At 38.5% G+C, this 240104-nt stretch overlaps 6 protein-coding genes and 2 pseudogenes across 13 annotated transcripts; 5 read left to right on the top strand and 3 right to left on the bottom strand.

Moving 5' to 3' along the window:
• Positions 1–9677: 9677 nt before the first annotated feature.
• On the top strand, positions 9678–9925 carry LOC147915989 (cytochrome b-c1 complex subunit 8 pseudogene; annotated as a pseudogene).
• An 11859-nt stretch (positions 9926–21784) lies between these two features.
• QPCT (glutaminyl-peptide cyclotransferase) lies at positions 21785–70040 on the bottom strand. 4 transcript variants are annotated; one of them, XM_087436884.1, is made up of 10 exons: positions 69931–70040; positions 69641–69681; positions 69464–69556; positions 51000–51035; positions 41135–41281; positions 33700–33978; positions 28046–28222; positions 26013–26112; positions 23669–23785; positions 21785–22420 (listed from the first exon to the last, which is right to left on the bottom strand). In XM_087436884.1, the coding sequence occupies exons 5-10, from the start codon at positions 41207–41209 to the stop codon at positions 22275–22277; spliced, it is 894 nt and encodes a 297-aa protein (XP_087293010.1). In that variant the 5' UTR covers positions 41210–41281; positions 51000–51035; positions 69464–69556; positions 69641–69681; positions 69931–70040; the 3' UTR covers positions 21785–22274. The 4 variants fall into 4 exon arrangements, with proteins under 4 accessions (XP_087293010.1, XP_087293011.1, XP_087293009.1 ...); XM_087436885.1 differs by having other exon boundaries at positions 69793–70022; XM_087436883.1 differs by having other exon boundaries at positions 69641–70022.
• Positions 70041–70160: 120 nt separating this feature from the next.
• PRKD3 (protein kinase D3) lies at positions 70161–160178 on the top strand. 3 transcript variants are annotated; one of them, XM_087436887.1, is made up of 20 exons: positions 70161–70300; positions 77779–78733; positions 110525–110663; positions 112746–112877; positions 113952–114109; positions 120031–120223; positions 124085–124162; positions 128507–128690; positions 130653–130776; positions 133014–133091; positions 134383–134659; positions 138639–138691; positions 143016–143088; positions 144183–144289; positions 150575–150736; positions 150974–151072; positions 153925–154192; positions 156498–156583; positions 157450–157643; positions 158392–160178. In XM_087436887.1, exons 2-19 carry the CDS (start codon positions 78446–78448, stop codon positions 157621–157623), a joined length of 2673 nt encoding a protein of 890 aa, XP_087293013.1. In that variant the 5' UTR covers positions 70161–70300; positions 77779–78445; the 3' UTR covers positions 157624–157643; positions 158392–160178. The 3 variants fall into 3 exon arrangements, with proteins under 3 accessions (XP_087293013.1, XP_087293012.1, XP_087293014.1); XM_087436886.1 differs by having other exon boundaries at positions 157450–160178; XM_087436888.1 differs by lacking the exon at positions 77779–78733 and having other exon boundaries at positions 70191–70300; positions 157450–160178.
• On the top strand, positions 124442–128477 carry LOC106800551 (coiled-coil domain-containing protein 50 pseudogene; annotated as a pseudogene).
• A 1751-nt stretch (positions 160179–161929) lies between the features above and the next one.
• NDUFAF7 (NADH:ubiquinone oxidoreductase complex assembly factor 7) lies at positions 161930–176807 on the bottom strand. Its single transcript, XM_004418137.3, has 10 exons — positions 176734–176807; positions 176291–176454; positions 172375–172455; positions 171301–171411; positions 168485–168698; positions 167332–167390; positions 166509–166619; positions 163991–164134; positions 162747–162920; positions 161930–162212 (listed from the first exon to the last, which is right to left on the bottom strand). The coding sequence occupies exons 1-10, from the start codon at positions 176786–176788 to the stop codon at positions 161997–161999; spliced, it is 1329 nt and encodes a 442-aa protein (XP_004418194.2). The 5' UTR covers positions 176789–176807; the 3' UTR covers positions 161930–161996.
• Positions 176808–176905: 98 nt separating this feature from the next.
• Positions 176906–202547, top strand: CEBPZ (CCAAT enhancer binding protein zeta). Its single transcript, XM_004418140.3, has 16 exons — positions 176906–177084; positions 179142–180643; positions 186524–186755; positions 187333–187516; positions 188943–189031; positions 191041–191094; positions 192159–192261; positions 192358–192426; positions 193821–193887; positions 194915–195015; positions 196041–196098; positions 196419–196612; positions 197349–197435; positions 201430–201491; positions 201573–201654; positions 202253–202547. Exons 1-16 carry the CDS (start codon positions 176929–176931, stop codon positions 202390–202392), a joined length of 3180 nt encoding a protein of 1059 aa, XP_004418197.2. The 5' UTR covers positions 176906–176928; the 3' UTR covers positions 202393–202547.
• CEBPZOS (CEBPZ opposite strand) lies at positions 200947–208384 on the bottom strand. 3 transcript variants are annotated; one of them, XM_087436890.1, is made up of 5 exons: positions 208349–208384; positions 204499–204614; positions 203136–203180; positions 202432–202516; positions 200947–201171 (listed from the first exon to the last, which is right to left on the bottom strand). In XM_087436890.1, exons 2-4 carry the CDS (start codon positions 204611–204613, stop codon positions 202434–202436), a joined length of 243 nt encoding a protein of 80 aa, XP_087293016.1. In that variant the 5' UTR covers position 204614; positions 208349–208384; the 3' UTR covers positions 200947–201171; positions 202432–202433. The 3 variants fall into 3 exon arrangements, with proteins under 3 accessions (XP_087293016.1, XP_087293017.1, XP_087293018.1); XM_087436891.1 differs by lacking the exon at positions 208349–208384 and adding an exon at positions 208280–208309; XM_087436892.1 differs by lacking the exon at positions 208349–208384 and adding an exon at positions 206230–206401.
• Positions 208385–215401: 7017 nt separating this feature from the next.
• Positions 215402–234113, top strand: SULT6B1 (sulfotransferase family 6B member 1). Its single transcript, XM_014781104.2, has 7 exons — positions 215402–215600; positions 216579–216691; positions 220687–220776; positions 224536–224662; positions 228628–228722; positions 231955–232111; positions 233983–234113. The coding sequence occupies exons 1-7, from the start codon at positions 215402–215404 to the stop codon at positions 234111–234113; spliced, it is 912 nt and encodes a 303-aa protein (XP_014636590.2).
• Positions 234114–240104: the final 5991 nt, after the last annotated feature.

Raw genomic sequence — 240104 nt, forward strand, 5'->3', positions numbered from 1 at the left:
AGTGCTTGCGCTCCGCTGCAGCGGCCTGGGGTTCACTGGTTCAGATCCTGGGTGCGCACCGACACACCACTTGTCAGGCCATGCTGTGGCAGTCGTTTCATATAAAGCGAAGGAAGACAGGCACGGATGGTAGCCCAGGGCCAGTCTTCCTCAGCAAAAAGAGGAGGATTGGCAGATGTTAGCTCAGGGCCGATCTTCCTCACAAAAAAAAAAAAAAAAAGGTGAAATAAGCCAGTAAAGAAAGCCAAAGATTGTATTATTTCACTTGGATGTGGAATCTAAAAAAGCCACACTAATAAAAGCAGACAGTAAGTGTGGTTGCCAGGAGCTGGGAGGTGGGGAAAATGAGGCAATGTTGGTCAAAGGGTACAAATTTCCAGTTCTGAAATGAATACGTTCTAAGGATCTAATGTACAGCACGGTGTGACTATAGCTAGCAGTAGTGTACTATATACATGAACGTGTTGTTATGAGAGTAGATTCTAAATGTTTACCATAACAACAACAACAAAATGGTAATTATGTGAGGTGAAGGATGTAGCTAACCTTTTTTTTATTAAGATATAATTGACATTTAACATTGTATTAGTTTTAGGTGTACAATGTAATGATTTGATATATGTGCATATGTATTGCCAAATGATTCCACAATAAGTTTAGTTAATATCCATCACCACACATAGTTACAAAATTTTTTTTCTTCTAATGAGAACTTTTAAGATCTACTCTCATAGCAACTTTCAAATATACAATTCAGTTGGCCTTTGGTGTCTTCTGGTTCCACATCCGTGGTTGTTTGAATCCATGGATACGGAACCCAAGGATATGGAGGGCTGACTAAAGGACTTGAGCATTCTCAGGTTTTGGTATCCTGGGGGGATCCTGGAACCAATCCCCCACAGATATCGAGGGACAACTGTACAGTATCATTAAATATAGTCACCATGCTGTACATTACATCCCCAGGACTTATTTATCTTATAACTGAAGGTTTGTACCTTTTGACCACCCTCACCCTTTTCACCCACCCCTCACCATCTGCCTCTGGCAAATACCAAGCTGTTCTCTATAAGTTATTTTTTTTAGATTCCACATATAAGTGAAATCTACAGTATTTGTCTTTCTCTGTCTGACTTATATCACTTAGGATAATGCCCTCGAGGTCCATCCGTGTTGTCACAAATGGCAGGATTTTCTTTTTTTTTATGGCTGAATAATATTCCATTGTTCATATACGTGTGTGTGTGTGTGTGTGTGTATATTATATATATATATATATCTCCCCATTTTCTTAATCCATTCATCCATTGATGGATATTTAGGTTGTTTCCATATCTTGGTTGTTGTAAATAGTGCTGCAATGAACATTTTCAAGATAGTGATTTCATTTCCCTCAGATAAACGCCCCTAAGTGGAATTGCTGAAACACACAGTAGTTCTATTTTTAATTTTTTGAGGAACCTCCATACAGTTTTTCATAGTGGCTGCACCAATTTACATTCCCACCGACAGTGCACAAGTGTTTCCTTTCTCCATATCCTCACCAACATTTGTTACTTCTTGTCTTTTTGATTATAGCCATTCTAACAAGTATGAGGTGATATCTCATTGTGGTTTTGATTGCATTTCTCTGATGATTAGTGATGTTGAGCACCTTTTCATGTACCTGTTGGCCCTTTTTGTATCTTCTTTAGAAAAATGTCTATTCAGATCTTCTGCCCATTTTTTAATTGGATTGATTGGGTTTTCGCTATTGAGTTGTATGACTTCTTTATATATTTTGGATATTAACCCCTTATCAGATACATGATTTGCAAATATTTTCTCCCATTCCATAGGTTGCCTTTTCATTTTTTGATGGTTTCCTTTGCTGTACAGAAGCTTTTTAGTTTGATGTAGTTCCACTTGTTGGTTTTTGCTTTTATTGCTTTGCTTTTGGTGTCAAATCAAAAAAATCATTGCCAAGACTCATGTCAAGGAGCTTACTCCCTATTTTTTTTCTGGGAATTTTAATGTGCTAACTGACCTTATTTAGGTAAATATTTTGCAATATACACATGTATCAAATCATCACATTGTACACCTTAAACTTACACAATGTTACATATCAATTATATCTCAATAAAGCCGGAAATAAAAAAGATTAAAAATCAGATTAGTCATGTTAAACGATTTTCCTGTGTAAATTACAATTTCAAAATTATAAAATTGGCAAACTGTATTACTGTCATGCCTGCAAAATATCTTAATGAATGCTATGCCAAAAAAAGTTGGTTGCACAAAAGAAATAAATGAATAAGTGAAAAGACAACACAGAGAATGAGGGAAAATATTTCCAAATCATATATCAGGTAAGGAACTTGTACTCAGAATATCCAAGGAACTCTTGCAACTCAATAATAAAAAGACACATAAACCAATTAAAAAGTAGGCAAAAGAGCTGTATAGCCACTTTTCCAAAGATATATATAGACGTGGCCAAAAAGCACATGAAGATGCCCATCGTCATCAGTCATTAGTAAAATGCCATTCAAAACCACAATGAGATACTGTTGCTCACCTATTAGGATGGCTATAATCAAAAAGACAGATAATATGGGCCAGCTCCGTGGCGCAAGCGGTTAAGTGCGTGCGCTCCGCTGCGGCGGCCTGGGGTTCCCCAGTTTGGATCCCCGGGCACGCACCGACTCACCGTTTGGCAAGCCATGCTGTGGCGGCGTCCCATATAAAGTGGAGGAAGATGGGCATGGATGTTAACTCAGGGCAGATCTTCCTCACACACAAAAAAAAAAGACAGATAATAACAAGTGTTGGTAGAATGTGGAAAAATAGGAATCCTCATATATTTCTGATGGGAATGTAAAATGGCGCAGCTGCTTCTGAAAACAGTTAGCAATTCCTCAAAAAGTTAAATATAGTTACCACATTATCCAGCAATTCTACTGTTAGGTATATACCCAAGAGAACTGAAAACATATGTCCACAAAAAATCTTGTACCCAAACGTTCATAACAGCATTATTCATAATAGTCAATAAGTAGTAACAATTCAAATGTCCATCAACTGATGAATGGATAAACAAAAAATGGAGTATCCATATAATGGAATATTTTCTAGTCACAAAAACGAATGAAGTACTGATACATGCTATGACATGAATGAACATTGAAAACATTATAATAAGAGAAAGAAGTTAGTCATTAAAAGCTACATATTGTATTATTCCATTTATATGAAATGTCCAGAATAGGCAAGTCTATAGAATAGAAAAATCAATTTGTGGTTGTCAACGGCTGGGGGAGCAGGGAATGGGGAATGACTGTTAATGTGTATGGGGTTCCCTTTTTGTGCTGATGAAAATGTTCTAAAATTAGATAGTGGTGATGGTTGCACAACTCTGTGAATATATTAAAAACCACTGAATTCTACACTTTATTTATTTATTTATTTATTTTTGTGAGGAAGACCAGCCCTGAGCTAACATCCAATGTCAATCCTCCTCTTTTTTGCTGAGGAAGACTGGCCCTGGGCTAACATCTGTGCCCATCTTCCTCTACTTTATATGGGACGCCACCACAGCATGGCTTAACAAGCAGTGTGTCGGTGCGTGCCCCGGATCTGAACCTGGGCCACTGCAGCGGAGTGCGCGCACTTAACTGCTTGTGCCACCAGGCCGGCCCCAAATTGTACACTTTAAAATGATGAATTTACAATACGTGAATTATATCTCAATAAAACTGTTATTTAAGAAGTTAAAGGAGAATCTAATCAAAGTTGTCAGTTGATAAAAAATTCAAAATATTTTTAATAATAGTTCACATGAAAGCCTATACATTGGGAAAAGTTCAAGAAATTGAGTGACATTGATATAACTATACTTCATCCATTCCCTTCTACTTATTTATATAAACAAAATTTCTCAGCATTTAAAATTTTTAAACATTTGCTCCTTCAAGACATTTTACTAATAATGCTGCAAACTGGGGAGAAAAATATTTGCAAATCATATACCTGGTAAAGGATTTGTATCTAGGATATAAAAAGAACTCTTACAACTCAATAATAAGTCAAATAGCCCAATTTTTAAATGGGCAAAAGATTTGAATGAACATTTTATTAAAGAAAATATTAAATGGCTAAAAAGCACATAGAAAGATAACATCATTAGTCATTAGAGAAATGCAAATTAAAACCACAATGCAGTACCTCCACACACCCACTATAATAGCTATAATCAAAAAGAAAAAGACAATAGCAAATATTGGTGAGGTTTGGAGAAAACATTAGAGCCACAAATGGACAAACAAAATGTAGCATATCCATGCAATGGAATATTATCTGGCAATAAAAAGGAAAGAACTACTGCTACATGCTACAGCATGGATGAACCTATAAACATTATACTAAGTAAAGAAGCCAGACATTAAAGACTACATATATGGTGTGATCCCATTTACAAGAAATGTCCAGAAATGGAAAATCTATGGAGACAGAAAGCAGATCAGTGCTTGCTTGGGGCTGGGAATAAATAATGAGTAATTGCAAAAAGAAAAGAGCGAAGCCTTTTGGATGAAGGAAGTGTTCTAAAACTGGATTAGGGTGATAGTTACACAATTTGATAAATTTACTAAAAATCATCAAAGTGTACACTTACAATGGGTCAACTTTATGGTATGTATGTACATATACCTCAATAAAGCTATTTTAAAATAGCTGGAAAAAAGACAATAATTGATATTTAAAATGGCTTTTTTTTTCTCCCTGTTATTTAATCAAACGGGTTTTTTTCCTGTCATTTCCTAATCACCTATTATGAGACAAGTGCTGGATATCTCACTTTTACTGTTATAATTTATTTAATATTTACTTCAACACTATGAAGTAAGTGTAATTATACCCATTTTTCAGAGGAAGAAACTGAGCTTCGAGCTTAGGTAACCTGGCCAGGATCAGACAGATGGTAAGTAGCAGGGCTAGAATTCAAATCCAGGTCTGTCCAACTTGAAAGCACAGGCCCGGTCCGTAAGACACACTGCTGCTCTGCAAAGGCATGAAAATAGTTTCAGAGAATCTTTCTTTAGCAGAAGAAAGGAGAGTGGTTGCCCAGGCAACAAAGCTCTCTATTAAAAATATGTTATATGCTCTCTGCCAAGCCAACTCCAGAGTATTTCAAGACCTTTGCTGCTGACATAAAATGGGGACTGGACAAGTGACCCAAGACTCAGACCCCAAGGTCAAGCCAGCCTCTCTAGTCATGACCTCTAGTTGGTTCAGTTAGTCATAGAACAGATGAAATGGGCGTCTTCTTTAAGTGCGCATACAAATCTCCCAAAAAGGTGGTTTAAATGCAAATTCCAGGGCCCTGTGCCTGATATTCCGGTCTAAGAGGCCTGGAGCAGGGCCTCAGAATCTATATTTTTAACAAGCATAGGAAAATTGTTAAAATCACAGGCTTTGGAGATAAATGTACCTGGGTTTGAACGCTACCTTAGGCCACTAACTCATTGTGGCACCGTGGCCAAGTTAGCATCTCTGAGCCTCAGTTTCCCTATCTAGAAAAGGGTGTTGAAAATAATACTTACCTTTTAAAATTGTTGTGAATTTTGAATTACTCCACGCTTTGAGGAAGCACTCAGTAAGCAGTAGCTTTTTTTCACACTATTGTGTGTCTTTTTCCTAGAGAGTCTGAAAGGATGGAGTTTTGCCAGCAACCCAGATTGAACGCTTTTTCTCAGAATCAGGTCAACAGCAAACATGCTGCTGGGTTAGACAAAATCAACCCAACAGAGAAAGCAAGATAACCAGGTCTGCAGCCCGCAGGCACTGTTCATTTGTGTCCCTTGTGGGAGACTCTAATATTTGGAGCTGAACTCCACTGACCCACAAATTCACTCTATTCCTGGCCTTCAAAAACAATCCTGAGGAAAACAGGTAAGAGGAGAAACCATGAGACAAAGATGACACCTACTGGCAGCGCGAGGTCCCTGCAAAAGGCATTTCTGCCGCTCAGCCACTTCCGACAGGGATAAATCCTGCTGTTCATCCCGATGCCCTCTTACACAGCAAACGTCGTCGCCAAGGAAATAGTCAGAGACGTGGGTAAAGGGTTACATGCAAATGTTATAAAAGTGAAATATTGGAAAGACTTAGCGTCCAACAATGGGAAAGGAGTTCAATAAATTTTGGTACAGGCGTATAACAGACTATCAATCATCCATTTAAAACTGTTTTCAAATCATTTTAATAACATGAGGAAATGCTCACATAAAGATTTTCAGTGCGAAACAAAGGTTATAAAAACAAATATGTATAGGATAGTGATTAAGTAAAATTAGTGTATGCATATGCTCATAGAAAGAAATCTGGAATGAAACGTAGAAAATGTTAATAGTGGTCATTTCTGAGATGTGTTTTCTTCTATATATATTTCTGTATTTTTCAATATTTCTGTAATAAGCATGTATTACCTTAGTGAATAGAAAGCAAAGGAATAAATCTTTTTCCAGCTTCATTGAGATAAAATTGACATATAACATTGTGTAAGTTGGAGGTACAACTTGATGATTTTATACTTATATATATATTCCAAAATAATTATAACAAGGTTAGTTAACACTTCCATCACCTCACATAATTACCATTTGTGTGTGTGTGATGAGAACATCTAAGATGTACTTTCTTAAAAAAGTATTTTTTAAAAAAAGAAAAAGAATCTCAATGCCTATTTAAGAGAGAACAGAGCCCCAGAACAGATATTGATGGAATAGTGGTGAAGATCAGAGGTGAATAGTTGAGACTCGGATCTCAGGAACTACGATCAGAGAGGCTGATGAGAAAGTCTGATCCCCATGATGACGTTGGCAGCATCTGATACTGCAACGTCGTGGGCCAGTGGAACAAGGGGACAAAAGAATGAGGTTATTTCACTGTCTAAGAACTAGAAGGTGTTTTGTCCTCCCTGGCCTAATCATCAGACTCTTACAACTGGCTCTCCTTTTGTATTATCTCTAGAGAATTTTCTTACATAAATGACTGCAGTTAAAGTTCTGCCCTGCTGGGTAGGTGAGTACAGCTATGTCTCCTCAGTGCACGTCTTACTGTGCACGTCTTCCTTCCCCCACCATATCTGGCAAGGCCCTGGCTCTATCACACACCATCCTGTGATATCACCTGACTTCTCTGAGCTTCACTCTTCTCATTGGCAAAATAAAGATGACAATAGCCACCTGACTGCCCTCCTACAGTTGTGAGATTCACAGGAGATGTGTTTTGAAAGCAATCTCATGCAGATCACATGCAAGGTCATAGTAGCCCAACATCCTTCATTGAGTGATTATGTGCCAGACGTTTCACAAGATGTTTCTTACATATTATTTCATTTAATCATCAAAAAAGCCTGCAAGTGGGCCGGCCCCATGGCTTAGTGGTTAAGCGCGCGCGCTCTGCTACTGGTGACCTGGGTTCAGATCCCGGGCACGCACCGAGGCACCGCTTCTCCAGCCATGCTGAGGCTGCACCCCACATACAACAACTAGAAGGATGTGCAACTATGACAAACAACTATCTACTGGGGCTTTGGGGGGAGAAAAAAAAAGGAGGAGGATTGGCAATAGATGTTAGCTCAGAGCCAGTCTTCCTCAGCAAAAAGAGGAGGATTAGCACCGATGTTAGCTCAGGGCTGATCTTCCTCACAAAAAAAAAAGCCTGTGAGTGAGTATATCCTCCATTTTACCCATGAGAAAACTGAGTTAATAACTTGCTAAAAATCAAACATCTTTTACATTACAGAGCCAGGATTTGAACTCAGTTCTATCTCCAAAGTCCAGATTCTTAAGCACTGTGCTGCGCTACTGCATAGAGTCTTAGCATTCAAAGGAACTCAACAGATCATTAGGTTGAATTCCTGTAGTTTGCAGATGAGGACACCAAGGCCCAGAGAAGGAACATGACTTGCCCATACAACCAACAAGAAACACCACAAACTTCACTTCACAAGACACTGAGATCCTCTGCACAATCTGCCAGCCAGTGTGGTTCCTGGTCACTCAAGCCCACAGAGTGGGCTGGGGTTTCTGTTCTCATTTAGCTCTACTTCTCTATTGCTGGTAACCAGCAACTTTTGGATCCACTCTGTTATTCAATGGCCAAATTACATATTCTGCACAGAGTGAAACTTTGAACTTCTGGGGAAAGTGAACTTCCAACAATCAAGTCTTCACCACAGCCAAGGCCAGTGGGAAGGAACGTGGGGGTGGAGGGCAGAAAGGCCACCAGTAGGAGGGCTCCAAGGTCATCAGCTAAGGTGAGTCCTAGATTAGGATGCCCCCCAAAATTTACCATCTTAACTAGAACTCTTGACAGTGAAAGGGGATGCTACTAATAATCACAGTCACCATATCCGTGGGAATGGATAGCCTGTTGGATAGCCATTGTCAGAAGCACCAAGCTGAAGGAGAAGCTAGTTAGCAAGAGGTAGAGGTTGCAGAACCTAAGTCACAGGGTCTGAGACTAGAGGCAGAAAGATGAAGCTGGGTTTGGGCATACCTCTGGATTGTGGTCCTGTAACAGTCAAATGATTTGCTCTTCATCAGTACCTAGGGGTCACTTCCCTGGTGCTGTGCTTTGGCCCATAGGCAGCGATGGAAGGGGCTGTAGTATATGGAAAGATCACAAACAATTTAAAAGTCAGCTTAGACAGTAAGTATGTCTGAGCATAGAATTCACTGCAAAAAAATTTCCCATTTATCTCACTCCAGCTCCAATTCTATGAATACAGCATTTTCCCCTGAAATTTTCACTTTCCCTTCCATTTTGTATGTCCGCATGAAAAAGGAAAAACATAATCGAGTATCCACTTCCATATGGTAATCAAGAACCATATTAGGTTCTTTTGCATCATGAAGTACAATGTAGCCTCCCAAAAACCAAGGTGAAGAGAAAGAGACTAATCTAGAAGTCATGCCTCTACATGGGGTCTAACCAGTAAGATGACTGATTTTTCTTTAATCAGATTGGCTTATTACCAATGACCATGCAACAGACGGCAGAGGGCTGCTGAACTGACCATTCTGGCTCACAGTGTTGGCTCCAATTACAACCTCAAATCTCTCTGGTCCTCAATCATGCATGGCCACAACTTCAACTCTTGTGCTCTGTGGCTTCTCCTGCCCGCCTTTCATTTGGCTGCTTTGTAAGACTGTCCTTGATCCCATTGCTATTCGTTAGTTCATTCAACAATCTCACCATATGCCGGTCACTGTTTAAATGAACAAAATAAAGATCCCTGACTAGGTGGAGCTTACATTTTTGTGTGTGTGTGTGTGAGGAGATCAGCCCTGTGCTAACATCTGCCAATCCTCCTCTTTTTTTGCTGAGGAAGATGGGCCCTGAGCTAACATCTGTGCCCATCCTCCTCCACTTTATATGGGACACTGCCACAGCATGGCCTGCCAAGCAGTGCGAGGATGCGCGCCTGGGATCTGAACCCGAGAACCTGGGGCCGCCTCAGCAGAGCGCGCGCACTTAACCGCTTGCGCCACCGGTTGGCCCTGGAGCTTACATTTTAAAAGAAGAAAGTAGACAATTAAAAGCAAATATGTTCTGCGGAAAGTGTCCGACGGAGGCTGGTGGATCCCTCCGCTGTGGAGGGCTGTAGAGGGCGAGGCGCCCCCGTGACCATGGGCTGCAAGTTCTGGAATCTGATACGGATGCGCGCGTGATCCCCTACAGCTTGCCGCCTTTGGAGCAGCGCGCCTTCCCTCACTACCTCCGCGAGGGCGTCCACAACATGCTGTCCTGCACGGGGGTGTGCATCCTTCGCGTTGCGCCGCCATTTGTAGCGTCTTAGTTTGTCTACACTTGGGGGACCTAGGAGTTTGAGAAATCCAAGAGGAAGAATCCAGCTGCCTACGAAAATGACAAATGACAACTCATCTGGATAATGGTTCCCTGTCTCTGAAAGACCTTTCTCTGGGACAGGAGTCTATATTGTAGTGTCTTGAAGACACAATAAACTTCTTATGGGCAAAAAGAAAAGAAAAAGCAAATATATTAAATAAATAAATTGCACAGTATATTAGAGGGTGATAAAAGAAAAAGCAGAACAGAGTAAGATTCAAATTTTAAATGAGGGGGTCGAGGAAGACTTCATTGAAAAGTTGCATTTTAGCAAGGATTGGAGGAGATAAAGAAATTAGCCTTGAAAGTGTCTTGGGGGGAAAGTACTCCAGGCAGAAGGAACAGCCTGTGTAAAAGTCCTGAGGTACGATCTAGTCTGACATGTTCCAGAAGCAGCAAGGAGGCCAGTGTTGCTGGAGGGAGTGAGCGAATGGGGAGACTGGTCAGAGATGCGGTCAGGGTAGTGTTAGAGGACAGACCACAGGGGTCCAGCAGGCCACCGTAAGGACACTGGCATTTACTCGGAGTGAAATAAATATTGTAGGGTTTTGAGCAGAAGAGTGACACAATCTGATGTGCTTTCTTAAAGGATCCCTCTTGCTGCTGCATTAAGAATAGATTGAAGGGGCTAGGGTAGAAGCAGGAAGACTTGAGAAGAGGATAAGAGGCTCTTACAGTAATCGAGGCAAGGGATAATGATGACTTGGACCAGTGTGGTAGCAATGGAGGTGGTAAAAGCTGATTGGATTCTGGATGTATTGTGAAAATAGTCTTGACCTGGCTGTTTCCTGACCAGTTGGATGTGGGATATGAAAGAAGGTGAGAAGTAAAGAGTGATTCCATTGTTTTTGGCTGAGCTACAGAGAAGAATGAAGCTACCATCAACTGAGATGAAGACCACAGGTGGAGCAGGTATGTGGGGACAAGATTAGGAGTTCAGCGGGGGCATGTTGAGTGTGACCTCCAAGTGGAGCTGTTCTGTAGGCAGTTGGATACATGAGACTGGAAGACAGTTGAGAGCTCTGGAGTCATCAATATATATAGGTGGTATTTAAAGACTTGAAGGTGGATGAGGTCGACAAGGGACTAAGTGAAATAGAGAACAGAAGAGGACCAAGAACTGAGCCTTGGAGCCCTTCAACATTAACCAGTCTGGAGATGAAGAAGAATCAGCAAAAAGAGCCTGGGAAAGAGCCATCAGAGAGTTGGAGGAGAACCAGGAAAGTGTAGTAAGACAGATTCGAATTTCAATAGGCACACAGCCCAGGAATATTCTATTCTCCAATAACGTTTTTGTTTGGTTCCCTGAAGCAATGCAAATAAATTGCACACCTCTGAGTGCTTTTTCCTTTGCACTTCATGCCCAACCATTTCAAACCCTCTCCCCATGATTACATTGTAGGTCTGGAGGCAGCCAGACCAGTAGCCCTGATATCAGGAAAATGGCTCAGACAGGCAGGCTGTCTGCTGCTTTGATGCACTCCATGTCCAGAGGGAGAACTGCCAATCCAAACAGATCCCACAGATTGTGCCCTACCCAACACTATCACAGCACAAAATGAGATAAAGCTCAAGCCAGCTATCTGGGGCAAGCTGACAGATTGTCATGCAGCTTGTGGGAGCTCAGCAGCATGTAGATGATGATGTACCGAACCTGGGAAAGAAAACAGACAGACTCGGGGGCCCAGAGCACCCTACAACTTGAGACTTCTACCCTATTGGCCCTGCAAGGGTCCTGCCTTATGTCCTTGTGGGCAACATGCTGAAGTTGCCCTAAGGCAGAAACAACATCTAGGAATTAATTTCTGCGGTTTTGAGAACACAGAAATCTCTTCAAAGCTTCAACTCTACAATCTGATTTGTACATTGATTCATGTATTAAATTCAACTGTTATCAGAGTTTAATCTCTTATTTAAAAAATATTTTTAATAAGCACTGCTATCCATCACCCTCAGCTCAAAGTGGAAATATAGAGTTTGGTAGAGAGGGACAAGAAGAAGAGAGAGGGCATGGAACCGTGAGGATGGAGAATCACACCCCACCCACTCCAGGGAGGAAAACGGTCCAGAACAAGGAAGTAGGAAATGGAACCTCACCACCTGGAGTTTCTCCTGTTGACAGATGTAGGAGGGAGTCACAAGGGTGAGTCAGAAACTCTTCAGTTGATGCTTTAGAGCTGGCTATGCAAATTTTCTTGGGTCTTATTTGCTACCTCAGAGGAAACAGCCTAAACCCAAAAGCCTTGCTGGCACACAGAAGACTAAACGAGATCGAGTGTGACTATTCTGAGGGTCTGAGGGCAAGTTTCTCACTTGAAGCCTGAAGGAGCCTCACCCCTCCCTCCCTTCTCCTCCTCCTTCTATCAACTTCTTCTGGCCTTTTGCTCCCCACCAGTCTATATCTCACCCAAAAACTTTACCCAATGATGAAAAATACTCAACACTGTGATTCTTCATTCTACTTTATTTATATCCCATATTTCTCATCTCTCTTCCCTGGGCTTTCTTAAAATGTCCTTCTTTTGAAGGAGAGAGGTAAGAAAAGGCAAGAGGCGGACCTAGGGAGTTCTCTGGACCCAACGAACCTTGTTGCTGTTCTGTTTCTAAGTCAGTCGCATCTCTGAGAGCAGCAGTCTCAGAACCTGCAGGAAAGTGATGGCCACATCCCAGCCTTGAGCCCAGAGCCTCTGTTTGACTGGCCCAGGGAAATGAGGCCAGGCACAGACAGCTCACAACCGAGCATCAGTCTCCTGGCTCGTGAGCCTTGATCTCTTGCTGCGTCTGCCCCCCTAGGTGATTCAGGAATATGCTCAGCCTGTTGGGGAAAAGCCAGGAGGTCAGTGTAACTGGGGTGAAGTGAGTGAGGAAGAGAGTGGTAGTGAGATCAGAAAGGTAAAGAGACCAGATCATGTGGGGTCTGGATAGCCATGGTGAAGGCACCGGATTCTATTTCAAGTGAAATGAGAAGAGATTGGAGAGAGTTTTTAGCTAAGCAGTAACATGACCTGATTGTAATTTAAAAGGATACGTCTGGCTCCTGTTTAGAGAGGAGACTAAGGAAGTAAGGATGGAGCAGGGAGGCCAAGGGAGAGAGAGATGATGATGGCTTGACCCAGAGTGGGAGCAGTGCTCAAAGGTGGACAGATTCAGGATATAGTACAAAGGAGATCCAACAGGATTTGCTAATGTCTTGAACTAAGAGAGAGGAGTCAGCAACTGGGTCAAAAAATTTCCTTTAACTAAGATGAGCAGATTTGGGGGAATGCATGGAACCATGAGTTCGGTTTCACATATCCTCATTTAAGGTGCCTTTGGGACATCCCAATGGAAATATCTGAAGTTCAAGGAGAGATTGAGGCTGGAAATACAAATTTGAAAGTCTGCATATAATTTTAGAGCTATGGGGCTGGATAAGATCATCTGGGGAGTGAGTATAGCTGGAGAAGAGGTCCAAGAACTAAGCTCCAGAATATTCTGATTTTCAGGTGTCAGGAAGGTGAGGAGGATGCAGCAAAGGAGACAGGAGAGACTGGTGAGGTAGGAGAACCGAGAGAAAGTGGTGACCTAGAAGCCAACGAGTGAATGCAATATTGTGATTTATAAAAAAAATATATTTGGTCATTCAGATGACCAAAATATATTTCTTACATATATTTGGTCTTCGTCAGCAATTCCTGGCTCACAGGTCCCAAAACCCTTGGAATTTCCTGAGCAATGAGAGCGATGAGAGCATCTTTTGTCATAATGTTTGGTCTCTTGTCCTTAGTTCTTGAAATAGCTTCAGAGCCATAAAGGTGAAATGGGTGTCTTGTTATTCATAACAAACCCCTTTCCACCACAACTGGATTTATGTTAATGAGGTGACTTTGGGAAGCTCTAGGTAACCAAAGGATTGGGATGGTTGCCAGGGGACCCAACCACGTGATTAGACAGCTGGAATTTTCAGTCCTACACCCAGACCTCTGGGGAGGGGAGAAGTGCTGGAGGTTGAATCAATTACCAATGGCCAATAATTTAATTTATCGTGCATATGTAATAAAGCCTCCATAAAAAACCAAAAGGACCGGGTTCTGAGACCTTCCGGGTTGGTGAACACGTGGAGGTGCAGGGACAGTGGTGCACCCGGAAAGGGCATGGAAGTTCTGAGCCCCTTCCCACATATCTTGCCCTATGCATCTCTTCCATCTGGCAGTTCCTAAGTTATATCCTTTTATAATATACCAGTAATCTAGTAAATAAAATGTTTCTCTGAGTTCCGTGAACTGCTTTAGCAAATTAATCAAGCCCAAGGAGGAGGTCGTGGAAACCTCTGATTTATAGCCAGTTGGTCAGAAGTACAGGTAACAATCTGGACTTGCGATTGGCATCCCGAGTTGGAAAAGGTCGTTGGAACCCCCCATCTATAGCCAATGGGTCGGAAACCCTGGTGATAACCTGGGCTTGCAACTGGTTCCTGAAGTGGGGAAAAGGGGGACAGTCTTGTGAGATTGAACAATTTCTCCTGTGAGATCTGATGCTATCTCCGAACAGATAGTGTCAGAATTGAGTTGAATTGTAGGACACCCAGCTGGTGTCCAGAGCATTGCTTGGATGTTTGGGAAACCCTCCACCACATTGGAATTGGGTCCAGAACCCAAAACAGTGAGTGATCAACCGAGTCATAGTCTCTGAGAACTGAGTAAAAGGAGACTGAGAATTAAATCAGAGTTCCAAGCTATGTTCTTCAGAGCCCTAGGTTTCCTGGAGCCCCTGTGGGGGTGGACAAGGGCAGATAAAGGAGTGGGTGGTTTGAATAAGGCTTAGCCAGCAATGTTCCAGTCCTCTCTCCCTGCTTCAACCAGGTCTGCTCCTCTTTTAGCTTTGGGGTTCCATGTGAGATTTCCTCTGAAGAAAGTGTTCTACTACTTAAAACACAAAACTTTGAAAACTATTGGAGCACATTCTACCACTGGGAAAGGGATAAGAATGCGAAGAGGGACTCTCTCTGCAGCACCACCCCCAGGCAAAAAATCTAAAGCCGAGGGCGAAAATCACAGAGTAGATGATTTCTAAGTCCTTTTTCAGCTCTAAAACACTTGGATTCTACTCTCTTGGCCTCAGCCCCTGAACAACAATCTCAGTTCGGACTCCACCCATGCTCTGGTCTGATAATGACCTTGATGGAGACATATGACCTGGCTGGCCTTAATACATGGGCTTGATAACATTTATGGGCCTTTGAGGAGTGGTATAAGAAACATCTATTTGATCAAAGTGCTGCCTTGGACTCTTTGATTTTGAGGAGAACTGCTGAACTGAAACATTCAGTGAATAAACAAACCCTTCCTTCTCCTGCCACCTTGTCTGCATCAGCTTCAGTCTCTGTGGTCTCAGGCAGTGTCTGGACAAGGTCTCATCCCTGACTCCCAGCCTCCTGTAGCAGAGCAATTTACCTTTCCTGGTCAATTTCTAAGTATCTTCAACTTTTTTTGGTTTCTCATATACTGTAATCTCTCCATCTTCTGTCAAAATGAAATGTTAATGAGTGTATGTATTTGAAGATGCCCTTCCCTTGGATATAATTTTCCAAGCTCTATCAACTTGCAATAGAGGTCCAGGGAAACACAATGATCCTGAAGAAAACCTGAGCTCGGGGAAGCAATGTTGTTTTCCTTTAACAAACCCTCATTTCCAACACCAGGATCCAACCGCAGGGAATTGAAGCATGAGCAGCTAGATTTAGGAATCTCCTAATCCAGATTTGTAAAGCCTGAGGCATGGTCTACTCTTATAACTCCTGTGCTCCTCTTCCAAGATATGGACCCTAGATTTTAAGAACTTTGATGGAAGATCAAGTACTTCTTCATTCTAAGAGAACATTATAATGCCATATATATGTAAGATAAGAATGAAGGCAGTGTGGTACCATGCTTTAGGACTGTGCATAAGTCACATAACTCACTTGTTGGCTGTAGTGGACATTTGTTGCTCTGGCCGGTATAGCATCCTTTCCCTAGACCTTCCTTTGGGGAACGACCTCTGCCTCACTTTCATCCCTGTGGTTTGGTGGGGCTAACCCTGCCCCCAGCTATAGGGGTGGGCATGAGCCACAGGACAAAGTCAATCAGTGCATTCCATTCCCCAGCCCAGAGACTGCGTTGGGAATGGACCCAGAACTCCACTTGGGCCAATAGCAATCAGGCCTAGGACTTTGTGGAACTGTTGGACTGGAGATGGATACTCTCCTTTCACTAAAATCAGAGCTATGGGGATATGAGCCTGGAGCTCCTAGCATCCATCCTGCTCCCAGGATGAAAAGCTTACCTAAGTCTGAGGCCTACTCAGAGGACGGTAGAGCAGAGGGATAAGGAAAGATGGGGCTCTGGATTCAGCTGTGCCTGAAACCAGAAACAGGAAATAAATTTCCTTTTTTGCTTAGGTAAGTTTGAATTGGGTTTTCTGTCTCTCGTAACCAAAGAATCTCAAATGATCCATTCTCTCTAGATTGATATCTGAACTTTTAGAATGAGGATGAGGAAAACTAGCCAGTGTTTCTCAGTGGAGTCACTAATGGCATTTGGTAGGACAATTCTTTATGGTGCAAACTGTTCTGAACATTTGTTTTGGCCCCTGCCCACAACATGCCAGAAGCATCCCTCTGTTATTATGACAACCAGAAATCCACCACCTGTCCCACTAGATCCACACAAACACACTTCCAAATGACCCCTGTGGCATGTACTACCCCTAGTTGAGAACAAACAAACTAGAAAATCTCTAAAGGCCCTCCTAACCAAGCTGAAATTAGCCATGTCATGTACCAGAAATCAAGTTCCCTAGAGTCTAGTCTTAGCATCAACAAACAATAATTTAGTCTCCATGTTCACTTATTTTTTTTTTTTTTTTGTGAGGGAGATCAGCCCTGAGCTAACATCCATGCTAATCCTCCTCTTTTTGCTGAGGAAGACCAGCTCTGAGCTAACATCTATTGCCATTCCTCCTCCTTTTTTTTCTTCCCCAAAGCCCCAGTAGATAGTTGTATGTCGTAGTTGCACATCCTTCTAGTTGCTGTATGTGGGACGCGGGCTCAGCATGGCCAGACAAGCGGTGCGTCGGTGCGTGCCCAGGATCTGAACCCGGGCCACCAGTAGCAGAGCGCGCTCACTTAACCACTAAGCCACCGGGCCGGCCCAATGTTCACTTATTTTTAAAATTAGGACACTAGGATGCAGCTATATGGATAAACCTATCAAAGGATTATTGCCGTAAATTACTCATATGAAATAACTCTAGCATAACCTAAAATGGATCCTTAACATTTCCAAGGGAAATACCCTAAAAACTTCTGAATACCATTATGGCTTATAATTTGTCCCATAAAAAGACAATTTTTTTAAAAACCCTTAGGGGGCCAGCCTGGTGGCATAGCGGTTAAGTGCGCGCACTCTGCTGCGGTGGCCTGGGGTTCCCAGGTTCAGATTCTGGGCGCACACCGACTTGCCGCTCGTCAAGCCATGCTGTGGCGGCGTCCCATATAAAGTAGAGGAAGAAGGGGACCGATGTTAGCCCAGGGCCAATCTTCCTTGGCAAAAAGAGGAGGATTGGCATTGGATGTTAGCTCAGGGCTGATCTTCCTAACAAAAAAAAAAAAAACCCTCAAATTTTAAAGTGACCTTTTCATGCCTTTAATTCATCTATCAATCAATAAAGGTTAAAAATCATTTATAAAGCTACTCTGTGTTGCAATCATTTTTCTAGACCTCTTTAATTACATCTCCAGCAAGAGCAATTGGCTTAGGAGGTGGGGAGCAGGGGGCATTCGTTTTTTACAAACAAATGGGTTTTATGCCTTTCCAAGAGTTATTGCAAGGATGACTGGAGAACAGCAGTGAAATTGATGGCTGGCAGTCAGCTAGGCTCTTTCACTTCTCCACACGAATCTCTTAGCTCAAATAATTTGCTACATGTCATTCTTTGTTAGCCGAAACCACAAACGTTAAATCTTTGAATGCCAAGGACCTCTTGTACCCCATAGTGCAGTGTAAATGTAAGAGAATGAAGTTTTTAGTGCAGTTTATAATTTATCGGTTTTAAAATCTATTTTTTGTGTTTCTTTGTAATCTTTGTGAGTTTTTTTTTTTTTTTTTTTTTTGCTTTAAATCATGCTTTTTTCTCTTCTTGGCAATTTTGTGCTCTTAATATTAATTCTCAAATAAGTGGGCTAAACTCTCCACTGGCAAATTTGGATATGCCAGGAGAGTGGGCTACGTTCCATGTGTTGCCTTTGAAATACGAGCACAATAAAATGACTTCACATTGCGTGAGCACGCCAACCGGATTCAGGCTGAGGGCTACAGCCATGACACAGACAGGCCTTTCATCTCAGCTCTCTTCACAACTGCCATAAATTATTGCTGCTGGATGTAGTGCCAGGATCCTGAAGCCAATTTTCATGTTGAGGAGGATTTGAGGGGTATCCTATACCACCCTACCGGCTCACTCAGCTAATGCCTTCTCTCTACCTCAGCCCTTCTGCCAAACATGGCAGTGACTTTACACAACGGTATCTGCCCCTTTCAACCAAGCAGTAGTTTAGCTATTTGAAGGCTGAGAGAGCTGTATCGTAGAAGTCAGAGAAGCGAGATAGAAGGAAGAAGTAAGGGGAGGCAGTTAAACCACTTCAAAACTACTTTTAGAATTTCAGACTGTGTAGAAAGTGGCCCTAAAACTCAGAGTGAAACCTCAATCTTTCATACATTCATCTTTGAAGCCAAACGTTGGTAGGAAGGCTGGCTAGGAAAACACAGCCCCATACATTCATGAAGAGCAAATTTCTCCAAATTTCCTATGTTAGCTTCATTTTAAATTAGCTGTGGCTGCTGTAAATAGTCTTTCTCATCTTCTCTTAATGTCCTTTACCCCCACACCTTCAGTCCTCAGATTTAGGGCTTGCAAAGAAACTGAGATTTCCTTTTCAACAGAATATACCATGCCCAAGCCCCACGTGGGGCTGTCTGTACATTAGAGATATGGAAGCATCGTGTCTTATGCATCCCTCCTTTAAAAGAAGTAATCACCTCCAGCTGGGCCAAGTTGATTGAGCAAATGTTCAGTTTTCACATGATTTTGCTGCAGTACCATAATGAATGTACCTCTTTGATAGAAGAAAGAAGATCCATGAAGTAAACAGTTTAAAGATTTGGAGTTGGAGTTGGAAACATGGGCTGCTTTGTTCTTATGACAACTGCTTCACCATCTAAAACATTTCTCCATTTTGAAGGATCTGTCTTTTCTCTTCCAGCCACAACCCTCAAGCTACAATAACAGACTCATGATTTTTTTAGATGCCAAGGTTATGAATACTCTTTTATGAATATTTTCCTTTGAACTCATTTTTCTTGAAGAAGAAAAATAGCCCTATGTATTGCAGAGTTGACAGTAATAGAGAAAACATACAAATTGTTCTCTTAGGGGCAGTAAAATGCTCCAAAATGCACAATTCCAAATACAACATAATGTTTATGGAGCACTGCCTTTGCAGCTATAATTTTTAAAAAGCAATATTTCCGACTGTCATGTATTATATAGAACATACTTCAGAGATTAATATCAAAATTATTACCTTAAAATGTCTCCCTTTATGGCATCATGATTGCTTTTCCCATATTACTGCACACTCTTAGTGAAGAGAATTTTAGGATGTGCCATTTGGAAGGAAGGAAACTTTCATTGGATTAAGCTGCTTATGTTTATATTTTTCTTTTTATCTCATTTTAACATATCCTCCAACTTCCTCCTCTAAAAATAATTCAACTAATGCCAAATCAACAGATTATAGTAGATCTATTAATATCATTCTGCCTCAAAAAAAATTTATTATTTAGGCTTATAATTATACACGTAGTACTGTCAACTAATGTTTAGGTTCCTTATTAAAATTTCTTTCCATTCTGTTTTAATATCATCAGTTAAATCATTTCTTTTCTGATGTTAAAAAAAAAAAAAACTATTTTCCCCGAACCACTTTCAAATGTTTTATCTCATGCAAAAGTTAATCCAGAAAACTCAACCTCCTTTAATCCTGCTTTGTAGCTTAGATTCTTTAGCCCTGGAATCTCTCGTGTTGATTTCTGTCATACCCACACTGATGTAAAAACAGCCTTTGCTATGGTAGAGAAATAAGTCTGCATGCAAATGATGTGCCTCTGAAACCTAACATTGTCAGATGAATCATGGCAATAGTGATTTAAGAATGCTCTCTCAGATTGAGTGAAGGACCTATAAAAGTTTCAAGATACAATTGTTGCTTTGCATTTGGCATTAAGAATATTCTACAAAGTTCTTTTCTTGCAAAAAAGCAGTACTCTACAGTGGTTCAAAGAATAAGCTTTAGAGCCACACTCCTTGAGTTCATATCCATCATTGCCACTTACTCGCTGTGTGATCTTGAAGAAGACACTTAACCACTCTGAGCATTATAAAATGGGGTTAGTAATACCACCAACCCATTAGGATTATTGTGAGGATTAAATGGATAAAAACATAAAAAGCACTTATGACACTGTCTGACACAAAGTTAGTACTCAATAATTGTTAGCTCTTAATATTATTTAACTCACAAAGGCACAACATCCCTGCAGATTTGTAAAATAAAAAGAAACCCCAGAAAAATCTAATTCTGTAAAATTTACCAACTTGAAATTACAATGTATGTCTGTATGTATCTATATGTACATACACATTATATGTAATTCTGGCATTCTTTTATATAATCACATATAGTCAATACAGACAAAATTATATTTATCTTTTTTTACCTGGAAAATATGTTTTAGTAAGTAAATTCCTTCCCCAATGACTTCCTTCATCATTGAACTTAAAGCCGTCATTCCTCACTCAGCTTGTGTGTCTCATACCCTACCTGGCCCCAGCACATTAATTCAGTGAGTATTTATTAAATTTCTGCTCACAAAAGGGAGCACATGAAGAACAGTGGCCCCAACTGACTTCATCTATATGGCAGGATCGATTTCCTCATTGTTTAATTGATCAAGTTTGTATTTCTAGATAATTGTTCCTATAGCTAAAGAAAAATCCATGGATTCCTATATGTTTCCAGCCCAAACAATTTTGCTTCCACGAATCTCTTGAAAGAAATAGGCTACAAGTAATTAACCAAACTTGAATGCCATAGAATTTACCTACACAAAAATTATAACTACTGTGCTACCACTGTGTTACCTTAATACTAACTCTATAGGACACAGAAAGTTTCTTCCTCTCTTCATTTCAACCCAAGATCACAACAGCTAATAAATGTCTGGTAATAATATAATTTAACAGAAAAAAAAGGCCAAAAAATTGTAGATACAGTTTGATTATAACTACACAAAAAAATCTGCATTGAAAATATGTAAGGCGGGGCTGGCCCTGTGGTATATTAGTTAAGTCTGGCGAGCTCCACTTCGGCCGCTTGGGGTCACGGGCTCAGATCCTGGGTGTGGACCCACACCACTCATCAGCCGTGCTGAGGCGGCGACCCACATACAAAATAGAGGAAGACTGGCACAGATGTTAGCTCAGGGCTAATCATCCTCAAGTGAAAAACAAAAAGAGGAAGGTTGGCAACAGATGTTAGCTCAGGGTGAATCTTCCTCACCAAATAAATAATAAAGACTAAAAATAAATTTAAAAAAAAAGAAAATATGTGAGGAAACACTGAAGAGTGAATGGGAATTCTGTAATCTAATGGGATTATAGCTTTCTTCTTTTCTCCATTTTCTGATTTTTTTTTGTTACTGACTATATTATTTTTATAATAAAAATGTGAAATTTGTAAAACTATAAAAATTGAACTATACTTTAAATTATACAATTTTCCATTTACATAAAAAAGAAATTCACAACATGGCATGTAATTCTGATTTAATTTCCAGGACATAATCCCTACAAAGATTTCTCAAAGAAGTTTGAGAGTCTTCAAACTCCATCTCTATTTTGTATTATATGCAATAGATTCCCAAGTATAAAAAAAATCATAAAACTTAGGCTACACATTGCACATTGTCATCACATTTAAGTACTATTTAGAAGACCATGATACTGGATATATGAATCTGATTTAGATTCATAGTTTCTTATCCAAAGAAGTTTTTAAAAGATATTTATTTTCTGTTTTCTGACATTTCTCTTTTTTTATCTCTAGATGAAAATAATGAGCAATTTAGGACATGACATAAACCTAGGATTTATTGATCACATATTCAAAGATGCCTAGGGAATGAATCTATAGGATAGAAGTTTCCTCATGGCATTTGTCTGGAGTCAGATTATTTGAAATTGTGCTTTGACTTTTGAATGCAATGCTAGATGCAATTACCATAAACTAAATCAGAATATTACAAATGAAGATATTCTAACACAAAGACTTGTATGATTTTGTTTAGATTGTCAATGGTTGTTTCATCCAAATTTTCTTCATTGTCATCCATGGTGTGCCAGACTTCAGGGAAAGGAGATGCTATCAGATGCAAAACTGGAACACCTAACAAGAAAGAACCGATTGTAATTAAGTGCACATTTCCAGCGAGTAAACGAGAAAGTGTCTTTCTTCAAGCAGAAGTCCGGGAGCTCGGTACCATACAAAGACAGCTGATAATTCATCATCTTCTGTGCACCTCCTTGTATCTTACCCTTGTACTCCAAAGTCATTCGTTCATTAACAAATGTTAATTAACTCGGCAAATAATTATAAAGCACCTACTACGTACCAGTCCCTATTCTAGGAGTTGAGTTTTCATCAATGAAAAGGCAAAGCCCTGCTCAGATGGAGCTTACATTCCAGTAGAGAAAGAAGCAAGTAAACAAACATAAAAAATAATTTTGGAAAGTGATAAGGCTTATAAAGAATAATAAAACAAGGTAAGGGAATAGAGAATAAGAGGCAGACAGCAGGGCCAAGAAAAGGGTATTTAAAGTCAGGGAAGCCCTCTTTGAGAAGCTAACATTTAAACAGAGACATGCAACAAAGGAGAAAGCAAGCTGTGCAAAGATGTGGAGATGAGCATTCCAGGCAGCACCAGTAGCAAGTGCAAAGGTCCTGAGGTAGGAGTGCGCTTGGCCTGCTTGAGGAACAGCAAGGAACGAATTTGGCTGGATCAGAGCAATAACTGGAGAAAGAGGTAGGAGGTGATGTTGGAGAGGGAGAACAGAGTAAGAAAATAGAGGCCCTTGTAGGTCACAGTAAAGACTTTGGGTCTTATTCTACATGATGGCAAGCCACCAGAGCTTTAAAGCAGGGAAGTAACATAATTCGATTTACATTTAGAGGATAACTCTCACTCCTATGTAAAGAATAGGGAAGCAAAAGCGAAAGCTGGAGACCAACTGAGAGGCTACTGCAAGAGTTCTTGTGTTGATTTAGATTTCCACCAGGGACATCAAGGATATTGCTTCCTTATTAATCAGAAAACACCAGAGTTACACAAAGTGTAAGAATACAACCAAACTCTATGAAAGGGAAGGTAGGGACAGTGGAATATGAGCTTTCATAAATATTCTAGGTGTAGGAAAAAATATAAAGGTGTCCTCGAGGATTGAAATGATTTTCATGAAAAAACAGAAGCCATGAAATGATTGGTGAATGATTTAATTAATCAATTAATTAAATTTAATGGTTCCCCACACTTCTGGATTGTTACAAATGCGCATAAAATATAATAAATACAACAGGTAAAAAATGCACATGTGCATGCATGCATACATACACTATATATATACACACACACATTACCTCTTCTTAAAAATGGAATATGGTCGTCCTGGATCACATTTCCATAACCATTATTCTGGAAATACCGCCTCTCCCAAGAGTGATCCTTGAGCAAACCTAATTCATGGAGTTCATGTTCTGCAGATGACAATTAGACAGCAGATGAATATCTATTTTTATCTGATCAATACTCAGAACACATAAGGAGTTTGAAAGCTTAGCACATGTGGCCATAGTTTTTAAAACATTATGCAGCAGCGGGCACAGCCACATCCATGACAATAAACATCCGGGCTGAACCTGGGAGTGTACGTTTTGGAGTAGTTCTGAGGAGAGAAGAGTCACACATGGCTCTAGCTTTACAGGTGAGAACCTCCTTAGAGGTAGAAACTCAGTAGAACAATGAAGAGATAGAATGGGAAAAAAAAAAATCGAGGAAAAAACACAGGTGTAGATACTTTTAGATCCCAGATCCTGGAAGAAGAATGTCTTAGGAGATGTGGGGCTTGAAAGGGAAATACTCAAACAGAAGAGGGATGAAGTATACAGAGTGGCCACTCTACGGGAAAAGATACCTATTACGACCTGCGTTAGTGGTTCTCCAAGTGTGGTCTCTGACCAGCACATCAGCATCACCTGGGAACTTGTTAGAAGTGCAAATTATCTGGCCCCACCTCAGACTTACTGAATCACAAACCCTGGGGGTGCAGCCCAGCAACTTGTGGTATAACAAGCCCTCCAAGTAATTCTGATGCACGCTACAGTTTGAGAACCACTGGCCTACATTCCATCACTCTTGTCATCTTGTAACAGAACCCATGTGGTTACACATAACATGAGTCCTATGTTACAAGATGATAAGAGATCACAAGAAGAGTATAAGAGAACTCAGTGAAACTTCCTAGGATAGCTGTGGGTTTTTTTAATTGCTCAATTTGAAGGGTAAAACTAGACCAAGTGGTAAGCATGCATATGTAATATGATTTGAGGAACATTGAGAAAACCCTTACCACCACCAAAACAATATTCCCATCTGTTTATTGATATTTATAATTCCTTTACCTTAGGATAGAACTTTTCCTTATACAATTAGATATATGGTTTGTAGTGTGGTTTGAAGTGTAAATACCACTAGGAGGGACAGCACAATGGGTTAAAATTGCATTAAGGTGCAAGTTATAAGTTCATTCTGGTAGAGAAAATAAGAAAAGTGCACAAAATCCTTGAAAGAAGGCCAAACCCAATTTCTTGAGGCTACTATCAAAGTAAGGAAAATATACTGCAAGGGAAGAGGCCCAAAAAGTTTATATTAACACTAATGCCATTATAGCAATTCTTCCAAAGCAGGAATTGAAATTTGCTAAAAATAAGCATCTGAGGTTCGGGTAAAAGTCTCTCCTGTATATTCTAGATCTGGATATTGACAAATTCTGAACTCATGGCAAAAGCATGAGTTGAGATGGTGGTGCTTTTCCCACTGCTTAGAAGTAATACAATTCTATCCTGCTCCAAGAAGTTTATGTGGCTAGTAAGGAATTCCTAGCCTGAAGTTCTTGCCTCAAAAGCAGGCCTCTTGGCCTGGATTCTATAACAAAAGTCTATCTCTCCCTGATGCCAATTGGTTTTTTTGTGTGTGTGTGTGTGGTGTGGTATGTTTTAGGGGGTGAAGGAGTGGAGATATGAAGGGAAGAAGTTATTCTCCTTTTCTTTCTCCAAGCCCCAATCCTCTCTTGAGCTGTAGATATCTTTATTTCTTTGCCTGGCCTGGCCTAACCTGGTCTGGCCTAGTCTACTCATTTATCTGATACTAAACCTTCTCTTAAATGACTCTTGAAGGATCTTGGCTTTCTCTTGCATCCCAATCTCTTAATCCTTTGGAAAATAGGCAGAGATTGTGCTAGATTTAAAGGAAAATCATGTCTGGATAAGGCAGAAAATAGAAGATGACAAAGACAGAGATGAAAAAGAAAGAAAAATTAAAGAATATCTTTTGGTATCATTATAAGAACATAATGTTCATCATTAGCCAACATGCTTGGCTGAGTAAAATTTTCCCCAGAAATGCATTCCGTATGCTTCAAACAGGACTCTGGAAAAATATTTTCAAACCATTTCTAAGGATATGAAAATATGAAATGTAGTATTTTATGTTTCCAGTTCAAAATGCAGTTTCATGCAGCAAAATAAAGTGGACCTACTAAAAGAGATAAATAGGAATAATAAACTGATCAATAAAGCAAGAAAAAAGACAGTAAAGTATATTATATATTCAAATCATAACTTAAATCAAATTTTGAATTTTAAAATGTAGTATTTGTCAGCAGGAAGAAACCAGGTTTGACTCTTTAATGACAGTGGTGCTTACCAATTGCTTGAAGTCTATCAAACCATCTGGCAGAGTTTGGAAAAAAATTGGGAAATCTTGGGTTTGGAGCTCCAATTAAATCCAGCAAGACCAATAAATCCTAAGGGAGAAAAAATATTATTTAATCACTGTCACCAAAACATGTTTTATATTCCCCAATGGAAAAAAACAATCAGCCCAAACTAACTGTATTTTAATAATTGAGACTAATATGGGGAGCTGTATAAATGAACAGGTTTAATAACATTGTAAGCTAATTATGTGGGGAACCTTTTAAATCTTGCTTATGCAATGTGGACAAATGGCAAAGTGTAGATTCTTCATGTCTGTAACCCCAGAAGGATATCCACATTTGGATAAATATTTCATAGATTAAAAAAATACATTTACTTTATTTTCAGGTGGGAGTCCAAGCCTGTCTGATCTTCTATTCCATTCTACTTAGCCATTTTATCCTTAGTCTGTAATGATACAAGTGCCTATAGGAGAGCACTTGGACAATAACTATTTATTCCTCAAAGCAGCATATAAGAAAAATTCCTTGACTAGGAGCTATATGACCTTATGTCTCTGGATCTCCATTTCCTTTTCTATCAAACGCGAAGCTCAAACTTGCTAATCTCTAAAGGTCCACTCTGGTTATAAGCCTCTATAATTAAACCAGTGTTTCTTAACTTGTTTGAGCCATAAAACGTCAGTAAGCTTGAGGACTCCCTGAAGACTACCCCCCAGATTAAGAACTCCTGATTTATACAAGTGAGATAACGTGTGGGTAAATATCTAGCATAGATCCTGACAATAATAAATATTTGCAGGGTCTATGATTCTAAAGACATAGTATCCATTAACTCATGAATGATAATTAAATATATTCATTGGGAAAAAATAGGCTTGTTTGAAATAGGAGTATTGGATAAGCTACTAAGAATTTGTTTCTGGAAAAAAAATGGTCTTAATCATCACCATGGATTCATATATTTGAACTGATAAATCAATAACTTTGTTCCTCCTACTGATCAACCAGGTCTCTCCCCCTCCTCTGAACCCTTTTAGCCACTTGGGCACAAGGGACCGAATGAGGTGCCAACCACATTCCCCTGACCCCATAAGACTTGCCAATGGACAATGGGATGAAGAGAATGCCAATATGAGATATGTTAGAGTCGTAGAGGACATTTAATGTGGGCATTTGGACTTACAGGGCAAAGGTCAGTGATAGGGCAAAGGACAGGGTTGAGTGGAGGGGGTTAGGAATACATTTTCAGTTCACAGAGAGGGTGGGGGTCAGACTGGGGATGAAGGCACAGGGAAGAAATGAAGTCTCAAAGGTAGAATGAGGGTCTAAGCTGAGGTTAGTGAGCATTCAAGTACTGAGTCAAGGTCAAATAAGGGAAGAGAGTCAGAATAGGGAGAGAATTCAAGGGTGGGGTGAGGAACTAGGGATGGACTGTGGGCCCAGGAATGAGGATGAAAATGGGGCCATGTGTTGCACCCACTACTTGGTAATAAGAGCAGGGTTTTAAGGCAGCATCAAAATGTCTCCACCCCTATGCCAAAAATACCACATCAAAACTGACACAATAAAAATGTCATATACACCCTTGGAGTCACTATAATGCTTTGAAGTCACTGAGGAAATTCTTCACTCTCATCCCCATACTGTGTCCCACTCTTACTCCATTTCCCAAGACCCCAGCCTCCTCAGGCTTTCTAGAGGCCTCAAAAAAGGGATTTGCTCTCTGTACAGCCCCAGGGGAATGTGCTCCCACTGGACTGAACTGAATCTGATGTTTCCTTAATCTGATTTTTTACATCATTTTAATTAAGCTCCATCAAACGTAACTTCTAACCCAGAATCATTCTTTTTAGCTCTGGGATTCCTCAAAAGCCCAGTGACTGCCAAGGAATGCTCTATTATAAACATTCTGCTCCAAGGATGCCGTGGCATTTTTAGGTCTTTAATTGGCTTTAGCTTTGGCTTCCTTTGAGGCAGAGCCTGCTGCTGTAGCCCCATGGAAATTACCAGGACTAACCATGCCGTGCAATTGGTTGGTGTCTCTTGCTCCAGGTGGGTGCCGGGTTGATGCCATCTTCAGAGCTAAGTGCCGAGACCCATACAGAGAATCTTGAGGAGACCAGTGAAGAAAAGCCTCTTCCCCATCAAAGAAAATGAGCTGGAGTGAGAGATCTGGCCTGGAGTTTGAAATGTTCTGGTAAGAAGAACAGTAAAAAGATAGCAAAAATGCTGTGAGGATTAAAAAACAGCATGCTCCCATCCAAGTACTAACCAGGCCCGACCCTGCTTAGCTTCCGAGATCAGACGAGATCGGGCGCGTTCAGGGTGGTATGGCCGTTTGCAGCCTTATTCCAGCAAATACTAAATTGACCAAAAAGTTCTGTTTTTGATACCATTAAAATTTTATTCTCTAAAAATAAAAAAATAAATAAATAAATAAATAAATAAATAAAAAATAAAAATAAAAAACAGCATGCTTTCCTACTAATGGGCAAAAAAGATAAATATGCCATGAAGAAAAGGAAAATACCAAAGTAGATGAAAATACACCAAAACTTATTGCATACCACTTCCTCTCCAAAAATCATCACACCTCCCACAGTCTTCAACCATATAAATCTCACCTTCTCCCACTCCCTCTGCAAAATAGAAGTCTTATATTTTTTCTTACTCCTTAGAGAACTTTGAAACTGTGGAACTGCTATGGTGGACATGGTGACACACCACCCAGTTCCCTTTCAGAAGGATATGTTGCCCCTGCTGCCAGGAGAGCTGTCAGCAGAAGGCCTTCAACTGTTAGTTCCTTTAGGAATTGCCTCAGCTGTAGGGGTGTCCTTCATCCAATGACTGACCTAAGCAGGTCCTGAGGGCTCTCTACAGGGCCATTCTACCTCCAGAGCTCCCCAGGGGTTGGCTGAGGCTGTTGAACCTGCATGGTAGCTCGACTTCTCCCTCTGCTTAATCCCATTTCTCTCCCCTCCCTGCCACAGGTGTTGAGCCAAGGCTCCTCCCTAATAAATGACCTAAATGCTCAACTCCATGTCAGAGTGTGTGTCCCAGGGAACCCAACCAGGAAGAACTGCAAATCTTTCTTGCTTCTCACCTTATTTAAGTCTGCAATTTTTTTATTGAGTCTAAGTTCAAAGATCTGCCCTAGGAATGCAACAGGGTCACAAAGAATGATAATTATAGCCTCTCCCTTGAAGGAGCCTACACCTTAGCTGGGTTAAGAGAAAGACAAAACAAATACATGAGCATGGCAAAATGCGCCAAGGGTCACAAATGTAACATAAAACCCCTCTGGGAATTGGATAGAGTGAGAGGTTGAATCCTTGGGATGTCAAGGAAGACTTTATGAAAGTGACAGTATTTGAATGGAACTTAGAAGCGTGAGTAGGATTTTGATTGATTTTATACTTTCCACTGTCTGACAACTCTCGCCTTTCAGATTAGTCTTTCTGGTACTCTAACCCCCACAATCCTTCAATCCCACTAGAATCCCTAATCTATTGAATCATTCACCTTTTCAGTCCTTCATCTTCATGATGTCTTCACTTCACTCCACATTCAGCTTAAATTCCAGGATCAATCATTCTAAATGCTCCCTTGCATACATGCTCAATCCCCTTGCCTCTCCATGCCTTGGTCAAACTCACATGGCAAAAACATAAAACGTTCAGTCCAACTCTCTGCCTACTTGTCCTATACTCATGCAGCTGAACCTGGCTCAGAAAAATATACAACCATTTGCTCTTTCCACCACAGTAAGTACGGGGGGAATGTGCTCGCACTGGACCAGACTGAATCTGATGTTTCTCTAATCTGTTACGGATATAACTTCTCCTCTGTCTCTCCAAGGATATTAAAAATAGTGTCCTTTAAGTTATCTTCTGCTCCTGTACTCTATTATTTCCTCCGGGTTCATTTTTCAATTTGTATTGCTTGTTTTGCTTGCTGGCTTTCATGCTGGAGCCTGTCCTCAAATGTCTGGTCGTCCTTTGTGTTCATTCATATTAAAGAATAAGGTACTAAAACACTGATTAGAGACACAGATTGGTTGGCTTCGCTGCAGGGCAATCTGGTGCCCAGTCGGTGTTTTCACTGAGGATACCCAAATGTCACTGTCTGTGGGTCTTTTCTCTGAGGTGATTCACATTCTCCAGAGAAAGATCTTCCAGTTTCCTGGCTGCTGGGTATAAGCTGGCTGCTTGCTTTCTCATGCTGGAAGTGGGAAAAGGCTGGGGAATCTCACTGTTCAATGTGTAGGCTTCCACCTAACCTTGATTTCCATGAGGCAGTTTATTACTTCCTTCTTCTACATCCAGTGTCCCCACATCCAGAACCTCCCTGGTTTAATTTCTCCAGAAAAATATTCTGTCATCTCCTGCAAGGGTACAGGTGGGGTACTCATCTATGTGCCAGATGTAAGGTGGGAATCTTTATACCTAAGTGCTCCTTATACAGATTTAGAAACACTCTCCTCCCTAGCCCCCTGCCTCATTTCTGTCTTCCTCACTCTCCCCTGCAGTTTCTGAGCCATTCCAAGATTTTGTCAGGGAACCACTGGCTTCTTCCTTTTCCTTCTCTCTCCAGGGAATGTGATTTCTCTCTACTCTGATGTGTCATTTGCCACTTCTCCATTCACACTCTGTCTTCATATTGTGGTTCCCATTAATAGATGTTGCCTAGTTTCTTCAAAGATGGAGTTTTCATGATTGTTTTAGGGTGATTTCATAAGAAGAAGAAAAATGTCTTTATCATCTAAAAACAAAGTTATTTTTGTATGCTAACCATTTCAATTGTCTTAATATTGCTCCTTAATTAGACCACAGGAAAAGGAAAGTTTACTATACTTTGAGTCTCTTACAACTCCTGACAGCATTAAGCACAGGAGGTGTTTGTCTGTATAATACATATGCACTCAGGGTTTAATAAGAACTAAGTAATTAAACAGATTTTTCCCACTGGCAAAAGGTGTAAGGTGCATATTTCAGTAGAGACATTCTAAGTTTCCAGTTGTTTAAAGGGCCTTGACTGGTCCCAAAGTTCTAGCTCTAAATCAAACAGCATAATCATGGAACACCAAGGCAGAATGAGACTGCTTGGGACCACAGACTTTCTGCTCATGCCCAGGGCAGAAGCAAAAGGAGGTAGTTTCCACATTCTGCAGGCTTAAAGGTTCAGGTGCCTCACTGAAACTTCAGCTGAGGGACTCCAGTGGTCAGTGCAATGATTTACTTTTATGCTGTTCTCTTGGCATCAGTTCGTTTAGACAGGCGTAGACTGTTGTGGACAACGATCCTGAGACCTGTGAGGCAACATGCTCTTTTGACTTCTTTTCAGGATTGGCAGGAAAATAACTGTGGTCCTCAATTTCTGATAACTTAGCCTAGTACCGTGGAGCTAGGATCTGTGTGGCCTGATTTGTGAAGGTCTTCCAATCCTTCTTCGTGGTAATATGATACATGCCCAGTTACCAGCGTTAACATAGTCAATGAATTATCTACAGTCTTTCCCCAACCAAGGCTGTTATCAGTTAATGCCACAATAATACGGTGTGAAAAACCACCCCAAACTCAATGGCTTAAAACAACAGTCATGTGGCTTCCCGGGTCTGTAGGTCAGCTGGGAGACAGCTGACCTAAGCTAGATTTGGCTGGAGGATCTCTGCTTCACCCTGCAGTTATCAAGGTTGGCTCTGCTCCACATGTCTCTTATCCTCCTCCTGAGACTGGCAGGCCAGCCAAGGCACGCCCTTCTCATGGTGACGGCAAAGGCACAAGAGAGCACGCCCAATTGCATAAGCACATTTCCAGCCTCTGCCTGTGTCACGTCTACTAGCATCCCATTAGCCAAGACAAGGCAAATAACCAGGTCCAGAGTCAAAGAATGAGAAAGTACAACCTGCTACAGTGGGAGGTCACAGCAAAGTTACAATGCAAAAGATGTGAATGTATGAGTATAATCTTACTACTGGACGTGGGAGGGCCGTAAAGAATTGGAACAATAATCCACCCTACTATCCAGTCCTCTCCCAGGTCACATTCCACCACCAACTACCCAATCCATGACAGCTGAAGAACTTGAAATAGCTCCTTAATACAAACTTAGTTAAAGTCCAACTGGAAGAATAAATCCAGTACTCTCAAAGTTTGCATTCAAAACCAATTTTTTTTTTTTTTTGGTTTTTTGTTTGTTTGTTTTGGTGAGGAAGATTAGTGCTGAGCTAACATCTGTTGCCAATCTTCTTCTTTTTTGCTTGAGGAAGATGGTCCCTGGGTTAATACCTGTGCCCATCTTCCTCTACTTTGTATATGGGATGCGGCCACAGCATGGCCTGATGAGCAGCGTCTAAGTCCGCGCCCGGGATCCGAACCCGTGAACCCCGGGCCGCTGAAGTGGAAGGTGGGAACTTAACAACTAAGCCACCAGGCCAGCCCCGAAAACCAGGTTTTTTTATATGGACAAATACCCAGAAGTGGGACTGCTGGATTGTATGGTAATTCTATTTTATATTTTTTGAGGAACCTCCATACTGTTTTCTATAGTGGCTGCACCAATTCACATTCCCTCCAATAGTGTACGAGTGTTCATTTCATTTCAGGTCCTTATACTAGAATGCAAATATGAAAAATTAAACTTTTATATCAGCTTCTGAACTCCATCACCCAATTGCTGGGGAAGAGTGCTAGTTAAAAGCGAGGCAGAGTATGGGACAAAGACATTACAGAAGGTTCAGAAAACAAAACAAAATGAAAAAACAGCGAAAAGGATACCAAGAGGTTATAAACAATCCTTGCTTTCTTCAAGTTTAGCATATCCAGGAAAAATAGAACCAAATATCTCTATTACTTCCATTACAAGATAAACATTTTACCTCTTTACCCCCATTGTATCAAAGGCGGGCCCCTTCATAAAGCTCTGAGGGAAAAAAAGACATGTGTTGCCTGTGAACAAAGTTTTTCGTTTTTGCTTTGTTTTGTTTACTTGGTTATGAGTGATATCTGAACAAAATGTCTTCATCTCGCTTAGCTCTTTTTTCCAATACACCTTTAAGAACACAGAGACTGAAATAACATCTGAGAGTCCCAGAAGTGTTTTGAGTTGAAACGTAACAAAAGCCCTGTTATGCTACATAAAATTGAGCTGAGATTCACAGATAATAACAATAATGCATTTCTGCTTCATGCTTTTCATCCTGCTGCGTCTGAATTACCCACTCTCTACTTTGGAACCACTTTGCAGCAACTCCTTCCCCTCAACTCAAGAGCCACCATCTCTCAGATTAGAAAGCTGTGATGTTTCATGGCTATACAAACAAGAAGAAATAAACATAGTTCTCATACACATGCCTGTACCAATCTTCCACCTTCTTCATTTTTTGCAAAGAAATGTTGCATTTAATTTAATGTGTATTCAAAACTAAGAATTCAATTAATGAATTCATTGTCATGTATCTTAGGTTTATTGCTCATGGTTGACATTTCAAATAATGTAATCTTCCAATTAATATTCATTCAACCTCATATCATTTTGCAACAAATTAGTACAAAATGTGCTGAAAGACTACCTTTCTAAATGGCCTTCTCACTCCCCCAAAGATTCTAGAATTCACTCTGAGTTACTGCTAATGTATTTTATCCCAAGAATCTATGAGAAGGAAACAGATACCTTCAAGGAAAGGAGTTGCTTGTCTAAGGCACGGGCAAGTTCCAACATCATGGCGCATGGCACGGCTGAATCAGTGGCTCCCACAAACACCCTGTTGTTCCAATGGGGAAAATACTTGGAGTCATAGTGACAGGCGAGGACCAGGTGTCGTTTAGCAGTGGGATTGAGGGTGCTGATAATATTTGAGAAAGACCGGTATCCATAGGGTGTCTGACTCAAGAAGGTGTCCACTTCCAACACCCAGTCAGCTTGAAGTCTCTGAATTCTCTGCATGATGTGCTGATCAAAATAAAAATCAAAATTTCAGATCTAGACAGTTTTCATTTGTCAACTATGTTTTGAAAATTTTATGTGATGCCTTTCAAGTTAAAAATGCAATACATGCTTACTGTATTAATAGCAAGGATGTTTAAAGGAAAAACTAATCCTCTCCCTCTCCCCTAATCTTCCCCCTGCCAATCAATCCCAACCAATTGTGATTATTACCAATGTTAATAGTCTGATGTATATCTCTCCACACCCTTCTTCTTGTTTATACAAACATATACTAGCATACAAACACATATATTTGGCAGAGGGATACATGTTTTTATAGAAATAGAATCCTACTTTACAGATTACTCTGCCCCCTTGCTCTTCTCACTTAAGAATATATCATGGACATTTCTACATGTCAGGAGATAGAGATCCAGTTCAGTACTTATTCAAGTTCACTTTCAATATTTCTAGGAGGCTAAGAAGGCATGTTTGAGAAATCAGATATACCAAGGCCCTCAGGTCTCAACTTCCACTCTAAGCTCTTTGAGGGCAAGTGCTGCAAATGGTAGCTCTTTTTGTCTCAAGTGCATAACATGTGCCCCAAGTCCAGCAAATATTTCATAATATAGTGAACACTAACAAAAGATACTGAGGCTCACTTGCTAAGGATAAGGTAGAGAGAGTCCCACCACAAGGGGATGGTTGGGGGGTATGTGAGGTCCTGTCCACTCTAAGAATCAATAAGCAACTCTGAACCACAATGACATATCAAGCAGTTTTCCTTCTGCACCCAAAGCAGGTCTAGACCCACTGCAAATGTTGGTAACAAAATAAAAAAGAATCGATTTTTCCATCTCTCCCGGTCACCTTGGGCCTTATGAGTAATATGGTGATTGATAGGTGAAAGCAGCAGATGGAAAAGAAACAGAAGGAAAAGGGACTGAAAGTGTCTTTAAGAATCTAGAATTTGTGGTGTGAGAACTTAGGAGTGAGTTCATTGCTGTTCCATTTACCCTTTCCTATCTTTATTTTCCCTTTGCCTCATTTTCTCACTAGGTTCCATTTATTTTTATTGTGAAATATTATATACATTTTTATAAGTTGCCTTGAAGAATCTTTTTTTTTTTTAATCAAACAACAAACTAACCATCAACATAACCGGCAATTTGTTCCACAATTAACATCCAGTGGGGATGGACCTTGAGGTGATAAACAAAAGTAACTTATAATAACTGGAAAAGAATGGAAGATTTTTCCCGCCAAGGAAATGCAAGATTTTCTAGCCCAGCCAAGTCTTGTGTGGCCTGCTCTAACTAATGTGACATGACACGTAGGCAGGGGCCTTGGAAACACTGTGGCAGGAAGCTTCCAGGAAGAGGAGAACTAAACCAGAGGGAGGACAGTGATTCTACAGTCAATGCTGCAAAAGCCAAATAAACCCATGATTCCCCAGCTATTCACTCCTTGCTTTCTGCAGTGAGGTGGACCTTGGCCTAAATAGCATGTATACTCAGTATCTTCCCTTTCCTATTACAAGTTTACCAGTTGTCTTTTCATATAATAAAAAGAAATGTTTATAACCTTTTTGAAATCATCATTCTTATTTCACTTATTTTGTTAACCTCCACAATTCTTAGGACTGGGCATGGCTCACAGTAGGCTATCATTAAATATGTGCTGATTGTAACTAATAAGTTATTCTCAGTGAGAATATATAAAATTACACGATATAGAACATTAGTAGTTTGAACAGAGAGAAATCACAGTTCATCTAAGATAAGCTTTTCACAGAATATGAAAATAAGTTATCCCCAGACTTTGGGGAATGGAAATTTTTCCATAAAAGGGGTCATCTAAAAAAAAAATCATACAGTCCAGAACATCTGGTATCCAGATGATGAACAGCTCCATAAACTGTCTTCAGCACTAATAGCAGCCCGTGTGCTTACAAAGTGAATTGGCATTTTAAAAATATATCTGTTAGCTTTACTGAGCTGAAACCTCACACACAAACTCATTTTTCAACTACTAACCAGGTCTTGGCCATAATTTCTGATATCTATGTTGACACTAAAATCCACAAAAGCATCAACAAATGCCCCAAAAAGAGTTCTCCCTGAAGTACCCTTTTTTATTTAGTATAAATGTTTTTTATTTATCTTAGCTACTCATTTCTTTATAAACATTCAAACTGGCTGCATAATCTAATTAGGTCGCCAATGTCCCTTGTTGATGTGCTCTTGGCTTTCAGGCTTAATCTGTAAGTTCCCACCACAATTCTCTAGGGTAGATTCCAAAAACTACTGCTCTTCTCCCTAGAATGCCCTACGCAGGGAGTGCTTGGCTGTGGGAGGGAGTCTAAAGCAGCTGTGCTTCCCTGATCCAGGTAGCAAAAGCCTGGGCCCACCAGGGATGCTAAAATGCAGTTTAGAATACAGACTCTCTTTTGGATTATAATACATCTTTTTTGTGTATGTGTGTTAGGAAGATTCACTCTGAGCTAACATCTATTGCCAATCTTCCTCTTTTTTTTGCTTGAGGAAGATTGTCCCTGAGCTAATATCTGTGCCAATCTTCCTCTATTTTGTGTGTGGGTCACCACCACAGCATGGCTGATGAGTGAAGTAGGTCTGTGCCCGGGGTTTTGAACCCACGCCCCCAGGCCATTGAAGCAGAGCACACTGGACTTAACCACTACACGATGGGGCCAGCCTCTATTTTTTAAAGTGGGAAAGGAAGAAAAAAAGAGGGAGAGAGATGGATAGATGGAGACAGAGAGAGATGAAGACAGAGATAGGTCGAGATTGAGTAGAGAAAAAAAGAAAAAGGTACAGAGATAGAGGTGGAGACAAGGAGAGAAACAGACAGAGAGACAGAGAGTGAGAGAGGGAGAGAGAAAAATAAAGGTAAATATGACATTCCATTTAGCTGCAGGGGAAGGCCCAGGGGATTTTAGGTTAACGTTAGTGAATGATCCTGGGTGTAATTTAATTAAACTTAAATTCTCATTTCCAGGCTCTGAGAATCAATGACATTAGTAGACCAGATTTGTTTGGAAGAGGCAGATTCCACAGTAGCTGCACCAAGTCTGCAAACACAACATTGTCAGGATCCCACCACTAGAGACTTCAGGTACCTCTTCCTTCTTGGATGTGCCACGTATTAGCCTCTTGGGCTCCCAGCTGAGGGCTCTCCATCAGGGCCTTCCACTCGGGGATACACACACCCTTCACTGAAGTAGCCCAGCTTCAGCTTCTCAGATGCTCTGTGCATCGATAGGGGATTTTAACCCTCAAGTTTCTAGGCTGCTTCTGTTAGACAAAGTTTCTGGCTTGCTCCTTAGTGAGACTTTATCATCCTAATTTTTTAATTTATTTTTTATTCCTATCTCAGATAAAAATCACTGAAATATCCCAAAATTCCATGCCTTCAAATTATTTATTTGACAAATAAATTATCTCCTCAAATAAATATATTCTAAAAATCCAATAGGCATCTTTAGGTTCATTGATCAGAGATAATAAAAATGCAGACCAAGAGATATTGTTCCCATATTATTCTCTGAAAGAGAATCCATAGCAATGCATATCTTTATTGATAACTGCAAAACTTAATTCAATAACCAATTTTAATAATTTTATTTATTTATTTTTCCCCCAAAGCCCCAGCAGATAGTTGTATGTCATAGTTGCACATCCCTCTAGTTGCTGTATGTGGGATGCAGCCCCAGCATGGCCGGAGAAGTGGCGCGTCGGTGCGCACCCGGGATCCGAACCCGGGCCGCCAGCAGCGGAGTGCACGCACTTAACCACTAAGCCACGGGGCCGGCCCTCAATAACCAATTTTATATCAAGTCCACATTTTTTTAGATTTGAGAGTCTTCAGACTCTAGTTACAATCCCAATACTCTATAAATTATAAAAAATCTGATGTAGTGCTCAAAAAGGCCTCAGGAAAAAAATTTTCCACCATTCTTTTTTAAACTTAATTCTGAGTGAAAGGTACTAATCTTACTCAAATTAAGGCCATGAGTCTAGCTTCCTCATAATAACTCAAGTGTCATCTACCTCATCTTCAAGAGTGGAAATCCTTTATCTTCCACAGCTTAGGGTACAGCTCTCTCAAAAATTCACGGTGCTTTTCTTCTCAAAAAATTATAGGGGCTGGATGAGTGGCGTAACGGTTAAGTTCGCGCTTTCTGCTTTGGCAGCCCAGGATTCGCAGGTTCGAATCCTGGGTGCAGACCTACACATGCTCATCAAGCCATGCTGTGGCGGTGACCCACATACAAAATAGAGGAAGATGTTAGCTCAGGGACAAGCTTCCTCAAGCAAAGAAAAAACAAAAGAGGAAAATTGGCAACAGATGTTAGTTCAGGGCCAATCTTCCTCACACAAAAAAAAAATTATAAAATTGAATCTCTTAAGTGAGATTTCTAACACAACCATCCTGTTAGGATTACTGCCATGTCAGTCAGACCATGCACAGGCAGTCCAGCAGTAGTTCTCAACACATTCCAAAATACCGTCAATAAATTTCTCATTTGCCCCCACTCCCATATGACATGGAAAATGTTATTATGGGTTCAGTAACACTTTTCAATGAATATGTATTTTTTAATCACACAGCATCTATGTATATTATTTATGCTATACATTCCTTTTTGTTGTTTTTTTTTTAACAGTTTTATTTATTTGTGTATTTATTTTTGTGAGGAAGTTCAGCCCTGAGCTAACATCCATGCTAATCCTCCTCTTTTTGCTGAGGAAGACCGGCTCTGAGCTAACATCTATTGCCAATCCTCCTCCTTTTTTTTCTTCCCCAAAGCCCCAGTAGATAGTTGTATGTCATAGTTGCACATCCTTCTAGTTGCTGTATGTGGGGTGCGGCCTCAGCATGGCCGGAGAAGCGGTGCGTCGGTGCGCGCCCGGGATCCGAACCCCGGGCCGCCAGTAGCGGAGCTCGTGCACTTAACCGCTAAGCCACGGGGCCGGTATGCTATACATTCTATTGAAGCTAAATAAAGATCCAATAGCAATACTGTGTTTATGGACTTCTAGAGCCCACAGGGAAGGAACCTCAGGTCTGAAGCATGCATATGTGTTTATGGGTATATATGGCTTTCTGATCAAATGGTATGGGGAAATGAAAAGTGTTCAGCTGAGTGTATTAGAGACCTAGATTTTTTCTAATGAGGAACTGAGGATTTTGGAAAGCCCCAGTAGGTACTCTGCTCTTCTTTTAAGAAAATGCTCAGGAGATGAGGCCCACGGAATATTGTTGAAATGAATGGTATGTCTCTCACTCTCCAACTCGGGCATGAGAAGATCCAGAGCTGGAGACATCTGTGAGCATACACTACAGAGCTGGTTCCTCCCAGCCACCGCTTTCCAGTGACAGGATGGAAAGGTCAAGCTGATTTGGGTCCAGATTCTGGCTTCATCACTACTGTGTGTATAACCTTGAACAAGTTAATTCATATACCTAAATCTCAGGTCTTTTTTAATCTGTAGCACTGAGATAACAATAGTACCGACATGGTAGCATTGCTGTGAGGTCTGAATGAGATGATCCATGCAAAGAACTCCATAAAATGCCTGACCTAAAAACACTGCTCAATGAAAGTCAGCCATCATCATTATTATTCCTTGCTCTGCCTAAAGGTTAGTAAGAACTAAAGTGCTCTTTGGATCTCCACCATTTAATTCCTTACGAGAAGCAGGAGCTGTTTGGATGGAAGACAAGAGGCTAATGGGGTGACAGACAACGGCTGCCCCTCTGTTAGACTTGAGGGGCAGAAGCCATATACTTGACAGAAAGGAAGACCCCAACAGCTGTGCCGCTGGGCCTTGCAGGCTTCACCCTGTCACAGCAGTGGAGTGCCAAGGTCTTTGCCTGAGGAGTTAGGCAGATGGAGTACTCTCAGAGTTAGATATGAGGGGCCAGTCTCTCCCCACTCCTTCTCACGTTGCCCCGTGAAATGGGGCTAGTTTTTAAAAAAACAGTCATTCAGAGGTGAAGTTTCATATTGCATAAGACGGACACTAAGGAGGCAAAGAGACATTCAAGACATAGCCCAGCTTATGGCTTAATCTTCCCTCGATGGCAGTATCTTTCAAACTGCAGTGGTAAAATCAGTGGGTCTTCAAATCAGTGTAGTGGGTCAAGATCAGCATTTAAAAAAAAAAAAAAACCTAGTAGAATAGAATTTACAATATCAGAGTAAATTGCAGGTAATAAGAGTGAGAATTTTTTTCAGGAAATTTTTGTGTCAGTTAAATCTATCTTTTTCTACATATCACTCAATCTTTTATTTTTTTACATTTATGTAAATTTAACATAAAATACACACACTCAAACTTATTCATAACCGAATAAGAAAGAAATATAGCAATCAAATCCATGTTTTTGCAGCTCGTCAGCCTTTTATAGCTGGTATTTATAACTACATTTTTTCATTATCCATTTCATAGTTCCTTTGTTCTCAGCAAACTTCTCAGCTGGTTGTGGTTCTTTACCTGGTTGAATGATCCTAATCTTCATTCCTGAAGGGTCAGGGCCCTCAGTAGTCATGCCTGGATTGGTTTCTTGTGGTTTTCCATTGATTTTATTATTTTTTTTAATCCTTATGTTTGTGTGTATAAAGTGTAAAATGCATATATTTTTTACCATGGATCAGAGTCAGAAGTTTGAAAAGCACTGCAATGGACAAAGTAGCTTATTACTGACCTTGACTCTCTCTCCAGGGAGAATACAATTTCCCAAAGGGAATGAAGGCCTGATAGGAAAGTAACTCACTCTTGGCCCAGAACTGCCAAGCAAGGACTGTCGAAGGCTGTTAATGCTGCGTGTTTATAGAGTCCAAGAAAACTTGGTCGGCTGCCTGGGGGTGTGTTATAGAAATGATCAAGAGTTGAGTACTTAGTACTCTGTCTGCTGTAGTACCCCAGACAGAGATTTCACACATATATTGAGTTAGATTAACATATATCACTTAATTCAGAGCAGACGTTTATTCTCAGTTGTTTGCTTTTCTTGGTTGCTTATTTTGGTGAATAACAAGATGAGATGACAGATCTGAATGTTAGACAACTCAGAACTTTGGGCAGAATACTATCTCTCATGTGAAAGCAAAGGACTACTCAACAACCCTTAGGTTTGTGTGCTGTGTTCTCACCTGGCGAGCAGCATAGCTTCCGGGGGATCCGGGATATCGCTCTATCAGCAACGGTCGTAAGTCATTTTGCCACATTTCAGAAATACTGGTGCCTTCTGCGACTTTCCGAAGAGAGGATGAATTCAAAATGGCTGGTTGGTGATAATTCTGAGGATTAAATAACATTATTTACCTGGCTATTGTTTCATAATATGTTTAAGACTTACCCTGAGACATTTGCAATTGAAAAATATTTGCTTTGAACCTCAAAATAAAGGGATAGCTCTTATGTCATACAAGGTACATTAAACAACTCAACTTTAAAATTGGTCCCTTAGATCTAGAAAGTTAAACTAATTGTTTTGGCAGCTTATTTTAAAAACAAAATTAACATAAATCTTTGAACCCGAAAATTAATATTTAACACATTTCCTGTGTAACTTTTTTTGTGTGTGTGTGAGGAAGATCGGCCCTGAGCTAACATCTGCCAATCCCCCTTTTTTTTTGCTGAGGAAGACTGGCCGTGGGCTAACATCCGTGCCCATCTTCCTCCACTTTATCTGAGTTGCCACCACAGCCTGGCTTGCCAAGCAGTGCGTCAGTGCGCGCCAGGGTTCGAAACCCATGAACCCCGGGCAGCTGCAGCAGAGTGCAAATACTTAACCACTTGCGCCAGCAGGCCAGCCCCTCCTGTGTAACTTTTAATGATTTTTGGTACAATTGCTTTGTAAAACTAAGGTTCAAAAATACCAATTTTGGATATCTTGTTCTTAAGAAAACCCAACACTTAAAAAACTACAGGCAACAAGACGACATACTTTGTTGGCATAATTGCTTTATAAAAGGCAGTGTGGTGTTACAGAATAAGCACTGTCTTGGGGTCAGAGAAGCTGGATTCAAAGCTGCTGACTGCCATTTATAGGTTGTGTGACCTTGGGCAATTCCCTTAACTTCTCATTTCCCTCAAAAAAACGAATAAAGGAATTTGAGCTAGATCCGCACTGTCCAATATGGTAGCCACTAGCCACATCTGACTCTTAAGCTCTTAAAATGTAGCTAGTGGAATTGAGATGTGCTTTAAGTGTAATACACACACTAGATTAATAATTTTTATAGTGATTACATGTTGAAATGATAATTTTTGATGTTACAGAAAATATATTAAAATTAATTTCACTTATTGCTTTTTACTTTTTTAATGTAGCTATAAGAAAATTTAAAATTACATATGTGCTTCTCATTATGTATTTCTATTGAACAGCTCTAACCTAGATGTTTGTTGCAATTCCTTTCACCCACAGCTTGATGATTCTATAACCCACTAAATAGTACACTTTGTATCTTCATTTAAAATTATTTTAGTATTCTATTCATGCTCAAACTCTTAAGTACACTTATATATTATTAAGTAAACCTTAACTTAAACAGCTAAGTAAATATAACATTCAACATTTTGTATATTACTTTACACATGCTGTATTTTCTTATGATACTAGTAATGATGAACTATTCATTGATGACAGGTTTATCAAGCACTCAGTGACGGAATGCGTTACTCCTCCCCACAAGGAAGAGAGTGGTTGATCAGATGATTTCTTCCCTAAGGGGAGTGATGAAGGTAACTTAAGGATATTAAGTTTTTTGGAATGCAAAACAGAAATTGGAGGAACCTTGTCTATTTTACAGTTCTTTCCAGGACCAGTGTCTGTTGAATACATCTAATTAGTCACATAAGTACTTTCACGCCATAAGAAACACTCCATGTGGCTGGTGAGAAACTTTGGAATTAGAGAATGCTTATTGCCTAACTACTTATACTTATCTACACTTTGATATGTCTCAGCGTTACTCTCTGGTGTTATCATGCAAAGAGCATGGGCTGTGGGTTCAGACAGACCCTCTCTTTTTTTTTTTTTTTTAAAGATTTTATTTATTCATTTTTTTCCCCCCAAAGCCCCAGTAGATAGTTGTATGTCGTAGGTTCACATCCTTCTAGTTGCTGTACGCGGGACTCGGCCTCGGGTTGGACGGAGATGTGGTGCCTCGGGGCGCGCCCGGGATCCGAACCCGGGCTGCCAGCATCAGAGCGCGTGCCTCGGGGCGCGCCCGGGATCCGAACCCGGGCTGCCAGCATCAGAGCGCGTGCACTTAACCGCTAAGCCACGGAGCCGGCCCTCAGACAGACCCTCTCAATTCAGCCCCACACCACTTACTAGCTGTCACTCTGACAAGATTACTTAACCTCATTGAGGCTCCATTTCCTCATCTCTAAAATGGAGGTAATAACACCTAGTGCCCAGGGTAACTATAATGAAGTGAGCTAATACGTGTAAACTCCCATAGTAAATATTCACTAAGTTGTAGTTCTATTACGTTCTATCAAACACGAAAGAGACATAGAATTGAGAGCTGGAAAGGCCACTTAGACATGACCTAGTCCACCCTCTTTGATTTATGTCGGTTCATAGAAACCAGCTGATTTTCCCAAGTTTGTAGGAGAGTGACGGGTAAGTCCATGAAAAGATCCCGGTTCCGTGGATTCCCAATCCCGCACTAGTTCTGCTCTGCCTCTCTGCTTCATCTATGCACTTCCAGTTTACTCCCGAATGTTGATGCCGTGCCTGAACATCTTAAGGTTTGTGTTTGTTTTCTTGTAATACATTTTTAAATATATTTCCTTAATAAATTTGTCACTGCAGCCTTTAAATTCCTTGGTACCTCCAGGATCTCAGTCCTCACATTAACTCTCAAAGAGCACTTTGAGAGGAAAGCTGAGGCTAAAAGACAAAACAATAGAAATATAAGAAGGGAAAAGAAGAAAATGGAGGCAAGAAGTCAGAAGACTTACATGGTTAATTATTGCTTAACTCCGCCGACAAGAGCTTGTCTGGTCTCTCCTGCCTCACAAGCCCATGCAGGGCCACTTGTCCCAGCTCACCATGCTTCAGTCACCCTGGCATCCTTCCAGGCCCTAAAGCAATGTGAGGCTCTGCCTTGTTGGGCATTTGCATCTGCAATGCCTTCTAGCTTGAAGGCTTTTCTCTTCCTCTTCACCTAGCTAACTCCTACTCATTTCATGTTGTAACTTGGAGGCCACTTCCTGTGTATTTACTTGCTTAGTGTCTGATTTCATATAGGATGTCAGCTCCATGAGGACAGGAACTCTCTTATTTTCCACTCTCTCCCCAGGGCCACACAGTGCCCAGGTCATACTGAACACTCAATAAATATTGGGTGAATTAATCAAATAACGAATCAACAGATGAACTATCTTTCTAAAACTATCTTTACATAATAATAAAGTAAAATGGGCATTTTTGTCATCATAAATATCAAATCAGTTAAATGCACTAGCAATTATAAAGACAGGAGAGACAGAGGACTACGTGCTGCAAAGGGCCAGGAAGTGCTGTGGTTCAACGGTGGTGGTCTTTGCTCTTTTTGAATTTCTGATAGTCGATGCTTATGATGATTTAGTTGCATTGGCCCAGGGCAGTCACTGTGATAATCAAGAACTGTTGTGTCAGGAAGGTTGTTTGACCAGTGACTCTTTTTCTATTTACTGTCCATCACTCCATCCCAGAGCCTAGCTGGTCGCTGTGGATGAGGTCCTTCACTTCATGCCCACAGTGAAAGGAAATCAAGCTCATGTTTAAATGTGCAATTTATGGAGGCTTGAAAGAGTTCTTAAGAGATTTAAGAAAAAACAGGAACAAAATAAATAACCCTCCAGTGTCTCTAGCTGTAACAGACACTGTGGATGAAACATAGTTGACAAACAGCACCAAAAAATGCTTAATGCATGGATAAAGGGTAAATTCAGCTGACAGGCCGACTAATGCTCTTGAATACAGAGACTGACATGTGTTGCTACTCAATCTCCTGGGCTCAACCATTTAATTAACATACTTCAGTAAAGAGCCCTCTCTCTCCCAGCTTCCCTGGGAGTAAAGATGCCCCTGTGAAATCACGGAGAGAAAAGCCTCCCAGTCACTAAAGGACAGAGAGGGAGAAACAACCGCACTCAGTTAATTACTTAAGCCTTTCTATTCATTAGGTTGACTTTTCCAACCTAATGGCATCTGTTCAATTTTTATGGAGACTTACTCTCAGAGATCAATGAACATAAAAATCTATGTGGAGATGAGAGGAAGGAGCAGGAGGAGAAACCTAGAAAGACAGCGTGGTTGGGCATGAGGAAAGTAAATGAGGCAAAAACTGTGTTGGGCCCAATGTTAAGTGCAAACCCTAATTATTCTAGATTTATTTCAGTTAAAATGCACGTAGACAAGTTTCTATTGGTACAGGCATTCTCAGAGGAATGAGTCTCTATTACAGCCCCTGCCTTGTCTTTTCATCCAGACAGAAAGGACAATAAGTCTGCTTTGGGTGACAAGAATCTTTCAGCTAAAAACGTGTGAACCAGATATCCTGAAGCATCTCATCTAGGCTAATCACGTGGTGCCAGGCCAAAGAGGGGTTTAATTACATAATTTGTAGAGCTGGCTCAGCTTGTGGAGGGATTTGAGGTCCCAAACCATTGACTTAAAGGGGGATCATTACAGAAGTGCAGCCAGTTCAATTCCAGTTTCCATCCCATATAAGCATCTCCCAGACAGCACTCAGATTAACACCTGTGTCTATCTCCAAATTCAACCCAGCCAGCATTTACTGAACTCCTTCTGTGTATCAGATGCCACTGACACTACGAATGCAGTTGTGGAAGAGTTGGGAACTGAATAAGATAAAGTTCTGTCCTCTTTCAATGCAAGCAGCCCTCTATCTAAAAGCAAAGCAGTGCAGGCTTTGAACACAACAATGTAGGGTCAAGTCCCAGCTCCCTCACTTACTGGCTGTGCCTAGGAAAAGTTTCCTTATCTGTAAAATGGATGTCACAGTACTTACCTGCCAGATGGTAAAAACTCAGAAATGGCACATTTTGTCCTTCTTCCCCTACCAACACCCAGCCTACCACTCACCTCTCTGTCCCTGCCTTGGAGTCTCCATCGCTGCTTCCATAAGAATCGTGGTGGGTGGAGGGGTGGATGGCTAAGGACTTTTAGAACTGTGGAAGAGGGAAACCCTAGGGACTTTTAGAATACATGTGGCTCCAGGGGCAGAATGTGAAATGCTGAAGAGAGCAGTAACCATTTGCCGGAACTGACCCTGGAAGAGGACTCCTAGGTGAGGCCAACTCTCCTGTATGTGGTTCCTCTATGTGACTTGAATTTTTCTACTTCACCTTTGTTATAATAAAGGAAAATTCTACCATTAAAATACATTGAGTCTCAGCTTTATGATAGAGAAAGTTTGGAAACAACTTAAATATCAACAATAAAGGGACAGTAAAATTACGGAATGATGATGATTTTGCAATCATTAAATGATGCTTTCAATGAATTTTATTGGCTCAAGGAAATACTCATACTATTAATCAACATAGCAAGATATAAAACTGTATATACAGCACAATCTCTAGTATGAAATAAACATTCATGTGTTTATTTTAAAAATAAATAATTAACCATTATGGAGCATTTACTATATGCCAGCCACTGTGCCAAGGGCTTTACAGGGATAGCTCATTCAATTCTCATAAAAACCTGTGAGATTGGTATAATTATTATTCATCTCTATAAATATAAATACACACATACACATATATACGTTTATATATAAAGAGAGAGAGAACGAAAACATCAAATTTATTTAGAAATAAAAACACCAAAATGGTTAATAGCAATTATATCTGAATGTGGAATTATGGGTGAATGACAGTTTTCTTTTTAGTATACTTTTCTCTATTTTTCTAGGTTTCTAAAATGAGCACATGTTAACTTCATAATTGAGAGACTTCAATAGAAGCCATACTTTTTAATGTATTGGAGCTAATAGCTTCCTTTTTAAAAACATATGAAGCCCTCTTAAAAGCCCTCAGTCATTCACACCTAAGGGAGGACTGATTTAACGAGACTCCTTTTAACAGCTGATTGGCAATGCTGTACCAAAGGAACGAGTTTGTACTAAAGGAACAGGATTAGGAGTCAAGGAGGCAGGGGGCAGGATTCAGAGAAGTAATTTTGGAATATGGATCAACCCCCAGAATAATGACCTTTAAGCTCTACGAGGGAGATCAGAGAAAGGGGAAATAGGGAATGAGAGAAGGGAAGGTTCCAAAAATGACCTACCTATTTTGGAATTCCATTTAAGATCCACCTGGACCCAGAAAGGGGAAGTAAGCTCTTCCTCTGGCCCTTCAACCCTCCCCCACAGCCCCACACTCCTTCACTACCTGGACACTGTTCCCTGCACCACCAGCCAGGACTCATCTGCCGTGAAGAAGAGAGTGGAGGAGGAAAGGAAAGATGAGGGCTTTTCAGTTTGCTGATGTAATCGTGGTCAAGTTTCCTCATCTATAAATTGGGGAAAAACGTACCCTCCTCATAGGGGCACTGTGAGGTTCCTGTGAGATGGTTATATATGATACCTGGTACCCAGATGCCAATGCTCCTTAATATACACCTGTGGGCCCACCTGCCAATCTAACAACTTATACTATTGCTTCTGTGGAAAAGTTGTTTGCAAGTTTCAAATGACCAAATCACAATCTTCTGAACACAATCATAAACTAACATAAAAAACAGTTGAACTGTTTTTACATATTAAATGCCACTAGAAGAGACACATATTTATTTCAAAGCAAAGAAAATGGATTTCAAAATCAATGCTTTCCAGGGCCGGCCCGGTGGTGTAGCAGTTAAGTTCATGTGCTCTGCTTCGGGAGCCCGGGGTTGGCCGGGTCGGATCCTGGGCTCGGACCTACACACCGCTTATCAAGACTTGCTGAGGTGGTGTCCCACATAGAGCAACTAGACGGATGTATGACTATGACATACAACTAGCTACTGGGGCTTTGGGGAGAAAAAAGGAAAAAAAAGAGGAAGATTGGCAACAGATGTTAGCTCAGGGCCAATCTTTCTCAAAAAAAAAAAAAAATCAATGCTTTCTTTACCACACCTCACCTTTTGGCAGACCAGTGTACCAACGGCACACCTCATATGATTAAAATGTTAAATGCCATATAGAATATGAAGGCATTTATTTTAGTGTGGACTAATTCATTTCCCAGGCTGCAAAGTGTACTGGCCACCTGGAAGACTTTACGAAGTCCTATGGAACAAGGGAGGAGAGGATCAGAGGTCAGAAATTGTCATGGCTGATTTTGTCATTTGCTTACACCATTTGAAAGCATCCAGTTTCCCAAGAGAATAGTGACTAGAAGCTTCTTAAAATAAATATAAAAGAGATGTGTACTTTAAAAGACATTCTCAAAAGTTAAATTCTCATTGGTTTAAAACATTTTTAGAATCCAGCACCTTCTCCCACCCACAAATACATCCTGCCTACAAATGATCCTTCGGAGCAGCTCATTCAAACAGTTCTCATCTCACTCATTCCCATCCGTTTAGATGTACCATTTGGCATGGTTCCCATTCTGCTTCTTAATGCTCGGTTCCCAATTTCTGACCAGAAAGGTATCCACCTCGAAGTGAAGGAGAGGATTTAAGTATGTATGTAACTCAGTGTTGACCAATGGATGTTATTCCTACTGAACCCCCATAGGAAGCTGTTTTTCTTATAATGAAGTTATTATTGAGTTGACCTCCTTCATCCCCACCAGGTTGCCTGTGGCTGGTGATCTCCATGTTTAAGTGGGGGCATGCTGTGGCCCCCGGAATGGTGAAGCTAATTAAGCATAACCCAGAGAACTGAAGTGGGCTATTCATAAACACATAGGTGTGGCTGGGTGAGAGCCAGGTTGGGAGCCAACACAAGGCCTGTAGATTCACTAGAGTGCCCTGTGTTTCAAACGTGTGAGTAAATACAGGCATAATGTAAGCATTTAAAAGATCTGTTCAACAACACTGTCAGAATTTATAACCCCTTACTTTGCTGCTTTTCTTAGTATCTTTAAAAGCATACCATTTTACTCCAATACCATTAATATTTGCATAAGTCCCTAGCAATTTCATGATTTCAAAATTGTTACACAAGAAAGGGAAATAATCGTGAACCTATTTCCTTCATACACAGGAAACTTGCAAATCACTTTTATCCTAAGTTCCTTATACGAAATTTTCGCGTACAACTAGATACATTGCTCTGACAATTGCGTTTTACTCTCTTTTAAGAAAAAAAATTATTTTAAAGATTTATTTATTTATTTTCACCCCAAAGCCCCAGTAGATAGTTGTATGTCATAGTTGCACAGCTTTCTAGTTGCCGTATGTGGGACGCGGCCTCAGCGTAGCCAGAGAAGCGGTGCGTCGGTGTGCGCCCGGGATCCGAACCCGGGCCACCAGCATCAGAGAGCACGCACTTAACCAGTAAGCCACAGGGCCGGCCCAAAAAAATTATTTTAAAATAAAGCGGGTCTCCAGTTAAGCTCCCTCGTTCAGAGCTGCTCCGCTTAAAAATCTAAAATAGACATACAATAACATGTCCATCCAGAGACTGCACGGAAACTTCAACGTGCCGAGGGCGTCCTTGGATGCAGCTGTGGGGGAGCCACGGGCACACCCCCGGCGCGCCCCGCACCCTGGCGGCCGCGGAGCGCGGAGACCGCTGGCCTCGCGGGTCCCGAGTGGGCGGAGGCGCGGCGATGAGCCCTCGCCTCCCTGCTGGGCGGCCGCCAGCAAGACACACTTCCTGTGCCTATCAGTACCCACATCAGACCACAGCGGAGGGGAGGCCGGTGACATCACTCAGCTCCCGTGGCGTCTCCAAAGCAGCCCCGAGGCCAGCGAGGCATCCTGGCAAGGACGCAGAGCCGCATTCCTCCGGGCACCCGATTCGGGCACGGCTGCCTGGACCAGGGATCGCGGCTCTGCCCCGCCTCCCACCCTGCCTAGGTGCGGCTCACCCGGCCCGGGGTCCCCGCACCCGGCAAGAGCTGCCCAGGTACAATCACGCAGCAGCAGCCCCTCACCTTCTCCTGGGTCCATGCTGCGGCGCCCCGACTGATCCCCAGGGCTGCCGGGGACAGGGCGGCCAGCAGCAGCAGCAGGTGGAGGGTGCCCACGACGCACCGGTCCCCGCCGCCTGCCATCTCTCCGAAGCTGTCTAGGAGCCGGTTCCTCGGGCTGCCGGCGGTCACGAGCCCGGGAACGCGCGTCCTTAGCCTTCCCCCTTCTCCACCCTTGGGTCGACTGCGCCCGCCTCCCCATCGCCTCCCTGTCGCCTCCCCGCTGCGCTACGCAGGCTGAAGCCGCAGCTCTCCTCCCCTGGGCTGTCCTGGGAGGCACAGCTTCCGAATCCAAGGGAACAGAGACGGCCACTTCCTTGTCTTGGAGAGGAAGAAAGGAAGGAAGGAAGAGACATGGAAGAGGCATTTTTATGATCTCCAAAGCCATAACTGGGGATAGAGAGGCGTGGGAGGGTTCATCAGACCCTGTGGGGTTATGAAGTGTTTTCCCACAGTTCTATACGAAAGGATGGACAGGGAATCGACATTTACTGAACACTTCTGCACCAGCCATTGTCCTAGGTGCTTTTTTGATATTCCTTCATTGAATCTTCATAACCGCATGAAGTAGATATTAATCCCATTTTACAGATGAGGAAACTAAGACTCCCCCTGCGCAAAGCCTGAACTGGAACTCTCAAAGTATTTCCTTTATAACAGCCCATCATACCTTTTCTCTTTTTTCTCACAAATAATTACCTTGCCTTATAGGAGACAGACTATCATATTCCCAAATTGAGAAGTATAGTTGAAGTAATCATCTGAAATCAATGAGATCTAAAATGTTCACAGTGGCTCCTTAGGCAGTCATCTTCTCCAACACATACCCCTCAAAGGAAAAGCTAAACACATTGTACTTACTTTGTAACATCAAAGATCACTGTTATAGAGATAATCCTAGAAAAAAAAAAAAAGAATATCTCAATTTTGTCTGTTAGTTTCTAGTCTAAATTGTCAGGACAATTACTTTGCCGTCCTCTTTTTCTTCCACAGTGAGGATCAGGGCGTGGCAGAGAGCAAAGGTCTGAAGGTAATGGAGACAGCCAGAAGGTTCACCCACTCTATCTTCTTAGGCTTGGCTATAAGAGTGAGTTTAAAAAGAGAGGGCTGGTCTGGGAATACACTGTTCTGCCCTCCTCTGGAGCTACCGGGGAAGACAGGATGGAAATGTCTACTTTCCTGATGTTCAAAACTGCTAATCATATTCATGTCTGAGAGTTTTGAATGACAATTTATATCTTCAGGCTTAACCAAAATTAAATAGCTTCTTTATTATATTCAGACCACTTCAGAACCTTCTATTGGTACAATATTCAGAACAAAACCACTATCACACCTTTCAACATATTTCCTCTCTTGCTGCTTAGGCCAACATTGAAATAGTGGGTTTCCTGAGTGGCTGGGTAAGAAATAACCTAATTGTTTTTCTTACCTTATTACCTTTTTATTTTTCCACAGTATGATTCCTATAAGAAAGGGAAGGTGGAAATAGCAAACCTATATGAAACAAAATGTTAAAGATAATATCATGCTAAACATAAGCAATTCAAAATAAGAAATAGGGAAACACTTGAGTTAAAATGTTAACATATAATTTGATGGTGATTTTCTATTCCCTAGAGTTCTCCAATTCTGGTTACATTTAATTCAATAAGATGCTGTTGCAGTTTGGGATCTATAGGAAGCAGAACCTGAGACAGAGTTTAGCATGCAGGATGTGTATTGGGGAGTGCCCTTGGGACAAACCCCTGAGAGAGGGAGATGGAGGAACAGGGCGAGGCAGAGGGAAAAGTTAGCAGGGAAATCCCCCTACCCCAACAGCCTCACCCAATCCCACCGGGAGCCCTGGAGCTGAAATCGCCTGTCAGTTGTCCCATAGTGAGCCACAATGGCTGGGCCCCACCTCAATGGGGTGACTTCCTGCAAGCAGCTCTCTGCAGCCAAAGGAGCTAACAGCCAGAGCTGTCTGCCAACGGCACGCCAACAGCTGGAGCGCAAGACCTTCCCTGAAGGATCTGATCAGTGCATCTCTGTATCCACAACAAATGCATCCATATGATGTATCTCATACAAACCTAGAACATTTTACATAGTAATTGAAGCTGATTTTAGTAAATCGTTTTTTACACGTTTTGGCTTTTCTGACAACTTTCCATAAATCTACAAATCCAACACTACTTTCTATTTATGTATCCCTACCTTCTTTATTTGTATCTTTTCTTGTGGCTTATACACTAAATATCCTTCTTCCTCTTTCCTTCACTCATTCTTCTTTTCTCCCCTCCTTCCTTCTGGAAACTTTCAGAAATCCCTTATAACTGCTATTTTTTTCCTTACTGCAACTTTTCCTTTCTTCAGACTCTTCCTATGGAAGATAACCCATGACTAAACCCATAATTAAGCAATTCCAGGGGCTGTTTTCATCATGGAAAAAAAATTAGTTGTGTATGCATTGATAGTACTAGTTATAAGTGGAGTGGTTTTCATCTTTACTATAGTATAGATACTATACTGTGATTTGAAGCACATCAAGGACCCAAGTGCTAAAAAAGATCTTCCCCATGCAGTTGCCATGGCAGGATCTTCATATACCTAGTCCCATCTTTAAAGTGACACCACTGGACTAAAGCAGTAATGACCAGAAAGTTCTATTAAAACAGCAGTTCTCAAAATGTGATCCATAGACCCCTGGGGATTCCCCAAGACCTTTTGGATGCCCACAAGGTCAAATCAATTTTTATAATAATACAAAAGCAAGACTTGGTTTTTTTTACTCTATTAACTTTGCACTGATGTTGAAAAAGCAGTAGTGGGTAAAACCGCTGGCACCTTAGCACTTACTGAGACAGGATGCAAAACTGTACTATTGAAAAAAACAAAGCTGTACTTGTAGTCATTGAATTCTTCATTGCGTGCACAGTAAAAAGAAAAAGACAGAAACATAAAAGAAAAGAAAAAGAGTCAGTCTCACTTAAGAATACCATTGACAAAGCAACAAAAATTGTGGTTATTAAATCTCAACCCTTGAGTATATGTCTTTTTTTAACAGATTTATTGAGATATAATTAGAATATTTTAAACTGAACATATTTAAAGTATACATTCTGATGAGTTTTAACATACAGTTACACCCATAAAACCATTACCACAATCAAGAGAATGAACATATCCATCTTTTACTCATGGGTTATTTAAATTGTATTAGTTTCCAAATAGTTGAGGATTTCCCTGATATTTTTTTGTTATTGATTTCAAATTTAATTCCATCATGGTCAGGGAACAGAGCTGGTATGGATGAATCCTTTAAAAATTTTTGCAAATTGTTTTATAACCAGGAATATGATCCATCTTGGTGAATATTCCTTCTGCTCTGAAAAGAACGTGTATTCTGCTGTTGTTAGGTAGAGCGTTCTATAAATGTCAATTAGGTCAAGGTAGTTGATAATGTTCCTGCAATCTTCCATATAATAACTGATTTTCTGGCTACTTGTTCTATTGATTACTAAGAGAGTGGTGTTGAAATCTCTGTGTGGATTTTCCTACTTCTTTCAGTCCTATTAATTTTAATATCATGTATTTCTAAGCTTTCTTATTTTTTTTTTTTTTGTGAGGAAGATCAGCCCTGAGCTAACATCCATGCCAATCCTCCTCTTTTTTTTTTCACAGAGGAAGACTGGCCCTGGGCTAACATCCATGCCCATCTTCCTCCACTTTTATATGGGACACTGCCACAGCATGGCCTGACAAGTGGTGCGTCGGTGTGCACCCGGAATCTGAACCCGGGGCCACCAACAGCGGAGCACACGCACTTAACTGCTACACCACAGGGCAGGCCCCTAAGCTTTCTTATTAAGTGCATAAATGTTTAGGATTGCCATGTCCTTTTCACAAATTGACCCCTTTATCATTATGAAATGACCTTCTTTATACTTAGTAATATTCTTTGCTCTGAAATCTACTTTTTTCCTAATACTAATATAGCCACTCCAACTTTCTTTTGATTAGTGTTAGCATGGTATAGCTTTTTCCATCCTTTTTACTTTTAAACTATTTTCTTATTTATATATGAAGTGGGTTTCTTGTAGGCAACATATAGTTAGGTCTTGCCTTTTTATCCAAGTGGACAATCTCTGGCTTTTAAATGGGGTGTTTAGATTATTTATATTTAATGTGATTATTGATATGGTCAAATCTAAATGTACCACTCTGCTATTTGTTTTTTATTTGTTCCATCTGTTCTTTGTTCATTTTTACCACTTTTTCTGATTTATCTTGGATTAATTAATTATTATTATTTCATTTATCTTCTTTGCTAGCTTGTCAACTATAGCTGTTTTGTTTTTAGTGGTTGTTTCAGGATTTATAGTATACATCTTTAATGTATCACTGTCTACCATCAAGAATTATTATATTACTTAATGTACAGTACAAGAACCTCACAATACTATACTTCTTTGCCCCTCGTAGTCTTTGTGTTATTGTTGTCAGATATTTTAATTCTAAATATGTTATTAACCCCACAACATATTGTTATTATCTTTGCATTAAGCAATTATCTTTCAAAGAGATTGTTAAAATAAGATTTTTTAAAGTCCTTTTCATTTACCCATATATTTACCATTTCTGATACTCTTTCTTCCTTTGTGTAGATACATATGTCCATCTGGTATCATTTTCCTTCTGCCTAAAGGATGTCTTTTAACATTTCTTGTAGTACAGGTATGGTGGCAATTTCTGTATGCTGAAAAAAATTTATTTTGCCTTCATTTTTGAAAGATATTTTCTCTGAGTATAGAATTCTGTTGATAGATTTTTTTCTTTCAGTACTTTAAAGATGTTTCTCCAATGTTTTCTTGCTTGCTTCGTTTCTGATGAATTTGGCTATCATCCTAATCTTTGTTCCTCTGCATGTAACGTGTCTCAGTTTGTCTTAAGGTTTTTCTCTTTATCATGGTTTTTAAGCAATTTGATTATGATATGCCTTGGTGGAATTTTCCTTATGTTCTTGTGCTGGGAGTTCATAGAGTTTCTTGGATCAGTGGGTTTTAAGTTTTCATCTATTTGGAAAACTTTTAGCCACCATTTCTTCAAGTATTTTTATCCCCCCTCCTCCTTTGGGGACTCCAATTACACACATATTAAGTTGTGAAGTTTTCCCACAGTTCACCAGTGCTCTCTTTATTTTTCTGGTTTTCTTTCTTTGTCTATTTCATTTGCATATTTTCTATTTCTATGTCTTTGAGTTCACTAATCTTGTCTTTTGCAGTGCCTAATCTGTTGTTAATTCCATACAGTGTACTTTTCATCCAAGACATTGCTTTTTTCCTTCTCTAGATGTTTGATTTAGATTTTCTTTAAACTATCCTTGTCTCTCTTTAACATGCTCAACCTTTCCTCTACCTTCTTGAACATATAGAATATAGTTATGACAACTGTTTTAATATCCTTATCTGCTAATTTATCATCTGTGTCATTTCTGTGTCTGTTTCTAATGGTTGATTTTTCTCTTCACTGCGGGTTCTTTGCATGCCTGATAATTTTTTTATTAAATATGAAATGTTGTGAATTTTAGTTTTTTGGGTGCTGGGCATGTTTGCATTCCTTTAAATATCTTTGTTCTGAGACACAGTTGAGTTGAAAACAGTTTGAGCCTTTGGAGGTTTGCTTTTAAGTTTTGTTAGGCTGGAGCACAGCAGCCTGTAATCCAGGTATAATTTGACCTTCTACTGAATCAATTCTCTCTGGGTATTCTACTTTTTGCCCCTTGTATTTTGAGGTTTTTCCACTCTTACTGGTGGAAACATAAAATATTCCTGATCCTATGTGTGCTCTGGAGCTTGTTACGTCTGCTCCTTTTTGATAGTTCTCTCCTCCACCTTGGATAGTTTCCTCACATGTACGTGCTGACCATACTCAGTTGAAGACTCCTGGACAAACCTTTACTGATCTCTGATGTGCTCTCTCCATGAAGCTCCCTTTCTTTCCTCCCATACTCTGTCCTGTAAATTCTAGCCACCTGACCTTCCCATGTTCTCAACTCTGTTTTTTCATCTCACAGAGACCACCTGGCTCTGTTTGGATTCCTCCTACCTGCAATACATCCTGGAAACTCTCTCAAGCTGAGAAAGTGTCTGGCTCATCTCGTTTGTTTCCCTTTCATCACTCTCCTGTAATGCCTGTTTTCCAATATTTGAACATCATTGTTTGATATATTTTTTCCAAAATGGGATGATAAATCTAGTCCCTGTTACTCCATCCTGACTGGAAGCAGAAGTGGAGAGTATGAATCTTTTTATATTCTGCATGACAATATGGGAGATACAAATAAAGTACTTCTGCTGCATACTGAAGGACAATTATGTCTCAGGGAAAAGCTCTTGTACAATTGTTTGAGATGCATGGTGAACTATCTGCTTTTTTCATAAAATTCTACTTTTACTTGAAAGAATAATTGACTAATAACCTATGTTTATGCAGACCTGGATATTTAGCAGACATTTGTTTGAAAATGAATAAAGTGTATCTATGCCTTCAAGGAAAATAATGACAGTATTTATTGCCAATGATAAAACTGGATCTTTCAAGTGAAAACTGGAATTTTAGAAAACTTGTTTCTGCTACCATAAGCTTGACAGTTTTGTGATATGTAACAACTTTTCTGACAAAGTCAGTTATTTTAACAGATGTGATTTTTTTTATAATACATAATGAAATGGTCAATATTTGGAATATCTGCATAACTCAGTGAACCAATATTTTCCAAATGCTCAATGCCCAATCACAGAGAAAAGATTCATTCAAAATATGAGAGACTAGGGGCCAGCCCAGTGGCGCAAGCAGGTAAGTGGGCACTCTCTGCTGCAGCGGCCCGTGGTTCACCGGTTCGGATCCCAGGCGCACACCGATGCACTGCTTGGCAAGCCATGCTGTGGCAGTGTCCCATATAAAGTGGAGGAAGATGGGCATGGATGTTAGCCCAGGGCCAGTCTTCCTCAGCAAAAAAAGAGGAGGATTGGCAGATATTAGCACAGGGCTGATCTCCTCACAAAAAAATAAATAAATAAATAAAAATTAAAAAATGTTTTTAAAAAATATGAGAGATTTGGATTTTAATGTAATGGAGTAAAAAATTTTATTTATGTGGTTTCAGATTCCACATTGCAACTAACTTTTATGACATTACCATTTGTCACATTTTGATTTAGTAAGATTATCCATAATTATCTGAAGAAGCTATTAACATACTCCTTCTTTTTCCTACTACATGTCAGTGTGAGGCTGAATTTTCTTCATATACTTCAACTGAAATAACATATCACAGCAGATTGAAAGCATAAGCAAATCCAGTTGTTTTCTAATAAGTCAGACACTAAAAAGATTTTTTTTTAAATGTTCACAAATGCTAATCTCCTCAAGAAATTCTTTTTGTTTTGGAAAATATAGCAATTTTTTTTCATAAAAAAGTGTTACTTAACATGTAATGGATTTTTTATTTTTAAATAAATCCATAATTAAATATTTACAAAATGTCTCTTTTAATTTTCAATACAATAAATATTAATAGACATAATCCACATAAACAAAAGCTATTTGTGGTCATCAGTAATTGTTACTAACGTAAAGGAATCCTGAGACCAAAACATTTGAGAATGGCTGTGTTAAAGCTATTTTACCTGGGAGAGAGAATACATTATGCCAATGGTTTTAACTTTAACTACATGTTGGAATCATCTAGAAAGCTTTTTTTTTTTTTTTTTAAAATAATGATGCCTGGGTACCACCCCCAGAGGTTCTGATGTGATTAGTCTGGTGTGTGGCCTGAACATCAGTTTTCTTTAAAACTCCCCAGGTGATTCTAGCAGGGCTGAGAACCACTGCATTAATCACACACCCTGAAAAATACATTAGCAAAAACCATACAATCAGATTAACGATAACAGTAGTAATCATGTTGTTATTTTGTAAGGCCCTGAGGGTAATGGTAAAAAAAGATCAGTAAAGTAGGCCAGGCCTAGACAAACCACGAAGTAGGCAGCTTGGATTCAAAACCCCTGTCTTTCCCCTCACTTTTTGCCTCTGCACAAGCCTCACACCGAATCACCTTGCCCTTTGTTCCTTTAATAGCCACAGAAAATATAAAGAGGCCCACATCATATCCCTGCCCAAATCTGTCCACCACTACTTTCAATAACAGAATGAAAAAATAAAATGTTTGCTTCTGCAGTAGAGTCAGACTTTTGCTGTTCCTAGAAATCTCGCAATCCAGATTTCCTGTAAATCTTCCCAACTCCTGTCACCAGATCAGAGGTCAAGTCAAGGTGGCAATAAAAATTAGGAAAAAATCTTCTTTCCTCTGGTTTTCTAGCCCTCTCCCTTCCCAGCCCTTTAGAATAACAGTTCACTCTCCTCTCAGAGGAGCGGAGGGGAGGAGAACATTCCCCATAAACCCCAATTCCTTTCACCAACCCTAATCTTGCCTCCAAACAAAATTCCTCTCACTCCTTTACTAATTTTCTCCTGCTTTTTTTATCAGTTTTTTTCTGCAGGCTCTGAAAACCAAAAGCCTTTAATAGCCAAAGAAATGAATCTTTAGTAAGGAATTTTAATCCTCTCAAGGAGATGAGGGTAGAGACAAATCAAGAGATGAAGAACCAAAGAGAAACTTCCTCTCTTTACAGCTCACAGAATGGACAATACCAAAACGGACTGTAATGCGAAGTTTCAATCAACTGAGTGTTATGGAGAGTATATACATATACAGTGGATGTATATATATTTATAGATATATACATTTTGATTTTTACTCAAAAAAATGCTATGTTAAATTTTTTTTGCATCTTATAGGATCAAATAAGGCAACAAAGCACCAATTTCTGGAATATATTAATGATAATATGTGAAAGATGAAAAGCTGTTAGCTCAAGAACTAGTTTCCATTCAAAGTTACTAGCTAAATTTTTATGGTGTAAATTAAAAATATGATCAAGGGGCCAGCCTCGGTGGCTTAGTGGTTAAGTTCCACGTGATCCGCTTTGGTGACTCAGGTTTGATTCCCAGGTGCAGACCTACACCACTCATCTGTTAGTGGCCATGCTGTGGTGGCAGCTCGTATACAAAAAGAGGAAGATTGGTAACAGATGTTAGCTCAGGGCAAATCTTCCTCAGCCAAAAAAAAATAAAATAAAATGTGCTCAAGGATGCTAAGTATGTCAATAATATGTTTGGTTGGTTTTTTTGGTGAGGAAGATTTGCCCTGAGCTAACATCCGTTGGCAATCTTTCTCTTTCTATTTTGCTTGAGGAAGATTAGCCCTGAGCTAACATCTGTGCCAATCCTCCTCTATTTTGTATGTGGGTCGCTGCCACAGCGTGGCTGATGAGTGCAGCAGGTCTGCACCTGGGATCCGAACCCGAGAACCCAGGCCACAGAAGCAGAGCACACGGAACTTTAACCACTCAGCCACGGGGCCGGCCCCTAAAAATACATTTTTTCAGACTCTAATTCTATAAATTAATATGATGAGAGCTATTATTATCCTCATTGTTAATGATAAGAAAATTGAAGCATAGAGAGGTTAAGTAACCTGCCTAGGGAGATGCAAAGCCACGTCAACTGCAGGCAGCGTACTTTTACTCCAACATACAAGTTTTTCCAGTTTCAAAGGAGAAAATTTAAGTAGCTAGTTAAATCTAATTTTTAATATTCTGAGGTAAGCTTTTACTGAATGTAAAACCAAAAACTTTTGAAATTACTTTATTTGCAATTTTTAAGCAGAATATTCATTTTGTATTGCTTTCTCTCCTTTAATCAGATGTTTAATACCATATCTATTAGAAGGGGAAAAGGTAACTTTTTTCCAAAAAATTTAAATGCTAAAATGTAAATTACTATAATCTAAAGTCAAGACTGAGGTGCTTGGTTGTCTTTTGTTTGGGGGTCATTTACGGATTTTCCAAGGTAGTATATTCTATTTATCTATGTTTTAATGATAGGAACTTGTGAAGTTTTTTCTACTGATCAGGCTACACAGATTGTAATCAGACTTAACTGTAAAAGCACTCTTTCTCTCAATTCTGTAATCTTGAAGCAGCATTGTGATTGTTAATTAGGCCCTTTGTGACTTTTCATGTAAGAAAAATCGTTCCAAGAGCAGTTTTCAAATCATACCAAAAAAAAAAAAATGCTTGTTTTTAAGATTCAGGTTAGGCCCAGCAGTCTCAAATGAAAGAGGAAGAAAGGCTCTAAAATCTCTTTCCACAGGATTCAAAAATAGAACGTTAAGAAAGCGAACAAAAATGACACAAACTCACAAAAAATAGCAACAGTTGTTAAAAAAAACAAGTTAACTATGCCACGTATAGCTATTAATAATAATAATGGAAAGTTGCAACATAATACCATAACCTGAATTCTGGCTTAAACCACATATGTTTCTACATATATCTTTATTTTTGCTTAAATTTAGGTTTAAATTTAGGATGACTTTATGCTGTTTGTTTTATTTATACATCTGAAAACACTAGCAAAGTATTTCAAGGGTTTAAGTAATTCTAAGACAGTTCAGATTGTGGTCATAAAAATTCCTTTCAACCCTATGGTTTATCTATACTCCATTGTTCAGACCATCATAAATTAGATGAACTAATCCACCTTCAATTTTAATATCTGAAAAAGCATTTCAACAGAGCTCATCATTAGCACCAGGCCAAGAGCATACCCAAATTTCCCTTTGAAAGAAGCTTAAATTAGTTAGCATACAATTTTAGTAAGACTAATCCCCTTCTGTCACTGGCCAAACCTTTATCTTCTGTGGCTCTCACTCAGTAAGTCACATACCTATTATGGGGAACACTAAAATTTGAATTTAGAGATTTGTAAGAAAGCAAAAGAGATTGAATAATTGCCTTTCCTAATATATTTGTTTAATCCTCCAAGAACATCCTTCTAATAGCCTAGGGTTAGATCCGTATTACAAATTAGGAAGAAGCAAAGTTGTAATTTTAGAAAGCGTGTTGGTAGGAAATTTCATAAGCAAAAGGAAGTGACCATAGAAGAACTGTGCATCCACATCCCACTCGAAGGCAAAACGGTCCCCTTCTTTCGATTCTACTCTTAGATTAGAGAAAATGAACACCAATCAGAAAACAAGCTAATGGTTCAGACAGGAACTACATGACATTCAGGACCGTGCCATATATAGGATATGGTAAAAATTATTATTCAAGATTTTTACACTGAAAATACGAGGGAAACATGGTATAGTAGCTGGTTAATAACCTGATTAAACACATCTCTGAGTGCAAGTATTTCATATGTTTATCTTTATTAAATTATGCAGGTTGTTGCATAATGCTATTATTTTATAGTACACACACACGCTTTTAGCATATGCTTTACATTTGTAAAAAACCTTGATAATACAATCCTTACAAGAGCAGGGACCTGGTAGCATACTAAGTTCTCAATAAAATATTAAATGTCTGAAACCAAATACCTTATGATTATTCAAAGTAGTACCTACCAGAAACATGAAGAAATATTTGACTCATCATAGTATGTAATAGTACAGCCTAACCAGTAATGACAGGCAGACCATGATCCTCCCTTGACCCTGCTATCTTCTTTAATTATTGCTCTCTTTCCCTTTGCCTCCATTTTTTGATATAATTAACATCATTAGTTTCCAAATGCCAGTTCCATATTAATGCCTGTGCATGACTATGCTTATTCAGTTCATTGCAAAATTTTTCTTAACGAAAAATATGTTTTGTTAATAAGGTAATTGTATTTAATCAAAAGGCTGATCTTTACTCTTATATTCTTCCTTTATATTTGATGTTACATATTTCTTTGAATTAACATAATAGTTGATATAGGTTACTGAGTTTATTTTTTATTGTCTTGCTCCGTTGTTTTGTTGTTTAATTGTGGTAAAATACATCTAACTTAAAATTTACCATCTTAACCATTTTTAAGAGTACAGTTCAGTGGCATTAAGTATATTCACATTCTTGTGCAACCATCACTACCATCTATCTCCAGAACTCTTTCATCTGGCAAAACTGAAACTCTACACCTATTAAACAATAACTCCCCATTCCCTCCTCCCTCTATCCCTTGGCAACCACCATTCTACTTCCTGTCTCTATATTGACTACTCTAGGTACCTCATGTAAGTGAAATCACACAGTATTTGTCTTTTTGTGACCGGCTTATTTCACTTAGCATGATGTCCTCAAGGTTCATCCATATTGTAGCATGTGCTAGAATTTCCTTCCTTTTTAAGATTGAATAATACTCCATTGTACGCATACACCACATTTTGTTTATCCATTCATCCATTGATGGACATTTGGGTGGGTTATGCTACTATGAACATGGGTGTACAAATATCTCTTCGAGACTCTGCTTTCAATTCTTTTGGATATATATCCAGAAGAGGAATTGCTGGATCATACAGTAATTCTATTTTTAATTTTTTGAGGAATTGCTATATTGTTTTCCATAGCAGCTGCACCATTTTACATTCCCATCAACAGTGCGTAAGTTTTCAAATTTCTCCACATCCTCGTCAACGCTTATTTCCTGTTTTTTGACAGCAGCCCTCCTGATGGGTGTGAGGTAGTATCTCACTGTAGTCTTGATTTGCATTTCCCTAATGATTAGTGATTTTGAGGTCTTGCTTTATTTTAATGTCCTTAGTTGGTAAAACAAGAAGTTGGCGGGGGCCGGCCCCATGGCGTAACAGTTAAGTGTGCACACTCTGCTGCTGGCGGCCCGGGTTCGGATCCCGGGTGCACAGCGAGGCACCGCTTGTCAGGCCATGCTGTGGCAGCGTCCCACATAAAGTAGAGGAAGATGGGCACGGATGTTAGCCCACGGCCAGTCTTCCTCAGCAAAAAGAGGAGGACTGGCATGGATGTTAGCTGAGGGCTGAACTTCCTCACCAAAAAAAAGAAGTTGGCAACTTGGTTAGCCTCCAATTTTTTATAAATGTATTGGTCCTTGAAATGTGAAAGTCTGAGAACCACCAGGGTACTCTCCATGTCCTCTTCTCACCTTCCATTTACCTTCTCAATTCATTGCAGTTTGGCTTCGGCCTTCAATCTTCTCCTGACACCTCTCTCACCGGAGTCAACAAATTATTAACTTATTATTGCCAAATAGAATGGACCTTCTTCAGTCCTTACATGATTAGTGAAAAGCACAGAGGCTCTGGAGTCAAACGTAGAATGCTGCCTCCTTCAGCACAGCAGGACCTCAATAAATTTAATTCATGCCCCTGGTCTCCCCGCAGGGTAATTTCATCCCTTCTCATTGTTTCATTCTCCACCCTATGCAACAACTCCCAAATCTCAGTGGAGCACTAAGACGGTGCAAGGCATTCTGCACTGGATATAGGGATGAATTAGATGTGGCCCCTGCTCTCAAGGAGCTTACAGTTTAGTGAGATAGATAGTTGTGTGATAAAGTGTCACAGGTACTGTGGAAAGAGCATGTCTGGAGCACAAAGAAGGGAATGATTATTCCCATCTGGCCCTGAAGTGGACAGGAAAGGCCTCATAGAGGAGAGCTTGGCTGAACGGGTCTTGAAATTGCTTACCAGGTGGAAAAGGGGGAGATGGGTATAGTATGAGCAAAAGCTCAGTGGGGAGAGGCCGGCCAGGCGGTGTAGTGGTTAAGTTCGCATGCTCCACTTTGGCGTCCTGGGGTTCGCAGGTTCAGATCCTGGGTGCGGACCTACACACCACTTATCAAGCCATGCTTTGGCAGGTGTCCCACGTATGAAGTAGAGGGAGTTGGGCACCGATGTTAGCCCAGGGCCAATCTTCCTTAGCAAAAAGAGGAGGATTGGCAACGGATGTTAGCTCAGGACTAATCTTCCTCATCAAAAAAAAAAAAAAGCACAGTGGGAAACTGCCAGCAGTCCACCACTGCTTGAGGTGTTAGATATGTTAAATATGTTAGATAGCAGGGGGTAGCAGTAACAGAAAGCAAGAGGGGGCACAGTATACATTATGCTAAAAAGCTTGCACAATGAAAGCATTGGTTAGCTATTGAAGGATTTAGGTTCAGAGAATCATAGGACCAATTCTGCATATTAGAACTATCATTGTAGTGGCAGAGTGGAAAGTGAATTAAAGAAGAGAAGATTCAAGGTAGGGAAATCTCTTAGACTGTCATTTCAGTAGATTAGCTGAGAGCTAATGAAGGCCTGAACTAAGACAGTAGTAGTGGAAAAGACAAAAGCACATACAACACAGGAAGCATGATGGTATGAAATTGGTAAGACTTGCTCACCAATTGGATTTGGAGAACAAGGGAAAAGGAGTTTAGGCTGACCAAGAAGTTTCCCTTGGATTACTAAATAGATGGAGGTACTATGTACAAAATTGGAAATATAGGAAGAGGAACAGGTTTCAGGGAAAAGATGAGTTCAGTTAGGGACACTTTGAATTTGTGATCTTTCTGTGGGACATTCAGGTGGTTAGAGAAAGAGAGCAAGGCTAGTAATACAGATTTATAAGATGGAAGGTGAAGCCATGTGTAGCAGATGCAGCAGGTGCCCTGCCAGTAACCCCTCCACTCACCATTCCTGTGCCTGCCCACCTGAGGGCTTCCAACTGCAAGCACCTGTGACTCTGATGGGAGCCCACTGGGTGGGCCAGCCACCTCTGGGGGTAACGGGGAGTGACTGCTAACTGGTATGGGGTTTCTTTTGAGAGTGATGAAAATATTATGAAATTAGATAGTGGTGATGTTGTGTAACTTTGTGAATATACTAAAACCTAGTAACTTGTACACTTTAAAAAGGTGAATTTTATAGCTTGTGAATTATATGGCTCAGCCTAACTGAACTGTTTGGTCCACAAATGTGCCCCATGTTTTAACACCTATGTGTCTTTTTTCACTGTTGCTTCCTCTTAGAATTTTCTTTTTTCTCCCATTCCTCTGCCCCATATTTCCAAATCCTACTCTTTCTTCAAAGCCCAGCTAAAAGCCTCTTTTCCTATGCATTTAGCCTTCCCCAGGTCAAGGGTAAGTCTTGTATTTCTCTTACATTTTCCAACCATTTATTTTGCCTCCTACTTATTTTTTTTTAAATAATTTTATTTATTTATTTTTTTCCCCCAAAGCCCCAGTAGATAGTTGTATGTCATAGTTGCACATCCTTCTAGTTGCTGTATGTGGGGTGCGGCCTCAGCATGGCCGGAGAAGCGGTGTGTCGGTGCACGCCTGGGATCCGAACCCAGGCCGCGAGCAGCGGAGTGCGCGCACTTAACTGCTAAGCCACGGGGCCGGCCCTCCTCCTACTTATTTTTTTAATCTCTTCTCTGTACCATAGGTTTCCACATATCTTAGCTAATAAACTTTAGGTTCCTGAGAACACGAGTTGTTTCACCTATAGATTCTATCAAATACCTTGCACATAGTAGCCTCTCAAAAATGTTTTTTGAATCACTCCATCAAGGACTCAAGGGGAATGGAGGAAAAAGACAAAGCAGCTAAATTACCATCAATTAGCCTTCGGCTAAACACTCCATCATCATTTAAGGAACTACGAGACAGTTTAAAGTCTAGGGTTATATAGTCAGAATTCTTTCTGGAGATACCTGAGATTTTGAAATTTGAGGTGTATGATCTGAGTACAAATTGTAGTAAAATGTTCAGGTCATTACAGTCTGATTAACTATATTAAAAATAAAACCAACAAACATAAAACCATTTAGTGATTTTATCCTGCACTGGAAGACTTGACACTATTAGTATAGAAAACATCACAGTGACGACTTCTGGTCAGTTGAGGACCTGTGCGGCAGGATCTTCCTTTGCTGAAGTAAAAAGGAATTCATTCAATGGCCATAGGGATTCTGGTTCCTTTTAAACTCTTTGTTATTACTTTAAACGTCCCCCCATAGAATCAAGCTTAGTAACTTTCTTTCTCTGTGCTGCCGGGATAGGAGGACACGGGGAGACCTGAAAAGCTCTACCTCTTTAACCTAAATAATAATAGCCAACATTTATTGAGCAGTCACCGTGTGCATGCCAGGTATTTAAAAAAATGTTTTGCATGTTTTATCTTATTTAGTTCTTATACAACTCATGGGGTAAGGACTACTATCATCCAAGCTAACTGATGATGAGACTGAAGCACACAGAGGTTAACTTACCCACGGTCACACAGCTTGTTAAATGGTAGAATCATGATGCAAATCCAAGCAGACCACCTTTAATGCCTATCACATGTGTAGTGCATTAGGTCCATCTTTTTCTCATTTACTACTCACAACAACCCTATGGATAAGTAATTATCTCCTCTCATTTTACAGGTAAGGAAACCAACTCTTAGTGAGACTAAGCATGCAGCTCGGAGCCAGCCCTGTGGCTTAGCGGTTAAGTGCACGTGCTCTGCTACTGGCCCCCGGGGTTCAGATCGGGGCGCACACTGACGCACTGCTTGTCCGGCCATGCTGAGGCGGCATCCCACATGCAGCAACTAGAGAGATGTGCAACTACGACATACAACTATCTGTTGGGGCTTTGGGGGGAAAAAAGGAAAAAAAAAAAAGAAAAAGCACGCAGCTACTCAATTGCAGAGCCTAGGTTGAACTCTGTCTTCAAAGAACCATCCCAACCCCTTCCTTCCAGTCGGCTCCTGAGGGCTGGTGCAGTTTGCAGTTTCCAGGCTGTGATTGAGGGAGCCCACTTCCCTAACAGCTCTGGTCAGTGCTGGTGTGATAATTAATTTTAATACTGGTTCCCTATCCAGGTCTGTAGCACCTTTGTTCTCTTCTCAGTTGGCTTTTTATATACATTATTAACCAGTTTACAGTATTTCAAAAGAGAAGTTTTTAATGAACTCTCAATTAAAATGAAGTCCAGAAGCACATTTATGTATTAGCTCCTCTTTCCTGGACAAACATATTTTGTAACCAGAAAGACAAACAAGAATGATTGGGAGCGACCAAGGTAATTGGTTTTTTATTGCAAATTACCTCAGTATTAACTTTCAAGGACACCATATGAAATCCTAGGCAGAGCATATGCAGTAACCTCTCCCTTTACTTACTAGATTTTTCTAATCCTCCTTTCAGTTGAACCATCCTTACCACACCTCTCTTTGATTATACACTATGTTATAAATATATCTGCATACATATTTTTGTATATATAAATACATCTGCAAATATGTTTATATTTATATCTGCATACATATTTATAACATAGTATATAACCAAATAGTAAATTATATAAAGCTAAATATAAACACAAATAAGAAAAGAAAAGTGTTATGTGGAATAAACAGAGAAAGCTATATAAAAATAGGTGAATGGGCTTGACCCAGAACTGGTGTTCAGTAAATGATAGATACTATTAATAGCCTTTATATCCAAGCAGAAGACCATGGTCTTCTACAAGTTCAGTAGGGGGATGTTCAGTAGGCAGATAGGGAGCCCAAGGGCAATTGATATACACTCAATCCACAATAAAATGTGATAAGTGACATGAGAATTATCTATCAAGAGCTATCAGAGCACAGAACAATTACTGACAGCCTGCAAATCAGAGAAGACAGTCCAAGGATGTGACAGTTCAAGCTAGTCTAGAAGGAGACCAACTAAAGTCTCTGGGAGTAATCCAGATGTGAGATATGGAGGGTCTGGACTAGGGTAGTGGCAATGGAAACTGAGGAAGGACATTTTGAAGAAGACATCAAGTTCATCTCTGCTGATTGAAAACAATAGATCCCAAAGCATTTTTTCCTATAACTATTTTACTAACTCTATGTTGACACCCAAACGCTTTCAAGGTCATAGACCTATGGTCAAGGACCTATGTTTCGAGATCATGGAAAAAGGCACAAAAACAAAATAATTTTCCAGTAATCATATTCTATAAACTAAACTCAGCTGAAGTTTTAAAATAATGACTGTTTCCTCTAATGGGGCCTTAGCAAATCACGGTTTTCTGCATCTAGGATTCTGAATTAAGTAACTGCTATCTTAAGTCACCAGTGTTGACTCGCTTAGCTTGTATTAGGTAACACATGTGAATGGTTATGTTGCAATGGTTATGCTGTGAATGGTTATGGTCATTAAGTATAAGGCGGGGGGAGGGGGAGGGCAGTAAACGTGGGACAAGATTTGCAGCTACAGCCACAGAAAAGGAAGATTGTAAGCTCCCAGTTTTCAAAAAACACCAAGAAGAAAAATCTTTTCCATCTTGTTCATTCTGATTATATTTTCTCTCAAGGATAAAAATCTCACATGGTAATACATTTACTTATTAAACCTAATCTTTATCCCTGCAATGCTCTTGGATTAGGAATGGAACGTCTTGAGGAAATTGTAGCTCATGTCAAGCAAAAAATTATAGGTACAAAGATAGTCTTATGCTTAAATGGATTGTTGAACGATTCATGTAAAGTGGAGGAGACATTTTTATTTTTAAAAAGAAGCAGACAGTGGAAATGAAATGAATATATATATATATATTCTCATGCTCACACAAATCCTTAAACCTCTATATAATAGCAGCTTGATTTATTTCGAAAAGTTACTTCTAGGAAGAGTAACTTCTGTCTCTTTAAGGACCACAGAGAAAATGGAAGTCACTAGTGAGTTGGGACTGGCTGTAAACTGCTCCAATGAGGTCCTGGGAATCTTGCTGAGAGAGGATATTTGGGGCTGGACTAAAATGTCTGTTGCGAAGTGGAAGGAAGAAAAAGGCAAAGTTAAGTAAGAGTGTTCTTTATAAAGAACGTAAACTTGAGTGAATTTACTTTCAATTTTAAAGTAAAAGAACAGCAGAGTAAGACTAAGTATAAAATATAGTTAGATTGAATTAGATACTACTGCATGTGAGAAAGTTAGTAGCTTCCAATTCCCAAGAATGTTTCAGAAATGTCTTTTTTAAAAAATAGCTTTGGAGTAGATCAAGGTTATACACAATTTTTGTTGCCCCATCCTTAATATAAATTATTTTAAAATTTACATTTCTTAACTTTAAATCCAGGCACATCCATTAAGATTGATGACTCGGTATAAAAAGTAGGCACCCACTTAACTTTCTTTTCTTTCTGTTCTCTCAAAAACTGCCCTCGATGCGTGCATGGGGGTGGATGGATTGTTGACTGTATCTCATCCTCTTGTTTCAATGTATTTTACTTAAGTACTTTTGGAATGAAATTTTGACATAAGGAGAACTAGGTTGTTTCTGGGACACTGGCTCAGGCTTTTCTCTCGCATAAAACATATATAATTTAACACAGTGTATTTTCCCTCTAGATCCTCATCTCGACTGCCACCCCCGCCCCCTCTCACCTGGCATTGTCACCTCTGTTTCCGTGCATATGGAAGACTAGGTTCGGTGATTCCTGGCTGCACTTCACTTTGATGATAGGGACACACTGGAGTCTAAAGACGGACAAGTAGGAAACACGTTGAAAGTTGCCACTTCAGTTTCCTCTGCTTTAGGTAAACGTCTCTGGATGTACCTACCTAGGCGCGGAATGCCCGGGGCTGCTGTGCCAGGTGGCCACCTGGAGGGCAGGCACAAGGGAGGGAAATACGGGGAGCAGTGAGAAGATATCTCAGAGTGGAAACTGCTCTCTGCTGTAGACCGCTTACAAGTCCCGCGTTCATCTTATCACCTCTTGCCCTCTTGCCACCATCGCCTCCATCAGGGCGGAGGACAAAAGAGAAAAAGGCAGTTCAGTAGCATTCAAGGGGTCACGTACAGTGTGTAACTGGAATAAACACACGGTCGCGCCCCGCTCCCCCGCACTCACGGAGACGCCGGGGCCTCGGAGGGTGCAGAGCGAGCTCGAAGGCACCCGGACCTCCTGTTGCCCCCGCGCGGTGTCAAGACAGCCAGCAACATCCCGGCGCCGCTACCACTGGGTCGGGCCCGCGCGGAGACTACAGCTCCCGGCAGGCCCCGCGCCGGCCGCGCCCCCGCCCCTCGCGCGCCCCCGCCCCGCACGCCCCGGCCCCCCGCCCTCAGGCCTCAGGACGGGACGGGGAGGAGGAGGAGGAGGGAGGAAGGGGAGCCAGCGGCGGGCGGGATTCTGCGAGGCGCGTGAAGCCTGGCTGGCGCCTCGTCCGCGATCCAGACGCTGGCGGGCGCGGAGTTTCTCACGACCGGCCGAGCCCGCCTCTGTAAGTAGTCGCCTCAGGGACCCCGAAAAAGTTAGCGCCGTCGCGGCCGCCGCTTTGTTCTCCCGGCCCGTCGGGTGAGGCGGCGGCGGCCCTTCCCCCACCCGCCCGCCTGCACGCGGCGGCGGGACTCGGACCCGCGCCGGGCTGGGCGGTGGCCGCCGGGGCTGGGCGGGAAGTTGGCGGAGCGCGCGGCGGGCGGAGCGGGCGGTGGGCGCCGCGGCGAGCGGGGGCGCCGGCGCGGCCGCCAGATGGGGCCAAGTTCCGGCGTGGGCGCCGAGGCCAACCGGCAATCGCGCTCCGCGGGCGACCACCGCGCCCGGCTCCTGGGTCCCGGTCTGTTACCGGGTCCCCAACTAGCCCCCGACGCCAGACCCGCGGCCCTCACAACTGCCGAATTTCCGATGAGCCTTTTTCTTTTCTTTTCATCACTTTACGTTGTACCCATCTTAAAGGGATGAGTAAATGGCGCTTAGAGAATGTGAGCCCCCACCCCAGTTTCCTGGCTCTGTTTAGTTTTGCAAGTTGCAGCATTGCTCCGAGTTGTTCTCACCCCCACCCCCGGGAGCTTTTTCTTAAGATGAAACACTGGGGAGTGCGACTGTTTCTTTGAGCAATAAAAATAACCACATACTACCCCATTGCCTGTTGGATATTTTATTTTTTGAAGTCATCGCAATCAGAAGCATGGGCCTTGCACTCTGCAGGCACGAATATAAATCAAGCGACAGGCGTGTGTGAGACCTGCAGACTTTTCCATACACAGATTGATGGCTTGGAAGTAACTGTCTTTTCAACCACACCCATCCCCACAGGAAATAAGACTATCGGTGTCATCTTTGATTAGGAAGGATAAGTTACACCCTGAACTACTACTTTGTACGACAGAGCCTTAAATGAGTTGTAGCTGCAAAGGAAACAAAAGCTTTTAAAATGCCTTAATTTGTGCCCTAGAAAATATTACCGTGTTACACTTAACACTGCTTCTACTTTGTACTTAATGCTGTAGTTCTTTCTTACATTTTTAGCGACTGTGATTTTGCTTAGATCAAGCTTACAGAATGAGGGCCGGGAATACCTATGGATTTGCTGCTGAAGACGTCCATCAAGGTCCCCCACCGAGGTCTAGGCCAGTTTTACTTTTTAAAGGAACCCTTTCCTTGGTCCTGTTATGATCTGGATTGAAAGCAAGCCTGGAAATTCAGCCAAAAAGAAGTTACAAGTTTTAATAAAAGTATTTAAAACGTGTCACCGAAGCTTCCATGTTAGGTTTTGCTTCAGTAGGTAATATAGGTGTGGTGGGCCTGATCAGATGGGCTCTGGGTATTTGACAAGACCCTTGAGGGTCTATAATTTGGTATATAGCATTTAACTTTCTAGGATGACTCAGATTCAAGAATGTTGACTGGTTCATATCTTGTAACTAATTTTTTAAGCATTCCAGATAGTAGTGAGTCTTTTAAACATACAAATTTTGTAAGCTTTTAGTTTCCTCACATAACCTCTTTAAAATAGAAATTTCTCTCTTAGTGGATTGTCTTTGATTAAAACACTGCCACACGCAGAAACAGGGCTTAATAAGTCAAGTTTTTAGATATTACATTTTAAAAATTATATAAGAATTGAAAAATTCTCATAGAGGAAAAAATGAATAAATGGTCATTTAAATGCACTTTTCTTAGGGACATTTTGTTCTCATTTTTAAAAAGACGTTCTAAAGTTGGTGAAAATATTACCATATTGGAGTTAATTGCTTATTTTTGAAAGAAACTACTTTTACAGAACTTGATACATGAGGAAATTATTTGCTAGTACAAGTTTTAATTTTATTTAATAATAATCTTGCTTATGATGCACAGTCTTCTGTGCTGATAGTACATTGAGAGTCTCTGCGATTACGTAATTCAAATTGAACTTGTATGTGTGCCTCTTTGGAGCAGTTGTCTCGATTGAAGAAACTTGAGATAATATACTTAGGAGATGTTTTAATTTTAATTTCAGTGTAGAAAAAACGTTTCCTCACTTGTGTGGTTAGTTTATAGTGGCAGTATGTGAGAAATTGCTCCTTGGCTGTGAGCCAATCAGATTTCTTAGCTATGACTGGTGCAAAGAGAGGTGATAAAGATACATTCAGCCCAACATAGATTCATACAGCATTGCCAGACTGCCAGTCTGTAATCTTATTACTGGATAAACTTTTCAGTCCCTGAGCAGAGACCAGACGTGGTGTGCTCTCTCTATACTCTCTCTGACAGTGGAAAGACTGAGATTCAAATACCCCTGGTCCAGATGAGCAGAATTCTAGCAGCAACAATTTAGTTGAATGCTGAGCTCTTAGGAGGAAAAGTATTATATTAATCTAAGGTAATAGTTATATTTCTGAAAATATATGAATAGATGTAGGGATTGCTACAAACTATGATTTTTTAAAACCAACAACAAAATTATTTGACTCTTTTATACAATATATAGTATAAAAGCAACATCAGGATGATTATCCAAAGTCAAGCCTGTATCAAGGCAAAGCATGGATATTGACTTCAGGACACTGGTCAGTATTGCATTGAAAACAGCCACGTGCTTTTTTACATACGAAAGGAATATATGTACATATCAACAGGAGAAAAAAAGACCCTCCATTTATTAGCATTCCTAGCACACAAAACTAAATTGAACCAGGAAAACCCGTTACTGGTAGGGAGTCATGGTTAAATATTGTGCTATTCTGAATAGGAAAAGCATTTTACCTCTTCACTGTAGCCTTTACTGAGTACAGAAAGGACACTGGCTACACTAAATAATGAGCTTCCTTTTGAAGTATTTAGTAACTGAATTTGTTTTGCCTTCCTGAAATCCTCTTCACTTCTCTCTGCTTCCCTGACATCCTATTTATTCTTTAGGTCTTAGCTTACATGTTACTTCCTTAAGGGCACCTCGCCTGAGCCCCCTGTTGAAATTAGATCCTCTTAGTGTATCCTGTCATATCACTTTTCATAATTTGTAATTACCTTGCTGTTTATGTGAATATTTGTTTAATGTGTGGTACCCACATCACACTGGAAGCTCCAGAAAGAACAGTAGCCATGTCTCTTTGGTCACTGCTGTATAACCCCAGTGTCTCTCATAATAGTCTGGCAAATAATAGGTACTCAGTAAATATTTGTTGAATGAAAATTTTGCTATTAGAGCTTCTTCTAATTAGAGGCTTTGCTAAGATATGAGATAATTTATGTATAGGAGGCAGATGAGGGAGGGGGGGAGAAAGGTAGATCAACTTGTGATCTTACCATGAAGTAACTCTCAGTTAAGTACCAGTTAAGTACCCTAACCTCCAGGGCCTTTATTTTACCTTGTCTGTAATAATTGGGCAGGTTAGGCTCAAGATTCCCTTAATAGGATATCCTGTCTTTTGATTCCATTCCACAGTGGTGACAGATTATATAAGCTCATTTGAATGGGATATGTGACAGATAACTCCCCCAAAGAAGATTTGAGATGTTCCCCATAAACGTTAGAATTGCTTGCCTACTCATAGCTGTTAGAAACAAACATATCTAATTAATATACAATTTAGAAATTAGTAAGATGTACTATTTTCTCAGTTTTCTAATTGAAGCATAAAGACAATAAATCAGTTATTAGATTTTTTTGATATTTAGTCTTAATATTTTGCACCCTACTTCTTGTTGTATCTTACAAAACAAATCAGGGTACCATAAATCAAAACAAGGAGAGGGAAAAACAGATGGGATGAGTGGGCAGAAGCTAATATGACAGCTCACTTAGTTTTTTCTATTTGTATTCATGCTGCAACTTTTAAAAATATTGTTTATACAAAAGTATAACATTTATATAGTTTATTAGTGTTTACCAATGGTTCTGATAAATTAGTTAATTGTATTATTAGTTACTGTCATTTGGCTAATATTAACAGATATAATAAAATGAAAATTTAGTGTGAAGACATCCATCAAAAATACATTATTCTTAATGAATACACCAGTATCTTGTATTTTGAAGTATTTAACCTGCGAACAATATTATTCATAGATAGTTCATTACTTTTTAATGACAGTTGTTCAGCTTTTTGAAACTACTCAAGTCAGGTATGTCAAGGAGCTCATTGCCTCATGAGAAAACCTGTTCCCTTGTTAGCTTATGGAGGTGGAATGAAATAGTAGAAAGAACATGGGCTTTGGAGTCAGGGAAACTGGTTTGCATCCCAAATCGCTTATTGACTGTGTAGTCTGGGCAAGCAACAACTTCTCTGAAACTCTGGTTCCTTTTTTGTAAAATAGAGTTAAATCTCCTAGAGTTATTGCAGAGATTTAATGAAATATCATATCTCAATTGCAGTGTTTTGCCTAACATAGGAGCTTAATTTTCCTTTATCTAATTACTATGAAAATTGCTAAAACTTACTGAGCACTTGCTGTAAGGCAGGTACTGTTGTAGCTACTTTACATGCTGTAGCTCAGCCCCCACAACAACCTGTGGGGTAAGGAAGTACTGCTGTTGTCTTCGTTTTACTTCTGCCCTCTGCAGTGATACTGCATGAAACCAGTTATTCTCTTAATGCCTTTTCAAATATTTGAAGACCATTATTCTGTTTGGTTTTGTTAAGCATATATTTGGCACATGACATTGTTTCCACCTTTATCTGGTTGCCTGCTCTTGTTATTTTTTTAAATCAATATAGCTCTTAAAAATGTTGAGCGTAGAAATGAATATAATAGTAATGTTGGCTCACTAGCAACAAGTGAGTATACAGATTGATGCTGATGTGTTCTTCATGTCCTGGGGGTTTTGGTTTGCATTAATTCTTTTAGTCACCCATTAATTAGCAGCTTTTTTTTTAAACTCTTGGGTTGATAACTCCTCTTATGAACAGCTTCTATGTCAGCATTTCTCCATTTATATATCGCACATTTAACTTTTTGAAACTAAATGCAAAACTTTACACTGGTTACGTCTCACTTGTAGTTTATTTCTCCAAGGTTGTACAATCTGAGTATTTTGTAAACATGTCTTCTATGTCTTTATTATCTTATAAATAATCAAACACAACGTAGAGCCAAGGACAGAGTTCTGAGGCACTCCCCTAAAGGCTTCTCTCATCTAAGTCGACATAGAGCAGCAAACTTACTCAGTGTCGCTAATATCCACCTCACACTCAAGCAGCATATGTACAAAAATAGCATAGAAAACTGTCTTGAATACTGTTTTGGCCAGAATCCACTAATTTTTTCTGGCCTTAGTAATTGTGTGAGCTTGAATGAGTACTTGAATCTCTAAGCCTCTGTTTTCTAAGCCATAAAATGGGCTGTTTCAGGATTAAATGAGGTAATACATATAAAGTGCTTAGAACAGTGTCTGGCAGATAGATAGACCTATTAGTATTTCCTCTGTGTAAAAAAGTCTAATAATCATTCCTGTCCAAGATGTAAATACAGTTAATTTGGTATTATTTGTTCTGTTTGAATTCATGCTGACGTCTCGTGATTGTTGTATTCTTTTCTAGGTTCAAAAACCATTTGCTTTCATAATCTGTTCTCAGATTTGACTAAGGATTAATATTAACTATATACGTCTACAGTTCCTGAAATCTGCTTCACCACTCTAGCCCACAAGACTTGAAGCAACTCTGACCCATCTCCAGGCCATGATTACTTCTCTCTTTCTGAGCTCTTTCTCCAAGATTATAGGAGTCAGCTGTGTGATTGCACTTGCTGATTGTTGAGCAGTATGGAATGGGTGGCATCTGGACCCCAAGACTAGCACTCTCTATATAAAGTTGTTTTAGCCTCTCTTCTTCACCAGGCTCAGGTTTCAGTTCTCAATACTCTTCTACAACTTTAGTTTGAAAGCTGAGAGAAGATAAGCAAAACACAAGTTGAGCAATTCTGCCTTCTCTGTGTGCTCTCTCAACCTTAGCAGCATCCTCTCTGAGCAGTGATTCTCTCAGTTCCTTGTTCTCTTTGAGAAATAGTATGTTATTGTGGAGGCAGCTCTTGGTAAGAAAGTATGAAACTTGGGTCCTAATTCCCTCTCCACCTCTTAATAGCCATGTGATGCTGGACGAGTGGCTTTATCTGTTTGTGCTTCAGTTTTCTCATCGGCAAAAATGATAATGTCAACTTCCAAAGAGATCTCATGAGATAAAATATGTGAAACATTTATATGTTGTTAAGTGCTATACAATTTTTAGGTGGGATAATAATCATTTATTTGAACGTAGCTATAAAAGCTTTTGTTATCTTTAAATAGTTTTTTCTAAGCCTTAGTTTTTCCTGAGCTTCCTCATTCCTGATACTATATTTGTATGTTTTTGCTTTTGTGTTATGTTCATCCTAATTTATTCAGCCCTATTAACTACTCTCCAGAGAGGCATTCTGCAACCACTCTGGATGCGTCACTCTTTTTCATCATTGGAATTGTTTTTGGGTGTATAGATGGAATTTAGAAGGATCCATCTGCTGTGAGCCATGTCACTTAGCCATGGGGGTCATACCTTTTTTTTTCACTTTTTGAACTCTCCTTTTGTAAAACTGTGGTACATATGTAACTGTGCCCAGTGTTCTCTTTTTTATTTTTAGAAATTCTTTATGATGAGGTCACTTTCTCCTATGTTCCTGTCATAAGTATGTCTTTTACACTTCTTTGTTAGCCACATAGCTGGATATAGTATATCCCTCCTGCTTCCTTAGTTTTCTGAAAGAAATCTGTCAACAAAGCAAGTCAGGAATCATATTTTGGCAGAAATAGACTTTTAATATAAAAAAGAACACCCTTGGGGCTAGACCGGTGGTGCAGCGGTTAAGTTTGCGTGTTCCGCTTCTGCAGCCCAGGGTTTTGCCGGTTTGGCTCCTGGGTGGGGACATACTCACCGCTCATCAAGCCATGCTGAGGCGGCGCCCCATTTAGAAGAGCAATAACTCTACCACTATGATACACAGCTATGTGCTGGGGCTTTGAGGAGAAAAAAGAAAAATGAAGATTGGCAACAGATGTTAGTTCAGGGCCAATCTTCCTCAAAAAAAAAAAAATGAATACTCTTATCTGTGTTAGGACAGTATTATACATGTTTTATGCGGCTGAGTGGTACATATTTCTATGACAATGTCAGTTTTACTTTTCTTTTTTGTCCCTTCTACTTTTCTGTTTTTGTCGTAACTCACTTGTGTATTTGTGGAATAAAAGTGTTTGATCTTCAGTTTTCAGGTATTAGTGAGGAGTGCCAGGTTTTGTTTTTGTTTTTGTTTTTTCTTTGAGCAAGAAGCTCTCCCTGAAATTATACATATAGTGAAAAATGGCTCTGGCAACTAGACCAGAAAAAATGGCTACCCATTAGGAGTTATTGGTGAATTAAAGACATACAACCAAAGATTATCATTTTAAAAAATTATAGGGATTCTTGCATTTTTAAAATAATATGTCAAATGAGTATAAAATATTAAAAGTTTTTAAAAAATTTCTTCCAGGCTGACTACAATTCAGAAAGCATCAACTTTTCTCGATGGACCCATTCATCAAATGAAATATGCCTGTTCTATATTCAAAGCTTTGTACTTCATCATGGAAAAATTTACCCCCCCTCAAAATGAAAATGAGAACATTTGAGAAGGTGATTTAAGGTGTAGACATTTGAGAAAGTGTCCCATCAAATCAGTGAACCAAAGGATAAGTACTGAGTAGATAAATCCTAAACAGGTATTTTCTTTTAAACCAGGAGGATTTCATTTTGACAGAAAAACAACTTTTATTCAGTATGTATTTTCTGAAATTAAAAGAGAGAGACAAGAATAGACTTAAAATAGAGGAAGATGTTTAGTAAATAAGCAATGTCGTCTCTTTTCTGGTGAGGATAATTCAGTGACGTTAAATCCTTTCCAAATCACTAGTTGTGGTCCTAAAGACAAGACTCTTTTTTGATGGGACTGATAATTAAGGGAAGTAGGACCTTTTGTGAATTCAGCTCACAGTTGTAGAACTTAAAATCATCGGCATGAGTGGCTTAAAAGAGGAAATAAGGAAGCTTTCAACTAAATCCAAAAGTACAGTCATTTTTTTACTGCTGTGATTTTAAAAGCCTCTTCATAACCATTGAAATAGAATTGACAACTATTTTCAAAGATTAAAGAAAGGCAGATGTCTGCAAACAGTTCCCCTCCATCAGCCCAGAAGTCTGTATTACCCGTAACTCTTCCTGCTGTGCTTCCAACTCCTTCTCCGTGTTCAAGTCCTAAGACAGGACTCTCTGCCCGACTCTCTAATGGAAGCTTCAGTGCACCGTCACTCACCAACTCCAGAGGCTCAGTGCATACAATTTCATTTCTACTGCAAATTGGTCTTACACGGGAGAGTGTTACCATTGAAGCCCAGGAACTATCTTTATCTGCTGTCAAGGATCTTGTGTGCTCCATTGTTTATCAAAAGGTACTGTGCATGCTATTTATGTCAATAGTTTTTCTAATTAATATTGTTTCTAATGCTTCTCCGTAAATTATACATGCAACAATGAGTTAACACATATGGATCAATCATTTATATCCTAATTCTGAGCATTTTTGGAAGAGCCCTAACGGACTATGAGCCTAAAGTCTGAAATTTCAGAGTCTAACAACTAGAGCCTATATCCCAACTTTAAAATATTACTTATTCAATTTGTCTTTTTAAGAGCAGGAAAATCAGTATCAAGTCAAGATGACTTAAGAAATCTCATTTGTTTGCAGAGAAAACAGTCAGGAGGTAGAGGGCACAAGGCATCAAGGTGGCTTACTAAAAGAATGGGACACACGGGGCCAGCCCGGTGCCATAGTGGTTAAGTTCACGTGCTTCACTTCGGCGGTCTGGGGTTTGCAGGTTCAGATCCCAGGTGCGGACCTACACACTGCTTATCAAGCCATGCTGTGGCAGGCGTCCCACATATAAAATAGAGGAAGAAAGGCACAGGTTTTAGCTTAGGGCCAATCTTCCTCAGGAAAAAGAGGAGGATTGGCAACAGATGTTAGCTCAGGGCTAATCTTCCTCACCAAAAAAAAAGAAAAATAATATTGATTTGATGGACTAGCTAGTATGTTCTCTATTTTATCATAAAACTGTATGGGTAGTGTGAATTGGTTAATTTTATTTTTAATGGACCAAGCATAAGTTTCAAATTTGTTTCAAACAATTAGTATACTTTCTGTTTTAAAAATCATATCAGTGAGATTAATATATTTGGATTCAGGCTCCTTATCTTATTTTTTTGTTTCAATTCCTCACGCTTTGTATAGTTGGTCATTATCTTCTGATGTAGAAGTCATTAACAGTCAAAAAAATGTTATGTGGTTTGTGAAAATGACCTGTGCTTCCTGTGTTTTAACAGTGACTTTTCTATTTAAATGTAGCCTAAATTAAGATTAACTTTCCTTTTGTAGATCTATAGAACCATCTACTCTAAGTATCTTAGCTTTACATTCTCTTTCCTTAAATGTTATAGAAGTTTTTTACAAATATTTTTGCAACCAGATTGTACTTTTTAATTTAAAGATAAGAGTTTAACTTAAATACAATTTGTAACTTTAATGTTTCTTTTTTATTTGAGCCTATAGAAACTCATAACCAGGGCCGGCCCCGTGGCCTAGCGGCTAAGTGTGTGCGCTCTGCTACTGGCGGCCCGGATTCGGATCCCGGGCGCGCACCGATGCACCGCTTCTCCGGCCATGCTGAGGCCGCGTCCCACATACAGCAACTAGAAGGCTGTGCAACTATGACATACAGCTATCTGCTGGGGCTTTGGGGGAAAAAAAAAGGAGGAGGATTGGCAATAGATGTTAGCTCAGAGCCAGTCCTCCTCAGCGAAAAGAGGAGGATTAGCATGGATGTTAGCTCAGGGCTGATCTTTCTCATAAAAAAAAAAAAAAATTAAAAAAAAAAAAAGAAACTCATAACCAGTGTTTTGGTGGAGTCTGTATTATTCAGCTTTCAATCTTTGGAAATTTCACTTAGTTCCTATATTTATACAGAGGCATACTGATTTTCTACAGGATTATTTTAGAATTAATGTTACTTCATTTAATATAGATGTGAGAAGTGAGTTAGATGGGTTAAACTCTTGGGAACTAGATTAAAGAATATAATCCATGAAAAATTGGATTGATGCCAAGGAAATAAACAGGATAGCTCAAAAAAAGATAATCTAGGGTAAACTTTATACAAATGTAAAATAAACTATTGATTATGGATATTGTCAGCGTAAAATGCATATTAGTGAACTGAATTTTAGTCAATATTATAGTGATATGGGGATGTATTGGGCAAAAATTTATGGCATATATATGACAAACATATTACACATTCCTTTTAACATGTGCTAGAATCTTAACTGTTAAATGTAGTAAAGAAGATTATTGAGCTTGGAACTAGGTCACCTCTGTTATTTATTTACAGTGTAACTTGGGGCAAGTGATTTCACTTTTCTGGATCTCAGTTTCCAGATCTGTCAAATGATTGAGTTGAGATGATTTCCAGTGTATAATTCCAGCTGTGAAATTCTGAATCCTGTAATCTAAATTTGGGTCTTCACTGCTAGAGACAGATAAAGGAGAAAGGAGTTTCAAGGGATGACTGCTCCAAGTCCTACCGGGAAAGGAATGTTAGGGGAACCAGCTCAGATTCTGGTGTTTTATAGAGAGGTTTCATGGATCCCTAACTCATCTTGAAAATGGAAGAACCACGTCAGAAGTTCTTTTCTTTTCACCTTCTCTCTTGGACACTTGCTCCCTAGCCATCCACTTTCATTACCTATATGTGTATAGCTCCAGGTTAACTCCCAGGACTCTCATGGGTGCACTTGCTTTTCTTATTTCTATTTTTAGTCAATAAATACATTTATCTAAACCTTCTAAAGATAGGGCACTGGTTAAATTTTAGGTAATAGAAAGATTAACCAGATGTTGTCCCGTCCCTCAAAAAGCTTATAGTCTATGAGGGAAACATGTTCACTAGTATAAAACATGAAAAGTAGAAAGTGAAGTTAGAAAGTGCTCTTCTCAGGTTGATAAAGGATGTGGAAGGCTTCATACAGAAAGTAAGATATAATCTGATACTTAAAGAATGAGCAAGATTTCAGTAATTTGGGAGGTGAATAATACATTCCAGGCAAAAGAATCAGGAAGGGCAAAGATATAGAAGGGGGAAAGGGGAAGATTATAATTGGTAACATGTATTGAGTGCTTACTCTATGTCAGGAGCTTTATACATGCTTTCTACTTAATCCTTACAACAATTTGTGGTGTGTCTCAAACTTTAATGTACATGCCAGTCATTTTGTGATTCTACTGAAATACAGATTTTGAATCAGTAGGTCGGAGGGCAGGGTGTGTTTATTATTGCTCTCAGGTGATATTGATGCTCCTTCTCCAAGGACCACACTGAGTTGAAAGAGTGTAGATGATGTAATCCCTGTCAGATAAATAAAGGAGGAAACTGAATTTCAGAGACATTTAAATTACATGCTAAAAGTCAGAATTCAAACACAGGTTGGTTTTTGTTTTTTTTTTTGTTTTTTTTTTTCCGGTGAGGAAGATTAGCCTTGAGCTAACATCTTTTGCCAATCCTGGTTTTTTTGCTGAGGAAGACTGGCCCTGGGCTAACATCTGTGCCCCTCTTCCTCTACTTTATATGGGACGCTGCCACAGCATGGCTTGACAAGCGGTGCGTCGATGCGTGCCTGGGATCCGAACCTGGGAACCCTGGGCCACCGCAGCGGAGCACGAGCACTTAACCGCTGCGCCACCGGGCTGGCCCCCACAGGTTTGTTTTAACTCAGAAACCTGTATACTCCTTTCACAGCACCATGCTGTCTTCCTCATGCCAATGAAAAGTTTCATGCTTGATTCTTCTAAGACTGGAGATTTAGCTAAGGTCTATACTCAGCAAAGCAACATGATCAGATCTGTGTTTTGGAAAATTTAAACATGGCCACTAAGTGTGAGATAAAGTAGGGAGATCAGGTAGGAAGCCAGTGTGATGAAGACCTAACTAAGGCAGTTGGAAAATATATCTGAGGCAGAAATATTTGAAGGGTCTTGGGAAACTGTAGTTGGCAAAACTTGGTATCCTTTTGAATATAGGGGAAGAGCAAAGGGTGAAAGACAGGCAGGTTGGATGGGTGATGATGCTGGCAACCAAGATAGAAAATCCAGGAGGAAAAGTAAGGTTTTCCTGGGGGAGATAATGGGACTGATTTTTATCAGATTTTATCTAATAAGATAGTGTTCCTGTGTTCTAGAATTTTTTTTTTTCATGAGGAAGATTGGCCCTGAGCTAACTTATGTGCCAGTTTTCCTCTATTTCGTGTGTCGGTTGCCGCCACAGCATGGGTGACGAGTGGTATAGGTCTGTACCCAGGAGCCAAACCTGCGAACCTGGGTCACCAAAGCTTAGCATGTGGAGCCCGAACCATTCGCCCATGGGGCTGGCCCCTGGTAGTTCTATTTTTAATTTTTTAAGAAACCATACTGTTTTCCATGGTGGCTGTACCAGTGTACGTTCCTCCCAGCAGTGCACAAGGGTTCCCTTGTCTCTATATTCTTGCCAACACTTGTTTTCTCTTGTCTTTTTGATTATAGCCTTCTAACAGGTATGAGGTGATATCTCATTGTGGTTTCAATTTGCGTATCCCTGACAGTTAGTGATTTTGAGCACCTTTTCATGTACCTGTTGGTCATTTGTATATTGCCTTTGGAAAAATGTGTATTCAGTTCCTCTGCACATTTTTTAATCTGGTTGTTTGGGGGGTTTTTTGTTGTTATTGAGTTGTATGAATTCTTTGTATATTTTGGGTATTAGCCATTTATCAGATACATGGTTTGCAACTATTTTCTCCCATTCTCTAGGTTGACTTTCACTTTGTTGATGGTTTCCTTTGCTGTACAGAAGCTTTTAGTTTGTTTTAGTCCTACTTATGACTTTTTGCTTTTGTTGTCTTTGCTTTTGGTGTCAAATCCAAAAAATCATCACAAAGACCGATGTCACGGAGCTTATCTCCTATGTTTTCTTCTAGGAGTTTTACGGTTTTGGGTCTTACATCCAAGTCTAATCCATTTTGAGTTGATTTTTGTGTATGGTGTAAAGTAGGGGTCTGGTTTCATCCTTTTGCATGTGGCTGTCCGGTTTTCCCAGTTTCCCATTTATTGAAGAAACTATCCTTTCTCCATGGTATATTCTTGGCTCCTTAGTTATAAATTAATTGACTGTGTATGCATGGGTTTATTTCTGGGCTCTCTATTCTGTTTCATTGATCTGTATGTTCATTTTTCTGCCACTACCATACTGTTTTGATTACTATCAAACATTATCAATATTAATATCAATATCAAATATTACTAGCTTTGTAATAGTCTTTGAAATCAGGAAGTGAGATGCCTCCAGCTTTGTTCTTCTTTCTCAAGATTTCTTTGGCTCTTCAGCATCTTTTGTGGTTCCATACGAATTTAAGGATTGTTTTTTCTATTTCTGTGAAAAATGCCATTGGAATTTTTATAGGGATTGCATTGAATCTGTAGATGGCTTTGAGTAGTATGGACATTTTAACAATATTGATTCTTCTAATCCATGAACACAGGATATCTTTCCATTTATTGAGTCTTCTTCAGTTTCTTTCATCAATGACTTAAAGTTTTCAGTGTACAGATCTTTTACCTCCTTGGTTAAATTTATTCCTAAGCAGGGCTGGCCCAGTGGCATAGCAGTTAAGTTCACGCGTTCCGCTTCGGTGGCCCGGGATTCACTGGTTAGGATCCTGGACGCAGACCTATGCACCACTCATCAAGCCGTGCTAAGGCAGCGTCCCACATAGAGCAACTAGAAGGATGTACAACTATGACATAGAACTAGCTACTGGGACTTTGGGGAGAAGAAAGGAAAAAAGGAGGAAGATTGGCAACAGATGTTAGCTCGGGGCCAATCTTCCTCAAAAAAAAAAATTTATTCCTAAGCATCTTATTACAATAATGCTATTGTAAATGGGGTTGTTTTTTTCTTTTCTTTCTTTTTTTTTTTTTTTTTTTGGTGAGGAAGATTGTCCCTCAGCTAACATCTGTTGCCAGTCTTCCTCTTTTTGCTTGAGGAAGATTGTCCCTGAGCTAACGTCCATGCCAGTCTTCCTCTATTTTGCATGTGGGACGCCACCGCAGCATGGCTTGGTGAGCAGTGTACAGGACCGTGTCTGGGATCCGAACCTGCGAACCCTGGGCCGCCAAAGTGAAGCACGTGAACTTAACTGCTATGCCACCGGGCCAGCCCCGGGATCGTTTTCTTAATTTCTCTTTCCGATATCTCATTGTTAGTGTATAGAAACACAACTGATTTTTGTTTGTTAATTTTGCATCCTGAAACTTTAATGAATTGTTGATTAGTTATAACAGTTTTTTGGTAGAGTCTTTAGGGTTTTATGTATATAATATCATGTCATCTGCAAATAGAGACACTGTTACTTCTTCCTTTCTGATTTAGATGTTTTTAATTTCTTTTTCTTAATTGTTCTGGATAGGACTTCAAGTACTATGTTGAATATAACTAGAGAGAGTGGGCATCCTTGTCTTGTTCCTGATCTTAGAGGAAAAGCTCTCAGCTTTTCACTGTGGAGTATGATGTTAGCTGTGGGCTTGTCATACATGGTCATTATTATGTTGAGGTATATATGCTCCCTCTATACCCACTTTGTTGAGAATTTTTATCATGCATGGTTGTTGAATTTTGTCAAATGCTTTTTCTGCATCTATTGAGATCATATGATTTTTATCCTTCATTTTGTTGATGTGGTGTACCATATTGATTGATTTGTGGAAGTTGAACCATCCTTGCATCTCTGGAATAAATCCCACTTGATCATGGTGTATGATCATTTCAATGTATTGTTGAATTCAGATTGCTAATATTTGGTTGAGAATTTTTGCATCTGTGTTCATCAGGGATATTGGCCTGTAATTTTCTTTTCTTGTATGTCCTTGTCTGGTTTTGATATCAGGGTAACACTGGCCTTGTAAAATGAGTTTGGGAGTGTTTCCTCCTCTTCTATTTTTTGGAAAATTTTGAGACAGATTGGTATTAATTCTTTCATAAATATTTGGTAGAATTTACCAGTGAAGGCATTTGGTCCTGGACTTTTTGTTTGTTGAGAGGTTTTTGATTACTGATTCAGTCTCATTACTAGTAGTTGGTCTGTTCAGATTTTCTGTTTCTTCATGATTCAGTTTTGGTAGGTTGTTTGTTTCTAGGAATTTATCCATTTCTTTTGGGTGTCCAATTTGTTGACATACAGTCATTCATTAGTAGTCTCTTAAGATTGTTAGTATTTCTCTGTTATCAGTATGTCTCCTCTTTCATTTGTATTTTTATTTATTTGAGTCCTCTCTCTTTTTCTTTTGGTAAGTCTAGCTAAAATTTTGTCTATTTTGTTTATCTTTTTAAAAAACCCAGATCTTAGTTTTATTGATCTTTTTTATTGTCTTTTTAGTGTCTTATTTCATTTATTTCCACTCTGATCTTTGTTATTTCCTTCCTTGTACTAACTGTGGACATAGTTTGTTCTTCTTTTTGTAGTTCCTTGAGGTGTAAAGTTATGTTGTTTGAGATCTTTCTTGTTTCTTAATGTAGGCATTTATTGCTATGAACTTGCCTCTTAGAACTGCTTTTTTCAGCATCCCATAAGCTTTGGTATATTATGTTTCCATTTTTATTTGTCTCAAGATATTTTTTGATTTCTCTTTTGACTAGTTAGTTGTTCAGTAGCATATTGTTTAGTCTCCACATATTTGTGAATTTTCTAGTTTTTGTCTTGTACTTGATTTCTAGTTTCATACCATTGTGGTCAGAAAAGATGTGTGACATGATTTCAGTCTTCTTAAATTTATTAAGACTTGTTTTATGGCCTAATGTATGATCTATCCTGGAGAATGTTCCATGTGCACTTGGGAAGAATGTGTTCTGCTGCTTTTGGATGGAATGTTCTGTAAATGTCTGTTAAGTCTCTGGTCTAATCTGTGGTTTAAGCCCAATGTTTCCATATTGATTTTCTTTTTGGATGATCTATCCTTTGTTGAAAAAGGGTTTTGAAGTCCCCTGCTATTATTGTATTGCTGTCCATTTTTTCCTTCGGGTCTGTTAATATTTGCTTTATATATTTAGGTGCCCCTATGTTGGGTGCATAAATACTTACAAATGTTATACCCTCTTGTTGCCTCTTTTATCATTATATAATGACTTTTGTCTCTTGGCTTAAAGTCTATTTTATTTAAGCTAGCTTATACACTTTTCGTTATTCTATACTTTTTTTTTGGTATAGAAGATTTGTCCTAAGCTAACATCCGTTGCCGGTCTTCCTCTGTTTTGTATGTGGGATGCCTCCACGGCATGGCTGATGAACGAAGTAGGTCAGTTCCCGGGATCTGAACCCAGGCTGCTGAAGTGGAGTGCATGGAACCCCAACCACTTGGCCACAGGGCCGGCCCCTCAGTATTCTATACTATTTTAATTCTCTTAGCAGTGTCATCAGGAGAGCCAATGTTTCTAATTTTGATGAAGTACAATCATTTTTTTTCTTTTATGGATAGTGCTTTTGTTTCATATCTAAAAAGTATTTGCCTAAATGAAGATAACACAAAATTTGTTCCATGTTTTCTTTCTGGAAGTTTCATAATTTTAGCTCTTACCTTTATGTCTGTGATCCATGTTTTAGTTTCCTGGAGCTACCATAACAAAGCACCACAGCTGCATGGCTTAAACAACAGAAATTTATTTTCTGACAGTTGTTAAGGCTAAAAGTCTGTAATTGAGGTATCCAGCAGGGTTGGTTTCTTCTGAGGGCTGTGAGCAAGAATCTGTTCCATGCTTCTCTCCCAGCTTCTGGTGTCCTCAGGCATTCCTTGGCTTGTAGATGGTATTCTCTCTCTGTGTCTTCACATTGTCTTCCCTTTATAAGTGTCTGTGTCTGTGTACAAATTTCCCTTTTTTATAAAGACACAGTCATATTGGGTTAGGACCACCTTAATGACGTCATCCTAACTTGATCATCCATAAAGACCCTATTTCCAAAGGTCACATTCACAAATACTGAGAGTTAGGACTTGGACATTTTGGGGGTGGCACAACTCAACTCATAACGATGCATTTTAAAACATTTGTATATGATGTGGGGTGAAGGTCAGGGTTCATTTCTTTACGTGTGGACATCAGATTTTTCTCTCGTTGAATTAGTTTAGTACCTTTGTTGTAAATCACTTGACCATGTATATTTTAGTCTGTTTCTGAACACTGTTCTGCTTTATTAATTTATATGTGTATCCTTAAACTAATTCCACGTTATCTTGAATTCTTTATATAAAGACATGAAGTCAGGTGCATAAGTACTCCAGCTTTGTTCTTTTTTGCAAAATTGTTTTGACCAATCTGCGTCCTTTGCATTTCCATATAAATATTAAAATCAGCTTGCCAGTTTCTCCAAAAAGCCTACTGAAATTTTGTACGTAATTTGTTATCTGTGTTCCATGTTTTTGATGCAATTATAAAGGGTCTTTAAAATGTTCAGTTTCTGATTTTTTATGTTAGTATATAGAAATACTATTGATTTTTGTACATTGATAGTGTCTTGTGACCTTGCTGAACTTACTTATTCTAGTAACTTTTAAAGATTCTTTAGGATTTTCTACATAGATGATCTTCTCTTTTGTAAATGTAGTTTTTATGTCTTGCCTTCCACTATTTCCTTTCTTTTTTTTTTTTTTGTACTGGAGGCCAGTCGTATATTGAATGGAAGTGATGAGGGTGACATCCATGCCTTGTTCCCAATCTTAAAAAGAAAAGCATTGGGTCTTTCACCATTAAGGATAATATAGATTTTTTTAGATGTCCTTCATCAGGTCGAGTAAGTTCTTGTCTGTTCCTAGTTGGCTGAGACTTTTTGTCTTGTTTTTTGTTTTGTTTTGGGTTTTTTTGGTGAGGAAGGTCAGCCCTGAGCTAACATCCGTGCCAGTCCTCCTCTTTTTGCTGCGGAAGACTGGCCCTGAGCTACTATCCGTCCCCATCTTCCTCCACTTTATACGGGACACTGCCACAGCATAGCCTGACAAGCGGTGCGTTGGTGCGCGCCCAGGATCCGAACCCAGGCCGCCAGCAGCGGAGTGCACGCACTTAACTGCTATACCACGGGGCTGGCCCCGAGACTTTTTGTTTTGAATGGTTGTAAATTTTGTTAAATACTTTTTCCGCATCAATGTATTTTTCTCTTTTACTCTGTTAATATGATGAATTCTGTTGATGTGCTTTCGAATATTTAACCAACATTGCATTTCCTGGAACAGACTCTCCTGGTCATCCATCATATATTATCCTTTTTATACTTTGCTTGATTGAGTTTACCAGTATTTTCATAAGATTTGTCTAAGTTCATGAGGAATATTGACCTGTAGTTTTCTTTTCTTCTATTGTCTTTATGGGGTTTTGAAAGTAAAGGTGGCCTCACAAAATGAGTTTGGAAGTATTTCCCTACTATTCTGTTTTCTGAATAAATTTGTGTAAAATGATGTTACTTCTTTCTGAAATGTTTGATAGAATTCATCAATGAAGCCATCTGAGCCTAGAATTTTCTTTATGATAAGGTTTTTAACTCAGTTTATATTTCTTTAGTGGACATAGAGCTATTCAGGTTGTGAATTTCTTTGTGAGTGAACTTTGGTAATTTGTGTCTTTAAAGGAATATTTTCAGATCATCTAAGTTGGCAAATCCATTGACAAAAGTTGAACATTATGTTCTCTAATTTTCCTTTAAAATCTGTAAGATGGTATCACTTTTCATTCCTGATATTGAAAATTTCTGCCTCTCTTCCCCTTTCCTCCCTTCTTGATCTTTCTGGCTAGAGGCTTATCAATTTTATTTTCAATGAACCAGCTCTTGGTTTTATTGATTTTCTGTACTGTTGTCTGTTTTCTATTTGTTTTTGTGTGTGTGTGTATGAGGAAGATTAGCCCTGAGCTAACATCTGTTGCCAATCCTCCTCTTTTTGCTGAGGAAGATTGGCCCTGGGCTAACATCTGTGCCCATCTTCCTCTACTTTATATGTGGGAAGCCTGCCACAGCATGGCTTGATAAGGGGTGCGTAGGTCCGCACCCGGGATCCGAACCTGCGAACCCCGGAGCGCGCAAACTTAACCACTACGCCACCAGGCTGGCCCCTGTTTTTGTTTTTTTAATTTACATTTTCTACCTCCTTTGGGTTTAACTTGCTTTATTTTTTCAGTTTCTTGAGGTGGAAGCTTAAGTCATTGATTTGAGTCTTTTGATATGTGTCTAGTGTTGTAACTTTGGTTCCAAGCGCTGCTTTAGCTGCATACCATGAATTTTGATGTGTTGTGTTTTCACTTTCATTCTGTTCAAATTATTTCCTGCTTTCTCTTCTGATTTCTTCTTTGATCCATGGATTGTTTAATTTGGAAGCATTGGAAGTTTTTCAGCTATTTTCTATTATTGATTTCTACTTTTAATTCAATTTTGGCCCAAGAATATACTTTGTATAATTTTAATCTGTATAATTTATTGAGATTTGTTTTGTAGTACTGATCTTCCTCTACTTACAATGGGATTATGTCCTGATAAACCCATCGTAAATTGAAAATATCATAAGTCAAAAATGCATTTAATACGCCTAAGCTACCAGACATCATAGCTTAGCCTAGCCTGCCTTAAACCTGCTCAGAACACTTACATTAGCCTACAGTTGGGCAGAATCATCTAATACAAAGCATATTTTATAATAAACTGTTGAATATCTCATGTGATTTATTGAATACTGAAAGTGAAAAACAAGAATGGTTGTATGGGTACAGAATGGTTGTAAGCGTATTGGTTGTTTACCCTCGTGATCAGGTGGCTGACTGGGAGCTGTGGCTCACTGCCGCTGCCAGGCATCACCAAGAGTATCATACCACATTGCTAGCCTGGGAAGAGATAAAAATTCAAAGTAGAGTTTCTATTACCAAATGCGTATTGCTTTCGCAACATCATAAAGTCGAAAAATCGTTAGGTTGAACCGTCATAGGTTGGGTACTGTCTGTATAGGATTCTGTCCTATACTGCATTCTGAATGTTACGTACACAATTAGAAAAATGTGTATTCTGTCCTTGTTGAGTGACCTCAGTGTCAGTTGGGTCGAGTTGGTTGATAGTATTCAAATTTTGTATATCGTTATGGCTTTCTTTTTACTTGTTCTATAATATATTGAGAAAGGAGTATTGAAATTTCCAACTATTACTTTAGATTTGTCTATTTCTCCTTTGAGTTTTAATCAATTTTTGCTTCACGTTTTTTGAAGCTCTGTTATTTCCAAGCACATTTAGGATTTTTTTACAGCCTTTAGTATATTGGCCCCTTTTTCAATACATGCGTTACATCGTTTTATTATGTTTTGCTTTATTGTGCCTCACAGATATTGCATTTTTTACATGATTCTCCACCATCAAAAAGATTATGTCTTGCTGAAGGCTCAGGTGATGGTTAGCATTTTTAAGCCGTAAAGTATTTTTTTGGTTCTTTTTGTTTGTTTTTGTTTTTTTGGTGAGGAAGATTAGCCCTTAGCTAACATCTGTTGCCAATCCTCCTCTTTTTGCTGAGGAAGATTGGCCCTGGGCTAACATCTGTGTGCATCTTCCTCTACTTTATATTTGGAACACCTGCCGCAGCATGGCTTGATAAGTGATGCGTAGGTCCGTGCCCAGATCCGAACCTGCGAACTGAGGGCCACCGAAGTGGAGCGCACGAACTTAACAACTACGCCACTGGGCCGGCCCCAATAAAGTATTTTTTAATTACGGTATGTACATTGTTTTTTAGGCATAATGCTATTGCACAGTTAATGGACTACAGTATAGTGTAAACATAACTTTTATATGCACTGGGAAACCACAGAATTTGTGTGACTCACTTTATTGCGATATTCACTTTATTGCGGTGGTTTGGAACCAAACCTGCAATATCCTCAAGGTATGCCTGTATAGCTTTTCTTCTTTATGTCTGGTAATATACCTTGTTCTGAAGTTAGCTTTGTTTGATATTAATATAATCATTCCCGCTTTTTTGTTTTTTTAATTAGTGTTTGCATTGTGGTATCTTTTTACATGTTTTTGCTTATAACCTCTCTATGTATTCATATGTAAATGGGATTTATGTAGACTGTATATAGTTGGGTCATGCTTTTTAAATTGAATCTGTCAACTTCTGCTTTTTAAGTGTTTAGACCATTTATATTTAATACAATTTTTAATGTAGATGCATTGAAATACATTGTTTTGCTGTCTTTTTTGTTCCTTCTGGTCTTGGGTCATTTTCTCCCTTCTTTTCTGCCTTCTTTTGAATTGAATATGTTGTAGAATTCTATTTTATCGTCACTCTCGGCTTATTGTACTCTTTAAAAATTTCTTTCAGCAATTGCTTTAGTGCAGGGGTCAGCAAACTACATCTGTAGGCCAAATCTGACCTACCACCTCTTTTTGTAAATAGAGTTTTATTGGAATACAGCATGCTCATTCATTTACATCTTGCCTGTGGCAGCTTTTATGCTACAACAGCAGAGTTAAGTAGGTGTGACAGAGACCGTATGGCCCACCAAGCCTAAAATATTACTGTCGCCTTTTACAGAAAATATTTGCCACCCCTTGCTTTACTTTATGTAATATGTATCTTTAACTTATAGACTATCTTCAAACAATATCATCCCACTTTATGTATAATGTAATGTATACCTCAGAATAGTATATTTCTATTTTCTTCCTGTTGTCATTTGTGCTATTGTTGTCATATATTTTATTTCTACATATAGTCAGTTCTCATTATTTGTGATAGTTATGTTCTATAAAGTCACCTTGAGCCCTGAATTAGTGAATACTTACCCATTACTCCTAGGGGAAATACAGAGTTAGGTCCCTGTGAGCCTTTGGTCATAACTCTTTCATCAACCAATAAATATGTAACCTTTTTATATGTGTTTCTGTTTTAAGACATTTTATTTAATGTATATTGTTGATTCATTAACATTGATCTCTCATGGCCAGCATGACTATAACTCATGACTAAATGAAGCTTACACATATATTTTCTCCATAAGGCACATCATAGCCTTCTTGCACTTAGGAGCACTAGACAGCACCTCAGCACTATGCTTGGTGGCTGTTTAAAACAGAGAAATCACCATTAAAAAGCTCCAGAATGCAGAACACATGGCACTAAAAAGACTGAAAAAGACATCCATTTTACACTATGAGAGCTGAAACAAGAAGGCAGAGCATCACCCTGTTCGACTTCAGCTGGAAACATGCACAGGGTGACTCAAATTTTTCACCTTTTTTGCATATCTGAGAATGACTGCAAAAGCACAGATCTGATCTGAGGGTTATGAATAAATTTCAGCAAGTAGAAAACTTGTAAACGAGGATCAACTGTTGTTAGAGATCCCACAATGCATTGTTATTGTTCTTTTAACGGTAAATTATGTTTTAAAGAAATTAAAAGCAAGAAAAATGATCTTTTATATTTATCCAGATATTTAACATTTTCAGTACTCTTCATTACTTTGTATGAGATCCAAATTGTATGCAATATGTCCTTTTCTCTGACTTCATTTATGATTTTTTTTCTCTCTTTGGTTTTCAGCAATATGAATATGATGTGCCTTCTTGTGGTTTTTTTCTGTTTTTGTTGCTGGAGTTTGTTGAGCGTGGTCTTGAGGTTATAGTTTCCTCAACTTTGGAGACTTGCTGTATTCATTGAAGCTTCTTTTAGTCTTTTCACGTGTGCCATTTTTACCACCCTTACAAAATTCTGCTAAATACGTTCGTTTGCTTTCCTCCTCATCTTCTTGCTATCTAATCCAGACTTTGACTTGAAATACATAGTGCAATGAGAAAGCTGTATTTCAGTTGCCTCCGGGTTGTGCCATGACCACATCTGAGCTAATGCATCATTTTAAAACCTTTTTCAATCCCAGCCTACTGTTGGAAGTAGGTTGAAGGAGTGTGAACCAAGCTCCTTGTCAGATTTTTCCATGATTTAGTAATTTTTGTAAGGTAGTAAATTGGTTATAATCAAATCAAGAAGCTAATACACATACTTTGACAAATGCAGACTTTACTTCAATGTTTGTGTCTTTTTTTTTCCCTTGAAAATCTTATCCAATCTACTTTTAAACAACCCACAAGAACGTTTTCTGATTACCCTATCAGTGAGCATTTCCTGATGACCAGCTTTTTTTTTATGAGCAAAATTCTCAAAGTTTATTTTGTCATATTTTAACAAAAATGGCTGCATTTTCAAAAATCTTTTACCACAAGGCCACATATTGTAAAGGATCAAGATTCTTAAATGCTTACAAACTCCATATATATGGTTGCAAGGTTACGTGACTTAGTTTCTAACAGTGGTTTTCAACTCTGCATCTAGAATAACCTGGGGACCTTAACAGACCCTTTCCCAGATCAATAAAATCAGGTTCTTTGGGAGTGGAAAGTCTGTTCAAGAGCTCTATCTGTGGTTCCAATGAGGAGATAGAGTTGAGAACTTCTAGTCTAATGGAAATCGACAATCTTAAGGACCAGATAAGTAGTAATCTGAAGATATTTTATTTCCAAATATTTAAATTGTATCTTTTGTTGTATGAGCTTGTCATCATTGTTTTCCACACACTGAAAATATAATAATGTATTTTTTAAGAATCTTGTAATTCAAAAATTCAGTGAAGTCTACATCTGATCATAGGTTAATATGAAAGTTGAAAATTTTAGATAGAAAAATAAATGCTAGCAATTTCATTTCTTCTACTTGGCAGTTGGAAGAGAGCTAAATAGTGTGATACAATTACCCTGTACCTAGGTGCTGTTATCTATTATGGCTTCATGCAGTCGAACAGATATTTTGGTGCACTTACTCTGCTCAACCACAGTGCTAGATACTGTGGAGTCTACCAGGATGAAAGACAAATTCCCTACCTCTGATGATTTATGCTCTAGAAAAAGAGAAGATGAGTGAATATCAAATTACTGTAATATTAATAGATCATGATAAGTTCTGAAATAAAGGTACAAAATGGTAAATGACTCACAGGAAGAACTGGCTTGTTGGGGAGTTATGAAAGCCTGTTTTAAATCCTACTTTTTACATCACCAACAGTAGTCCTTCACCTGGGGAAATAAACTGCAGCTGCTAGTACAGTGCCCTGCTACTACTTAGATAGCTTGTAGCGTGGATAAAGCAAGGTGCCTTTGACATCTTCAGTAACCGTGAGACAGCAGAAACCTGTCTATTTATGCAGAGAGAGTCTTTTTTTGTTTTTTCTTGGTTAAACGAATAAAGTTTTATGGTTCTGCTTCCTAATAGTGCTCTAAATTTTATGTGGGCTAGACCCAGTTATTCAAGAAATTCATGATGGCTTCTGTTCTCCTCACTCCCATGCAGTTAACTAGACAAACATTTTTGGTTGCTAGCAGTGAGCGGGTGACAGAAATATGTGATTGCTTATGTAAGGTATTATTGCAAGATTACTTATAAAAAATGCTCTTGATTCCCAAAGGCATATACCTGGTCCTTTTCTAAGCTCCAAGCATGCCATATTCTGTCTCATTACTAAGGCTTTGTCCCTGCTGTTCCTTTCCTTCGAACACCCGTCCCCTGCCACATCCTCTGCTTAGACCTCCAGGAAGTCTTTTCCTGACCTCTCCAGTCTGGGCTTGGTGCTGATGTCCTGTACAACCCATATTTTAACTTTCATCATATCGATTGTAATTGTCCCTTTACTTGAATGTATCTACCATAAAACTGTAAGCTCTATGAGGTCAGACATCGTGTCTACAGTAGGTGCTCAACAAATAATTCTTAGTTGAATAAATAAAGGAAAGAATTCATATGAAGCAGTATAGTATGGTAGTTAAAAACATGAACTTTGTGCTTAGCCAGATTTGGGTTCATCTCTACCACTTACTAGTTGAATAACCATGGTTTCTTATCTGAAAAATAAGGTTTAAAATACTACTTATCTCATGTTTTGTGTGTGTATATTCAGTGGTAGGTTTATGAAATGCTTATTAGTCTAGCACCTAACACATAGTAATCACAGAATAAATGTTAGCTTATCAATAATATTACTTATTACTGATCTTAGTGGTTTCTAAACTAAAAAACAAAAAACCAAAGCTTTAACCACTGTACTTTAGGGTCCCTTCTCTCTTGAGAGCTTACTGGAAATTAGCGTTGATCTAGAAATGACTGAAAGGTACTAACAGTCAAGTTTATGTTAACTTTTGGTTTTATGCTTTATGGAGGATATACATATGTCATAATCTGTTTTCTCCTGTGTAGAAGCCAGCTGATTCCTTCCTTCATCCCTGTGGGTAAATTAGTCACAATTTTCTATTAGCTCTGCTAATGCTCCTTTTACTGGTGCAGAAAATTGGAGGTTAATGGTATATCAATTCTGTGGTTTATTTAATCTTCTGTTCTTGGGCCGCGTGTGTCTATTTCATGTGTAGTATTTAGCTCCTGAAAACCTGTGATTTCTGTCTTAGAATATTAAAGTATATTATATTCCTCAGGGCATAAGGTAGTCATATGTTTCTTTAGATTAGTGGTGATTACAGTTGTGACTTCAGAACCATATGATTTTGAGTTAAACTGATTTAACTAGTTAGTTAATTACTGTTGTTGAGCAGTAAGAGAATAAACATGCTTTTCCGTATTTCTATACCCTAAGGCTGTTATATCTAATATAATGGAATTGAGATATTCCTGCATTGTATGCACATTCCTGAGGACTAAACTGCCAGGAAAAGCCTATAGCGCAACTATAAAGGTTTAAAGACAGTTGATTAAAACTCCATGAGATCTTTTGATATTGCAAGAGGGACATGAAAGCTAACCAAGTGGACACAAATATCTCCGTTAGGAAAAAAGTGATTAAAAATATTTATTGATAATTATCCTAAGAAATGGATGAATCCAAATAAAATTTAAAATTTTTGTGAAATATTTTTTAAAAGACTGAAATAAGTGTATTATGTTCCTGAAAAAGGAAGACTAATAGTATATAATTTTTTATTTCACAAATGAAATTATTTTTTCCATTCAGGATTTTATTGGGATTCTTTTTACCCTGACAATGTTTTTCTAAAGTTTCTCTGGAAGGAAAAGTAGTCTAAAGCATTAAGTTGAAAATCTGAAGAATAAGAGAGAAAGAGGAAAGAAAAAAGCTACAATAATTGAAACTATATACTTAAACAGTAATAGACAGATCCATGATACATTTTAGGTAAATGCCAAAGGAGGCATGAGAAATAAAAGGGAGTCATTTTTCAGAAATGGAGTTTAGAAAACTAGTTAAGCAGTTGAAGGGTTATTAACATAGACCTTCACTTAATACCCAACACCAAGATAAATTTCAGAGGCATTAAAGGTTAAATGTGAGAGTTCAAATCAAAGGAAAATTAGTATGAAATGGAATTGAATATTGATCAAACTTAACAGAGAGTGGGAGAACTCACTTTCAGATCAATAAAAGGAAACACAAGGGGAACCAATGGTCTACAGATTTTAATGTTCAAAATTGTAATATTTGCTTATGTAAAAATAAAAATAAGAATGGTGAACTATTCCAGCAAGTATTATAGAAAGTTAATATGTTTGTTCTATAAAGAGCTCATATATTGGTAAGAAACACACTAATCCCTAAATATTTGGTTAAATGATACAAAAATATATTTCATACAAATATTAAATATTAGTAAATAGGCATGTAGGAAAATGTTCAAAATAGTAGTAATGAATACAGTTTAGTTATTGTGTTTGATTAGGGGAAAAATGAAATTGGTATTTTCGGTATAGGTGAGGGTATGGTAAAACCTCACAGAAATAGAGAACAATCAATGATTCAAGGCTTATACTAAGTTAAAAACTGGATCAAATTCTAACAAACACAGATAATATAAAACATATACACCAAGTTTTTTTTTTCCCAAGAAAATATCTCTAAAACCAACAGGTCATTTATAGTTGAGCTTTGCTTAAAACTTGGATGTGACCAGAAGTGGTCACTCTTTGAATTCAGTCCAATTTCATAACACATCCCGAGGGTGGAGTGGGTGGAGTTTCTTTTGTTGTTGTTGTTGTTGTTAGCATAAGCCAAAAAATTTAACTTCCTTTTTTTTGAAAATTTGAAATGCTTCCAACATTTATGTTGCATTGAGATTGGTGCTGTCTCATTCATCTTTCCCCAGAAATGCCTTACACTCAGTAGACATTTGTTAAAGGACACATTCTACCTGCTTTTACTGCCAAAAACATGGTACTGCAGATAATCTTTGGTGTAATTACTTCCATTGATGAAATGATTTATAGTTGTTAGAGCTGCAAAGAGAAAGAAGTGAACAGATAAGCAGTAGTATTCTTTTCCATCCTGTTTCATATATCAGTGCCTTAGTTGTGCCCAACCTGCGCCCACTAGTTTAGATTGTCAGATATTGAGTTTGTAGAGCTCTTTATTCCTAGGGTTGTGCAGAAGGCCAGGTTCTTATAAAATACTCTGAAATTCTCCAAGTTAGTCACTCTCTAAGGAGACTAGTGAACTTTTTCGTTATTCCTTATAAGAATGTAGATTAGGCCTTTGGAATATTTTATTGGCAAATATTACAACTCCAGTATCTAATTTTAATGTATAAGATTAAATTAAACCAATGGTTCTCAAGTGGAATGATTTTGACCCCCAGGAACATTTGGCAATGTTTGGAGACAGTATTGGTTGTCACAACTGGGGCGAGAGGAACTGCTACTGGCATCAGTGGATAGAGGGCAGGGATGCTGCTGCAACGCACAGGAGAGCCCTCCACAGCAAAGAATTACCTGGCCCAAATGTCAGTAGTGGTGAAGGTGAAAAACTCTGAATTAAACTGATGTACCAATAGAATTTCTGAAGTTTGGAGAAATCGAAAACTTCTGTTAGTACTATTATAGGATTTTATTAAATTAGTGAATATGAATATCTTCTAGATATGAATTATAGCTTGAGAGCTTTAAAATAGAATTTCTAGTTTGGCTTGGATGTGTTTGTTTTAAGAGTAGTACAGTTTTGGGGCCGGCCCCATGGCTTGGCGGTTAAGTGCGCGTGCTCTGCTACTGGCGGCCCGGGTTCGGATGCTGGGTGCGCACCGATGCACCGCTTGTCCAGCCGTGCTGAGGTGGCGTCCACATACAGCAACTAGAAGGATGTGCAGCTATGCCATACAACTGTCTAGTGGGGCTTTGGGGAGAAAAAGGAGGGGGGGGAAAGGAGGAGGATTGGCAATAGATGTTAGTTCAGGGCTGGTCTTCCTCAGCAAAAAGAGGAGGATTGGCATCGATGTTAGCTCAGGGCTGATCTTCCTCAGGGAAAAAAAAAAAAGAGTAGTACAGTTTCCCTTATGAATATGGATATAGTTAAACAATGAATGCAAATTTTTAACCTATTCTATATTAGATTCCTGTAACTTCATGTAGGTTTATAAAGCAAACTTAACAACAAACAGGATCTCTGCCTTCTAGGAGTTTATAAGCTGAAGGGTGTGCTTTTTATACTGATAAAACTCAACTAGTGGGACTGGCAATCAGGAGAACCGGGACGGTAGACAGATTTGAGCAGCGGGTAGAACTGGGATTGAGCCAAGTGGAAACTGGCTGATCAGATCTCTGCTGGGAGGCCAATACCAGCGAGTCAGATTACAAATGAGCAAATCAAAACTCAGGGAATAGGCCAGAAGCCTTACAGTGATCGTTCATGCATAGATTCTCAAGGTCCAAATTAACATTAGTGTTTAAATCTGTATAATTTTTTATTATTGGTGTATGTTTAAAAAAAAAAAAAAAAAAAAAACAAGAATAAACCAAGGAAGAAGTAGCAATGTTTTCAAATCAGAGAGACAGACCTAGGTCTGTCTGCCACTTCTTTGTTTTGTGATTATGGACCCTTTTCAAGTCATTTAACTTCTGATCCTGATCTGTGATGTTAGGATCATAATATCTACCTCCATTAAAAAATTATGGTGAGGGGCCGGCCCTGTGGCGTAGCGGTTAAGTGCATGCGCTCCGCTTTGGCTGCCTGGGGTTCGCGGGTTTGGATCCTGGGCACCCACCAACACACCGCTTGTCAAGCCATGCTGTGGCGGTGTCCCATATAAAGTAGAGGAAGATGGGGCCGGCCCCGTGGCTTGGTGGTTAAGTGAGCGCGCTCCACTGCTGGCGACCCGGGTTCGGATCCCGGGCTCGCACCGACGCGCTGCTTCTCTGGCCACGCTGAGGCCGCGTCCCACATACAGCAACTAGAAGGATGTGCAGCTATGACACACAACTATCTACTGGGGCTTTGGGGGGAAAAAATAAATAAATAAAATCTTTAAAGTAGAGGAAGATGGGCACCGATGTTAGCTCAGGTCTAATCTTCCTCACACACAAAAACATTATGGTGATTAAATGCAAAGCCCTGGGGCCGGCCCAGTGGCTCAAGCAGTTAAGTGCGCGCACTCCGCGGTGGCGGCCTAGGGTTCGCCAGTTCAGGTCCCGGGCGCGCACCGATGCACCACTTGTCAGGCCATGCTGTGGCGGCGTCCCATATAAAGTGGAGGAAGATGGGCACGGATGTTAGCCCAGGGCCAGTCTTGCTCAGTAAAAAGAGGAGGATTGGCAGATGTTAACTCAGGGCTGATCTTCCTTACCGAAAAAATAAGTAAATAAATAAATAAATAAATGCAAAGCCCTTATACAGTGTCTGGCACATAGTTAGTGCCCCCAAAATAGTAACAGTTATGGTTTTTTAATCTCTTTACATCTGGAAAGATCATTGGTCCTGTAGTGTTCTTAAATTTTGAGTAAATACCAAAGGACGTATAGCATTCTTCCAACACACTGACATTGCTTTACTCTTGCCTTTTTTTTTTTTTTAAAGTGGTTTCTTTTATTTATTTATTTATTTATTTATTTTTGTGAGGGAGATCAGCCCTGAGCTAACATCCATGCTAATCCTCCTCTTTTTGCTGAGGAAGGCCGGCTCTGAGCTAACATCTATTGCCAATCCTCCTCCTCTGTTTTCCCCCAAAGCCCCAGTAGATAGTTGTATGTCATAGTTGCACATCCTTCTAGTTGCTGTGTGTGGGACACGGCCTCAGCATGGCTGGACAAGCGGTGCGACGGTGTGCGCCCGGGATCCGAACCGGGGCCTCCAGTAGTGGAGCGCACGCACTTAACCGCTAAGCCACGGGGCCGGCCCTGCTCTTGCCTTTTGATTTTAGTGTTGCGCATATAACAAAAATAGCAATCAGATGTTGATTTTATTAGAGGACTGGGATTACTTGTTTTAGCTTTGAGGAAATTAAACAACAGCCTATGTCGAGTGCTTTGCACAATACCCGATGCATAGTAACTAGGCTCAGTGAATGAATGTTAGTTCCCCACCTTCTTGCTTTCCTATTGCCAAGAGTCTTAGAAAATACCACTGTGATGCTACTGCTACTGTGTTAATTTGTTGAATGAACATAGTAGATGTAATTGGAGTGAGAAAAGGAGTTGGCAGACAGCAATTCACTTTAAGCTATAATGATGTTTACTGAAAATGAAATGATTCTAATTAAAGCTGACTGTCTGCTTTTATCTGATTTAAAACATTTGTTTTTAGTTTTGACCATTTTCATGACGCTAGACATGAAGACTCTTTGCTTATGTATCCTATTAGGAGTAATTTTGGTCTGTTCTTTGACTGAGTACATTGTCTTTGCGGACATGGATTGGGTGTAATTTTCAGGTCCTGCCAAGGTAGAGCGAAAACCCCAGCTGTATCTTTTGTTTTCTAGAAACCAGTTGTCATTCTGTATTGTTTTTTCCTGCCCCATTCTTTCTACTACAGCTGTGTTGCAGCAGCTAGGTGACATACTACTCTTTACCCAATACCTTGTCCCTACATTTTTTTGCCTTGGCAAAACAGTGTCAGGCAGCCATTACTAATCTGGAGGCTCAAACTGGAAGAATTTTTTTTTTTTAATTCTGCTGGATATTAAGGTTAAGACCTTGGCTAGAATAGGAAGTTCCAGAAAGTTTGAATTAAAGGTAATCAGAACTAATAGCAAAACAACAAAAAGGGAAAATGAAAAAAGATTGCTCTGGTTTGTGTCAAAGAGAAATGGCAAGTGTTAAATGAAGCGGCTCCTCTGGTATATCATATCCAGAAAATTGCGAGTTGAAGATTACTGATGGAAGTTCAGAATAAATTCAGAGTCCACATTTTCTTGTTGACTCATCTAGACTCGACTGCCTTTTATCTGTATATAGAAACAGTCATTGAAATTCTTCTCTTCAATTAAATACTTTCCTAAAAAATGACATTAATATTATATTTGTTTCTGGAGTAGTGTTAAATTAATTACCTTTGCTCAATAGTCAACAATTTTTTCTAGTAAGTGCCTTTTAACTATTAAGTTCTGGGTGCCAGGGATTCAGTTTGTTAGTGCTATTGAGTCGATTGTGACTCCTTGTGACCCTGTGTACAGCAGAGCAGAGCCCTGCCCGATCTTTTTGCGCCATCCTCTCACCTTCTGGTGCTATATCAGCCAGTGCTCTTCATAAGGTTTTCATGGCCAGTTTTTTTTTTCAGAAGTGGATTGGCCAGGTCCTTCTTCCTAGTCTTTCTTAGTCTGGAAGCTCTGCTGAAACCTGTCCACCGTGGGTGATCCTTCTGGTATTTGAAATACTGTGACGTAGCTTTCAGCATCACAGCAACATGCAGCTGCCACAGTATGACAACTCACAGTCGGGTAGTGTGGTTCCCTAACCGGGAAACAAACCCTGGCCGCCGGGGTGAGAGCACCAAATCTTTTAACTAGACCACCAAGTTGGCTTGGGGATTCGGTAGGGAACATGAAAAGCGAACATCCTTGCCCTCCTGGAGCTTATTTACTACAATCTGGTTTATAATTAGAAAGATGTACTGTGAAGATTTATTTGGCATCAAATTTAAAAATGACTTTAGTATTCAACTTCTAAAATTAAGTGAGTATAAAGAAACCTTTGGTGCTGAGAATGTTCTATATTTTGACCCGGGTGGTGATTACATGCGGTGGCGTGTGTGTAGTTATCTATCTTCTAATTAAGATTAGTGCACCTTACTCTTTATACTTCAGTTAGAAACGTTTTTTAAAAAGTAAACTAAATGTACATTAAAACTCTTCAATGGTTTCCCATTGCACTTAGAATAAAACCCATACTCCTTTTAAAAAAGTGTATAGTGATAAATTATTTGTTCAGATAATGTTAAATTCTAAAGCTATTTTGTTAACATGTAAAAATTGTATTTGACCAAGTAGAATTAAAAACTTAAAAACTTCCTACCTCATCTAAATTTTACTGACAGAATTTTAATGACCTGAACTTTAAACTGTTCACATTAAAGAACTCTCAAAATATAGTGCTGCTTGAAGGAATTTTATTTGCAAGTATTGGAACCTTTTACTTATAGCAAGTATAAGTTAATACCATAAAAAGCAACTTCTATAAAATGCTTATAGAAAGATAGGATGATCTGGTTTTTTATTCTTGAAGCCATCTATAATGCCAAAGCCATCTATAATGCCAAAGCAAAGAAAGATTATCTAGACTGGGCAAAGAGAGCACATAAGGGGTAAGAATTTGATAACTTTCTGATGAAATTCTGTTACTTTCCCATCTGGACTGGGAGAGGACTTCATTTTGCACAGTCAGGAGGAGTCATTGGCACAGTCTGTAGAAAGCAAATCCAGAAAAGCCTGGGGGAATTTGGAAAGAGGCCAAATTAAAGGCCTATTTTGCTTCTTCCCTGCTAGCTCTTTTGCTGTTATTTTCATTTCCTCTTTCTTCTTTTAATCAAGGCTGAGGTAGGCTGGGGAAGGAAATATGGGCATGTCCAGTTTTCAGAAGGTTGTCAACTTCCTTCTACATTTTCCAGTCTCCCTATACTCTTGACTCCTTTGTTCTCTAGTGCAGGGTTTCTCAACTTCAGCACTGTCGACATTTTGGGCCAGATAATTCTTTGTTCTGGGGGCTGTCCTCTGCATTGTAGCATGTTCAGCAGCATCCCTGGTCTCAACCCACCAGATGCCAGTACCTCAGGTTGTAACAACCAAAAGTGTCTCAAGACATTACCCTATATCTTCCGGGGGGCAAAATCACCCTGATTGAGAACCACTGCCTTAGCAGAATAAACTAAATAAATAGCCAGTGACAATTACTGGCAGTTACTAAGCACATTACCACCTCTGCTGCTCTTCTAATCTTGTTCCCTATCACAAAAGTAGCACTTTTTTTTTTCCCATGAGAATAAAATGCTTAGAAGGCATTATACCATTGTTAGGTAAGACTGGACTTCTGGAATGATAAATATAAAGGGGCCGAATGAAAATACCAGATTCACATATGTAATCAAGAATTGATTTTCATTAGTTTGCTAGAATATTTCTTCCTCTTAAAATTATACAACTGAAAGGGGAAAAAAAGTTCTCCTTTGTTCTTTATTCTCCTGGAGTCTAGCTTAGGAAAACAAGCTATTATCTTGGAGAAGCTCTTTTTTCTATATAGGAAGTTTTACTGGCATCAGATCATTTTGAGAAATTAAATATATGTACTCTTTATAGGGTTTGTGTTTGTGTTTTTTGGTATGTTGTTCAGGACTTACTAAGGATTTCTCACATAATGAGAAACATTCTAAGGAATGGTTGGATTTGGAATTTTAAAGATCACCAATCCATTGAAAAATGGGCAAAGAATATGAATAGCTAATTTACAGAAAAGGAAATATAGATATCTCTTAAGCATATGAAAAAATGTTCATCTTCACTTCTTATAGTTAAAACTATTCTGAAATACCGTTTTTTACCTAAGATCAACAAGTTTGATAATACACTTGCTGTGAACTGAATTGTGTCTCCCCTTCCCCCAATTCATATGTTGAATTCCTAACCCCCAATGGGACTGTATTTGGAGAAAGGTCTTTTAGGAGGTAATTAAGGTTAAATGAGGTCATAATGGTGGGGTCCTAATTGGATGGGATTGGTGGATAGGAAGAGGAAGAGAGAAGGAAATCCTCTCTCCCCACCCCCACCCCCCATCTGCATACTTGGAGGAAAGATCATCTAAGCACATAGCGAGAAGGCTGCTGTCTATAAGCCAGAAAGAGGGCTCTCACTAGAACTTGACAATGCTGGTAACCTGATCTCAGACTCCAGCCTCCAGCAATGTGAGAAAATAAATTTCTGTTGTTTAAGCCACTCAGTGTATGGTATTTTGTTATGCAGCCTGAGCTGACTAATACAACACTATAAAATAGTGTGTGGAAAAAACAAGCACTCTTAATACATTACTGTGGAAGTATAAATTGGTATAGCCTCTATAAAGAGCATTTTGGCAATATCTAAAAATGTCAGATGTGCATGTTCTTTGACCTAGCAAATCTACTTGTAGGAAGTTATCCTAGTCATGTACTCAAAAAGTGGAAAAAGATGTGTGTATGAGATTATACATTGGGTATTGTTTGTAATAACAAAGGATTTGAAACAGTAGCTAAGATTCACACAGCACTTAGAACATACCAGGAGTTTTAAGCTCTTAACATATATTCACCTATTTAATTCTCTTGACAACTTTGTGAAGCAGGTACTGTTTTACACTTGGAGAAACTGAGGTTAAGTAATTTAGCCAGGGTTATACAGTTAGTAAGTGAAATGGATCAGGATTTGAACTTGAGTCAGTTTGGCTTTAGTTTTACTCCTTAACCCATATCCCATCAGTAGGGAACTGGTAAAATAAAACTATACAGCTGTGAAAAAAAGAATAAGAATGTTCTTTGTATGCTGTTATGGAATGATCTCTAAACTATATTGCTAAGTGAAAAAAAACAAGATACAGAACGCTGTTTATAGTATGCTGCCATTTGTGTAAAATGGGGGAAAGATATATCCATGTCTACTTGATGATGTATAAAATATCTTCAGAAGGGTACTGAGAAAACTGGCAGCATCATTGACTATGGCAGGGATAACTGGGCAACTATAGCATAGATTTTGCACTCTACTCTTTTGTACTTTAAAAATTTTGAACCATGGGAATAAATTGCCTATTCAAAAATAAATTACATTTTAAAAGAGTACATATTATATCCCAAAATATAAAATAAATATCCGTGAGTCCATACTGATATATGTGATTGAATGAATAAATAAATAAATGGGGGAAAATAGATAAATCTCCCATGTAGAAGAATTCCAAATAATCTATGTAGATACTCTGTCTTCAAGGAGAGGGAACATAACTTGCCATTCCTTATATGTGGGCTGTGCATAGTGACTTGCTTCCAAAGAGTGTGGTATTGGGGGGGAGAGGAGAGTAGCTTTGCAATGAAGAAACCTGACAAACACTCCCTTGGCCAGATGATCAAGGTCTGCATCAACAGTGATAAATCATGTTGATAGTAGGTACACTTGATATGATGTGGTGAGAATGGCACTGTAGCTCTGTGGTGTTCTTCCCCCAAATCCATAACTCCAGTCTGATCATGAGAAAAATACCAGACAGATTCCAATAGTGGGACATCCTACAAAATACCTGAACAATATTCCTCAAAACAGTCAGGGTGATCAAAACCAGCAAAGTCTGAGAAACTCACAGCCAAGGGGACATGACAATTAAAGGTTGTGGTATCCTGGGTGGGATCCTGGGACAGAAAAAGGACATTGGATAAAAATGAAGTATGGGCTTTAGTTAATAATAATGTATCAATATTAGTTCATTAATTGTAATAAATATACCATACTAATGTAACATGTTAATAATAGGGGAAACTGTATGGGGTAAATGAGAATTCTGTACTGTTGTCTCAGTTTTTCTATAACTCTAAAGCTATTCTTAAAAATATAGTCTATTTTTTTAAGAACAGTATATATAACAAATACATTGAATAATATAAAAGTAAATTTAAAATTCAGGTGTTCATGTCCTATTCCCCAGAGCTTAACCATAAACCTGGGAAGAGAGCCTTAGCATCTTTTGTTTTAAGCTCCACAGGTGATGCTAGTTTGTGGCCAGAGTTGAGACATTATTTTAGGAATTCATGCCTGCTCGAAAATCTAATTTCTGAATTTTTAAAAATCATGAACAATCAGGGGCCAGCCCAGTGGCATAGTGGTTAAATTCATGGGCTCCACTTCTGTGGCCCAGGGTTCGTAGTTTCCGATCTTGGGTGCAGACCTATGCACCGCTTATCAAGCCATGCTGTGGCGGCATCACACATACAAAGTAGAGGAAGATGGGCACGGATGTTAGCCCAGGATCAATCTTCCTCAGCAAAAAGAGGAGGATTGGCAACAGATCTTAGCTCAGGGAGTCTTCCTCACCAAAAAATAAAAATAAAAATCATGAACAATCAATCCCTATATATTCAAATCATTATTAATAGGATTTTGTTTTTTGTTTCTTTGTGGTTTTTTTCCTCAGTATAATTGTTTAGATCTTTTAAAGTGTGTGCCCATGATTTATTTGCTTGTTTCTTCTTTTTAGATGTTTAATATGTTGACTTCATAATGTTTTTAAAGCTTGGTCACACTGTTTCCCTGATACTCAGTGGCAATTTTTAATATTCTCTCTTGCTTTTTTGAGGCCATATTTTCTGTTCATTTTATGCTGACTTGCTTTCAGATAATTCCTAAATATTATACCAAACACACCTATAAATCATAATCGTGAAGAGCAGAAATCTGTTTTTCATGGCCTAGTATTACATTTATCCCCCCTTGGAGCTCTGTAATTTCTCGACTATATAGGTAAATATAGTATGTAAACATTTGCTAGTCTAGAAAATTACTTTGTTCTTTATTTAATCACTGAAGGCTTTCCAGCCTGGTACACAAATGATTATTTTATTTTAAGTAAATATTCTTAATACTCCCTATAATTCTTTTTACTTGCTCTTTAATCTCTTAATAATGTCAATATGAATGCATTAGGTCATGTGTTTATCAAGAAGATTATTTTATATGGATTTTTTCTAAGCCATAAATTTTTTATTTTAATGTTTGTCTTTTCTCATTGATGTGTTTATTTAGTTCTTTAGTTATTGGGACTTCTTGTTTGGTCAAAACAGTATTAATGATCCATATAATTCACCAAAGATAGTTTCTAGAGAGAAGTGTTCCTTGTTGTCTTGCTTCTGTCTTCTTACTGTATAGTCTAGACCCTGATAACCTCTTTCCTGACTGATAGCTTCAGCCTTCTTCAGGAGCTTGCTCTCTGGTCTCTTCCTATTCCAGTCACTGCTTCACAGTGCCATCAGCATTATCTTTTTAAAACACACATTTGACCTTGTTACTGCCTTGCTCTGGGACCCTGTGTCCCTCTTGGGTATAGAATAATATAAACCACTAGTATTTTATCAGTCACACTGCAGAGTGTTTTATAGCCATCAAGTAATTTAATTTTGACAAGAACACTATAAAGCCAGTACTCCTGTTATTCCCAATTTATAGACCAGAAAGTGAGCGCATAGAGGTTAAGCAGCCCATCTAAGGTGCTATGGTTAGTAGGCGGCAAAGCTTGAACCCAGCTCTATTGATGTGAAATTTTCTGTTTATGACGTCTTTCTGCCCAGCGCCCCCGTACCTCATTCTTCAGTCACGGGGGTCTATTTACCTTCTCCCGTTTACTTTGTATTTTCTCAACAATGGTCTTGACACTTTCTCTTTCACTTTCTGCCCATGAAAACCTTGCTTCTCTTTTTGTGATTCTGCTCAAATATCACTGTTAAAGTGATAGTCTACCTTCCCAGTTAAAGTTTTTTATTCTCTCTTCTAGAATTTTATTTTTGGCATTTCCCTCATCATGTTGTATAATAGTTGTTTTATTTCCATCTTCCTACTAGATTGTAAGCTCCTGGAAGGCAACGACTGTCTTACCTTTACAAACCTTGGGGCCAATGCCTTATGGTTAGAAGACCATGCAAAAAATACGAATTTTTAAAATGTTTTATTCATAGAAATATTTTGTTAGAGATTTTATTTTTATAAGGATGGAATGTGGAATCCTTTTTTATTAATCCTTAAGAATTGTTGCAACTAAGTTATGGGGATGTTTTACTCCTCATTAGATGTGTTTGAATTTAGTAGTAACTTCATAAAATGTAGTAAAATTTTAATTTTAAAATTTAAATTAAAATGTAATAAAAATTTTTTGATGCTATCTTTTTAGTTATCTTTTCAATTGAAAATTCTTATGCTGTTAGATATATGTTTAAAGCATATTATGAAGTTTTAAAAACATTATTGGTAACTGAAGTAATTGAAAGGAGAATTAGTATTATAACAATTCTAAATATGTCTACTTTTCCATCATTTACTCAGGTTTAAAAAAATACAGATAAACTCTTAAATTTCTAATTAAGTCATTGTTTTCAATTTTTTTAATTTAAGCTTTTAAAAAAATTGAGACCTTTTAAGAGATATACAGTATACATAAGAATTTTTAATGGGAAAATTAAGGTCAGAAAATTAGATCAAGCCAGGTTGGTATCTGCACCTAAAACACATGCCTTAAGATCCTAGACTGATGTTAGAAGTGGGCTACATATTTGGCTTTGCTTTTTCCAGTGGGCAGAGTAAACAAGAAAACATGATTAGTTACATGATCAAATCATTCATATTATAAAACCAACCAGAGAAATCTCTTATGGGTTCTCAGAAAGAAGGGTTACCCTATGAAGTAGGCGCACCATGTCCTGAGCAATATCCTTGCAACAAATGCATCTACAGATTAGTGTTACTGGTACATATCAGGCCGTTCAGTGCAGGCCACTGACATGCTGTGTAGTTTGTTACAGGATATTCTATAAAGAGCCGAAAGAAGTCAATGAAAGTATACAATTCTGAGATCAACTAAAGAAATTTGAAATATCTAGAGCGGCATTTCCCAAGGCACTGGTGGTTTAGAAGATGGTCTCATTTTTAAATTGACTTTAAAATTAAATAGTTATTTTGTAAGGCAAGTCCTTAAAATTTTCTCTTAAATAACTATTGTTAACTATAAAAAATTTTAGAACTCATACTTTTCATACTTTAGTCTTTAGTATACTAATCCCCCAAGTGTCTCAGCCATGTAATCACAAAATGTAGAAGCCCTGAAATAACATACATAGGGCATATGTGAACAGATCTGCAAGTCTCCTGCTCTGGCCAAAGGTTTTTTAAAAAGAAAGGTACCATAAAGAATCATGTATTTAGGGGCCAGCCCTGTGGCTTGGCGGTTGGGTGCGCGCGCTCCGCTGCTGGCAGCCCGGGTTCGGATCCCGGGCGCGCACCGCTTCTCCGGCCATGCTGAGGCCGCGTCCCACGTGCAGCAACTAGAAGGATGTGCAGCTATGGCATACAGCTGTCTACTGGGGCTTTGGGGGGAAAAATAAATAAATAAAATCTTAAAAAAAAAAAAAAGAATCATGTATTTGTAATTACAATGAGCAGATTAAAGAAAATTATTTAGATAGATGTAGAGGCTGTAGGCGCATTTGGCAAAAATGTTGGAATTGGTACTCTTGTGGCTGTAGTTTGGGAATTATTGATCTTCTACCGGCACTAGTCAATAGAATTTACTGTGATGATGAAAGTATTCTATGTCTGCACTGTCCAGAATGTTAGCCAGAAGCTAAGGTGGTGACTGAGCACATGTAAGGTGACTAGTGTGACTGAGGAACTAAACTTTTAATTTTATTTAATTTTAATTAACTTAAATTTAAATAACTGCACGTGGCTAGTAGCTAAACCATATAGGAAGCTCAGTTCTAGAGGACAGGAAAGACTGCTTCCCTCTCAGGCTATGTAAGATAGAGTAATAGTAAGTTCAAGATTATTTTCTCCATCAATAACTGAATAAAGAAATCCTATATTTCTAAGAGACATGTATTTTAAGATAATCAATGATTAATTATATTTGTTTACTTCTCTGTCTTTGAACTTGAAATTTAAGCGGGATGCTTGAGTACGCGGTGGGTCTTTCAGGTATCAATAGAATTGTTAGCAAATAGTGTTAGGGTAAAAACTCCACTTAAAATTTTTTCATAAGATTGAGATATTTACTTATAAAAATAGAAAGCTTAAGGGTATACTGAGAAATTACTATTTTCCTGCAGTTTCCAGAGTGTGGATTCTTTGGCATGTATGACAAAATTCTTCTCTTTCGCCATGACATGAATTCAGAAAATATTTTGCAGCTGATTACCTCAGCAGATGAAATACATGAAGGAGACCTAGTAGAAGTTGTTCTTTCAGGTAAGTAAATAACTTTTTTCATTTTGTTGCCTTTTTTTCCAATGAGACTTATTTTTTGTACTAAATGCTATGTTCAATTATATTTAGTCTTTGTATTATAGTTGCTCACTTTTTTCTTCTATAATATTGGTTACTATGTGATTTCTGCTTCAGGCAGGTTATATCACAGATGAGAAAGTAGGAAAATAAGCCCAAATAAGCCCTGCATTACTTATTTGAATGTTACTAAGCTAAGGGAATTATCAGTTGAATTGGAAGAGGAATATACTCTTCTTTGAGACAAAGAAAATAATTACACTGAAATTCTGCTCCCTTTTCTCTATTTCTGTGAAGAGCATAGAATAAGAGAATTGGAGTTCAGAAAAGAAAATCAGAAAAAAAGAAGTAATGAAGATGTGGAAGAGGACACTGCAATACTGTTTATTTCCATGACTTCAATAGTGCTCCTTTCCTTTTTGTTCTCAGTTGGCATTTTCTCACCTCTCTCCTTTCCTCCTCTCACCTGTTCTTGCCATTCACTGTTCCTTAGCTCCTGCTATTTCTGATCTCATCCGGCAGCAGGTGGGCAGGATTGTTAGTGTGGAGCATAAAGGAACAAAGAATGCATATAGTAGGCCTGCAAAACTTCTTGTTTGGCAGGAAAGAAGGGAGGGACAGAGAAAAAGAGGGTGAGAGGGAGGGAGGGTAGGAAAGGAAGGAAGGCTAGCCGAGAGTCCAGGGTCCTGCCACCATTTTTTCCAAACTCGTCTTTGCAGCCTGTTCTTTTGTGTGTGTGTGTGTGTGAGGAAGATCGGCCTTGTGCTAACATCTGCCAATCCTCCTCTTTTTGCTGAGGAAGACTGGCCCTGGGCTAACATCTGTGCGCATCTTCCTCCACTTTATATGGGACGCCGCCACAGCATGGCTTGCCAAGTGGTGTGTCAGTGTGCACCTGGGATCCAAACCGGCAAACCCTGGGCCACCGCAGTGGAGCACATGCACTTAACCGCTTGCACCACCGGGCCAGCCCCTTTGCAACCTATTCTTGATATCCTCTCTGACCATCACCTTTTCTTCTTTTTTTTTTTTTTTTGTGCTGAGGACAATTAGCCCTTAGCTAACATCTGTTGCCAGTCTTCCTCATTTTTTTTTTTTTTTTTTGCTTAAGGAAGATTAGCCCTGAGTTAACATCCGTGCCAGTCTTCCTCTACTTTATATGTGGGTCACTGCCACAGGTCTGTGCCTGGGATCCGAACCTGTGAACCCAGGCCGCCAAAGTGGAACACGCCAAACTTAACTACTATGCCATGGGGCCGGCCCCTCACCTTTTCTCATTAGTCCCTGATCCTTCCCATTCATCTAGCCCGTAACACTGATCACTCATCTTCTACACCACAACCCCAAACATCTATACACTTCCTAGTCCTTGTCTTCCTCTTCACTTGGGGGCTTCACTCCCTGTCCTCCCTGGAGATCATGCTCACATCCGTTCCATCTTTGATACGGACCCTTCATCAGCCAGGAATATCCACTGATGACTTGCAGGTGTAAGTGAGAGGATGTCTACTGGTGGATGTGTCTCCTTTGCAGTTGCTAATAGAGGGGAGGAGTCTCTTTTTCTTAACCACTAGGACTGTAGAGAACAGACAGACAGTGTATCCTGGGATCATAAGTTAGAACTCAGTGCATTTCCCACAGAAACACTGCTATAAATTGAGGTTAACTTCCATGGTTTTATAGCATGTTTTTTGTTTTTTGTCTTTAGTGTTCTATTTTCCAGTGTATTGTAAGTTAAATCGTTTTTAATTGGCTAAAACAGACCCAACAACTATATGCAATCTTATCACTATGAGAAAATGCTTTTGGAGGTTACCTACAGACCTGCTTTTGGAACTCAAATTATTTGAAGCTGATAAACTTCCTAAAATAGAGTTTAAAAAGCACAGTATTCAATGCTGAAAATAATTTGTATTTATGGTCAGATGAAACTTGAAGAGAAAAAATGAATTTGTGTATTTTGACATAAGTGAACATGGTCAACATTCTTAATCTCATCACAATTACAAAGATAAGGTTTATTTTAAAACTTTTCTTTTTTAAAAGCTTTGGCCACAGTAGAAGACTTCCAGATTCGTCCACATACTCTCTATGTACATTCTTACAAAGCTCCTACTTTTTGTGATTATTGTGGTGAGATGCTCTGGGGATTGGTACGTCAGGGACTGAAATGTGAAGGTATGTGTTCTAAATTTTTGTATCATTTGAAATAGGATTTCACATTTGCATTCTCTCATCAATGAAAGAACAAAATCATTAGTTGGTTACTAGGTAGTAACCAAGTTTTAGAATTGGAGGGATCTAGACTATGGTCCTTCTCTGCCACTTACTTGGTCATATTCTTGGGCAACTTACTAAACCTCTCTGAGGATCATTTTCTCTGTCTGTAAAATGTACTCCACCCACTGGTTTCGAGAAGTAAATAGTTAAATGAGGTCATGTGGGTAAAATACCTGGCACAAAGTAGTGGCTCAATACATATTAACTTTATAACTTATCGTCTTTTTAAAACCTTAGTTTTTTCCACACAGCAGCAAAGTTGTTCTGAATTAGAATTGCTGGAGGTAGGATGCAGGTGCACGTTTCTGATGAAGAAACAGTCCTCTGAGATGGAGGATCAATAAACTTTTTCTGTAAAGGGCCAGAGAGTAAATTTTTTAAGCTTTTCTGGTCATATGGTCTCTGTCCTGACTACTTAACTCTGCTGTTGTAGCATGAAAGTAGCCATAGAAAAGATGTAAACAAGTGAGCATTTGTGTTTTAGTAAAATTATTTATGAACACTGAAATTTGAATTTCATATAATTTTCACATCGTGGGAGAGATTTGGTACATAGTCCACAGTTTGCTGAAGTGCTTTAAAGCCAGTGGTTCTCACACTTGACTGTGTATCAGAATCACCTTGAGGACTTGTTAAAACATACTTTGCTAGGCCCCATCCCCAGAGTTTCTGATTCAGTAGGTCTGGAGTGGAGCCCAATAATTTACATTTCTAACAAATTCTCAGATGATGCCTCGGGGACCACACTTCAAGAACCACCACTCTAGCTAACTTACCTTTCTATACATTTCCTCTTTTTCCTGAATTTGTTAGCTTCCACTTAGCCTGTCATCTGGGTTCTTAATTAGGGTATCGATTGCTGCCAGAGAAAATAGATTAAATAAAAGAAACACCTATTTTTTATGTAACATACTTACAGAGTAAAGTTTTTTTTTAATCTACTTATTGTTTTACCTTTTAAAATATATTTAGGCTGTGGATTAAATTATCATAAACGATGTGCCTTCAAGATTCCCAATAACTGTAGTGGAGTAAGAAAGAGACGTCTGTCAAATGTGTCTCTGCCAGGACCTGGCCTCTCAGTTCCAAGACCTCTGCAGACTGAATATGTAGCCCTTCTCAATGAAGAGGTATGTGTTCTAAGGTAATAGAGGGGCATTTTACTACTTATTCCTTGTGTTTCTATAGGATATATGACATCATCCTAGAACATAAGTTATATACCAAAGAATGGTAACACTCTTACACTTAAGTAAGTTTGAATGTATTAATGGGAACAGGACTACCCAGTAGTAATGAATTGCACTTCGTATACTTTGAGATCACATTATCACTTGGACCCCACTGCATTAGCAATCCTAACCAGTATCCTGACTCCTGGTCTCCATACTTCATTTTATACACTACAGCCAGATTATCTTATTACACTACAGCTTAGTATACAACTCTGATTACATCACTCACCAGTAGGAAACCTTTATATATTCTGTTTCCAACAATCTACTATTCAACATTCCTTGAACACACCCTTGTTCCCCCTACCTTTGCTTTTGTTGGTATTCATCCTACATGCCTTTTCCAGACCTAGCTCAACAGCTGCCTTTCCTGATTTTTCCCCTTACCTAGAAGTTATTGTATTTTATTTTTTCTTTTTTTCCCATGTGTTTAGCATTTTATTCAACAAATATTTATTGAGCATGCGCTATGCCCCAGGCACTATTCCAGGCTCTTCTGATACAGTGTTGAATAAGACAAAGTCTTTGTCCTCATGGAGCTTATATTTTCCTCAGGGAAGGTGAGGGGGAGACAGGGACAGATATTTTGGTGATGCATGGTCAATTTTTTTTAACTTATAGGTTAATTAATTATTTTATTTTTTGAATGCCATAGCAGTTTTCAGTCCTCCCTAGTGATGTGTATAGCATCCTACCTAATATCATAGTGTTTATCTGCTAGATTGTCCTCAAGGAGTTTATGATCTATTTAGAGAAGACAATGCTCATGTCTTTGTGTGCCCCACCATGCTCAGCACAATACCTGGTACTTAGGTGATGAATGAATGAGTAAGTGAATGACCCCACTGATCTTTACAGTATTCCAGTGAGATATATCAGTAGATCTGTATACGAGGAGGAAAGTGAGACTCAGAATGGTCAAGTGATTTGGCTGATGTCACAGAGCAAATTAGTAAGTGTTGTTAGAATTAAATCCAGATCTGATTATTTTTAGATCAATGACTTTTCCTAATATATTGTACCCTTCAAGGGTAAAGGTAATAGATTAAGGAAGAAAGAAATAACTCCCTTCTTCATTTGATAGTATTTAAGATTGCAGTCTGTGGATGGGAGTCATTTTATCAGTTACTTGTTTCTGTAAGCCCTTTGGTCTTCTGTAAATTAATGGCAAAATCAAGCCTTTGGGCTGTTGTCTTGACACCCTAGTCACAAGATTTTGCTAAACTAAGACACCAGAGTAAAATCTTCTGAAATTCTTTCACAAAAATCCCGTATTTCCATATTGCTTAGCCCTACTGTGAGATTTTTAAAGTAGGAAAAGAGTGCTGTGGTATAAGGAACTGAGAGCTAAGAGTTATTATAAACATATGCAAGAGCTTGGGGAAAGATTGGTAATAGAAAAGTTAGTGCATTTTATACACTGACCTGCACAGGGAACTTAGCTGGAAATGGGGACTGTAGGATAGAGGTATGTTGCTTTAAGAGCCCGACAAATGATATTCGTATGCCAGCTAACCCCAACTGAGTATGACTAGATTAGGAAATAGCAGGACAGAGCAGGTGTAAGGTATTAATGTTTTAGTTCATTAGTTTTATCCTGAAGACGAAAGTTCCTTAGGGAAGTATAAGAAGTAGAGTGACATGTTTGAATTGGTTAGATTGTGCAGAGTATTTTAGAACAAGTAGAAATTGTAGAGTGGAATGTCTCTCAAGAAGGTTACTTTTGTCACTCCAGGCATGCAGTCCTAAAAAGGAAGGAGGTACAGTAAGAGAAGAGCTCATGGAAGAAAATCAGAGGGAAGGAAGAGTGGGAAAAGAGGACACTCTAAAGGCATGGAGGAGGGGCCAGCCCCGTGGCTTAGCGGTTAACTGCGCGTGCTCCACTACTGGTGGCCTGGGTTCAGATCCCGGCCGTGCACCAACACACGTGTCCAGCCATGCTGGGGCAGTGTCCCACATACAGCAACTAGCAGGATGTGCAACTATGACATACAACTATCTACTGGGGCTTTGGGGAAAAAAAGGAGGAGGATTGGCAATAGATGTTAGCTCAGCGCCGGTCTTCCTCGGCAAAAAGTGGAGGATTGGCATGGATGTTAGCTCAGGGCTGATCTTCCTCACAAAAAAATAAATAAATAAATAAAGGCATGGAGGAGATAGCAGTTAGGAGATGAGAGCAACCTCGAATCTGAGCCGGGGTTAGAGAAGAACTAACTGCAAGTGGCTATACAGTAAGAACCTCTTAGGTTCTCATGTGCCAGGCTTCATGCTGGGACTTGACTTACCTTTTCTCTTGGAATCCTCACTACAGTCCTGGAAAGTACAGCTATTATCCTGATTTCATAGATAAGGAATGAGGAAGAAAAGTTTCTAAAGAATCAAGATGTTAAACTTCACTGACTACTGAGATAAGCTTGAAAAAAAGGCCAGTTGGGAATAGAAACCTTTGAATCTGACTCTGAGATTGTTGTCATTTACAGACGACAGTACGAAGGCAGTTTCTGTTAGTGTCTGAAGTCAGTAAAGGGAATCCAGTAAAGAGATGGAGGAGCAGAAGAAAACAGACTGCTCATTGAATTTGATTCAAAGGGGACCACTAAGATTAGAGAAACCACGATTGAATGATGGCTATTTGGAGATGAGAGAGAAAAATGTTCCTTGTACTACATTTGGGAAAACTCCTGAGGGGCCAGGACAGGACAGAATCAAGGTAGAAAGAAACTGTTGGGTCTAAGTGTACATGTAGAAAAACTGGTGCTATTTCTTTCACTGAATAATATTCCAGAGTCAGATATATATGTATAGTTGGGGAATTGCCCCCTTTAAAGGCCTTTATTATTATATATGGTTATTAATATTATATCTATAATTATATATATAGTTATTAATATTATATATATAATTATATATAATAATTATATTATTATAATTGAGAGTTGGCAATATTGTTATACAGTTTTTGTGAGCAATTACTTCAACAAATGTTAGTTTAAACCCATGGTGTAGAAATAATCAGCTTACCTTTAGAAAATTTTGGCTACAGATTAATAAGAAAGAAATAAGAATTTAAGCTAAGCAGTAATTTGTAAAGAGGGGTCATTAAAGCAAGGTAAGAAAAGCACTTTGACTCAGTTCTGGTTACTCTAATCTCAGTGGTCCCATTTTAACCAGATGTTCTAGGTAATTCTACCAACATCCTCCTTCTTCCAAATTCGGACTGAGTCTGCCGCACCTTTCCTGCCCTCCTCACTCCGTGGAGTGGGAAACCACTTGCACTGATGAGATTGTAGCATCTGCCCAGGTGGGTTGAGATAGGGAAAAGGTTAAGAATCACTGCACTGCCATGTAGAAAACCTAGGTCTAAGTCTTGATTTAATACTAGCACTTGGTAATGTTAATCCCTTTGGGCCTGCTTTTTCATATTTAAAATAGGAATAATAACATAAATAACTACTTACACTGGACATGAAAAACTAGGTGGCTGCTACAACCACAGTCCCCTGAGTAGTTCCTTCCATATATGCTCTGTAACATGTTCCTAATACCTCAGTCCCAGCAGGACCTGACAGAAGGCAATCACTAACTGGCCATTGGCATATGGAGAGATCCGTTATGCAAGTTCTTCCTTACAAGGATATCCTGTGTATTCGATGATGACTGGTTAAATCAGTCTTATTCCATCTTGTGTGTTTTGAAGTTGAGACATGCCAAAAGTGGTAGAAGTAGGAGCAAGAAAAGCCCTGTGTTGAGTCACCACTAAAATAAGGAGCCAGGAATAAACAAAGGCCTAAAACATCTGTTTCTAGTTCCTTCTGGCTTCTTTATTAGTTTTGCAGAATCACTGTGGTGGTCCTTTTGTTGAAAGTCCCCTGTACATGGCAGCATGGAGGAAAGGTGAGCCAGACTAGAGTAGGACACCTTTGTTAGCTGAAGTGCAAGTCTGGTTTGGGTTTTAACATTCTTTTTGTACTTTTCTTAAATTAAATTGCTTCGTAATTCGTTTTAGAAATTTTCTGCCTACATATTAGTGAAAAACTATCCATCAAAGGCTATATTTGTGTTTTGGTGTGTGTGTGTGCTTTTTGTTTTGTTTTTGTTTTGTTTTGTTTTGTTTTTTTTGGTGAAGAAGAGTGGCCCTGAGCTAACATCTGTTGCCAGTCTTCCTCTTTTTGCCTGAGGAAGATTGTCCCTGAGCTAACAGCTGTGCCAGTCTTCCTCTACTTTGTATGTGGGACACTGCCATAGCATGGCTTGATGAGCAATGTGTAGGTCCGCGCCTGGGATCCGAACGCATGAACCCTGGGCTGCCAAAGTGGAGCATGCAAACTTGACCACTGTGCCACCAGGCCGGCCGCAATATATATTTGTGTTCTTTTTTGTGCTCTCCTCCATTCATCTGTCCTTTTCTTTTTTCTTCTTGTCCTTCTGTTTTCTTCAAAAAAAAAAAAAGTCTTTTTCCCCCTCCTCCCCTCTCTTCTCCCTTACAGTTTTCTGTCTCTTGGTTTCTTCTGGCTTCGTTTGCTTCTGTTGCTTGAACATATCAATGTAGAATGGCAACTTCTCTGAGTTACAGACATTACTAGTTATAGAAGCCGTGTGAAAGATCTCAGGACCTCAGTTCTGGCAGTGAAGATGCAAGCAGCTACAACAAAATCTGTAATACATCTAGGTGGTAATCAGGTATTTGAATTTTGTGCTGGAGAACACAGACTATACTTTATTAATTTTTGTATCCCTGATATATAGCATAAGTCTGGCCTGTAATAATCAGTGAATGTTGAATGAATGGGATGAGCCACATTGAACTGGGTTATAATTTGATATTTTTATTTCCTTTGTATATATGGAAAGGGCCATAGTTAGAAAAATCCAGGGGCCAGCCCAGTGGCGTAGTGGTTGGCTTCACATGCTCTGCTATGGTGGCCCAGGGTTCACGGGTTTGGATCCTGGACGTGGACCTACACACTGCTCATCAAGCCAAGCTGTGGCGGCGTCCCACATAGAAAATAGAGGAGGACTGGCACAGATGTTGGCTCAGGGACAGTCTTCCTCAAGCAAAAAGAGGAAGATTGGCAACAGATGTTAGCTCATGGCCAACCTTCCTCGCCAAAAAAATCCACTCATCCCTCAGGTTACGCAAAAACTTTTGATCACTGCCTTCTTTAATTTTTCTTTTTGGCTCACTTCGGGGGGAAAGCCTAAATAACTGGAAAGTACTTAAAATATCAAGGAATTTCTTAAAGCATAAATAGTGGGGCTAAAGTTGTTTTAGTTAATTTTCTGTCTGCCATTATTTTATATTACCATTAATTAGACTTAAATTTTTGCATACATATTTTAGTATTTGTTAAAATAAATTTGAAAAACTAATAAGACTTGTTTTGAAATATATTCAGATATCGTGTTCAGTAATTCAACCAGAGCAGCAATAGCACTTTCTGAATTTACTTACTTTTCCTGTGATTAATTCCTTGGTAAAGGTTTTGAAGGAATTTGGACATCTATTATAAATTCATTTTAAAGCTTTTGTTTTTTATTTGTAAAATGCCATATGTGCCTGGCAAATAATAATCAGTGAATATATGTATGTGAGGATGAAAATATCTTCTTTTTTTAAGTGTAAATAATAGCAAAAAATTCTGCACTTTTCTCATTCAAGGGTTGGTAAGTTAAGCTTCCAAAGGAAACTGCTGAGATCCACATTTTTAGATTTTTGGCTTTAGTGTTTGAAATAAGTGACTTTTGTGGTCAAGCCCTGCTCTTAATACTTTGTTTTTAATATTGACTTATACTTATGGAAATTACTTCTTTTTTAGTCACATGTTCACCAAGAACCAAGTAAGAGAATTCCTTCTTGGAGTGGTCGCCCAATCTGGATGGAAAAGATGGTAATGTGCAGAGTAAAGGTTCCACACACATTTGCAGTTCACTCTTATACTCGTCCCACAATATGTCAGTACTGCAAGCGGTTACTGAAAGGCCTCTTTCGCCAAGGAATGCAGTGTAAAGGTAGGATTGGATGTTTTCTTAAGTAAAATTCATATATGTTTTTGTTAGCAAATATAGGTTTAAAATATTTATATTTTGGAAGCCTTAAGCAAAGAAATTGGTCATAGACGTTAGTTTAAAAAGAAAGAAAATACACATACACGGGTATTTATTAACAACTTCTGCTACTGTCTGCAATATATGTACTGTGTACCAGGAACTATGCTAAAGAAAAATTAGAATATAAACATTTGAAAAATTAGAATTTAGATCTGTGGGGTATAGGTGCCTAACACTTGCCAGTAAGGAATAGTTAGTAAGCAGGTAAGCTGATATTTGAGCTCAAGTCTTTCTGATTCCAGAGCTAGACACTACCAAAATATAAAATAATGCTTTTCTCTTTCCATTAAATATTCATACACATACACACACACACACAAACATATTACAATAGTTTTGTTGTTTTTATTTTTAATTATGTACCTGAGAGAGCTGTACAAAAACTGTCATTCTGGAGAATAATCACACTGAAATAGGTAGGATAGTAGAATAGATAGATAGGATAGTAGAAGCCACTAGAATTATAATAGGGACCATTCATATTTGGATACTAACTCAGAACACTATCATAGTATTCCAAAAACATCTCAATGAACTAGGTTTTTAATAGAGTAATGAAATAATTTTTCCTATAGTTATATAATGTTTTATGCTTTTTAAAGATGATTTTATCTTTTTTTCTTGTATCTTATCTTCTCTATATCACAATGCTATACGTTAGAGTGAAAACGAAAATAGAGAGTTTAAACGTTATTAGTCATTGAGCCAAGATAAGGTATAAGTAGTCTGTCTGTAATCTTATGTACTTATTTTTCATGTAATTATTTTAACAGTTCTTGGTACCGTACTTTTTTATATAGTAGAAGTATTTCTACAATTCTAATGTTTTATTTTTTATTTTTTAATTTTTTTGTGAGGAAGATCAGCCCTGAGCTAACATCTGACGCCAGTCCTCCTCTTTTTGCCAAGGAGGATTGGCCCTGGGCTAACATCTGTGCCCATCTTCCTCTACTTTTTAAATGGGACGCCACCACAGCATGGCTTGACAAGCAGTGAATCGGTGCACACCCGAGATCTGAACCGCGAACCCTCTGGCCGCCTAAGCGGAGCTCGTGCACTCAACCGCTACGCCACCGGGCCGGCCCTCTAATGTTTTAGAATTGAAGTAAACATTAGAGTTGAGGTCTTTGCAACAATAAATCCTGTTTACAACAATACTGAATCAAATAATTGTGTATAAATTTAACTTAAGTATATTAGAAAAGAAAACTTTTCTTGGCACTATATGGCAACATGGAAGAACCTCAAATAGAGAACAGGTTGTTTGCTGTCAGGTATTGAATAACCATCAGGCAGGCATAATGAAATGTTGAAATTTTATTTCAACGGCTTACTTTTGAATATGAATTAATATATAAACTAATACTTTAAAATATCAACACTAAAGTGTATTGGCAAGAAGCCACTAAGGAATGTTTTGGGAAAGAACATTAATAACAGATGTACAAATTCTAGCCAACAGATAATCTTAGTAAAGATAGTAAATAATGCTGCTCTGCTGTACAGAACAAAAACATTCTAAAACCATATGCAGAAAAATGAGGAACTAAAATAAATATGTAGATTAATGAATTTTGAAATAAAACCAGTTAACTCTACCACTGAATTATTAGTTTAACTTCTTAGAGCTCTAAAAGAATAATGTTTTGTGCTTATATTGGCTTGGAAAATAGCAGGTTATATTTCTTTATAGCTATTTTAGTTATCAATCAAAAATAATCATAATTTACTTCAGTGAGTCCTGTATTTTTATAATATGAATTAAGATACTTAAAAAGTAAAATAGTAGGGGGACTGGCCCAGTGGTGCAAGTGGTTAAGTGCACGTGCTCCGCTGCGGCGGCCCAGGGTTTGCTGGTTCGGATCCCTGGCGCACACCGACGCACTGGTTGTCAAGCCGTGCTGTGGCGGCGTACCGTATAAAGTAGAGGAAGATGGGCACGGATGTTAGCTCAGGGCTATTCTTCCTCAGAAAAAAGAGGAGGATTGGCATCAGATGTTAGCTCAGGGCTGATCTTCCTCACAAAAAAAAAAAAAATGTGAAATAGTGGGGCCGGCCCCGTGGGCCGAGTGGTTAAAGTTCTACGCGCTGTGCTTCAGCAGCCTGGATTCGTGGGTTGGGATCCCAGGTGCAGACCTAACTCCACTCATCACCCAGGCTGTGGAGGCATCCCACATACAAAACAGAGGAAGATTGGGATGGATGTTAGCTCAGGACTGGTCTTCCTCAAGCAAAAAAGGAGGAAGATTGGCAACGGATGTTAGCTAAGGGCAAATCTTGCACACACAAAAAAAGTAGAATAGTCATAATTCTCATTCACTTGTCAAGCTAAGAAAGAAAATAATAATTTACTTAAGATAAAACAGTCATGCTGGATCATTTGAGAAAACATACAATTCCAAGAACAGCTATTCATTTATTCATTCATCTGTTTATTTTCTACTTTGTTACATTAAAACTTCAAGGCAGCTTGAAAGCAAATATAAAATATAAGAAGGTATAAACAAATTAATAAAAACATGGGTAGGAATACAGAAAAATAAAAATGCCTGCCATTAGAATCTTCATACTTTGTGCAGGTGGGCCAGAAATTTGGCTTTCCGTTTTCAAAGGGAAAATGGAAACCTTGTTATATTTACAATTTGCAAACCTCATGAGATAAAAAACAAATCAATTATTTAAGACATACACAAGATAATAATATCATATATGAATCTTCCTAGGACCTCTCATTTAAAAAGACAGTGTTAATTAATGTAATTTTTATCATCCACCAAATTATTAATTTCATGGGGCTTTTTCTTAGAATGACCTTTACCCTATGCTATTGGCATGAGACCTAGAATTTTCTTGAATCACAAGGGTTACAAAATCATTCTAAATCATAACTTGAAATTATTTTTACCCAGTTATTGCTGGTAGATGTATTTCAGACGTGTTAGACAGTAGTTCCAGCAATGGGTCTCAATTTTAGTGTCACCTAAAGAAGTTATTAAAACACACCTTTCTCAGCCCCCCTTTCAGAGCTGTTGATGTAGTAGATCTGGGGTGGGACTCAAGAATTTGCATTTCTAACAAGTTCTCAAAAGATGCTGGATGCTGCTGGTCTTTTGGAAACCACAGTTCAAGAACCACTGAGTTACACAGTAGTATTGAACAGCTTGTACCTGACACTGATCTGCTTTACTATCAACTCTGAGGTTCGTGCAGGCTGCAGAGAACCATTATGTACAAGTAGGAGACCTTGTGCATGAGATGCTCAGTCTTTCCTTAGAAGGTTGTATGGGCAAGCCCTTACTAATTTCTGATATATGGCTGTGGAATCTCAATCTCTTTTCTGCATATGCACTTGGTCCTAATAATTAGGAATTGAAGGTAAGTGCCTGACATATGTTGGAAGGGAATTGAATCAGCCTGAGAAACTCTTCAGGGGGATGAGAAAGATGAATGTGAGGTAAGGAAAGGAAACGTGGAGCAGCCAGCAACATCATGGCAAAATGTTATACAAATACTATTAACTTTATTTTACAGATAAAGAAACTGAGCCCTGAGGGGTTAAACAACTATTAAGATGTGGCATCAGAATTTGAAACCAGACCTTTAGTGTAAGACCTGAGTTCTTAGTAGAGGAAAACTTTATTTTAATCATCATCATCATTCCTAATAATACTCTATTTGTGAGTGATTTAAAGAAAGTCTTTAACCCTATCTGATACTGGCTGACTTTTTACATAAATTAATAATCTGAATATTTTATTTTAGATTGTAAATTCAACTGCCATAAACGCTGTGCATCAAAAGTACCAAGAGACTGCCTTGGAGAGGTTACTTTCAATGGAGGTAAAATTCTTTGTCTTGATTTCCCTAAAAGATCACAAAAGGTCACAATTCTTTTGTGTCTTATCTTTGTATAAGGTTATATTTGCATGTTTTATTTTGTTTCTTCGACTTTTTTTTCTGATTTAAGAATCATGCAAAATAGCCGGGCTCCGGCTATTTGGTATCGATCAGGGCCGGGGGCGCGGGAGCAGGTGGCTGCGGCGGGGCAGCTGGGCCACCCGCCTGGTGCGTCGGGGCCCGTCTCCCGCGGCCTTTGTCGCTAGTCCTTGCTTGGCGGGCCGCTCCCTCCTCCGGGGCCACGCGCGCTGCCGGGTGGACTTTGCGCCGCGCCGGGGCGCCGCCGCTGCTGCTGCTGCTGCTGCGCGCGGGGCCGCGCTGGGGGCCGGCGGCGGCCGGGAAGCGGGCGGCCAGGGGCTGCCAGGACCCCGGCCCAACATGGCTGAAGTCAGCATCGACCAGTCCAAGCTGCCAGGAGTCAAGGAAGTGTGCCGATATTTTGCCGTCCTAGAGGACCACACCCTGGCCCGTAGCCTGCAGGAACGAGATCCAGCATCATTTGGCATCGAACGTTCAGCGGAACCATTTGGTCCAGCATGATCTCCAGGTGGCTAAGCAGCTCCAAGAGGAGGATCTGAAAGCCCAGGCTCAGCTCCAGAAGTGCTACAAAGACCTTGAACAACAGGACTGTGAAATTGCTCAGGAAATCCAGGAGAAGCTGGCTATTGAGGCAGAGAGACGTCGCATTCACGAGAAGAAAAATGAGGACATACCTAGCTTGCTTTGCAAGAAAAGGATTTACAGGAAGAGAAAAAACAAAAGAAACACTTTCCAGAATCTTCTGGAGCCAATGCTTATGGAGATAGTTACTATTATGAAGATGCAGGAATGAAGCCGAGAGGGATGAAAGAAGCTGTCTCTACTCCCTCACGAGTGACCCACAGGAATCAGGAATGGTATGATGCAGAAATTGCCAGGAAACTGCAAGAAGAAGAAATTTTGGCTACCCAGGTGGACATGAGAGCAGCTCAAGTAGCCCAGGATGAGGAAATTGCTAGACTTCTAATGGCCGAAGAAAAGAAAGCTTACAAGAAAGCCAAGGAACCGGAGAAATCATCTTTGGACAAAAGAAAGCATGACCCTGATTGGAAGCCAAAACCAGCTAAATCGTCACACTCAAAGTCAAAAGAGAGTGATGAACCTCATCGTTCTAAGAATGACAGGCCAGCACGGCCGCCATCAGCTACCGTGACAGATCCTGAGGATTTGGATTGCACTCATTTTACAAACCAGCATAATTCCACATGTCATTTCTCAAAAGCGGAGTCCTCTCATAAAGGTTTCCATTATAAGCAGTAAAAACCTAGGAATCTGCCTTGAAAATGGACTCAGTGTATCAAATACTGCTAGATGATACAGAATGCGTTCCACGCTTATTTTTTTTCCTTTTACGTTTGTATTCCTGGGTTTTATCCTTGAGTGTTTTTCTGACCATAAATAGTTTTAATTCATTTAAAATGTTTTGGTTATTCCTGATCACTTGGGCAGTACAAGAAAATCTAGCTTTTGAATATTGGCCACCTCTATGCTGCATATACTTCCTGGGATGTAGTATCTAAGAGCTCCATAAAGTGCCATTTTCATTAGGTATGGAGTATTGGTGTCTAGGGACTAGGCTTTATTTAGCAGTTAGAATTTTGTGAAGATAATGATCAAAATGAAACATAATATTTGGATGCAATACAGAATAAAATAATGTAAGAAATAAAAAAAAATCATGCAAAATAGAGAAATAAGTAATGGTATACTTTTATTAGTAATTGTGCCTTCTCATCTTTCCTTTATCCACCTTGTAGTCGAATACACCCAGTGCTGCATATCCTCTTTAATCTTTTGACATAAAAACACATTTTAAAACCCTGCTATTATCTTTAGAACTATTTCATAGTTCGAATATTTGTTGACTGCTTACTATATGCCAGGCACTGTTCTAAAGTCTTTGCATATGTTGACATTTAAGCCTAAGAACAGCCCTTTGAAGTGAGTACTTACAGATGAGTAAACTTAGGCACAAAGACAATAAATAACTTGCCCAAGAAGTACAGCCAATAAGTGGTAGAGCTGGGATTTGAACCCATGTGGTCTGGCTTCTTAATCCTAGTCCTTAGAGCACATTGTACTGCCTCACTGTCTCTTTCTCCATCAAATAATCGTTAGCTAAACATTTTCCCTTTTTTGCCATTTTTTTCTCTTTTTAAGATTATGTTAATCAAAGTGATTACCTTTTATGGAAGGAAGGAGTAAGGAAGGAGTAATAACTAAACTTTCAGCATAATTTTTCTTTAACATTTACATAACTGGTAAAAATTGAATGTAAATAGTTCTGTAGGAAGAAAAGCATAGGGAATGGAAATTAAACTCTTTAAGAGTTTAACATTTCCGTTTATTTTCTCCAGTTGCTGTTTAACACCATTGGCAGAGCATGATTGGTTTTCTTGTTTCAGTTAATCTGAATTAATGCAGTTTTTCTATATGACTGAAGTCTTTTCTAGATTTATAGTTCGTGTATTTTTGTGCTTTTCTACCTTTTGACAAATGGTTATGAAGTACTGTTTATTTTAATACTAATGAGTTTGAGCATCTTTCAGATGTTTACTGGTTATTTAGGATTTTTTCCCCTGTAAGTTGCCTGTTCACATGTTTTGTCCATTTTTCTGTTCGTTTATTTGTTATTACTGATTAGCAGGAGTTGTAGATAATTCTACCTACTAATTCTTTGTCAGTTATATATGATACAAAGACCTTCTCTCTCAGTGGCTTATCATTTTTTAAGCAGCTTTATTGAGATGTAATTTGCTTACCTTACTTTAGTTTACTCACAGAGTTACGCAGCCATCATTACTATCTAATGTTAGAACATTTTCATCACCTGAAAAGAAACTATACCTATTAGTAGTCACTCCCCACCTACTCTTCCCCACTAGCCCTTGGCAACTACTAATCAACTTTTTATCTCTATGTGTTTGTCTCTTCTAGACATTTCATATAAATGGAATCATACAATATGTAGTCTTTTGTGACTGGTTTCTTTCACTCAGCATATTTTCAGAGTTCCCTTTTTATTGACAAATAATATTCCACTGTGTGAATATACCACATTTTATTTATCCAGTCACTCAGTGGACATCTGAATTGTATCCACTTTGGAGCTGTTATGAATAATGCTGCTATGAACATTTGAGTACAATTTCTGTGGACGTGTTTTCATTTCACTTGGTAGATACCTAGTAGTGGAATTGTTGAGTCATATGGTAACTTTGTGTTTAACATTTTGAGGACTGCCAAACTGTTTTCCAAAGCAGCTGTACTATTTTACATTCCCACCAGCAGAGTGTGAGGATTCTAATTTCTCTGCATCCTTGCCACCACTTGGTATTGTCTGTCAGTTTGATTATTGCCATCCTAGTGAGTATGAAGTGATACGTCATTGTGATTTTGATTTGCATTTCCCTGATGGCTAATTGATATGGCATATCTTGTCATGTACTTATTAGCCATTTTTACATCTGCTTTGGAGAAATATCTATTCCGGTCCTTTGCCTATTTAGGTTATCTTTTTATTGTTGAATCGTAAGAGTTCTTTAAATATTCTGGATACAAGTCCTTTATTTGGTATATGATTTGCAAATACTTTCTCCCATTCTGTGGGTTGTCTTTTCACTTTCTTGAGTTATTGTTTCTAGCACAGAAGTTTTTAATTTTGATTAAGTCCAATTTATTTATTTTTTCTTTTGTCACTTATGTTTTTGGTGTTGTATCTAAGAACGCTTTGCCTAATCCAAGGTCACAAAGATTTACTCCTGTGTTTTCTTCTAAGAGTTTTCTAGGTTTAGCTCTTATATTTAGGTCTGTGATCCACTTTAAGTTAATTTTTGTATTTGATTTAAGGAAGTGGTCCAATTTCTTTTTTTTTGGATGTAAATATCCAGTTGTCAAGCACCATTTACTGAAAAGAGTCTTCTCTCCCCCTTTGAATTGTCTTGGACCCTTGTAGAAAATCAGTTGTCTATAAGTATAATAGTGGTGGCTAATCTTTTACTTTGCTTCTAGTATGTTTTGCCATACAGAAATTTGAAATTCTAATGTAATCAAATTGACTTTTATGCCTTACGGTTTGTGCATTTTTATCTTCCTTAAGAAATACTTGTTTATCCTGAATCATGAACATATTTTCGTATATTTTCGAGTTTTAAAACTTTTTTTCACATTTAACATACTGTCTCTAAGTTTAGATGTGTTGATATCCCAGTAATATAAAACTCTGAAATTCATTTAAAACTTTGCCAGAACCTTCCAGTCTGGGAACAGATACAGATATACCAATGGATATTGACAGTAGTGACATGAACAGTGATGGTGGTCGAGGCTTGGACGACACAGAAGAAGCATCTCCCCCAGAAGATAAAATGTTCTTCCTGGATCCATCTGATCTTGATGTGGAAAGAGATGAAGAAGCTGTTAAAACAATCAGGTAACGCATGTGTATGTACTGCAAGCTACTTCCAAATGCAGGGTTAGTTCAGGGGCTCCTTTAGGAAAGAAGCAGCCACATCTCTTCAAGTGGAACCTAAAATGTAATTTAAAATCTAAATTGTGGCTAATTCTTTTACATGCACCACAGTATTTCTGAAATAAATTATATCACTCTTGCCATCTACTCAAGATGGGAAAAATGAGAATCTTTGTTTTCTTAAAGAGAAAAATGCTCCATTTAAATATAGTCTAGGGGCCGGCCCCGTGGCTTAGCGGTTAAGTGCATGCTCTCCGCTGCTGGCGGCCCAGGTTCGGATCCCGGGCGCGCACCGACGCACCGCTTCTCTGGCCATGCTGAGGCGGCGTCCCACATACAGCAACTAGAAGGATGTGCAGCTATGACATACAACTATCTACTGGGGCTTTGGGGAAAAAAAGGAGGAGGATTGGCAATAGATGTTAGCTCAGAGCCGGTCTTCCTCAGCAAAAAGAGGAGGATTAGTATGGATGTTAGCTCAGGGCTGATCTTCCTCACACAAACAAATAAAATAAAATAAAAATAAATAAATATAGTCTAGATATAATATCTAGCAGTGGAGCAACTGCCACAAGGTGCCAGAATTGAACCATCAGTTAAAGCAGCCAGTTTCTTCACACAGGCAGATTACCTGATGTTAGAAATACCAGTAAGAATATATAACTGAGAATGTTGCACAAAGATGACCGTGATGAATTTGGGGGCAGTTTTCATATTATCACAATTAATCTGACTGTCAGTACTTTGTAAAAATGCTATTGGATTATAAAACTTAAATATCCCCCTATGTTTATAGAAATTCAATTTTTGTATGTACAGTCCTATAGGATGTAGTACTTTGTAATAAAATGTTAACATTTTGGCAGGTTTTGTTTTTCATTAGCAACAGAGGTATTTAGAGAAAATGGATCATTTATCAGTCTCACATGGTTGAATCATCATTTATTCAGTTTGGCTTTTCATTAAATTACAGCTATTATTATCATTGTCATTATTAATTAAAACTTAATGTTTACCCAATTTGGAGAGTATTAAGAGAACTTGAGCTAGTTTCCTAATCATAAGTACTTAATAATTTAAGAGAAAGTATTTAACTGTCAGACTCAAATTGAAAAACAGTGTATTTTTTATACCCCTCCCCCCAAATTGCTCTTTTTCTCCAGCTGCACTATTACTGACCCATGTGTCAATATTATCTGATTTGACTAATTACATTATTTTTTATTTTCTTAATATCTATAAATAATTTTTCTTTCAAATCGTATTCTAGAAGTACTTTCTGCTAACAGTATGAACAATGGAATTTGACATTTGAACCATGTGAATTTGGGTATAGGTATAGTCATACATCGCTTAATGACAGGGATACTTTCTGGGAAATGCATCAAGCGACTTCAACATTGTGCGAACATCATAGAGTGTGGTACTACACACCTGGGCTATACGGTACTAATTTTATGGGACCACTGTTGTATGTGCTGTCTGTTGTTGACTGAAATGTCACTTTGTGGCGCATGACTGTACTCGCTTTTGCCTTGTTATGAATTTACTAATTTATCGTGCTGCCTAGGACGGGAAGATTCCTCAACAGCAATCCCAAATGAGACCCTCTCCCAGGCTCCAGATCTTCCAGTTGGGGAGGATGCTTTCTGCTCTGTTTCTTGTTTTCTTATGTTTTGTGACCCTCCAGAAAGTATTCATGACAAATAATGAGGACTTACAGTATTATCTTAGTCTTTTATAAATCAACTATGTACCATCATAACAGGAATAATTTATTTTCTTGAGTCACAGTCTTCCTAAGATATTTTGAAAAATTTTAGCTCAGTTATCTTAAAAACAGCTTGATGAGATTACAGTATTTATATGATTTTTAAAAATTGAAATTTCCAATATTTATCATAAATTTTAAATATTTTTTAGTCCATCAACAAGCAATAATATTCCGCTAATGAGGGTCGTACAGTCCATCAAGCACACAAAGAGGAAGAGCAGTACGATGGTGAAGGAAGGGTGGATGGTCCATTACACCAGCAGAGACACTCTGGTCAGTAATTACAGACATTTTAACATGGTAGTGAAACTTCGTTATGTGCTTTATTTTGTGCATTTTTTAAATCAAAATGAGAATGAGATATATACTAAGACTAATAATTATAGTACACTGAAACTGTAGTCACATTTGTAAAGAATCTTTAAAAGGCAGAATATTTAATGTATTGTCTTTACAAACTAGTAGAGCAATAGAGAGTCAAAAAGGATCTGGAGATATAACACCAAATGCACTATCCATAAAAAAAATAATTGATAAGCTGGACTTGATTATAATTAAAAGCTTTTGCTCTGCAAAAGACAATGTCAAGAGAATGAGAAGAAAAGCCACAGACTGGGAAAAAATATTTGCAAAGAAGACATCTGATAAAAGACTATTCTTCAATATATGCAAAGAACTCGTAAAACCCAACAGTAAGAAAACAAACAACCCACTTGAAAAATGGACCAAAGATCTTAACATATACCTCACCAAAGAAGATACACAGATGGCAAATAAGCTTACGAAAAGATGTTCCATATTATATATCATCAGGGAAATGCAAATTAATAAGATACCACTACAGACCCATTAGAATGGCCAAAATTCGGAACACTGACAACACCAAATGCTCATGAGGATGTAGGGCAATAGGAACTCTCATTCATTGCTGCTGGGAATGCAAAGTGGTGCAGCTACTTTGGAAGACAGTTGGCAGTTTCTTATAAAACTAAACATGCTCTCACCATATGATCCACCAATCACTACTCCTTGGTATTTACCCAAAGGAGATGAAAAGTTACACCCACACAAAACCTGCAAATGGATGTTTACAGTAGCTTTATTCATAATTGCCAAAACTTGGAAGCAACCAAGATGTCCTTCTGTAGGTGAATGGATAAATAAACTGTGGTACATCCAGACAATGGAATATTATTTAGCACTAGAAAGCAATGAGTTAGCAAGCCATGAAAAGACATAGAGGCATCTTAAATGCATATTACTAAGTAAAAGAAACCAATCTGAAAAGGCTACATACTGTATGATTCCAACTATATGACATTCTGGAAAAGGCAAAACTTAGGGAGATAGTGCAAAGATTAGTGGTTGGGGTAGGGAACAGGTAGGGATAAATAGATGGAACACAGGATTTTTATGGCAGTGAAAATACTCTGTATGATACTATGATGGAATATGTCATACATTTGTCCAAACACATGGAATGTACAACACGAAGAGTTAACCATAATATAAACTATAGACTTGTGACTATGATCTGTCAACATAGGTTCATCAATTGTAACAAATGTACCACTCTGATGAGAGATTTGATAATGGGGTAAGCTATGCATGTGTGGGGACAGGGGGTATACAGGAAATCTCTGTACTTTCCTCTCAGTTTTGCTATGAACCTAAAACTCCAAAAATGTGAAGTCTTAATTTTAAAAAATAGTTTAAAGAAGTAAAAAAAAATTCTATGTGGCAAAAAACAAAAGCAAAGACAAGACAAACTGGAAAAAGTATTTTCAACTCATATTCTAAACAGGGATTAATTATATGTAAAGAGTACCAACAAACTGATAAGAAAAAGATCATAACACAATAGAAAAATGGGCAAAGAATATGAAGAGAGTTCATAGACTAGAAAATATAAATGACTCTTAAACATATGAGCTTGATCTTGTTTTTAATAAAAAATACAGTTTAGAATTTCACTGAACTACCAGTTTTTACTTATTAGTGTAGCAAAGATCAAAATGTTTAATAACATACTGCATTAGTAAAGTTGTGAGTAGACAGGTATTCTCATGTTGCTGATAAGACTATAAATTGGGTCAAATCTTGTGTAGGATAATTTAACACTGTCAAGCAAAATTACATATGCACGTATCTTTTGACCTAGTAAGCCAACCTTTAGAAATTTATAGATTATAGGTAAATTATATATCTGTGTGTGTGCACGAAATACATATGTATTTGCATGTGCATGCATAAAATTCTTTAAAAAGATTCCCGAAAACCTAATAATATTGCTTGCCTGGAGTAAGAGTAGGAGTAGGATATGAGTGATGGTGGGAGTATACTTTCATTATATATCCTTTTTATATTTTCAGAATTTTGAACCTCATGAATTTTAAACCTATTCAACAGTACAGATTTATGCATAAAAATGAAAGGAAAAGGAAAAGTGCAGGTACTTTAAAGGAATCATTATTTTTGAGCCTCACTGTTTTATGCTCTTTATTTCATAGAGAAAAAGGCATTATTGGAGACTTGACAGCAAATGTCTAACATTGTTTCAAAATGAATCTGGATCGAAGTATTATAAGGTAAAGATTTCGCATTTAAAAAATAATGTAAAATATTGTATGTTTTCTCAATATATCTAAATAATGTTCATTGGTTGTTATATTGGAATACACTTACTATAATTCTGCCTAATATAGTTTATAGAAGTCACTGTTAAGTTCCTTGTTGAAGCAACTGTCCCCCACCCTTTCATTTTACCCTGCACAACAGCCCTGCTACCAAAGGTGGGTTTTTGTTGTGTGTTTCTTTGTTTTTGGCCTGCCTGTCTGGTTGCTGCTGCATTCCTTCTGAATACTATCATTTAGATTAGGCTGTTTAGAAAGTCCCATGATTATTGCCTGTCCAGAAGAGGCCAATGTGGTATTCGGTGTTTCTCTCACCTTCCATTGTACCTTAGGGCCTGATTCCCAGATGCTTCTTGTGGCTCTACATCTGCTTTGTATAGCATTCTTTGCTTGGCTTGCTCTACATTTTGCCATGTCACAGACTGACACCAAACAAGATTGTAAATGTAGCAATTGTATAGGTAAGAAAGAGAATAGAAACTAATGACTTGCTTTGAGCTTTGAGTTGGGTTTTTTGTTTTTTTTTTTTTTTTATAATTTTTATTTATTTATTTTTTGCCCCAAAGCCCCAGTAGATAGTTGCAGGTCACAGCTGCACATCCCTCTAGTTGCTGTATGTGGGACACGGCCTCAGCGTGGCCGGAGAAGCAGTGCATCAGTGCACGTCCGGGATCCGAACCGGGGCCGCCAGCAGCGGAGCGTGCGCACTCAACCGCTAAGCCACGGGGCCGGCCCTGAGTTGGGTTTTTTAAAATAAGTTTTTTGCCTTAGGAACTGGACTAAACATAAATGATTGTTACAGTTTACCCCAATGGACAGAACCAGAATGGAGTGCTTAACCAACCTACACTGCCATTCTACTTTTGTTGCTGTTATTTCTGCTCCATACTTCTTTCGGGGCTGTGTCTTGAGCAGAGAAGTAGTTGTTGATTTGATGACAGTTGGAAAGTGACAAGTGTTGGATATAGTGGCACTTGCCTTCCTAAATCTTTCCTCTCCTTCCTTGCATTCTAATAACTGGCTTCAGGCTTAATCACTGGCTTTTTTTTATATTCCATTGGCATTGCTGGACATGCAGATCTTTCAAGGTAGATACTGTCCTAAGATTTGACTGTTTGTTCCCTGTGCCACGTACTTGTGTTCATCTTAATGGCATTCATTAGAAATGCATATATTTGATTGTTTAGTGAATTTGAAAATAACAAAGATGTATTCATACTTTTCAATGCTTAATTTTTTACTTCAGGAAATTCCACTTTCAGAAATTCTCCGCATATCTTCGCCACAAGATTTCACAAACATTTCACAAGGCAGCAACCCACACTGTTTTGAAATCATCACTGATACTGTGGTATACTTTGTTGGTGAGAACAATGGGGACAGCTCTCACAATCCTGTTCTTGCTGCCACTGGAGTTGGACTTGATGTAGCACAGAGCTGGGAAAAAGCAATTCGCCAAGCTCTCATGCCTGTTACCCCTCAAGCAAGTGTTTGCACTTCTCCAGGGCAAGGGAAAGATCACAGTAAGCAATAAGCTTGTTGATGACTTCTTTTCCCCATTGGTTCTTAAGCATTTTGTGGGTCTGATTGTGATTCTGTATGTATTTTTAATGCTCATTTTAAGCTTCATCTTTAGTAACCAGTAACATTAGTTAATTCCTTTATAAAATTATGTTGGTTATAGTGTATCTATACAATCCCCAGAGCCAGGCTCCAGAGTCAGTCTCCCTACATTTAAATCCTGGCTCTGCCAACCTGCTGTGTGACCTTAGGCAAGTATTTTACCTCTCTGTAATAGTACCTACTTTATAGGGTTGTCATCATTCAATGAAAGAGAACCTATAAGGTATAGAACAGTGTTTGGCATCTATGAACTCTCATTGGATTAAGTAAACTACTAGTATTTGTATTTTGCTTCATAGTGAGATATAAACAGACTATAAAGTGCTATGATTCACATCATACTCATAAAATCTGTGAAGTCAGAAATGCTGTGGGCCGGCCCCGTGGCTTAGCGGTTAAGTGCGCGTGCTCTGCTGCTGGCGGCCCGGGTTCGGATCCCGGGCGCGCACCAATGCACCGCTTCTGCGGCCATGCTGAGGCCGTGTCCCACATATAGCAACTAGAGGGATGTGCAGCTATGACATGCAACTATCTACTGGGGCTTTGGGGGGAAAATAAATAAATAAATAAAATTATAAAAAAAAAAAAAAAGAAATGCTGTATTTCTTTTAACTGAATTTAATCATTCAGAAATATTTTTTTTTTTTTAAAGATTTTATTTATTTATTTTTCCCCCCAAAGCCCCAGTAGATAGTTGTGTGTCATAGCTGCACATCCTTCTAGTTGCTGTATGTGGGACGTGGCTTCAGCATGGCCGGAGAAGCAGCGCGTCGGTGCGAGCCCGGGATCCGAACCCGGGTCGCCAGCAGTGGAGCGCGCTCACTTAACCACCAAGCCACGGGGCCGGCCTAATCATTCAGAAATATTAAAAAATAATTTAAACACATGTTCTTTGCACCAACAAAATTTATAAAATTTACCTAAATTTGATAAAAGTTCAAGTGAACACTTAATCAGAAAGCCATAGTATAATGTCACTCCCACCCCCATTGGCATTATGTTATTTATCAGGAAACAATTCATTAATTAGACAAATATATTTAAATTGAAATAGGTATCAACCAGTTTCTAAATGTATTTTATTTCAGTTCACATATATTATTTTGTGCAACTCTTCTTGGCATTATGCCTAGGCTCTGAACTAGAATACAAAAGAAATGCAGAAATTTTATTTTATTTTATTTTATTTATTTTTTTTTTTTAAAGATTTTATTTATTCATGTTTTTCCCCCCAAAGCCCCAGTAGATAGTTGTATGTCGTAGGTTCACATCCTTCTAGTTGCTGTACGTGGGACTCGGCCTCGCGTTGGACGGAGAAGTGGTGCCTTGGGGCGTGCCCGGGATCCGAACCTGGGCCACCAGCATCAGAGCGCACGCACTTAACCGCTAAGCCACGGAGCCGGCCAGAAATGCAGAAATTTTAAAAGCTATATTAAGGGAGATAGGACATACATACATAGTAAGTGTTAGATAGTAGCATAAAGCAGTGCATGCAAAAATGAGTAATGCATTACTCAAAGAACTCAGATATGGATAGGAAGAGTAAGCAGAGACTTCATGATAGAAAAACCTGATTTGGACCCCAACCTGGGATCTCAAGTATGTTAGGATAGGCAGAGCGAAGTGATAGGGAGTGGGGGAGGAGTAGTGTTACTCTAGTTGAGGAGACAAGTGTGATCAAAGGGACAAGGATAATGACCATGAACATGTTTGGTGTTTTTAATATTGATTCTTAGGGGGAGAACACATGGATATTCATAGTGCTTCTTAAGTTTGGGGGGATTTTAGAACTGTCTGTATTCTAAAACCATTGACATTTTTCCCCATAAAATAATCCAAGCGCAAACATACAAATTTTATATATAATTGGGTATAATTAGGGACTCTCTCAAGCCTCCCCAAGGTTGAGAGTTTCCTAAAGGCAGAATTGTAGAAGGGTTAAGTGTGAGGATTCTGGAGAATGAAAGCCTAGCTCTGCTGCTTACTGTGTGATCTAGGTCTCTACAGTTCTCTAACTAAAGCAGGAATAATAATAAATGCACATAATGCACTTAGCACACTTCCTAACATATAAGTAATACTGTTCTGTTGTTGTTCCTGTAACAACCTGTCTGGAGCAGAGTTCTCCTGGGAAGCAATAGAAATTAAAACTGGGGTCGGCCCCGTGTCTTAGCGGTTAGGTGCGCGTGCTCCGCTGCCGGCGGCCCGGGTTCAGATCCCGGGCGCACACCAACGCACCACTTCTCTGGCCATGCTGAGGCCGTGTCCCACATGCAGCAGCTAGAAGGATGTGCAGCTGTGACATGCAACTATCTACTGGGGCTTTGGGGGAAAAAATAATAAGTAAATTAAATGAAATTAAAACTGAATGGAGCTGGATAGTTGAGCCCTTTGAAACAAAATAAATATTGATTACTAGGAAAGTGGAACTACTGAAAAGCAGAGTTTTAGACACATTAATTTTGTTGATGCTGTGCCTTTTTTGTTTCCTTAATTTTTAATATTTGAATTAATGATATTTTTTAATTGACTTAATATTTTTAAATGGAAATTTTGACTATGTTACTTATTTTTGATGCATAGTTTGCTTACATTTCATTGTTAATGAAATTTTATATTTTTATATTTGGGATTATAAAGGAAATTTTGAATATTGTTTCTTTGAGTTGTCTCCAAGATTCGAAATGTTTGATACCTGGTCTCTTTTGATACCTGGTTACTTCCCATGTTTCCCTTTTCTCTTTTTCTCGTCAGTTATTTCTTTTGCTTACCAAAGTAATAAAAACATTTAAACTTTATAGAAATAAGTAATATAAAATGAGAAAGTCCTCCCTATACACACATAACACACACCTCTCCCCTCCCCCCATTCCCAGTCCTTCATCTCCTGCCTCAGAAAACCATTATTTTTATTTATTTATTTCTTTTTGAGGAAGATCAGCCCTGAGCTAACATCCATGCTAATCCTCCTCTTTTTGCTGAGGAAGACCGGCTCTGAGCTAACATCTATTGCCAGTCCTCCTTTTTTTTCCCCCAAAGTCCCAGTAGATAGTTGTATGTCATAGTTGTACATCCTTCTAGTTGCTGTATGTGGGACACGGCCTCAGCGTGGCCAGAGAAGCAATGCGCACCCGGGATCCAAACCCCGGGCCCCCAGGAGCGGAGTGCGCGCACTTAACTGCTAAGCCATGGGGCCGGGCCCTCAGAAAACCATTATTAACGTTTGGTGTATATTTCTTGAATTGGGGAGTGCTTGGGGGAAGGGGAGCCTATACTATCTGTACTATATTGTTATATTTTTATTTTCACAAAAAAATGTGGTCATACTCTGTTCTTCTTTGCAACTCTGCTGTTTAATATATATCAGATATATTTCAATGTCAGTATATAGATTTACCTAATTTAATTTTTTTTATTATGAAGGTAATGCATGCTTTTTAAGTTTTAAAAAATGCAAGTAGTATAGAAGTGTATACAGACTAAAATCTTTGTTCCCCACCCCCACCTCTCTCACTCACCAGAAGTAATCATGTTTTTTTGTTTTTAATTAAGATGCTGCTACTCTGCAACTTTCCTTTTTAACTTAATATTATGTCCTGGATAGCTTTCTGACTCAGTACTTACAGTTCTACAGCATTCAAGTTTAGATAGTGTTCCTTTGTATGGATGTATCATATTTTATTTAGCCAGTTTCTTGTTGATGGATTAATATTGTGTATGTGCATAAGTTTTTTTATGAATGTAACTATATTAACTATGTTAGCCAGTTTTTTTAATTTAATATACTATGGGCATTCACATGTCAGTAAATATTAATATTATTAAGTCGTATGCTAACAATTTTGTTCTTTTCTCATACATCATTCTTATATTTTACAGAAGATTTGTCTACCAGTATCTCTGTATCTAATTGTCAGATCCAGGAGAATGTGGTAAGTAAAAGTTACAGCTAAAATATGCCAACTGGGTGATTAAAATAAGGAAAATAAGATGAGAAAATCTTATTAGAGAAATAGGTTCATAGCCCAAGTATTGAGCAGTTTGCCTAAAGACACCAGGCTAGATTTTGTGGGGATAACTTCCCTGAGGAATTCTGCTTTATGAAGAAAACTAAGGCAGATTTTTTAAATTATGAAAAGAAAGTTAACTTCTTCATAAGTGAAATTAGAATATTACAAAGTGATAGTCTAGTTCAAAGAGAAGAGAGAGATTACTTCTTGCTGGGTCAGCAGGGAAAGCTTCCTCAAGGAATTGGAACTTGAGCTATGCCTAAAAAGATGGAAAGGAGTTTTGACGGAAGTGCTGAGAGGATGAGGGTGGGGGAACAATATTTCATGCAAGCACAAGGAATAAGAGAAGCAAATGGAGGAGAGCAGGAAATGCAGGACTTTTAAGGAATAGTGACTAGATAAGTTTAGCTGGTGTATGTTGGTACATGTAAGATAGGGATTATAACAGGCATACTTTCTTTGAAGGGCTAGGTAGTAAATATTTTAGGCTTTGCGAACCATATACAACTACTTAACTCTGCCATTGTAGTGAGAAAGCAGCCATAAGCAATACATAAACGAATGAGCATGACTGTTCCAATAAAACGATTTGTGGACATTTAAATTTGAACTTCTTATAATTTTCATGTGTCACAAAATATTATTATTATTTTGATTTTTTTCAACCATTTAAAATTTTAAAGTCTGTTCTTAGATCAAGGGCCATACAAAGAGAGACAGCAGGCCAGATTTGACCCACAAGCCATAGTGTACCAACCCCTGGAGTAGAAAGACAAGACAGAAAATTGTTCGTTAGCTATATATAAATTTCTCTGATAAAAATCTCTCTTCCTTTTCTACTTGGGGCATCCAGCTGTTATAGCTCTGTAATATATAAATGCCATTGGGTTTTCTAAGATTGCAGTGGACTAGATATCCAGTAGTGTTGTAGGAGATAGAGGGTTTCAAGGAGATAGAATCTGTGTATCTCTTGTCCTAGTGGTAGGTAGAATACATACCAGATTCCTGGGAGAGAAAGGGGGATAACAAAAATATGAGATTACAAACTTTGAACGATCCCACAGGAACTTGAGGACATATCCATTCATAGCTGAGGAGGGAAAAGGTTCAGAATTGGTCTTTGTGAAAGAACCTTTTCTAGCAATTATTATTTAAACAGTGGATGTTCCCTTATCTAATTTGATTAGAATCAAAATTTGGTTGATTAAACAAAAAGTTAATTAAAGTCGAGAAGCATGTAAAAATGATTCTTACAAACCTTAAAATTTTCATTATAGCTGAAAATATATATATGCACATTTGTTTGCTTTTGTCACAGGGCTGAGATTTTTTTTCTGTAAGTTGTGTGTCTGCTAAGTACAGTTCCTCTTTGTCTTTCTTGCATCAACCACACCTGTAATGTAGTAATCTAATTCTGATGCTAACCACCCTGATTTTGTCCAGGCTCCAAAGGTTAAGGGCACAGTTCCCAACAAGACTGCCTTCACTTGAGACACCAGCCATAAGTTCAGGGGTCCCCAGAACCCAGAAGTTCAGGGTTACCCACACTTCTGACCAACTGGCTACAAATTCAGAATTCCCGTGATCCTACACTGAGGTTCAATAATTTGCTAGAATAACTCACAGAACTCAGGAAAGCACTGTCCTTAAAATTACAGCTTTAATATAAAGGATACAAATCAGGACCAGCCAACTAAAGACACAGAGGATGCATTCTGGGAGGGTTCTGAATGTAGAGCTTCTGTGTCCTCTGCCTGGAATTAGGACCCACCACCCTCCCAGCACACTGATGTGTTCACTAGCCAGGAAGGTCTCCTGAACTGCAGTGTCCAAAGTTTTTATTGGGGCTTCATTACATAGGCATGATTGAATCACTGGCCCCATGATTGAACTCAATTTCCTACCCCCTTCTCCTCCCCTGAGTTTGTACTGGCTCAAAAATAACCATGTGGTTGGTCTTTCTAGTGACTCTCCTCCATCCTGAGTATCTCATTAGCATAAACTCAGGTGTAATCCGAAGGGCTCATGAATAACAAAGATACTCCTATTGGGAAATTCCAAGGATTTAGAGTCTCTCTTTCAGGAACTAGGGACAAATTCTTCATTAGACACCACCACCCATAATGCATTGTCTGTAATTTCCAATTTTCATTTCTTTATAGTGGAGCCAAGGATACTTGTAAAACATTCTTAGAACAGAATCCTCACTCACCACATCTTCAGTGTTTATTTTGCTCACAAGTAAATTGACAGCAATTGTTTTAGTGCCTCATTTTTGTAGTTTCCAGAACTACTTAGTTTTCCTAGAAATCTCTCATGTTTTGTTGATTTATATTTAATTTTTTGTAATACTTAATTAAACCATGTAATCTTTATAATAAGTACATTTGGCATAATGCATTTGGGAACAAATTTGGTTTTAAGAGTTACTCATGGGGGGACTAGCCACAAGCATTTGTTACACTGCTGTAGACATCAGTCAGTATATGCTTTTCAGAGGGCATGGAGGGTATAGGTTATTCTGGTGAGTTAGTAAAGATGTTAGGATAATCTTTACTATAATAGTTATTTGACCCTGATATCCTGATATGATGTCCTGAATATCTTTTTTAGTATATTTTTCTATTTCCCCTACTACATCATAAGTCCCTCAATTAGCTACCTGTCACAGAGCCTTACATACAGTTAGAGCTCAATAAATGTTGATGATAATCATAAAATCGTAGGCATTTTTTAAATTAGAAGAGACTCAAGAGAGATGGAGATCAGTAGCTTTTGTTTTTTGGTGAAGAAGATTGGCCCTGAGTTAACATCTGTTGCTCATCTTCCTCTTTTTGCTTGAGGAAGATGGTCCCTGAGCTAACATCTGTGCCAGTCTTCCTTTACCTTGTATATGGGACACCACCACAGCATGGCTTGATGAGTGGTGTGTAGGTCTGCACCAGGATCCAAACCCGCGAGCCCCGGCAGCCAAAGTGGAGTGCAGAAACTTAACCACTATGCCACCAGGCTGGCCCCTCAATGCCGTTTTACAGATAAGAAAACCAAGTCCCAGGGAATTCAATATCTTACTTAAGATTACCTAATTTAAACAGAAATTAGGAAATTGAGATTTGCAGAATTGCTGATTTTTACATGCCAGGCACTGGACTTGACAGTTTGTATATATCCTCATTTAATTCACTTAAAAATCCAGTGAGAGGGGCTGGCCTGGTGGTGTAGTGGTTGAGTTCACGTGCTCTGCTTTGGCGGCCCGGGGTTCATGGGTTCAGATCCCAGGCGCAGACCTACACGCTGCTCATCAAGCCATGCTGTAGCGGCATCCCACATACAACGTAGAGAAAGATTGGCACAGATGTTCGCTCAGGGACAATCTTCCTCAAGCAAAAAGAGGAAGATTGGCAACGGATGTTAGCTCAGGGCCAATCTTCCTCACCAAAAAAAAATACAATGACAGTGTAAAACGCATTCTTGTTTAAAAAAAAAATCCAGTGAGATAACTGTTATGATATCGACTTCGCCAGTGAGCAAATTGAGGCCTACGAGACTCAGTTTATTCAATTGACTGACTACCATGAGACAGGCACTGGCTGGGATGTAACACTGAACAAGACAGATGTAGTCCCTGGCTTCATGGAGACTGTAGTCCATACCCAAACAGAAGGGAGACCTTGACTAAACAGCTGCGGAGGGGGTTGGAGAGTGCCCTCCAAGAATATTCTGACAGCAACAACCACTACCAAAAAAAGAAAAAAGGAAGAGGAGGGAGGGAAGAAGATTGAGGAGTGGATTTGAGTTACAGACTTTCTCACACATACTCTTTTCGTCAGTCTTTCAAAATTAGCCTAATCTCAATAATACGAACCTTTGTGTTTTTCGTTCAAATCAAAGATAGCAAATCTCTTTAATAGTAAAATAGATAATGGTGTATTCTTAATTTATGTTAGTTTATTTTTTATAGATCACTACTTAATAAATATAAGATTATTTTTCATTCAAAGCATTTTTTTCCCCCAAGGTCTCCTTACAGAACATATTATACTTGCACATTAAGAGTCATAGTATTAAAATTGGGCTTTTCTAGGACATAGAAAGCCAATGTTTCATAAAATATTTTCTTATGAAAATTAGTTGCCTCTATCATAAAAATAAAACTGTATTTAAGTATTTGAATGAAAAGAGTCAGAGATATTGACATTGTTTTGTAGAGGAAAATAACCCTTACTGCTAACTCTTTCCTGAATAGGACATCAGTACCGTTTACCAGATCTTTGCAGATGAGGTGCTTGGTTCAGGCCAGTTTGGTATCGTTTATGGAGGTAAGTGACTACAGTCTTTTGCATATTATATGTACTATAGAAAAATTGTGAAATTTAAAAACATCCTGCAGATATTACGTCTTGTCACAATTTTGTCAAGTGGCTTTTTTCTCAAAGGTTGAGTTGTATCCTTTTAGCTAAGCCCTTTTCACTATAACTAGGTATTCATTCCTTAATTCCAACTGCAAACTTCAAAAAGTAACAGAGAAAGAATCAGAAAATTAGTTTCACAATAGTCTTACTTTATCTGTTCTTGTAGCTCACACATAAAGATGTTTGTGTGGGAAAACTAAGTGGTTTGAAGTTTATGTTGGGCTGTGTGGGCTTATTTATTGAAGTATATGCCCTACTGGCTTTCCAACACAGATGGAACCATTTGTCTACTGTTGGCATGAATGTTATATCAGGTCTGAAGACCTGAAATCTTTTCCATCTCTGTGACTTAACGGTAGTGGCAAAGTCATTTAATTTCACTGTGCCTTAGTATCTTCATCAGTTTAATGGAGCTAATAAAACTGACTTGCATACCTCACAGGGTTGTTAATATTAATTAAACCTAATATACATAAAAGTACTTTATAAGCTATGATCTAAGGTACAAAAGAAAAGTAATGTTAAACCCTTGTCCTCCCTTGATGGGACTGTTATAGTAGTCTCCTAGCTGGCCTTTTCTGCCTCCAGGCTTGCTATAATATGTGGCTAAATCACTCTGTGCTGACTCAGTGAACCTAGAATAAAATTAATTCATTGGTACAATGTTTCTATCCTGACAGAGTCTCTGAAGACTAGGTCAAGGTAATTAAGTATTATTTATTTAATAAGGTAGATTATTTTTCAGCAAACAAGTTCATTCAAATTTCCTGCCGTTTCAAATAATGAACAGCCTTTATTAGGGGCAACTACTGTAAGGGAAAACATAATTTATTTCTTAAAGGTGAGTGAAAAAGAAAGAACAAAATGAGCCAAAGAAAGGAAATATGAGAGTAAATACATATCGGTTTCAGTCTGTGGACAACTTAACTTCCTGATAAAGCTTTTGTGTTGTATTGAGCTGTCAATTGCTTCTTTCTTTTCTATACTTTTTTTAAAAATAGGAAAACATAGAAAGACTGGAAGGGATGTGGCTATTAAAGTAATTGATAAGATGAGATTCCCCACAAAACAGGAAAGTCAACTCCGTAATGAAGTGGCTATTTTACAGGTAAAAAAAAAAAGAAAAGTTGCTTTGTATTGGTTTTAATTTTTGATTTATGAATTTTTAAATTCAAGTGTATTTAGTGTGCTCATAAGAATAAAATTTTGGTTTGTTTTGTTTTTATCTTATGACCTTTTGGCTCAGTAAGAGGCTTACCAGCCTCTTGAGTTAATTTGAATTAACTCAAGTATTTTTTTTAAAAAAGGCAAAATTAGGTTACAGTAATCTAGGAGTTATAAGGATTACCATTATGGTAGTAGTTTGCTTGGGACACATTTTCATAAGTAAAATCTTAACCAAAAGAAAGTAAAATTTCATTCTTAATTCATCACTCCAGGAGCTCAAAATACTTTAATACTTCTACCATCACATTTCATTAGGAGGTCACTGTTATACCCATCCAGTTCCCACAACTGATATGCTTGATTATTATAGCAATTACTTTAAAAATAAACACTGCTTAAAAACTGTGTACCTTTTAACAGCATTCGTTATTTTAATAATTCAAAACTCCAAAGATTTAATTTTATAATGGTGTAGTCCATTAAGGTATATTTTTAAAGATATATTGGTAATGACTTCTATCCCATAAAATAAATTATTATGTGTTTTTATTTTCTTCTAACATTTTTACCTCTTTGGGGGTTATCTAGAAGACTAAAATTTAGCTTTATCTTTATTTTTCTGAATATTATAAATAATTTATAATATGCAAATATCTATTAATTCACTGTATAGCTTTTGCATAATATTTAAGAAATCGTGATGATGTAATAGTCAGTGCTGTCAGAGCCCCATTTGCTTGTGGGTGAAGTTCAAGAAGACACAGCCTAATGAACTTAAGCTTTCTGGAAGAAGAAGGTAAGAAACTTACAAACACATAATTAATTTTATATTTATTACATTATTGGTCACTAGTAGTAACATTTGCCTCACTTCTTTTTCAGGAGAGTGATAATCAAAAGATTGTGGTCTACAAGCTACCTGTGGTTACTTCAAGGCTGTCCTCTCCTATAAAGCTACCTTTAAATAGAATATTAATAGCATTCAGACTCTGTATTAGGGTATGAATATATTGTTAGACATCTTTTTTCATATCTAATTTTGAAATCTTTCTCATTGTCCAACTAATATGCAAAAAAAAAAAATAAATATTAAGGATATATTCCTAAGGCTTGATTTCTCCTTGTCACTTTGATCAGCAAAACAGCTGTGAACTAAACACTGAAGCTTTTTTCATGTTATCAACTGTGGATCATAATAACTAAATTTAGGAATTTCCAGATAATGTACAATGTAAAAACTTTATTATTATATTCTTCTGGTTAGATAATGAACCCAACTGGAAAGAGAACTGATTGTAGTCTCACACATCACACACACAGTATCACACAGCAAATACTCATTTAATATTTGTTGAATAAATGAATTTATGTGGGGAAATTATCTATGACATATTGCTAAATTCCAAATATACTGTTTTCATGTTAAATTTAATACAGTCCTTGTAAATTCTCTTCAAATTGTTTATATACAATATTTACATTTTTATATTTAGTGAATAGCTTACTTTTTGTCAGAAACTATACTTAAGTACTTTTTCTCAACATTACCCAACAGGAGGATGACAGGTTCAGAGTTTGAATCTAAATCTGTCTCCAAACCACATGCTCTTTCTAATCTATCACATTGTACCTACTTTGTGTGTGTGTGTACACATATGTAAAATTGTGACTTAGGTTCCTTTGCAGTGTGTAAAGTCAACAATTTTGTCTTTATATATAAAGATCACCTGTAGCCTACTTTGTATATGAATTGCAGTTCTGTTTTCCCCTGCTTTGCTTTAGCTTTTATTGAGCTAACATCGGTTTATAACATTATATAAATTTCAGGTGTACATCATCGTGTTTCAGTTTCTTGAATTACAGTTCTGTTAGTACAATCTGAATTAATGTTGGTAAATACATTTTTTAAAAGGAAACTTTTTTCAGATAGTAACTCAGTTACTAAAATTAGTGCCACAAGATTTAGTCCTATGAGTATTTCAGCTAGACTCTTTCACATCGGTTGGAAAGAACTTACTCTGCCCATACACTCACGCACACCATGGTTTGTTCCCCTCTTCCCCCTCCAGCTGTATCACCTTTATTTTCCCGTCTTTGCCCTGGGTTCTTCTTGTATGTAGTCCCCATCAAACAAACCTAAAAGGCTGGCTGAACCCAGCCTGGTAGTTGATCCTGGTATGGTAATCTCCATCTGCAGCTCCACTGACACCCATGGCTGTTCTTCCCTAGGTCTGCATTTTTATAAAGAAAGGACAGGGTAAAGACTAAGCATATTATTGAGACCACAGCTTTAGCCTTTCTGGTGGCAAGAAGGAAAAATTATAGAGTGATTGATTTAGAAGTGGCTTTACAGTTTACCGAGGAATGTCCAGCCTCTCTTTTGAGCACTTGGTGATAGGCTCTGTATTTCTGTCAGTTTAATAGAAATGAGGACATGACATTTTGGGACATCTGTGACTATTCTTTATTAGGCTAAACCAAAATCTCTTGAAAAAGGTTCCACTGCAGACACCACACTCAACAAATTGCATCTCTTTTCCAAATGCGGACCACAATGACTTTCTTGCTGTTCCTCAGACACACCAGATATGGTCTCAAGGACTTTGCGTTAGCTGTTACCTCTGCCTAGAACGCACTCCCCCTCCAGTATCTTCATGGCCTATTCTCCTGTCTCCTTCAGGATTTTGCCCAAATGTCATTTCCTCAGTGAGGCCTTCATATTCTATTCAGCATTAAGCCCACCTGCCCCTTACCCTAACTCTATTTTTTCTTTTCTCCATAGCACTGATCACCTCCATACTAGGTAACTGACTAGTTTATTATCTATTGTCTGTCTCACCTTGCTAGAATTAATAAGCTCTGTGCGACAAGAGATATTTGTCAGTTTTGTTTACTGATGAATCCAGACTGCTTACATAGTACTAGGCACACAGCAAATAATCATTTAATATTTATTGAATAAATGTATTTATGTGGGGAATTATGACATATTGCTAAATTTTTAAAAAGGAAATGTGGAATGATTCCATTTGTGTAATTTCTTAAGGTAATATGTACTTCACATATGTCTGCATACAGTTATGTATAGAAAAGGATTCATACTTACCTAAACTGTCAACATGGCCATATTTGGGGATCGCCTGGTGGGGCAGGGAAGAAATGGGGGATTTTTACTTTTGTTTCATAGAGATATAGTGATGTAAAATGTTTCTTTTGCTGTTGCCTGAAGAGGATAGTAGAGTAGTGGGAGAAAAGGTGTGGCACCCTCATGGCTACCTGTGTAAGTGGAAAAACATTATCAGAAACTTAAGAGGGAAATTTCTAGTTTGAACATTGTGGTATAAATTCAGCATTTTCCCTTTCTCTTCTCAGAAATCACCCAAAAGTTACAAGAAAAATGATAAACAGAAAAGCATACTATATCTTTAATAAAAATAGAAGAGAGTTCAAACTTACAAAATAGGTAGAAGTTTTTCCAAAAACGGGAGATGGAGCAGGGGTGCATGCAGCAAGAGGTACCACAATAAGAACTGTTTTTGCTGGCTCTTTCTGAGATCTACATTTGTGATATCCTCTCTAGGTGCCTTCTCAAACAGAAGAAAGCCAAGGGGTCATGATCTAGTAAGATTTAATTCAAGGGAAAGCCATTAAATGAACTGAAGAAAGGCACTGTAACAGTGGAAGAGTGTAAATCACACTACCCCAAAAAACAGCATCAACATTTATAAAGGAAAACTAAGATGATACAAGGAGAAAAAGATAAGCACACTACTAGTCAATGACAGGTGAAGTAGACAAGTAAGAGCATAGAAGGTCTAAACAGTATAAGGTAGATCTAACCACTTTATACTGAACTCTGTACCCTAAAAATAACCAAAAATATTGCATTAATTCAAAAAAGCAGTAATGTGAACAGTATTCTTTGATCTTAATGCAATAAAGCTAGAAATAAATTACAAAAAACAAAAAGCTCCTACCACTTGAAAATTTTTTAATATCTTAATAATTGAATCAAAGAGCAAAATCAAGATTTCAGAGTATTTAGAAACTAATAAAAATACTGTATATCAGAGCTTTTGGACTACTGCTCAGAGAAAGCTTTATAACAAATATTAAGAGAGAACGAAAATAAATGAATTAAGAATCCAACTCAAGAAGTTAAAGAATGAACAATAAACCTAAAGAAAGCAAAAGGGGATTAACAAAGATAAAAACGGAAATTAATAAATTTAATAAAGAATTTAATCTAGGGGCCCGCCTGGTGGCGCAAGCAGTTAAGTGCGCGCACTCCGCTGCGGCGGCCCGGGGTTCGCAGGTTCGGATCCCAGGCGTGCCGACGCACCGCTTGTCGAGCCATGCTGTGGCGGCGTCCCATATAAAGTGGAGGAAGATGGGCACGGATGTTAGCCCAGGGCCAGTCGTCCGCAGCAAAAAAAAAGGATTGGCAGATGTTAGCACAGGGCTGATCTTCCTCACACACACACAAAAAAGAATATAATAAATCTAAAAGTTGGTTCTCAAGGGGGCAAGATAACAATAAAATAAGTAAGTAGCCAACCTAATCAGAAAAATAAAATATAAAAACATCTTGAGGAGATGACCACAAATACTGAAAAAAATTAAGGGAATCTTAAGATACTACCTTGGTGCAACTTGCAGATAAATTTGAAAACCTGGAGAAAATGATTAATTCTCTATGAAAGTATAACTTATCAAACAGACTCCAGAGGAAATAGGACATTTAAACAAATAGAGGTTAAAAGAGAAGGATGATGTTATAGCATACTTCCATTTTTGTGTGTGCATGAGTGTGTTTTTAAAGGAAGAGTGGGGAAAAACACTTAAGAGAGAGACAACTATAGCACAGGGGATTGCAGCCATACTTCCAATCCTAAATTGATAAAAGTTAAGATATTCTGAATCTTCCACTGCTTACTGCCATTATCACGCCCCACCACTGGGGTATTTCACTCTCATTTATCTACTGTAACTTATTTTGCTACTTGGAACACCATGTCATTAAATTGTTTTAAATTGATTAGTAAACAATATTTATTTTGTGCTTGTCATTTTCTAAACATTTTTTAAAACACCAACGATGAATCAGACATTAAGCTAAAATGACCAAGACACAGTCTCTGCCTTCAGGGAACTTAGGCTAAAAAGTAAGATATATACACACGTAATACAGTACCATGGACGAAGTACTGCTGCATATATAGAGAGTAGTGGAAACTACTGCAGTAGTCCCAAAGAGAGGTAATGGGAACTAAAATTAAGGCAGTTATAGTGGGAATTGAGAGATGATGGATTCAGAAAACATTTTAGAGATGGAACTCAACCTCATCTAGGCGAAATGAGAAACAAGTTTGCCGCTTTAGCATAATTAGGTACCCATAATAAAGAAAAAAGCATAAGAAAAATTTATTTCTCTTAATAAGGAATAAAAAGTTTAATCACTTGGGCCAACAGAGCATATATGATATTGAATAGGGAGAATGAAGCCAGATTATTGAAATTATTACAATTCACGAAGAGGAATTTAGATATATGTCCAGAAATAAAGAGCCATTGAATGTTTCTGAACGTGGCTGACCTCTCAAATTGGCTTTTGAGGAAGGTTTTTCACAAGTAAGATAGATTGCTTTTTCTTAGCAGAAACAGTATCGCTTTCGTCTTTGTATTTCTCCAACCCTGGTAACATAGTAGTGCTCAAGAAACATGGGATGATGGAAGTAAAGAGATGCTAAGCCTAAAAGAGAGGAGACTAAATTGAGTTATAATATAATGAGAATCAAGACTTAGATAAATAACTACCTTCAAAACAAAACCATCTCTTGAGCAAAGACCTTCACAAATACAGCCCCAAAGAGCTCTGTGAAATTGGCTAAGATTTGATTGGCAATTGGTACCTATTCACAGGCAGCATAAAATTAGAGTAATGTCAGAAGATTAAAAAGATGAGAAGGAATGGAAAGAAGTAGTAATGAACAAGGGCAACTACATAGTCAAATTGCAAAAACATTCTTTCCCTCAGTGCATCTACTCTCCAGTACAGAACTTGGAAAAATAGAATCTATGATCCTTTTTATTTTGTTTGCTTTTATTATTTTTCTGTGCTGTTTTTCTTTCTATGCCATGTATTCCGTACAATTAATTGCAGCACATTGTTAGATATTTGCACAGTAAAATTATTTCTCTGGTCATATGTATCCTGCAATTCCAGAATTTGCACCATCCTGGGATTGTAAACCTGGAATGTATGTTTGAAACCCCAGAACGAGTTTTTGTAGTAATGGAAAAGCTGCATGGAGATATGTTGGAAATGATTCTATCCAGTGAGAAAAGTCGACTTCCAGAACGAATTACTAAATTCATGGTCACACAGGTATTTTAACTCTTTTTTGAAACTAGAGAATAATTAAAAACTAGGAGAACAAAATAGCAGTGCTTATACATATTGGGATATTGTGGGAATTGTTAACCTTGAAGAATAGAATAACACTTTTAGTTAAATCTTACTGAACTGTAGTGAACTTTTCAAATTATACCATTCAAAGGGGTCAGACCGGTTTAGCTATGATTTTTCCAGGCTTTGACAAAAACCTGTTTTTTTCAATAACAGATACTTGTTGCTTTGAGGAATCTACATTTTAAGAATATTGTGCACTGTGATTTAAAGCCAGAAAATGTGCTACTCGCATCAGCAGAGCCATTTCCTCAGGTAAGATAGTCTCCAGAACCATTTTAAGTATCTGTCTGACAACATTACGAAGTACCCACATAATGAAAGGCAGTGCTGTAGGTTCAACTATATAACCATCTTAAAAAGAAATAACCTTTTTAGCCTGTAACTGACAGTGAAGATTAATACCTGAATAATTTGAATTCAGATTTTACTAATTATATTACTTTCATTAAGATTTTTTAGACTGGGGCTGGCCCTGTGGCTTAGCGGTTAAGAGCGCGCGATCCGCTACTGGCGGCCCGGGTTCGGATCCCGGGCGCGCACCGACACACCCCTTGTCCGGCCATGCTGAGGCCGCGTCCCACATACAGCAACTAGAAGGATGTGCAGCTATGACAAACAACTATCTACTGGGGCTTTGGGGGAAAAAATAAATAAAATTATAAAAAAAAAAAAAAAAGACTTTTTAGACTTGACCAGATCTCAAGGAATAGCTTTTTGCACATAGACTGTTTGCAATTCACCTCTCCTTGTAGGTTGGGAATGAAGTGCGGAGAATCAATCTTGGTTGGTGCTTGGTGCCCAGGACAAATTCCCTATAAAACAAAACAGACTAAGGGGTTTCTCCCTGAAATGGGAGATACTAGATTTTGGCTGAGGCAGGCAGCCAACTCTTCTTTCTCTTTAGAGTACTCTATTTCAAACATTTTCACCAAAGCCTATGTAAGAATTACTCTTCCCATCACCACCAGCGCTCATATATATATATATATATGACAATATCGTGTGTAATGTGTCCTATGCGTGATGCACTGATTTTGTTTTTTACTCATTTAAATATCATTTCATTTAAAAGGGTTGATCTTGATCCAAATTTATTTCATAACCTAAAAATGGATCATAACCTAAAGTTTGAAACAGTTGTCCTGAGAGATATATGTTGGTGGTACCTGTGAATGTTTCATGATTGTCACTGATGAATCCTTCAATCAGCTAGAATATCTGTTGCCAGACTATTGCTTATGTACATTTAACACATGCACAATTAGACAGATGGCTGTTTCACTTGGTAAATACAACTCAAATTATCCTTCAAAGAAAAGTACAATTGTGTGCCACATAACGACATTTCTGTCAATGACGGACCTTGGTGGTCCCATAAGATTAGTACCATATAGCCTAGGTGTGTAGTAGGCTATACCATCTAGATTTGTGTAAGAACATTCTATGATGTTCACACGACGATGGAATTGCCTAACAACACATTTCTCAGAACATATCCCAGTCGTTAAGCAACATATGATTGATTGTATTTTTAAAAATTATTCAGCTTTTACTTGTAAAAAAGTAATCATATTCTTTCTTTTATAATCCCTATTTGGTTAAAAGAGAATCTCTATCATTGTGAGATCAAAAAGGGTTCCCTAATAGTTGGTTCCCTAATAGATGTTCTAAATAAACTTCCATATATTATCTCTTTTGATCCTCAAAATAGTATGGGCAAAGGATGCACACCCCTACAGCTAAAGCTAAAACTCCAACTTTCTGACCTCTGTGTTAGTCATCCCCATTGTTCCCGTTGGGAACAAAGGGAAAATAATGTCATTTAGTTGATATACTGTTTTTTGCTCAAGTGCTAGCCACGGCCACACTTCTTTATGCAGCTGTCAAACTGCCAAGTCATCTTTACTTTTTCAAGATGTTAGCTGAAACATGGCATTTAACAAAAAAAAAGAGAGTTCACATTTCTTCATAGCCAATAATTCCATTCTTCAAAGGCTCAAATAGAAAAGTAGTCAAATTCAATAATGACACAGAACAAATGTCATTATAAAAACGTGTATGAGGAGCCATATCCCAGAAACAGCAAGCAGCATTTGAATACACCTTCATCTTTGCTTTCCAGTCACTATTTGTACCACTAGTTTGTAGAGGCCAAATATTCTTTTCTTTCAATTTATCTTAATGCTTTTTCTGAAGACACTTTGTGAGTCGGCATTTCCTCTGGAAAGTACTTGTTATTTGCTTGTTCAGCATGGATGCATCATTAGATACCGCCAAAATCTGAACCTCTACTAGAAGAGGGGCAGCAAGATAGTGTTTTGAGCTCTGCCAAGCTCAACACAGTTCCAGAACTCACTTCCCAAAAGGACATGGTAGTGACTATGGCTACCTTCAGATATAAGTTTTTTCAAATCTAAACATGTAACTAGCAATAATTTGTTCCATAGTCATAGAAAACACTGTTACTGTTATTCTTTCAAGCAATCTCTAGCATTATTCTACTGGCCACATTATTTAATACACTTCAATTTTATTTACTTGTCAATTTATAGTATCCTTGGGAAGAGAGTTTCTAGAATTAAGCAAAATAAAGGGTAAGTTTTTAAATGTCGTAACTTACTTTTCATTCAGCAAACATTTATTGGGTACCTTTATGTCCAGGCACTGTGAGGCCACTGAGTCCTCAAAAGTGAAACACATGATTCCTGCTCAAAGATGACAGGAAAGCAATCTCCTTAAAAGCCAAATGATAAAAAATCAGCACCCTCCGTTTTATTACAAAACTTTGAACTTTGACGAGTTTGGTATTTGGCATTCTGCAAGCTAGATTTCAAAAGTGGTTTTTTGAAATAAGCAATAGGAAAACTCTTCATACCATGTTAGTAATGGATCACAGGGTTATAAATGTATTTGCCTTTTGGGAAAAGGGTATTTTACAGTTTCCCTATCTATGATCATATATTTGACATTCATAATCAATACAGTTGGCAAGTGTGTTGAAATAATTCAGTATAATATTTAGGGACAGGTATGTATATATAGATTGATAATTTATATATATATATATATATAATATAAAATTAACATCATCCTTTGATTTCTAGGTGAAGCTGTGTGACTTTGGTTTTGCACGCATCATTGGTGAAAAGTCATTCAGGAGATCTGTGGTAGGAACCCCAGCATACTTAGCTCCTGAAGTTCTCAGGAGCAAAGGTTACAACCGTTCTCTAGATATGTGGTCAGTGGGAGTTATCGTCTATGTGAGCCTCAGTGGCACGTTTCCTTTTAATGAAGATGAAGATATAAATGACCAAATCCAAAATGCTGCCTTTATGTACCCACCAAATCCATGGAGAGAAATTTCTGGTGAAGGTAAAAAAAAAAAAAAGTTTTAGCTCTGTGCCCTTTAGTCTCAAAATCTTTGTGATCCCAAATCAGCCTGTCTCTTCTGACTTCTCTTTTTAATATCTCCCATTCATCTTCCAAATTCAACTGGGTACCAATTTTTGAGCACTCTTCCTTTTTACATTGTCTTTTCTGTATCTTCCTTACAGTTCCCAGGCATAGTGCTAATCCAGGCCCCAATTGCCTCATTTTGAAACTACTAAAATAACTTTTCAACTGTCCTACACATTAGACATTCTTTTCTGGTCTTTCCCAGTCACCACTGCCAAAGCCATCTTCAGGAAACACTACTTTCATCTTATTCTGCTCCCAAATATTTTGGCCTCCCTTCAACCACTTTGCAGCTGTAGGTCTCTGTGCCATGGCCCAAGCCTACCTTCTTGCCTCATCTCCTACTCCCCTACACAAACCTAGTTGTGTACTCGCTTCTGAATTGTTTTCTGCGTTTTGCTGAGGCCTTTTCCCTGCCTGCAGTCCCTCCTCCTTGCTACTGAAATCCTTCCAGTCCCTCAAGGACCCTTTAACTTATGGCTCATCTGTGAAGTCTTCCCCAAACTCCTCCTCTAAACTGCATAAGATCTACTTAGGCTACTGGTTGGGCATATTCTTCCATAAGTACTCTATCTTTTCATAATAACTTTTCTTATCTTCAAAACCAGACTGTAAGCACTTTGAGTGAAGACCTGTAGCTCAGGTTCTTTATACCTTGAATGAGCTTTATATTCAATAGACACTCCCCAGTTTGTTTTCAGCTCTCCTATGGACCACTGCTGGGAAGCTTCATACATTTGTTTTTCCTGCCTGGTGATGAAGGCTTTTGCATGTGCAACCCCTGGTTCTGTACCCATCCAGAATGACTTGACTGACCCTCTTTAGTTTACTGACACTGATAGGAAGAGCACACCACTTACAACCTTATTTAACAGTCCCATAGAAATTTAATAGAACCATTTCTGGGCAATACCCCCACCTGGATTTAGCCAACCCTTGGAAGAGGGGAGTCTTGCTTGTTTTTCCAAAAAACAAATGATAGGGATTAATAGTCCATTAAACTGGGGAAGTTTGAAGAACAACATGTAAAGGCAGTAGCAGGCTCACTTGGTAATGAACAGAGCTAATTAAAGAAGTACATATGAGGGGTTTTGGATATTACCCGAGTCATCTTAGAGTTTCTGGGGCAGTGTGTTCTGTAGACCTTGTATATCTGGGTCACTTGGTGAGTTATTAAAAGAAAAACCCTTGGCTATACCCCAGAGATTCAGATTCACCCGCTGGAATGATATGCAGGAATACATTTTAATAAATACCCCCAAAATGATTCTGATGCACACGGTGGACCACCGTTTAAGGAACAATGGATAAAGGTTTGAAGTGTTTGGAACACAATTAAAATACTTATGGAAAATCTTTGCTAGTTTTGTGGCATATAGAAGAAAAATACAACTAGTATAAGTCTTTCATTTGGCTCATCCCTGGGTCCAGGCCTTAGTATCACTATTTCAAATATATCATTCCATGGGACTACAGTCAGTATATAATTACATGGTTGCTTCAGTTTTGCAGTTCGTCCATTTCTCCAAATAACTGGATAAAATATGTATACCAAGATCTCACCACAAACATCAAAACACCATGATCTTATTTGTTAAAGCCTGTTGAGTAGGAACTTTTGGTAATAAGTTATCACCTACGTCTAACCACATCTGTAGAGACAAGGCAATGGCTTTGGCTACTCTTCCAGACCAAGCCAGGGACTAGACAGCAACATGGTGTCACTGGAGGGGAAAGAAGACAGAAAAATCAGCGAGTAATCAGTCTGTTTTATTCATCTTGAAATAATAATAGTTTAATACTTAGCACTTATGTACTAAGCAGTGTTCTAAGCCTTTTTCACGTATTAAACGAATTTCAACTCAACAGCCTCATTTTACAGATAAGGAAACTGAGGTACAATATAGTTTAGTAACTGACCCCATATCCTCACGCAGTTAGTGGCAGAACAACTTCCCAGCCCAAACAGGCTGGCTCCAGAGTCTATACTTTTTAACCTGTACTCTATACTGCCTCCTTAATAAAATAGGTACACTGTTAAGTAAACATTTGTGGATCACTAAATGGATCACTAACATGTTAGCTTAATGGCCATGTCCTTAAGAAGCAAAAATCCTCAACCCTGTATTTCTGTGGATTGAACTGCCTTCCAGGTAGAGTCACAAGTTTGGGGTGCTCCATACACCCAAATTGATGTATCTAATTTTATTTTTTCCCTTAGCAATTGATCTTATAAACAACCTACTTCAAGTGAAGATGAGAAAACGTTACAGCGTGGACAAATCTCTTAGTCATCCCTGGCTACAGGTAAAAAAAAAAGTCTGTCTCTGTTGGGTGATCCTCAATTGAACAGTTCAGTGTGACCTGTCTTATCCCATGAAACCACTCTAAGATCAAACAGATCCTCCACGTCTTAGAATAACGTAAGTGTTCTTCAGTGATTAATCTGTCCTGTGGCTGAATCTTGGGAGGTTTTGTAGTACACCATTCAAATGCAATTCAGCTCCCATGAACCGAAAGCAATGATTTAGCCTTTTATAGGGCCTTATGTGTTCATTTCACCTTTTTGTAAGATGAGCATGACATATTATTTTGTCAAATATATTTTACTTTTAAAATGTCCCTAAAAGGTTTATATTTATTTGCAATTGAGGAGATCAGAAATGCCATTTAAAATGTTTGGCTTAATTCTCCCAAAAGCTATTGCGTACATTTGTTAAAAGATACCCCCAAACTGCAGAATAAAGAAGAAAGCTTTAGAACTGTTTTAAAGGGAGTGAGGGGTAGAATTAACTTCAAAACAAGTGCCATCATAGTAGTCTCAGTGATTATTCAAGTATCCTGATAATAGATTCTAAGCACTTTCCCTAGTTTGAGGAGGAAGGTGTAGGCCTCTCATGGTATAGAACAAAATGTTTTAATGATTGCTATTAGCTGCCTCAGAAGCCTGAGGCAATTTTTTTTAATTTCAGAAACTAGTTACTTTCTTAATTAGATTCTGAATTTGAAAAAGTATTTATCTTTAACATTGCTAATTTAAAATATTACAAATGGAACTTACTGAATAACAAGTACTAATGAGTAGGGTTGTCAATTATATGACTAGGATGCTAAGCAAAAAAAAAGGTTGACGATATTTGCTTTCTTTTATGTTCTTAATTCATTTGTTCTAGGACTATCAGACTTGGCTTGACCTTAGAGAATTTGAAACTCGCATTGGAGAACGTTACATTACACACGAGAGTGATGATGCCCGCTGGGAAATACATGCATACACACACAACCTTGTATACCCAAAACACTTCATTATGGCTCCCAATCCAGATGATATGGAAGAAGATCCTTAATTATCAATGAGCTAACTTCAGTAAGGAAGGTTTTCATTTTATGGACTGACATTTTGCTGCACAACTGTTGTTCTTTGTAGGTTGTCATCTGCAAGGATGCAAAGACATGAGGAAATATGATAAGAAATTGGTGACACCAATACTGTAGTTCATAATGAGTAGGTACAAGAGGGGAAACTGAGTAATAAAAACACATAATGGAACCAAGATGAAGCTTTTCATAAATTTTTATAGCATAAGCAATAACTGGTTTTTGTATCTTTTCCTAATACTTCACTTTAGTACAATAGTGGCACTTAATTTATCTTCCCTTTCCTGTTCTTATGTTATTTTTAAAACAGGAGAAAAAGGCAAGCTAGAGTCCAGTTAGTACATAGCTTGACCACATCATACAAGAGTCGTAAGGTTGATTACTCAACAGGTTGCATTTAAGAGATAACTGAGAGGTCACCAGTACATGATTTCCTATAAGGACTTTTAAACATTTGTGTAACTGACCATTGAGGGGTTTTTCCTAGATGTCTAGAGTAGGAGTGCCGCACTGTTTCACCTTTCTTTTTTAGGTCAGTCAAGACTCCAAAACAGCGATGTCTAACTTTTTGGATTTAAAAATCTGAATATGCTCTCTACAACATAATTAAAAATTAAGTTGTCACCTTTTGTGAGTGTGCTGCAACAGCCTCAAAGATAATTTGGGACAACTGATGTTACAAAACCGGGAGTAGGAACTGCTGGTCTAGGTGCTGAGTTATGTCTGTCTTCTCACAGCTCAACTCTGCTGCTGAATACTCACGTTCCCACTGAGACCACTGTGATGCCACAACTGGATTCCAGCACTCAATGAGCAGAGATCTAAACTTCAGCACCCAATTTACCTTTAAACAGGGCTGAATAATTTGAGGAAGAAAATTAAATATATAGTAAAAGTAGGTCAGTGCAGGGTCAGTTAATGCTAAGGAAAGAATAGCAAACAGTATCCTTTTTTTCTTCCCTTAGTTTATAGAAGGGCTTTACAGATATCCGAAATGTTTTTAAATCTATTATTTTAAGCCATCTGGGGGAGTGGGGGTGGGGTGGAGCATGAAACACTTTATAAGGGTAGGGCTATATTATCAGCAGAGCAAATGGGAGAATGAAATAACTTTTTTTTTTTTTAACATTTCAGCTCCAGCAGCCAGCTAAAGAAATTGTTTTCTACTGAAATATAGTATTTGACTTAAGAGGTTAGATTTTTTTCATAGCTTTTAAAAAGTTACTAATAGTTTTCCCCCAAAAAAGTTTAAGATCTTGGACCATCCACTTATTAAAAATCCAGTGGCTTTTTGTTTCTTCATTCCTCAGTAATCATTTTAGACCTTTTTTTTTTCCTCTCAAAAAAGAGCAAAAAATTTAGAGTCAGAAAATCTGGGTTTAAGTCTTGGCTCTTCTTTATTAGCTGTGTTGGCCTGGGCAGGTAACGAGCTGTCTGAGCCTCATGTTCCTCAATCTGTAAAATGAAGTTCAGAATTCTTGCTTCTACCTTCCTCATAGTGTTGTTGTGAAGATCAGATATGTATGAACATATTCAATAAACTAAAAAATATAAAAGTGTTAACTATCACTGCCCACTGAATTTGAGGTAGCAAAGGAAAAGAATGTTCTTGTATGTGAAGAGACTAAGACTGAGAGGGCCTTTAGAGATCCTTGAAGCTACTCCCTTATCCAGAACCAAAAATACCCTTGAGAGAGTGGTAGCAAACATGCAGTGTTCCTATGTTCTAAGCTCTTGACATGTTTTAACCTACCCTCACAACAGCCATGAGGTGAAAGCTTTATGAACCCCATCTCACAGATAAGGAAATTGAGGCACAGGGAGATTAAGTAACTAGCTGCCAAAGGTCACACAGTATGTGGATTTGAACCCAGGCAGTGTGGCTCAAGTCCCTCTAAACCCCTCCCAATCACTCTGCTGTACTGCCTACCCATAAATGTCTCCAGGAGACATTTCCACATCTCTCACTATTTCATTCTCATATAGGAGTTCTAAAAATTAATTTTACAAAACCTTTTAGAAATGTATTTTCCCTGTGATAGAGGACGACTTTCCCCAAATTTCTCCAAAGTAAGTCTGTTGATTTCAGTGTGCAAAACGGAGTAATTCTGGATTACTTAGGCACCCTATTATGGTTTTACTGCATAAGGTGAAAATTAACTGGAATGTTGTTTCTTTGCTATACTTATTATAATCAAATTTTACAAGCCATGAAATTAATTGCACTCTTTTTGTTGTTGTTGTTGTTGAACGCCTAAAAAGTTTTCTAAAAAAATTTGTAAAGGCACTGTCAGATAATTTGGAGTTGACTAACTACTCCAGATACTGTATAACTTGCATAACCATTTTTTGCCTTGAAGTTGTGTTTGTATAAGAAATAATTGTTAGAAACATTTGATAATGTACAAAGTAGTCCATAATGACACTGTTCAGTACATTTTTATATTTTTTTTTGTTACATCCCACTTTTTGTAAATATCCTCAAAGAAGCTTGATAATAAAATGTTATTTCCATATCACCATACTTTTCCATGTGAAAACCTGAGCCTATCTCTAATAGAGGTATCCAAAGAAAATTTTATTTGGTTGTGTTACTTTCCCAGGCCTTGGAAAAAGAACTATTTTGGAAATAGTATTTGTAAATGGAATAATGCTATATTTAAGAACACTGATTCTTTTTTTAACTTCCTAAAATAAAAAACAACTCATTATTATAATTTTATATGAAATTTGAGGTAATTATCTGGAGGTCTCATTTCTTGAATGAAAGTTTGGAATAATAAATTTTTCAGGAACTGCTATCAAATATTCAACTATTTCAACTGCCAGAATTAAATAAGCTAAGTACCTAATATCAAAGTTAATTTCCCAGGTTTTAAGATATAAGGCATTGCCTAATTCCTCCCTCTTAATTATAAAAACTATTAAATAATTAGGAAGGGCCAACTATGGGCATTTTCATCTAAAAATTCTCAAGTCTTTGAAAAAAGAAAATAAATATGGAAATACAATAAGACTGTCTAGGAATGACCCAAGGCTGCGCAGCATCTGAAAAGAATGCCTCCACATCTTCCTTTACTTTAGAGTGAGCTGCAGAATGGTAGTCCTGTTCTCAGTTAAGCCAAAGAAGCAATAAAAAGAACAGTTCATCACTCTGCCAATGAACTTGCAATAATAGTTAAGCCATAAGTTTAAGACATGACTAGTATTCTTTTCCTTTAATGTCACTTGTAAATTTGTGTTGCTAATATAAGTCTTCAGAAAGTCCACGTGTTTTGTATTAATATAAAAGTTCTATGAACCAAAAAATGAGAGATTATAGAACTAAAACTTGACATATATCTGAAAATAAAGAATTAGTTCAATTTACAATTGAGCTACGTAGTCTACGTTTACTCTCATATTTCAAGTATATGTCAGATTTACTGGTTTTACTATGACTTGAAAAACTTAATCTAATTTTGTTTTTAATTATAAAATTCACAAACGCATATGGTAAGAAATTCAGATACCACAAAGGAGAACAAATAAATAAGCTCATACACCTCAAACCCACTTCCAGATTGGGAAATTTAATGGTGATTATTGGGCATTCTTTCCTTACTTTTTATGTACAAGTAAATATCACAAAACAGAAAACCACCAGTCTGTACTAATATATTAATTTCTATGAAATTACTTATAAGCATTTCTTTAAATGTAGCTTTTCTCCAACAAAAATGGAACCGTAACTATAAAACATTTTTGCACCCTTTCTTCACTTACTAAATCTTAAGAGATCTTTCTACGACAGAACATACTGCTCTAGGGCCGGCCCCGTGGCTTAGTGGTTAAGTGCGCGCACTCCGCTGCTGGTGGCCCAGGTTCGGATCCCGGGTGCACACTGACGCACCACTTCTCCGGCCATGCTGAGGCTGCGTCCCACATACAGCAACTAGAAGGATGTGCAGCTATGACATACAACTATCTACTGGGGCTTTGGGGGAAAAAATAAATAAATAACATACTGCTCTACTTTATTTTAAAAAGTAATATATGAATAATTCTATTTAATCAGTCCCCTATGAATGGCCAGTTTGGTTTAATAAAAACCGGAAAAAACCTATCAGTGTTCATGTTTACTTTTTAAAATAAAAATACAACAACTAGCCTTATTCAAGGAAACTCAGTTTCACAATAACTTGTTTCATTAAGTTGAGAGCACACAATTGAGTTGTGAGCAGTTGTGTCAAGAGCAGTGAAGAGAAAATATTTCAATACTTATTTTACCTGTGATATATGAAATGTATTCCCTTTATTTTGGGTTCCTAGGCAGACTTGGTAAAAAGTCAAAACTGAAATATCACCGCCAAACAAGTTCACCAAACCCAGCTACAGGTGATGGAGAGGGTTTTGACTGATGTGCATTCATCTGACGACTTCCACCATGAAGTCTCTGATGAGGTAGCAAGGCAAAGAAGTTAAATCTTTCTCCCATCTTCCTAGGATTCATTAACATATCATATCCCTGGAGTAACTGCTGCCTCAATGATGGCTCATCTGATTTATCTAAAAGAACCTGAAAAGAAGCAATTTGTTAGTAAAAATAACCAGAAGAAAGGATTCCTAGTTATATGCAGCAATACTAGTGATTATTAGCTATTCGATAAAGCAGTGCTTAAAACGTGATTTCTGATCACCTGCCTCAGAATCATGGGGTGCTTATTAAAAACATAGACTGCTGTGACCCAAACCTATGGATTTATGTTTAACAAATATTCCCAGTTTGGTTTGATCTACACTGAAGGGTTAATATGTCCTCAGAAAAGTTATAAAATTCATACCCATAAACGTGGTCAAGTTTTTTTAATGAACATGAACACTACTTGGAAGTCTTAATTCTACTTCATATGGAGATGCATGAAAACTCACCAGGATACTCTTCCCCCAGGCTGTCTGGGTCCACTAAACCCTACACTACTGAAAAGACTGGAACACCAAGGATCTGGCTAACTATAATAGTATTAAGACCAGGTGAACTGACTTAAAATATTTTTTTGAAATACTATGAAATTACAATATTTAATGATAGTGAAATAAAACAAATCATTACCTTCAGCCGGACATCAATGCCCATATTTTTTAAAAACGTTTGTTGTTTTATTGGACCCAGAGAAGCTACTTTTCCCTGTACCATTCTGCGCAAATAACTGAAGTCCACGTCAGCAGTGAGGTCTGCTGTTCCAGGAGCAATTAAGACATCATGAAGCTTGTGGCCACAAAACCCCTTAAATGTAATTTTAAAAATGATGAGTTTTTGTCTTTTTATGGTTTCATTATCAAGATTAAAGAAATGCTACCATTTTAGCACATTTTACATAACTCTTATAAAGGGAAATATGCCCTAAATCAGTGGTTTACAAACTCATAATGCATCAGTACCCTTTCTTCAAATAAGATGCTATGTGGAAAACCCAATATAAAATACAATGTTGGAGTGCCTGAAGATGTTGCTCTTGACAGTTATTTAACATTTTAATAATGGCTCTGGTGATGGAACAGAGGAGATCTCATTAATTCTCCAGTTGAATTCAGGTTATATGAACCTGGATGGTATTTTACACAGTGTATCCATCAACCATGTGCATCACAATCACCTGAGAGTATGTTAGTGGCTCTACCCAGACCTAGTGAATCAGAATCCTGGAGGTAACGCTAGAGAATTGGCATTTTGAACAAACTCCAGGTTTTCTTAGATACAATAAAGTTAGAAATTGAGAACCACAGATCTAGGCAATGACTAATAGCATCTAGTTAAATGTATTTCAATTAAAGTATTTTGAACAGAATCGATCATATTCAAAGAACATAAGCTGTTTAGAAAGATTAAAAAATACATCTGGAAAGGAAAAAAGATGTTGAAAATATGACAGAAAAGTTTGAATATTACTGTAGCTAGATCAAATCTGCAAAGTACCAAAAAAAATTTTTTAAATGAAGGAGGGGGAGAAAATTTTAAGAACTTTAAGAAAATCTTTCCATTTGTATTATTCAGATGCTCACTAGGATCTATGCAAACCTAGGTTCTGCAATGTAAGGAAGAAGGTAGATGATTCAGACCTTGTTCAAAGGAGAGTTGGACAGTGGGCTTAGGCTTAGGAGTTAGATCTAGGGTTAAGAGTAATTACAATTATATGAATTAATATTAATTATAAAATAATGTAATACAACAATGCTAGGCACTGTAGAAACCAAAGATAAGATAAAGATCTTCAGTGAGCTTCAAACCTAACAAATGATAACTAAGTAAATTTACCAATTAAATTCTGATAAATCATGTTACTGAATTATACATACTCTAAAGGTATCTGTCTTAGTTCCATCATGACCATAATCAGCAATCAGTGCAGCACCTCCAGTTAGTGCAATACGCTGAGAAAGTTCCTGAATAATAACACCAGCATCAGGACACACTTCCACGTGATCCCTCGTTTCATCGCGCTAGTAAGAGAACAGCTGAATCAAAATACATCATTCAAAAGAACTGTTTCCTTAGAGTTTTTCTACAATGAGTATATCTTAGTTACAATAAAAATAAATTCCTTCCCAACATGAACATGTTGTCTACACTCAACTTTTCACGACATCCTTTTTTTTTTTTTTTTTTTTTTGGTGAGGAGGACTAGCCCTGAGCTAACATCCGATGCCAACCCTCCCTTTTTTTCTTGAGGAAGACTGGCCCTGGGCTAACATCCGTGCCTATCCTCCTCTACTTTATATGGGACGCCGCCACAGCATGGCTTAGCAAGCAGTGCGTCGGTGCACGCTCAGGGTCTGAACCTGCGAACCCCGGGCGGCTGAAGCGGAGCGCGCGCACTTAACCACTGCACCACCGGCCCGGCCCCCATGACATCCTTTTTATTATACAGAACTCCTTGGTTCTTGGATGCTGTCCACTAAGTTTACAAAGACATTTTAATTTTAATCACTTTTATAAAAAGTATGCCCTCCCAATCCCACCCCCTCCAGTGACCAAGTACATTACCATTTTATTTATGGTGATAATACTTTTATAATTCATATAAATATATTCCACTGGGTTGAAAGCATGGGAAAGGAATTTTTGTCTGCCTGGAACAGGGCCTGGTACACTATAGACACTCAAAAAATTGTGCTGAGAGAATAAATGATATAAACCCAATATAAGAAAACAGACCCTATTAAGCAAGTATAGTAGGATGCCTTTTGTTGGGGCAAAGGTATCCCAATGATATGTCCTATATCTAGAAAGATCAGCTTATGAACTAGTGCCAATGTACCTGAGGCCCTTATTTCCTAAGATGTTCAACTATTAACTAAGGGTTCTCAATAAGTGCATATTAGCTTAAAAGTGAAATGACAATAAACATTAATACTTGTCAACTTGACTAGTATATATGAAATTTCACTAATTCCTGAGATAATGAAAATTTTTCTTCTTCATTATGAAAACATACATTAACTTTTGCTCCCTCCTAACACCCTATTAAAAACAAAGTACTGACCTGCCCTGATGTCTCGGCCTGTAATGGCACAGGTCTATCAGGTATAGAGTTATTGACTCGCAGCGCTTCCTACTGCTTACTAGAGACAAGTTCCTTACCCTTTCCAAGTCTGTTTCCTCATTACATAAACACTAGGCTTGTTGTGAGGATGAAAGGAAACAAACCACTTAGCCCCTAGTGCTATTAAATAAATTACTGTGGTTTAACTATAAAAACCATGAGGTCAGCCACCTCAGGCATAAGCTGACACGCCTCAGCTTACCATGCTGACATTCTTACCACCTCAGACTGCTCTTCAAGATAACAGATTCTATTACCATTTGCCCCATTCAAATAAGAGGGAAAATCATCACTCCCTCTCCCACAAGTGAATGCTACTCAAGTCAAGAACTAAAAAAAAGCACAATTCCCAGGCCCAGGGGGTTAGCTGTTGGTAGCTTTATGAATTTTTTTCTCACTCAGGTACAATTAGGTAGCCAGAACATGAAAAAACAAATGTTTAAGTGCTTAGGCTGATATTTTAACTTACGCTTTGCAAAGAAAACTTAATTCATAGGTTTATGTTTAAAAGCTCTTGTGCTTTTAAAACTGATAACTTCTGAGGTAGAAGTTTTTAGTTATGGTCTAGAAAGGAGAAATCTTTTTTTCTGAGCTGGAAAAAAAGGAATAAAACAGGCAATCTAAAGTCCAAACATTTCCTGAGAAGTACAGGTTTTTCTGAACCTTTAAACACAACCCCAAGATAGACGGGCTCCTGTGATTACTCCTTGAGGTCAACAGGAAACAGTAGTAAACCTACCATTTTGGCAGTCTAGAATCAAATTCACATCTGGGTGGAAGCATGAGAAAAAAAGGCATGCTCTAGCAGTAGCCCAAAGAGACTAACAATAAAACTTACCTAATAATAGAGTTGTTTTGAGAATTAAATGAGAAAATATAGAGTAATCCATACAGAGTACTCAATAAATAGTTATTGTTGTTACTTTACTATACGCTGTACTACAGTTTTCATAGACATCAATCTCTTCTTGTCAAGTTGATGATATTGTCACCATTTGATAGAGAACTAAGGTAAACGGAGAAGGTAAGGAACTTGCTGGGTGAGCACTTACTTTCTTATTACATTACATTAAGGTCTCACAGCTAAGAAATGATTTTAACCCAGTCTCGTGACTCTAGATCCTCTGCACTTTTCACCATTAATAAAAAGTACCTCACATGTTGCCAGTGTAAATCTCCCCCGTAAAGGAACTCTAAAATAATAATTCAGAAAATATAACTTTGAAGATTTGGTTGGCAATAAACTTAAGAAGAAAAAAACTTATTCCTACTTGTATGAAAGCTTCTGCTGGAGTGGCACAAGGCGCCAAAACAAACCTCAGTTTATCAGAAACTTGTGGATCAATATCAATGAATACTTCTCGCCATCCTTGTGGTGTTTTCTAAACACAAAATAACGCATAAAATCAAATATCTGCAAGTTCTCAAAATTGCCTCTACCAAAGTAACTATTAGTTTTCTCCTCTTGCCATCTATAAGATAGATGACTAACATTTACAGAGCACTTTACCCAACTTAAAATTACTTAAAGGCATTACTTCATTTCCTTTGAACAATACTACACTGATAGATGCAAACTATTAACATTGTTTAGATAAGAGATGGCACTGTGGAAGATAAAATAAGCAACATAGAGGGAAAGTGCCTAAAAAATGGAAAACAGACTCAGGAGGACTAATCAGAAGCTTTTGCTAACAACATAACAATATATACTCTTAGCCTTACAAGTTACCAGTACACAAACACTACCACCAGATCTTAAATTTCCTCACAGAAAGAACGAAGAAAAATCTTAATCTACAGAATGTAAGAATATTTGCTATAAAATAATCCTTCATTGTACTATAGCCATTTACCATGTTATATTCGCCAACATCTTTATCCCAGGAGAATTAAGAATTCTTAATAATTATCCTAAGAGAATTAACAATTCTACTTAATATTTCATTTTTGCTTTTCAATTATTTATATTCCTCAAAATTCCAAATATAGTTAACTTCAACATGTTCATATACGGAATAATTAAATTACTGTAATGTTTATTCTTACAACATTGTTATTCAATTATAAATGCGACTTTTTTCCCCATCATACCTGAAACTTATGCACAGGAAGAACATCAAAAAATTCATGTGCAAGATAAAAGCTGTACTCTATTTGAGAAAAGAAGAAAAAATTAATATTTCAGCATTTTTAAGGCAATTAATTGGTTATTTTGAACATTAACAAAAAGAAAATGCCTACTTCTTCACATTGGAAGCTGTAATGCCTCCATAATCATCACTACCCCAGAATCATCCACCTGTTCAAGGCACACCTACTCTGCAGAACGTACAAAGAACATTATTACTACTCTCATTTTCCACATATCAGGGTCAGAGAGCTGATATATCTCAATTACCAGTTTAATCTTTACTCATTACTAGGCCTGAAAGAAATTAGAACTCAAATTTGTGGGCCGGCGCCATGGCTTAGCGGTTAAGTGCGTGCGCTGCGATGCTGGCGGCCCGGGTTCGATCCCGGGCATGCACCAGCGCACTGCTTCTCCGGCCACGCTGAGGCCGCGTCCCACATGCAGCAACTGGAAAGATGTGCAGCTATGATGTACAACTATCTACTGGGGCTTTGGGGGAAAAAAATAAATAAATAAAATTAAAAAAAAAAAAAAAAAAAAAGAGAACTCAAATTTGTTAGCTGGAAGAGGATCTGAATTTCCTAAAATCATCCGAGACGGCTGAGACTAGGAATGGCTGAGGTGCCTTGCCCAAAGTCAGACCACCACCTTAGGTTTGAGCTGGAGCTCATTGAGTATAAGATGCCTGATGAGTGCAGGGATCTTCTCACCAGCCCTCGCTTCCCTTTAAGCAAATAAGAATGTTCAAAAGATGAGGTAACTAAACTGAACCCATCTAGCAACACTGCTTCCTTCAGCCCCTGCGGCCTTGGGCTGCTTCATCATCAGTACTATCTTAGCGGTAGCGACAAACTACAAAGGACAACAGAGAGCTACACTTTGGTCTTTGTTTTGTTTTGATTTCGTAAAACCGCATGAAGTTGATTTCTCCTTAATGTTAGGCAATTTTATTTTCCAATACATGCTCTTTTGTAGAAAGAAGTTCACTATTCTCTATGGATAAGGGACTTGGTAGCGCTAACTCTTACACCGTTCTTCAAAGCTGTGGTCACCTAGCAATTCTGTGAGGGGTTGTGATCAACATTCTTTCATTAATCAATGTAAAATAATTACCTTTTGGAACATCTTGCAGATCTCGATACCAGGAAATTGGAATTCCAGACTTAGTAACCCCTGTCATATATGCTGGAGATCCAGCATTTCGCTCCAATGGGATCTTCTCCTCAGTCAGTGTTAATGCTTGAATCTCACTTAATTTTTGGCTCACCTCTACCAGATGTATTGAAATGTCACAGTTTTTCAGAACAGATCCAAGCTGACTGAACACCTAAATACAAAAAGACAAAAAAAAATTTACGTTTTCCAACCATTTACCTCAATAATTTGCCCAGGTCACAGAAGTAATATTTGGTTTCAAAGAGATCTGTTTCTCAGACAAGCTACTCTCCAGCAGTCTGTGAGAACCATAACCTATTAGAGTTACTAAGCAAAATCTACAGAAGAAATAGACAGTACACAATTTGGTTTCCTAATGATAAACATTAGAATATTGATTAACAAATGAAAATAAAAGATTTAGCATCTAAAAACAAAACAAAAAAAACAATGATTCAGATTAGGAGTCTAAAAAAAGACCAAGGAAATAAAATGAATATAGCCTTGATTTTATAAAGCCACCATGTCTATGAAATAACCTCATCTTTGAGAGGATTAAACTCTATCTTCAGGGAATCAAATTTGAATGGCACTAAAACGTTGACAGTTTAACTCTGGGATTCTTCCACATTTTCAGTTTTTTCCTAGCTACACATTTTTTTTTATTGTAAGCATGAGGGGAAAAAAGGAATACACTAATATTTTACCAATATTTTAATGCTAAAATTCAAAAGCATAAAATACATCAATATTATTTTTTATTTGAATTTAATTTTCACTGATTTGCCTCCTACTTTTCAGACCTGAATACGCAGGTACAGACTGATAATACAGACAAAATGATTTTTCCAAATTTAGTTTTGAGATGAAACTATAAATGGAAAAACTTCTTCCCAAGAGAAAAATCCTTCAGAAAGTTAAGATAAAAATTGAAAACAGATCTGTAATACGTTTGGCTATTTTCTTTAATTCCTTTAAATTCTTTGGCTTTTTAAGAGTTCTGAGGACTTGATCTAGGAAAGCATCCTTTATACATTTTAAAAGCTGTGGGCTTGATTTTTAAAGTACTTGAAACAAGACTATATTATTTGAGGCTCTTATTAAATATTTTATATTCAAATGACTGCCAATTTAAAGAGATATAAAATAGAGCCTTGGAAACTTAAATCAGTGGTTTTGATTTTTTTTTTCCCCTCAAATATAATATAACCAGGATTCTTATTTGTGAGACGTTTATAAACTTTCTTTTAAAAAAATCCTTCAATTCCTAATTTCAAGCAAAAATGATATAGCATCAAGAAATTTAAATTTATATTATGTATTTTGTTTTTTACACTGAATTGCCAGGTACCCATGAAATAAACTCAAAAACAGTATAAACTATAAAAGTTTAATAAATACTATTACTTATGTACTGTAAACAATATTCCTTTTTAATATTTTTATAAAATATCAAGTAGAATGATAGAAAGAATGATACACAGGATAATATTCACTATCTGGTTAAAGAAATAGGACATGACTTTTACCTTTAAAGCCCCCATTTCCTTCCTCTCTCTCAGATGTCACCACCACTCTGAATCTCGAGTTTATCGTTTCCTGCCTTTTCTTTATAAATGTTACTAAATATATTTGTATCACTAAACATATTGTTTAATGTTGACTATTTTTGGATTTTATATAAACAGAATCATATGATATGAATTCTTTGACAAATTGCTATTTTCACTCAACATTTTGTTCCATGTTGAATTTTGTTGCATTCTGCTGTGATTTCACGCATTTTCACAGCACTTAGTATTCCACCATATGACTGTACTACAATCTATTGATCTATTTTCCCATTGACAGGCATTTGGTTTGTTTCCAGTTTTTTGCTATTCTAAACAAGGTTGCTATCTTCTTGTACATGTCTCCTGGTACGCATAGGCAGTAGTTCTTGCAGGGTATATGCCTAGCAGTAAAATACCTGGGTCATGCAGTATAAGTAACTTTGACATTAGTAGATAATGCCCAATAGCTTTTCAAGGTGGTTGTACCAAATTATACTCGTAATAAGCAGCACATATATGAGGGTTCCATTGCTCCACATCTCCTCATCCTCACCAACACTTGATGTTGTCAGATTTTCTAATTTTGAGGATACAGTGGTATCACACTGTGATTTTAATTTTCATTTCGCTAACTACCAATAAGTCTGAGCATCTTTTTGTTTTTATTGGCCATTTGGATTTCCCCTTTTATGATGGGCTTATTCACATCTTTGGCCTGACTTTTCTACTGAGTTATCTGTCACCTTCTTATTGATTTAAAGGAATTCTTTATACATTCTAACTACTAGTTCTTTGTTGTCTCATTACTCTTTTTATGGAGTCTCTGAAGAACAAAAAGCTTCTAATTTCTTTAAAGAACAAAAGGTTCTTAATTTTAATGTAGTTGAAATTATTCATCTTTTCCTTTATGGCTTCTGTTTTATATAATTAAAAAGTTCTTTCCCCACAGAAGACAAATATATTTTCCCATAATGTCTTCTAAATGTTCTACACTTTAAGCTTTCACAATTGCCTCCTCACTCCCATTTTTAAGCTTACAAACAGATAACAATAAGTAATGATTCATTACATTATTCTGACATTATATTTTAGTTGAGAAATATGAGATTAAGATTAAGGAAGTAGGACTGAAAACCAAGGAAATCGATGAAGTTTGCAAACTCGGTCAAAAGTAGTAAGACTCACATACGTGAGACCGTAAGACTTTTTTTTATTACCTACCCTCAAAATATCTCCTGCAAGGGTACCTCTACCTGGGCCCAGTTCCACCAGTTGGAAAGCTGCACTTTTTCCAGTGGCCATCCATTCACTGATGAACCATATCCCTAGCAGCTGTGACAAGGAAAAAACTACATTAAAATACTATAAAGTATAAAAGTATATCACAATGTATATCTCCATGTAAATACACACTTTACACCAGAAAGCAAAATGTTTGCATACAACCATATGTATGTTATTTCATATGTACATATATGTATATATACACAGGACCTTCACTGGGACTGTTACTACAGAAACCATTCAGGAAGCCTAATAAAAGGAGAAAACAGTTAAAAGGCAGCCTCCACTATAGAAGGTCCCATGACACATATAAGAGGATATCACTTACAGAAAGGTAGTAGTATTTGAAAGCAAATAGACACATGAAACGATTATGCCATTTCTTCATATTTATATGATTTCAATCGTTACATGGCTTTGAAGTATAAGTAATATTTTTTAATATCTGGATTCTACTTCCTCTTGTGTATTATTTCCTATTTCTAAATTGATCAAAGGTTCTTATATAGAAATAAATGAACTAATATTCCTGAAAAGAATATAAAGTTTCTTAAAGGGAGACTTCTACTGTAACTATGGCTAAGTCACGGGTGGGGGCTCTAGAGCACACCTTGATTCCACTAATTTCTCAATTTTTTTTATCTTTTCTCTCTTCCTTCTTTGCCACTCTCCTTTTTCTTTATCTTTCCTTCCGTCTCTCTTCCTCCTTCCATTCTCATATTTCAACTGGTTCTCCTACTTTCCAACCTCTTTACTTCCATCTCTTTTCTTTCTGTCCCTCTTATCTCTACATTTCCTTTTCTACAGAAAAGTATAAACTTTTCAAATGTCCTCTATACCATTATCTTTCCTGTGTTGCTCACTATTCCTTCCATATATAAACTACTAAAAAATTAAAACTTTTGAATCACAAAAACCAAGCTGTAAAACACTGTTATAGAATAATACAACTTAATCTGCTCTCAAATGTTTGTGATATAAATTTCTTTTATAGTTTACACTGGATATTACCTCCCCAAAGATCTGACTTATTTCAGGTGAAGTAATGAAATCTCCTTTTTCTCCTAGCATGTCATGGTACACATAATATCCCTAAGTAAAAAGAGAAAACAGAGAAAAATTAATTTTCAAATAAGGCTTTTTAAAACACCCTTCCAAAATCTTACATAATGTATACAATGAAATAAACAATTGTTTAGTAAGAAAGTTCTCTCTTCTAAATAAGATAAACACAGTGTCTTTACCTAAATTTTACAAAGTAACAATTATTTTGCAGAACTGGTAGAAAAACAATTACTCCTTGACTATAAAGGCAGAAGCCATGCAATCCTCATCTCTACAGTATTCCACACTCTCCCCATCTCTCCCTGCTCCCACAACCCAACAGTAAGACCCTGCCTACCCCTCCAGCCTCTTCCTCCAAATTCTCACACTTTCTATTCCAAATTAGCCCTGCCTGCTGGAGATGTTGTTTCTTGACCTGGGTGTTGGTGGTAGGGGAGTGTTCACTTTATGAAAATTCATCAAGCTGTATACTTTTCACTTTTTTTTTTTTTTGAGGAAGATTGGCCCTGAGCTAACATCTGTTGCCAATCTTCCTCCTTGTTTCTCCCCAAAGCCCCAGTAGATAGTTGCATGTCATAGCTGTACATCCTTCTAGTTGTTCTATGTGGGACGCCGCCTCAGCATGGCTTGAGGAGCAGTGTGTAGGTCCGCGCCCAGGATCTGAACCGGCGAACCCCGGGCTGCCGAAGCAGAGCACACGAACTGAACCACTACGCCACCGGGCTGGCCCCAAGCTGTAAACTTTTCATTCGTGCATTTTTCTATTTGAATATTATATCTCAATAAAAAGTTATTATTTTTTTTAAATTAGCCCTGCTTGGCCACACATCCATGCCGCTGCAAATGCTCTCCCTTCTCCTTTTCCATTTCTGCTGGCAATCTTATCTCAGTAAGATTGAATCTGCTCAAATGCCACTTCCTTGACCTCCTCCTCCAGCCCTCGAACCTCAGACTAAATCCAGCACTTTCTTTTCTGAGCTTCTTTACTTATATGTCTACGTTCTTCCCCAGAAGGCACAATTATTTGGGGGCGAGCACTATGTCTTATTTACCTTCATATCCCAAGTTTTAGCATAATGCCTCACCTTCAAGAAACACTCAAGAATGGATTGTTAAAAAACTCCCCATGCTCCTCAAGCCCCTGAGCAGGTGACCTGGGCTCCTGCCCACACAGGAATTAAAGAATGTCATTAAATACGACATCCTCGGCTTCCTGACCCCACCTGGCCTCCGCCTGTTCCCACTCTTTCCTCGGGACCCGAAGGATGAAACGCCTTCCCCTTCTGCTCTCATCCACACCTAACCCCTCCACCTGTGCTCTGGATCCTCGCCACCACTCACACAGCTCTCACAGGCCAGGACTGTTCTCATCTCCTTTCTCTCACAGCTTTGACTTTTCCCTCTCAGCATTAGCAATAGAACTAAGTCACTCCCATCTTTAAAAAAAATTTGTTTTCACTCCACACAACATCCCCCCTCTAGCCTTTTTCTTTCCCTTCATAAGTAAGCATTTCAGGGGCGTTTTTTGCATGTGTTATGAATGACTCTGGTAGATTAGTGAAGACTATGGACCCTTTCATGGAAAGTTTTTAAATGCACAGGACTTAAAATACACAAGATTACAAAATAAATCAATTGAAAAATACTTATTAAATATTTAACAAATTTGTGATACAGTAATATATATGGATCTTTGTAAGTGTATAAAAAACAAAATGGAGGGGCCACCCTAGTGGCACAAGCAGTTAAGTGCGCACGCTCCACTGCAGCGACCTGGGGTTCGCTGGTTCAGATCCCAGGCGTGCACCGACACACCGCTTGTCAAGCCATGCTGTGGCGGCATCCCATATAAAGTGGAGGAAGATGGGCATGGATGCTAGCCCAGGGCCAGTCTTCCTCAGCAAAAAGAGGAGGATTGGCAGATGTTAGCTCAGGGCCAATCTTCCTCACCAAAAAAAAAAAAAAAAAAAATAAACGGAGCCAAAGGTCTAACAGTAATGAAGTTTTGAAGTACACATGAGCACAATGGTATTTTGAAATACTTGTGATCACTCTGTTGTGATACGACAATACCAGTGATTTGATTTCCACTTATGCTAAAGTCTCAGTATTGCTGATGCTACTTGGTTGTTGCCTATGTTCATAATTAGAGAAATGCTAAATATTTCAGTTAGATGTTAATGAAAATAAAGGAGTAATTTTTTCCCATCCAAGTTTGCAAACCCCCTGATTTCTATTCAAGGATCCCTAGGTTAAGAACCTCTACTCTAAATTCAAGAGGTACCTCAAGGTGTAATCCTGGGAAACCTTCTTTTCTCTAAGTACACTCTCCCTAGATCCTTGGGTTTTAATGCCATCCATATACTGATGATGACCAAATTTATATATGCACACCCAATCTTTCTCATGAACTTCACACTCAAGAGACAACTGCTCACTTACTATCTTCACCTGGATGTCACTGCCAACACAATATGCATAAAATGCACTTCCTGATGGTCTCCCATTGCACTAACACAAAAATATAAATTCCATGAAAGCCTTGCATGAACTGCAAGGCTCATCTCATACTCATCATCATACTCATCCTCACCTCTCCAAACTCATCTCATACTACTCTCCTCACCACCAACCCCCCACCCCCAGTGACTGCCCTCCAGCCTTTCCCTTCTATGTGCCAAGGGATTTCCCAGCTCAAAAACTTTGTATTTCCCGTTCCTCAGCTGGGAACTCGCTTCTCCCAGTTCTTTGCCAGGCTGGCCCATCCCCATCCTTCAAGCCTCAGCTTAAATGTGCTGGCCACCCACCTATGAACTTCTACACACCCCCATTCCCACGGCACTACTTACCTTCAATCCTATCAACCTGTTTTTTTCCCTTTAGAAGCACTTACAATAATCTATAATTATCTTGTTTAACTATTTGTTTCCTTATTTATACTTCATTTTCTCACTAGAACATAAGTGTCATGCTCCATAATAAATGAAGCATCAATAAAGGAATAAATGATGAGCGGAGGACCTTCACTCTAACCCAGAGATGTTGGTTCTAAAGTTTCTCCTTATATGAACTTTTGGTAGGTTGCAGCACTGGGTACAGGCCTTTACTAAACCTCTGGACACTCCACCAAATCCAACAGCAATAGGCCAAACCAACCCTAAAATTCCACAGAGCTCATATTTCAACCCAGCATAAGGTGAAACATTCTAAAACAAAAGGACCACAGGCTTTCCCCAAGTGGCTTTGGAGAGCAGACAAGGAAATGCAGGTCAGAAAGCTGTGACAGTGCTTAACCCTAGAAACGTCAAGACCCAGACCTTCCATTCTCAATAAGAAAACCCGGAATATGCTTCCAACACCTGCTGATGCTGTGCCAACACAGGCAGCTCTCCAGGCACTAAATTCATATTTCAAGTTGCCTACTGGAGATTTCCACTTGAGTCCCGTATAAACTCCAAATTGATATATCGACTGGACTCTTTGTCCTTCCCCTCCCTCCTAAGTCAGCTGCTGCCCTTCCTCCCCCTGCATTCCCATCTCCTGGAGAAATGATTCCACTATCTACCATCAGTCCAGGTACGGAAGTCATCCTTCCCTCAGCTCATAAATCCAATCGGTTACACTGACTCCCGAACTCCTTGGGAATTTGTCCTCTCCTCTCTAATGGCACTGCCGCTGACTTGCTCCAGCCTGACCAGGTTAAGTTAATCTGTCCCCAGGTCTTCGGGGTGGCTCTTCCCCTGTAAGACACCCCGACTGCCCGGGCGGCGGACCCTCGGGCCCCTCTCAGCGCACACCCCTCCTGGCTCACATCTCGCAAAGCTGCTACAGCAGGCCTAGCCCTCGGGCCCCGGACCCATACCTTGGCTGGGTTGGTCAGGACCTCCCTCATGTACTCGGCCACAGTGATGGGGCCAGTAGACTTGATTTTGTACGTAAGATGCCGCAGCATTGGAGTCACCGGGTTGTTTTCTGCCGGCTCTTTCCCGGAGCTGAAGTATTTCCCTCTCCAAAGACAGGGAATGACTGTGAAAAACACACATGAAACGGGACCCATTAAACATCTTAATATCTGCAAGTGCACTGCGGCCTGAGCGCTTTCAAAGCGGCTTCGTTACCCCTTAACCTCGCCCGAAGCGGGGAAAGCGGACCCCCGGCCGCAGCACGCCGCCCACGACCTCACAGCCGTTTCGCGTCTGAGGCCGGACTCCAGTCTCCCGCCCAGAACGCCCCAGGGGCCCGTAACCGAGGAAGGCCCCCGGGCGGTTTCCACGGCAACCGTGCACCGGAGAGGCGAACGCCTACCCGCACGGGCAGGGGCGCTCAGCAGCCCCACACCCGCCCTCACGAGGACGCTCATGCCGAACTTCGCACTCAGCCGCGCGCCGCCCGGGGGTGGGGATTACGGCCACTTCCGGGGGAGGACCCGCCCCCTGCAGGAACTACGTCAGCCGCCAAGCGGAAGGAAGCTGTGGGGTATTCGCGCGTGCTGTGCTAGCCATGGCGGCTGCCCGAAAAGTTTTAGAGTTCCATGCCAGGCGGCCCTGGGGTCCGGAGGAGGGGGTCGAAGATCCGGACGAGGACGACGAGGATGATAACGATGAAGCCGCGAATGGGTTCTCCCTGGAGGAAGTGTTACGGCTCGGAGGCACCAAGGTAATGGTCTTGGACTTGCGGAGAAGGGGGCCAGAGGCGCGGGGAGTGGTCCCTCTCGTGGCTGGGCAAATGGCCCGGCCGCCCCCGAGCTGCGGAGTGGGAGGGCGTCCTCGACCCGGATCCCTGCTTCGAAATGTGCTCTGTGCGCTCCCCGCACTTCTTCTTTTCCACTGCTTTTTGCAAGAAAAAAGTAGTTTAGAATTGAACGTTTTTGTGCTGTGGCGTTTCTTAGGATGTAGGCGATCATCTCATTTTATTGACGTGGTATAACTGGCATTGTGTCAGGTCGGAGAGGACTGACTTTTTTTGGTTCTGACCTCGTGGCATCAGTGTTTTGAACTCCAGCAGTGTTGGGGTTTTAACTTCTGTTCTCACAGAGTACACGCACGTGCGCCCTGCACGCTCGAGAAACCCTCTGCTCTCTTGGATTTTACATCCTAATTAAGGGAAAGAAGCAGTAACTAAACTTTTGAGTACATAGTATGTCAGACGCTGAGTAGTGCTATGGAGAAAAATAAAACGAGGATAAGGAGTGGGAGAGGGCATCACGGTTATAAATGAGATGATCGCCCATCACTGAGATGTTTGAGCGGAAACCTGAAGGAAAGAAAGGAGTGAGCTGTGTTGTTCCATGAACGACAACAATGTCAGTGTAGCTGAGGCAGACGTAAGGAGAGAGTAATAAGAAATGAGGTAAGAGAGTGGGCCTTTGTTCTGAATTTGACGCGAAACCATTAGAAGATTTGGAGCAAATATGTGACATAATATTTTGCATCCTTTTTTTTTCTTACTATCCTAGAGATCCTTCCATATCTGTACGTGTCACTGGTTTTGTGTCTGCCTAAATCATCCTGTTTGCCTTAATTTATCTAACCAGCCATTTATTGTGGGTATTTAAGTTGTCAAGTCTTTCGCTATTTTTTTTTAAAGCAGAACACCTTTCAAGTTGGCTGTCATCATTTTTTTTTTTTGAGAAAGATTGGCCCTGCGCTAACATCTGTTACCAGTCTTCCTCTTTTTTTTTTTTTTTCCTCCCCAAAGCCCCAGTACATAGTTGTGTGTCATAGTTGTAGAGTTGTAGCTCTTTTATGTGGGACACTGCCTCAGCATGGCTTCTGGAGCGGTGAGTAGGTCCGTGCCTGGGATCCAAACTGGCGAACCCCGGGCTGTGGAACTGGAAGGCGCAAACTTAACTGCTCCGCCACCAGGCTGGCCGCAAGTCTTTTGCTATTTTAAGTAATCTTTCAGTAAATAACCTTGAATATATATTTTTTCCCACGTTTGTAAGTGTATGCGTAATCTAAACTTGTAGAAATGGAACTGCTGAGTCAAATGTGTGTCTTGTATTTTGATTGAAGTTGGCAGATTGCCCTCAATAGAGGTTGTGCCTATTTACACTCCTATCAGCCAAGTAAGAAAGTGCCTTGCCCCAACACCACCTGTCATAATTGTATCTTTGCTCATCTGACAGATTAAAAAATGGATGTATCATTGTGGTTCTAATTTGGATTTCCCTAAATGTCAGTGAGGTTGAACATCTTTTCATATTTTCAAATAACCACTTTTCCCTATGAACCATTTGTTTATATCTTTTGCACATCTCTCTTTTGGGTGATTTGTTACTTCCTGAGCTGATGTGTAGAAACTTTTACATTAAGTAATAAGGCCAATTACTTTGATATGAGTTGCCAGTGTTTTTCTTTTCCAGTTTACTTGTTTTTTGATTTTTGTGTATGTTTTGTATGGGGGAGAATAAATTTACCCATCCTTTGCTTTATGGGCCCTGAGTTTTATGTCAAATTTGGAAAGGTTTTCCCTACTCGGAAATTATTTTTTAAATTATGTTACGCTTTCTCCTATTATTTTATGGTTTTGTTTCTTTCACATTTAAATCTTTGATCAGTCAAGTATTTATTTTGGTGTAGGATGGGAACCCAGGCAATAGCATGATGACTCAATTTAATTGATTTCAGAGATACAAATTTCACATTAAATTTTGAAGTTTTAACTAAACTGTTGGATATGTAATTTATTTTTTAACTTATGTTTTTATGCAGCAAGATTACCTTATGCTGGCTACTTTGGATGAGAATGAAGAAGTGGTGGATGGAGGCAAAAAAGGAGCAATTGATGACCTTCAACAAGGTGAATTGGAAGCGTTTATTCAAAATCTTAGTTTGGCCAAGTATGCAAAAGCTTTCTTAATTGAAGAAGATGAACCAGCTAAAAAAGAAGATGCCAGCGAAAAAGAAGCAAGAGTATCTAAAGTAGATAATAGAAAGCAAAATGCGGCAGAAAATGAAAGGACATCAGTCGGTAGTAAAGTGAAAAATAAAAAGTCAGAACAACATTCTGTTGAGAACAACAGTGCCACACCAAAAGTGAAGAAAGATAAACAACAGGACGTCTTTGAATTCTTTGAGAGACAGACGTTGTTACTCAAGCCTGGAGGCAAATGGTATGATCTCGAGTATAGCAATGAATATTCTTTGGAACCCCAGCCTCGGGATGTTGTGTCTAAGTACAAAACGTTGGCTCAGAAGTTGTATGAGCATGAAATCAACTTATTCAAAAATAAGACGAATAATCAAAAGGGAGGCTCTTCTACCTGGATGAAGGCAATTGTGTCATCAGGGACGCTAGGTGACAGGATGGCAGCCATGATTCTGCTTATTCAGGATGATGCTATTCACACACTCCAGTTTGTAGAAACTCTCGTGAACCTTGTTAAAAAGAAGGGCAGCAAACAGCAGTGCCTCATGGCTTTGGATACTTTCAAAGAGTTACTCATTACAGACCTTTTGCCAGACAGTCGGAAGCTGCGGATTTTCAGCCAGCATCCTTTCAACAAACTAGAAAAGTTGTCCAGTGGCAACAAGGATTCAAGAGACAGAAGGCTGATCCTATGGTATTTTGAACACCAGCTGAAACATCTAGTGGCTGAATTTGTGCAGGTCTTAGAAACTTTAAGTCATGATTCATTAGTAGCCACCAAAACTCGAGCCCTTACAGTGGCTCATGAGCTCCTTTGTAACAAACCTGAGGAAGAGAAGGCCCTTCTTGTGCAGGTGGTAAATAAACTGGGAGATCCTCAGAACAGAATAGCCACAAAAGCCTCCCATCTATTAGAGACATTGCTGTGTAAGCATCCCAATATGAAAGGCGTTGTGTGTGGTGAAGTAGAAAGGCTGCTCTTTCGCTCAAATATCAGCTCCAAAGCACAATATTATGCAATTTGCTTTTTAAATCAAATGGCCCTCTCCCATGAAGAAAGTGAATTGGCTAACAAATTAATAACTCTTTATTTTTGTTTTTTTCGGACTTGTATCAAGAAAAAAGATATCGAATCAAAAATGCTTAGTGCCCTTTTAACAGGAGTGAATAGGGCATACCCTTATGCCCAGACTGGTGATGACAAAGTGAAGGAGCAGGTTGACACACTGTTTAAAGTGTTACATATTGTGAATTTTAATACCAGTGTGCAGGCTTTAATGTTGCTTTTCCAAGTAATGAATTCTCAGCAGACAATATCGGATCGATATTATGCAGCATTATATAGGTAAGTACATACCCTTCCAATATGTGAATGTGAGGAATAAGGTGATCTAATACAGCACATGCAGTACCCCTCTGTGGAGCAAGAGAAAGACTTAGAAAATTGGATTTTGCACACCCTCCCCGGCCCCCTTCCCCGCCCAGCAACTTGGTACTCACCAACTTTGAGTAAGTGACTTAATCTTTTTTCCTCTGTTGGACAACTATGTTATATGCTTTGAATACGTTGTTTTTTATTTTGAGAAGTTGTTAAAATACAAGAAAATAACACCCCAACAAAGCATCCGTATCCTACCATCTAATATTTCAACATTAACATTTTTTATATTTGTTTTAAATCTTTTTGGATATTAAAGAAGTAGAACTGCAGATATAATTGAAGTTTCCTTCTCCTCCTCCCCCCATCCTCAGTCCTATATTTCTTCCTCCTGTCCTTCACACAGCCATTTAATAATTCATTCAACAAGAAATTTTTTATTTCACTTAACATAATAACCTCCAGGTCCATCCATGTTGTTGCAAATGGGACGATTTTGTCTTTTTTTATGGCTGAGTAGTATTCCATTGTGTATATATATACCACATCTTCTTTATCCAGTCATCTGTCAATGGACACTTGGGTTGCTTCTGCTTCTTGGCTATAGTGAATAATGCTGCAGTGAACTTAGGGGTGCATAAGCCTCTTTGGATTGCTGATTTCAAGTTCTTTGGATAAATACCCAGAAGTGGGATAGCTGGATCATAAGGTATTTCTACTTTTAATTTTTTGAGGAATCTCCACACTGTTTTCCATAGAGGCTGCACCAGTTTGCATTCCCACCAGCAGTGAATGAGGGTTCCCTTTTCTCCACATCCTCTCCAACATTTGTTATTTTTTGTCTTGGTGATTGTAGCCATTCTCCTGAGTATAAGGTGGTATGTTAGTGTAGTTTTGATTTGCATTTCCCTGATGATTAGTGATGTTGAACATCTTTTCATGTGCCTGTTGGCCATCTGTATATCTTCCTTGGAAAAATGCCTGTTCATATCCTCTGCCAATTTTTTGATCAGGTTGTTTGTTTTTGTTGTTGTTCAGTTGTGTGAGTTCTTTATATATTAAGGAGATATATATATATATCCACCCTTGTTGGATATATGATTTACAAATATTGTCTCCCAGCTGATGGGTTGTCTTTTCATTTTGATCCTGGTTTCATTTGCCTTGAGAATCTCTTTAGTCTGATAAAGTCCCACTTGTTTATGTTTTCTTTTGTTTCCCTTATCTGAGTAGACATGGGATTCAAAAAGATCCCTCTAAGACTAATGTCAAAGAGTATTCTGCCTATATTTTCTTCTAGGAGTTTTATAGTTTCAGGTCTTACCTTCAAGTCTTTGATCCACTTTGAGTTAATTTTTCAACAAGAAATTTTTGAGTGCCAGTCATATGCTGGACACTGTTCCAGGTGGTCAGGACATAGCACAGTGAACACAATTCCCACCCCTAGAGTTGCTTACATTCATATTGGGGAAGACAGATAGTAAACAGGAAAGTTTGTTAGATGGAGAGGTTTGAGGGTTGCAGTTTTGGAATTTTTTTAATATTGGGGTTAAGGTTTTGTTTATGGAATCTTGCAACTGTCCTGCAGCGCACCCATTGAGGGATGATATTTTGAACAGTATGAAAATGCTTTGGAACTGTTCAGGTATACCAATAAGCTGTGTATTGCCTTCTAATTCATTTTTGTAATTTTACATACATATATCTTGTGAGAAATACAGTGTAGTGGTTAATATCTTGGACTTAAGCCACGCTGCCTGGATTTTAGTCCCAGCTGTTAGTTGGCTGTGTAACTTGGGCCAAATTACTTAATCCTTGTTAAGAAGATATTGGTATACATGAATGATCCCATTTTACTGTGCCTTGGTTTATTCGTCTATAAAATAAGAGAGGAAAGCACCTATCCCCGTAGGGTTATTATGAAGATGATGAAACTTCCCAAGGTTACACAGCTAGAAAAGGACAGAACTGAGACTTTAATAAGATTAGTGAGTTAATGTACATGTTAACCCACGTAATCTTCATGTGTATGTTAAGCACTTAACAGCGCCTGACGCATAGTGAGTGCTCTGTAAATGTTGGCTAAGATTAGTGAGTTAATGTACATGTTAACCCACGTAATCTTCATGTGTATGTTAAGCACTTAACAGTGCCTGACACATAGTGAGTGCTCTGTAAATGTTGGCTGCTATTGTTAATATTATTCACATGCACATCTTTAGTTTAAGCCTCCGAACAGCTCTCCAGTCTGTGAGGTGCAGTAATTTGTGCAGGTCACGCAGACATTATGAGGCCAAGTTAGGTGGTAAATCCGGGTCCACTGGCCTTGGAGTTCATGATGTTTCATGGCACCCATTGCACTGTACACTAAAAAGAATCTCAATGACCTTTCCATACTCTTATTAAGAGTCTGCAGTTTTTTTTAAGTAATAAATACTTAACTTTTTTAGTTTGGAAAGAGTTCCAAGGCTGAAAATGTAGAGGTTTTGGGGCCTTAGATTTTTTTTTGTAACTTTCGAGGGTCATAAAACTGTCTAATTTTTAGAAAATGTTTGGAATATGTTGGAGAACATGTTTTTCTAATATCCACTTAACATCTCAGTGTTTAACACAACAGTCTAACATCTCTGAGGAGTACATTCCTCAATTCTTTAAATTACTGCTTGCCAAGAGCTCTCACCGATGGATTTCCTCAAAGGGCTTTTAAGTCTTCCTAAAGTATATATTTCCTCTTGGTTTTATTAAGAATCCTTTAAAGATTTTATTTATTTATTTTTCCCCCAAAGCCCCAGTACATAGTTGTCTGTCATAGCTGCACATCCTTCTAGTTGCTGCATGTGGGACGCGGCCTCAGCATGGCTGGAGGAGCGGTGCCTCGGTGCGCACCCGGGATCCGAACCCGGGCCGCCGGCAGCGGAGCGCACGCACTTAACCGCTAAGCCACGGGGCCGGCCCTAAGAATCCTTTAAATAAAAATTACCTAATATTGATTAAGGGGTAAAAGAAATGAAGAAATGATTTGGTTTACAAAAATGTGATTTATCAAAAACTTTAGGAATATGTTTTCTGTCAAATCGTGGAGACACACCTATCTAAATTCTTCTCAAATGTTTCTGTTGATGTGTAATGGAACTTATGATTACAAATGAGTTGCAAAATGGATGGAAATGTTGAAAATTTAAATGTGAAGAGCAAATTGAATATCAAAGATTGAATAATACCAAATATCTCAGAATATCACCAATAGGTACTAGAATTATGGACAAATGAGGAAAACTGGGTGTGCAGAGCAGTATAAATATGCCTCCCAAGGTTAAATATTTTCAGTTCTAATATTAGTGGGAAAAAGTTAGTAGACGTGCTTAGAGCAAGAAGTAATGATTTCACATGAGCACATCTGAAGGATTGTGTTAATTCTGGGTGTCCTAATGTCTGGTGGTCCAAAACAGTTGGAGCATTTCTCTAGGATTCAGCAACTAGGCTAAAGAGAGAATTTAAAAATTATCATATAATAGTTGAGCAGCCTGCCCAAGAGAGACTTTAGGGAGTGAAGGACACATAATAGCTATGTAGAGTCAAGTGTCTGAAAGGCTGTCATATAAAAGTGTAATTAGCTTATTTTGTTGTGTGTTTTTTTACCAACTTTATTGAGATATACTTGACAAATAATATTGTATGTATTTAAAGTGTACGACATTTATACATGATTTGATGTACGTATACGTTGTAATGATTACCATAATCAAGTTAATTAACACATCCGTCACCTCACAATTACTCCTTTTTTTCTTTTTTTTGGTGATAAGAATGCTTAGTATCCACTCTCAGCAAATTTCAAGTATACAATGCAGTATTATTAACTATAGTCACCATCCTGTACATTAGACCCTCAGAACTTATTCATCTTAGACTGAGTTTTCACCCTTTGACCAACATCTCCCCGTTTCCCCCATCCCCTGCCACCACAATCTCTTCTCTGTTTCTATGAGTTTGATTTTTTTTTTAGTTTTTAGATTTAGATTTTCTTTTAGATTCCACATTAAGTGAAATCATACAATATTTGTCTTTCTCTTTCTCATTCTTCACTTAGCATAATGTCCTCCAGGTTCATACATGCTGCAAATAGGATTTCCTCCTTTCTCGTGGCTGAATAATATTCCATTATATATATACGTATATATACCACATCTTCATTATCCATTCATCTCTCAACAGACACTTAGGTTGTTTCCATACTTTGGCCATTGTGAATAATGCAATGAACACGGGAGTTGCAGATATCTCTTCAAGATACTAATTTCATTTCGTTCGAATATGTGCCCAGAGGTGGACTTGCTGGATTATGTGGTAGTTCTGTTTTTAATTTTTTGAGGAACTTCCATACTGTTTTCCATAATGGCTGTACCGATTTATATTTCTACCAACAGTGTACCAGTGTTCCATTTTCACATCCTCACCGTTTGTTCTCTCTTGTCTTTTTGATAATAGTCATCCTAACAGGTGTGAATTGATATCTCATTGTTTTGATTTGCATTTCCCTGATAATTAGTGATGTCAAGCACCTTTTTGTGTACCTGTTGGCCATTTGTATGTCTTCCTTGGGAAAATGTCTATTCAGATCCTTTGCCCATTTTTTAATCAGATTATTTGGGTTTTTTGCTATTGAATTGTATGAGGTTTCTTATATATTTTTGATATTAACCCCTTATCAGATACATGGTTTGCAGATATTTTCTCCCATTCTGTAGGTTGCCTTTTCATTTTTTTGATTGTTTCCTTTGCTGCGCAGAAGCTGTTTAGTTTGATGTAGTCCCGTTTGTTTATTTTTGCTTTTGTTGCTTGTGTTTAGGTTATTTTATGTCGCTTCAGAGGGCAGTAGTTGAATTAATAGTTGGAAATAACACAGGAGCAGATTTGAGCTGTGGGTAAAGAAGGTATTTTCTGGCAAAATGAGTTGTCCAAAATTGGATTGGGTTCCTAGTGAGAGAGTGAACAATCCACAGTCACTAGAGATGTTGCACAACCACTTACCGTGGAGTGAACCACTTATTCATTAAACAGATATTGAGCATTTATTCAGTGCCAGGCACTGGGATTACAACAATGAATAACACAGGCACAGTCCCTGTTCATTGGACTTTAGGGGAAAAGGAGAGAAAGGCAAAAATGTGTGTTAAACTGTGAAGAAGGTAAACATGGGACTGATATAGAGAATAATGGAGGAACGTATTTTAGATACGATGGGTGAGCAGACAGTTACTAGGCAGAGAGAATAGCATGTATGGGAAGGGTGTTATACAATTAGTACATTGGACTAGAGATTCTCTGAAGTCCTTACAATTTAGTTTTCTACTATAATGTATGGTCTTCTCTAGAACCATGTGGAGGCTGCCTCTGATCACCCATCTAGTAGGTAGTGATACAAAGATAAGAGCCCTGGTCTAGTCCACTGCTTTCATAGGTCAGTTTTCCTTATTTGGTTTTGGATTAGCCTTTCATGCGTGGTTCTGTATCTATATAAAAGTTACACTGTTAGGGCTGTGCCCTGTTGGTCTAGAGAATGAAAAACCACTTGGAAAAGAGAAAAGAAACCACAAAAACAAAGTCTCTTGCCTCTGTGGTATTTGTTTTTGTTTTGTTTTTGTTTTTCCTGGTACTATCATCGTTCTTTCTCTTCTGGTCGTTGACTTCCAACTTTACATCTTATGGCAGAAATGGTCTCTTATTCTAAAATAAGCAGGAAGATTATCCTTAACTGAGATGAGGTTAGTAGTTGCCTCTCTTATGTGACTGCTGCTTGTAGAGATGTTTTATGAATAAACATTTGATCTTGTTTTTGTTTTACAGGAAGATGTTGGATCCAGGGTTGATGTTGTGTTCTAAACAAGCCATGTTTCTTAACCTTGTCTACAAGTCTCTGAAAGCTGACATCGTGTTGCGCAGGGTGAAGGCTTTTGTGAAGAGGTTACTTCAAGTTACTTGTGAACAGATGCCACCATTCATATGTGGAGCTTTGTACCTTGTGTCTGAGATCCTTAAAGCAAAACCAGGTTTAAGAAGTCAACTAGATGATCATCCGGTATATTTTACAACTGCTTTTTATATCGAGTGGGTTCTGAAATATATTGGTATTTTTATTCTTTGCTTAAATGACAATAACTTACTTAGTTCTCCGGAGCGTGTAGGAATGTGAGTCCTGGAGTTGGACAGACCTGGATGTTAGTCCCAGGGGTAGTTTCCTAGGTGAGCTTGTTGTTTGACCCCTTTACTGGTAATAAACTGCACTACTCTAACCTGCGATTATATGAGATAGTTACCCAAGGTTGTAGAGCCAATATATCTCTGAAGTCTGTTTCCTCAGTTGTGAAATGGTCATCATAGTACCTGCCTTGTAGGGTTATTTAGAACACATCAGAAATTCATTTATGGTCTGATTGTTTTCATGTAATAAAGTCCCCAAATCTCAAGGATTCTTGGCTCACAGCTCTATTACATTTAGAAATAAGAATATGATCTCCTTTCATTCTGAATATTCATTAATGGAACTTTAATGTTTCACCAGAATTGCAATAAGCGAATCTTCTTCACAACTACCTCACATAATTGAATACAGACTTCCAGTTGATTAATGTAGATTCATTAAACTGTTTTTTTAGGAGTCTGATGATGAAGAAAATTTTATTGACATACGAGATGATGAAGACATAGAAAAATTCACTGATGCAGATAAAGAAACAGATACAGTGAAAAAAGTTGAGACAGACGAAACTGTGTCTGAAAGTCATATGGAAACCAAAAAATCAGAGTCTGCTTCTTGGGTGCACTTTGATAATTTGAAAGGTGAGCTTCCTAAATCTTTAAATTATTCTCTTGAATCTTTAAACCAGGGAATTGGATCCCCCTGTGATAGTAATAGAAATTAATATTACACCATTTTAGAAGTCCTCTATATTGCTTTTTTTTAAATGGGAGCTCATAAGTAGATATGTTCAGGACCTTAGAAGTAAATTTTTTATATTGAATCATTGATTTATTAACAATACTACAGATAATAAATATACATTTTAAAATAATTTAAATCTTAGAAATTAAAGCAAGTACCTTTTGGAGCTGTGAAGATTTAGTGAGAGAACTATGGACATGTTAGGTGCACAATAAATCTCTTCTCTCAGCTATCAATGTAATAAGTTTATGCCTTTGAACCAGGTTTAGTTTCTTGGCCTTTATACATGTAAAGGCGTCAAACGTGGAACATATATGAAGACAACAAATGTGTGTACATGAAAGTTTGATTTATAAACAAAAGTATTTGGTTATATGTTGTAAATTCTGTGAACTTTTGGTTATTTTGTTTGAGTATCATATTCACCCTTTACAGTTCCTTAAAGTAACATTTTGGAGTTGAAAACTTTCTGTGAGATAGAAACTTTAGGTTTTCCATACACACACACAAACTGAATTAAGTCTGTTAATAGAATATTACAGCCAAAAGAAATCTTAGAAACGCAGCCTCTTCATTTGAGACTGTAAAGAAAAGCACACTAGCCTTGAGGATCAAGAAATGTGCCAGACCCATTTCTTCAAACTTGTTGTGAGACTCTTGGTCAGATTATTTCATCTCTCCAAACTTCTGTTTGCCTGTGAAGTATAAAAGAGAAGTATGTAGCTACCAGGAAAGTTTTTAAAAGAATCCATCTCTTCATGCCCTGAAGGCTAAACTGAGAATAATCCTTTAGACGGATGGTGAGCATGTGCAATATGCAGTGGACAGGTCAGAGTGTGTTCTGAAAGGCCTTTGCTTTAAATTTTTTAATCCTGAGTTTCTGAAAACATGAAGAAAATATTGTAAAACCTGTTCCAAGTGAGAATTATTTTGGGGCATACGTTAATGACAGTTATTCACTGCACTCTAAAGTTCCCAAAGAATTTAGACCTATTTCCTCTTCAAGTTATTTGCCATCTTAACGCTTATGACCTAATTGACCCAGATATGGGCACCTTTTTTTTGCTTTTTGAAAAAGGAAGTTTTGAAAGGGAGTTTTTAGTAGTTGGGATAAACATACTGCCTGGTTTATTCAATAGCAAATGCTAGCTTGGGTACCAAGATAACTTCTTTATGGGGCTTGAAGTTTTTAATCTAGATAGGCTGCCTGGCTAACTGAATGTTGAAAATTGTAGGTATCAGTGACAACATTAATGGTAGTGGTTTTAGTGACCTCTTGGGCTAGGAGTAAAGCATTTGAGAAATACTGTTTTTTGTTCTCAGGTGGCAAACGGTTAAACACGTATGATCCATTCAGTAGAAACCCTTTGTTCTGTGGAGCTGAAAATACAAGTCTTTGGGAACTCAAAAAGGTAAAATAATTTTAAATTGTCTTTTAATTCATTGTATGCTATATATTTGCCCACATGAATCTAATACCTTGAAGTTTCCATTTTTCTTGTAAATGATAAATAAAGGAGTTTAGTTATTTAGACATTAGTTAATTGGCATAAGGAAGCAATTTTAAGTGTGTCACCTGCCTGTAATGCTTTATAACCCGTTATTTTTGTTACCTCTGATAAACATCAAATTTACACATTTACACATTTCTGCATTCACATCTAGAAAATCTTAAATAGTGTGCATGCAAAATAAGGATGTTGTACATGGCTATAAATAAATTTTGCTTTTTGTAAGTAGATTATTGCACATCATGACTTTATAAAATGATCGTTTTGCTTTATGCATCAGATATCCCTGAAAAGTTTTGTGATGACAGAACTTTTTGCAAATAAAGTTACTTTTTAAATGTGTAAGAGGAACTCATATTTCTAATAACTTTTCTATGATTTCTTTGGTAAAAGAAGCTTTTACCAAATTTATTTGGTAAAATGAATAAAATAAAATTTGGTAATTTATTAAAGCTACGATTTTTGGTAAAGCAAATAAGTGTCTTCCTATGCAGAGTCCTGTGGGTGCCTGATACCTTTTCAGTGAGTCTGCAAGGTCACAACTACTTGCATATTATATACCAAGATGTTATTTGCCTTTGTCACCGTGTTGACAGTGGCACTGATGGTATTTAAGAAATGATGGATAAAACTGCTGGCGCCTTAGCAAAAACAGAGACAGTACAGTCGTAGCTGTTATATTCTTCACTGCCACATACTTGCAGGAAAGGGAAAAAAAAGCAGTATCACATAAGAAGGATAAAGCAGGAAAAATTATTGCTTTTATTATCTTGGCCCTAAAGTACATGTCTTTTTAATACTCTGTGTGCATATATAGCAAAAGTGCATAATGCACTTCTGCAACATACGTAAGTATGAAGGTTGTCTCATGTCTTAAGGAAAAGTGCCTGTGGAGTTGTTGGAAACTCAACTAGCTCTTTTAAGAACTGGCTGACGGATAGACTGGTTATTCAGACTTGGGTATTTGGGAGACATATTCTTGGAAATGAATGAAGCAAACCTATTACTTCAAGCAAAACAGCTGACAGTATTTGTTGTCAATGATAAAATTCAAGCTTTGAAGCAAAGGTTAAAATTTTAGAAATCTTGTAACCACCACCTTGAGCTTAACAGTTTCTCAGTATGTAAAAGCTTTTCTGATGAAATCAGTGGTGATACTAACAATGTGACTTTTGTGATAACGTTGAATGAAATGTGGCCAACATTTGAAAGGATTGCATAACTCACCAGATTACTATTTTCCAAATGACCAATACACAGTGTTACAAATTCATGTGTGGACAAAAGATCCATTCAAAGTAGACCAATTAATTTTAAGTAGCAAGTATCAAAAGCTGATTGATGTTGTTTCAGAGTCCATATTGCAACTGATCTTCAGTTTCAGTATAGTATCAAAGAAGAAAATATGTGAAAGGCTATTAGTTAATCCTACTTTTTCCAACTGTATTTCTGTGTGAGGCCAGATTTTCATCTACTTCGGTTTAAATAACACGGAATACAGAAGCATATATGAGAATCCACTGTCTTCTTTTAAGCCAGACATTAAATAGATTTGTAAAACTAAGATAATGCTACTCTTCTCACTAATGTTTATTTGTTATGAAAAAATAGTTATTTTTCATAAAACATTTATATTAATATGTAGTAGGTTTATCGTTATTTTACATGAACTATAAATGCTTAAAATTTTTCTGTTGTAATTTCTAATAAGGTAGATATCAATAGATATATCCCACTTAAATTAAGGAAGCTTTTGAGGTCCTTGATTTTTAAGTGTATAAAGTGCTCCTGAGGCCAAAATTTTAAGAATCACTCTTCTAATGTATTGGGTTAAGTTTTGGTTCTTTGGATTTTCTTAAATAATCTACAATTGTAGTAAGAGTTGACCCTATTCACATTTTTCTTTTTAGCTATCTGAGCATTTTCATCCCTCTGTGGCCCTTTTTGCAAAGACTATCCTTCAGGTAAGTCTAAGATATTCAGAAGATAAGAAATAAGAAAAAATAAGTAATCTAGTTTTAAATGATCAATTATTGGTCATACAGTGTTTTCTCAACCAGATTTTTTTTTTTTTTTTTTGTGAGGAGATCAGCCCTGTGCTAACATCCGCCAATCCTCCTCTTTTTTTTGCTGAGGAAGACGGCCCTGGGCTAACATCTGTGCCCATCTTCCTCCACTTTATATGGGACGCCGCCACAGTATGGCTTGCCAAGCAGTGCGTCGGTGCGCGCCCGGGATCCGAACCAGCGAACCCTGGGCCGCCGCAGCGGAGCGCGCGCACTTAACTGCTTGCGCCACCGGGCCGGCCCCTCAACCAGATATATTTTTCTGCTATTGTAAAGGAGCAGTGGCTTGTTTAATACAGAGCAGCAGATAAGTCTTCCCACTCTGAGATGAATGAAAGTACAGAATATTAGAAAACCACAACAGGGCCGGCCCCGTGGCTTGGTGGTTAAGTGAGCGCGCTCCACTGCTGGCGACCCGGGTTCGGATCCCGGGCTCGCACCGACGTGCTGCTTCTCCGGCCATGCTGAGGCCGCATCCCACATACAGCAACTAGAAGGATGTGCAGCTATGACACACAACTATCTACTGGGGCTTTGGGGGGAAAAAATAAATAAATAAAATCTTTAAAAAAAAAAAAAAAAAAAAGAAAACCACAACAGTTATTTATTACATTCTGGCTTTTCCCCTGGAGAAAAATTGCCCTGCCCTTTCCCGTTTGCTGTGTTTGCCACTTCAGGGTTTGGTTCCTGGTTAATGGTTAGGTGACTTACAGTATTAGTATTATTTACCTATTCATAAAATCAGCAGTGCATCATAGACTATGTATGTATATGTATCAATGTGTGTTTAATTTCTTCAAGTAAAGAATATTGTGGATGAGAGGGATATTTGAAGGGTCATTTACTGCATATTTGTGCCTTTGATGCAATGTAATAGATTCTTAAGTTTTTCCTCTTTTTTCTTATCTGGATGCATATATATAATTTCAGTTCTTAATTCCCACCCCCACCCCACCTATTAGGGAAATTATATTCAGTATTCAGGGGACCCACTGCAAGATTTCACACTAATGAGATTCTTGGATCGATTTGTGTACCGCAATCCAAAGCCACATAAAGGCAAAGGTATGCTTCCATTTCATTTTTCACTGTTGATATTTGATAAACAGTATGAGCATATAACTAGGTTTTACATTACACTGTCTTGATTTTACATTTCAGAAAACACAGACAGTGTTGTGATGCAGCCAAAAAGAAAACATTTTCTGAATGATATTCGCAGTCTTGCTGGTAAGTATAAAGCCTGGACAGTTGAAACTGGCAAGACAGTGCAAGTCAGTAACACATAAATTGTGTTATTCTTTGCTCCACCTTATCAGAATAAAACCTAAGCACTAGAGATGTTATCCATCTTTAGTTCCCAAGCATGGGTATGCATGCTCACGTTTACTATGTCTGATTGCGCCTTTTTTTTTTTTTTTTTGCTTGAGGAAGATTAGCCCTGAGGTAACATCTGTGCCAGTCTTCCTCCACTTGTATGTGGGATGCCTCCACAACATGGCTGATGAGTGGAGCAGGTCCGCACCTGGGATCCGAACCTGTGAACCCAGGCCGCTGAAGCGGAGCACATGGAACTTTAACTACTCGGCCACGGGGCCAACCCCTGGGCCTTTTGTTTTTTAACTTTATTACAGAAAATTTCAAACATATCCAAAGTAAATACACAGATAGTGTGATGAACTCTTCTGTAACCATCACCCAGCTTCAACAGTTATCAACATTTTGCCGTTCTTGTATCTACAGCTTTATCAGTGACCCCCCCCATATATAATTATCTTTTATAGTTCAGACCATCTTAAGCTCTGTAATATGGGCTTAGCATAAATCCACAATTGGTTTCGTCACAGAGCATCATTGTAAACTTAGTTGATAGCCTTCCATGGGTATTTAGTACCCATCTCGTGGATCTGATTCTCTGTTTTTCTGTTCAGAGCAGACATTTCTTTGCATATCAGATCCCAGCTCCTTTTTGTTCAGAGACTAAGGTTTAAGGTCTCTGAAGTTACACCTTATAAATCATTTAACTTCCAACTGACATTTCGCAGAGCTCCGGAGATGTAAAAGGCCTTGCCCAAAGTTAATAGAGTTAGAATTAGAGGCCAAATCCCCTTTTAATCAAGAGGAGTCAGAAATTTTTATCCTGAAGAGGGAAAAACTCATATTTTTCCAGTTTCTTACTCTTTTTTCTTAGTTTTCCTCAGTATTAAGTAAAATTGTGGATAATTCTGTTTATATTTTTACTTCCTATTCCCAGAATGGCAGGCATTATTGTTGTTTTTCTGAAATGAAAATGACAAATTGAAAGTGATTATTTAAGAGAGCTCTTTGAATTTTTATTTCTCTTGAGATTTGGATTCTGGATGCAATTAGAGGACATGAGAGGACCCTGTTCTTTCACTGTGAAGCACTGATGGCTACATACTTCATTGTAGCCAACAAACAGTTTCAAATGTTGGGTCTCCTCCACACAGACTTTTCCCAGAGATTGTCCATTTTACTATAGGATCCCTTCTGTCCACCTTCCTTACGTTTTGAGACTTTAGAATTGTAGGTATGCTGTATTTAGTTTTAAGAACCTCAATAACATAAAAAGATTACTTTAATAAAAAAATTTATTTTCCTAGTGAACAGTAAGGAGTTCCTTGCAAAAGAAGAAAGCCAAATACCAGTGGATGAAGTGTTTTTCTACAGGTAATATACTTAATATAATTTCATTTGGGGAAGTGTTAAAATTTAAATTTTTAGAATCCATAAAATGCTTTGTAACATAGGCCTATCTTGAAAAGATTGAGGGATATGTCTATGCATTTTGGTGACAATTGATATCCAAGTGAAACTAACACAAGTAAATATAGGGGTTTTGTTTTTAATAATTTAGCATAAATTTTGTTTTATGAATCTTGATTTTATGGAACTTAATCTTTAATTTTTTTTGTGTGTGTGTGAAATTTTTGTTGTACATTATTGTTTGTCAGTCACCATATAAATGCATCCCTCCAACCCTTGTGCCCACCCCCCACTAATTTCTTTTTTTAATATAGTAATTTTCTTACAGGGTTTAAATCTGTACCAGTGTAACATAACAATCAACAACTCATGAGTATTTGTCTAAAACATGGCTCTAAACAGAATTAGCAAAACTCATTGTGCTACTTTAGAGATAAGTCCTAAATCCACTAGTATTCTTACTAACACCTTATAGTAGTACAGGAAGCATTATCTCATCTGATTGGTTAATGTGGTTTGATTTAGTTTGCTTTTTTTAAAACATTTTGTGTGAAAAATTTTGAGGGTGTGATTCCATCTGCACAATGCTAAGTTTCACTGTACCCTGGTGTAAGAAAAGGACCAAATTATAAAATGTTGTGATTCGAGGTCATTTAGAGCCATATTTTATAATATTCTAATACTTACATCATTAGTGTTGATGCTAAAACAACCTTTTATCATACCATTTAATTAAGATCAGTTGAGGTGTTTTTATGAAGAATTAAACCTAAATCTTTGCAATTTATTGTACTTCACATTTCAAAAGTTTCCAGCTATTTGTTGAATTCAAAACTATTTTTTCTATAATTAATACAAATTTTAGTCATTTATATCCAACTGAATTAACAGCTTTTACACTTGTTTGTGTCACTGGTCATAGGTGCTTTGATTATGGTAAAATGGGCCCTTTAATAAAATTATCGAATATGTAACATGCATTTTATTTTAGGTATTATAAAAAAGTTGCTATTGTTAAAGAGAAACAAAAACGGAATGCAGATGAAGAAAGTATAGAAGATGTGGATGATGAAGAATTTGAAAAGATGATTGGTAATTTGTTTTCCTTGACTCTTCAATTTGTAAAATTATTTATTAGAACCATGGAATATTAGGGGTAGAAGTGACCTTAGTTTTAAAAAATCACTTAGTTAAGAATACCACACAAATCACAATGGAGGTTTGAAAAATATTTTGGTGGCATGTGGCATTTCACCCACATTTGCTCCAGATAAATATATGATTGTGCTTGGACAGTTCATGGGGAAAAAAAATTTGTATTTACATGAGTATTCCTTCTTAAGGCCAAATTTCTTCTGAAAGAGAAATTTCTAATCTCCTTGCACTACTGGTAGCAATAGTCTGCTGTTCCATGTATTTTATCTTTATAATTCACAGAGCTAGAAAAATTTTAGTTGAAATTTAGACTGAAAAAAAAAACATGGGAAATGAGAAAAGCTTACATTGAGTTCACTTTTTTTGCATATTGTAGTATATCTACTAAAAATAGGCACTTAAGTAGGTCTAATAAAGTAAAAAGGGCTGCAGTTGCTAAACATCATTTTATTTGATATTTACCCTTTCCTTAAAAGAACTGTAGAAGGAAGCTGAGGGGCAGCCCTGTGGCCTAGCGGGTTAAGTGCACGGGCTCTGCTGTGGCGGCCCAGGTTCAGATCCTGGGCGTGCACCGACACACCGCTTGTCAGGCCGTGCTGTGGCCACGTCCCACATAAAGTGGAGGAAGATGGGCACAGATGTTAGTTCAGGGTCGGTCTTCCTCAGCAAAAAGAGGAGGATTGGCGTGGATGTTAGCTCAGGGCTGATCTTCCTCACCAAAAAAAAAAAAAACTGAAATTCACTGCAACCCATTTTAGTTTAGGGATTTAATTAAGGTCAGTATATTCACAGGTTAATGTAGATTAATAAAACACACCAGCAATAGTCAGATTTATATCATTTTGTTTACTTGTCATAAACAGCAGAATCATGACCATGTGTTAATTGATTCAGATACAAGACATATGTCAACTTTGTTGTTCCTTGCTATATCTCATAATTTGTATATTGTTCTCTGGCAGACACATTTGAAGATGATAATTGTTTCACTTCTGAAAAGGATGACCTTGATTTTGCTGGGTAAAGTACTTAAATCTTTTTTTTTTTTTTTTTTTTACCGTTTTCCCAGCATTTCCGAAATTACTGTCCCTCAGAACAGTAGAGCACAGGACTGTGTGATGTATAGGAGAAATGTATTGAAATAAGTTTGGGAAATGGATAGAGTACTTTGATTTTGGACCTTTATAATGCACATCAGTATATTAATTAAAGGCTCTGAGCCATCTGTAACTCTCTGTTTAAATCTGTTAATAGCCTAATACCCTGCTAGTCACCAAAACACACTTCAGAAAACAATGTCCTCTTTTACGTTACAAGTTGTTATTGTTATTTTTCTTCAGCAACTTGAAAAAGAAAACAAAAGGAGCTAAGGCTGACGCAGAAGATGAAGATTCAGAAGGTAGTGACGATGACCTTGATAACCTGGACGATGATGAAGTTTCTTTAGGAAGTATGAATGAAGAATTTACCAACATCGATGAAGAGGGAGGAACATTCATGGATGTGTTAGATGATGAAAATGAGGGCATTCCAGGTAAGCATTTTAAAATATAAGAGAAACAAACTATGTCTTCCTTTCTTTCTCAGTGTAGGCTAGTTTTTCTGTTGAAGGTTTTTTAATATTACTCTGTATTCAGTTTAATACTCAGATGGGCCAAAAATTTAGAGAGGACCTTTATCCGGCTCATTGGAACTGAAGGGTTTTTTGAAGCAGTTGAGTTTTGAGTTTTGGACTTTTATTTTAATCAACAATTAGGCTGGGCCAGCCCCATGACTTAGCGGTTAAGTGTGCGCGTTCCGCTACTGGCGGCCCGGGTTCGGATCCCGGGTGCGCACCAATGCACCGCTTCTCCGGCCATGCTGAGGCCGCATCCCACATACAGCAACTAGAAGGATGTGCAACTATGACATGCAACTATCTACTGGGGCTTTGGGGGGGGGGGGGCAGAAAAAGGAGGAGGATTGGCAATAGATGTTAGCTTAGAGCCAGTCTTCCTCAGCAAAAAGAGGAGGATTAGCATGGATGTTAGCTCAGGGCTGATCTTCCTGAAAAAAAAATAAAAATAAATTAAAAAATTTAAAAAAAAACAATTAGGCTGTTGGTGCAATATCTGTTGAGCTGTTGTGTTGCCTTTTTTTAATGTTAGAATAGTAATTAGCAGTTTCTAAAAGTTAATCAATATTCATCATCGCCCTATAGCAGTCTTAATTGTTTTTAAATTGCTTAATAGCACATTTTTTTTGGTTTTGGGTTTTTTTTTTGGTAACAGAACTTGATGAAGTCAGCTCCGAAGTCAATACTAAGAGAAGCAAGAGAAAAGGTGCAAATGATTTTGACTTTGCTGGATCGTTTCAAGGTAAGAAAATGCATTTAGTCTCTCTTAAACCTAAGCAGTGTGTGTGTGAAAGTTACTTTTATCATTTTGGGAAATTAACTTTTCTAAATTGGATAGTACAATTTAGTTTTTGTATTTATAATGGATAACAACAGTTTTATGTATTTTTAATATGTGAAAATTGTTCCCCATATACACCTTCAATTGTTTTCTCTTCCTAAATTCCGTCCTCTCACATTTAAATACCTCTAGATCATCTTTTCATTCATGTTTAAACCATTCAAGTATATATGTAAGCCCTGGAGTTTCCATAGACACCTACTGCCTTTTTCCTTTTCTCAACCAATTCTTATTCTTTGCCATTTGACTTCTAAAAAATCCACGCTCTTTATTAACTTTAATTTTCCTTTTTTGTGAGATCTGCCATTTTACTGCCATGACAAAATGATTCTAACTTCAAAAGTGTCTTACTTAAAAAGGATATGGGGCCGGCCCCATGGCTTAGCGGTTAAGTGCGCGCACTCCGCTACTGGCGGCCCGGGTTCGGATCCCGGGCGTGCACCGACGCACTGCTTCTCCGGCCGGCCATGCTGAGGCCGCATCCCACATACAGCAACTAGAAGGATGTGCAACTATGACATACAACTATCTACTGGGGCTTTGGGGCGGGGGGAGGATTGGCAATAGATGTTAGCTCAGAGCCGGTCTTCCTCAGCAAAAAGAGGAGGATTAGCACTGATGTTAGCTCAGGGCTGATCTTCCTCACAAAAAAAAAAAAAAGGATATGAATTCTTCTTTCTGCTAATTTGTTTTCTAGCATTTTTGAAAGTTATGTCATAACAGATTATGCCTTTTAGTATAACACTTGGAAGGTGCTAATAAAATAAAAATGTAGTATATTAGGTGACAATTTTAAGTTTTTAATAAAATGTAAAAAGCACTATTATAAATATTTGATTCCTTAAGTCTGTGGATAAATTCACAGGCTTGCTTTTTTTTGTCATGCTTTGCTTCTAATGCCTCTCTAGCTTCTGCTTACTAGTAAATACTGATGAAAAATTTTAAAAACTGGTAAAGTTAAAAATAATTAAAATGCTTGACAATATTTTATTAAAATTAAACAATAAATATTAAAAATATTTTTGGCAATGAGTATCAAAAATAATAAAATAGTAACTATATATATATTGGTAGTAGTCTCTCAGAGTCTTGTATGCCTACAGAATTTTTATCAGCTTTTTCAAATCCTGCCAACAATCATAGTTCTCTGAATTAGATTTATCTGATGCATGTTTACATTAGAACATGTTATCTTCCAGATTTTGTCTTTCATTGAGTGATGTAAGGTCACACTTTAGTAGTAGCATATGCTCAAATAAAAGGCAAAGTTTTCCTCAAAATCACCTCTCAAAACAAAAATGTTGCTTTAAAAGTCCTACTGAGCCTGTCATATTAAAAGATACTCTCTCGGGACCTTATTTTGAATAATGAAGTACTATTTCAGAAGATATTAGGATCTCAGATCTCAATGAATAATAGTTTTGGATGCAGATTAAAGGATACCTGACAGAATTGATTAAAACAAAAGGAGGAGGCAAAGGAATTTCAAACACATTTATTCATTGATCTGGGGGGGTTTCACCCTACATTTGCAAATGTTGGATATCCTTAAGGATAAACAAACCTTAAGAAGGCAGTACAGCAGAAGTGCTTACTGAGTGAAGTTAAACACCTGTAGGATGAATGAAAACCAAAAACACCTTTCCTAATGCCAGACAAATGGGATTTTAGCTTAAGATAAAAATATTCAATAATAGCATTATACACAGTTCTTAAATAACATAACATACATTTCACCTTCATAAAAATTAAGATGAAATGCTCTAGAAACTATTTTATCAAAAGTGGCTCTGGTATATCCATGCAAAGACTTGTACACGCTTGTTTGCAGCAACATTATTCATAATAGCCAAAAAGTGGGAACAACCCAAATGTCCGTCTACTGATGAATTGATAAACACAATATGGTGTAGTAGTCCCTCATCTGCGGGGGATACGTTCCAAGACCCCCAGTGGATGCCTGAAACTAGATAGTACCGGACCCTATATATACTATGTTTTTTCCTATATATACATACCTATGATAAAGTTTAATGTATAAATTAGGCACAGTAAGAGATTAACAACTGTAATAATAAAATCAAACAATTACGACAATATACTATAGTAAAAGTTACCGTAGATCTTAGCAACCTCAGCATAGGATTTTTTTCTTTCCTTATAAAGTCAAGAACTTTCATCTTTTCACTTAAAGGAAGCACTTTATGGCTTCTCTTTGGCATATCCAAATTGCCAGCATCACTGCTCCTATGCTTTGGGGCCATTATTAAGTAAAATAAGGATTACTTGAACACAAGCATGGTGATCCCGAGACCAACTCAGTAACTCACGGGTGGGTAGTATATACAGCGTGGATAGGCTGACAAAGGAATGACTGACATCCTGGGTGGGACAGCATGAGATTTCATCAGGCTGGTCAGAATGGCATGTGATTTAAAACTTATAAATTGTTTATTTCTGGAATTTTTCATTTTATACTTTCAGACCATAGTTGACCTCGGGTAACTGAAACCGAGGATAAGGGGGGACTACTGTATGCCCATATAATGGAATATTATACAGCAGTAAAATGGAATAAGCTACTGATAGATGCTGTGTTATGCTAAGTGAAAAATGTAATGCCAAGTGAAAGAAGCCAGATACAGAAAACCCCATATCATATGATCCTATTTAAATGAAATAGCCAGAAAAAGCAAAGCCTTCTTGGGGAGGGGGTACCAGGGATCTTTTGGAGTTGATGGAAATGTTCTAAAATTGCATTGTGATGATAGCTGGACAACTGTAGATTTACTTAAACATGCTGAATTATACACTTAAAACAGCTGAATTTTATGACAAATGTATTCCTTAGTAAAGCTGTTTTTAAAAAGGAACTCTAGGGGCCGGCCCCATGGCTTAGTGGTTAAGTGCGCGCTCTCTGCTACTGGCGGCCTGGGTTCGGATCCCGGGCGTGCACCGATGCACCACTTCTCCGGGCATGCTGAGGCTGCATCCCACGTACAGCAAGTAGAAGGATGTGCAACTATGACATACAACTATCTACTGGGGCTTTGGGGAAAAAAAAGGAGGAGGATTGGCAATAGATGTTACCTCAGAGCCAGTCTTCCTCAGCAAAAAGAGGAGGATTAGCATGGATGTTAGCTCAGGGCTGATCTTCCTCACAAAAAAATAAATAAATAAAAAATAAATAAAAAGGAACTCTAGTAGTACCAGAGACATTGATGTCAAAGATATGAAGAGTTTGAATAATATTGTTTTAGGAAAAGTGAAAATGAAAAAAAGCAATATTTCTAGTTAATATATTTTTAGATAATATGATTTTAAATGTGTGAATTAAAATTTAATAAATATTAGAAATAGACATTTTATTATTTTATCTATGTTGAAAAGTTTATATATTCAGAATTACAGGTGAGTTTTAAAGAGAACCATTTTATTTTGAGTAGTATAAACAAAACTTCATTTATAACATAATAAACATACCTTCCATCAATTTCACACTCCAAAGAATAAAACCTCGCACATAATTAGAATTTACATTTTGCCTTAAATATTCCATAATCCATCTGTGTCAACTTTGGAATTTTAATCTTGCCTAATACTATGAAATAGGATAAACCTTGATCAGTGGCCAAATCTGAAAGACAAGAAGACACTATTGTCATCTAAACAGTTCTATTAGGATATTAACTTTTAAAAAAATAACTGTATACTAACTCTTAAATAAATCATATTTCTGTCTTTAAGTGCCAGCTATCTAATGGTGCTAAAGATAATTGCAATTGTGTATTTTAACTCAAATATAATTTTTTTAATGAAACCATGTTTAAAGATTTATATTTTTCCAAAGTCTTTGGATTACAATTTAATAATCTAGGTTTATATTTTTTTTTAGGACCCAGGAAAAAAAAGAAAAGAAATCTCAATGACCCCAACCTATTTGTATCTGCTGAAGAGGTAGGACTAATGTACAACTTTAAGAAATTAGCTATTCTACATTGTTTTAAGCTTTCTAATAACGTTATCCTTTTTTTTAAGTTTGGCCACCTATTGGATGAAAATATGGGATCCAAGTTTGATAACATTGGCATGAATGCCATGGCTAACAAAGATAATGCAAGTAAGTAACTTGAATTTTTTATTGAGGTTTTAAAATAGCCTTAACTTAGAACTTCTGAAGATATAAATATTTTTGGAGGACCTTTTTACAGTAAGAATGGATAAAATGGTTCCTTACAACCTGGAAGGAGTGACTTTTTCATCTCTCTGTCTAGGGAGCATCTAGGATTAAAAACTATTTAGACTATAGCAAAAACGACTACAGCCTACAAAAGTTACTTTGGTTTTTTTAGGGAGGCAGGCTGTTTTTATATAGTATGAGTTTGCTAAGTAACTTTGTTAAGTGCTTTATAGACCTTTTCATTGTTTCTTATATTGATAGTTACTGGCTACTGTTCTTTCACCAGTAAAATGTCAAGGGAAATAAAATCTTTAGAGCATTTGTTCCTTTCCTGTCCTAGTCTTTTATTTGTAAAACAGTAATCTTTGATAATAAATATAGAGGGAAAGCAACACACAGGCAAGGGATTTGCATTGTGGATGGGAAATGACTGTAGGCTGTGGCGGACCAGGAGTTCCCATTACTCAGTAGATGTTCTCTGGGGCCATGAAGAGTCTATAATGTGGTGTGCTCATCTTTCTTCTCCCCACCCTCAAAGGTCTCAAACAGCTCAGATGGGAGGCTGAACGAGATGACTGGCTACACAACAGAGATGTGAGAAGTATCATCAGGAAAAAGAAAAATTTCAAAAAGAAGAGGCCAAAAACCACTCAGAAAACTAAAAAGCAAAGAAAATGAGTGTTTTCTAAATAAACTGTAAATTAAAATTCAACTTACTGCTAATTTTTGCTGTTCATCCATTTTTCTTGATCTTGCTCTCTGATTCCGTACATTCCAGACTGTTCAATGGATTTGTAATAAACTATAAATAAAAATAGCTGTCATTTATAAAATCGTGTAAAAGTGTTAAACTACATTGAGAAAAATCAAACTTTTTTTCCTTATTTCTACAGAGAAAAATTAAAAAGCTGATAATAGGATACGCATTTCATGTACAAGCTCTAGCATCTCTACTTATCATTGTAATGAGTACTATTTATTAAGCATTACTTGATACCAGATACTGTACTGAGTGATTAACATAATGTCATCTTGTTCAACCCTTATAACAGTTCATGAGGTGGGTCTTATTATCTCTGCTTGACAAAGAACAGTTCCAAGAAGTTAGCAAACCAGAGATGGTTTTAAGGTTTGACTCCATCACCGTCTCAGATCCATCTCATTCCACAGTCTACGTTCTTAACCACTGAAAGGATTACAAATCAGCCCATTAGCTAACTGCACTCATCTCTAGAGGAGAATTTTCTCCCTTTCTGTATTCTCAGAAAGAGCTAAAATAGGGATGAATAGTATTTTTGGAAATTGACATCACAGAATAAAAAGTCATGTAGCCCTTAATTGGTCATAAAGAAATTACTTAATTTATAGGTTACCTGAAAAAGTTGTTTTGTACTCTTACTTTTACTTAGGGAAAAACATACCTTCCAAGATGAAGGGATATTTCTTGCTCATTGTTTGCCTGAAATCTGATGAAAAAAGAAGTCTTAAAATTAGACATGATTAGAAATTAATTGTATTAACACATGGGCCATAATTTAGTGCTAACTTTAGGGTCTATAAGATAGGAATCCTATAGATTAGAAATTTGTGTTAAAGTGAAATTTATTCCTTTTGGATAGGGTCTAAGTTGCTCTTGTGTTACATGGTAGCCTTCTATAGTTACTTTGGAGTTTTTAAAATTTGGCCTGTATATATGATATAATTTATTTAGAAATGGTATTTAAAAGCAAATTTTCAGTGTTAATGTGTAATTCCCTTTTGTAACTTTATGAATTTTTTTTTTTTTTAAAGATTTTATTTATTTTATTTTTTCCCCCCAAAGCCCCAGTGGATAGTTGTATGTCGTAGCTGCACATCCTTCTAGTTGCTGTATGCGGGACTCGGCCTCAGGATGAACGGAGAAGTGGTGCCTCGATGCGCACCCGGGATCCGAACCCGGGCCACCAGCATCACAGCGCGCGCACTTAACCACCAAGCCACAGGGCCGGCCCTATGAATTGTTTTTATGGATGCCATTTTACCTTGTTATGGAATTAGAAACGACTGTTGTACCCAGTGTTTGAAGCTGATCCTAAACTTTAATTGCTTTTAAATACTGTTGGATGTTTTCTTTTATACCCTTACAGTTTAAAAGTATAGCGATTTTGTGACTATCCAATAGAATCCTGGAACAGTGTTTGTTCTAGTGAAGTACTTTAAAAGACAAATGACAAGTTTCAAAGATGGCCACCACCCCAGGACTACTATTCCTTGCTTTAGGGAAAGAGAAAGCACTTCCTAATTCTAAAAGTTGAGGGCTCTAATATAAAATTTCCCCCCAAAAATGTCAGAGCACTTTCAGTGACAGCCAGTGGCATGGGAAAGGTTTTTAGCTGCCAGTGCTGATGCAGAGGAAGAACTCTGCTAGCCTGGGACACTGGTTACTTGACAGTTCAGCTGTGCTACCTCTTGCTTTCTCAGTCTACCAAACAAGGAGGTATAACGGGCAGGGTGAATTTCTTCCGTCTCTGCTCCCAAACTAAACCAGACCAAGGACACTTGCTGTATGCCCCCCACTAGTAAAATCCATGGAAGTGTGAAACACTTTCCCTGGTCTACAAACATTTTTTTAGGGAGAAGTGTCAGTCTACAATAATTAACACCTAGTTTCCCCTTGCACCCATAAAAATGCCTAATACATTAAATCTGAAGAAGCAATTTATCTTAAAATGCCATTTAGCACCTAAAATGCATTAGGAACCTGCACACCCCTCTAAAAAACGTTAACTTATGAATTATGATTACCTTGGCTTGTGTTCATCTTATTAAACAAAAAATATGCTCCAAAAACGCCCACAAGTTCAGCTACTAAAACTCCTTTAAAGATCTTCTTTGCCAGTGGTTCCATAGTGCGGGCCATCCTAAGTTCAACAAGAGCAATTACATGTAAACCTGAATGAGCATATTCAAACTTCATACCACTTCTATAAAAATAACTCCAATTCATTCCCACAGTTTGATTTATTATCTATATAGGAATAAAACTCCAAAGTTACTGTATACTTGTTTGTATTAGACATGGCCCACGTTCCTAGTTTTCAATCTCCGTGCCTATGGGGCACAATGAACCAAAAACATGATTGGATAAAGCACAGAAAGGAGAAAAAATTGAAGGCATGTAAAAAGAACTAACAGTTTACGGAACTAAGATTTTCAAGGTTTCTAAGAATACAGAATGGTGGGAAATAGGGTAAGTTATTTTTTTACCTGGACTAGGAATAAAGATATAATCTAAGGGACACAATATGTGAAAGCTCTTTGTAAAGTACCCCACAAAAGTAAAGTTATAGTGGTTGTACATGTTTTATAGCTGGAGGTTTTCATTTATTTATACAACATATATTGAACTATGTGCTGTAGTCCAGGCATTTTATACAAAGTTGAGCAATAAACTAACTGGTTCTTGTTCCTGAGGAGCTGCTATTCTAACGGTATTTTCAAACTAATTGCATCACCCAAAAGGCTTGTTAAAAATGCACATTCCTGGGCCTCGGCCTGCAATTCCCCTATCCCCAGATTCTGATTCAGCAAGTCTAGGGTTGGCGCCCAGTAATCCGCCCTTTAGCAAATGACTAGTACACATGAGGCCCCTGGACCACAGGAGGAAGAAGACTGACCACCATCACCCAGTAAGTGGCAAAACTAGACTTTAGCTCTTGATTCTCTTCCTGTAATTAAAATAAAAGCTAATCAAGAGAAAGCTTTGAGTCTTTAATCTTTTTCTTTTTTTGTGTGAGGAAGACTGGCTCTGAACTAACATCCATTGCCAATCCTCCTCTTTTTCCTGAGGAAGATTAGCCCTGAGCTAACATCTGTGCCCCATCTTCCTCTATTATGTATGTGGGATGCTGCCACAGCATGGCTTGATGAGCAGTGTGGAGGTCCGCCCCTGGGATGCGAACCTGCGAACCCCAGGCCGCCGAAGCAGAGCGTGCGAACTTAACCACTACGCCACTGGGCCGGCCCCGATTTATTCTTTTTCTAAAGTAAAAGCTAAACAAGTAAAAGGGCTATATATCAAGAAAATAGCATATATGACTCTTACTGAATATATGAAACATAAACCCAAGTTTTCACTCCGCCTCCCTATAACCCCAAAGTCAAGAACAAGAGGAGAACCGGTAGTTTCTAATCTCCGGATTTTGATAGTGTCCTGTGTATGCTCTTTGTCACACTGTTCTCTGTCCTCTGGGCAGAAATGACATGTTCTCTAATACTCCACAGTCCCAGCTCTCTGCTCACTGTCATGCATTTACTCCATTCGCTTTTGACTCCTCTTCACAATGCCTGAGGTTGGGAATGATTAATACCCTACTTTTGTAGGATTATCCTGCTAATATCGTCACCAGATATCCCTTCCTCACAAAATTGCCTTCCCTCATTTTGATAATGTGATCACCCTGGGGACGAAAAGATTAAAACTTTATTATTCTTACCTAAAAGAAATGAAGCAGAGGAAGTTTAAAAAGAACTTACAAATAAATTCAAGAGGCAGCTGCACGGGTGAGAAGGGAGAATTGTTTTGCTCTGTTTACTACAATGCTGTACACTACGGACAGGAAATAAGTCAAGATCAGTACAGGGAGCTCTCGGGGTTTTTTTGCTTTTTTTATTACATAAGTTTCAGGTGTACAGCATTAAAATTCGACATCTGTATACACTACAAAATGATCACCACCGCCAGTCTAGTTACTATCCATGACCATACAGTTGACCCCCTTCACTCATTTTGACCACCTCCCCTTCACCCTGGTAACCACTAATCTGTTCTCTGCATCTATGAGTTTTTTATTTTGTTTGTTGGTTTATTTTGCTTTGTTTTTTATCTTCCACATATGTGTGAAATCATACAGTATTTGTCCTTCTCCATCTGGCTTATTTCACTTAGCATAATACCCTCAAGGTCCATCCACGTTGTCACAAATGGCAAGATTTCATTCTTTTTTATGGCTGAGTAATAGTCCGTTGTACATACATCACATCTTCTTTATCCACTCATCTATCATTGGACACTTAGGCTGTTTCCATATCTTGGCTATTATTGCTAAATAATGCTGCAATGAACATAGGGGTACATGTGTCTTTCTGAATTAATTTATCCACTTTGGATAAATATCCAGAAGTGGAATAGCTGGGTTATATGGTAGTTCTATTCTTAATTTTTGAGGAATATCCATACCGTTTTCCATAGTGGTTGCACCCATTTATATTCTACCAACAGTGTACGAAAAGGTTCCCTTTTCTCCACATCCTCTCCAACACAACTTGTCTTTTTTATAACAGCCATTCTATCAGGTGTGAGGTGATATCTCATTGTGGTTTTGATTTGCATTTCCCTAATAATCAGTGATACTGAATATCTTTTCATGTGCCTGTTGGCCATCTGTATGTCTTCTTTGGAAAAATGTTTATGCAGATCCTCTGCCCATTTTTTAATCAGGCTGTTTGTCTTTTTGTTGTCCAGTTGTATGAGTTCTTTATAGAGTCTGGATATTAACCCTTTACCTCCTGGGGTTATTTTTAATATTCAAGGGGTGAAAACAACAAAACAAATAAGGCCCGCCTGCAGCCAGACCCACAGTGCAGGGAATCCAGGCAAAATTTTGTTTTGTTTTGTTGGGAGAGGGTGAGGCTAAGAGTTCAAAGTATAAAGTCTAAATAACACTGCATAATAAAACATTTACCTTTCTTAAAATATATATATACATTCCACATTCCAAGTCCCTCAGCTCAGGAGAGGTGTACAATTATAACGACTGACAAAGCCCATTTGATCAAGACCACCAAAGGCATACCAGCCCACGACAAAGTTGGGTTACTAACCGGCAAACGAGGAACAAGATAAGACAAGATTTTGGAGAAGGATGGAACTTAGGTGAAGTTTAAAATAAAGCAGTCCTCTGACGGGCTCAAAGAAAAGGAGCGCTGTGTGTCATGGGGTTAACATCACACTGGACTGAGCAGCTCCCTGGGAGTGCACAAGCTTAAGACAAATGTGCAATGTTGGGTCCGAAAACCCCTCATCTGTGCACAAAAGCTGGAAATCGACACAGCTCAGCATCTCCAGCCAACATGATTTCAAACAGCAAGGTCTCTCACACTCTAGATGTCGGAGAACAAGGCTTCTCAGCTACGTCCCTGGGTGTGATTAGCAAAAGCAGTCTTTCCAGTTTTCTTCCCACGGGCAAGAGCCAAGCAAGCAGCGAGGCCTCCGAGAGCTGCCTCAGGCTGGCTACCCACGGTCCTCAGCCCCTCGTGGCCGCCCGCATCCCCGGGCACCCCGCTCCCACCGATCTCCCTCGGTCCTCCGGCGCTTCCCCGCCCGCCCGGTTCCCACCACGCTGCAGCCGGGCCAGCAGCCCACAGTCGCGGGCAGCGCAGGCAGCACCGTCCCGCCGCCGGCCCAAGGTCGCCGAGCAACCCGGAAACACTCCGGCCTGTCCCGCGCTCCTCGGGTGGAACAGCTATAGTGACACCCGAGTGACCCCCATTTGACCCCAGAGCTCTGGGGTGGCCCCCAAAACACCTGCCGCACTCCGCGCTTTGGGGAGCCCAAGTCAGGCCGCCGAGCTAGAGCCACGCGCCCGGGTCCTACCTGAGGTGCCTACATGCGGGGCTGCGCAAGCGCAAGGGTTAGCAGAGCCCCGCCCCTGCCGACATTGGCCCCGCCCCCAGACCGTAATTACCATTTATTGCGCTCTTACTAAGAGTCGATCCTGACTGCGTGGTGCTACATAGATTATTTTATTTAATCCTCACGACAACCCTATGTCATAATAGGTGCTATGAGTATCTCATTTTATAGAGAAGGCAAGAGGTTTACCCTGTCCATAATCACACAGCTAATTAGAGACAAAACTTGGATTTGAACCCAGGACACTGACGGGAAGGCCTGTGCTCAATCGTTTTTCTACACCCTGCGACCCGAAATGTGACAGTCTGCTAGAATCAGCAATATCGGCATCAAAAGGGAGCTGGTTAGAAATGCAGACCTACCGAATCAGAATCTGCGTTTTAGTCAGATCCCTAGACAATTCTTTTGCAAATTAAAATTTGAGAAGCACTGCATGTACTGCCTTCTAGGTAGGAGAAGGAAGAGGAGGAGAACTGGAAGGGGAAGGGGAGGAAGGGGAATGGGAAAAGAAACGGCTACTAAGGTACCATGTGCAAGACAAAGCCTGAAATACACAAAATAGTTAAGACACAGATCTACCTTCACAGAGGTTATAGTCTAGTGGGGGGTAAAATATAACCACAAATAACTAATTAAAAGTACACAATGAATGGGGCCTTGCTTCTGATCTGAGGGATCCATGAAGTTTTTAGAGAAGAGGTGCTAGTCAGCTGTCAGTCAATGTCAGGTAGAGGAAGTGCCTCCGAGGGGGTCTCTGAGACTGCCCCAATTTTCCTATCCGATCCCCGCAGTCTGGCCCACATGGTTCATTTGCACGACTAAACTATCATAAATCACAAGAAATGTGGATGTGTAAACTATGTTCATTTAAAACATGTCATTATTAGTCAAGATCACTCAGGTCTACACAGATCCGGAGCTCCAAATGATCTCTTTCACTGCACTACATCAATGTTACTGGTATCCCCAACGTTTGGGCTTTGTACAGTCTCTTGATCTCTTCTACCTGCTCTATAGAAATTGCCTCTGGCTTGAACCTCCTTTCTATTAATATAATGTAACTGATGCTCTCCCAAGCTTTTCTCATAAGATCTCTTTTTGTACTATGTTGTTTTTTATTTTGTCTGTTATTGTCTTTGCTGTCATAACCTATTTTTCTCAAAACTTTTTAGAACTCTAGCCCCGGGCATCACCTACTTTGTCGAGGTTCCCCTTTCCCCTCCACCCAGGACATCCGCAATCTTAAGAGATTCATCCTCATTCAAAGATTCACCCACAATAAATATTTTTCATTTTAAAAGCAACCTCTATGACTTTCAACAAACAATTTGTTTAAAATATATATATATCACTTAAGACACTACTCCATGCCTTGAGCTGCCAGGCCCTACTACATTGGTTTCAAATACCAGAGCATCAGTGTTAAAGGTACCAGGATGACAAAACAAGAGGAAAAGTTAATTGGTATGGTTCAGATTGAAAAAAGAAAAGAAAAGAAACCTTGATAACAAAGACTGAGATAATTGCACGGGAAGAAACTCAATCACTTCCACTGGGGAGTGTATATAAACTAATCGAGGGAGGTTGTTAATTGGGGTGGCAGTTTCCCAGTATCACACAAAACTTAACATCTCATACCCATTTCTTACACATCCTGGACCCACTACAGATTTCACAAACATGCTTTGAGGTAAGGAACACTCAGCCACAAGGTTTAGGGCAGGAAAAGCGCAGACTCTAGTGGAGACTTTTATCAAGCTGATTCGATCAATGGATTGGGGTAGAAGGCAGAGGGTGTTGGGGCAGGTGGAAGAGACTCTGGTGGCAGATTTTCAAATATCACTGATTCTAACAAGTCGCAGGTGTAAGGGCTGTGCCTCGGCGTAATTGGGGCAAGGAGGTAATTAACTTGCCCCAGTCCCAAGCCCAGAATGCAAATGCTCAAGCTCCTCGGTTCAGAGTCCAGTCCATCCTCCTCCAAGTCTCCAGCACTTCCCAAAGGGTCCTTCGGGGGCTGTGTACTCCCAGTGTGATCTTGATTTGCTAACTCTGGCCAAGGGATGCAAGCAGCCAGGGAGAAGTTCTCCTTTTTGCATCATGCCCGAGGCACAGAATCTGGCTCAAGTCCCAATCTTCTGTAGCAGCCACAGTTCAAGGGCAACAGGGATCTCCACATTAACAAGGACCGAGGTGCTTTGCTGTCCATTCTCCCATGGTTGCCTCAGAGTAGGAGCAGCTAGCCAACCTGGCCGAGATTCTCAAGGCAAAGCTCTTTCAATTACCTGACCTGAGCCAGCAGAGATTAGTCTAGATGATCCATTGCTGCTGGGTGCCAAAGGACACCTTACTGGACAAGAGGGGCCCAGGAGCTTGGTGACGGCCCAGCCTTCCCTTCAGATGGCCAGAGGACACAGCGCAGTGCAGAGCTGCAGCCACGGAGGGCACTGTCCCTGAAGCAGGGGCGGTGGGGGTAGGACCCCTGCCCTGCAGGCTGCCAGGGGCTCCAGTGGAGTGGTTCTCCATCACCCTCAGTCCAGGAGGCCAAAGCGTTACCAGAAAAATAGTCCTGGATCCCAAATGCTTCTAGCATCCACCATCTCCTGGACTCCATTGCTGCCTTCCTGGTGTTCAACTTCTGACAAAGGGAGTCAGTTTTTAGTAAATTCCCAAAATACAAAGAGGTTACACCTCTCTCCCTACATGCGAGATTTCACAGTAAATTTCCATCCTGACCTACACTGGGAAGTAGCACTTCTCTTGCTAAAGAAGAGAAAAAAGCACAACTTAATCCTGAAGGGCACCCCCACTATGAAGAGAGGAAGATAGCACAGGAGGACCTATTTACCTGCCCCTAAAAACCAGCCTTGGGCCAGTCGGGACACAGGAGCCATATGCTACTTGGCCCATGGTTTACTAATCAGACTTGATTTCAATCACTCTTGACATTTTATTTGTCACCTGTTTTCTCTCTCTCTCTCTTTTTTGGTAGAAAAAAATTAAAAGAAAAAAAGGTAAGAGGGAATGATCTCTTCATCTCAAGGAAAGGAGCTTTAAATACGCCTCCTGTGCTGCTGCCACCAGAAGCATGAGCCAGGCCAGGGCAGTGCCGTCCGAGAGGTCCACCATCATTTATCCCAGGCCTGCGTGGGATGCAAGGAGCTGAATGGGAAGCTGCGATTTCACAGAACATGAAGCCCACCTGCCCTCAAAGGCCGGCCAGTGCAAATGCATCACACAATCTTGGTTATTTTGTAACCATTTGTGCTATTGTGTCCCCCCATCATGCATGCCAATACCGAAGAGTTGAGTATGTAGAATTGTGAGGTTGACAGGTTGCCCTCAGCCTAGGAGACTAACAAGAATCAGAGCTCACATTACCAGTTCCAAACAGTCCCCAAATCCTCTTATAATTACAGGCATTAGTGTCAGAACAGGATCCAGCCATATTGTCTTTTTTAACATTTTACTCACTAAGAAGCAAGAAAACGACAACAACAACGTTTGAATTAATGTCTTAAATTTTACTTCCCCAGGAGAACAAAGACTCTTTACAATGTAAGGGACAACCCCACTAAGCAGCTTGGCAGGGAGTCCAATCCTGCCCCTTTTCTTGTTTGGAAGGGAGATTCTGAAATACAGAACCTTCCCACCTCCAGTGAATAGCATCCTATTATTATGTAATGTAATAAGACCTTCAAAGGGGAGTGCTGTATGGAAAGATAAAAATAGTAAGACACTCAAAAATATTCTAATTTTACCTTTTTACACATTGTTTAAAAAATAAATAATCACAGGGGGCTGGCCCGGTGGCGTAGCGCTTGAGTTCCTGTGTTCTGCTTCCGTGGCCTGGAGTCCGCTGGTTCGGATCCTGGGCGCGGACCTAAGCACCGCTCATCAAGCCATGCTGAGGCGGTGTCCCACATAGAGCAAGGAGAAGGATGTACAACTGTGACATACAACTATCTACTGGGGATTTGGGGAGAAAAAAGGAAAAAGGAGGAAGATGGGCAACAAATGTCAGCTCAGGGCCAATCTTCCTGAAAAATAAATAAATAAATAAATAAATAATCACAAATGTAAGTAAAACCTAGATACCTCTTCCTAACTAGGAACTCTCTTTGGTCAGTTTTTCCCCTCTGTAAAATGGAGATTAAAAGTTGCTCTCCCACCACCTGCCTCAGTAAGATATTTTATGTTGACATATAAAATTTCCTCAATTCTATGATGCACGTTTCCATATTTTTACACTTCTGAAATTGGAATGCATCTCACAATTGATGTATACATTCGATATAGTATTTGTCCCAAATGCTGTTATTAAATAAAATGTTCTAAAATCGAGGGAATTTATTTCCTTTGTGGTCATAAAAATCTTTCTCCTCAGAAGCTAAGATTTCTTTCTTCAGTGAAAAGTCCCATGGCCTTGTGTCTCATAGAAGATAAAGAAGCGCAAGAATGCAGTGGTGCTAACAACCAAACCTGGGACCTCTAAGAGAGATCTTGCTGTGATTGTCTTTTTGCCATGGGACTCGTTTGCTCTGCCTGCATTCCAACCCCAGCTCCTCGAACCACTGACTCTGCTTTGCCCCTGTAAAACTCCAACTAACCTACCTGTAAAATGGTTGCGTAGGGGAGGAAGGCATATTCCTCTACCCTCTAGGTTCTTCTGGCCGGAATTAAATTGACATGAGACAGAAAAACAAGAGAAAATCAACAAAATTTAACAACGCATATCCATGGGAGAGACCCAAGAAAACTGAGTAACTCACCAAAATGGCCAAAGCCACCACCTTAAATACCATCTTCAGCTAAAAACAAAGGAGGATGGTAGGGAAAGTGGTTTGGGACTTCAAAGGAAAGGAAGGCAATTCATATGGAGATGGAAAAGCAAATGTTTGGTAAACAAATATTTTCCATACCTTGCAGAGACAATGGGACGTGGAGAGGACTTGGATCAAATGGGCCTTGCTAGGTTCCTCTCTGTCTACCACATCTAGTTCGTGTTATACTATAGCTATCTATGGGGATAGCTTCTTCCTGGAACAGGCCTTCTATCTTAAATTCTTTTAGGTAGTTAGGTGGGAGGCCAAAGTTTCTTCTTGAGTCTTTTGTTCTTAAAAATAATTGACCCCAGCCCTGTGGCCGAGTGGTTAAAGTTCCATGTGCTCTGCTTTGGCGGCCCAGGTTCACAGGTTCAGGTCCTGGGCGCGGATCTACTCCATTCACCAGCCATACTGTGGAGGTGTCTCACATGCAAAAAAATAGAGGAGGATTGGCACAAATGTTAGCTCAGGGCAAATCTTCCTCAGCAAAAATATAATAATAATAATCAAGCCAAAAAGTCACATTTTGGGGTGGCAAATTCTGATCCCCCCAGTAACAACAGTAACACTGATTTCATAGGGCTGTTGTGAAGTTTCATTAAATCATCTGTGTAATCTTCCCAGCTTGGCAGGATGTTTGGTACACACAAGTGATCAATAATGTTAGTTATTATTTTAATCGATATATGAATGACTGCAGCAGCTTGGTAACTGTGCATAACTGGGAGTTAACTTCTTAAGTGTTAGCATTAGTTTAGAGAAAGGTAAATATAATTTAAAAAAAACTATATTCCTAGAATTAGAGGGAAAAAATGGAAGAAGAGGAAGGAGAATGACGTGGAGAAGAGAATGGGAGACAAAGAAGAAAACCTCAGCATAGGTTTATGGAAACTCGACTTAAGAAGAGGCCAAGGAGAGTCAAGTTTGACCCAGAAAGTGTACTCTACAGGATATAGGCTAAATTACTGTAACAGACTGCAAAAACCCAGTAGCTCCAACAAGATAAACAACTGTACCCTTTCACATACAGTTCAGAAGGAGGTTTGTTATATGCAGGGTGGGTCATGGGGGAAGGGGAAGAGTCTGTTTCACCAGGTGGTCGAGGAAGCTCGGTTTCCTCTATCCTATTCGTCTACCATTCCTTGGAGTGCTGTTTTTCTCGGAATTAGCAAGTCTGGCTGGCCAGCATCACGTCTGTCCTCCAGGTGTGGGAAAGAGGATAAAGAATTAGAGAAGAATCAACTTCCTCTGTGGAGGACATAACCCTGAAGTTGCACACATTACTTCTGCTCACCTCCCACCAGCCCCAGGGCCACGGCAAGCTGCAAAGGAGGCAGGAATGTAGCCCAATTTATCCAAAGGAAAAAGAAGAGAGTGGCTGCTGTAGAAACACTGTGCCACAGAGAGTGAGCATCTGACTCTAGAGACCATGAGCGGCAGGGAATGAACTCAGGACAGGAGACGCCATTGCCTTGTGTGTTCCCCTTGACAAAGCAGCTCCCTTTATGAAGCATACAACTCTAATGTTAAATGGGGCAGGAAGAGTAGCTTTCATTATCCCCATTCTACACAGACTTTTGAAGGTGTATTATGAGCTCAGAATCACAGAACTAGTAAGTGGTAGAGCCAAGATTCAAACTCAGGTCTTCAGACTTCTAAGTCTGACCCAGTAAATGACAGATCTGAGCCTGGTGCCTAGGACTGCCTCCAAACCCAGGGCTCTTTTCCATCACACTAAATTACCTTGCAATTCCATTGCATCCTTGTCACACCATGGAGGATGTATGTGCAAAGCTATCAACCAAGGAGAGGTTTCATTCTCTGAATTACTTTTTGCTAATAGGAAAATTGTATGCCTGATTCAATTAAATAACTGTTAGATATTTAATATCTATTTTCATCTATTAAGAGATTCTAGTCTTACTTTCCTTGGGAGGGTTGCCTACAATGGTAATATAATCAACCCTTGGGGTAATATTCTCTGATCCTCAGCCTGTTTTGCACCTGTGGTTTGCCTCTTGTCAGGGCTGGGTATGCCAAAAGGCAGGGAGAGCGGGCAGGGGGGATGAGAATTAAATTTCTTTCTCATGCGAATGAGAGGAGGCCTTTATTCTACCTCCTTAAAAACTCCATTAAAAGCTATCGCTGCCCCTGGACAACCACAGAGCAGGTTCATTAGCAGGGAGCCAGCATGGCCAATAAGTCCAAGTTTATTGACTACATTGATGGAGCTCTGGAAAAATCAAAAGAAACTGCACTCTCTCACTTGTTCTTCACCTATCAGGGGATTCCTTACCCGATCACCATGTGCACCTCAGAAACTTTCCAAGCCTTGGACACCTTTGAAGCCAGAAGCGATGACATTGTGCTAGCATCTTATCCGAAGTGTGGTAAATAACAAATCATTTTCTACCAGGGCACTTTTTCATAGTGAGTGGGTGGGGCAGGGTGCAAGGCAAAGGTGGGAGGAGGGCAGTTCATCTCTTCATGAAGCTTGCCAGAGATCAGTGGGGAGGGTTGCCAAGATAGTTATGACTACAGCTTGTAAAATCAATAACTAGAACTGCTAGATTTAGAAACCCCAGTGTCTGAGGGAGGAGGTCTGTGTGAAAAGAACATGATGGATGAGGGATGGAGAAGGAGATGGCAAACAGAAACGCGAATGCAGGCAAGTCCAGTGGCCATCGAGCACTGAGCATAGCAGAGATTTTCATCTTCGTTTTTGACTGAAGACAAAAGCATGGCCACATCCATAATTTATGTGATGGTTTCCATATAGTAGATTATTTTTCAGGATCAAACATCATCCTCCAGTTTCTCAAACCAGTTATACAATGGTTCATTAGTGGAGGATAAGACATAAGAGTCTAAATTCTCCTATTTTACACAATCTACTTTTGATTTTTTTTAACTATTTCAGCTCTAAGTGTTTATTAAAGCCAACACTCCATTTAATATTTTTCTTTCACTTAATTGATGCTGGGTTTTTATAAAATCAAAATTACTCCTGTAAAAAGTATTCATTAATTTAAGGTAAAATAACATAATATAAAATATACAATCATTTCTATAGCATAACATTGTTCTATAAGGAACATATTCTAGATTCAAAAAGAAGCACTGTCTCTTCTTAAAGGAGAAATCTGAGAAATAAGATAACTTGAGTTTTATACTAATGTAAGTAAATGCTGTTTTCCACAAAACTCTGTTTCTTTCCATAGGCCGGGTTATTTTGAATGCAAAAGAACCAATTGTACACATCAGGGAATGGTTTAGATTTTAATTTTTATAATATATATGCTAAAGTAACATACCTTTGTTATAGCAAGGCTCCTTAATGAGCTTTGATTCTCTAATTTTTCTTGTAGGTTCCAATTGGATTCTCCACATCATTAGTGAATTAATATTTGCTGATTCTAAAAAAAAGTATGAATATCCAGAATTCCCAGTTCTTGAATGTGGGGACCCAGAAAAATATCGGGTTGGTACAAAACAGCCTTTAAACTTATAGCAAATTATCATAGAAAGATTTCTTTCATTTGGGGGATTTTTTAGTTTTGAGTTCAGAAAGTACACCACTAATAATTATTGCAATTGCAATTTATTGTATGCTTACCATACAATCTCAGTACTTTTCAGAGATTATCTCATTTTATCACAAAACAATTTTAGCACCATTTTACAAAAGATAAAACTGTTAAGAGAACTGCTCAAGGTCAATGGGTAATAAATGGCAGGGCCAAAATTTGAACCCAAGTTTTCTGATTTGAGCTTCTTAACTTCTACACTGTATAGCCAGCCAACTTAAAAAAAAAAAAAAGAGAAAGTAAGGTGAGAAACCTGAGGAAATGAACTAAAACCAAAAAAAGTTTTACCTGTGAAGACACAGACACGGGCAGGACTCTTGTAGGAGGGTTCCTCTAAGGCCTAGATCACTTCGATCTTAGTTTATGTCAGCAGTCCCCGGCTTTTCCTAATAGGACATTACTTTTGATTTCCCTGTCTCAATTATGACTCTGGTGTGTGTGAGGGAAGGGAAAGGATCAAGCAGCAGCTGAGAGAGCAAGTCACTGATGTGTGTGAAGGTTACAACAGGTCACCCTACCTGTTACTACTCACCTTACCAATAAAACTGACCGGGGCTTGGGTGTGAGACAGGATGTTCTGCTCCCTGCCCTGTGAAGGCAAGAAAAGGGTGGGAGGAAGGATCTGCCTCAGGACTTGAGTGCTTGGACAGAACAGATGAGAGGAGCACCATCGCCACTCCATCCCACAAATGCATTTGGGAAGGGAAGACTGTATTCAAGGGGGAACCAGAGCCTTGGCAACACTGTCAGGAGTGTTCACCACCGAGACTCCCACCACGCAGACAGAAGAACTCAGTTACTAAGAATCAAGTCATTGAATTGGGACTCAGGAAACAATTTCTGGAAAGCAAGTAAGACACTTGGCATGATAACAAATATAAACTTAAAAGTTGGATCCTGGTGGAAGGGAACCCATTTCCATGGATTGGGCCAAAGTAACAGAAAAATACATTGTAAATGAGGTGTTCAGGGACTTGGGGGTGGGGACAGGTCGGTGGGGGGTAAGTGCTGAATCCTGGATCTGGGTGGCTGCAACCTCAGCAGGCACCAGAGGGGCTCGCGGCCACATCAGGGCCTGGGAGGGTCAGAAACACACCAGACAGAGGCTCGGTCAGGACAGGCCTAGGACAAGTCGACAGGAGTTTTAAGAAGATTTTTCCTAGGTAAGAAATGGGTGGGCCAATGAAAAGCCCCATTGATTTCTGCTATCCAGCCCACTGCGTAACTTTTTCTCTAAAGACAGTGTTTAGCATCACCTTTAAAATTGATGCTAACATTTGTTTCCTTTCCAACTTCTCTTTTAAAAATGTATGACATCATAGGTCACAGGTTATCTTACCTGTTATTACTCACCCTACCAATGTAACCACTATTATTGTGTTTGCCTGTGTCATTATGTAGCACTGAGACAAACATGTTTCTCTTTTGATTGAAACAGGATTGGTATGCTGGCTTATAAATGTTTACATTATTTGTACAATTGTTTCCCCAGGAAAGCCTATTTTAATTTCCAAACAAATGATCTCAAACAGAACTTTGTAATACAAACCATTTATGAGTAGGGAACTTTCTGTGATACTGCTGACAGTGGGAAGAAGTTTTATTCCTGATCATGATTTTGACATGCCAAGACTTGACTCTGAGCTTAAGTACCCAGTGCTCTTGGAACCTATCTTTTACCTCACAGAAAACCTGGAATTCCTGTTCCCGATCCAGGCTTCTTTCTGTTTCACCAAGTACTTTAGTATGAATGAAAAGCAAAGCATCACTCTGTCTTCAGGTCTTTGCATTCTAAATCTGAACTCTAATTATGAAATTGAAAGTTGTACTTCCTGTTAGGGAATTTCCAGCTTTAGTAAAAAGCTCTAGATGATGTTTTAAGTCAAGGAAATCTTCTAGAAGCATCTAAATTAACATTAAAATGTTCTATAAGGTGAGTGACACATATGATTCTACCTCCAGGGTTTCTGGAAAATGTTTTAACTCAGTATAGTTATTTTGGGTTTTAAAGCCTTTTGATATCTATAATTTGTCAGAAATGTTTATGTTGTTTCTTCAGGAATTTTTTAAATCATTTTTTTTTTTGCTGAGAAAGATTAGCCCTGAGCTAACATCTGTGCCAATCTTCCTCTATTTTGTATGTGAGCCGCTGCCACAGCATGGCTGCTGACGAGTGGTATAAGCCCGTGCCTGGGAACCAAACCCAGGCTACAGAAGTGGAGGGCACCAAACTTAACCCCTAGGCTATGGGGCTGGCCCCCATTTTTTGTATTTTAATTGTAATTTCATCATACCTAGGAAGAAAGATACTGTTTTTTTAAATAATTTTATTTATTTATTTTTTCCCCCAAAGCCCCAGTAGATAGTTGTATGTCATAGCTGCACATCCTTCTAGTTGCTGTATGTGGACGCGGCCTCAGCGTGGCCGGAGAAGCGGTGCGTCGGTGCGTGCCTGGGATCAGAACCCGGGCCACCAGCAGCGGAGCACACACACTTAACCACTAAGCCACAGGGCTGGCCCAGAAAGATACTTTTCTATGTAATGTGCCTTTTGTTTTAAAATGGAAATCGGTGAGAAGATGAACTTCCTATAACAGTTATTCACTTTACAGAAAACTTTTCTAAAAGACATATTTTCTTAAGATGTATCTAGTCTTTACATTGCTTACAGTTTGGCTACATCCCACATTTCCATGAACATATTATTATATGTTTATCTAGCTTTGTTACCATTAGCTCCCATTTTCCTCCTGGATGCTTTTCTAATCCTTTTAGGAACTTTACCATTTCTCATGTCTTTGTGTGATTTTTGGCCATGCAGTTTAGTGGAAACAGCACTCTATAACTTAATCTGAAAATTACCATCTGTGCGATTTTGCACAAAGCACTTAAAACCTCAAAACCTGTTATTAAGCTCTAAAATGGGGATTACAATATGCACCTAACAAGATTGCTGTGAATGAATGTAAAAGTACGTCCAAAGCTAAAAAGTGCAATTTGATGTAAAGCAAGTATTACGACTACTAATCACCACTTGGACCCATATCAGTGATTTAAATTGTTTCTTATTTTTAAAACCTCATTTTTTTGCCCCTTTGCTTGAGTTGGGATCTCCACTAAGTTTTTACAGAACAATTGGCTATAAATGTCTAAGTATCATTTTATCAGTGAGTGACCTCTAAAAGCATAGAAATGAACACTTGAAGCCTTAGCCCCCCACACAACATATGCTAAAGGTCTGATTTTAACATAAAACACTTAACCCTGTAGATTAAACAAGTATCTTTATTTTTTAAATTATCAGTAGAAGTAGATTACAAAAAACGAATCAATCACCAAGTCTTTACACTGACAAGAATTTCTCCCATAAAATATTTCTCAGATATTTAAGTGACCCTGTGCACTTTCAGGTTCTGTTGGGATATTTGATTGCATGGAGTTTTGTTAGTAAAAAAAAAACAAAACACACACACACACAAAACTTGGATGTTAAAAATGGATTTGGAGGAGATATGGAAAGGGTTAAACACCTTGAATATAGAAGAGATCCAAATTAAGTGAAGGAGTGAATTGCAGATTATGAGCTGTCTCGAACAAAATGAATTTGGTATGATTGTGGGAAAAGGTAAAGTTTTCAAAAAATGACAAAAAAGAAATGGTACGCAGGATCCAACAGGGAAGTTCAAAAGGCAGATTTTAATTACTTATTTATTTATGATTCTCCATTCCTCATCCCCACAAAGTAAGAAAATAGGAATAAATAAAAATTGGAGGAGGAAGAGGAGAAGACACAGCAATAGTAATGCTTGACATTACCATTCAGATACTAAACTTAGGAGTGATTCATGACACACACACATGCTTTCACCTTATTGTGTATATTTTTAAGAGGATGAAACAGTTTCCATCGCCAAGGATTTTGGCAACTCATCTCCATTATGACAAATTACCTGGGTCCATCTTCAAGAAGAAAGCCAAGGTGAGTGTCCCTTCCTACTGGTATTTCAATGTGAAGTTTTTAACATATAGATAATTGGCTTTCTGGCTATATATATATATATATATGATGAGCTTGCTACTCGTCGTAGAATTTTAATAAATGAAGTGTGAGACTTAGTATTTCTTTCGTTGTTGTTTCTTTCTTCAGATACATTTGCTATAGTTGCATTCAAATCAAATGCATTTTCAGCCAGGATATAAAACATATACATAAAGTAGAAGATATTTTAAAATCTGTTTTATAGTGAATAGATTTCAGAATCCCAGTAGGATATTTAGAGTGTTTGACAAAAAAAATACAAACTAGGAAAAGGAGCAAAAATTGTTCCTTTGCTTCTTTCTAGTGAGCACTATTTACCTGAGGTCTGAAACTATTTTACTTCTGAATTTCACATGTAATAGTAAACTTCATGTCACTCCTACATAACTATAGGTGCTTTGGCTACTCTTACTTGTTTAAAAATTTTGTTTCATTAACCAGAATTGATCTATTCTCATAATTATTAGTTTTTACCCAATCCTTTTTGTTTTCACCTGGTGTCCCCTTCATTCCTTATTTCTTCATGCCTTTTTTCTCTGTCTCAGGAGAAAAAGATCAGAATTAATTAAAATAAAGATTTAAACTCTTGAATGCCACAAATAAGAATAGGAGGATAATACAGTAATAGTAACAAAAGACGAAGGAGGAAAACAGTTAAGATAACTACAGTTACAAGAGGTAGGAGGGCTGGCCCCGTGGCTTAGTGGTTAAGTGCGCGCGCTCCGCTACTGGGGGCACAGGTTCGGATCCCGGGCGTGCACCAACGCACTGCTTCTCCGGCCATGCTAAGGCCACGTCCCACGTACAGCAACTAGAAGGATGTGCAACTATAACATACAACTATCTACTGGGGCTTTGGGGGAAAAAAAAGGAGGAAGATTGGCAATAGACGTTAGCTCAGAGCCGGTCTTCCTCAGCAAAAAGAGGAGGATGAGCACGAATGTTAGCTCAGGGCTGATCTTCCTCACAAAAAAAAAAAAAAAAGGAAGAAAAAAAGAGGTAGGAAGCAAAATAATGGAGGAGGAAAGGAAGAGTTGGAAAGAAATCACTAGCGAAGTGGAGGCTTAGAATTAGTGGCCTTGTGGCCATGGTACAAGAATCCTGGTAGCTTAGAATTGGAAAATACCTAAAGGTTGTCTACTCTAATCCCATTAGGTGTTTGAATTCCACTAAGTGGCTCTCTGGACTATGACTGAGCACCTCCAATTACAAGGGACTCCTCTGTCCCCTATGCCAGCTTTGACAGCTCTGTTAAACAGTGTTTATAGAGAGAATCTCCCGAATCGGAAACACCACTTTAGCATATAATTTCTCCAGTTTAATGCAGTTAAATATAATCAAAAGTCTAGGTGACTCTTTTTTTCCCCCTTAATTATCCCATAAGAAACAGAGCTAAAGTAATGTATAAAGCATTAGGATTTGAAACATTCAGGCTTTTGAACAGAGTTTCACTTTCACAAGATTACAAGGGCAAGAGAAGAGTGACAGAACCAAGGTAAGAGGTTGATGTTGGGGATCTGTCTGCACTCCAGCCGGCTGACACTCACCCTTCAAATTTATGTCTTTGTAAAGTCCTAAATTACCACAAGCCAGGGCGACTAATGAGCGGTAATCAAAGCCCCAAACATAACACCCTCAAGTGACAGGAATCCGCTATATTTGGATTGGGGGCGGAGGTGAGTTTTAGATCTGAACAAGAGACATAGACCAGGCCATTTATCTCTATTCAATTTTATCCTATCAGCGTTAGTTTATTCTTCACACTGACAAGGTATTTTGAAATCCTGATTCCCTCTCAGTTTCATGTCATCTACAAATTTGATAAATATAGTTTCTATATCTTTACCTAAATCAGTCATTAAAATGCTGATGATGGCCCCGTCAGGACAGTGGAAATGCCATTAACAATCTCCAGGCAGGTTTACGTTGATTATTTGGGCTCAGTCAGTTTTATATGCCTAATTGCTCTGCTTCTGGCTTACCTTTTGCAGAAGAAATCCTAAGCAGCAAATCTACTAATATAGAAACCATGTCCAAGAAAAACCTGGGGTGAGTGGGCAGTGACTTGTTCTTAGAGGACTCATGTTGCCCCCTGGTGGCTACTGCTTTCTCTTTTATGTGGCCCCAAATCATCTATTTAGTCATTTCTAGAAACTTCCCCAGATGGAAGTCAAGTTCACAAATCTGTACTCTGCAAATCCACACCTTGCTCCTTACTGAAAGTGAAATGATGGCTGCCTGTTTCTAGTCCTCTGAACCTCTTGTGCGTTATCGCAGGTTCCTCAGAGGTCACTAACAGTGCTCAATTATGTTTTCTCCAATTTCCTTAGTTCTTGAAATGGAAATTGTCAGGCCATAGGCCTAAACTGCTCTGGAGCAGCCAGATGGCCCCCTGCAATCTTTTAGTTCTCTTGGGTCTCAGTTTTCTCTTTTTTTTTTTTTTTGCTGGTGAGGATATTTTATTTTATTTTATTTTTTATTTTTTTTATTTTTGCAGTAACATTGGTTTATAACACTGTATAAATTTCAGGTGTACATCATTATACTTCTATTTCTGCATAGATTACATCATGTTCACCACCCAAATACTAATTACAACCCATCACCACACACATGTGCCGAATTATCCCTTTCGCCCTCCTCCCTTCCCCCTTCCCCTCTGGTAACCACCAATCCAATCTCTGTCTCTGTGTGTTTGTTTATTGTTGTTATTATCTACCACTTAATGAAGGAAATCATACGGTATTTGACCTTCTCCCTCTGACTTATTTCACTTTGCATAATACCCTCAATGTCCATCCATGTTGTCACAAATGGCTGGATTTCATCGTTTCTTATGGCTGAGTAGTATTCCATTGTGTATATATACCACATCTTCTTTATCCATTCGTCCCTTGATGGGCGCTTAGGTTGCTTCCAAGTCTTGGCTATTGTGAATAATGCTGCATTGAACACAGGGGTGCATGTATCTTTACGCATTGGTGTTTTCAAGTTCTTTGGATAAATACCCAGCAGTGGAATAGCTGGATCATATGGTAGTTCTATCCTTGATTTTTTGAGGAATCTCCGTACTGTTTTCCATAGTGGCTGCACCAGTTTGCACTCCCACCAGCAGTGTATGAGAGTTCCTTTCTCTCCACATCCTCTCCACAGTTTTCTCTTTACAATGTTTATTTCACACTTTTCATTCCGAGATCAGAGAAGGCAGACATAACATGGGAATTCAGAGGTTCTGCTTCCTCTACATCACCCACCACACCTCGGCCCAGACAGCCGGCCTGCCACTCTTTGATCTTCTCCTACCAAACTCTAAACATTGTTTTCCTTCTCCTTAACATTATTTTGCAATTTTATCTTATTTGGTGGTTTAACCTTTCAGATCATGCTCTTGTGACTACTCTAGGGAGCTTGCTCATTTTTCTTTTTTTACATCTTCTACATATGCCTTTTTACTGTCTCAATGCATTAGCAAAAGTTCTCTGCTCCACATCAATCTTCTTTTTCTTCTTTTTTTCTCCCCTCTCTCCAGTCTTCCCCATCTGCCACTTTCTGTTCCTCAATTTCTTACCGTCATTCTTTCTCTATATATTAACAAAATTATGTAGTATACAAGAGGACACAATGCTATTGCTCACCCTTTCACTTTTCCAAAGTTCAAAACATAGACCTAAATAAATTAACTTGATTTTCTCTCCCTAGATATTGGTGATATTTCGAAATCCTAAAGATACGGCAGTATCTTTTTTCCATTTCCACAATGATGTCCCTGATATTCCAAGCTATGGCTCTTGGGATGAATTCTTCAGACACTTCATGAAAGGACAAGGTATGGCTGTTGGTAAAAGAATTCTCCTTACTTCAACAGATGACCACATAAATATGAAATTCAAATGTGTTTTAGGGGAAAGAAAGAAAGAAGATTAAGGCAGATCCAGGAACCACAAAGTGGCTTTTAAATGAAGTCTTATAGCATCACTAGTTCTGTGCATCAAACAATACATTACTGTTTTTAAAAATAACTTGGACAATTCATATATTGACAATGAATACAGAGTGGCCACAGAACAGACATGGGACCAAGAGGCCTATACAGAGTCATATAGAGAAGCATTTCTAGTTAATTTCCCCTAAGTCTCTGTACATCACAATGATAAAAACCAAAAAAAGATAAAACCGTGACACTGAGAAACCACATTTAAGATACTTGTTTGCCAGAAAGGAAATAAGCTTTGTTAGATCACGTTGATGTTTTACCTCTGGTTATTGATAACTACAATTTTATGAGGGCCTACAAATACTCCAGGTTCTAAACTAGCTGTTGTATATGCATGATTTCATTTAAGATGATAACAAACTATGAGTAAGGCAGTATCAGCCCCATTGCACAGATGAGGAAACTAATAAAAAAGTTAAATCACTTGGCAATGGTCCCACTGCTTGTAAGGGGCAGTGACTCTACTTCCATGGGTATAGTGGCCAGAGCCTAATAAATGCCTCCTTTTACTCGTGGTTCTGTTGAGTCTTTACAGTGTAGTAGAAGGAAGAATTAATGCCAGATGACCCTAGAGGAGGAATTGTTGCCAGGTCCCTCTAAGAGGACCACTTTTAAAGGTAATCAGCACAGCAGTGCCATACCATCCCACATGCATGGACACTGGTTACAATACTGGCTCCTGAGCAAAGATTAAATATTGGGATTGGGGTATAGAGAGAAAAAAAAAGTGCACAGAAGGTGCTTATGAAGCACCATTAAGAAAGCTTTGGTTTGTCTAGTAACCACTCAGTAAGACTAAATGGAGGCAGATAAAGCAAGTCTGAAACATCATCCAATTAATAACACAAGAGAACATTCAATGACGAGAAACCTGTAATCATTGGGATCTATTTTAGGGAATCTTTGTTGCCCTATCCATCCTTTTAGCCTAATTATTCGATTGACAATGATAAGATGTGGCCATGATAACTTAGATGGAGTTTCTGCCTTGCAAACTTGTTAAATTCGACTTATGGAGGCAGCTGAATGTACTGGAAAACATGAGATTTGGAGTGAGAAGGCCTGGATCGGGTTTCATCACTTCTTCTTATATATTAGTAATTAATATTAGATAGAATAAAATAGCTACCATTCGGGCCAGCCCCGTGGCTTAGTGGTTAAGTGCACGCACTCCGCTACTGGCGGCCCAGGTTCGGATCCCGGGCGCACACCGATGCATTGCTTGTCCGGCCATGCTGAGGCCGCGTCCCACATACAGCAACTAGAAGCATGTGCAACTATGACATACAACTATCTACTGGGGCTTTGGGGAGAAAAAGGGGAAAAAAAGAGGAGGATTGGCAACAGATGTTAGCTCAGGGCCGATTGTCCTCAGCAAAAAGAGGAAGATTGGCCTGGATGTTAGCTCAGGGCTGATCTTCCTCACAAAAAAATAAAAAAATAAAATAGCTACCACTCATTGAGCAGTTACTACATGCCAGGCGCTACTTGCTATCCCTAGCATACATTATTTCATTTTAATTCTCATAAGAATGCTATGAGGATAATACTATTAGTATCCCAATTTTATGAAGAGGAAATAGAGACATAAAAGTCACACAGCCGGGCCGGCCCCGTGGCTTAGCAGTTAAGTGCACGCGCTCCACTGCTGGTGGCCCAGGTTCAGATCCCGGGAGCGCACCCACGCACCACTTCTTCAGCCATGCTGAGGCCGCGTCCCACATACAGCAACTAGAAGGATGTGCAGCTATGACATACAACTATGTACTGGGGCTTTGGGGGAAAAAATAAAATTATAAAAAAAAGTCACACAGCCATTAAGTAGCAGAGTTAGAACCTGAACCCGGGTTCAAATCACTCACTGCCTGGGCGATTTTGAGAAAGACATTTGATCTCTCTGAACTCTGGTTTCCTTACTTGTAAAGTGAGGATAAGAATACCCACTCTAGAGGAGGTAAGGCAGTACAGCGTTTTGTTTGGCAAAACTGGCTCTGGTATCAGACTGACTTTGAAAGATGGCAATACCCATAACTTTCTAACTGTGGGGCTTAAAGTGGTTACTGAGCCTTTCTGGGTTTCTACTTCTGCATCAACAAAATGGGTATGAAAATTCTACCTATCACATTGGATTGCTTTAAAGATTGAAGGATAAAATGTTATGTGTCAATTAATAGTACATTTGGAAGAGCAGAAAACCTGACCAGAGCGGCCTAAACAGATCAGGTTTTATTTTTATCACTTAGCAAGAAGTCTGAAGGTAGGCAACTGGTTCAGCAGCCCAGTGATGTCAGGCCAGCACCTCTGACATTCCCGGGGCCTGTCCCTCAGGCTTTTTGCAACATACTCTCAAGTTGGCTACTGTCCTTCCAAGCATCACCTTCAGATCATGAAGAAGGCTCATTAAAACAGCAAGTTGTGCTAGAAACCTTCCTGCAGACCCCTGCTTGTGTTTCACTGGCCAGAACCATGTTATGTGACCAATCACAGCTCTAAGGGAGGCAGAAAAAGTGGGAAACAGAATTTTCATGATTGTCTTAGACCCAAATAATCGAGATTTGGTTAGCAACAAAAAAGGGAGTGTATTGGATATTGGGTAGGAAACTTACAGTATTTGCCACAACAAATAAAACATGTAGAAACTGCCTGGCTCAAAGCAAGGGCTTCATGATTATGATGACAATGATAATAAGTATGAGAATATTATTATTATTATTATTAATGATATAATAATAATGGCTAAAATTTATGGAGTGGGTACTATTAATCAGGCACTGTTTTAAGCATTTGACATGTGTCAATTTACTTAAACCTTATAACAACCCCATTTTACAGATGAAGAAACTAAGGCACAAGGAAGTTTAGGGAGTTGCTCAAAGTCACACAGCTAGTAAGCAGCCCAGCGGATCAGTGTCTAGATCTGCACTGTCCACCATGGCAGCCACTAGCCACATGTGGCAACTGAGCACTTGAAATGTGACTAGTGCAATTCAAGAGCTTATTTTATTTAATTTTAATTAGTTTAACTTTACGTTTAAAACAGATACTCAATTCACTTACTGGAAACTTTTAAGTAAGTTTGGTACAAGTTGAGTGTGTGAAATCTACTTTTTCAACCATAAGTTTTATGAAGTCTAAATACACATCAAGTATTTCTGATAAAACTTAGCATTCAAATTGAGATTCTCTGTGAGTGTAAAATACCCATTGGCTTTTGAAGACTGAGAATGTAAAAATAATATGTAATGTTCGTTAATAAATTTTTATCTTGATTACATGCTGAAATGATATTTTTGGATCTATTAGGTTAAATAAAATAAAATATTAAAATTAATTTCACCTTTTCTTTTTGCTTTTTTTAATATGGCTACCAGAAAATGTAAAACTACAGATGTGGCGTGCATTACTTTTCTATTGGACAATGCTGGTCTAGATCACATCTGTCTCAACATTTCCTTCTTTCTGGCATTATCTCTGTCAGTTTTCACGTAGCACTCACTATTTCTGGATTATTTTATTCGCCTAAGTATTCATGAGTGTCTGGCAGTTCTTATCAAGCCACTTGTACAACTTGCTTAGTTGTGTTATTATGTATGAAGACGAGAAAATGAATAGAAACCTGACGGTAGGACTGGCTTACTCCAGTTCTTCTGGAGCAGGGATCTGTGACAACTTATACACATCTTGTTGGAGCATATACACATATGTATAGTTTATCTTTTAGAGTGTAAATTAACCATCTATCATTTTAACCTCAGTTACTTAAAATTCCTCAAGTTTTTTTTCCCTTGTGTTTTTAGTTTCCTGGGGAAGCTATTTTGATTTTGCAATTAATTGGAACAAACATCTTGATGATGAAAACGTTAAGTTCGTATTATATGAAGACCTGAAAGAGGTAAGACTATGATTATTGATATTCTATAGCAAGATTTACTATAAACTACAACATAGAGCACTTACTCATAATGTCTGGTTGCATGAAAAAATATTGTTTTCAGTTAAAAAAAAGAATATTCCAGATACGTGGTATAGTGCTGGGAAAAAAAAGACAAACAATGCATAAGTGCTTAGGTTGTTTATTTAACAGAAATAAAATAATGCTTGGCAACTTATTACTAATAGTGGCTGCTTTATTTTCCCTTTATGATGGATAGTTCAAGTTAGGAATGGAGAAAACAATAGGTAGGTCTTAATTGAGATTTAATTGAACATGCATTTGGTTGTGAATTAATTTTTCCATACAATGGTTTTTTTTTTTTTAAAGTTTCCCAGAAATCTCACATCCTTGTTCTGTTTTTTTTTTTTTTTTTAATTTTATTTATTTTTCTTCCCCCAAAGCCCCAGTAGATAGTTGTAAGTCATAGCTGCACATCCTTCTAGTTGCTGTATGTGGGACGCGGCCTCAGCATGGCCAGAGAAGTGGTGTGTTGGTGCGCGCCCGGGATCTGAACCCGGGCCGCCAGCAGCGGAGTGCGCGCACTTAACCGCTAAGTCATGGGGCCGGCCCCATACAATGGTTTTTTAATTGTCGATTCACAAACATTTAGTGAGTGATTGCTCAGCACCGTTCAAGGCCCTTGTGAGACATCAATAGGCAGACCAGACAAAGTTCCCTGCCCTGGAGAAGCTTACGTTCTAGCTGGAGAAGGCAGGGAGACAGAATAATAAATAATAAACACAATAAAATATTTATAATATATGTGAAAAAAGAAATGGCATAGCTGATTAAGGAAAAATGGAAATGTCACAGGGTGGGGGGTTGGGATGTTGGACAAATCTCTGCAGAAAATAGGATGGTCATGGGAAGCCTCACGGAGAGGATGTGATTTGAGCAAAGACCTGAAGGCAGTGAGGGAGTGAACCAAGTGGTAAGTGGGGTAAGAGCTTTTCAGGCCGAGGGAGCCAACTGGAGCAAAGGTAGGAGTTCCTGGTATGATTAAGGGACAGGAAGGAGGCAGATGTGTCTGGGTCAGGAGGGGTGAAGCAGGGGAGAATAACCAATGAAGACAGAGGTAAAGGAGTGAGCTGGGTGGAGTACAAGGAATGGCATGGCAAGCCATTGAAATTTACTTTGGCTTTCACTCTGAGTGAAATGGGAAGCCACTGTAGGATTCAAGCAGAAGAGTGATAAGAGTTGATGTGTTTTTAACGGGATCATTCTGGCTGGTATGTGAGAACGAACTGGAGAGGAACAAAGATAGTGCAGGGAAACCTGTGGGGAGGGTACTGCAGCTGTCCAGGCAAGGGAAGATGGTGGCTCAGACCAGAGGAAGCAGTGGAGGTGATGAGAAGTGGTTGAATTCTGGATATATGTTGAAGGAAGAGCGAATAGCATTTGCTGCTGGATTGCATACGGGAAAGAGTAGTGAGAGAAAGAGAAGTCAAATAATCCTCCAATATTATTGGCCTGAGCAACTAGGAGGACTGAGTTGTCATCTTTTGATGGATGGCTAGGAGATGGCAGCAGGTGAAGCAAGATTGTGGGGAGATCAAGGGTTTGGTCTTGGACATGCCAAGTTTGAGATGTTTATTAGTCATCCAAATGGAGAGGTCAAGTAGACAGTTGGGTATAAAAGTCTTGAATGCAGAGAGAGTTCTGGTCTATAGATATAAATGTGCCACACAGATGGCATTTAAAGCCAAGAGATTACATACTTTTGTATTTAAGTATATGGATAAAGAAGACAAGAATACCAAGAACTGAGCCCTTGAGCCCTCCAATATAAAGAGCTTGAGAAAAAGAGGAGGAATGGGCAAAGGAGACTAAGGAGTGGCTAATGAGGTAGGAGGGAAACCAGAGTCCTGGAACCCCAGTGAAGAAAGTATGTTAAAGAAAGAGAGTGTGTCAAATGCTCTCTAACTTAATGGAGTTTTTAACATGAGCCTCCTCTTACATTCTTACCAAAGGAAAGTGTAATTAAATCCATCCCTTCTGTTTATAGGATGTGTTCATACAACATGAAAGAACAGATTAATTTAGTCTTTTCTCCTTCTAGTCTAGTATAATGTTGCTAAAACTTGTGCCCCATGGAATGCCAGTGTTGCCCCTATGTTAATTCTTTCTTGGGGATTGGAAGGAGGTGGCCTGTTCAAATGGATTTGGGGACTGCTGCTTATATAGCCTGCTCCTTTGGGAGATTCAAATTGTACTTTGACATATTAAAGACTGAGAGATCTATAGGTAAAAAAAAGCTTACCTTTATTTAACACAAAGAATTCCAAACTTATTTGACATCAACCCTTCACCCTCCCTTTTTTCCCCCCATGAAACATCTATAACCACCTTGAAGTATATTCGTGTTTTGTAGAATACAGTTTAAGAAACTGTTCTGGAAGATTTATGAATCTGCATTGGTCAGGGGTACTGATGAGTGGGTTCATGATTTACAAGGGTATTTAGACAAGATAAATTTCAAGATTCCTTCTAGTTTTTATGATTCTAAAGATTAGACTTTCTTGATGGAATTAAACTATTAGCTATAAATAGGATTCAGAAGAAAAGAGAATTTTCTTCAAATACGCATGTACAAATACATTAATTTCCTCAGGGGTCTAGACTGGTGGTTTTTTTTTTTTTATGAGGAAGATTGGCCCTGAGCTAACATCTGCCAATCCTCCTCTTTTTTGCTGAGGAAGACTGGCCCTGGGCTAGTCCCATGCCCATCTTCCTCCACTTTATATGGGACGCAGCCACAGCATGGCTGGACAAGCGGTGCGTCGGTGGGTGCCCGGGATCAGAACCAGTGAACCCCGGGCTGCGGCAGCAGAGCACGTGCACTTAACAGCTTGCGCCACCAGGCCGGCCCCCCAGACTGGTGCTTTTTAATAAAATGAATATCATCTTAGATAAAATTCCAACCTACTAATTAATGTTTACTGTCATTAATTATAACCTGAATAGCACGGCAAGAATCATAAATTGAAACTGCAAAGTAAAATCAATACAGAATATCTTATAGGAATATCTCAAATATTTACACAGAAGTATCAAAGTAGGCCCAAAGAGAGGGATAAATAGATGAATTAGAGAGTTAGGCTTAATAAATCCATTCTGTCTAAGCAGCCTGTCTTTGCTTGGGACACAATTCCCATAGAAAGAAGTTTATCCTTTAAAATTTTGTTTTCAGAATCTGGCCGCTGGAATAAAACAAATTACTGAGTTCTTTGGATTCTGTCTAACTGGGGAGCAGATTCAAACTATCTCGGCCCGAAGTACCTTCCAGGCAATGCGAGCAAAGTCCCAGGAAACACACGGCGCAGTCGGCCCGTTTCTGTTCCGCAAAGGTAAGGTTGCATTGGTTCGGGGGACGTCCATCAATTTGCACGTAACGGGCAACCCAAGTAACTATCTTAAATAAGATAGGGTTTTATTTTTCTCTCCCTCAACAAGAAGTCTGGACACAGGCAGTTCAGAGCTGGAACTGGAGGCTCCACAGTATCTTTTAGAGCCCTCAGTGCCTTCTACCTTCCTGCTTTCACCTTGTGAGGATAAAAGAGCAGCAAGAGCTCCACCATTACATTACAATTAAAGGATTATTTTTCTTAAAATAAAAAGGGAATGGCAAGAGACAGAAGCCTGTGTATTAGCTGAGTGAGCCCCCTTTAAAGAACTCCGCGGGAAGCCTCACTCCGTGACTCCTCCCATCATTGGTCAGCTCGCTGCACCGTTGGCCGGGAAATGTGATTTTTTGTTTTAGGTGATCACATTACTACCCAATTAAAATCAGGGTTTTGTTAATAAGGAAGAAGGAGAAAATGAGTATTGGATAGGCAACTAGCTGTCTCTGGCAATGATGATTTTACTAAATTTCATTAAAGCATTGTACTTTCTTATGGAAATTATTATAATATGGCTTAGGGATTGCCAGGTTTATTTTTTCTTACCTATATAATGAAAGTATAACATGATTTAGAGGCAGCACATATAACAGCAACAGCTATCATTCACCAGTTATCTATTATGCATTCGATCCTTTGCTGGTTTAAATTTGATAGCAAAAAGGATATTAAATCCTTAACTTTACAACTGTGGGCACCACAGCTCAGGGATATTAGTTTGTCATTGTCACAAAGTTAATAAACGATGGAGTCAGGATCTGAACGTAGGTCTTCTTGACTCTACTATGCTTTTTCACATGAAGATCCATTTCAAAAATCCACTGGGAATGGAGCATTGAATCACACCAAAGCCCGGCTTTGGTGTGATTTCTGACTTTAACCTTGATTTTTACGCTTTGTTTTATTAGCTTTAAGAAGGAGGAAAATATAACCCATTGTTAATGAAGTACTATTCAGAATAGAAAAATTCTAAAATAAATAAATAAAGTAATAATTTCAAAAATGTTCCTTGTAGAAAATTCAGAAAGCACAGAAAAATGTGAAAATGCATTAAAAATTATCCACATTTCTCCCACCAGAGGTAGGTTTAACATTTTGGCATATTTCTCTCAGTCTTATTCTGTGATGTTTTATATAGTTGATGACATTTGTAAACAGCTTTGTGTTTTATTTTCTTCCCTTCATATATCTAAGCATTTCCTCATGTAATTAGGCCCTCTTTATAAACATACATTTCAATGGCTATGCAACAAGAAACTTAAAACTTCAACCCAAATCATCAAAAGATTCTAAAGAAAGAAGTAACTTCCTTTTCACAAGCAAGTAAGAAAAACATACCCTAATCTCAGGCAAAATAATAACCTTTTGCAAAATTTTCAGTATCTGAGGTCTTAACCAAAACCTGCTGTAAAATGTTAACTTTTTGAGGGGTATTTAAAGTATTTAAAAGACTTTAGAGAGAAACAAAATGATTTTAGTGGGTAATAATGTGCTCATCTAAAAAAAATGCTTTAAATTCCTAAAGTGGAATTTTAGGTCCCAGGTGTTGGAAGAGGGGTTGAAGATGGGAGATTGTTGAGGCCAAGGGCCCCCTCAGTGATGTAAAGAAAGCATATCACCTACCACACCACAGATAAGGAAGCCCCAATGGATATTATTAATTTTAAAGAGAAGTTACATTCGTTTTTAAGGCTGTCCATTTTTTTTTATGTGTCTATTTTCACATTTCAAAGTGAAATATTGCACCAAAAAATGGTAAAGTCAAGAAGAAATATTCTAACAGATGTCTGGGTCTACTGTTTTTTTGTGTGTTGTAGGTGAAGTTGGTGATTGGAAAAATTTGTTCAATGAAACTCAGAACCAGGAAATGGATGAAAAATTCAAAGAGTGCTTAGCAGGCACTTCCCTGGGAGGAAAGCTGAAGTATGAATCATATTGCCAGGCTTGATTCTGGTCAATTTAGCAGGGCTGCATATTTTATTTTCCTTCATAATAATTGAATTTAAATAATTAAATAATAATTTGATCAAATAATGATAAGTAAATAACATTTAGATATAAGTAATACAAATTTAGTAATAATGGTGACATCTGAAGTTTTTGAGCACAAACTTAAGTTTGTTCACTTTTTGAGGAAAGGGCAGTTTACCTGTCCCAAAGGAATACTATTGTTAATGTCGTATCCTGAGGTTTTGACTTCTTTCATGCTCTGGGTTCACACAAGAGTATTTGCAGATACTATCAGAGACATATCTAAATCTGTGTTTGATTACAGAAGAGACAGGCCTCCAAATGTTGCACAATTTTTTGTCCTCTCATCATAATTCCTCTCTTTCTCGCTATGGATCAAAGCACTTGTGGTGGCTCTCTCAAACTTGCTGCTGGGGGAAGTTTAATTCCAACTCTGCACTGAAGTAAAATGAATAAATTCTATTCTAATTTGATTCAAGAAGAATACATTGCTCATCAACTCTGTGTATGTCACTGCAGTAGGTCCTATGGAGGCCCACTCTCAAGGGACTTTATATTTCTATCTACACAAGCTTCAATTCAAAGCTAAAGATTAGAGATTGTGTTATTCTGGCATAAAGGCTTTTCTACTAGAGAGCCCCAAGTAGTCATGTGGAACTTAGAAGAGAAGGTAGAGAATATTCTGGAAAAAATCTCCTGTGGATCTGACAGCTCTCAACCTCTTAATAATCCTTAATATTTGCACTACTGCTAGTTCCACTCTAAAACTAAGTTCTGTACAGTTAAGAAGAGAATGATTCATAGAAAAGTTAAATAAAATTGCTTTGAGAAAGATTATAGAACTACTGTTTCTGGGAGTAGTATTAGTGGTATCTAATCCACTACGGTAGATTAGATAAACTAAAAACTCTTCCCTCATAACACCAAGAAAGGCTGGCTCCAAATTCTTTTAGTTGCATTGCTCAGCTCCCAATAAACTAAATGGACTCATCAGGGATCAAAACCAAAGAGAGAACAGAGAACTAGACCAAGTAAGAATCAGAGATGACAATGAACTGCCAGTGAAGGATTTGAGTAACAAAGAGGCTTGGGTTTTAAGGCCGAGCCCATATTATTGGTGCAAGAGTAGACAAATAGACCAAACCAAATAGAGCTGCCAAACTGACCCATGAATGTAAAGAAAGTTCAAATATGACAGAGGAAGAAATTAAACTCTTCAACATTTGGTGCTAAGACAATTGATTATGATATAGAAGAAGTAATATCAGATCCTTACTTTACATCACTCACAAAAATAAATTCCTTGTAAATTAAAAAACCATATGTCAAAAATGATTTAAAAGCTTTGAATTTTTAGGAGCAAATACAAGATAATGTTTTTATATCACAGAGTAGGATTTATTAAACAAGAAAGAAAAAGGCACAAAAATGAAACAGTTTATATTTTTGCTACATTAAAATTTAAAATCTTTATACAACACTTTCATTACGAAAGTGAAACCAAAAAAAGTGAAATGGCATGTCAGAGACTTGGAGAAGATACTTAGTAAATAAAAGGCTAATATCTAGAGTATATAAAGAACAATTAAAATCACTAGGTGAAAGAAAATATAACCCAATAGAACAGAAGTGTAAAGGATATAGACAGGCAATTTACAGAAGAGGAAACCCAAATAGCAAATAAATATGTAATGAGGAAAATGTGGTAATTAGGAAAATATAGATTAAAATAAAAGTGAGAGACTTCCACATCCGGCCATGAAGGATTAGCTATTATGGGAATCTCCCTTCCAATGTAACAACTAGAAAACTAGATGAAATAAATGAAATAATTGTTTTCTGACATTGGACAACAGGCAAGAGAACACTGGGATTCTTGAGAGGATGTAAACAATTCAGGTGTGCCCTGTAACTGCCCCTTGTTACCTGTAGGCAATTTCCAAGCTGCAGCACAGGGAAAGGGGACCCAAACACAGTACAAAAGCCTCACTGAGTTGGAGTTTGAGACTGGAGGTCAGCAGGCTGAAGATGGTAGGATTTTCAGAGCAGAGTACTGGAGAAAATGGAGCTTCACAGAGAGAGAAGCTCACAGATATGCAGAGGGAATCCTTTGAATCTTTGAGTGCAGATAAGTGCACACATGGAATAAAGCTCCACAGCTTTAACCAGTTTCCAAACAGTTCGGTTTTCCAACCAGAAACCAAACAGTTTCCCTGAACCTCACTCAGAGACTGGAATAGCTTGTGTTCCCACCAGCCAATGTGGACAGACCTTAATACTTAAGGAACTGGTAGATTCCTCAGAATGGTCGTATCTTAGTAGTGATACTACTAACTTATCCCTAGAGTAAATTAGCCCTATACCCACACAACAAAAATTAAAAGCAAGCCTTGAAAGGATTGAAATGAACTCAAGTAACTTAACTGCTTGCCACTTGGGAAAAAACAAAACTGTCAGAAAAAAGCCAACATTTTAAAAAGGAATTTAACAAAATATAGCACTCAACATTATGTCTGTCATCCAATAAAGATTTTTTCAGGGCTGGCTCCGTGGCTTAGCGGTTAAGTGCGCGCGCTCTGATGCTGGCGGCCCGGGTTCGGATCCTGGGCGCGCCCCAAGGCACCACTTCTCCGTCCAGCGCGAGGCCGAGTCCCACGTACAGCAACTAGAAGGATGTGAACCTATGACATACAACTATCTGCTGGGGCTTTGGGGGGAAGAAAATGAATAAATAAAATCTTTAAAAAAAAAAAAAAAAGATTTTTTCAGGCATACAAAGAATCAGAAAAACATGACCCATAACCAGCAGAAAAAGCAATCAATAGAAACAAACAGATAAATGACCAAGATGATGGTATTAGCAGACAAAGATCTTAAAAGGGCTATTATATAATCTTATAAATATGCTTAAAGATGTAAAGGAAACTAAGCATGATTAGAAGAGAAATGGATGATATAAAAAGACTCAAGTGGAAGTTTTAGAGATGAAAAACACAATATCTCAAATGAAAACTACACTGGACGAACAATCAGCAGATTAGATGTCAAAGAAGAAAAGACTGAGGAACTTAAAGACACAGCAATAGAAACTATCTTAACAAGAAAAGACTACAAAAAATATGAACAGGGCATCAGTGACTTATGGAACAATATCAAGCAAATACGCATGTAATTGATATTTCAGAAGGAGACAAGGAGGTGTACAGAAAAAAATTTGGAGCAACAATGACTGAAATTTTTCAAATTCAGTAACAAAATCCTCTGATGTAAGAAGCTCAACAAACCACAAGCTGAATAAACAAAGAAAATGGCACCAAAGCACATCATGATGCGATGGCTAAAAACAATGACAAATAGACCATCTTAAAGTCAGCTAAAGGAAAAAGTCTGTTATATTTAAAGGAACAAAGACAAGAAATACAAGAGACTTTTCATCAGAAACTATGCAAGTTAGAGGCAATGGGGAGACATCTTTAATAGATCAAAAAAAAAACACTGTCAACCTAGAATTCTGTATCAAGCAAAAATATCTATCAAAAGGGAAGATAAAATAAAGGATTTTTACAAGAAAAAAAAACTGGGAGAAATAGTCCATAACATATGTGCACTATAAGAAATATTAGAAGTGCTATAGGCAAAAGGAAAATGACACCAGATGGAAAATTTAATCTACACGAAGGAATAAAGAGGACCAGAAATGGTGAATATCTGGGTATAGATAAGAAATCTTTTCCTTATTTTTTTTTCTGTTGGCCAAGAAAATTTTATTGGATTTTGTTTTCTGTGGTTTGTCTCAAAAACAAGTCTTTTTTAAAATGTAAAATTATTGTATTAAAATAGGCATTTAAAATACCATAGTCATCTATTCCCTTAGAGATTTTGATATTAACTCCCCTCCAGGAACTCCTTAACTCCCCCAGGAATTTAAGTGTTAGAGTAACTGGATGGACTGTACAAACTATCCTGCAGACAGTTCTCCACAAACATTGTTTTATGTGGAGCTTTTGGGCAGCAGTGAATCTGAGATTACATTTCCTGGCAACTATCTGAAATACAGATCCTCTGAGTTATTGATTAAATCGGAACCATTATTCAGTGAAGCTGTGTTAAGGTTCACCCTCTTTTGTGAAAATCAGAATGCCTAGCAAGAACAGGGCATTCCTTTAATTTGAGATGAGCCAAGGGAGTACCCATGGGTAAAGCCAAGATTTTCTAGAAAATAATTTTTTTTTTTTTGTGAGGAAGACCAGCCCTGAGCTAACATCCGATGCCAATCCTCCTCTTTTTTTATTTTTTTTCTGCTGAGGAAGACTGGCCCTGGGCTAACATCTGTGCCCATCTTCCTCTACTTTATATGGGATGCCGCCACAGCATGGCTTAATAGGCGGTGCGTCGGTGTGCGCCTGGGATCCAAACCGGCGAACCTCGGGCCACCGCAGCTGAGTGTGTGCACTTAACCGTTTGCACCACCGGGCCAGCCCCTCCAGAAAATAATTTTAATTATAGGATTAGTTTTCTATTACTGCATAACAAATTGCCAGAGTTAGCAGCTCTAAATAGCACAGATTTATGATCTCACAGTTTCCATGGATCAGGAGTCTGGCACAGTTCAAGCTAAGTCCTCTGCTCAGGGTCTCACTAGGCTGCAAATCAAAATGTTGGCCAGGGCTGAGGTGTCAATGAGCTCATTTTTAAATCTCTTTAAAAGATAATTGTCTATTCAATGCAAAAGTAATAACAATGTATTTTGAGGTTTATAATATATGTAGAAGTCAATGTATGACAACAATGGCACAAAGGATGGGAGAGGAGGAATAGAAATGTACTCTTTTTATTTTGCAAAGAAATTTGGTAAAATTATATGTCTATATACCTTACAATCCAGCAATTACACACCCAGGCATATACCCTGAGAAACTCGCCCTTGTTTGCAAAATGATACATGAAGGAAAATCTTTATTGCAGTATTGTTTGTAAATAGTGAGAAATTTACAAACTAAATTGAAAGGACTCAAATAAAATTACAAATGAAAGAAGAGACATTAAAACTGATAACATAGAAATACTAAGGATTGTTAGAAACTACTATGAACAATTATATGCCAACAAATTAGATAACCTAGGAGAAATGGATAAATTCCTAGAAACATACCACCTACCAAGACTGAATAATGAAGAAACAGGAAATCTGAACAGACCAATTACTAATAAAGAGATTGAATCAGTAATCAAAAACCTCCCAACAATGAAAAGTCCATGATCAGGTGGTTTCACTGATGAATTCTACCAAACATGTAAAGAATTAATACCAACCCTTCTCAAAATCTTCCCAAAAATTGAATAGGAGGAAACACTTCCAACCTCATTTAATGAAGCCAGCATTACCCTGATACCAAAGCCAGACAAGGGTACTACAAGAAAAGAAAATTATAGCCAATATCTCTGTGGAACATACATGCAAAAATCCTTAACAAAATATTAGCAAACCAAATTCAACAATACATTAAAAGGATCATACACCAGGGTCAAGTGGGATTCATTCCAGGGATGCAAGGATGGTAGAACATATGTGAGTCAATAAATGTGATACACCACATTAACAAAATGAAGGATAAAAATCATATGATAATCTCAACAGATGCAGAAAAGGCATTTGACAAAATTCAACATCTTTCGTGATAAAAACTCTAAACAAAGTACATCATTGTGTTTCCAGCACAGTGCTGCACATAGTAGGCACTCAATAAATATTTATTGAATAAATTAATGAGATTTTTTTTTCCAAGAAGGTTCTTTTAGAATATCAGGTCAGTTAGGATGCTTTTGATGCAGCAAACAGAAAATCAAACACAAATTGGTTTATAGTAGAAAGGAAAAGAGGTAGAGGGTTCTTATCACTGACCAGTCTAGGATGAATCTGGCTTCAGGTGAGGCTTGATTCAGAGCTCAAGCAAGGATCTGATTCTTA

This window comes from Ceratotherium simum, chromosome 11 (assembly GCF_057802395.1).
Source record: "Ceratotherium simum simum isolate JZ-2026a chromosome 11, ASM5780239v1, whole genome shotgun sequence".
In the NCBI taxonomy this organism is placed as follows: Eukaryota; Metazoa; Chordata; class Mammalia; order Perissodactyla; family Rhinocerotidae; genus Ceratotherium; species Ceratotherium simum.

Bases quoted from the DNA above. Each gene is read 5' to 3' on its own strand.
- PRKD3 (XM_087436886.1), top strand. From the start codon at position 78,446: ATGTCTGCAAACAGTTCCCCTCCATCAGCCCAGAAGTCTGTATTACCC. The intron at 78,734-110,524 runs GTACTGTGCATG...ATTTTCCTGCAG, and splicing joins GCTCCATTGTTTATCAAAAG to TTTCCAGAGTGTGGATTCTT. The intron at 134,660-138,638 runs GTAAGCAATAAG...TATATTTTACAG, and splicing joins AGGGCAAGGGAAAGATCACA to AAGATTTGTCTACCAGTATC.
- SULT6B1 (XM_014781104.2), top strand. From the start codon at position 215,402: ATGGCCAATAAGTCCAAGTTTATTGACTACATTGATGGAGCTCTGGAA. The intron at 216,692-220,686 runs GTTGGTACAAAA...TATATTTTTAAG, and splicing joins GGGACCCAGAAAAATATCGG to AGGATGAAACAGTTTCCATC. The intron at 220,777-224,535 runs GTGAGTGTCCCT...TTCTCTCCCTAG, and splicing joins TCTTCAAGAAGAAAGCCAAG to ATATTGGTGATATTTCGAAA.
- CEBPZOS (XM_087436890.1), bottom strand. From the start codon at position 204,613: ATGGCCCGCACTATGGAACCACTGGCAAAGAAGATCTTTAAAGGAGTT. The intron at 203,181-204,498 runs GTAATCATAATT...TTTTTTCATCAG, and splicing joins TAAGATGAACACAAGCCAAG to ATTTCAGGCAAACAATGAGC. The intron at 202,517-203,135 runs GTATGTTTTTCC...TTTTATTTATAG, and splicing joins ATATCCCTTCATCTTGGAAG to TTTATTACAAATCCATTGAA.
- NDUFAF7 (XM_004418137.3), bottom strand. From the start codon at position 176,788: ATGAGCGTCCTCGTGAGGGCGGGTGTGGGGCTGCTGAGCGCCCCTGCC. The intron at 176,455-176,733 runs GTAGGCGTTCGC...TGTTTTTCACAG, and splicing joins GAGCGCCCCTGCCCGTGCGG to TCATTCCCTGTCTTTGGAGA. The intron at 167,391-168,484 runs GTAATTATTTTA...TTTCTCAAATAG, and splicing joins TCTGCAAGATGTTCCAAAAG to AGTACAGCTTTTATCTTGCA.
- CEBPZ (XM_004418140.3), top strand. From the start codon at position 176,929: ATGGCGGCTGCCCGAAAAGTTTTAGAGTTCCATGCCAGGCGGCCCTGG. The intron at 195,016-196,040 runs GTAATTTGTTTT...GTTCTCTGGCAG, and splicing joins AGAATTTGAAAAGATGATTG to ACACATTTGAAGATGATAAT. The intron at 196,099-196,418 runs GTAAAGTACTTA...ATTTTTCTTCAG, and splicing joins GATGACCTTGATTTTGCTGG to CAACTTGAAAAAGAAAACAA.
- QPCT (XM_004418134.3), bottom strand. From the start codon at position 50,222: ATGGCAGGCGGCGGGGACCGGTGCGTCGTGGGCACCCTCCACCTGCTG. The intron at 33,979-41,134 runs GTGAGAACACAG...TATTTTGATCAG, and splicing joins GAAGCTATGCTGCTCGCCAG to CACATCATGCAGAGAATTCA. The intron at 26,113-28,045 runs GTTAGTCCTGGT...TTTCTCCCTTAG, and splicing joins CCAACCAATTGCACGGCATG to GATTTATTGGTCTTGCTGGA.